The 250382-nt window shown below is 43.6% G+C and overlaps 1 protein-coding gene across 3 annotated transcripts; it reads right to left on the bottom strand.

The window, feature by feature from the left end:
• Positions 1–23180: 23180 nt before the first annotated feature.
• On the bottom strand, positions 23181–190623 carry LOC142596537 (SWI/SNF-related matrix-associated actin-dependent regulator of chromatin subfamily A member 2-like). Of its 3 annotated transcripts, XM_075725690.1 has the most exons (34): positions 190399–190623; positions 183757–183880; positions 169733–170062; positions 168254–168355; positions 167616–167630; positions 166874–167177; positions 159360–159486; positions 157942–158115; positions 156952–157125; positions 153916–154086; positions 152493–152546; positions 150340–150470; positions 150078–150138; positions 148641–148741; positions 148164–148311; positions 146083–146246; positions 144954–145020; positions 144292–144402; positions 140802–141044; positions 140380–140493; positions 134781–134888; positions 130783–130869; positions 129862–129908; positions 121453–121619; positions 120452–120615; positions 114835–115062; positions 104367–104444; positions 83884–84102; positions 52523–52740; positions 30910–31015; positions 30001–30102; positions 25538–25664; positions 23838–23980; positions 23181–23216 (listed from the first exon to the last, which is right to left on the bottom strand). In XM_075725690.1, exons 1-34 carry the CDS (start codon positions 190621–190623, stop codon positions 23181–23183), a joined length of 4770 nt encoding a protein of 1589 aa, XP_075581805.1. The 3 variants fall into 3 exon arrangements, with proteins under 3 accessions (XP_075581805.1, XP_075581807.1, XP_075581808.1); XM_075725692.1 differs by lacking the exon at positions 167616–167630 and having other exon boundaries at positions 166874–167123; XM_075725693.1 differs by lacking the exons at positions 83884–84102; positions 104367–104444; positions 114835–115062; ... (23 more) ...; positions 183757–183880; positions 190399–190623 and adding an exon at positions 57394–57486 and having other exon boundaries at positions 23838–23976; positions 25534–25664.
• Between the last annotated feature and the right edge of the window lie 59759 nt (positions 190624–250382).

The following is a 250382-nucleotide window of genomic DNA, read 5'->3' as shown; positions in this document are numbered from 1 at the left end:
CCTCCTTCTTCCCCACAGTTTTTTATTGCTGAGCATGACGTCATATGGTATGGAATATCCCTTTGGTCATTTGGGGTCAGCTGTCCCGTCTGTGTCCCCTCCCAACTACTTGTGCACCCCTAGCCTACTTGCTGGTGGGGTGGAGTGAGAAGCAGAAAAGGTGACTCTGTGTAAGCACTGCTCAGAAGTAACTAAAACACCCCTGTATTATCAACACTGTTTCCAGCACAAATCTAAAACATAGCCCCATACTAACTACTATGAAGAAAATTAACTCTATCCCAACCAAAACCAGCACACAATGTTAACTTCCAAATCTTTTTTTTTTCAATAGTAGTTTTAACAACTCTGCATGAAAGATATTTCTGTTTATCTGAAAGGCTGTTGTGGTTTAGCCCCTGTTGGCAGCCAAGTATCAAACAGCTGCTTGCTCACCCTCCCCCCCGGGTGGGATGGGGGAGAGAATCGGAAGGGCAAAAGTAAGAAAACTCGTGGGTTGAGATAAGAACAGTTTAATAACTGATATAAAATAATAATAATAATAACAACAACAACAACAACAATAATAATAGTAATTAAAAAATTGTAATGAGAAGGAGAACAACAAGAAGAGGAACAAAACCCAGGGAAAGAAAAAAACCCAAGTGATTCAACCTCTCACCACCCAACGACTGATGCCCAGCCAGTTCCCGAGCAGCAATCGCTGCTCCCTGGGCAACTCCCCCCAGTTTATATACTGAGTATGATATCATATGGTATGGAATAGCCCTTTGGTCAGTTTGGATCAACTATTCTCACTGTGCCCCCTCCCAGTTTCTTGTGCACCTGGCAGAGCATGGGAAGCTGCAAAGTCCTTGACTAGCATAAGCAGTACTCAGCAACAACTAAAACATCAGTGTGTTATCAACATTCTTCTCCTACTAAATCCAAAACACAGCACTATGCCTGCTACTAGGAAGAAAATTAACTCTATCCCAGCCGAAACCAGGACACAGGTCAATACCACAATTCACTGACTGGACTTGTCTGCCACTATAAATGTTCCTTACTATTTTTTAAAGGGTGACAGTAACCAAACACTGCCCTGTCCTATGTGTTGCCAGGCTCATTTCTCCTCTGAGACATCTAAATTACATCACATCTAGATTTTTGACCACCCAGCAAAAATTTATGTCCTCTGCTTCTCCTGAGCTTCTAGGATCCAGTAGAACCAATGCAGGCACACAGACAGAGCTCCTGTCAGAGCAAGTGACTGCACAGACTTGAGACTGCATCATGTGTGCAGGAATACTCTGAGAGATGGAGGATGATAGCAAGCACACCTGTGAGAAGTGTGCCCAGGTAGATGAACTGCTCTGCCTGGTGGCTGACCTTTAGGAGGAGGTGGGCAGACTAAGGAGCATCCAAGAATCTGAGAAGGAGATCGACCAGTGGAGCTGTGCTCTGCCATCTCTGGTACATACAAGTGAACTCAGTATGGCCACTACTGAGGTAGGTCCAGTAGTTGTTTTACGCCAGGATGAAGGCAGTGTTATGAGGGATAGGGAGGAGTGGAAGCAAGTTACTGCACGAAGCTGAAAGAGGAGCCCCTCCTTACCCTCTCAGCTACCTTTACAGAATAGGTACGAGGCCCTGGGTATGGAAAACAAAGTGCATAATGAGATAGAAGAGGAGGAATCCATGCAAGCACTCTCACCAAGGTCAGATCAACCAACCCCTTGCAACAAGACCTGCATTAAAACCAGTGCTGAGAAGAAACAACGGTGAGTTATGGTGTTGTGGTTTAAGCCAGCAGGCAGCTAAAGACCACACAGCCATTCACTCACTTCCCACCCCCCAGTGGGATCAGGGAGAGAACTGGGAAAAAAAAAGTAAGATTTGTGGGTTGAGATGAAGACAGTTTAATAGGACAGAAAAGGAAGGGAAAATAATAATAATAATAATAACAATGATAAAGGAATATACAAAATAAGTGATGCACAATGCAATTGCTCACCACCCACCAACCGATGCCCAGCCAGGTACTGAGCAGGTGCCCCCTGGCCAGCTTTCCCCCAGTTTATATACTGAGCATGATCTCATATGGCATGGAATAGCCCTTTGGTCAGTTTGGGTCAAGTGTCCTGGCTGTGCCCCCTCCCAGCTTCTTGTGCATCTCCAGCCTTCTCAGTCGGCAGAGCATGAGAAGCTGAAAAGTCCTTGATTTAGTGTAAGCAGTACTTAGCAACAACTAAAACATCAGTGTGTTATCACCATTATTCTCATCCAAAATCCAAAACACAGCATAATGCCCGCTACTAGGAAGAAAAGTAACTCTATCCCAGCCGAAACCAGGACAGTATCCACCCCTTATTCTATACCATCTATACCAAGTGGTTGCTTCCACCATGGTGAGCACATAACACTTGCCTTGGCAGGTCTGTGGGAGTGTGATATAATCAATCTGCCAGGCCTCCCCATATTGATATTTCAGCCATCACCCTCCATACCCGAGGGGCTTGAACTGCTTGGCTTGCTTGATTGCAGCGCATGTTTCACACTAATGGATAACCTGTGCAATACTGTCCATAGTTAAGTCCACCCCTCGATCATGAGCATATCTATATGTTGCATCTCTTCCTTGATGGCCTGAGGTGTCATGGGCCTACAGAGCTATAAATAATTCACCCTGATGTTGCCAGTCCAGATCCACCTGAGCCACTTCAATCTTAGCAGCCTGATACACCTGCTGGTTGTTTTGATGTTCTTCAGTGGCCTCACTCTTGGGTATGTGAGCATCTACATGACGTACTTTTACAACCAGGTTCTCTACCCGGGCAGCAATATCTTGCCACAATGTGGCAGCCCAGATGGGTTTGCCTCTGCGCTGCCAGTTGCTCTGCTTCCATTGCTGTAACCACCCCCACAGGGCATTTGCCACCATCCATGAGTCAGTACAGAGATAAAGGACTGGCCACTTTTCTCGTTCAGCAATATCTAAAGCCAGCTGGATGGCTTTCACCTCTGCAAACTGACTCGACTCCCCTTCTCCTTCAGCAGTTTCTGCGACTTGTCGTATAGGACTCCATACAGCAGCTTTCCACCTCCGATACTTTCCAACAAGATGACAGGACCCATCAGTGAAGAGGGCATATTGCTTCTCATTTTCTTGCAGTTTATTATATAGTGGGGCCTCTTCAGCACGTCACCTCCTCCTCTGGTGATATTCCAAAATCTTTTCCTTCTGGCCAGTCCATGATCATTTCCAAGATTCCTGGGTGACTCGGGTTTCCTGTTTGAGCCCGTTGTGGGATTAGTGCAACCCACTTACTCCACAGAGCATCAGTTGCATGATGTGTAGAGGGGACCCTCCCTTTGAACATCCAGCCCAGCACCGGCAGTCGGGGGGCCAGCAGGAGCTGTGCTTCAGTGCCATCCACTTCTGAAGCAGCTCGAACCCCTTCATATGCTGCCAGTATCTCTTTCTCAATTGGAGTATAGCAGGCTTTGGATCCTCTGTATCCCTGACTCCAAAACCCTAGGGGTCGACCTCGAGTCTCCCCTGGTGCTTTCTGCCAGAGGCTCCAGGTAGGGCCATTCTCCCTGGCTGCGGTGTAGAGCACATTTTTAATATCCTGCCCTGCCCGGACTGGCCCAAGGGCTACTGCATGAACTATCTCCCGTTTAATTTGTTCAAAGGCTTGTCATTGCTCAGGGCCCTATTCAATGTCATTCTTCTTCTGGGTCACTTGAAAAGTGACCCAAGAAATCTTGTGTTTCCTTTTTGCTAGTTGGTGGGGACATAGCTGTTATTTTGGTGACCACATCCATTGGGATCTGACGACGTCCATCTTGCCATTTTATTCCTAAAAACTGGATCTCCTGTGCAGGTCCCTTGACCTTACTCTGTTTTATGGCAAAACCAGCCTTCAGGAGGATTTGGACTATTTTCTTCCCTTTCTCAAAAACTTCTTCTGCTGTGTTGCCCCACATGATGATATCATCAATACACTGTAGATGTTCCGGAGATTCACCCTGTTCCAGTGCTGTCTGGATCAGTCCATGGCAAATGGTGGGGCTGTGCTTCCACCCCTGGGGCAGTCAGTTCCAGGTGTACTGAACGCCCTTCCATGTGAAAGCAAACTGTGGCCTGCACTCTGCTGCCAAAAGGATTGAGAAAAATGCATTAGCGATATCAATTGTGGCATACCACTTGGCTGCCTTTGACTCCAGTACATATTTAAGTTCTAGCATGTCCGGCATGGCAGCACTCAGTGGCGGCATGACTTTGTTCAGGCCACAGTAGTCTACTGTTAATCTCCACTTTCCGTTAGACTTTTGCACTGGCCACATGGGACTGTTAAAGGATGAGTGAGTCTTGCTTTTGCCAGTGATTTTGCCACTCATTCCTGGTTAGGCTCACTTTGGCCTTCAATACAGTTAGCTGTTGGGATTCCCCCTGTCACTCCGGAAATACAGATGGGTTCTGCCCCTCTATAGTTTGATGGCATTAGGGTACACTGTGCACCGGTGTCCACTAGAGCCTTCTACTCCTGTGGGTCTGATGTTCCAGGCCATCGAATCCACAGAGTCCAGTAAACCCGGTTGTCCCTTTCCTCCAGCTGGCTGGAGGCAGGGCCCCTCTAATCCTGGTCATAGTATTCATTACTCATTTCTTGTAAATATGAGTCAGATGTCATTAAATTTGGCCCTTTTATGCTGAGTGGGGAAATGCCGACTGGAAACTGGAGCAGCAGTTTTCCTGGAAGAACCCCCTTTTGTGATTGTTTTTCTTTGCAACTCACGTACCCGTGCCTCTGGGGTCGAGATAGATTTCCCATCCTACTTCCTCATGTCCTCTTGATGGTCATGCAGGAAAAACCACAGGGCGCCCCGTGGTGTGTACTCTCTGTACCCTCCCTCCTGAGCAGAGGAATGCTTACTCCTAATAGCTGAGATAGTTGTCTGTAGAAGTGGGGAGTAGGACATATCCTCTCTGAGTTGCTGGGCCTCCCGGGACAGTTTCTCCACAGCCGAGATGAGGAAGGAAGAAATATTTTCGTTGTATTCCCGGAGTTGTCCAGCCAATTAATACACCATTGGTTCCTCTCCATCTTTCCAGGTCAGTATTGCCAACAAGTTGGCATACGATGCTGGTATGCTTCATACAATCTTCCGCCACATGGGTCATGTGCACCTGACTTCATGTGGATCTTTGGATAACTGCTCATTGTCCAGGTCACTATAAATCACCTCCAGCACTGCTAATTCCCTCAGGTATTCTCTCTCCATGGTGGTCTGTTTGCCTGGGCTATATATAACATCTTCCTTGAAGGGATACCTTTCCTTCATGCCTGACAGAGTTCACCTCGAGAGGCTAAGGGTTCGTGCTCCTTTTCCACTTGCTTTGTCAGTGCCCCCTTCCCTAGAAAGGGATCCCAGCTGCTTGGCTTCCTTATCCTCTAAATCCAGGCTACTGGCCCTGTTATCCCAGCATTGGAGCAGCCAGGTGACAATGTGCTTGCCTGGACGACAGCCAAAATCTTTTTGCATATCTCGCAGCTCCCTCAGGGATAGGGGTCGGGTGGTTACTGTCTTGTTTATGAGTTCTTCCTCTTCCTCCTTGTCTCCTTGTGATGGCCCTGCTTTTTCATCATCCCTTACTAAATGAGTTGAATTTCTTCAATGTTTCTTCTTGTGTATAGGGGCGACTGATACCAGCACGAGTTGGTTCTCTGATTCAGCTGCAGTGCCTGTCACTGGGGTTTGAGTAGCTGCAGTGCCTGTGGCGGGGGTTGGAGTAGCCGCAGTGCCTGTCATTTTGCCATCAGATCCAGAGACCTTCTTTTCCCCTTGAGGGTACTGAATAGTGTTGAACAGGGCTCAGTAGGCGTGGGCCAAGTCCCAGCATGTTGTAATGATTTGTGTCTTCCTGGAGTTGCCAGGGTGACAGCATACTTTTTCCAAATATTCTGCTAATTTTTCAGGATTCTGCACTTGTTCACGGGTTAAGTTCCAAAACATTGGAGGTGCCCGCTTTCTTAGGTACTTGTCCATACTATCCCACATACGCTGCCACTCATCTAGCCTCAGGGTAGATCTCTGGGTGATATTCTTAAATAGATGTTTAACTTTAAACAAGTCCTGAAACACATTCAGGAGTAGGAGCAACAGGAACATGCCAGTTTGAACATCCCAAGGATATTCAAAATTCTCAAGAGCTATTGTAACTAGCCTGGAGGAGAAGGGGAAGGTGGGGGAAGGTGAAAGAAGGTGTCTCCCCATAAATTGGCTCTCCGAGGATAAAAGGTACACAGTGTAATTGTTTCCGACAGATGGCTCCCAAATTACAGAGATGACAGAAATGCTGAGTACAAATGCCAGATTAGTCTCACAACCAGCCATTTTATCATATCATAAGCCAGTGTTACAAAGTACATCAAAACAATAACCTTGACCCAGCTCCCAATGGTGATAAACAGCAGAACAGGGAGCATATTCATTCTTCTCCCAAGTAGTTAGTAGTTAGCGATAGGACAAGAGGAAATGGGCTCAAGCTGTGCCAGGGGAGGTTTAGGTTGGAAATTAGGAAAAATTTCTTTACGGAAAGGGTGGTCAAGATTTGGAACAGGCTGCCCAGAGAAGTGGTGGAGTCACCATCCCTGGAAGTGTTCAAAAAACGGGTAGATGTGGCACTTTGGTTTTTCTAACCATGGAAGAGTCTTTGAAACACAAGGTATGCCGGGCCCTAACAGGATCCACCTGACCCAATGGGGGAAACACATCTTTGCTCATAAGCTGGCAGGACTGATTGAGAGGGCTTTAAACTAGAATCAGTGGGGGAAGGGGATACCAAGAGGATTGCCGAAGGTAAACCAAGTGTTGGCATGGCATTGCCTGAGGCTGGCAATGCTAATGGGAGCATTTACTCTGCTCCAGAGAGCACTGAGGGCTTAGGAGCACATCTGAAATGCCTGTACACCAATGCACGCAGTATGAGAACCAAACGGGATGAACTGGAAGCGTTGGTCCCTTCCCAGAGCCATGATGTCAATGGTATTAGTGAGACTTGGTGGAATGAGTCCCACGACTGGAGTGCTGGGATGGAGGGCTACAGGCTGTTCAGGAGGGATAGGCAGGGCAGGTGAAGTGGAGGAGTTGCACTGTATGTAAGGGAGAGGTTTGACTGTACAGCCCTCACAGTTAGGGATGATGTGGTTGAGAGCCTCTGGGTGAGGATTAGGGGGATGGAAAACAAAGCAGATGCCTTTGTGGGTGTCTACTATCGATCACCCAGCCAGGATGTAAGCACTGATGAGTTATTCTATAGGCAATTAGGAGAAATCTCTAGATCGGTAGACCTTGTCCTTATGGGAGACTTCAACTTCCCAGGCATCAACTGGGAATATCATACTGCTGTGACAAGCAAGCCCAGGAAATTCCTGAAGTATGTGGAAGATAACTTCTTGTCACAAGTACTCAGTGAGCCAACTAGGAAAGGTGCCCTCCTAGACTTGCTAGTTGTGAATAGAGAAGGACTCGTGGGGGATGTGATGGTAGGTGGCTGTCTTGGCCACAGTGATCATGAAATGGCTGAGTGTAAAATTTTCGGTGCAATGAGAAAAAAGGTCAGCAGAGTTGCTACCCTGCATTTCAAGAGAGCAAACGTTAAGCTACTCAGGGAGCTACTTAGCAGTGTCCCCTGGGAATCTGCTTTTGAGGGCTTAGGAATCCATGAGTGCTGGTCAGTTTTTTAAGAACCACCTTTTAAAAGCACAGGAGCAGGCAATCCCATGGTGTTGCAAGTCAAGCAAGCAGGGCAGAAGACGAGCTTGGCTGAACAGGGAAGTCCTCTTGGAACTCAGGCAGAAAAAGAAATCGTATGATCTCTGGAAGCGAGGTCAGGCTTCGCAGGAAGATTACAGAGCCGTGCCTCGCATATGCAGGGAGAAGACATGAAAGGCTAAAGCTCAACTAGAGTTAAAACTGGCCAGTGTTGTGTCAGACAACAAGAAAGGCTTTTTTTATGTATGTTAATAGTAACAGGAGGTCTAAGGAAAACATTGGACCAATACTTGTTGAAGATGGTCACCTGAATAATAAGGATGAAGAAAAAACGGAGGCATTCAATGTTTTTTTTTGCCCCAGTCTTTCATATCAGTGATAGATCTTGGGCTGCCCAGTCCACTGAGTTGGAGGACCACAACTGGGGGAACAGTGCCTTTCCATTTGTGGGCACTGAAATTGTAAGGGACCAGTTGTATCAGCTGAACGTTCATAAGTCCATGGGGCCTGATGGGATTCACCCCAGAGTACTGAAGGAGCTAGCGGATGTTACAGCAGGACCCCCCTCGATCATCTACCAAAGGTCTTGGGAGTCTGGGGAGGCCCCCGCTGACTGGAAGCTAGCCAACGTAATTCCAATTTACAAGAAGAACTTGAGGGAAGACCCAGGAAACTACAGACCTGTTCATCTAACCTCAGTACCTGGAAAAATTATGGAGAAGATCATGCTGGGTGCTATTGAAAGGCATTTAAAGAACAATGCAATCATCAGGCACAGCCAACATGGGTTCACAAAGGGAAAGTCCTGTTTAATGGATTTGATATCCTTCTATGATAAGGTCACCCGCCTAGCGGATGAAGCGGTGGATGTACTTTTTCTGGGTTTTAGTAAGGCTTTTGATGCTGTCCTTCACAGCATCCTTCTGGACAAGTTGTCCAACTGTGAGATGAGCAGGTACACGGTGCGCTGGGTGAAGAACTGGCTGAATGGCAGGGCTCAAAGGGTTGTAGTGAATGGGGCTACATCTGGCAGGTGACCAGTCACCAGCGGTGTTCCTCAGGGCTCAATTCTAGGGCCAGTTCTCTTCAATATTTTTAGCAATGATCTGGATGCAGGAGTTGAATGCACCCTTAGCAAGTTTGCTGACGGTACTAAACTGGGAGGTGCTGCTGACTGTCTTGAGGGACGAGAGGCCTTGCAGAGGGATCTGGATAGATTGGAGCATTGGGCAATCATCAGCGGCATGAAATTTAACAAGTCCAAGTGCCGGGTTCTGCACCTGGGACAGAGTAATGCCGGACACAAGCATAGATTGGGAGAGGAGTGGCTGGAGAGCAGGCCTGCAGAAAGGGATCTGGGGGTGCTGGTTGACAGTAGGCTCAACAGTCTGTCTGTGTTTAAGAGGCATTTGGACAATGCCCTTAATAAGATGCTTTAAGTTTTGGTCAGCCCTGAAGTGGTCAGGCAGTTGGACTGGATGATCGTTGTAGGTCTCTTCCAACTGAACTATTCTATTCTATTCTATTCTATTCTATTCTATTCTATTCTATTCTATTCTATTCTATTCTATTCTATTCTATTCTATTCGATTCGATTCGATTCGATTCGATTCGATTCGATTCGATTCTGTTCTGTTCTGTTCTGTTCTGTTCAATTTGATTTGATTCAATTCTATTCTATTCTATTCTGTTCTGTTCTATTTTGTTCTGTTCTACCTTGGAAGCCAACACACATATACACGCCCCGCCCCCCCCCCCCCAACACACACACACACACACACACACACACACACACACTCTGCCCAGTTTTTATTGCTGAACATGACGTTATATGGCATGGAATATCCCTTTGGCCAATTCAGGTTAGCTGTCTCGTCTGTGTCCCCTCCCAACTCCTTGCCCACCCTCAGCCTACTCCCTGGGGGAGGGCGCAGAGTGAGAAACAGAAAAGGCCTTGACACTCTGCAAGCACTCTTCAGCAACAGCCAAAACATTGCTGCGTTATCAACACTCTTTTGGTAACAAATCCCTATCACAGCACCATCCCGGACAAGCCCCCAACAAGCAGGTATGAAGAAAGTTAACTCCATTCTAGCCAGACCCAATACATAAAAATACTAATGCATTTAAGATATTCAGAAACAGTGGTTTGCTTTGAATACACAGGTTTATATCTGGACTTTATAGTATATACCTAGGTATATCGTTGCCTCTGTTCTTATACCTGGACTAGAGAGTTGCTTTACTTCAGGGTTCCTTTCTGGCCTGAAAGGCCATGAACTCTGAGTGGCAGAGAAGAATTACATACTGCGGCCTATCTTGGTCACTTACTACACATGCTTTCAAGAAGTGTTAGACTTACTGTTAGGACAGGCTGAGAGAGTTGGGGTTGCTCAGCCTGGAGAAGAGAAGGCTGCGAGGAGACCTTATTGCAGCCTTTCAGTACTTAAAGGGGGCCTATAGGAAGGATGGGGGCAATCTTTTTAGCAAGGCCTGTTGTGACAAGACAAGGAGTAATGGATTTAAACTAAAGGAGGGTAGATTTAGACTGGATATAAGGAAGAAATTTTTTACAGTGAGGGTGGTGAAGCACTGGAACAGGTTGCCCAGAGAGGTAGTGGAGGCCCCATCCCTAGAAACATTCAAGGTCAGATTGGATGGGGCTCTGAGCAACCTGATCTAGTTAAAGCTGTCCCTGCTCACTGCCGGGGGGTTGGGCTAGATGACCTCTAAAGGTCCCTTCCAACCCAAACCATTCTATGATTCTATACTGCATTCACATCGTACAGAGCATGCACATATTTTTTTCCCTCCAGTTTGCCTGCCTGGGTCTGATGAACTCCCAAGAAGGAGGATAATCAGGAATGAGCTAGATGAACTGTGGTGGGCTGTAGATTGAACACTTCTTTTTGTTATGCTACTAAAACCCAACATTACAGTGTCCTTTAAGCAGGGAGTGATTTGTGTAGCACAGTTATGTTATGCATCGTTCCATATTCTTTGCCTAATAGGACTTGCAGGCCCAAGACCGAGCTCATCGAATTGGTCAGCAGAATGAGGTTCGAGTCCTGCGACTGTGCACTGTGAACAGTGTGGAGGAGAAGATACTCGCTGCTGCAAAGTATAAACTGAATGTAGATCAAAAAGTTATTCAGGCTGGAATGTTTGATCAGAAATCTTCAAGCCATGAGCGGAGGGCTTTTCTACAGGCTATATTAGAACATGAGGAAGAAAATGAGGTAAGGCAGTTAAAAACAATCAAAGAGAAGATGTTTCAGTTGGTGCTTGGGAAGCAGCTATATAACTGGTAGGCGAGAGTGCAGTTTGAGTGTAGCTTGGGACTGCCTGAGACCACAAGCTATTATAAGCTACTACCCATTACTCTCTTCCACGTGGGTGGTGATGAAGTTGCAGCACGTAGCCCAAGGGTGATTAAAAGAGATTTCAGAGCCTTGGAACGGTTAGTGAGGGAATCTGGGGCACAGGTTATTTTTTCCTCCCTCCTTCCAGTTGTGGGAGGTGACATTGGTAGGAACAGGTGGACTCAATCTCTTAATACATGGCTCCGTGGCTGGTGCCACCGTCAGAACTTTGGGTTTTTTGACAATGGGGCGGCCTACACGGCACCAGGCTTGCTGGCATCAAATGGGAGCCACCTTTCTCAAAGGGGAAAGAGGGTCTTTGCACAGGAGCTTGCAGGGCTCATTGACAGGGCTTTAAACTAGATGTGAAGGGGGAGGGGGAACATACCAGGCTTTCCTGTGACAAGCTGTGGGATGACACACAATGGTTAGAGGGATGGGGTGCTAGTATGAGCCCTCAACCTGTTGCCCAGAGGCGTGCTGGGAACACCGCAGCACAGTCGAAGTCTTGCGGAGATGAGCTGGGGGCTCCTGAGGTACTAGGAGCCAACAAGGAAACTTCCATGAAACACCTCAAGGGAAACAAGGGGTGTTCCACTAAGAAGGTGACATGGCCAGATGAAATGCCTCTACACGAACGCACGCAGCATGGGCAACAAACAGGAGGAGCTGGAAGCTACCGTGCTGCTAGAAAGCTATGTCCTGATTGCCATAACTGAAACTTGGTGGGACGAATCCCACGACTGGAATGTGGCTATCGATGGCTACAGGCTGTTCAGAAAGGACAGGCGAGGAAGGAGGGGCAGAGGCATTGCCCTCTACATAAAGAAATGGATACAGTGTGAACAGCTGTCCCTGAAGAATAGCCACGAGCAGGTCGAAAGCTTATGGGTAAGAATCAGAGACAGAGGCAACAAAGGGAACCTTGTGGTTGGTGTCTACTACAGGCCGCCTGATCAAGGGGAACCTGCTGACGAAGCCTTCTTCCTCCAGCTCCGGGACCCTTTGTGCTTGCAGACTCTCATCCTGCTGGGGGACTGCAACCACCCTGGCATCTGCTGGAAAAGCAACATGGCAAGCTGTAGGCAATCCAGGAGATTCCTAGAATGCATTGAGGATAACTTCTTAGGCCAGGTAATAGACAGCCCTACCAGAAGGGATGCAGTACTGGACCTGTTGGTCACCAATGCAAGTGAGCTCATCAGTGATGTCAAGATTGGAGGCAGCCTGGGCTGCAGTGATCACGCATTGGTGGAGTTCACACTCCTGAGGGATATGGGGAAAGCGAGGAGTATAGTCAGGACCCTAAATTTTAGGAAAGCAAACTTCCAGCTCTTCAAGGAGTTAGTCAGAAGGACCCCCTGGGAAATGGCCCTCAGGGACAGGGGAACAGAACAGAGCTGGCAGATCTTTAAGGATGCTTTCCACAGAGCACAGGAGCTGTCAGTCCCCAGGTGTAAGAAATCAGGCAAGGAAGGGAAGAGACCAGCAAGGCTGAGTCGAGACCTGCTGGTCAAACTAAAGAGCAAGAGGGAACTGCACAGGCAGTGGAAGCAGGGACAGGTGTCCTGGGGGGAATACAGGGAAATGGCCCGGTTGTGTAGGGATGGGGTCAGGAAGGCCAAGGTGCAGCTGGAGCTGAATTTGGCAAGGGATGTAAAGAATAAGAAGAAGGGCTTCTACAGGTATGTCAACCAGAAAAGGAAGGTTAAAGAAAGCGTACCCCCCCGATGAACAAGAATGGCGTCCTAGTATCAACGGACGAGGAGAAGGCTGAGGTACTCAACAACTTTTTTGCCTTGGTCTTCACTGGCAACCTCTCTCCTCACCCCTCCTGAGTCGATGGACCACAAGATAGGGACCAGGGGGGTAAAGCCCCTCCCACTGTAAGGGAAGATCAGGTTCGACACCACCTGAAGAACCTCAATGTACACAAGTCTATGGGACCTGATGAGATGCATCCCAGAGTCCTGAGGGAATCGGCTGATGTAGTTGCCAAGCCACTCTCCATGATATTTGAAAAGTCATGGCAGTCAGGTGAAGTCCCTGCTGACTGGAAAAAGGGAAACATTGTGCCCATTTTTAAAAAGGGAAGAAAGGAGGACCCTGGGAACTACCGACCTGTCAGCCTCACCTCTGTGCCTGGGAAGATCATGGAACAGATCCTCCTAGAAGCTATGTTCAAGCACATGGAGGACAGGGAGGTGATTCGAGACAGTTAGCACAGATACAGCAAGGGCAAGTCCTGCCTGACCAACCTAGTGGCTTTCTATGAAGGAGTGACTGCATCAGTGGACAAGGGAAGAGCTATGGATGTCATCTATCTGGACTTCTGTAAAGCCTTCGACACAGTCCCCCACAGCATCCTTCTCCCTAAATTGGGGAGATATGGATTTGGTGGGTGGACTGTTCGGTGGATAAGGAATTGGCTGGATGGTCGCATCCAGAGGGTAGTGGTCAACGGCTCGATGACCAGATGGAGACCAGTGACAAGTGGTGTCCCTCAGGGGTCCGTACTGGGAGCAGTGCTGTTTAAGATCTTCATCAATGACATAGACAGTGGGATCGAGTGCACCCTCAGCAAGTTTGCAGATGACACCAAGCTGAGTGGTGCGGTTGACACGCCAGAAGGATGAGATGTCATCCAGAGAGACCTGGATAAGCTGGAGAGGTGGGCCTGTGTGAACCTCATGATGTTCAAGGAGGCCAAGTGCAAGGTCCTGCACCTGGGACGGGGCAACCCCCCGATATCAATACAGGCTGGGGGATGAAGAGATTGAGAGCAGCCCTGCGGAGAAGGACTTGGGGGTACTGGTAGATGAAAAGCTGGACATGAGCCGGCAATGTGCGCTTGCAGCCCAGAAAGCCAACCGAATCCTGGGCTGCATCAAAAGAAGCATGGCCAGCCGGTCGAGGGAGGTGATTCTGCCCCTCTACTCTGCTCTGGTGAGACCTCACCTGGAGTACTGCATCCAGCTCTGGAGCCCTCAGCACAAGAAGGACATGGACCTGTTGGAGCAGGTCCAGAGGAGGGCCACCAAAATGATCCGAGGGCTGGAGCACCTCTCCTATGAGGCCAGGCTGAGAGAGTTGGGGTTGTTCAGCCTGGAGAAGAGAAGGCTGTGAGGAGACCTTATTGCGGCCTTCCAGTACTTAAAGGGGGCCTATAGGAAGGATGGGGGCAATCTTTTTTAGCAAGGCCTGTTGTGACAAGACAAGGAGTAATGGATTTAAACTAAAGGAGGGTAGATTTAGACTGGATATAAGGAAGAAATTTTTTACAGTGAGGGTGGTGAAGCACTGGAACAGGTTGCCCAGAGAGGTAGTTGAGGCCCCATCCCTAGAAGCATTCAAGGTCAGGTTGGATGGGGCTCTGAGCAAGCTGATCTAGTTAAAGCTGTCCTTGCTCACTGCAGGGGGGTTGGGCTAGATGATCTCTAAAGGTCCCTTCCAACCCAAAGCATTCTATGATTCTATGATTCTATATAATTTCCTTACAAGAAAACAACTCTATTCCTAAAGGATATTCTCATGAGAACTTGTTGCTGCACTGTTAGATAAAGGCGAGGCCATGCAGGTGGCGTAGTCGCCGGTACCAAGTGGGAGCTGCCTGCAGGCTCCTCTGTTACAATGAGCTGGCTGAGTTTATCCTGTGGCCAAGGAAGTTGTGCAGCACAACGCAGGCCTGAAAGCCAAGTTGTATGTGCAGCACAGGCCTGGGCCTACTCAGGTTAACTGTTATGTGCATCACTAACTCCTAAATGTGCAACGATTTCTTGGTCAGGATCTCTACATTCCACCCTTTGATCCACATACAGTTTACCTTTACCAAAGATATATTTATCAGTTAGAGATTTTACAGATTATAGTTACAGATTATATTAATAACGTACGGGCTTCTCAAGCCCCAAGTACGAGCCCCAATAGAGCAGACAGCCTGTTCAAGATCCCTAACTCCTCGAACACAATGTCTTCCGCAAGGCTCCCAATACAGCTGTGTAGCTTGTGGGAGGATGGGCAGGAGATGGTCTTCAGAGACCCTGCAGAGGCAAAAGCTTGCAAATGATGCAAAGGAGGTACATTTAGAGGCTGTGCTCAGAGGAGCATAAAGCCCTGAGCAACCTGGTCCAATCTCATAGCTGACCCTGCTTTGAGGAGGAGGTTGGACTAGATGACCTACTGAGGACCCTTCCGACCCAAATTATCATGTGATCCTGTGACCAGTAGACAGAGACTCCCATGTCAGGAAAGACCTGAAGCGTGTGACTTCTGGCAACAGAAGGAAGACTCCTTCTCTGCCTGCAGACCTGCAATTACAGAACAGGTAAAGTGCCCTGGGAACAATTGAGGGGGAACAATTGAGGAGGAACAAACTCCGTCAAGGGTCAACTGAGCCTATACCAAGTATCTACTCAGCACTGATGAGACCACATCTGGAGTACTGTGTCCAGTTCTGGGCTTCCAACCACAAGAAAGAAATGGACATACTAGAGCGAGTCCAATAAAGGGCCACTAAGATAATTAAGGGATTGGAGCATCTGACATAAGGAAGAGGCTGAGAGAGCTGGGATTGTTTAGCCTGGAGAAGAGAAGGCTGCGGGGGGGATATCTTATCAACATGTCTAAATACCTGATGGGAGGAAGTAAAGAAAATGGAGCCAGACTCTTCTCAGTGACAGCACAACAGGCAATGGGCACAAACAAGAATACAGGAAATTCTGTTTAAAAATAAGAAAGAAACCCTCTTTTTTACTGTGAGGGTGGTCAAACACTAGAACAGGTTGCCCAGAGAGGTTGTAGAGTCTCTGTCCTTGGAGATATTAAAAACCCAACTGGACATGGCCCTGAGGAACCTGCTCTAGTTGACCCTGTTTGAGGGATGTGGAGGGGTGTTGGACTAGACAGTCTCCAGCTATATACAAAGCTAATAAATTTTTTATATTCACTGTGATACAGGTTTGATTTATACTATTACTTCACATGTTCATACAATTCTTTCCAGTGTGACATATATTAAAAGCAATGTTGCTGCTCCCTATCATTCCGTTACAAACATGCCTTTTTGTAGGATTGGAACCTCTCTGAAAATGCATTCTAGGAATGCTCCCAAAGAGGGTACCAAAGATGTCATCAGTTAGAACTTAGCTTAACATGTGAGATGTTGCATCAGTATTATTTGTTGTATACTTCTCACAATTTTCACTTGCATTTTTTACTAGACTACATTAAAAATTGCACATGCTTTCTCTTCTAGCTCTGCATATTTCTGGTTTAGAGAAAAATATGATAAAATTGAAGGAAAAAATATTATTGAGTAATTCAAGATGATAGTAAATGCACATACATTGAGAGGAAGAGAGAGAGTTTCACTAGTTCAGAATCCAAATATTTTGGACTTCTCGTATTCTTTTGCAGGATTTTGGGGGCATTTTTTAATAGTTTACTTAATGAAGGCATAAGCATGTGATTTTTTCATTGTTGTTAGGGTTGGTGGTTTTTTTTTTTAACTCTCAAATTTCTTCTGTTCCCCTCCACTTCTTATTTTTTTCATTTCTTCCCATACACACACGCATTCAAGTATATGCACGCCCACAAAATATGTAATGAGTTTGTTTTTTAAAAAAAGAACAGCTAGCTTTTTCCAAATATTGAATGTATGAAATATTGGTGGGGAGGGGAATCAACAGTTGCAGAGCTTATGCCACCAGAACACTGTGTGAGAACACTATCACTTTTCCAACTGCTTTACTTATTTCATGTTTGAATTACAAATTGCATGAGTATTTAGTGAGAGCTGAAGTGGTAATCATACTTTTTTCCTGAAGTGTAGAAATCTTACCAATGGAGGGAAAATGGGATGTATAGATATAGATGCAGGCTTCTTTTGATTATTTTGAAAATAAAAGACTAGAAAGTTAATTTTGAGGTACTATATACTGCATTCTACTCCATCTCCATTTTAGTGAGTATGAAACATTTATTGTTGTGTAAAACCCTTAACTGTAGGTTTACAATATACTGTAACACAGATTCAGTAAATGTTTTAAGGTTTTTATGTGGGAACCAAACTAAAGTTTGTAGCTTTGATTTACCTGTCCTGTTATGAAATTTAAAATGCCATGTACTTTCAAAATAGTTGCTGTATTTGGAGAGAGGAACTGAGCATTATGGAGCCTGATCATGTTAAAAATGGGCACCATAGCTCTTCAACATTTATGTTTTCAGTTGAATCCTAGAGTTTTGGTTTATTTTGCCAATGAATGTTTTTGATTTTATGAAATAACTTTTTGTCAAAAAGACGGATCTTCACCAGACCCACTTCTTAGGGAAGTCTGCAGCCTCCCTGGGGACCGGGTTAAAGATGTTACGAGAAAACTTCCTACCCTGGTGCGGCTCTTGGATTATTATCCATTATTGCTTTTTCATGTAGGCAGCGACAAAGTTGCAGTAAGAAGTCCAAGGGTGATCAAAAGAGACTTCAGGGCCTTGGGATGACTGGTTAAGGGATCAGGAGCACAAGTAGTGTTTTCCTCTATCCTTCCAGTCGCAGGGAATGTTGTTGGAAGAAACAGAAAGACCTAGCTGATCAATACCTGGCTCCGTGACTGGTGCCACCGGCAGAATTTTGGGGTTTTTTTGATCATGGGTCAGTCTACACAATACCAGGCCTGCTGGCAACAGACAGGGTACACCTGTCTCAAAGGGGGAAAAGGATCTTTGCGCAGGAGTTAGCAGGGCATAGAAAGAGCTTTAAACTACATTTGAAGGGGAAAAGGGGATAAAACCAGGCTCGCTAGTGATAAGCCATGGGATGGCATGCCAATGTTTGCGGGACAGTGTGCTAGCGAGGTCCTTTGGCCTGCTCCACGATGTGCTGAGTACACTGGAGCACATTTGAAATGTCTCTATACTAATGCACGCAGCATGAGGAATAAACAAGAGAAGCTAGAACCTTTGGCCCAGTCCCAGAGCTACGACATCATTGGCATAAGCAAAACCTGGTGGGATGAGTCCTACGACTGGAGTGCCATGATGGCCGGTTATAGGGTCTTCAGGAGGGATAGGCAGGGCAGGCGAGGCGGGGGGGTGGTGCTGTATGTAAAGGAGGGGTTGGACTGTATGGCACTTGCAGTTGGCAATGACACAGATGAGAGCCTCTGGGTAAGGATTAAGGGGAAAACAAATAAAGCGGATGTTGTTGTGGGAGTCTACTGTTGACCACCCAGCCAGGACGATGACATCGATGAATTATTCTACAAGGAATTAAGGGATATCTCTAGATCAGCTGCCCTTGTCCTTATGGGTGATTTTAACTTCCCAGACGTCAACTGGGAATATCATACAGCAGACACAAACAGGTCCAGGAAATTCCTGAAGCGCATTGAAGATAACTTCTTGGTGCAGGTACTAAGGAAGCCGACTAGGAAAGGTGCCCTCCTAGATTTGTTGTTTGTAAACAGAGAGGGACTTGTGGGCAAAGTGGTGATTGGTGGCTGTCTTGGTCACAGTGACCACGAAGTAGTTGAGTTTCAAATTGCTGGCGATAGGAGAAAAACTGCCAGCAAAACTTCAACCCTGGATATGGGGAGAGCAGACTTCGGGCTGCTGAAGGAGCTAGTTAGTAAGGTCCCCTGGGAATCTGCTTTTGAAGGTATTGGGGTCCATGAATGCTGGTCACTTTTTAAGAGCCATCTCTTAAGAGTGCAGGAGCAGGCAATTCCAAAGTGTCAGAAGTCAAGCAAGCGGGGCAGAAGACCAGCTTGGCTGAGCAGGGATCTTCTAGAACTTAGGCAGAAAAGGAAAGTGTACGGACATTGGCAGCAAGGACAGGCTACAAAGGAGGACTACAGAGATGCCGTTCGCCACTGTAGGGAGAAAATTCATGTGGCCAAAGCTCGATTAGAGTTCAAGCTGGCCAGCACTGTGAAGGACAACAAAAAGGGCTTTTTAAAATACGTTAATAGCAAAAGGAGAATCGGAGATAACATTGGTCCATAGCTTGATGGGGTCAGTCATCTCACAAATAGGGATGTAGACAAAGCGGAGACATTTAATGGCTTCTTCGCCTCCGTCTTCAACACTGATGATGGGCCCTGGGACCCCCGGAGCCCTGTGTTGGAAGACCGTGACTGGGGTGATGATAAACTCCCAGCCAACTCTGAAGTTGTTTGAGACTTGCTGCTCCAGCTGGATGCACATAAGTCTCTGGGGCCTGATGGGATTCATCCCAGGGTGCTGAAAGAGCTGGCCGATGTTATCGTGGGACATCTTTCCATTATTTTTCAATGGTCTTGGGAGTCTGGAGAGGTCCCAGTCGACTGGAAGCCAGCAAATGTTGTCCCAATTTTAAAGAAGGGTAAGAAGGAAGACCCTGGTAATTACAGGCCTGTCAGTCTCACTTCAGTGCCTGGTAAAATTATGGAGAAGCTTTTTCTGGGAGTTACTGAAAAACGCTTGAGAGACAATGCAGTCATTGGTCATAGCCAACACGGGTTCACAAGGGGAAAGTCCTTCTTAACTAACTTAATTTCCTTTTATGACAAGGTCACCCATCTAGTTGACCAAGGGAAGCCAGTAGATGTGGGGTTTTTTGGGATTTTAGCAAAGCTTTTGATACTGTCTCTCACAGTATCCTTCTGGACAAAACGTCCAGCATACAGCTAGACAAGTCCATAATATGTTGAGTGAGCAATTGGCTGACAGGTCGGGCTCAAAGAGTTATAGTAAATGGGGTTACATCAGGCTGGCGGCCAGTCACCAGTGGCTTCCCCAGGGCTCAATTTTAGGGCCAGCGCTCTTTAATGTTTTTATAAATGATCTGGACGCGGGAGTCAAATGTACATTAAGTAAGTTTGCCAATGATACTAAACTAGGAGGAGCTGTGGACTCCCTCGAGGGTAGAGAGGCCTTACAGAGAGATCTGGATAGCCTAGAGAGCTGGGCAATCACCAACTGTATGAAATTTAACAAGAGCAAGCGCCAGATTCTCCACCTGGGATGGGGTAATCCTGGTTATACATACAAATTGGGGGATGAGAGGCTGGAGAGCAACCCCGCAGAAAGAGATCTGGGGGGGGGGGTTGGGTTGATGGCAAGTTGAATATGAGTCAACAGTGTGCCCTGGCAGCCAAAAGGCCCAACCGTGTCCTGGGGTGCATCAAGCACAGCATAGCTAGCCAGTCGAGGGAGGTGATTGTCCCACTCTACACTGCGCTGATGTGACCCCACCTCGAGTACTGTGTGCAGTTTTGGGTGCCTCAATATAAGAAGGACATCAAACTATTAGAGTGTGTCTGGAGCAGGGCGACCAAGATAGTGAAAGGTCTCAAGGGTGAGACTTACGAGGAGCGGCTGAGGTCACTTGGTTGTTCAGCTTGGAGAAGAGAAGGCTGAAGGGTGACCTCATTGCAGTCTACAAATTTCCTCAAGGGGGGCAGCAGAGGGGGAGGCGCTGATCTCGTCTCTCTGGTGACCAGTGACAGGACACGAGGAAATGGTACGAAGCTGTGTCAGGGAAGTTCAGATTGGACCTTAGGAAAAGGTTCTTCACTGAGAGGGTGGTTGATCACTGGAACAGGCTCCCCAGGGAAGTGGTCACAGCACCAAGCCTGTCTGAGTTCAAGGAGCGTCTGGACAACGCTCTTAGTCATATGGTTTAGTGTTAGGTAGTCCTGCGAGGAGCAGGGAGTTGGACTCGACGGTCCTTATGGGTCCCTTCCAACTCGAGATATTCTATGATTCTGTCTGTTATACTCTGTGTGGCCACCTGTGTTAGTAGCCCATGTCTGTGCATGTGTCTCTGTGGAATACATGCTCAGCTTCACTACTGGCCAAACCTGTAAATGTGGACAGCAGCAGCGGCATCTTAGAGTGGTTCTTAGAGTCCACCCAGCTGGACTTCAGTGGCCAGGACAGAAGAATTCACAAGTCTGGGAGTCCTCTAGGTTTGACAGCTCCCATAACATCCTTAACAGTGAGGATACATACTGAGAAACAAATGGTTCATTTAACTCAGAAATCTTCAGTTTAAGAAATGTTCTAGGTGTAAAAATTTTATATTGATCGTATATTTAGAATGTGAGGAGTTTGGGTTTCTACAGGAAGTAACAGCAATATTAAGTGTAGATATTACATACTTGTAGTCTCTTTACGTTACCACATCTTAGTGCATCTCAGTCCTGGAAAGTACTATCTGATTCTTTGTAATGACGAAAATAAACTAATTTATAGATGGTGTGACTGCCTACATACCTAATTGTATTCACTCCCACTAAAACATATGACAAAAACATTTCCTAAAAAAAATAAAAAGGAACAAAGATGTTTGTTTTATTGATTAATCACTTGAATTCTAGTTGGGGACTGGAATTATGCTTCCATTTCAAGGTATCTTTTAATAGCTGTCACTTGTCTTGTATCTCTCTTTGAGGATGTTCCTATGGAATTCAGACAAGCTCTTATGTTAACTGTTTAGAGCAGAGCACATTGGGTCTCTCCACAAGAGGCACTCTTGTCACTATAGTAAATATGATTTTTGTGGAATTCATAACACAAGGCTGTGTTTATTGAGATAAAATATCCCTTTATTAGGAAAGCACCAATACAACATTCTTCAAAATTACTGGAATTTTATTTGCCTCAGGCTTATGACTTGCAACCAAAGACATTGTGCAAAGAAAGCAAAGATTAAGTACACTTTAGGGAAAAAGTGAGAATTCACACTGGTAACATAGAAGATCAGTTTGATGAAAGAAGCCATTCATTACACTATATAGATTGCAATATTCTAAAACATTTTTCAACCCATTGTTTTTAATCAAGAGGAGAAAAGTTTAGCAAAGTTTACAGTACACATAAATTTGCTACAATTCAAAAAAGCATTTTTCTGAAGATCATCAAGCATAAAGTGAAAAAATGTATACAGGACAAGATGAGGTGAAGGCTAACTACTGTACATTTATAAGCTGTTAAACAAAGTTGCATATATTCACCACAGTGTAAAAAAACAATAGAGCAGAAAACTGCCTGATGAAAAATAAAACAACCAGTGGCTTTTTATGGCTTCTCCTGGTTATCAATGCTATAAAAGACTTTTTCTTTTGTCTTTCTGATGACACTGAAAACATCAAATGATAAAACCAGGCACGATGAAACCATTACCAAGGAAACCCAACCCAGAGAAATATACTATCAATGCACATTTTTTCATCAAAAGCTTTTTTGTTGTATTGGAGATTTTTAAAAAAATCTTTGAGGCCCATTTGGTCACAGTATGTTACTTTTTTCCTTTTTTAAACTGATACCTGTACTCGGCACTGGTGAGGCTGCACCTGGAATACTGTGTCCAGTTTTGGTTGGACTGGATGATCTTAAAGGTGTTTTCCAACCTAAACAATTCTATGATTCTATTCTATGATTCACTACAAGAAAGGAGGTTGTACTGAGGTGGGTGTTGGTCTCTTCTACCAAGTAGCTAGCGATAGGACAAAAGGAAATGGGCTCAAGCTGCGCCAGGGGAGGTTTAGATTGGATATTAGGAAAAATTTCTTCACAGAAAGGGTAGTCAAGCATTGGAACAGGCTGCCCAGAGAGGTGGTGGAGTCACCATCCCTGGAAGTGTTCAAAAAATGGGTAGATGTGGCACTTTGGGACATGGTTTAGTGGGCATGGTGGTGTTGGGTTGATGGTTGGACTGATGATCTTAGAGGTCCTTTCCAATCTTAATGATTCCTAGTGTTTACTTTTATTAAAAATAATCCATCCACCAAGCCAGGAAACATGAAATTCTTACTCTACCCTTAATTGGTTTAGTGGTGGACTTGGTAGTATTAGGTTAATGGTTGGACTGGATGATTTAAAGGTCTTTTCCAACCTAAATGATTCTATGAATCTTCTATGATTCTATCATATGTTTGTCAGGCACTGTCCTAGAGCTAGTTTATAGAGGATGAGAATACAACCCAATATCTGTTTGACAAAATGAATTCAGTGGTTGTAAAATGAGAGAAGGGAAGGGGATGGGGTCAGTTCTGCCAAGGAAATAAACTCTGTGAATTACTCATCATCACTTCCGCTTGCTTCTGACTGGTCCTAGAGGTAAGAGACACAAGAAAAGTCAGAAATTCTTTGCCAAGTATTCTATGGATTTTGTTAAAGAAAAAAAGAAAAATTACAGTTAAACTGACAAATCAAGATAGCCATAAGAAAAGTAATATGTTATTTACTATTTTCCTTTCATGACATTTCATTCCAGTTAAATTGCTGTGGGCCTCTTTAGAGAAGAAAAGGCACAGAGTCAGGAAACACTAGCTCCTTTCTGTCTACCCAAGTATTTTAAAAATGTCTGGAAAGATCTGTCTTCATTTGTTGCATTAATAGAAACACCTACGAGAAATTAAAACCAAGTGTTTCTAGGGTGGGAATGAAAGCAAACAAACCATGAGTTTTAAAGTTTTGATGAAAGAAAGAACATCTTCAAAAAATAAGTGCCAAAAGTGTCAGACTTTTTGTCTTCCAGCACCAAGACCAGATCCCACAAGCAAACCCTAACAGTTTGAACCTGCTCCCCCATCCTCCCAAGATGACGACACAGATTAAAAACAATGCTTAACGTTTCTAAGCATGAAAGGGTGAAAATTCTGAGTGCAAACAGGACAGGATATAGATGAAATCACTGCAACCATTTCCAAAATCTCAGTGAACAAAACTTACGTTTTCATCTTGATCCTCATCACTGTCATTGTCACTCACAACAGGCTTGGCTTTTACTCGGCTTTGCCTCTTCTTGCCTTTGCCTTTGTCTTGGCTTTTTTCATCCTTCTTGTTCAGCTTGATTTTGACTTTCACTGATCTTGCTGTAAAAAGTGGAATGTGAATGTAACATCTGCCTTTATTGTATACCATTTTCCTACTAAATAACTTTTAAGCAACTTTTAAACAGTCTGTCTTCATGTAAATTCTCCCCTTGTAGCCTGAAAAAATCCTCTTTCTGTTCTTTGTCTGGATTGTGGAATTAAGTAGAGATATTTGCTTTTACTTGTGTTCTTGACAGTTGCAGAGTTAGTTTGCATTAAACTATCAGGAAAATCTGAGAACTGATCAGGTGCATCCTTCTTTCACTTTGAGAATGCATGGCACTTACAGATAGCATTTAGTGTTGCAACTACACTCAGGGAACCTTGTACAAGAAGATGCATATTAAGAAATAAAGTAGGTTTTGTTGCCTGCACAAAGAAAAATGTCTGCCTTCAGTAGGAACAGACAATTTTGGGTTTTTTTAACTACACAGACTCCATGCAAAGGTGACTGGAAATTTTTGAGTTGACAGCTTACTGAAGAGAACACAAGTGCCCAGTTCCAGATGAACTGCTGAAGTTGCATGCTCTGCACAGCTGCTTGTAATATTTGCATTGTAGCTCAAGGCAAAAGTACTCTAGTTTCTCTATCCAGACATACTTTCGAAGTGCAGTTCTAGGTAGTTAGAAAGTATGGGGTAGAAGCACTTGGGTGGCAGAAAGCAGAATGGAGGGATCCCTCCTTTTCCACAATATCATGTTTCCAAATTTGCAGGGACTTCAAGTTTAGAGGTTATGTGAGAAGGTACCTATTGAGGAAACTTTAATTGGTCAGGCGAGCTGAAAGGTAATATGTAGATCTGGCTCTTTCTATAGTCATTTTTTTGACATCAGTGTGTTGTGAACCTATTGGCAATTCTGTGGAATAGCAGAGATGCAGCAAATTAAAATTGGAAATAAAAGACATACATTTTTACCAACGGAGATAATAAATTATATCAGAATAATTTAATAAGAGACGAGAGTATCACTTCTTAAAAGAGATGCTCCAACTTAACCTGCAGCATGCCCTAGATCCCAGATGAATTTTTGGCCCAGCCTGGGCCCATCTCACAGCAGATTAGCTGTGCCTCTTAAATTATGAATGTCATCTCCTGTTTGTAAACAATCTGAGTTCCATTTTCCCTTTGTCTCACTGAAGTAACATTTTCTGTTTCTTAATCATATATGTTGCATAATATCAGAAAGGTTGCTCACCTATGGATTAAGGAAGTCACTAGTTCTAGGCACTTATATTTAGAAGCGACATGATCAGGAAAAGAAGGGTCTATATGTACTCATGGTCAATCAGATAAGGATAAGTCAGATCTGTTTCCATCTGAGCAGTGCTTAAAAGCACTTGAAGTCTTCAGCACAATTCTAAGAAATATAGCCAGAACAGAGTAGCCAAGAGACTTAAGCTGAATGGAAGCAGCCAAACCAGCAAACTTTATAAGAAACTACTTCCAGCAGTAGAAAATGAAAGCCTATAACCAGTTTCAAATGGACAAATGGAAAAATTAATTCCCCCCTCTTCCCTAAACGTATTTCTTTCTCAGCATTCAGCAGGGAACTTACATTCTAACTCTGACTCCTCTTCATCATCATCATCATCATCGTTGCTTTCATCCTCACTCTCTTCTTTGGCAATCTTCTGTCGTGCACTTTTGAATACAGACTGAAGAACAATGGAATCCTCATAGATCTACAGTATGAAAGCAAACCTATGTCAGAACTGCAAGCCAAGCATCATCAAAAATTCACTTTTCTTCCTATACAAACTCACAGAATGTAGCCTTTTTATTACAAGTAACAATGCTTGTTTCATGAATTTTACAAAAAAATGTCAACATTGAGTTTTCATGCTCTAAATGAAGAATCCGGCCAACAGTGAGCCACAAAAATACAACTCTTAAAATGTATCACATTTAAAACAACCAATTAGAGAGAGAGTCCATCCTGGAATGCAATTGTTTTTCTTTCATTATTATTTTATTACCACTAGAAGTATGATATATTTTAATTAGATCTTAACAGCCTTGAAAAATTGTTCCAAAATCCAAAGTGGGTAAAAAAGAAAATAATTTATCCCAAGCAGCTTTGGGATTCCTTTAAGACTCCTTCCTTTAAGATCCAAAAAGACTGAAAATCAATGCTTATCCAAAACTCTATTAATATTTTGAAGCCTGCTAAGTATTTTTGGTACTATCAACTTTTATATTAACCTCATTGGAAGAGCATCTATGAACAAGAGGACTACATCTGGCTTGTAATGTATTTGCCAGATTAATGAAACAGAAATAAAAATAATAATGAGACACTATAATCATCTTAACAAAATGAGCTTGCACATACTGCTCTGTAAAACTTTGGAAGTAATGCATTGGTTAAATTGAACACACCATATAAGATCTGTCTCTCCCTGAAAGCACCTTTTAAGCCTCCAGCCCAGATAGAAATGCTTTGCTCAAAAAAAAAAAAAAAAAAAAAAAAAAAAAAAAAAAAAAAAAGGAGCATGCATCATACTAATAAAACAAATATGAAGTATCTCACTTAAATTTTACTTTATTGTATACTTAAGTATCTCCGTCCAAATTAAACTTATGGGTTTGTATCTTTTCATTTAAGTAGTACACACATAAATATTATATTTTAATAAGTATGTGTCAGGGCAAAAGTGGATCCAAACTATTACACAGAAGAAAAGAAAACCTAAAAAATTTGAGAACTACTGCAGGAATGTCCCAAGGTTTAATGAAAATCAAAATTAATGGTACAGGGAGTGTCTCAGACAGAAATTTAAAAAATCGTAGGTACAAGTTATTTGGACTTCAAGCTTTAAAAAGTAATACTAAATTTGGTAGATAACATTAGTATGTTGGAATGGAAAATATTTCTGCATCATTCTGTGATATGAATCTGATTATTTCCAAAGAACAGAAATATCTACTGAACTTTTCTACCATTTCAGTATCATTACTGGTAATCCTACCAAGAGAAGAACAACCAAAGTTTTCTGACAAGAATAATTATCTATATTGATTTCTCATGTGACCATTGATTTTTCCTTGCATATTTTTACCTCCCTGATCAACTTCCAAACAATTTCAAACTTCTCAGTCATGTTTTTTAATATCAGCTTCCCTTCTTATTTTTTTCCATTTACTTTCATTAGCAGTAAAATAGCTATAAACATCTATATCACTATATACATCTATATCACTATCACTTCTGAACAATTAGTAAAATTTTCTTCCACACTTCCAATCATTAATATTTTTTGCTTGAATAATTGAGCTGATTTTGATTTTTTCATTTAATTGAATGTTGTTAAGATAGCAAAAATGTCTGTACAACAGACAATATTTTATTCTGCTTGTACACAACAAAAATAATCAAGTAATGATCATTTGTACTAAACAACCCCTCATTTTTAATTGAATGTTCAATTTCTTTGTTATTTGTCAAGATAACATGATATAAAATTCCTCTGTATAGCAAAGGGTCATCTATAATATTTAGACACTTGCAGAATGCATTAATATTGGCAGCATATGACATCCAGTTTATAACATTTTTACTGAAGTCCCCCATGACATCTTTTTTTTTCCTTGAACATTACGGAAGCAGTCATCATGTTATCTACTGCAGTTTAATAGTGTGTTGCATCATGCTATTTGGGCCTCATCTGCTAGAATGCATATTTAAAATTGTGTCAGAGACTCTGATACAGGTAGTACTTTATTCTACATGTGTTGCCATATAAATATAAATTTCCACATATATTGCTGTTCCCTATCTTCTTTCCTACTGCCAACTCAATCTTTTCATAAAAATGTAAACATTCCAATCTTCCCATCAGCTTTCAGGATGAAGTAGGCTGAATTTGTTTTCATAATGAACAATTCTAATTCTGTTTGTTTGCCCAGGCTCCTAAGACTGGTGTATAAGAAAGCAAAGAGTTTATTCTCTTCATGTCCTGCAGTGCTTAGACATATTTTGTTCCAATGATCTTCATTTTGTTCAACACTTATTTTTCCCCTTTTCACATAACCCTTTGTTTGTTTAATGCCTTCTTAACTAGCCTAGTGTGTCTGTCCCATCCAAGATTTAGATCTTATCCTTTCGTAACTAAATCTCAGAGAATCCAGAGCATGTGTTTCAACTTTCTCATCTGTCTTCCAGGTTTTTGTACTCTTTTCTTTTGTATCGCTGTTTACCTCTTCTATTGTGAATTCATAGGACTGAGTGCATCCTTGTGTGTAAACCAGGCAAAATCCTGAACTCTATATCTCTCCAAGATGAGAGATTTGGGTACATTATTTATTAATGAGGGTACATTATTGCAGTCTCTCAAAATGGATATTGTTCTTTCAACAAGAAAAAAATGTCAACAATGTCCAGAGAATATGAACTATATACACAAAGATCTAGCGTCAGACAAACTATAAATTTTATCTTCCATTAGCAGAGCTGAAACTTTCACCACTAAACACTTAACAACTGTCCCTAAGCTGGACCATTCTCTCAATTGCTTGTATTATGCACTTTGGTGAGCAAACCAACATATGGCTCTTCAGGGCACAGCCATTTAGCATAGATCCAAATAGTCTGAAAACTGTCCTAAAGTATATCAGAACAAACGGATCTCAGGATTATGGAATCAAAACTAAATTTGCTGAATGTTTGAATTCCAGTTGTGACCAAAGAATTCTGGATGCTTCAAAGAATCTGAGCATTTTTATTCATTAAAAGCACTAATAAGATTAAAAATAGAGGGTTTATATACATGTCCTGGGTTCAGCTGGGATAGAGTTAATTTTCTTCCTAGTAGCAGGCACAGTGCTGTGTTTTGGATTTGGTAGGAGAAGAATGTTGATAACACACTGATGTTTTAGTTGTTGCTAAGGACTGCTTATGCTAGTCAAGGACTTTTCAGCTTCCCATGCTCTGCCAGGCGCACAAGAAACTGGGAGGGGGAACAGCCAGAATAGTTGATGCAAACTAACCAAAGGGCTATTCCATACCATATGACGTCATGCTCAGTATATAAACTGGGGGGGAGTTGGCCGGGGAGCAGCGATCGCTGCTCGGGGACTGTCTGGGTATCAGTCGGCGGGTGGTGAGCATCATAGAATCATAGAATCATAGAGTCATAGAATCGTTTAGGTTGGAAAAGACCTTTAAGATCATCCAGTCCAACCATTAACCTAACATTACCAAGTCTACTCTAAGCCAATCAAGGGTAGACTAGACTAAACCATGTCCCAAAGTGCCATGTCTACCCGTTTTTTGAACACCTCCAGGGATGGTGACTCCACCACTTCTCTGGGCAGCCTGTTCCAATTCTTGACCACCCTTTCCGTAAAGAAATTTTTCCTAATTTCCAACCTAAACCTCCCCTGGCGCAGCTTGAGCCCATTTCCTCTCGTCCTATCGCTAACTCCATGGGAGAAGAGACCAACCCCCACCTCACTACAACCTCCTTTCAGGTAGTTGTAGAGAGCGATAAGGTCTCCCCTCAGCCTCCTCTTCTCCACACTAAACAATCCCAGTTCCCTCAGCTGCTCCTCATAAGGTCTGTGCTCCAGACCCTTCACCAGCCTTGTTGCCCTTCTCTGAACACGCTCCAGCACCTCAATGTCTTTTTTGTATTGAGGGGCCCAAAACTGGACACAGTATTCCAGGCGTGGCCTCAGCAGCACCGAGTACAGGGGAACAATCACCTCCCTGCTCCTGCTGGCCACACTTGCTTTGTATATTATTATTACTATTATTATTATATTGTTATTATTATCATTACTATTTTACTTCATTTCAATTATTAAACTGTTCTTATCTCAACCCAGGAGTGTTTCTCACTCTTACTCCTCCGATTCTCTCCCCCATCCCATTGGGGTAGGGGGAGTGAGCTAGCGGCTGCGTGGTGCTTAGTTGCTGGCTGGGGCTACACCACGACAATACAGAATTGTCAGAATTAAACAAGCACTGAAAACACTGAGTGGGGAAGACACGTTTAACATAAAGTGGTTCAATCAGACCTGTGATCCCTCCAAATTGAATGTCTGAGCATTGTGACACAGCAACATGACATCTTTCTCCAGATCACTGAGGTTCCGATATTTATGGTTACGAATTCTTTCCTGTTGCATTTGTTAAGAAGATGGGGAGAAGGATGGATGACAGCAGTGGAGAGAGAAAAAGAAAAATAACAGACAGGACAATCAATTAATATTGATTTTCAATACATTAAAACCTTCTCTTTAAACATTTTACCTAAGTGGAATGACAAGTATTCGATTAAAACAAACAAAATTTAAAGCCTGTGTGAGAGGAATATGCTGACAAAATGCATCATAGCCAAAGGTAGACTAAAAATTTTACAATTGTTGTGTGAATTGGAAGGGCCAAAAGCAACAGAAATTGTATTGTTGTGGGTAAGAAAGGAGTTCAATTCCAAGTTTCTTCTCAGTACAGAAACAAAAAGAGGTACAGTGTGAGTGAAGGTAAAAGAGATAGCCATGAACTCCTCATGGCCTCTAAGGTGCAAGAAGTTGCCTAATCCTCACCTATCCAACTGTGGCTGTTCCAAGATGTGATGCTAGTTGAAAGATGATTATATCCCTCCTAACAACATAAAATTTTTGCAAGCACTACACTTATTTAAGTTTTGCTTACAGATTCAGGATTTGGTCCTTTACAAAAAAACCATTAATGTATCATCTCTGAAAGTATGATTTATGTCATCCTGTGTTTTGCTTTGACATAGGTATTAGTAGTGAAATACTGCAATATACATAACAAGGGGTATATTAAAATTTAAAATCTAAGCAAAAAACACAGGCAAATTTAATATCTACATGATCATAATTTTAATTATGACTTAATGCTCATATTTCTATATAGTGAAAAGGAATAAAGAAATGTCCACACCCAAAAATGGTTCTCACCTTTATTTTTTTGTAGTCCACTGGTTTCCTAATTAATTCATAATACTCTGGTAATTCTTTTCTAGATGGGAGTTGAATGAAGACTTCACTTAGCTGCCGTCCTGAACTGTTGAGAAAAACAAGCGCACAATACAAAGAATTACTACAACTTTCTCAGAAAATAAATTGTATACAACCAAATTATTAAATATATAGCATTTTTTTCTTGTAAAGGATTAGTAACAGACTTTGTTCTGAATTGATCTTATTGATTTGATATAAATAATTAATCTGCAGTTTAATGCACAACTTCCATGTTCTTGTCCTGATACATCACCACCATCATATGTGTAGATCATAAAGGAGAAGGATCAGGATTTGAGTCTGAATTCTCTAGTGCTTTGTCTAGGGCAGTTTTATTCTTAATTTTCTTTTATTATTCTTAACTATTCTCTTTCTTCTCACCTTATCTTCCTCTTGGTCTTTTTTACAGCTATTTTTATAACTCTGGTTCATAGCGAACTGTTTGTCCATACTGGGTGCTATTATACCAGATGCTGATTGAAATCAGATCAACTAGGTTTTACAATAAATGCCAGTATTAACTTTCATTAATGAATGTTAGGTTTCTGGGAAGATAATTGTGTGTTGAAAAGTTTCTACCTCTTCAATCATCCAGAAAGAATTGTCAGAAGTAATGGATTATTTAAATTCCTCAGATATCCTAAGAAACACTTTGCCTATGATTTGCAACTGTTTCTATTTTCTGAGATTTCCAGATTTTCCCTTGTCCATCCCTTCAGGGCCTTGGGACGCTTAGTGAGGGAATCGGGGGCACAGGTCATCTTTTCCTCCTTCCTTCCAGTTGTGGGAGGTGACATTGGTAGGAACAGGCAGATCCAATCTCTTAACACATGGCTCCGTGGCTGGTGCCACCGTCACAACTTTGGGTTCTTCGACAATGGGATGGCCTACATGGCGCCAGGCTTGCTGGCGTCAAATGGGAGCCACTTTTCTCAAAGGCGAAAGAGGGTCTTTGCACAGGAGCTTGCAGGGCTCATTGACAGGGCTTTAAACTAGATGTGAAGGGGGAGGGGGAACATATCAGGCTTTCCTGTGACAAGCTGTGGGATGACACACAATGGTTAGAGGGACGGGGTGCTAGTATGAGCCCTCAATCTGTTGCCCAGAGGCATGATGAGGACGCTGCAGCACAGTTGAAGTCTGGCAGAGATGAGCCGGGGACTCCTGAGATAGAGCTCACAAGGAAACCTCCGTGAAACACCCCAAGGGAAACAAGGGATGTTCCACTAAGAAGGTGACACGGCCAACAACCCAGATGAAAAGCCTCTACACGAATGCACACAGCATGGGGAACAAACAGGAGGAGTTGGAAGCTACCGTGCTGCTAGAAAGCTACGTCCTGATTGCCATAACCGAAACCTGGTGGGACAAATCCCATGACTGGAATGTGGCTATCGATGGCTACAGGCTGTTCAGAAGGGACAGGCGAGGAAGGAGGGGCGGAGGCGTTGCCCTCTACATAAAGAAATGGATACAGTGTGAACAGCTGTCCCTGAAGAATAGCCACGAGCAGGTTGAAAGCTTATGGGTAAGAATCAGAGACAGAGGCAACAAAGGGAACCTTGTGGTTGGTGTCTACTACAGGCCGCCTGATCAAGGGGAACCTGCTGACGAAGCCTTCTTCCTCCAGCTCCGGGAGGCTTCGCGCTTGCAGACTCGTGTCCTGCTGGTGGACTTCAACCACCCCGACATTTGCTGGAAAAGCAACACGGCGAGCTGTAGGCAATCCAGGAGATTCCTGGAATGCATAGACGACAACTTCCTAAGCCAGGTAATAGACAGCCCTACCAGAGGGGATGCAGTACTGGACCTGTTGGTCACCGATGCAAGGGAGCTCATCGGTGATGTCAAGATTGGAGGCAGCCTGGGCTGCAGTGATCACGCATTGGTGGAGTTCACACTCCTGAGGGATATGGGGAAAGCGAGGAGTATAGTCAGGACCCTAAATTTTAGGAAAGCAAACTTCCAGCTCTTCAAGGAGTTAGTCAGAAGGACCCCCTGGGAAACGGTCCTCAGGGACAGGGGAATGGAACAGAGCTGGCAGATCTTTAAGGATGCTTTCCACAGAGCACAGGAGCTGTCAGTCCCCAGGTATAAGAAATCAGGCAAGGAAGGGAAGAGACCAGCAAGGCTGAGTCAAGACCTGCTGGTCAAACTAAAGAGCAAGACGGAACTGCACAGGCAGTGGAAGCAGGGACAGGTGTCCTGGGGGGAATACAGGGAAACGGCCTGGTTGTGTAGGGAGGAGGTCAGGAAGGCCAAGGCACGGCTGGATCTGAATTTGGCAAGGGATGTAAAGAAGAAGAAGAAGGGCTTCTACAGGTATGTCAACCAGAAAAGGAAGGTTAAAGAAAGCGTACCCCCCCGATGAACAAGAATGGCGTCCCAGTATCAACGGACGAGGAGAAGGCTGAGGTACTCAACAACTTTTTTGCCTCGGTCTTCACTGGCAACCTCTCTCCTCACCCCTCCTGAGTCGATGGACCACAAGATAGGGACCAGGGGGGTAAAGCCCCTCCCACTGTGAGGGAAGATCAGGTTCGACACCACCTGAGGAACCTCAATGTACACAAGTCTATGGGACCTGATGAGATGCATCCCAGAGTCCTGAGGGAATCGGCTGATGTAGTTGCCAAGCCACTCTCCATGATATTTGAAAAGTCATGGCAGTCAGGTGAAGTCCCTGCTGACTGGAAGAAGGGAAACATTGTGCCCATTTTTAAAAAGGGAAGAAAGGAGGACCCTGGGAACTACCGACCTGTCAGCCTCACCTCTGTGCCTGGGAAGATCATGGAACAGATCCTCCTAGAAGCTATGCTCAAGCACACGGAGGACAGGGAGGTGATTCGAGACAGTTAGCACAGATACAGCAAGGGCAAGTCCTGCCTGACCAACCTAGTGGCTTTCTATGAAGGAGTGACTGCATCAGTGGACAAGGGAAGAGCTATGGATGTCATCTACTTGGATTCCTGTAAAGCGTTCGACACAGTCCCCCACAACATCCTTCTCTCTAAATTGGAGAGATATGGGTTTGATGGGTGGACTGTTCGATGGATAAGGAATTGGCTGGATGTTCGCATCCAGAGGGTCGTGGTCAGTGGCTCGATGTCCACATGGAGACCGGTGACAAGTGGAGTCCCTCAGGGGTCCGTACTGGGACCGGTGCTATTTAACATCTTCATCAATCACATAGACAGTGAGATCGAGTGCACCCTCAGCAAGTTTGCAGACGACACCAAGCTGAGTGGTGCGGTTGACATGCCAGGAGGACGAGATGTCATCCAGAGAGACCTGGACAAGCTGGAGAGGTGGGCCTGTGTGAACCTCATGAGGTTCAACAAGGCCGAGTGCAAGGTCCTCCACCTGGGACGGGGCAACCCCTGATATCAATACAGGCTGGGGGATGAAGAGATTGAGAGCAGCCCTGCGGAGAAGGACTTGGGGGTACTTGTCCTGGTTTCGGCTGGGATAGAGTTAATTTTCTTCCTAGCAGCAGGCATAGTGCTGTGTTTTGGATTTAGTAGGAGAAGAATGTTGATAACACACTGATGTTTTTAGTTGTTGCTGAGTACTGCTTATGCTAGTCAAGGACTTTTTCAGCTTCCCATGCTCTGCCAGGTGCACAAGAAACTGGGAGGGGGCACAGCCAGAATAGTTGATCCAAACTGGCAAAAGGGCTATTCCATACCATATGACGTCATGCTCAGTATATAAACTGGGGGGGGGGTGGCCAGGGAGCAGCGATCGCTGCTTGGGAACTGTCTGGGTATCGGTCGGCGGGTGGTGAGCAATTGCATTGTGCATCACTTGCTTCGTGTATCATTATTATTATTATCATTATTATACTGTTACTATTAGCATTACTATTTTACTTTATTTCAATTATTAAACTGTTCTTATCTCAACCCAGGAGTGTTTCTCACTCTTACTCCTCCGATTCTCTCCCCCATCCCATCGGGGTAGGGGGAGTGAGCGAGCGGCTGCGTGGTGCTTAGTTGCTCGCTGGGGCTAAACCACGACAGTACTGATGGGTGAAAAGCTGGACATGAGCCAGCAATGTGCGCTTGCAGCCCAGAAAGCCAACCGTATCCTGGGCTGCATCAAAAGAAGCGTGGCCAGCAGGTCGAGGGAGGTGATTCTGCCCCTCTACTCTGCTCTGGTGAGACCTCACCTGGAGTACTGCGTCCAGCTCTGGGGCCCTCAGCACAAGAAGGACATGGACCTGTTGGAGCGGGTCCAGAAGAGTGCCACCAAAATGATCCGAGGGCTGGAGCACCTCTCCTATGAGGCCAGGCTGAGAGAGTTGGGGTTGTTCAGCCTGGAGAAGAGAAGGCTGTGAGGAGACCTTATTGCAGCCTTTCAGTACTTAAAGGGGGCCTATAGGAAAGATGGGGAGAATCTTTTTAGCAAGGCCTGTTGTGACAGGAGGAATAATAATGGATTTAAACTAAAGGAGGGTAGATTTAGACTGGATATAAGGAAGAAATTTTTTATAATGAGGGTGGTGAAGCACTGGAACAGGTTGCCCAGAGAGGTGGTAGAGGCCCCATCCCTAGAACCATTCAAGGTCAGGTTGGATGGGGCTCTGAGCAAGCTGATCTAGTTAAAGCTGTGCCTGCTCACTGCAGGGGTGTTGGGCTAGATGACCTCTAAAGGTCCCTTCCAACCCAAAGCATTCTATGATTCTATGATTAATAGCTACTTTAATGCTTCTGAATAAAACTTCTTTTTATCCTCTCATTTGTGGCTTCCCAGGTAATAGCTGACTGAGCCTTATGGGCTCAAGTATATATATATTTATGTATGTATTGCCATTTATCTGTGTCGTGGTTTAGCTGACAGTCATGGCAGCATAAAAAATCAGCTTCTGAGAAGAACTGTAGCCTGTTTACATAGACAGCATTCACCAGTGTTTCTCAGCCCATATTTCACAGACAGAAATATCACTGCTTAATTCTATCACAACTTACTCCAAAGGGGCCCTGTTTTCTCATTTCCATTTACTACTTCTATACTTCATGAGTCAAAGGGAGAGAGGTTTGTACTGTGGATTTAAAGGCTCCAATCCTATCAATGAACTATGTGAGTGACAATGTGATTCCACATGACAGGATTTGTTTTTGTTTCAGTTTGCGTTTTCAAAGAGAAATGGGAAGTTGCAAACAAAAGCTACATTTACATTATTTTCTTTAATAACCAAAAGTGTAGAACATTCATAGCTACAAATGACATTAATGAAATTTGTTCCTGAACATATAAAACAATAAGTACTCTGAAAACAGACCTCTGGTGTCCAAATGGTATCTTAAAGTTTAAGTCTCTATTTGTCATCCATAAAATTAGAATAATGCTATGGTGTTGTAAAACTCAATTATATGTTTGCAAAGCATTTAGACTATATACTGATGAACACCATAAAGAAGCCCATAAGAAAATTCATAATTCTGTCTTCTAATAGGGTTTGAATACTGGACATAACAAGTAAGGCACAAAACCACGTATTCAGGAATGAAGATAAAGCAAAATAACAAATAGCTGTTCATTAAGTGATCATTGCCCATCTTGTGCATGATATGAGGCAAAGATCCTGTGGAAAAAACCAAATGAAACCAGTACTCTGACATGGCATTACAGGCTGTACTTACCTTCTGACTGCTTGACTTCACAAACTTAATAATGTTCTTAATAATTCTGTTTTACAACACATATCATGCAGATGTAAGCTAATTCTTCAAAAGGCACAATAAGTTACTTACAAAATTAGCACACAATTAGCAGATGACTCGTGGAGTCATCCAATATTGTGACAAAACTGTGTCTTCAGAAGCCAGAATGTATGTTATTTTGTAGACATCCACACTCTGTACTTCCTCAAAAATTAAACCAAAACATTTTCCCATTAAAACAAAAATTGGTAAAAATGAAATTTTTTTTAAAAAGTAGTAAAACTCTACTTTCAGCAGCTAATACTATACTTTAATGGGAACAAACACAAATTTACAAATGCACCGTTATAGTAGATATGAAATATAGTCTTCAAAGTGCTTACAAAAAACAAAAAAAAAAACCCCAAACCCCACAAAGAGCATGTCTCCTGATTTGTCATGTAAATGGTAAAAACAGATGTACTGCCCTTTAATTTTGTCTACCCAGATCAGTAACAACTTATTCTGTTGTACCATTTTCCCAGAATCTCCTATCACAGAAACATTACCTCCTGCTCCCTCTGTGTACGTGTTTCCATATTGCATGTTTGAAAAGACAATATTTATGTAATCAAAAATGACTGTTATGGGGATGGTAGAAAAGAATTATTAATTCTGAATGCCATTCTGTCGTGGTTTAACCCCAGCCAGCAACTAAGCACCACGCAGCTGCTCGCTCACTCCCCCTACCCCGATGGGATGGGGGAGAGAATCGGAGGAGTAAGAGTGAGAAACACTCCTGGGTTGAGATAAGAACAGTTTAATAATTGAAGTAAAACAGTAGTAGTAATAATAACAATATAATAATAATAGAAATAATAATATACAAAGCAAATGATGCACAATGCAATTGCTCACCACCCGCCGACCGATACCCAGACAGTTCCCAAGCAGTGATCGCTGCTCCCCGGCCAACTCCCCCCCAGTTTATATACTGAGCATGATGTCATATGGTATGGAATAGCCCTTTGGTCAGTTTGGATCAACTATTCTGGCTGTTCCCCCTCCCAGTTTCTTGTGCACCTGGCAGAGCATGGGAAGCTGCAAAGTCCTTGACTAGCATAAGCAGTCCTTAGCAACAACTAAAACATCAGTGTGTTATCAGCATTCTGCTCATCCTAAATCCAAAACACAGCACTATGCCTGCTACTAGGAAGAAAATTAGCTCTATTCCAGCCAAAACCAGGACACATTCTCTGATTTTTAATCCATATTTCCACTTTTATAATTAAAAAATAATAAACTCTATAGCCACCATATAAAAAAGCATGAGCAGTAATCATTTATGTTTGCCTAGCAACTAGCAGACTACAGGTTGAAGAGCAAGAGTGACCAGAATAAATTAACAGAATTGACTGTGACAGAAAGATGAGTGATGGTTCACTATTGTATTAGTTCATCCTTTTATTCCCATGTGTGTTCACATGGGAATAATTACATATTATATAGGTTAAAATTCCTTAAGGAATACTACTCCTTTTTATCAAGACTCTTTCCCCTTCAGGTATTTGAAACTAATGAAACCAGAAAGGAAAGATAACAATGAAGCTGAAACTGCAAGATGTTCACATTTCTTTGGCAAATTTCACATTTCTCTGGCAAATTTCACAACAAGCACTGAAATTCCATTTACATGGGATGAGTGAAGAGTCCTGCATGCTTGCTCTAGTCAGAGTTCTCACACCTGGTATTAGTGTGCTAATTACAACTCTCATTCAAGTGCAACTCACAGTGAAGTTGTTCTAAAAATTTTCCAAACAAATACAAAAAACCCACCTTCATGTTAAGGTTGTTATTTTGTATTTTTAACCTTCCAGCAGTAATCCAGACAGGTGGAGAGATTATTCACTTTTGTTAAATTTATTTTATTTTTTTTCCCTTTCCAAGATTATTTGACTTCACTAGTAGATGGCAGTCATTTCCCTATTATTTAAATGGGAATAGATAGAAATAGCAATTCCTATTTTTGATGTATGGCTACGTAGGCCATAATCTTGATCAGGGTATCAATCACAACTATTTATTTTGTATACTTGAAGACTTCAGAGTATTGATTGGTATAATTAATTACTATTTACATTACTGATGACCAGTTACATTACTCACTATTTTATAACACAGCTAAAAAGCTAGTCACTTGAGGAAACCTCTGAAACAGTGCAAATGAAAACAATTTTACATACAAAGAAAAATCCTTTCCCCTGAACTAATCTGTCAAAACTAGAATGGTACAAGTACTAATTTAAACGTTTTTAGCTTTAATGATGCAGTGATGAAAATGCTACACACCGAAAATATGGGAAGTCTTCTGTTCAAGCAAGAAACATGAGCAGGACATGATGATCCAACCCTCCAACTTTCTTATCAGCCTTATTAAACATGGTTAACAACCACCTACTAAGAGGAGGAAGCTTTATGAAGTTATCAGGTAAGGCTCTGCACTCACTACTTTGTCTAGGTCTAATAAGCTGAGTGGAGAGTAGGTGGATCACAGAAGCACACCACTTCATATCAGAGCGCTGTTATGGTCGTAGAGATCTGGTAGGAGTCAACTGTTGCTATCTAAGGAAAGTTAATGCAAAGTAGCAGGTGCAGTAAAATGTCACCAAGGCATTAAAGAACAAACTACTGCAAGGGAGGAGAGTACAGTGAAGTTGTAGGGAAGATGGAGGAATATTGGATCATTTAAAAGTCATGAAAGGGCTAATTCCCTGACTCAGACCTTACCATGAGGAGATAAATAGGATAGATATTTTAAAGAAGGTGACTCCTTGCCCGGCACGATTAAACAGACCTTGAGCAAGCTCGTTAGGCTTCCTGTGTAAAGCACTGATAACATAGACTCAGGACACCAGTGCCAAGATGAGCACTCAAGGAACTGGTTTTGTAGCATTCCAAGGCTGAAGGACTGATGAGCTTATTCAATGACCATATTTGGACAAAGGAGGCCCAAAGTTCAACTAGCGGACAAGTGAGGAAGACTATTGGAGACCACCGGAGGACCCCCGAAGACCACCAAAGAGGACGACTATGCATGCGGATTGGACATTTGCATATGTTAATGAGTTCTAGGAAATCTCATGTTTATGTAGATGAATTCTCAGAAATCCTGTGAATATGTATGACTTTATAGTATATAATCTTTGGAAGTTTGCCAAATCGTTAGAGCACTCATGGTGGAACGATCCCCAGTGCTGCCCAGCGCTGTAATAAAGGATGCCTGCTTAATAGTAACTTTGTTGCTATTGAGTTTTATTTCGGGAACTCTCTGAATACTCCGTTTCCTCCTACAGGGAGGTTCAGACTTTGAAGGATAGTATCCGTGAATTTTTGTTTCAGTCAGGAAAGGGAAAAACTAACTTCGGAGGATTCTAGACTAATAGTTTATCTTTCTTTGAAATCTAAAAGTAAGGGAAAGTACTCACACGAGGAAGAAGATGGTTTTGGAGTCTAAAGCAGCATGCATGTCCATGGTGCAAACAGAGCAGCTAGGGCTCAGCTTGATCTCATTTGGCATATAAATTCCTAGTGCAGTAAAAACATGTTTTTATTTCCAGTAAAATTGTTCCTAATTTCAAAAGGGTAAAATAATTACCCTGGTCATATAGAGAAACTTTGGTTTCTAAAAACATAAGAAAAGAATTACAAATTCATCTCTACACCAGCCTTCTATGTGGACATTCTCAATTTCAGAGGGAATGAAAGACAGAAAGGTTAAAAATGAGGATCAGAACTGGAGAAAAAAAAAAAGATGGAAGTGCTGGACGTATTCATTTCAACCATCTTTCCCCTTGAAGGGGAAATTCAAATTGTAACTGCTCATAATTTAGTGTTAGAAATTCATACTAGAGACAACAGTAAGAACAGTGTAGTGAAAAAAAGCACAGCTATCAGAGGGGCTAATAAGTACAATTTCCTAATGTTTTCCTTTTTTTGTAACACTGGGAAATTAATTACCTAGACAAGGGTTTTGTTTATTTTTAATGCCAGATATCTGCTTCAGGGTGATTTATTTTGGAAGGCTTCATTCAAACAATTAAACTTCTAAAAAGAAAAGCTAGCAGACAAACTCCTGTGAAGTTAAAAATTCTGTTCTTACAACTGTTCTAGTGCTTCTGTACTTTGAACAGCAATGCAACACTGAGTCACCAAGGCGAGCTGCTCCGGTGCCCGTCCGGTCTGTGGCGGAGTGGCAGATCTTGGCGTACAGGGAGGTTTCCTGAGGCAGAGAAACACTAGGAGCCGGCAGCTCTCGCGAGAGACGCTGACGAGGCCTGGGGGTTTCCAGAGCAACCGCGGCCACCCCTACATCTATAAAAAGCAGCCTAGGAGCTCTAGCGACTAGCTTGTGGCGCGGCAGCTTGTGTGGAAGGGTGTACGGGAAGGGCATCGTCACCCTTCCAGCTCCAAAGGTCAGTTCAGTTGGTGGTTATCACCCTCCCAGAAGGTGGTATCTACCCAGCAGAAAGCTATGTCCTCTGCACTTGCCAGAATGGATGTGGTGAACCAGACAGAGCTCCTATGAAGACATGCAACCATCCAGGTTTCAGGCTGCAGGGAGTGCCAGAGCCTGATGGCAGTAGTGAGAACAGCTGTGTGAGGTGTGACCAAGTAGATGATCTGCTTGGTGGCAGAGATTTGAGAGGAAGTGGACAGGTTAAGGAGCATCAGGGTGTCTGAGAAAGAGATAGACTGGTAGAACCATGCTCTGCCCTCCCTGAGACAGAAACAGCCACCAGAAAAAAATACAAGATCAAGGGGATCCTGTATCCTTCCCCCCACCAGGCAGAAGGCAGTAACTTAAAGGAAAGGAGCAAATGGAGGCAAGTCTATGCTCGGGGTGGCAGACGAGCCCCCTCCTTGCCTACCTCACCTTCCCAGGTGCCTCTATACAACAGATATGAGGCTCTGGATGTGGAAGGTCAGTCAATTAGCAATGTGGATGATAGTCCATCTACACTAGAGGTGTTGCCAAGGTCAGAAAGGCCTACCTCCTGTATCATGACCACCTCCATGAGGGAAAAAAAGATGGGTTATAGTTGTAGGTGACTCCCTTCTGGGGGGAACAGAGGGTCTAATATGCTGGACAGACCCTCCTCTTAGGGAAGTCTGCTGCCTCCCTGGGGCCTGGGTTAAGGACATCACTAAGAAACTTACTAGTGTGGTATGACCCTTGGACTATTACCTGTCATTGCTCTTCCATGTGGGTGGCAAGGAAGCTGCAACGCGTAGTCCAAGGGCAATCAAAAGAGACTTCAAGGCCTTGGGACAGTTGGTAAGGGAATCTGGAGCACAGGTAATTTTTTCCTCCATCCTTCCAGTTGCAGGCAGTGATATTGGAAGAAACAGACAGGCCCAGTCTAATAATACATGGTTCCGTGGCTGGTGTCACTGTCACAGTTTTGGGGTTTTTGATAATGGGATGGTCTACACAGCACCAGGCCTGCTGGCATCAGATGGGATTCACCTTTCTCAAAGGGGGAAGAGTGTCTTTGCTCACGAGCTAGCAGGGCTGATTGACAGAGCTTTAAACTAGACTTGAAGGGGGAGTGTGATAATATCAGGCTTGCCTGTGACAAGCTGTGGGATGACACGCCAAAATTTGAGGGATGGGGTGCTAGCAAGGGCCCTCAGCCTGTTGCTGTGAGACTTGCTGGGTATACTGGAGCACACCTGAAGTCTTACAGAGATGAGCCAGGGGCTCCTGAGGTAATAGGAGTCAACAGGGGAACACTGGTGAAATACCTCAAAGGAATTAGGGTGTGTTCCTCTAAGAAGGTGACATGGCCGACAGCCCAGCTGAAGTGCCTCTACACCAATGCACGCAGCACGGGCAACAAACAGGAGGAGTTGGAAGCCACCGTGCTGCTAGAAAGCTACCACCTAGTTGCCATTACTGAAACTTGGTGGGACGAACCCCATGACTGGAGTGTGGCTATTGATGGCTAAAAGCTGTTCAGAAGGGACAGGTGAGGAAGGAGGGGTCGCCCTCTACATCAAGAAATGGATAGAGTGTGAAGAGCTATCTCTGAAGAATAGCCACGAGCAGGTTGAAAGCTTATGGGTAAGAATTAGAGACGGAGGCAACAAAGGGAACCTTGTGGTCGGCGTCTACTACAGGCCGCCCGATCAAGGGGAGCCTACTGACGAAGCCTTCTTACTCCAGCTCCAGGAGGCTTTGCACTCGCAGGCTCTTGTCCTGCTGGGGGATTTAAACCACCCTGACATCTGCTGGCAAAGTAGCATGGTGAGCTGTAAGCAATCCAGGAGACTCCTGGAATGCATTGAGGATAACTTCCTAAGCCAGGTAATAGACAGCCCTACCAGAGGGGATGCAGTACTGGACCTGTTGGTCACCGATGCAAGTGAGCTCATTGGTGATGTCAAGATTGGAGGCAGCCTGGGCTACAGTGATCACGCATTGGTGGAGTTCACACTCCTGAGGAATACGGGGAAAGCGAGGAGTATAGTCAGGACCCTAAATTTTAGAAAAGCAGCTCTTCAAGGAGTTAGTCGATGGGACCCCCCGGGAAACGGTCCTCGGGGACAAGGGAGCAGAACAGAGCTGGCAGATCTTTAAGGATGCTTTCCACAGAGCACAAGAGCTCTTGATACCCATGTGTAAGAAATCAGGCAAGGAAGGGAAGAGACCAGCATGGCTGAGTCAAGACCTGCTGGTCAAACTAAAGGGCAAGAAGGAAATGCACAGGCAGTGGAAGGAGGGACAGGTATCCTGAGAAGAGTATAGGGATGTGGCCTGGTTGTGTAGGGATGGGGTCAGGAAGGCCAAGGCGTGGCTGGAGCTGAACTTGGCGAGGGCCGCAAAGCATAAGAAGGGCTTCTACAGGTATTTCAGCCAGAAAAGGAAGGCCAAAGAAAGTGTACCCCCCATGATGAACACAACTGACAAACTGGTAACAACAGACAAGGAGAAGGCTGAGGTACTCGATAACTTTTTTTGCCTCAGTCTTCACTGGCAACCTCTCTTCCCACACCTCTTGAGTGGATGGATCTCAAGGCAGGGACTGGGGGAGCAAAGTCCCTCCCACTGTAAGAGAAGATCAGGTTTGAGACTACCTGAGGAACCTGCACATGCATAAGTCTATGGGACCCGATGAGATTCCTGAGGGAATCGGCTGATGTAGTTGCCAAGCCACTCTCCATGATATTTGAAAAGTCATGGCAGTCAGGTGAAGTCCCTGCTGACTGGAAGAAGGGAAACATTGTGCCCATTTTTAAAAAGGGAAGAAAGGAGGACCCTGGGAACTACCGACCTGTCAGCCTCACCTCTGTGCCTGGGAAGATCATGGAACAGATCCTCCTAGAAGCTATACTCAAGCACATGGAGGACAGGGTGTATTGGGTTTGCATGGCAAGGTTTTGGTAGCAGGGGGGCTACAGGGGTGGATTCTGTGAGAAGAAGCTAGAAGCTTCCCCCATGTCTGATAGAGCCAATGCCAGCCAGCTCCAAGACAGACCCGCCGCTGGCCAAGGCTGAGCCAATCAGTGACATTGGTAGCACCTCTGTGGTACCATATTTAATAAGGAGGGAAAAAAAAACCCAAACCAAACCCAAAACACTGGGACACAAACTGCAGCTGGAGTGAGGAGTGAAAATACTTCCCCAGGTGTCCTGGTTTCGGCTGGGATAGAGTTAATTTTCTTCCTAGTAGCAGACACAGTGCTGTGTTTTGGATTTAGTAGGAGAAGAATGTTGATAACACACTGATGTTTTTAGTTGTTGCTGAGTACTGCTTATGCTAGTCAAGGACTTTTCAGCTTTCCATGCTCTGCCAGGTACACAAGAAACTGGGAGGGGGCACAGCCAGAATAGTTGATCCAAACTGACCAAAGGGCTATTCCATACCACATGACGTCATGCTCAGTATATAAACTGGGGGGGGGTTGCCCGGGGAGTAGCGATCGCTGCTCGGGAACTGTCTGGATATCGGTCGGCGGGTGGTGAGCAATTGCATTGTGCATCACTTGCTTTGTATATTATTATTACTATTATTATTATATTGTTATTATTATCATATTGTTATTATTATCATTACCATTTTACTTTATTTCAATTATTAAACTGTTCTTATCTCAACCCAGGAGTGTTTCTCACTCTTACTCCTCCGATTCTCTCCCCCATCCCATCGGGGTAGGGGGGGTGAGCGAGCAGCTGCATGGTGCTTAGCTGCTGGCTGGGGCTAAACCACGACAGATACATAGGAGAAAGGTAGAAGTCACTTGTGGAAAAAGTACAAGGCTAGGGACCCTAAATGGAAAGAGATAATTTCTTGCAGCTCTGATTGAAATGCCTGAACTTAGAACACTCCACTCTTCCCAGCTTTTCTGCTGGTTAAAATCCACAGCAAATTGAATGTTGCTGACCTTTTAGGCAGTTCCTGCTCATCATGCTCAGGTTTTGTAACCCATTTTGAAGCAATAAACTTTTCAACACACTCTAAAGAGAACCTATAGATCACAGGATGATCTGGAGTCCACTTCTGCAGTTATGTGCCTGAAAAAAAAGGTATCACTACACTAAATCCTTTATTGCATATTGCCCAAGTTAGAATCATAGAATCACATTATTGTTTAGGTTGGAAAAGACCTTTATGATCATCCAATCCAACCATTAACCTAACATTACCAAGTCCACCACTAAACCAGTTAAGGGTAGACTAGACTAAACCATGTCCCAAAGTTCCACGTCTACCCGTTTTTTGAATGCTTCCAGGGATGGTGACTCCACCACCTCTCTGGGCAGCCTGTTCCAATGCTTGACTACCCTTTCAGTGAAGAAATTTTTCCTAATATTCAATCTAAACCTCCCCAATTGCAACTTGAGCCCATTTCCTCTTGTCCTATCGCTAGCTACTTGGTAGAAGAGACCAACATCCACCTCACTACAACCTCCTTTCAGGTAGTTGTAGAGAGCGATAAGGTCTCCCCTCAGCCTCCTCTTCTCCAGTCCAAACAACCCCATTTTCCTTAGCCGCTCCTCATAAGGACTGTGCTCCAGACCCTTCACCAGCTTCGTTGCCCTTCTCTGGACACGCTCCAGCACCTCCCTGTCCTTCTTGTATTGAGGGGCCCAAAACTGGACACAGTATCCCAGGTGCGGCCTCACCAGTGCCGAGTGCAGGGGGACAATCACCTCCCTGCTCCTGCTGGCCACAGCATTCCTGATACAAGCCAGGATGCTGTTGGCCTTCTTGGCCACCTGGGCACACTGCTGGCTCATGTTCAGCCAGCTGTCGACCAACACCCCCAGGTCCTTTTCGGCCAGGCAGCTTTCCAGCCACTCTTCCCCAAGCCTGTAGCGTTGCATGGGGTTGTTGTGACCCAAGTGCAGGACCCAGCACTTGGCCTTGTTGAACCTCATACAGTTGGCCTCGGCCCATCAGTCCAGCCTGTCCAGGTCCCTCTGCAGGGCCATCCTACCCTCGAGCAGATCGACACTCCCACCCAGTTGGGTGTCATCTGCAAACTTTCTGAGGGTGCACTCAATCCCCTCATCCAGATCATTGATAAAGATATTAAACAAGTCTGGCCCCAAAACGGAGCCCTGGGGAACACCGCTCGTGACCGGCCGCCAACTGGACTTAACTCCATTCACCACTACTCTCTGGGCTCGGCCACCCAACCAGTTTTTTACCCAGCGAAGACTACGCCTGTCCAAGCCATGAGCTGCCAGATTCTCAAGGAGAATATTGTGGGAGATGGTGTCAAAAGCTTTGCTAAAGTCCAGGTAAATGACATCCACAGCCTTTCTATCATCTACCAGGCGCGTCACCAGGTCATAAAAGGAGATCAGCTTGGTCAAGCAGGACCTGCCTTTCATGAACCCATGCTGGCTGGGCCTGATGCCCTGGTTGATCTGCACTTGCCTGTTGAGTTCACTCAATATGAACCGCTCCATAACCTTTCCCGGCACTGAGGTCAGGCTGACAGGCCTGTAGTTCCCTGGGTCCTCCTTCCGGCCCTTCTTGTAGATGGGCGTCACATTGGCAAGCCTCCAGTCATCTGGGACCTCCCCTGTTAACCAGGACTGCTGACAGATGATGGAGAGTGGCTTGGCAAGCTCCTCCGCCAGCTCCCTCAGTACTCTTGGGTGGATCCCATCTGGCCCCATAGACTTGTGAGCGTCCAGGTGGCATAGCAGGTCATTAACTGCTTCCTCCTGGACTATGAGGGCTCCATTCTGGTCCCTGTCCCTGTCTTCCAGCTCAGGGGCCTGAGTCCCCTGGGGATGACTGGTTTGGCTGTTAAAGACTGAGGCAAAGAAGGCATTAAGTACCTCAGCCTTTTCCTTGTCCTCCGTAACAATGTTCCCCCCGACATCCAGCAAAGGATGGAGATTCTCCTTGGCCCTTCTTTTATTGTTGATGTACTTATAAAAACATTTTTTATTTTCTTTTACAACAGTGGCCAGATTGAGTTCTAGCTGGGCTTTTGCCTTTCTAATTTCCTCTCTGCATGACCTAACAAGGTCCCTGTACTCTTCTTGAGGTGCCCGCCCCGTCTTCCAAAGGTGGTAAACTCTCCTTTTTTCCCTGAGTCCCCGCAAAAGCTCCCTGTTCAGCCAGGCTGGTCGTCTTCCCAGCTGGTTGGTCTTACGGCGCATGGGGACAGCCCGCTCCTGCACCCTTAAGACTTCCTTCTTGAAGAAGGCCCAGCCTTCCTGGACCCCTTTGCCCTTCAGGACTGCCTCCCAAGGGACTTTCCCAACCAGCATCCTCAACAGGCCAAAGTCTGCCCTCCGGAAGTCCATGGTAACACTTTTGCTGCCCCTCCTCTTTACATCGCCAAGAATCGAGAATTCTATCATATCATGGTCGCTAAGCCCAAGATGGACTCCGACCACGACATCTCCCACAAGTCCTTCTCTGTAAACAGCAGGTCAAGCGAGGCACCTCCCCTGGTAGGCTCGCTTACCAGATGCGTCAGAAAGTTATCCTCCACACACTCTAGGAACTTTTGAGACTGTTGCCTCTCTGCTGTGTTGTATTTCCAGCAGATGTCCGGCAAGTTGAAGTTCCCCAGAGGAACAAGGGCTAGCGATTGCGAGACTTCTGCCAGCCGCTTATAGAACTCTTCATCTATCTCTACATCCTGGTTGGGTGGTCTATAGCAGACTCCCAACAGGACGTCTGCCTTGTTGGCCTTCCCCCTCATCCTTACCCATAAGCACTCGACCTTATCATCACCACTGTCGAGCTCTATACAGTCAAAACACTCCCTAACATACAGAGCCACCCCACCGCCTCTCCTTCCATGCCTATCCCTATGAAGAGCTTATAGCCCTCCAGTGCAGCACTCCAGTCATTAGAGTCATCCCACCATGTTTCTGTGATGGCGACTAAGTCATAGCTATCCTGCTGCACAAGGGCTTCCAGCTCCTCCTGTTTGTTGCCCATGCTGCGTGCATTGGTGTAGATATCCCTGTACAAGCACAGATCAAACTGTAGCTGCAAAAACGAAAACATGCATCCTGCCATTTGAAGCCACACACTCTGAAAAGCTTGTTTATATAAAAATTGTAGTAAATTAGGTACTCAGTTCAGAAACCAAATAGATTACACCGGTGCAGCTCCTCTGGTGTGAAAACGCCTTCTTATTGAATGAATTTTATACTGATTTAGTTTACACCTGCTCCTTATTCAACTTTGTGGTGGTGCATCCCCCCCGCCCAATTCCTCTTTCTCTTCAACGGCTTTACAATCTCAGGAATTCCAGGCCGCTGCTTTTGTGTAGCGAGTTAGTCAGTTAAGCGCCCCTTAATTGTACTAGAAACTCCTACATGGCTGAAGCAGAGAGTGGCCCTGTCCTTATCAAAATCTTCATATTATGGCTAACAAGGGGAGCAAGAACAAACAGCTACCCCTGACAGCCTTGAAACAGAGTGGTATCATCGCTGCTGGAATTCCAACAATAGCCGACCTGAATTGTGGCTCGGATGGAAATTTACTGGTGATTAAAGTCAATCATCTCACATCCTATAAACAGCAGTCCTAAGTGAGGCCCTTTGAGCTCTCCTGGACTGCTGAGGGCTGCACCAGCATCTCCCTCTGATCGAAATGCCTCTCAGAGTCAGCGAAAACTAGTAGACTCCGAAAGTCTGCTGCAACTACAACTCCATTGCCGAAGATTGGCAATGGAGCCTGGGCTGAAATTCTTCACTCCTCGATGCTCTACTCTTGCGCGTTGAGAAACGCCAAGGCATTAGACATGAGTATTTCACTAAACTCGAGGGGAATTTTTAACAGGTATACCATTTTCATATATGCATTCATATTTGTGAGTATGCATGCATGAATCAATTTAAGTAGTTTGTAGATGTATGATTTAATTTTAAAAGGAGTTTTATACTGCTGCATTATTCTTATAGCATTACTCTCCTAAACCATTGACCAAGTCTGAGACTAAGAGTGGGCCCAGCCGCACCTAGGCTCCTCTCTGAGAAGGAGTTTAGAAAGCAAGGGGGTCTATTCTAAACCTCGTGACTCAACGGGAGGGTCCTCCTTATCTCCTATATATGCAATCCCTTTATGAATCATTCCAACTCAGTGTGATTTAATTTTCTTTTATGCGCTTCCATGTAGTAATAGAGTGAACCTTGCCATCTTCGAATCTGTAACTGAGTTGCTGTTTTGATCAATTTTGTCTAATCACTTTATTAATCATTGATGATTGAGTGCTATTAAAAATATTATAATCAAATTCTGCAATTTGCTACAAGTAAATTCTAACTGTTACTAAATCAAACTGTGTAAAGTCACTCATTCATAGTAAATTGACATAATCAGCAGGATTCACAGACCTGCATTCGTGACAATTTGGCGTAGTCAGCAGGATGGCAAGCAGTGTCACTGATTACTTAAAAGTGCATGGAATAAGTCCAAGTCCTAAATTCTCAGACGAATGGGCTCTTGATAACTGGGATAATTGGGAAGAAGTGGAAAAACAGCTAAAGGTGGCCAGAGGGAATATTAAAAATAGTAAAGGAAAAGGAATCATCTGTAAAATGCTAGGCACTTGCCTAGAAGCTGCCTGCAAAGACAAAAAAAGATCTAAGAGAAGGGAGCAGGATCTAAAGGAAGAAATAGAAGGCAGGAAGGCAGCTGAATTAATACTGTCCCTACAAATTGAACAACTACAGAAACAGTTGCAGAAAGAAAAGGAGGAAAAACAAAAATTGGCAGAAAAGGTTGAGATGATGCTCATGCAAGCTCCCAATTCTCTTGACATTGCACAAATTAGGAAACTAATTGTATCTCCTGAAGAATGGGATGGAAACATCTGGGGTGACCCCGATGATAACGAAATGGGGAAAGATGATTCCTTACCTCCTCCAAATACCCCTACATATGTAGCTAGGCCCATTATAAAAACAGAAGAAACTACTGGGCCTCGGGGTGGAGTAGGAAATCGTACCCGAAAAATAACCCCATTTGATCCACTCCAAATGGCTGACCTACAAGAACGCTATGGCCGTAAACCAGGCGAAACTGAAACTGAATATTTATGGAGAGCATGTTTAACTGGAGGGGACAGAATTTTACTAAACAGCGATGAAACCAATGGATTTTGGGGCCCTGGTGTCTTTTTAGATGCTGGCCCCATGCCTCTGAATGATCCCTACTCGATAACCAGTAGAGTGGCATACTGGGCTGGTGGAATTGATGTATGGGAGAGAGGAGAACCTCTAGTAATACCTATTAAATCCCTAAATGAACTTTCCACAGCTATTACAAAAGCTGCCTGTATCCAGGCCATGTATGATTGCAGCATTTTTGACAGTCCCATATCAGCAATCGTGCATCATGAGATGCTAAAGCCATTAATTAAGAGAGTCCCTGTTATGCCCAAATCCTACCTTATTGCAAAACGAGATGAAATAAGGGGGAACGCAGAGTTCAGTGCCCTATTAGACATGAGGGAGGTTGTCAATGGACAAGAAGGGGCCCTAGTGTGCAGAGATCTCCCCACCTGGGCAACGTTGATGTATGACATTATAAAACATGGGCGAGAAGTGGGATGGAGTAATCAATCTGTTGAAACTGAAAATTCTAATCATAACATCAGACAAATTAAACAAACACCCCAAAATAGTTCCCAGAAACTGAAACCCATAAATTGTCAACCTAGGGTTCAGAGGTGGAGAGCAAACAGGAAAAGCGGTTATGGTTAATTTACCACAAATCGGAAATGTGCCTATGACTGACTAAACCTCGTGACACACTTGCTTGGAAAGCTATTGATAACAGTGGTACAAAACACAGAATTACTACTAGGTAGATTTATCCTGTATCATAAAAGGGGTAACCTGTTTGGACTCTCCCTGCCAAAACAGGTTTGTTTTTTCTCTCTCTTTTGCAGCACCCTGCAGGATGGTGTACAGAAATGCTGTGTTCATGTTACTATTCCAAATGCTAGCAACATTGCTCCTCTTAGCCTGTGATCAAAGATCTATCACCTACCCCCCCACTGGAATTGTTGAAGGCTAACTCTGAAAGCTAACATCGTAGCAGGAGCTGGCAAAAGACACTTAATCATCCTTAATCAGAAGAACACACATTCAGCATCCTTTAACCAAAGACATCCCGGAGCAACTAGACCTTGAAGAATTACTGAGAAACTGAAAAAAAGGGAACATCGTACCCCAGAAGGTGCTGGAAAACTGGACAATTGCTGAAGAACAGTAACTGGGGGAAAGGTAATTCCAGCCGGAGGGATCACGACCATCGACTCAATTTAGGACCAAAAAGATTTCCCCCCCCCCCCCCAAGGATCATGCGTGCTTATTTACGTAGCAAGCAAGGCTAATTAGAATATAGTTAACCAATAGCAGATAGCATGGTAATTACTAATTCTGTAAGTTTTGTGTATAAATAAGGCGCAGAGAAAAAAATTTGATATATATATATTTGAAATATTTGATATATATATTTGCTACAAGTAAATTCTAACTGTTACTAAATCAAACTGTGTAAGCTCACTCATTCATAGTAAATTGACATAATCAACAGGATTCACAAACCTGCATTCGTGACAAACAAGTAAATAAATGAATGGCAAAATAAGAATGTCTACACAGGAAGGTTGCACCAATTTAAGTAAATCAGGAACCTGAGATCAAACAGTACAAGTTCCCCATATAGCTGAAGCCTGATACAGAGTTGCTATTAAGCAATAGCCGAAGATGAGCCGTTTCTCAATAAAAAAGATGATTTTCAGTTGGAAAGTAAGAAAAATAAAAATCTCAAAACTTCAGTTTGGATTAGAAGTGAGTTATATTTCTTCCTGAGGTTCAGTTGTCTAACATGTGAAATTAATATATATGTTGAAAATTGGGTTTTAAGGACAAAAACGCTTCAGTCTCATTTATGAACAACCTACTAGTGCTCAGTATTTCTACAGTTTTTCTTTTGAAAAGTCAAGTGTTTATCAGGCAAACCCTAAATATTTTGGGAGTATTCTTAAGTGTCATGGTGAGAACTTGTATTGACAAAACTATATCCATGCATTTAAAATTATTTATATAATTATTAAGACAGAATACTCCATTAAGCTAAAGAAAACCCCTTCCCAAACCTGCAGTACTGAAATATATCTACTAAACAGGACAGTAGCATTTCTAAGCAGACATGATATACCCATCTTTTAAATTACATTTTGACAAGTTTCGATCAACCAGATCTTTTAAAAAGCCCTCTATGTAGAGGAAGACTTACAAGATCAGGCCCTAAATGGAATTATTTTATTTATAACTAACTACAACTGAAAATTACACAGGATTAAGTTTCCAGAAATTATTTGTCAAAATCAAAAAAGGCTGAGCTCACCTGTCTTTGTAGTTTATCACAGTATCGATAATGGCATTCATCTGTTTTGTTAATTTAGGTGGGTTGGGTGACAACTTCTCTGCAGGAGGTCTGCCTCTTCTTTTCTTTGCTTTCTCCCCATCCTCTTTCCCAGAATCCTTATCCAAATTTCTTCGTCTCTTCCGTTTTTTAAGCCGGATTTCCTCTTCCATTTCTTCCAAATTACCGTCTTCAATTGCCTGATGACCATGGATTCCAAAAAACCCAAAAGAGAAATATGCAAAAAGACAATTAACAAGTATTTAAAAAAAAAAAAAGAAAAATACAATGCAACAAGGTATAGACAATTCAACATTAAATGCTCGATCTATTTATAAAAAAGATTTCAAAAGGAAATTCAGTTACTGACAAACAATAAGACACTAAAATTAAATTAGTTATATAAAGAACCCTACGACCTAAATACATATTCATCTGATCCTGAATTTCATATATATGAGGGCTTGCATCAATTTGTTCATTTAGTAGCAGTCCTAGAGAATGTAGTTCAAGAGAAAGACTCTGATGTGCATGTTTACAGACACGATAGTCCACACGATGCTCAGGTTCCAATGAAAGAGATTACCCGCAAATGCATGCTTTTAACCAGAGAAAGCAGCACCAGGTAGAGAGATAAAATCTCTGTGAAAACAAACAAGGCATAAAGGGAACCTGTTCATACACTAACAGATCCAGGTGAAAAAACAAGAAGCTGAACTTTTTTCTTTGGGGGAAAAAATCCCATAACCAGATTGTCCTGGTTTTGGCTGGGATAGAGTTAATTTTCTTCCTAGTATTCTTCCAGAACAGTTGATCCAAACTGACCAAAGGGCTATTCTGTACCATATGACGTCATGCTCAGTATATAAACTGGGGGGGGTTGGCCGGGGAGCAGCGATCGCTGCTCGGGAACTGTCTGGGTATCGGTCGGCGGGTGGTGAGCAATTGCATTGTGCATCACCTGCTTTGTATATTATTATAATTATCATTATCATATTGTTATTATTATCATTACTATTTTACTTTATTTCAATTATTAAACTGTTTTTATCTCAACCCAGGAGTGTTTCTCACTCTTACTCCTCCGATTCTCTCCCCCATCCCATCAGGGTAGGGGGAGTGAGCGAGCGGCTGTGTGGTGCTTAGTTGCTGGCTGGGGCTAAACCACAACAGTCCTTTTTGGTGCCCAACGTGGGGCTCGAAGGGTTTGAGATAATAACAGATTAACCAGAGTGTATTAAGGAGTCTGTTAGCAGTTGCCGGTCACGATATTAGTTCATCTGATCTGCGCCATGTTCTTTTTTTTGCAGTACATGTTAAAGATTGTTGTTGGTTTGTGCAGTGTGCTATGCTCTGCAGTGATTCATGATCTTTTGCTTGGGAGGCTCCTTATCAAAACCTTGACCTTGAGCATTCTTTGGTATTTGGGTTTCATACAGAAGTCATTACTGTACTTCGGGTACTACCTCATGGAGAGAGTTAGCGATTATACTTCTTACTCTGAGAGGCTTGTTGTGGAGGAAATGCAGAATGGCACCTTTGCTACCTTCTTCTATGATGTTTCCTCCTTCATTACAACAACTTTCCAGTATCTTGAACACCCCTGGGCAGTTAAGACAAAGGTTAACTTTTGACAAAGGTTAGTAAGCAATTTAAGAATATCATCCAGAGATCTGCCCCAAGGCTGGAGAGTTATGAGTGGCAGGGTGTGTGGGATACTATGGGCAAGTACCTAGGACAGTGGGCACCTGCAGTGTTTTGGAACTTCACCCCTGAACACGCACAGATTCCTGAAGAATTAGTAAAGTATTTGGAAAAAGTATGTTGTCACCCTGGTAGCTCCAGAGAGACACAAATCATTGCAACATGCGGGGGGCTGGGCCATGCCTATCGAGCCATGGTCAACACTCAAAAGAAAGAGAAGGTCTCTGGATCTGATGACAGAACAACAAGCACTGCAGCCACTCCAATCCCAGTGGCAGGCACTGCGGCTAAACCAGAGAACCAACCCGCGCCAGTATCAGTTGCCCCTATACACGAGAAAAAATACAGAAGAAAATCAGCTCGTTTAGTAAGGGATGAAGATGAACCAGGGCCATCACGAGAACCAGAGGAGGAAGAACCCATAAATGAGATGGTAACCACCCGATCCCTATCCCTGAGTGAGCTGCGAGATATGCGAAAAGATTTCAGTCGTCATCCAGGCAAGCACATCATCACCTGGCTGCTCCAATGCTGGGATAACGGGGCCAGTAGCCTGGATTTAGAGGGTAAGGAAGCCAAGCAGCTGGGATCCCTTTCTAGGGAAGGGGGCGTTGACAAAGCAATTGGAAAAGGGGCAAAAACTCTCAGCCTCTGGAGGCAACTTCTGTCAAGCGTGAAGGAAAGGTATCCCTTCAAGGAGGATGTTATATACCGCCCAGGCAAATGGACCACCGTAGAGAAAGGTATCCAGTACCTGAGGGAACTAGGCGTGCTGGAGATGATTTACAGTGACCTGAATGATGAGCAGTTACCCAAAGATCCAGATGAAGTCAGGTGCACACGACCCATGTGGCAGAAGGTGGTACAGAGCGCACCAGCATTGTATGCCAACTCGTTGGCAGTACTGACCTAGAAAGATGACGAGGCACCAACGGTGGATGAAGTGGCTAGACGACTCCGGGAATATGAAGAAAGTATCTCTTCCTCCCTGTGGGCCTGTGTCCCGGCTGTGGAAAAACTGTCTGAAAAACTGTCCCAAGAGTTCCAATAACTCAGAGATGATCTGTCCTACTCCCCACCTGTACGGACCAGTATCTCAGCCATTAGGAGTCAACGTCCTTCTGCTCAAGAGAGAGGATATAGAGGATACACACCACGGGGCACCCTGTGGTTTTACCTGCGTGATCACGGAGAGGACATGAGGAAGTGGGATGGGAAATCCACCTTGACCCTAGAGGCACGGGTGCATGAGTTGCAAGGAAAAACTATTAGAAAAGGCGGTTCTCCCAGGAAAATTGCAGCTCCAGTTTCCAGTGAGCAGTTCCCCAGACCGAGTAAGAGGGCTAATTTTACTTCCGATCTTAATCAAGGGACTCTTGATTCACATTTACAAGAAGTGAACAACGAATACTGTGACGAGCGTTAGAGGGGCCCTGCCTCCAGCCAGGTGGAGGAAAGGGACAACCGGGTTTACTGGACTGTGTGGATTCGATGGCCTGGAACGTCAGACCCACAGGAGTAGAAGGCTCTAGTGGACACCGGTGCACAGTGTACCCTAATGCCATCAAACTATAGAGGGGCAGAACCCATCTGTATTTCCGGAGTGACAGGGGGATCCCAACAGCTAACCATATTGGAGGCTGAAGTGAGCCTAACTGGGAAAGAGTGGCAGAAGCACCCCATTGTGACTGGCCCAGACACTCCATGCATCCTTGGCATAGACTGCCTCAGGAGAGGGTATTTCAAGGACCCAAAAGGGTACCGGTGGGCTTTTGGTATAGCTACCTTGGAGACGGAGGAAATGAAACAGCTGTCCACCTTGCCCGGTCTCTCAGAGGACCCTTCTATTGTGGGGTTGCTGAGGGTCGAAGAACAACAGGTGCCCATCTCTACCACAACAGTGCACCAGCAGCAATATCGCACCAACCGACTGACCAAAGGGCTATTCCATACCATATGACGTCATGCTCTGTATATAAACTGGGGGGGGTTGGCTGGGGAGCAGCGATCGCTGCTCAGGAACTGTCTGGGTATCGGTCGGCGGGTGGTGAGCAATTGCATTGTGCATCACTTGCTTTGTATATTATTATCATTATTATATTGTTATTATTATCATTTATATTTTACTTTATTTCAATTATTAAACTGTTCTTATCTCAACCCAGGAGTGTTTCTCACTCTTACTCCTCCGATTCTCTCCCCCATCCCATCGGGGTAGGGGGGGTGAGCGAGCAGCTGCATGGTGCTTAGTTGCTGGCTGGGGCTAAACTACGACACAGATAAAAAATATATTGAGCCATAGGAGAACTGAAACTAAAAGGAAAAAAACCCTAAAAATCTTAAAAGTAGGCTTTCTGATTAATGCTTTCTGGAACATAACTGATGTTGATATTTGTCCCTCTTGCCTCTCAGTATTGCCTTGGATACATGCAAATAGTAATCTATCATTTCTCATAGCTGAAAGAGCTATAAGCATAAGGCAATTACCTTCATTTCTCTACAGAGCCAAACATGACTAATATTTATTATCATATGAGTATAACAATCCATACAAAGGGTGATTACAGTCCAGCCATAATTTATTTCATTTGCGTACAGTGTCTCTTGAAAAACATTTTATGAACAAAACCTGGTTCACTATACAAAACAACCTGGCATGTTAAAGCCACTAGTGGGATTTCAAAATCTGTTTCCTATTCATTCTCCAATGTGCAAATCCATAGATCAAACATGAGCACAGAATCCTGAGGGACAGCCTGAAGCAAGGCCTTAATAATCAAAAGACAATTTCCATCATGCTTTCAAGCATTCAGATAGCCACTATGAAGAAGGCTTGAGATCTGATGAGTTAGGAAGAATAAGTAAGGAAAAAACTGCATTAATATTCATTTGGTTAAATCAGGTCACCCACCATATACCAGTGCAGCTAGCAAAGATTAAGAAAAGGAAATTTCTCCACAAATTTTAGAAGCTAAAAATAATAATAAATGCAGCATGCAAGACTGTCAACAGTTAATGTCATTGCTCTCCTTAAGCATTCAGTTGCACATCGAAATACAGAGAACACCAGCTTTTGATGTCTTATACACCTACACATTCCTGTGATGTAGTTCTACTGAACCTTCAAGACTGCAAAAAAGGTTATTTACCTTACCACTGTCAGCAGGCCGGCTATCTGAAATCACAGTTAGTGGGGATAAAATTAACAAACCAGCAAAGCAGCGAGCTGCTAGTCTCTTCATCAGCTGATCAGGGGAAAAAAAAGAGACCTGGGGAAAGGCTATGTTTTCAGATACAAGTAATTTTATTTTAGGTAAAATTTAATACCGAAAGGATTGTGGATACTCAAATCTGCTGTTTCATTCTACCTACTACAAGGCCCAAGGCCTTCCTTCAGCTTGCTTTAATATTGACAACTACTTATCATATTTTTCTCTTATTATTCTAGGCACTCAGAATCTAGATTTTTAGCTGGGCAGTTACCAGTTCTTGTTAGCATTTTAATTGTAAGAGCAAAATTGGTCTATTTCATGTGTGATTTTAAAACTAAAATAGATTATATGCAATAAATAGTTTTAAAATGCAAACAATACTTTTTATTGTTCTGTACTGAACAGGTTAGATTTTGGTTATTACAACTAATACAACAAAATACTCGGAATGACAAGAAACAAAACCCAAGGTTACCATTTTGATGCAATGTGCTTTAGAAAATGGATATTCACTCATTAACCAAAACAAAAAAAATATTTTCTTGCCAAATGTTTCCCCCACGCCCTCCAAATCAATTGTGTTGTCACCACCCCTGAGTACTAACATCTCATTTAGAACTGTGCATACAGTTGTTACTTAGAATATATACTATTTTGAAAAATTGTTGCAGGGGATAAGATCAAAGTCAGAAGAATGTTTGGGGTTGTTTTTTTTCAAAATGATGTTGGATGATGTAGTAAAAAAAAAAAAACAACAGGCAAATCGTGACATTTGCTCTTCCACTCTGTAAATTAATGAGTAGTATGCAACGAATTAATTGCCAGCACACTATAAATCTGCAAATGAATATTAAAAACTGTCTATTTGGATAATAATATAGAAATCTATTATTATAATTAGATCTTAAAATTTTGTGCAGATATGTAAATTCAGACAATTTTCCTTAAAAAAGGTTTTAGTGAAAGCACTAAAAATCACACACACGCGCGCGCACGTGTACACACACACATTCATATATGTGTGTGTTCATGTACCAACAACACGTTATTTATGAAACTAATTCAAATGACAGTGCTTCATTAGAAGACACTTACTACAATAACGCTAAAGTGCCACATCCAAGAGAACATCCTTCCAAACCTTTACCAGCAGGATAATGCAACACATCCCAGAAACAAATCTCCAGTTTCTGAAGGATGATGTGTTGCAGAAGAGTATAGGACACAGCAGACATCTCCCATGCTCAGATGCCTTTGGATTAGTGAGGTGAATAGAAAGGAAGTCAAGAAAACTACTGTACAAATAAATATTTAATGCTTTCCTTAAGGCAACAGGACCAAATACTACAATAAAGTTTGGAGCCTGTTTTCTTGAAAGAAAACAGTAAAAACTATTAAAAAGTCAAATTCTGCAAAGGATTAAACATCTCATGAGAGGTACTGGGTATCGATTTCCAGCCACATTCCAATGTGGAAGCCAATGGAAAACCAGTGGACTCAATGCTGCATCCTGTACCAAGAAAATCTTCCTGCTGTTCAGTACCTTATTGCTGTGTCTTGGTTCATGTTATATAAAACAATTCCCTTGCTGAAGAGCTGAGACCATGCAAGTCTCTCAGGGCACCAGAATTTTAATCAGCATATTGACCACAGATTGAAGAGAAACAAACAAACAAAAGAATTTTCAGAAGGCAACTAGAAGTTGGTTCTGGGCTTTTCTATTGTTAACTGCAGTTACATTTCTCTCATCAATCATGAAGGACCGTTTCTTCATTTCTTACATAAGGAAGTCTTCTTAGTAAAAGTGGATACTGTTACATGAGCATCAAAAAATGAAGTAAAGAAAGAAAGATCAAAATAGAAGCTGCTTTGTTTGCATTCTTAACATTGTCTTAGTTGAGAGTCTGGAAAACATGGCAAAACATCACGCACGTACAACTCTTCTGTCAAGAATTATGGAACAAAATGTACAGTAAGATCTATAGCTCTGACTTTGGTGACGTCCTTTCGCAAGCCAACCTGAGGAAATCAACAACAGCAGCAGCAACAAAGAATCTACGTTGGTGAGATCACCCATGGATATTTTATTAAATAAAAAACTGACATTGCATGTTATAATAAGGTAACTAATGACATAAGATGAAATATATTAAACCTCACATGTATCAAAGGTTCTCAAAGACCTTAAAAAAATTCTCAGACTAATCCTATATTAGTTATTAGATTAATTTTATGTGAAGCAGGAATCAAGTGATTTGAGTACGGTCACATGGTGGTAGCAGGGTTGGGCATAAATGGTGTTCAGCACTCCAATGCTTTTCTCTAATATTTCAATGATTACGTTATGAGAGGTATTTGTCACGGACCAAGATATATAGTAGTTTCCTTTGCTCTGAACTCATTATTAAGTACTACTACTATAAAGTTAAGAGTCAAAGAAAGCTATTACTATTGCCTACAGTCATGGAAACTGTATACAGACACTTAAAACTAGTGATAGTGAACAATGTAATGTTGAAACCCTCTTTGGATTAAATGAGATACTGTGCAAAATAGGAAATCTCTTCCTATATGCTGCATCCCCCTCTTATTCCCTCTTAACCCAAAGAAGCATGTCCAAAGAGTGTTACTATAGCTTACTCCCTTCTCTCCCAGACATTAATGCTCAACATCTCTCAAAGCTGCATAAGAGGACAGAGAGTTCCTGCAACTAATTTTGCCATACAGACACATTTGCTAACATGCTTGTATTGGGTCTGGCTGGAATGGAGTTAACTTTCCCCACAGCAGCCCTGATAGTGCTGTGCTTTAGCATTTGTAGCTAGAAAGGTGTTGATAACACACCAATGTTTCAGCTACTGCTGAGGAGTGCTCACACAACATCAAGGCTGTCTCTCCAACACACCTACCCCACCCAAAGGCCAGTAGTCTGGTGGTGGGCAAGAGGCTGGGAGGGGACATGGCCAGGACAGATGACCTAAACTTACCAAAGGGCTATTCCATACCATATGATGTCATGCTCAGCAATAAAAGCTAAGAGGGAAGAGGAGCAGGGAGCATTCATTATTAAGGTCTTTGTCTTCCTAAGCAACTGCTATGTGTACTGAGGCCCTACTTCCCAGGAAGAGGCTGGACATCACCTGCTGATGGGAAGCAGAGGATAAATCTTTTTGTTTTCCTTTGCTTCCGCGTGTGGCCTTTGCTTTTCTTTATTAAACTGCCTTTATTTCAACCCATGAGTTTATAATCTTATTTTCTCCCTCTGTCTCCCTGAGGAGGGGGAGTGAGAGAACAGCTTGGTCGGCAGCTGGCAGCCAGCCAAGGTTAACCCACCACAATTCTAATTATCTAACTCAATATTTTCACTGAAGGCATACAAAATATAATTGAAGAGAAAAATCAGCTTCCCAATTTCTTAAAAAGAAATAAATCTAACAACACACAATATCCTGAAGTCTGAACTTTTCCCAGGGCAAAGGCATACCATTTATAGAACTGCTTCCTGCTATGCTGAATGTCAGATTCCCCAACAACTTCTTCTAGCAAGCTAGGGTAGCAGTAAGAGGTAAACCATTGCTGGCTGGGACACAAGACCTACACTGTTAGCCTGTAATCATAAGTTTCATGGGACTCAAAGTTGTGCCACATCTACACATCTTTTAAATACCTCCAGGGATGGTGATTCAACCACTTCCCTGGGCAGCCTGTTCCAATGCTTGACCACTCCTTCCGTGAAGAAATTTTTCCTAATATCCAATCTAAACCTCCCCTGGAGCAGCTTGAGCCCAATTCCTCTCATTCTATTGCTTGTTACTTGGGAAAAGAGACTGACACCCACCTCGCTACAACCTCCTTTCAGGTAGTTGTAAAGAGCGATAAGGTCTCCCCTCAGCCTCCTCTTCTCCAGACTAAACAATCCCAGTTCCCTCAGCCGCTCCTCATAAGGCCTGTGCTCCAGACCCTTCACCAGCTTCATTGCTCTTCGTTGGACACACTCCAGCAACTCAATGTCTCTGTCAGCTTGGGATTTTCATAGAATCATAGAATCATTTAGGTTGGAAAAGACCTTTAAGATCATCCAGTCCAACCATTTACCTAACACTACCAAGTCCACACTAAACCAATTAAGGGTAGAGTAATAATTTCATGTTTCCTGGCTTGGTGGCTGGATTATTTTTTAAGGAAAGTAAAAACTAGGAATCATTAAGGTTGGAAAGGATATCTAAGATCATCAGTCCAACCATCAACCCAATACTCCCATGCCCACTAAACCATGTCCCAAAGTGACACGTCTACCCGTTTTTTGAACGCTTCCAGGGATGGTGACTCCACCACCTCTCTGGGCAGCCTGTTCCAATGCTTGACCACTCTTTCTGTGAAGAAATTTTTCCTAATATCCAATCTAAACCTCCCCTGGCGCAGCTTGAGCCCATTTCCTCTCATCCTATTGCTAACTACTTGGGAGAAGAGACCAACATCCACCTCACTACAACCTCCTTTCAGGTAGTTGTAGAGAGCGATAAGGTCTCCCCTCAGCCTCCTCTTCTCCAGACTAAACAATCCCAGTTCCCTCAGCCGCTCCTCATAAGACTTGCTCTCTAGACCCTTCACCAGCTTCGTTGCCCTTCTCTGGACACGCTCCAGCACCTCCCTGTCTTTCTTGTATTGAGGGGCCCAAAACTGGACACAGTATTCCAGGTGCAGCCTCACCAGCGCCGAGTACAGGGGACAATCACCTCCCTGCTCCTGCTGGCCACACTATTCCTGATACAAGCCAGGATGCTGTCGGCCTTCTTAGACGCCTGGGCACACTGCTGGCTCATGTTCAGCCGGCTGTTGACCAACACGCCCAGGTCCTTTTCCTCTGTGCCTGAGAAGATCATGGAACAGATCCTCCTAGAAGCTATGCTCAAGCACATGGAGGACAGGAAGGTGATTCGAGACAGCCAACACGGATTCACCTAGGGCAAGTCCTGCCTGACCAACCTAGTGGCTTTCTATGAAGGAGTGACTGCATCAGTGGACAAGGGAAGAGCTATGGATGTCATCTACTTGGATTCCTGTAAAGCGTTCGACACAGTCCCCCACAACATCCTTCTCTGTAAATTGGAGAGATATGGGTTTGATGGGTGGACTGTTCAGTGGATAAGGAATTGGCTGGATGGTCGCATCCAGAGGGTCGTGGTCAATGGCTTGATGTCCACATGGAGACCGGTGACAAGTGGAGTCCCTCAGGGGTCCGTACTAGGACCAGTGCTGTTTAACATCTTCATCAATCACATAGACAGTGAGATCGAGTGCACCCTCAGCAAGTTTGCAGACGACACCAAGCTGAGTGGTGCGGTTGACATGCCAGGAGGACGAGATGTCATCCAGAGAGACCTGGACAAGCTGGAGAGGTGGGCCTGTGTGAACCTCATGAGGTTCAACAAGGCCGAGTGCAAGGTCCTCCACCTGGGACGGGGCAACCCCTGATATCAATACAGGCTGGGGGATGAAGAGATTGAGAGCAGCCCTGCGGAGAAGGACTTGGGGGTACTTGTCCTGGTTTCGGCTGGGACAGAGTTAATTTTCTTCCTAGCAGCAGGCATAGTGCTGTGTTTTGGATTTAGTAGGAGAAGAATGTTGATAACATGCTGATGTTTTTAGTTGTTGCTGAGTACTGCTTATGCTAGTCAAGGACTTTTTCAGCTTCCCATGCTCTGCCAGGTGCACAAGAAACTGGGAGGGGGCACAGCCAGAATAGTTGATCCAAACTGGCAAAAGGGCTATTCCATACCATATGACGTCATGCTCAGTATATAAACTGGGGGGGGGGTGGCCAGGGAGCAGCGATCGCTGCTTGGGAACTGTCTGGGTATCGGTCGGCGGGTGGTGAGCAATTGCATTGTGCATCACTTGCTTCGTGTATCATTATTATTATTATCATTATTATACTGTTACTATTAGCATTACTATTTTACTTTATTTCAATTATTAAACTGTTCTTATCTCAACCCAGGAGTGTTTCTCACTCTTACTCCTCCGATTCTCTCCCCCATCCCATCGGGGTAGGGGGAGTGAGCGAGCGGCTGCGTGGTGCTTAGTTGCTCGCTGGGGCTAAACCACGACAGTACTGATGGGTGAAAAGCTGGACATGAGCCAGCAATGTGCGCTTGCAGCCCAGAAAGCCAACCGAATCCTGGGCTGCATCAAAAGAAGCGTGGCCAGCAGGTCGAGGGAGGTGATTCTGCCCCTCTACTCTGCTCTGGTAAGACCCCACCTGGAGTACTGCGTCCAGCTATGGGGCCCTTAGCACTAGAAGGGCATGGACCTGTTGGAGCGGGTCCAGAGGAGGGCCACCAAAATGATCCGAGGGCTGGAGCACCTCTCCTATGAGGCCAGGCTGAGAGAGTTGGGGTTGTTCAGCCTAGAGAAGAGAAGGCTGTGGGGAGACCTTATTGTGACCTTCCAGTACTTAAAGGGGGCCTATAGGAAAGATGGGGAGAATCTTTTTAACAAGGCGCGTTGTGACAGGACAAGGAATAATGGATTTAAAGAATAGATTTAGACTGGATATAAGAAAGAAATTTTTCACAATGAGGGTGGTGAAGCACTGGAACAGGTTGCCCAGAGAGGTGGTAGAGGCCCCATCCCTGGCAACATTCAAGGTCAGGTTGGATGGGGCCCTGAGCAAGCTGATCTAGTTAAAGCTGTGCCTGCTCACTGCAGGGGTGTTGGGCTAGATGACCTCTAAAGGTCCCTTCCAACCCAAAGCATTCTATGATTCTATGATTCTATGAACCTCATACAGTTGGCCTCAGCCCATCGATCCAGCCTGTCCAGATCCCTCTGAAGAGCCTTTCTACCCTCAATCAGATCAACACTCCCACCCAACTTGGTGTCATCTGCAAACTTATTGAGGGTGCACTCGATCCCCTCGTCCAGATCATTGGTAAAGATATTAAACAAAACTGTCCCTAATACTGATCCCTGTGGAACACCGCTTGTGACCAGTCGCCAACTGGATTTTACTCCATTCACAACTCTTTGGGCCAGGCCATCTAGCCAGTTTTTTACCCAGCGAAGAGTACGCCCGTCCAAGCCATGAGCAGCCAGTTTCTCCAGGAGAATGTTGTGTGAAATGGTGTCAAAGGCTTTACTAAAGTCCAGGTAAACAACATCCACAGCCTTTCCCTCATCCACTAAATGGGTCATCTTGTCATAGAAGGAGCTCAGGTTAGTCAAGTGGGACCTGCCTTTCATAAACCCATGCTGACTGGGCCTGATCACCTGGTTGTCCTGTACATGCCGTGTGATGGCACTCAAGATGATCTGCTCCATAACCTTCTGTTGCACCGAGGTCAGGCTGACAGGCCTGTAGTTCCCCGGATCCTCCTTCCGGCCCTTCTCATAGATGGGCATCACATTTGTTAACCTCCATTCAACTGAGACCTCCCTGGTTAGCCAGGACTGCTGATAAATTATTGTCAAGCATGGATTTCTAATGAAGAGCATTCTGCTTTGAAACTCCTAGATCATCCTATTTTCTATTTTAATTTTATTTAATGCACAATAAAAACAGAGTGCACAAGCAGAAAAGTCAGTCATTTAAGTATTACACATTCCAGTATATTTAGAAAATAAATGTGATAATAGTCAGAACACTAGTTCATGGAGTATACTCAAATTAGATGCTCAAAATACACATCAGTAATACTATGACAAGATAATACAGATTTGTCCTGGTTTCGGCTGGAATAGAGTTAATTTTCTTCCATGACAAGATCACAATATATATAAACTACTAGGAGACCAGGGTGGTAAAATTACTCCTATATTAAAGTTTGCTTTCTCAGCCTGCCCCCTCCAATTTATCTCTCCAGCTTCATCCTTCAGGTCCTGCAGAGATGTCCTAATACCAATACCACTTTTCTTCCTTCTGTGCCCTATCTGAAATCCCATCCGTCTTTGCTTTACATTTTTGCTCACACTGTCTCTAACACGTCATCTAGCTTTTTAAGTCCTCAAAAAAGCCCTCTCTTTAAAATCCAGTCATCTTGTTTAGTTTCTCAGCACTGGTCTTCCTGATGTCTGTGGCTGTTTACAGCTTCCATATATCTGATTTTTTTTGTTATCTCCCTAGAGAGGCAACAACTGAATAGTTCTTGCTATGCTACAGCATATAGGACAATATATTACTAATAAAGACTATGAAGAAGAATAATGACACAATATTGCAGGCATGGCCAATCAGATGACACAAAGATATTCTATTGATAATACAACTGAAGATAATCAGTCATTTAAGTCAGATACTGAACATCTGAGGATAATACAAGGATTGTTAGGGTTATTTTAGCTGATTTTTTTTTTTCACTTGGATAGCATCTCACAACAGATAAGCAAGACTGATTTTGCTGGGATTAAACTGAAACACAAGCATTTTGATTTGAACATTTATTCTAATTAACTTTTATTACAATGCGAGTACATATTTACATATTTACCTTTGAAGAAAGGCATGTCATAAAAAATAAAAATATGTACCTATTTAAAATTCTTATGGGATCAAGGTTTTAATTCTCAATATTTTATTTCTTGTCTAAAAATGTTTCAAATAAAATATATTCTTAATGTAAAGCATCACACACAGCCAACACCGATAAATTTCACCTCAGTTATAATGAACTACAGTAGTAATGCATTTTCTGGTTTTTGGTTGGTTTTGTTGTTTTTTTTCAGTGCAACCTGATTAAAAATAAATAATTGAAATAGTCAACAATGTAAGCAATGTTTAAAAATTTAATCTATCAAACTTGATTTTGCAACTGTGAACCTTTCATAAATTTATGGGGACAAAAAGACAGAAAATGATAGAAATGATAGAAATCATAGAAATGATGTTGGGACCCACAGACATCACAAGGAAAGGAAGACCATTAGGAAGAAGTAAATGATCATCTAGTGATGACAGCCAGTTGTCTTGAAAAGATATTAAAACAATATCTCTCCTTTTGAGGTATAAACAGAGTAGCAAAAATTTCTCTTATTTTACAGCTGAATAAACTTTTTGAAACATGAAAACACCATTTTTTCTGTACATTATGAGATACCCATATAGGACAGTGGTATAAAGAGTTAACTGGAATTTGTTTTTGTTGCAAAATAATCTCAGTACATGGCAATAAAGTCATCATATGTCACATCATGTTCTTATGTTCTCTTACATTCTTTCTTATGTGTGCTGGTTTTGACTGGGATAGAGTTAATTTTCTTCATACGGGGCTACGTTTTGGATTTGTGCTGAAAACAGTGTTGATAATACAGGGGTGTTTTCATTATTGCTGAGCAGTGCTTACACAGAGTAAAGGCCTTTTCTGCTTCTCACACCACCCCACCAGCGAGTAGGCTGGGGATGCACAAGAAGTTGGGAGGGGACACAGCTGGGACAGCTGACCCCAACTGACGAAAGGGATATTCCATACCATATGATGTCATGCTCAGCAATAAAAAACTGGGGGAAGAAGGAAGAAGTGGGGACGTTCACAGTTATGGCATTTTGTCTTCCCAAGTAACTGTTACATGTGATGGAGCCCTGCTTTCCTGGAGATGGCTGAACACCTGCCTGCGAATGGGAAGTAGTGAATTAATTCCTTGTTTTGCTTTGCTTATGCGCACAGCTTTTGCTTTCCCTATTAAATTGTCTTTGTCTCAACCCATGAGTTTTCTCACTTTAACCCTTCTGATTCCCTTCCCCATCCCAGTCTGGGGGGAGTGAGTGAGCGGCTGTGTGGTGCTTAGTTGCCGGCTGGGGTTAAACCATGACATTATGTTTTCTTTTTTTCGTTGTATTTGGGTGGAGTAACACTTCTCCTTTTGAAATAAGCAGACTTTATTCCAAGTTTAAGATGTAAAAGATAAGCAAACAGGAACAAAATGAAGAAAAGTAAGGAAAAAACCAAGAGACAAAATAGTCTAGATAAAAACAAAAATAATTGAAAAAATCTTCAAAAGCCTTTTCTGTTTTTATTATTTTTTCATTTTTAGTGACCTCTTACATCCATTTACTTAGAGAAAGTGGCTTTAGAGAATTTTCCAGTAGCATGGGAAATTGGTTATAGAATCTATTGCTATTAATGCAGTTAAATCTGAGACTTCTGTCTGCTTAGTAGTGAGTAATCTTATCTCACCTTACATTTTCTCATTTCTTACTCTGTTATGTTGTCGCTCTTAACCAACTCGCTACTAGAGCAGACAGAAGAAAAATTCTAACACAAAGAAAGAAGGACTGTTCAAACAAGAAGTGCTAGCAGCAGGAAGTACCCTTGTTAAAGATTCCCAATTTATATAATTTAGAGAAAGATAACATAAACCAAGTCACACTTTTTCAGTAAATTAAATAAAATTAGAAGATGAAACAGTGATACAAAAAGATATATTCAGACTAGCTGTGCACAACATTTTGCAAAGCTTCCTTCTAGCAATGATGCAGTGAGTTCAAAGTTTTCAGGACATTTCTAGTTACAAAGTTGGCTACATTGATTAGAATACTGCAGGATTTACAGTGGAACTTTGTTCTTTAATGTACATGTGTCTAGAAGGACTTCTTGGTTTTCTGAAACAAATTACAGTGCAAATCACAGACTGATGAGTAAAAGCTATTATTTATGCAGGGGCTTACTGAAGAATACAAAGAAATTTCTAAGAAAGGCACAGGCTCTTAAGAATGGTCTAGGAGGAAGTGAAGTTCCTCCACAAAAGAATGGAGAATGCAGTGTAAGTGCATATATGAAATTAATTAAATTCAAGCAAGGCCCCAAGCAGCAATGAAGTCCTAATATTCTGAGTCTTTGAGATCCATCTGATAATGTCTCATTATATGTACTCAGAGGTAACTGAAACAGATGTCCAGTACACTAATCCTTAACTTCTCTGAAATATTGTAATCCAAAATTATCAAGTTTAGACTCTACACTTGGACAGGTCTTCTATATTATTGGGAAGATTTTTTCTTCTTTTAAAAATAAAATCCCACTCCTAGGGTACAGAAAACAAAGCATTCCATTCACTGAGCAGGTTAAGATGACTCAAGAATCTGATTACCTGAAAGGTCAAGAATCTGAAGGCTAGGGATGGGTTTAATAATTTTTGAGAAGCCCAGTTTCAAACTTAACTGGTTTTCCATGATTGCTAGGTTAATATTTCTTTTCTTGTTGTATATTAGGACACTAACAGTACCAGAAATTGCTCCTATAGACAAGGCAAAATATTAAATTCTTCTATATTTGCAGAGTGAATAAGTACTTTGGCCAAAATATATTAGAAGTTGCTTGGAAAAATATAGGTAACTTTTCATCCATGTTGCAAATGCAAATCCAACACAGGAAGTTTATTAATGACTAATCACTATTCAGAAGTCTGATATGGGACAAAATGTCATCGCCTACTGTATCATAAGCTCCATCATTTTAACTGTCAAGCCTCTTCTCAATCTCAGAGAAAGGAAGGATCCAGTGGGCACGCAATATTAAAATGATTGTTTCTTCTCCTTCAGATCCCAAATTGCTCCTAGGATCCTGAATCTAAAACATTTAATGCAGACTTTCTTTTTTTTCTGTATTTCTGTGAAATTTGTAATAATTATTTAGGCTTCAGTTTTAGTAGGTCATTTGAATTTTGACTTTTAGCATGAGATAGCTCAGAAATCTTATTTGCAGGGTCTTTAACTGTTTCATGCAAAATTTGACACCTCAAAAGAGTAACAATATTGCAATTCAAGCATGAAAGTCAGTTTTAGTTAATGATTGCTGGGATATAGCAACTCAGTATGAGATAAATCTAGCTATTTCAAACAAAATACAATTTATTTTAGTCTAACGCTCTCAACAAGGCTACTCATAGTTGTCAAAAATAGAAAAGGATTTTTATGTCAAACATTTATATTAATGTTTCCTAAAGGAGAATATACTTACAGTTCCAATAGAAAACATGCTAACACTTCTTATGGTATTTTACAAGTAAAAACCTTAGGGCAAAGTGAAAGATAAAAGAATCCTATGAAAATACATCAAAATGTTTTGCTGAATAGATATTTCTCTGAAATAGCTGTTCAAATTCCCTGACGTCAGGTTTTCACTATGCAAAAAAAGTTTCTGAGACATTTAGAATCGTTTTACTGAGAATATTTTTCAAATATAAAAGAACCATTTCAGAAGTATTTTGTTAGGTGCCAATAATCATAGTCTCAGTCCTGCCCCTAGATTTTCAATGAGAAAGGTGCCCAGAATATAGAATCATAGAATCATAGAATCGTTTAGGTTGGAAAAGACCTTTAAGATCATCCAGTCCAACCATTAACCTAACATTACCAAGTCCACACTAAACCAGTCAAGGGTAGACTAGACTAAACCATGTCCCAAAGTGCCACATCTACCCGTTTTTTGAACACTTCCAGGGATGGTGACTCCACCACCTCTCTGGGCAGCCTGTTCCAATGCTTGACTACCCTTTCCGTGAAGAAATTTTTCCTAATATCCAATCTAAACCTCCCCTGGTGCAGCTTGAGCCCATTTCCTCTTGTCCTATCACTAACTACTTGGGAGAAGAGACCAACCCCCACCTCACTACAACTTCCTTTCAGGTAGTTGTAGAGAGCGATAAGGTCTCCCCTCAGCCTCCTCTTCTCCAGACTAAACAATCCCAGTTCCCTCAGCCGCTCCTCATAAGACTTGCTCTCTAGACCCTTCACCAGCTTCGTTGCCCTTCTCTGGACACGCTCCAGCACCTCCCTGTCCTTCTTGTATTGAGGGGCCCAAAACTGGACACAGTATTCCAGCTGCGGCCTCACCAGCGCTGAGTACAGGGGGACAATCACCTCCCTGCTCCTGCTGGCCACAGCATTCCTGATACAAGCCAGGATGCTGTTGGCCTTCTTGGCCACCTGGGCACACTGCTGGCTCATGTTCAGCCGGCTGTCGACCAACACCCCCAGGTCCTTTTCGGCCAGGCAGCTTTCCAGCCACTCTTCCCCAAGCCTGTAGCGTTGCATGGGGTTGTTGTGACCCAAGTGCAGGACCCGGCACTTGGCCTTGTTGAACCTCATACAGTTGGCCTCGGCCCATCGGTCCAGCCTGTCCAGGTCCTTCTGCAGGGCCATCCTACCCTCGAGCAGATCGACACTCCCACCCAGTTGGGTGTCATCTGCAAACTTTCTGAGGGTGCACTCAATCCCCTCATCCAGATCATTGATAAAGATATTAAACAAGTCTGGCCCCAAAACGGAGCCCTGGGGAACACCGCTCGTGACCGGCCGCCAACTGGACTTAACTCCATTCACCACTACTCTCTGGGCTCGGCCACCCAACCAGTTTTTTACCCAGCGAAGACTACGCCTGTCCAAGCCATGAGCTGCCAGATTCTCAAGGAGAATATTGTGGGAGATGGTGTCAAAAGCTTTGCTAAAGTCCAGGTAAATGACATCCACAGCCTTTCTATCATCTACCAGGCGCGTCACCAGGTCATAAAAGGAGATCAGCTTGGTCAAGCAGGACCTGCCTTTCATGAACCCATGCTGGCTGGGCCTGATGCCCTGGTTGATCTGCACTTGCCTGTTGAGTTCACTCAATATGAACCGCTCCATAACCTTTCCCGGCACTGAGGTCAGGCTGACAGGCCTGTAGTTCCCTGGGTCCTCCTTCCGGCCCTTCTTGTAGATGGGCGTCACATTGGCAAGCCTCCAGTCATCTGGGACCTCCCCTGTTAACCAGGACTGCTGACAGATGATGGAGAGTGGCTTGGCAAGCTCCTCCGCCAGCTCCCTCAGTACTCTTGGGTGGATCCCATCTGGCCCCATAGACTTGTGAGCGTCCAGGTGGCATAGCAGGTCATTAACTGCTTCCTCCTGGACTATGAGGGCTCCATTCTGGTCCCTGTCCCTGTCTTCCAGCTCAGGGGCCTGAGTCCCCTGGGGATGACTGGTTTGGCTGTTAAAGACTGAGGCAAAGAAGGCATTAAGTACCTCAGCCTTTTCCTTGTCCTCCGTAACAATGTTCCCCCCGACATCCAGCAAAGGATGGAGATTCTCCTTGGCCCTTCTTTTATTGTTGATGTACTTATAAAAACATTTTTTATTTTCTTTTACAACAGTGGCCAGATTGAGTTCTAGCTGGGCTTTTGCCTTTCTAATTTCCTCTCTGCATGACCTAACAAGGTCCCTGTACTCTTCTTGAGGTGCCCGCCCCGTCTTCCAAAGGTGGTAAACTCTCCTTTTTTCCCTGAGTCCCCGCAAAAGCTCCCTGTTCAGCCAGGCTGGTCGTCTTCCCAGCTGGTTGGTCTTACGGCGCATGGGGACAGCCCGCTCCTGCACCCTTAAGACTTCCTTCTTGAAGAAGGCCCAGCCTTCCTGGACCCCTTTGCCCTTCAGGACTGCCTCCCAAGGGACTTTCCCAACCAGCATCCTCAACAGGCCAAAGTCTGCCCTCCGGAAGTCCATGGTAACACTTTTGCTGCCCCTCCTCTTTACATCGCCAAGAATCGAGAATTCTATCATATCATGGTCGCTAAGCCCAAGATGGACTCCGACCACGACATCTCCCACAAGTCCTTCTCTGTAAACAGCAGGTCAAGCGAGGCACCTCCCCTGGTAGGCTCGCTTACCAGATGCGTCAGAAAGTTATCCTCCACACACTCTAGGAACTTTTGAGACTGTTGCCTCTCTGCTGTGTTGTATTTCCAGCAGATGTCCGGCAAGTTGAAGTTCCCCAGAGGAACAAGGGCTAGCGATTGCGAGACTTCTGCCAGCCGCTTATAGAACTCTTCATCTATCTCTACATCCTGGTTGGGTGGTCTATAGCAGACTCCCAACAGGACGTCTGCCTTGTTGGCCTTCCCCCTCATCCTTACCCATAAGCACTCGACCTTATCATCACCACTGTCGAGCTCTATACAGTCAAAACACTCCCTAACATACAGAGCCACCCCACCGCCTCTCCTTCCATGCCTATCCCTATGAAGAGCTTATAGCCCTCCAGTGCAGCACTCCAGTCATGAGAGTGATCCCACCATGTTTCTGTGATGGCGACTAAGTCATAGCTATCCTGCTGCACAAGGGCTTCCAGCCTCTCCTGTTTGTTGCCCATGCTGCGTGCATTGGTGTAGATGCACTTGAGCCAGGCTATCGATTTCACCCCCAATGTTGCCATGCCACCCCTGGGCTCCTCACTAGCAAGCCTCGTTTTATCCCCTTCCCCCCTTCAAACCTAGTTTAAAGCCCTCTTGATGAGTCCCACCAACTCATGGGCGAGAATCCTTTTCCCCTTTGGAGACAGCTGATCTCCATCAGCCGCCAGCAGGCCTGGTGCCTTGTAAACCTCCCCATGATCAAAAAAACCAAAATTCCACTGATGGCACCAGCCTCTGAGCCACCTGTTAATCAGCTGAGCTTTCCTGTTCCTTCCAGCATTCTTCCCTGCCACTGACGGGATAGAGGAAAACACTACCTGCGCTCCCAATCCTGCGACTAATCACCCCAGTGCCCTGAAGTCCCTCTTCATTGCTTTAGGACTTCTCTCTGTAATCTCATCACTGCCAACCTGTACAACCAGCAACGGTAATAATCAGAGGGCCTTATGAGATCAGGGAGTTTCTTAGTAACGTCCCTAACCCGGGCCCCAGGGAGGCAGCAGACTTCCCTGTGGGATGGGTCCGGGCGGCAGATCGGGCCCTCAGTTCCCTGCAGGAGGGAATCACCCACCACAGTTACCCTCCTTTTTTTCTTAACAGGGGCAGTCGTAATCTGTGGGGTTGACTGACTGGCCCTTGGCAACCCCCTGGCTGGACTTTCACCTCCCTCCCCACTTGCCTGGCCCTCAACTTCCAGAGCCCCATATCTGTTGTGTAGGGGAAGCTGGGAAGGTGAGGGAGGCCGGGAGGGGATTTGCCTGCCTCCCCGGGCAGGGACCTGTTTCCATTCCCCCCCCGTCTCTTGGATCCCCTCATTCTGCTTGCTGGCAAGAGGGTAGGGGATCCTCTGCTCCTTGTGGGGCCTCCGCCTGCTGCCTTGGCAGCAAAGAACAAGTTTGGGTTTTTCTTTGCTTTAAAACTAACCCCTTCCTCACAGAAAACAGAACAAAATGAAGTATTGGGTAGATGCACTTTAGTTCCCAGTCATACATCAAAAAGCCAAGAAAAGCCCATTTCATCTTAATTGCTTTATCAGTTTTAAGAAGTAGTCTTAAAGGCCTCTCTTTTCTAGACTAGTCTCTGAACTGAATTTCTTTCAGTTACAGTCACCCATATGAACATGGAAGATAAACACTCCTTGACTCCATGAAGACTTAAAAGCCGCCACAGGTCAGCAGCACTTCCTTCCTCAACCTCATATCAACAGAGCCACAGTGGGAGAAAACTCACAATGTTTTCTACTTCAGAATTTCCTGGTAGTAGGAAGGAACATACTGCCTAACTTCCTGCTACTCTGAGAAACCAGCTTCCACATGCATAAAATTGTAAAGTCAAGCTGATCAAAGTAGTTTTAGTGCTTGATATGTGCTGATAATTGCTGGTCATAGAATAGCTCATACCCAGAGATGGAGGACTTTCTGGGTCCAGAGTGACCATTTGTGGAGTGATTGCTGGAGGTGACTTAGACATCAGACTTAGATTTACGATTACAAGAAAGGCACAGCATTGAAGAAGCTCTCTGGATGGAATGCAGCTGGATGCAAGGAATCTATCCCACAGGAAGTTCCCTAAGCCTGTAACCTTGGATGTCGCAACCCAGGGGAGCCTGGTGTGCTGATTCTGAGAGGAGCTGCCCAGGGGGTGGAGTGGTGTGGAGACATCACGGCCAAGCCCTGTGATAAGGGAACTCGGAGGGACATCATGGCCCTGATAAGCTGCATAAGTGATACCCTGAGTCAGCAAACTATCATGATGTTGACGAAAATGCTGTCCTTTAGTAAACTTTACTCATTATAATATCATTATAATACTAGAACACACTCCCATCCCAAAACTTACCCGCCTCCAAGGTAAGACCCCCCCTCACTGAGCCTGTGCTCTGAATATTTCTGAGCCTGTACCTTTAAAACGAAGCGAGAAAGTTTTACACCAATCGTAACAAAAGTATGTATGACTAGAGTCCCTCAAGCTCCACCTGATGTGTAAAAGTACTATAAATTGGCCTAAGAGAGAGGAGATGTTAGGGAAGATACCATCGTGTACTACTCTGACCTCTGGGATCAGTCGATGGGCTGAGCCTCTCTTCCCCCCCCATCGGGACGCCTTTGGGTAAGAATCTAACACTTGGTTATACCAAGTGCCTCCCTGGGAAACTTAGAAACCTCTATAGAGTCACTTTTATGTCTTTTGATGCATCTGTGTTATTCTAAACTTTGGCATTTGTATGTGCCTTGCAGTCAGTGAATTTATCACCGGTAATCCAAAGAACCTGTGTGTCTGTTGCTTTAATAAATTGCTTTGATTTATTGGTCTAGCATGATAGTGGTCATTGAACACGACCAGACACTTTAAGTGTGGCCGTGATAGTTCATGCAGCACAACTAGACGAAAGGTGCCTACGTTATTTGTGAATCCGTAATCGTGATAGTTCAGTGCACTGAACGCGACCAGACTTATAACGATAAATTGAATACCTTCCAAAGCCTCTCTTGATGCAACACCATTACAAAAAATTTTTACCCCACTGATCCCCAAAACTTAATAAGTTCAATAGAATCTGCAATTCAATACTAAAAAGCACATAATTTATATCAGAATGCAATTTTCTTCAAATAAAAAAAATAAAAGAAAGGAAAATAAATAAATAAAGCCATGAACAATATGTGCATGGAGTATGTAGACGTTGTCTCAATTTCACAAATATTTATTTGTTTTCTCCTCTTTCACAAAATCCCAACCTTCAACAAAGCCTGTTAAAAAAATCTCCATTAGGATTAAATAAATATAAGGGTCACTAGATGAAAGGCTAAACTGAAACAAATATTGAACATAAACCAGATAATCCTATAGAGCTACTGTAGTATCTAATTACAACCACCTGAAGATCAAACTGAGTTCATGTTCACTAACTACAAAATGGTGTCTTAAACATATATGCTTAGCGTTGATTGTAAAAGACATATATATATATATATATATAAAAAGGCAAAGCTCCTTTACAATACACAAGTCCTAAAAAAAAAAAAGCCTCTGGTAATTTATGTCAGGTTGTAATAACAAGCTAGCTCAACTTTACTACAGTGTTTGATGCTAGAGTTGCCTTTTAACAGTTGATAAAAGAGAACACATAACTTTTCAATTTTATATTCTGATAAGAATAACTGATAAGAAAATAGTTTAAAACTTTCCTAATATTTTCCTAGGAAATTTTGAGGGGATCAAGGAAAGACTGAATGATAAGTTTTACTGTACAATATATTCACCTTTGCCAGTATACATAAAGCAAGAAAAAAATTAAATAAATTTTATGTCATGATATTTTCCAACACTCTTATATCCCAACACTTGGAATTCAAAATATTTTATTATATTCCAACACTATTATATTCCAATAGTTGGAATTCAAAATAGTCATGAGGATATTAAAAATATCCATCACATACTTTGTATGCATGTATGTCAATATTTGCTTTCTTCTAATTTAAATAAGAAAAATAAATATGGACTTAATGCCTTAATTTCACTTGAATTTCTTAGATCAGCAAAAGCAAGTAGTCTACAATAGCTTGGTTTTGAATGCCTGTGTGAGAGAAATCTGACACTGCTCATCTTAGGCTTCAGACTTGTTCCATGTGGCAACATGCAAATCTACTTTGAATCAAATCTGCACATCTACAGAACAGAACTTTGTTCATGTCACCAAGCAAGCAACTAGGTTGAATGAGAAACTGAATCCAGATGCAAAACATATCAACTGTCTTAAGAGATTTAGCTTCACAGTAAGGGTTTGGAGGATGAGTTAAAGAGCGTCAGAACTAGCTTAGCCAGGTAAGAGCTGTCTTGATGCCTCTGCCTGAGTCAAAACTATTAGAATCAAGATCAGGTCAGGATAAGTATCTCGGATATCATGGAACACATCTAACAGCAATCCTGGTCAATTTAGCCTCTGAGCAGCAGCTCAGATACACTAATTTGCGACTCTTGCAAACAAATCCATTGATTCTTGAAAAGCCCTAAACAACAGAGTCCTTAACAGAACACTCATGGCCCTTTAAGAAATAATCTGATATCATTTTGCCACCCTGTGAAGAGCACTGTTGTGGGAGAAATATGCCAGAGGATACAATAATTCCACAATTTAAATGATTTCTAGGATCAGAAGGCAGGTTCCTACTTCCCTGTTTATAGAAAATGCAGTTGCCATACCAATAGTTAGGGCAGAGCACCCTGCAGCATCAGCCTGTTCTTCTGTTATAAGTTCCCAGGGAGTCTGAAGAGTGATATTCAATTACAGTTTGCCTAGGGCAGCTGCAGGCCTCCAAAGCAGTTTCACTACATATTGCATGTGTTCATCCTCTTGGCTTTAATAATTTTTATTTTTGGTCCACTAATTCCAAACTCAGAACTCAGGTCTTCTGATAAGGAGAAAGATGACATATTTTTGTCTGTATATGCACATGCACAAATTCCTTGAGGTGTTTTTTTTTTTTCCTTTGGGGATCTGCAATGATGCATACACTTATGAATGTGAGCATAGGCACCAAATGCTACCCAGCACCCAGAACTGCAGGAAGGGAAAACTGGCATTAGATGTTTTTGTTTCCTTGGGTTTTTTTCCCCTTCAGAGGCAACAAGAAGGAATTAAGCCTATAACAACCTTACTGGACTATTCAGCATTGAGCTATCTGTGTTATGGCCAGGTATATTGGGAGCCTTGTGGAAGACATTGTATTTGAGGAGTTAGTGATCTTGAGCAGGCCATGTCTGCTCTATTGGGTCTTGTACTTAAGGCTTGAAAAGCCAATAGGTTAGCATGAGTAGCCACTGTAAGGGAATCTGCTGGAGTGCCCTGTGCCAGCCTGTGCTGTGGATGTTATGACAGACATAACATTCCAAACTGTCAGGATAAGATCTTTGGTTTTGTTTTTTACACAAGATAAAAGGCACTATGGTACAGGAGGGAGGAGAGACTTCTCCATGGACACGGGAACTGCACAGCATGCTGTGGGAAAATCTATCTGGGGTCCATCTGATGCTGCATGAAAATGGGTTTTCCAGCATCTGAAGGGTCATAAGATTTACTCTTCTTATTCTATCTTATTAACAGCTATATTATTATGCTATTTGTTGTCAGGCCTTTCTTAATGAGATCCAGAAAGAAACCTGTGCAGTCTCTTTCTTCCCACCCTTGTCCCTGCCACCCCCGCCCCACCTGGTGCAGAACACCAGGGTCCAGCTCAGAAGGAGCAGGTAGCTGATCTGCAGTCAGAATTCTGGCTGCTGACCCAGGCAAAACTCCTCAGAAATTAAAGTAAAATTCAGCTGAATCTCTCAAAGACAAATGCAGCTAAGGAGACAGCTGCAAGTTGGATAATCATATTATCAAGCCAATATATTAATCAAAAACATAAAGTTTCCTTCTGAAAAGCCTCATGCAAGTATAGCTTAAAGGTATCAGCAGCTGGAGAAATAAAAAAACCGAGAGGTATAGCCCTGCTGTTAGTGACCAACAGGTCTGTTTCTTCTACAGTGCTCCAAAAGATGAGTGGACAGTGGCATAGAATATGTGGGGTAGTAAAGGGAAAACTTTTATGAAATAAAGTGCCATCTTTAATTTAAAATGTATTGCATCTTGTGGGTACTTTTTAAAAAACCTTACCTGTTTAAGCAGTTTATTGGTGTCCATTTTAACAAAAAATGATTTGATTTAAAATTTCCATACAATGTGTATGATATTGCTACATTGCAGGTTGGAGAGGCAAAACCTCAGGGTAAAGCTGCTTATTAACTCCCTCTGATAATTTTATACATTTAAAGATTCCCTTGAAAATGTTGTACATGATTGTCATCTCTTTTTCTATGATCCCCGAGCTATGTCATTTAAAAAGAAACAACAGGAAAATGTAAATTACTCAATAAAAGACTTAGTTGCCGTCACAGAAACATGGTGGGATGACTCTCATGACTGGAGTGCTGCACTGGATGGCTATAAGCTCTTCATAGGGATAGGCATGGAAGGAGAGGTGGCTCTGTATGTTAGGGAGTGTTCCGATTGTATAGAGCTCAACGATCGTGATGATAAGGTCGAGTGCTTATGGGTAAGTATGAGGGGGAAGGCCAGCAAGGCAGATGTCCTCTTGGGAGTCTGTTATAGACCGCCCAACCAGGATGTAGAGATAGATGAAGAGTTCTATAAGCGGCTGGCAGAAGTCTCACAATCGCTAGCCCTTGTTCTCGTGGGGGACTTCAACGTGCCGGATATCTGCTGGAAATACAACACAGCAGAGAGGCAACAGTCTCGGAGGTTCCTGGAGTGTGTGGAAGATGATAACTTCCTGACGCATCTGGTAAGTGAGCCTATCAGGGGTGGTGCCTCGCTTGACCTGCTGTTTACAAACAGAGAAGGGCTTGTGGGAGATGTCGTGGTCAGAAGCCATCTTGGGCTTAGCGACCATGATATGATAGAATTCTCGATTCTTGGCGAAGTAAGGAGGAGGGGCAGCAAAAACACTACCACGGACTTCCGGAGGGCAGACGTTGGCTTGTTCAGGACACTGGTTGGAAAAGTCCCTTGGGAGGCAGTCCTGAAGGGCAAAGGGGTCCAGGAAGGCTGGGCATTCTTCAAGAAGGAAGTCTTAAGGACGCAGGAGCGGGCTGTCCCCGTGTGCCGTAAGACCAACCGGCGGGGAAGACGACCGGCCTGGCTGAACAGGGAGCTTCTGCAGGGACTCAGGGAAAAAAGGAGAGTTTACCACTTTTGGAAGAAGGGGCAGGCAACTCAGGAAGAGTACAGGGATCTCGTTAGGTCATGCAGAGAGGAAATTAGAAAGGCAAAAGCCCAGCTAGAACTCAATCTGGCCACTTTTGTAAGAGATAATAAAAAATGTTTCTACAAATACATCAACAACAAAAAGAGAGCCAAGGTGAATCTCCATCCTTTGCTGGATGCATGGGGGAACATTGCCACCAAGGATGAGGAAAAGGCTGAGGTACTTAATGCCTTCTTTTGCCTCAGTCTTTAACAGCCAGACCAGACATCCCCAGGGGACTCAGCCCTCTGAGCTGGAAGACAGGGACAGGGAGCAGAATGGAGCCCCCATAATCCAGGAGGAAGCAGTTAACGACCAGCTACGTCACCTGGACGCTCACAAGTCTATGGGGCCAGATGGGATCCACCTCAGAGTATTGAGGGAGCTGGCGGAGGAGCTTGCCAAGCCACTCTCCATCATCTGTCAGCAGTCCTGGTTAACAGGGGAGGTCCCTGATGACTGGAGGCTTGCCAATGTTACAGCCATCTACAAGAAGGGCCGGAAGGAGGATCCGGGGAACTACAGGCCTGTCACCCTGACCTCGGTGCCAGGGAAGATTACGGAGTGGTTCATCTTGAGTGAACTCAACAGGCATGTGGAGGTCAGCCAGGGGATCAGGCCCAGCCAGCATGGGTTCATGAAAGGCAGGTCCTGCTTGACCAACCTGATCTCATTCTATGACCAGGTGACCCGCCTAGTGGATGAGGGAAAGGCTGTGGATATCATCTACCCGGACTTCAGCAAAGCCTTTGACACCATCTCCCACAGCATTCTCCTAAGGAAGCTGGCAGCTCATGGCCTAGGCAGGTGTACTCTTTGCTGGGTAAAAAAACTGGCTGGGTGGCTGAGCCCAGAGAGTTGTGCCGAATGGAGTTAAATCCAGTTGGCGGTGTTCCCCAGGGATACGTTTTGGGGGCAATATTGTTTAATATCTTTATCAATGATCTGGATGAGGGGATTGAGTGCGCCCTCAGTAAGTTTGCAGATGACACCAAACTGGGTGGGAGTGTCGATCTGCTGGATGGTAGGATGGCCCTGCAGAGGGATCTGGACAGGCTGGATCGATGGGCTGAGGCCAACTGTATGAGGTTCAACAAGGCCAAGTGCCGGGTCCTGCACTTGGGTCACAACAACCCCATGCAATGCTAGTCTTGGGGAAGAGTGGCTGGAAAGCTGCCTGGCCGAAAAGGACCTGGGGGTGTTGGTCGACAGCCGGCTGAACATGAGCCAGCAGTGTGCCCAGGCGGCCAAGGTGGCCAACAGCATCCTGGCTTGTGTCAGGAATAGTGTGGCCAGCAGGAGCAGGGAGGTGATTGTCCCCCTGTACTCGGCACTGGTGAGGCTGCACCTGGAATACTGTGTCCAGTTTTGGGCCCCTCAATACAAGAAAGACAGGGAGGTGCTGGAGCGTGTCCAGAGAAGGGCAACGAAGCTGGTGAAGGGTCTGGAGAGCAAGTCTTATGAGGAGCGGCTGAGGGAACTGGGATTGTTTAGTCTGGAGAAGAGGAGGCTGAGGGGAGACCTTATCGCTCTCTACAACTACCTGAAAGGAGGTTGTAGTGAGGTGGGGGTTGGTCTCTTCTCCCAAGTAGTTAGCAATAGGATGAGAGGAAATGGGCTCAAGCTGCGCCAGGGGAGGTTTAGATTGGATATTAGGAAAAATTTCTTCACAGAAAGAGTGGTCAAGCATTGGAACAGGCTGCCCAGAGAGGTGGTGGAGTCACCATCCCTGGAAGCGTTCAAAAAACGGGTAGACGTGTCACTTTGGGACATGGTTTAGTGGGCATGGGAGTATTGGGTTGATGGTTGGACTGATGATCTTAGATATCCTTTCCAACCTTAATGATTCCTAGTTTTTACTTTCCTTAAAAAATAATCCAGCCACCAAGCCAGGAAACATGAAATTATTACTCTACCCTTAACTGGTTTAGTGGTGGACTTGGTAGTGTTAGGTTAATGGTTGGACTGGATGATCTTAAAGGTCTTTTCCAACCTGAACGATTCTATGATTCTACTGTATCTTGACTTTAGCAAGGCCTTTGACCTTGTTTCATACAACATTATCACAAGCAATCCAGGAAAACATGGACTACATAAAATTACTATCAGGTGTGTAGCAAATATCAGAAAATTCTATTCAGAGCACTTTTTAAAACTCAGAGTAGTTCTGTCAAAATGGAAGGCTGTGGAAATAGGGGTCCAGTGCTATTCAATATCTTTTTTTAATTACCTGGATTATGGAACAAAAAGTATGCCTATTAAGTCTGCAAGGAACACCAAGCTGACAGGTACCACAAGTATACCTGATAATGAGATTAAAATTCAAAATGATTTTGATAAATTGGTGCAACAACTGGAGAAAACGTGGATAATTTACAACAAGGATATATGCAAAGTATTTCTATTAGGCAAGGAACAATCAATTGTTTTATTGGGTTTACGTGGCAAGGTTTTGGTAGCAGGGGGGTCTGCAGGGGTGGCCTCTGTGAGAAGAGACCAGTGGCTGCCCTCATGTTGGACGGACCTGCTGCTGGCCAAAGCTTAACCAATCAGCAACGCTGGTGGCACCTCTCTGATAACATTTACAAAAGGGAAAAAAACACTGTACAGCAACTGTGAGAGAGAGGAGTAAGAAAAATGTGAGAGAAACAACCCTGCAGACACCAAGTTGAGAGAAGAAGGAGGGGGAGGAAGTGCTCCAGGTGTTGGAGCAGAGATTCCCTTGAAGCCTGTGGAAAAAGGATATGGAAAAATTGGATAGGGAGTAGCTTCACAGAAAGTAATTGGGGGTTTATACTGGATCACAAGTTGAACACAAGTCAGTGTCTGTACTGCTGAGAAAATAGAAAAACTCTATACCATGATGTATAAACACCCAAGCAGTTATGTGAAACAACTCTTCCCCTCTATTCAGGCTTTGAATAAAACTTAAAGTTGTTAATCACTTGGAGAGAGTTTAAGGAAGTTGAATGAAAATGATCAGAGGTCTAGAAAACAGGGCCTATGGGAAAAGATCAGCTGAGCAGGGGTTGTTAACGCAAAGAAAAAAAGACTAAGCAGGGGTATGATAACAGTCTTTTAAGACATAAAAAGTTGTTGGGAAACAAAAAGTGAATAACCTGTTCTTCATGATCACAGTGAACAGAACAAGAAGTAATATGCTTAAAAACCAGCAAAGAAATTCAGATAAGGTATTAGGGAAAACTAAATCACAGCAATAGCTTCCCTTAGGGAGTTCTAAATTTTCCATCAGTGGAGGCCTTTAGGCAAACATCTGTAAGGAATGACATAGGAATAGCTGATCTTGCCTTGAGGTAGAAAGATGACTTCTTGAGGGCTATTATTTTTTGACAGAAAACAGCTTGACAATGAGTACAAAACCAACCTGAGAAGTAAAGTATGAAAGTCCAAGCTGAGCTTTTGCCATAGCCAGAGTATTTCAGTACTGAAGCTAACTAGTTTAAAATGAGCTTGAGCAGATCTACCTGATACACTTTATTTTGGTGTTTTTTTTTCTCTAGCTTTTATGGTCCTAGCTGCACTGTGTATTAGTGTCAACCACATAAGCATGTGATTGTTCTACCATGGTAGAATACTGCCTATCAAAATCACAGAGACTAGTTCTGTACATGAAAAATCTTACTAATATGCTTTAGAAATCATAATTGAGTTAAAAATTATGAAATTTCCTGGTTTTGACAAGACTTTCTAGAGATCAAACCTCATTTCTTTACCACCCCTGATATTAACATTCTGAAAAGCCATATACATTAGTGTTCATTATCTAATGCTTTTTGTAAGCATTTTTAAGCATTTTCATTATCTCCGCCTTTTTTTAAGCAGAGGAATGACAAGAAATACTCAAAAAGCAACAAAATCATAGATTCAGTGAGAGTAAGTTTAGATTCTTTACTTTCAGGCATGGAAATCCTGCAACATGGTCTTCATCGATTTTTTTGATCTCATTGGGATCAAGAAACACAGAGACACTTGGAAATGAAAAAGCTTAAGAGAGAGAAGACTTGCTTGAAAGTTTCCAAACCTTTAAAATGGATCAGTTAGGGTTTTTTCTTATATACCTGCAGCACAGAAAGCTGTAATACACACTGATCATAGGTTTCCCATACTTTATATTGAAAAGTCTCTTAATGATGACAATCTGCTTAGTGTGTCGAAAAACATAAGTGAAATATGTCAATATCTATGGCCACAGAATAGTTGCAATAGAAAACAACTGTAGTCATGATTCTGCATCTAGCAATGAGTTAAGCTTCAGCAACATATCTTGAAACCTAAGTTATGTCTTGAGCACAGTTGTAAAAACTGAATAATAATACATGGACCTTAGATATTACACGGTGTTTTCACTTGTGCAACTTTGTAATCTTCAATGAGAACATCCCCCCCCCCCCCCCCCCCAAATAGCAACTGTCAAAAAGAAAAAAGCAGTACCTACCCGTAGCCACTGTTTCTCTGTAAGAGCATCGCTATAGTCCACATCCCTGCGTTGACGGGACCCTCTTCCAAATATTTTCTCTTCCTCTTCCTCACATGTGAGCCTTTCAACTTCAGCATCATCCTTAATAATCCAAGATGGCAATTCATCCTCCTCCATCAAGCGGGGCTTGCGCTTGGGGTTTCTGGCATCTTCCCTACGACGATCCATGTCCATGCGCTGCAATGGCAGTTGGGAAAGGATACAACATTTTGAAGGGTCTTGATTAAATAAAGCATGGGAATACCTGGTTATTTACTTATGCTTGAAACTTTCAACCAACTCCTCTGGTGGCATTTCCCTCCTCCACCCCAATACTTATAAAATGCCACTATAAAAAGGAATATCCCCACATGAAAGTTGATCTTCAATCAAATTCATTATTACAAAGTGAATTTCACTGAAGTGAAGAATATTATAGTTTGGATGGGTGGACAACCAGATGTGTAAAAAAACCTGTCTGGATAATCAGGCATACAGAGTAGTTATTCATGGGTCATACTCTACCTGGAGACCAGTCACGAGTGTAGTACCACAGGGGTATATCCTAGGACCTGTCCTATTTAGCATCTTTATAAATGATATGGAAGAGGTGACAGAGTGCTTGCTCATAAAGTTTGCAGATGACACCAAATTGGGGGGGGGTGTTAAGTTGATATGCTTGAGGGCTTGTTAGACCACATCTAGAATACTGTATCCAGATTTGGGTCACCAAAAAAAGAAAAACTTTGATGAACTGGGGACAGTTCAGCAGAGGGCCACCGAGATGGTCACAGGGCTGGAGCACATGCCCTGTGAAAAGAGGCTGAGGGAACTGGGCTTTTTCAGCCTGGAGAAGAGGAGACTTCGGGACACCTAATAGTAGCTTTCCAATACATACAAGGAAGCAGTACATGTAGGGAATATGAGAGACAACAGGCATAATTTGAAAGAAGAGAGGTTCAGACTGAATATGAGGAAAACCACTTTCACCAGTGGAACAGATTGCCCAGAGAGGTTGTGCAGTCTTCATCCTGGATAAAGCCCTGAGCAACCTGGTCTGATTTCATAGCTGACCTTGCTTTAAGTAGAAGGTAGGACTAGACACTTCCTGAGGTCCCTTCCAACCTGAATTATCCTATGATCTGATTTCTAAATCCAGATGAAAACCAGAATGAAATACATGCAACCTGACTATGCAGGTCCAACTAGATTCCAGAATCAATGATATTCCATATCTCATTACTTCATAATGGGGAAATGACTGTATAGACTTCTATTTGCATAGCAGACTTTCATATTCCCCTTTTAAATGATGTATTCATTCAAACTGGGTATGCACATGGTTTAGTTTATGGAAAAAACTGCCAACTGGCAAGAAATGAAGATCTGCAGTCAAACAAGGCCCAAATCAAAACACTTTTCTATTATTTAGTAACAAACTTTAATGAAATACATAATGCCCCAAAATTGTATTTATTTTTTCACTGATTAATATGCTTGCATTTGAAAAGTACAGACTGAAGAACTAAGGATATATTAGCTGCTGGTTTTTTGAAAGGAAAAAGCATAACAGGGGAAATTGAAGACACTCCCAATTAAGCTGAGAAACAAGAGACAAATAACCATTTGCTTTTTCCCAAAAGATTCAATTCAAATCCCTTTTATTTCTGAGAAACCTCTAGTCTCATCTTCCCATGTTTTAGAAAACCATATATTTAGAAAAGAGATCCACCTTATTTTATTTAAACTAACAAAGTAATTATATTCACAGTGTCCTCAGTGAGGGCAAAAGCCTAGAAACAAAGAAATTCATATGCTACAAATGCTTATATGTGAGCAAAGAATGCATGCTTTGGTAAAATTAGGGCCTAAAACTTTCAATTTCAAAAAGCACACAATATTGCTGACCTTTAAAAAGTTATCTTATTTTTTTCTAAATTGCAACTATAACTATATAAAAAAAACGCTCATCTTAAACCCACTGACTTTTAGCTCAAATGCCATGTACTGGGTCTGGCTGGGATGGAGTTAATTTTCTTCATAGCTGCCAACATGGTGCTGTGTTTTGGATTTGTGACCAAAACAGCATTAATAACACACCAGTGTTTTCACTATTGCTGAACAGTGTTTGTACGGCATCAAGGCTTTCTCCGTTTCTCACTCAGCTCCCTGCAGCAGGTAGGCTGCAAGAAGTTGGGAAAGGACACAGCCGGGACAGCTGACCTGACCTGACCAAAGAGGTATTCCATACCAAATAACGTCATGTTCAGCAATAAAAACAGAGGGGAGGGTGTTTTGGGGTAGGTAGCCATTGCTCGGGAACTGGCTGGGCATTGGTCTACTTGTGGGAGGCGGTGAGTAATTGCCTTTGTATCACTTGCTTGGGGTCTTTTTCCTTTGTCTTTCCTTTGTTTATTAAACTGTCTTTATCACGACCCACGAGTTTTTTTCTCACTTTTGCCATTCCGATTCTCTCCCCCGTCCCACTGCAGGGCGGGGAGAGTGAGCGAGTGACTGGGTGGGGACTTACCTGCCAGCCGGGGTCAAGCCACCACAGTCCTTTTTGGAGCCCAACATGGGGCTTGAGGGGTTTGAGATAATAACAGATTTGATTGGAGTGTGCTAGACTGAACTTCTAGCCATTATACCTGTTTAGCTGAGTTGTTACTTGGTAGGCTATTACTTGCTGTTGCTGGTTGTGATGCTGATGTATTTACTCTGGATGCTGACTTATGTGTTCCCTCCCCTGCTCTGGTGCTTCATCTCTTTCCTGCTGTACAACAAACTCCAAGAACTGTTAATGACTGTTTTCAATTGTTGCTGTTTGCTGTGTTATTTATCACTTCGTTTTGCTTTGCCTGGGAGAGCTATGATAAAAGCACTGGCCTTGAGCCTAATATGGTATTTGGGCCCTACATTGCTGCTGTCCCAGTACTTCAAGAAGCATCTCATGGAGAAAATTAGCAATTACATTTTTCGCCTTTTCTCCTCTGAGAGATGCTTTGTGGAGAGAGGGAAGAATGACACCTACCCCTTCCTCTCCTCCAAGATAGGTCTTTCCAGCCTTGTAATGACCTATCGGTTTCTTGAATATCCTTATGCAATCAGACTGTTTGCACTAGTGTGTGTCGTGAGCCTGATATTCATTTTGATTAACGTTCATAAGGTTAAACAACTAAATGGGAATGCCACACAGGAACATGTCCCGAAGCTGTCAGGATACCCTGGGTGTCAGGGTGTATGGGAGGATTTGGCAGGTGCCTAGGGCCATTATCACCTCTGTTAGCTTGGGATTTTCATAGAATCATAGAATCATTTAGGTTGGAAAAGACCTTTAAGATCATCCAGTCCAACCATTAACCTAACACTACCAAGTCCACACTAAACCAATTAAGGGTAGAGTAATAATTTCATGTTTCCTGGCTTGGTGGCTGGATTATTTTTTAAGGAAAGTAAAAACTAGGAATCATTAAGGTTGGAAAGGATATCTAAGATCATCAGTCCAACCATCAACCCAATACTCCCATGCCCACTAAACCATGTCCCAAAGTGACACGTCTACCCATTTTTTGAACGCTTCCAGGGATGGTGACTCCACCACCTCTCTGGGCAGCCTGTTCCAATGCTTGACTACACTTTCTGTGAAGAAATTTTTCCTAATATCCAATCTAAACCTCCCCTGGCGCAGCTTGAGCCCATTTCCTCTCATCCTATTGCTAACTACTTGGGAGAAGAGACCAACATCCACCTCACTACAACCTCCTTTCAGGTAGTTGTAGAGAGCGATAAGGTCTCCCCTCAGCCTCCTCTTCTCCAGACTAAACAATCCCAGTTCCCTCAGCCGCTCCTCATAAGACTTGCTCTCTAGACCCTTCACCAGCTTCGTTGCCCTTCTCTGGACACGCTCCAGCACCTCCCTGTCTTTCTTGTATTGAGGGGCCCAAAACTGGACACAGTATTCCAGGTGCAGCCTCACCAGCGCCGAGTACAGGGGGACAATCACCTCCCTGCTCCTGCTGGCCACACTATTCCTGATACAAGCCAGGATGCTGTCGGCCTTCTTAGCCGCCTGGGCACACTGCTGGCTCATGTTCAGCCGGCTGTCGACCAACACCCCCAGGTCCTTTTCGGCCAGGCAGCTTTCCAGCCACTCTTCCCCAAGCCTGTAGCATTGCATGGGGTTGTTGTGACCCAAGTGCAGGACCCGGCACTTGGCCTTGTTGAACCTCATACAGTTGGCCTCGGCCCATCGATCCAGCCTGTCCAGGTCCCTCTGCAGGGCCATCCTACCCTCCAGCAGATCGACACTCCCACCCAGTTTGGTGTCATCTGCAAACTTACTGAGGGTGCACTCAATCCCCTCATCCAGATCATTGATAAAGATATTAAACAATATTACCCCCAGAACTGATCCCTGGGGAACACCACTTGTGACCGGTCGCCAACTGGATTTAACTCCATTCGGCACAACTCTCTGGGCTCAGCCACCCAGCCAGTTTTTTTACCCAGCAAAGAGTACACCTGCCTAGGCCATGAGCTGCCAGCTTCCTTAGGAGAATGCTGTGGGAGATGGTGTCAAAGGCTTTGCTGAAATCCGGGTAGATGATATCCACAGCCTTTCCCTCATCCACTAGGCGGGTCACCTGGTCATAGAAGGAGATCAGGTTGGTCAAGCAGGACCTGCCTTTCATGAACCCATGCTGGCTGGGCCTGATCCCCTGGCTGACCTCCACATGCCTGTTGAGTTCACTCAAGATGAACCACTCCATAATCTTCCCTGGCACCAAGGTCAGGCTGACAGGCCTGTAGTTCCCTGGGTCCTCCTTCTGGCCCTTCTTGTAGATGGCTGTAACATTGGCAAGCCTCCAGTCATCAGGGTCCTCCCCTGTTAACCAGGACTGCTGATAGATGATGGAGATTGAATTGCTACCTGGTTGCTCCGATGCTGGGATAGTGGGGCCAACGGTCTGGAACTAGACGGTAAGGAAGAGCAGCAGCTGGGATCCCTTGCTAGGGACCATGGAATCATCAAAGGGATCGGAAGAGGGATAGCCATCTGCAGGCTCTGGAGGCAGCTCCTATCAAGCATGAAGACAAGGTATCCCCCTCAAGGAAGATCTTGTAAACTACCTAGGCAAGTGGACTACTGCAGAGAAAGGTATCCAGTATTTGAGGGAATGAGTGGTGGTGGTCTACAGCAACCTGGACAACAACCAGGCCTCCAAAGATCCAGATGATGTCTACTGCACACAGTCTATGTGGCAGAAGTTTTTATGGAATACACTGATGTCCTATGACAATGCTCTGGTGATAATGGACTGGGCAGATATTGAGGCACTAATTGTGGATAGACTGGCCTGCCAGCTATGGCAATTCAAAGAGAATCTCTCTTTCCCCTCCCCCTCTACGTGACAGGCCTGCATCTCAGCTGTGGAAAGGCTGTCCCACCAGTTCCAGTGACCCAAAGAGAATATAGAGAATATCTCTTCTTCCTTGCCCCTACAGGCCAGTGTCTCAGCTATTGAGTGCCATATGGAGTCAGTCTTTCTCTGCTCAAAGGGAAGGGACCTGTGGGCGCACGCCACGTGCCACCCTGTGGTTCTATCTGTGAGACTATGGGGAGGACTTGAAGAAGTGGGAAGGTGCACCTACCTTGGACCTGGAATTGCGGGGAAAAACAGCAGCTAAAAAGAGTCCATCCAGGAAGATTACTGCTCCAGTTGCTGTCAAGCAATTCCCCAGATGCACTAGAAGGGCTGAGGATGCCTCCCTTCTGATACTGAGTCAATGACCATATGTCTGTGTGGCTTCAAACGCCACTCCTGATACCATGATGTAGGGACTTCTGGTTTGCAGTTACAGAAGTCAGGTAATGAATGCTCTGAAAAGGAATAGGGGGGCCCTGCCTCCAGCCAGGCAGAGGAAAGGGACTACCAGGTTTACTGGTCTGTATGGATTCAATGGCCTGGCTCATCCGACCCACAGGAGTATGAGGCTTTGGTGGACACCAATGCACAGTGTACCCTAATGCCATGAGGGTACAAGGGGGCAGAACACATCTGGATTTCTGGAGTGACAGGGGGATCCCAACTGTTGTCTGTTGGAGACCAAGGTGAGCCCAACAAGGGACAAGTGGCAGAAGCATCCTATTGTGACTTGCCCAGAGGCCCTGTGTATTCTAGGCATAGACTACCTCAGGAGAGGGTATTTCAAGGACCCAAAAGGGTACCGGTGGGCTTTTGGTATAGCTGCCTTGGAGACGGAGGAAATTAAACAGCTGTCCACCTTGCCCGGTCTCTCAGAGGACCCTTCCATTGTGGGGTTGCTGAGGGTCGAAGAACAACAGGTGCCCATCGCTACCACAGCAGTGCACTGGTGGCAATATCGCACCAACCGAGACTCCCTGATTCCCATCCATAACCTGATTCGTCGAATAGAGAGCCAGAGAGTGATCAGCAAGTCTCGCTCACCCTTTAACAGTCCCATATGGCCAGTGGGGAGTGGAGACTAACAGTGGACTATCGTGGCCTGAACCAAGTCACACCGCCACTGAGGGCTGCTGTGCCGGACATGCTAGAACTTCAATATGAACTGGAGTCAAAGGCTACCAAGTGGTATGCCACAACTGAAATTGCCAGTGTGTTCTTCTCGATCCCTTTGGCAGCAGAGTGCAGGCCCCAGTTTGCTTTCACTTGGAGGGGTATCGAATACACCTGGAATCGACTGCCCCGGGGGTGGAAGCACAGCCATGGACTGATCCAGACTGCACTGGAACAGGGCAAAGCCCCTGAACACCTGCAATACATTGATGACATCATCATGTGAGGGAAAAGAATAATTCATATTCTTCTGAAAGCTGGTTTTGCCATAAACAAAGCATGGTCAAAGAACCTACGCAAGAGATCCATCTTTTGGGAATAAAATGGCAAGATGGACATCGTCGCATCCCAATAGATGTGATCAATAAGATAACAGCCATGTCCCCACCAGCTAACAAAAAAGCAACATATGCTTTTCTAGGTGCTGTGGGATTCTGGAGAATGCATATTCTGTGTTACAGTCATCTTGTGCATCCTCTCTATTCAGCAACCCAACAGAAGAATTGAGTGGGGCCCTGAGCAGCAGCACACCTTCCAACAGGAGATAGCTCATGCAGTAGACCTAGTGGGCCAGTCCAGACAGGGCCAGATGTGAGAAACGTGCGCTACACTGCAGCCAGGGAGCATGGCCTCACCTGGAGCCTCTGGCAGAAAGCACCTGGAGAAGAGACTCGAGGTCAACTTACAGGGTTTTGGAGCTGGGGATATAGAGGATCCAAGGCCTGCTATACCCCGATACAGCATATGAAGGGGTTAGTTGGTACAGAAGCACAGCTCCTCTTGGCACCACAATTGCCCGTGCTGTACTGGTTATTCAAAGGAAGGGCCCCCTCTACCCATCATGCACCCAATGCTATGTGGATTGCACTGATCATGCAGTGGGCCTGAATGGGGAACCGTAGCTGTCCAGGAATCCTGGAAGAGCTCATGGACTGGCCAGAAGACAGAGATTTTGGAGCATTGCCCAAGGAGGTGACTCATTCCCAAGAGGCCACACTGTATAATAAATTACCAGAAAATGAGAAGCTATATGCTCTGTTTACTGATGGGTCCTGTCGTACGGGGGGGGAACCATCAGAACTGGAAAGCTGCTGTGTGGAGTCCCACATGAAAAGTTGCAGAAACTGTCACAGGAGAAAGCGAGTTGAGTCAGTTTGCTGAAGTGAAAGCCATCCAGCTGGCCCTAGAGATTGCTGAATGAGAAAAGTGGCCAGTACTTTGTACTGATTCATGGATTGTGGCAAATGCCCCGTAGGGGTGGCTACAGCTACAGGAATAGACCAACTGCAGAGGTAAACCCATCAGGGCTGCTGTGCTGTGGCAAGACATCTCTGTTCGGGTAGAAAACACTGCTGTAAAGGTACGTCACATAGACGCTCACATGTCGAAGAGCTGCACAGCCAAAGAACATTCAAACAAAGAGCAGGTATACCAGGCTGCCAGAACTAAAGTGGCTCAGGTGGACCTGCACTGGGAGCATAAGGGCGAGCTATTCGTAGGTTGATGGGCCCATGAAACATCGGGACATCTAGGGAGAGATGCAACCAACAGATGGGCTCGTGATCGAGGGATGGACTTGACCACTGAAGCCATTGCACAGGTTATTCATGAATGTGAAACATGCATCATAATCAAGCGAGCCAAGTGAGTAAAGCCTCTCTGCTACAGCGGATGGTGGCTGGGATATCAATATGGGGAGGCCTGGCAGATCGATTATATCACACTGCCATAGACCTGCTGAGGCAAGCATCACGAGCTTATAATGGCAGAGGTGACCACCAGATGCTTGGAATCTTACCCTGTAATGCATACCACTGCCCAAAACACCATCCGGAGCCTTGAAAAGCAAGTTCTGTGGTGGCATGGCACCCCAGAAAGAACTGCCTCAGACAATGGGACTCATTTCCAAAATAACTACATAAGCACCAATGTATTGGGACTGTGTGGCAAGGTTTTGGTAGCAGGGGGGCTACAGGGGTAGCTTCCCCTATGTCTGATAGAGCCAATGCCAGCCGGCTCCAAGACAGAGCCACGGCTGGCCGAGGCCAAGCCAATCAGCGACAGTGGTAGCGCCTCTGTGATAACATATTTAAGAAGGGGGAAAAACAAAGAACCTGCACAACTGCAGCCGGAGAGAGGAGTGAGAATATGTGAGAGGAACGACTATGCAGACACCAAGGTCACTGAAGAAGGAGGGGGAGGAGGTGCTCCAGGTGCCAGAGCAGAGATTCCCCTGCAGCCTGTAGTGAAGACCATGGTGAGGCAGGCTATCCCCCTGCAGCCCATGGAAGTTAACAGTGGAGCAGATATCCACCTGCAGCCCTTGGAGGACCCCATGCTGGAGCAGGTGGATGCCCAGAGGAGGCTGTGACCCTGTGGGAAGCCCATGCTGGAGCAGGCTCCTGGCAGGACTTGTGGCCCTGTGGAAAGAGGAACCCATGCTGGAGCAGGTTTGCTGGCAGGACTTGTGACCCCGTGGGGGACCCACACTGGAGCATTCTGCTCCTGAAGGACTGTACCCCGTGGAAGGGACCCACGCTGGAGCAGTTTGTGAAGAACTGCAGCCTGTTGGAAGGACTCATGTTGGAGAAGTTTGTGGAGGACTGTCTCCTGTGGGAGGGACCCCACACTGGAGCAGGGGAAGATTATGAGGAGTCCTCCCCCTGAGGAGGAAGGAGCAGCAGAGGCAACGTGTGATGAACTGACTGCAAACCCCATTCCCCACCCTCCCTGCACTGCTCAGGCTGAGGAGGTAGAGAAAATCAGGAGTGAAGTTGAGCCTGGGAAGAAGGGAGGGGTGGGGGGAAGGTGTTTTAAGATTTAGTTTTTATTTCTCATTATCCTACTCTGATTTGACTGGTAATAAATTAAACTGATTTCCCCAAGTCTGTTTTGCCTGTGATGGTAATTGGTGAGTGACCTCTCCCCGTCCTTATCTCAACCCACAAGATTTTCGTTATATTTTTTCTCTCCCCTGTCCAGTTGAGAAGGGGAGTGATAGAGTGGCTTTGGTGGGCACCTGGTGTCTAGCCAGGGTCAACCCACCACAGCCAAGAAACACAGCACTAGTTCCTATCACGCACCAGCCTGCAGAAAGAATGAACAATACAGTGGACTGTTAAAGACTATACTGATAGTGATGGACACTGGAACATACAAGCACTGGGGATGCAAATTTAGCAGAAGTCACTTAGCTGGTTAACACTAGAGGATCAGATGACTGACCCGGCCCTGCCCAAACAAAACCCTATGTGCTGTAGAAGGAGATAAGGTCCCCATAGTGTGTTTAAGGAACTGGCTGGGAAAGACAGCATGGGTTACTCCTCCATCAGGAAAAGGCAAACCTGTTTGTGGGATTGCTTTTGTTCAAGCACCTGGGTGTACTTGGTGGGTAGTACGGGAGGATGGGGAAATCTGGCATGTACCTCAAGGAGATTTAGCCTTGAGGGAAAATAACCCATGGTTTGAGTTGATTATAGGAAGTACTGCAGCAGGAATCACCTGAACCAACCTGAGCCTCGCAAGAAGCTGTGCAAGTGCAGCAGTGAACCAACCTGAGTTGGCTTTGGCTCCAAATAACTCAACACAACACACTGCCTCTCCGGTCCTGAGCAACCACCATAACAGATGGAGCTCAACTCATGGACTAAATAAAAATTTTATGAAAATTTTATGGACATTTTATGGGCGTGGCCCATAGACTAAGGGAATGCTATCTGTGTATATATCAAAGGATGGGAAGGGGAGAGGTTGTTACTGAGGATGTATTGGACAGTGTAAGACCTGAGCATGAGGTAAGTGGTATGGAATAAGGGGTGGAGATTGAACTTAGTCTGGCTGGGATGGAGTTAATTTTCTTCACAGTAGCCCATATGGTGCCATATTTTGGATTTGTGACCAAAACAGTGTTGATAACACATCAATAGCTTAGCTATTGCTGAACAGTTCTTACACAGCGTCAAGGATTTCTCTGTTTCTCACTCTGCCCCTCCCAGTGGGTAGGCTGGGGGTGGACAAGAAGTTGGGAGAGGACACAACTGGGACAGCTGGCCCAAACTGACCTAAAGGATATTCCATGACATATAATGTCATACTCGGCAATAAAAACAGAGGGGAGGGGGGGGTTGGGGAGGTAGCCATTGCTCGGGATACCAAGCTGGGTACTGGTCTACTTGTGGGAGGTGGTGAGTGATTGCCTTTGTATCACTTGTTTTGGTTTTTTCTTTTATTGCTTCTTCCTCTTTCCTTCACTGTCTTTTTCTCAACCCACGAGGAGCCGGAGTCAACCCACCACATGCTGTATTGCCGTTTTGGCTTCAAGAAATAAAAATAAATTAGCACAACTAGAGCATCAGCTGCCATTTTGGTGGGAGGCCTGGAATTTTACTTTAATGGTAGTTTTTAGACTGAGACTCTTTATTTAGGATAAAAATAGCATTAAAAATTACTTTCAAGTTTTCCTTTTTATTTATCAGTTTTAACAGGAAATGTAACACTCGTTGAAGCACACTACTAAGCAATGTTGAAATAGCTTTGCATAGGACATTGAAACAGTCACTTCTCAGTCTGTTTTTTGTCTACTCCAGTGGTGTCCGAAGTGGGGTGTGGTCCTGTCCTGGTTTCGGCTGGGATAGAGTTAATTTTCTTCCTAGCAGCAGGCATAGTGCTGTGTTTTGGATTTAGTAGGAGAAGAATGTTGATAACATGCTGATGTTTTTAGTTGTTGCTGAGTACTGCTTATGCTAGTCAAGGACTTTTTCAGCTTCCCATGCTCTGCCAGGCGCACAAGAAACTGGGAGGGGGCACAGCCAGAATAGTTGATCCAAACTGACCAAAGGGCTATTCCATACCATATGACGTCATGCTCAGTATAGAAACTGGGGGGGGTGTGGCAAGGGAGCAGCGATTGCTGCTCAGGAACTGTCTGGGTATTGGTCGGCAGGTGGTGAGCAATTGCATTGTGCATCACTTGCTTTGTATATCGTTATTATTATTATCATTATTATATTGTTATTGTTATCATTACTATTTTACTTTATTTCAATTATTAAACTGTTCTTATCTCAACCCAGGAGTGTTTCTCACTCTTACTCCTCCGATTCTCTCCCCCATGCCATCGGGGTAGGGGGAGCGAGCGAGCGGCTGCGTGGTGCTTAGTTGCTGGCTGGGCCCATTTATACGTTGCATCCCTTCCTTGATGGCCTGAGGCGTCATGGGCCCACCGAGCTATAAATAATTCACCCTTATGTTGCCAGTCCAAATCCACCTGAGCCACTTCAATCTTAGCAGCCTGATCTACTTGCTGGTTGTTTTGATGTTCTTCAGGGGCCCGACTCTTAGGTACATGAGCATCTACATGACGAACTTTCACAACCAGGTTCTCTACCCGGGCAGCAATATCTTGCCACAATGCGGCAGCCCAGATTGGTTTGCCTCTGCACTGCCAGTTGCTCTGCTTCCATTGCTGCAGCCACCCCCACAGGGCATTTGCCACCATCCATGAGCCAGTATAGAGATAAAGGACTGGCCACTTTTCTCTTTCAGCAATATCTAAAGCCAGCTGGATGGCTTTCACCTCTGCAAACTGACTCGACTCCCCTTCTCCTTCAGCAGTTTCTGCGACTTGTCGTATAGGACTCCAGACAGCAGCTTTCTGCCCCCGATGCTTTCCCACAAGATGACAGGACCCATCAGTGAACAGGGCATATTGCTTTTCATTTTCTGGCAATTTATTATACAGTGGGGCCTCCTCAGCACACATCACCTCCTCCTCTGGTGATATTCTAAGGTTTTTTCCTTCTGGCCAGTCCATGATCACTTCCAAGATTCCTGGGCGACTGGGGTTTCCTATTCGAGCCCGTTGTGTGATCAATGCAATCCACTTACTCCATGTAGCATCAGTTGCATGATGTGTAGAGGGGACCCTCCCTTTGAACATCCAGCCCAACACCGGCAGTCGGGGTGCCAGCAGGAGCTGTGCTTCAGTACCAACCACTTCTGAAGCAGCTCGAACCCCTTCATATGCTGCCAGTATCTCCTTCTCAGTTGGAGTATAGCGGGCTTCGGATCCTCTGTATCCCCGACTCCAAAACCCTAGGGGTCGACCTCAAGTCTCCCCTGGTGCTTTCTGCCAGAGGCTCCAGGTAGGGCCATTCTCCCCGGCTGCAGTGTAGAGCACATTTTTAATATCCTGCCCTGCCCGGACTGGCCCAAGGGCTACTGCATGAACTATCTCACGTTTAATTTGTTCAAAGGCTTGTTGTTGCTCAGGGCCCCATTTGAATTCGTTCTTCTTCTGGGTCACTTGATAGAGAGGGCTTACGATCTGGCTGTAATTTGGAATATGCATTCTCCAAAAACCCACAACGCCTAAAAAAGCTTGTGTTTCCTTTTTGCTAGTTGGTGGGGACATAGCTGTTATTTTGTTGATCACATCCATTGGGATCTGACGACGTCCATCTTGCCATTTTATTCCTAAAAACTGGATCTCCTGTGCAGGTCCCTTGACCTTACTCTGTTTTATGGCAAAGCCAGCCTTCAGAAGGATTTGGACTATTTTCTTTCCCTTCTCAAAAACTTCTTCTGCTGTACTGCCCCACACAATGATGTCATCAATGTACTGCAGATGTTCTGGAGCTTCACCCTGTTCCAGTGCTGCCTGGATCAGTCCATAGCAAATGGTGGGGCTGTGCTTCCACCCCTGGGGCAGTCGATTCCAGGTGTACTGAACACCCCTCCAGGTAAAAGCAAACTGGGGTCTGCACTCTGCTGCCAAAGGGATGGAGAAAAATGCATTAGCAATATCAATTGTGGCATACCACTTAGCTGCCTTTGACTCCAGTTCATATTGAAGTTCTAGCATGTCTGGCACGGCAGCACTCAGCGGCGGTGTAACTTCGTTCAGGCCACGATAGTCCACTGTTAGTCTCCACTCCCCATTAGACTTTCGCACTGGCCATATGGGACTGTTAAAGGGTGAGCGAGTCTTGCTGATCACTCCCTGGCTCTCCAGTCGACGAATCAGGTTATGGATGGGAATCAGGGAGTCTCGGTTGGTGCGATATTGCCGCCTGTGCACAGTTGTGGTAGCAATCGGCACCTGTTGTTCCTCAACCTTCAGCAACCCTACAATCGAAGGGTCCTCTGAGAGACCGGGCAAGGTGGACAACTGTTTAATTTCCTCTGTCTCCAAAGCAGCTATACCAAAAGCCCACCGGTACCCTTTTGGGTCCTTGAAATACCCTCTCCTGAGGTAGTCTATGCCAAGGATGCACGGAGCGTCTGGGCCAGTCACAATGGGGTGCTTTTGCCACTCATTCCCAGTTAGGCTCACTTCAGCTTCCAGTACAGTGAGCTGTTGGGATCCCCCTGTCACTCCAGAAATACAAATGGGTTCTGCCCCTCTATAGTTTGATGGCATTAGCGTGCACTGTGCACCAGTGTCCACTAGAGCCTTATACTCCTGTGGGTCTGACGTTCCAGGCCATCGAATCCACACAGTCCAGTAAACCCGGTTGTCCCTTTCCTCCAGCTGGCTGGAGGCAGGGCCCCTCTAACGCTGGTCACAGTATTCGCTGTTCACTTCCTGTAAATGTGAATCAAGAGTCCCTTGATTAAGGTCGGAAGTAAAATTAGCCCTCTTACTCTGTCTCGGGAACTGCTCACTGGAAACTGGAGCTGCAATTTTCCTGGGAGAACCGCCTTTTCTAATAGTTTTTCCTTGCAACTCACGCACCCGTGCCTCTAAGGTTGAGGTGGGTTTTGCATCCCACTTTCTCATGTCCTCTCCATAATCACGCAGGTAAAACCACAGGGTGCCCCGTGGTGTGTATCCTCTATATCCTCTCTCTTGAGCATAGGGACGTTGACTCCTAATGGCTGAGACACTGGTCCGTGCAGGTGGGGAGTAGGACAGATCCTCTCTGAGTTGTTGGAACTCTTGGCACAGTTTTTCCACAGCCGAGACACAGGCCCGTAGGGAGGAAGAGAGTTTTTCTTCGTATTCCCGGAGTTGTCTAGCCACTTCATCCACCGTTGGTGCCTCGTCGTCTTTCCAGGCTAGTATTGCCAACAAGTTGGAATACGATGCTGGTGTGCTCCGTACCACCTTCCGCCACATGGATTGTGTGCACCTGACTTCATCTGGGTCTTTGGTTAACTGTTCATCATTCAGGTCACTGTAAATCACCTCCAGCACGCCTAGTTCCCTCAGGTACTGGATACCTTTCTCTACGGTGGTCCATTTGCCTGGGCGGTATAAAACATCCTCCTTGAAGGGATACCTTTCCTTCACGCTTGACAGAAGTCGCCTCCAGAGGCTGAGCGGTTTTGCCCCTTTTCCAATTGCTTTGTCAATGCCCCCTTCCCTAGAAAGGGATCCCAGCTGCTTGGCTTCCTTACCTTCTAAATCCAGGCTACTGGCCCCATTATCCCAGCATCAGAGCAGCCAGGTGATGATGTGCTCGCCTGGATGACGACTGAAATCTTTTCGCATATCTCGCAGCTCACTCAGGGATAGGGATCGGGTGGTTACCATCTCATTTATGGGTTCTTCCTCCTCTGGTTCTCGTGATGGCCCTGGTTCATCTTCATCCCTTACTAAACGAACTGATTTCCTCGTGTATTTTTTTCTTGTGTATAGGGGCAACTGATACCGGTGCAGGTTGGTTCTCTGGTTTAGCCGTCGTGTCTGTCACTGGGGTTTGAGTAGCCGCAGTGCCCATGGCTGTGGTTTGAGTAGCCGCAGTGCTCATGGCTATGGCTGGAGTAGCCACAGTGCCTGGGGCAGGGGTTTGAGTAGCTGCAAGGCCTGTAGTGGGGGTTGGAGTAGCCGCAGGGCCTGTAGTGGGGGTTTGAGTAGCCACAGTGCTTGTTGTTTTGTCATCAGATCCAGAGACCTTCTCTTTCTTTTGAGGGTACTGATTAGTGTTGACCACGGCTCGATAGGCATGGGCCAGTCCCCAGCATGTTGCAATGATTTGTGTCTCTCTGGAGCTACCAGGGTGACAACATACTTCTTCCAAATACTTTACTAATTCTTCAGGATTCTGCACTTGTTCAGGGGTGAAGTTCCAAAACACTGGAGGTCCCCACTGCCCTAGGTACTTGCGCATACGATCCCACACACCCTGCCACTCATAACTATCCAGCCTTGGGGTAGATCTCTGGATGGTATTTTTAAACTGCTTACTGACCTTTATCAAAACGGAAACAACATTCCCAAGAAGTATCAATAGAAGTATCTTAACTGCCCAGGGGTGTTCAAGATACTGGAACGTTGTTGTAATGAAGGAGGAAACATCATAGAAGAAAGCAGCAAAGGTGCCATTCTGTATTTCCTCCACAACAAGCCTCTCAGAGTAAGAAGTATAATTGCTAACTCTCTCTATGAGGTAGTACCCGAAGTACAGTAGTGACTTCTGTATGAAACCCAAATACCAAAGAATGCTCAAGGTCAGGGTTTTGATAAGGAGCCTCCCAAGCAAAAGATCATGAATCGCTGCAGAGCATAGCACACTACACAAACTGACAGCAAGCTTTAACGCGTGCTGCAAAAAAAAGAACATGGTGCAGATCAGATGAACTAATATCGTGACCGGCAACTGTTAACAGACTCCTTAATACACTCTGGTTAATCTGTTGTTATCTCAAACCCTTCGTGCCCCACATTGGGCGCCAAAAAGGACTGTCGTGGTTTAGCCCCAGCCAGCAACTAAGCACCACGCAGCCGCTCGCTCACTCCCCCTACCCCGATGGGATGGGGGAGAGAATCGGAGGAGTAAGAGTGAGAAACACTCCTGGGTTGAGATAAGAACAGTTTAATAGTTGAAATAAAGTAAAATAGTAATGCTAATAGTAACAGTATAATAATGATAATAATAATAATGATACACGAAGCAAGTGATGCACAATGCAATTGCTCACCACCCGCCGACCGATACCCAGACAGTTCCCGAGCAGCAATCGCTGCTCCCTGGCCACACCCCCCCCAGTTTCTATACTGAGCATGACGTCATATGGTATGGAATAGCCCTTTGGTCAGTTTGGATCAACTATTCTGGCTGTGCCCCCTCCCAGTTTCTTGCGCGCCTGGCAGAGCATGGGAAGCTGAAAAAGTCCTTGACTAGCATAAGCAGTACTCAGCAACAACTAAAAACATCAGCATGTTATCAACATTCTTCTCCTACTAAATCCAAAACACAGCACTATGCCTGCTGCTAGGAAGAAAATTAACTCTATCCCAGCCGAAACCAGGACAGGTGCTTAGTTGCTGGCTGGGGCTAAACCACGACAGGTCCATTTGGGTGCGGGAAGAAAATATTAGAACTTCTGCTTACATTTATTTATCTAAAACTTTAAGAAAGAAATTAACCTTTACTAATATCTAATATACAGATTGACACTGGCACCCTCACTCGGTCTGTATGTCAGACGGTTATGTGTCAGGTGCTGTACGCAAGGTGTCCTGGGGGAAGAGTGGGTGGGTGTTCCCCAGCACGGAGGGGTTCACAGTGGTACCCTCATTTATTTGTTCGCTTTCAGCATATTACGATATATTGCAGTTTACGTGTGCCCAGTTAAGTGGATTTACAGATTATATTATCTAGTTTTAAATAAACTAACCCTCACAGAATGGACATGTGGCTTAAAAAGATTCCTGCAAAGAAACCACAGATTGAAGATAATACTAATAATGTGAGCACAAGCAAACTACAAGAAAATGGCAGAGCTAACACTTCTACTCCTAGTAGGAGTACTCTGTCAGCCATATTACGAGGTAAAAACAATGACAATCTAAACAGATCTGACAAGAAGTTGGCAAGAAAAATTCAAAATTATCAAGAAGGCTATTTGAAATATGGATTTACATCCACTATCGTCAATGTTGAACCTTGCCCTAAGTATATATTGGGCCTTGAGATATTAGCTAATGATAATATGAAGCCATCACGATTAGGAAGACATTTAAAAACTAAACATCCAGAACATGAAGACAAACCTCTACAATTTTTTCAGCGATGTTTCAAGTCATGTGATACTCCCACATACCATTGGGAAAACACTTGTTCTTCCTGTCACGGTAAAAATGGCTGAAATAGTACACAAAACAATATGGTGACAAGCTAAAATGCATGCCTTTGTCAGCAAATGCCATTGGAAGATGCATAGAAAACATTGCTGAAGATTTGAAGAAACAAGTATTAGAACCAATTATGCAGTGTGGGAGGTTTGCTATGCAGCTGGATGAAAGTACAGATGTTTCTAACATGTCTCAGGTTACGGTATTTGCTAGATTCTGTTTCAAGAATGAAATACATGAACAACTACTTTTTTGCACGCCACTAAAGGAAAAATGCACCAGAGAAGATATATTCCTGACAGTAAATGACGACTTCAATAAAAAACAATGTTTTGTGGAAAAACTGTGCAATTGTAACCACCGATGGAGTGGCTGCTGAATAAAAAAAGGATTCCGGGGTAAGGTTACAGAGATAGCACCACACGTGGAACATTCACTGCATCATTCATAGGCAAGATATTGCAGCAAAGACATTGGAGCCAGAAGTGCACAAAGTGCTACACAGTGCCATCAATGTGGTTAATTTTATAAAAACAAGACCTGTAAATAGTAGAATCTTTACAATACTTTGTAATGAGATGGGGAGTGACAATAGAAATCTTTTGTACCACACAGAGGTTCGCTGGTTATCTTGTGGCAAAGTGACTACAAGAGTTGTCAAACTTAAAGATGAGTTACGCATTTTTCTTTCACAAAAGGACAATTGTTCCAAATTTGCTGACCTTTTCTGTGATGACAAGTGTCTGCCAGTAGTATGCTACCTAGCACTTATTTTTGAAAAAATAAACACACTTAATGTGTCCCTTCAAGGTGAAGGTAAAGTTTTAACAAGGTGTGAAAAAGTAACTGCTTTTCGAAAGAAACTCATGCTACGGAGAGAGCATTTTGAAAATGGCTTTTTGGAAATGTTTCCATCATTATGTGACTGTTGTTGAAAATGATGCAAGTGTGTTACCTATAAAAACTCTCCTATCCATACACTTAAAAAACTTGGAAGCAGAATTTCCTAACCTGTTTAGAAATCTTCCAAATGAAGAGTTTCAGTGGGTTTTGAACCCATTTGTTAAAAACATAAAAATGCAACACCTTCCAATTAGCTTGAAAGAACAACTGATTGACATCATGGAAGACGGAAATTTACTAGCCATATTTCAAGAAGAGCCTTTGCATAATTAGTGGATGGGAGTGATAAATGAGTATCATGATTCAATAAGCACAGCCAATGATGTGCTTCTTCCATTTGGACCTATATATCTTTGTATCTTTCTCTCTAAATAGTCTTCAATTAAACAATGAGTTTCAATCCATGCTTTGGTTCTTTCTTTCTTGATCTTTAGCACTAAAATGCTGTTTCAGGCAGCAAATCTATTTCTACAGCACAGTGAACTCCAGATACTTCATTTTCAGCCCTGATGTGTGACACAACAGCATTCACATCAGTCACCGTGTATCTATTTTTCCACATTCAGTTAGTGAGGTTGGATACAGCAACAGCCGGAAATTCCACACAGTGTGCAGAAGCAAGCATCTTTGATGGAGGCCAGGAAGGAGACATTTGGCTGCAATTATTCCTTTGAGTTATGGATCAAATTATCATCTCTTGATTTCTGGCCTGCCAATCTCCTTACATCTGAATTATATTGAGGGAAATTTTAAAATTATAGAGATCCCTGCAAGCATTCACTTCCAGTGCATCAAGTCTTTAATGCTGTCTGAGAAAAACTTAACTCCTTAAATAAAACTTAGCACATAAAGGACTAGACTGGCACTTCAACATAATGCACTGCCACATAAGGGAACATGGCCTTTGCCAACTGTCCACCTGAAGTTTTGTAACTTGCATAGCTGTACAAAAAAACAAAAAATGTTTTGCAGAATGAGATTGTGTGAGAATGTAATATCTCGGGTTCCTATTAACAACTGACTCCATGGATACTTCCTGATATACTTGCATGTTTATGCATATGTGAGAGTACCTGTGTTGCTTCACTTTAGAAAACAGATCAACCTGCTCTCACCAGTTGCAGAAAGATAGGGGACAGCGGTTTCCCTTCAACATTTATTTAAGTGTGCTCCTGTGGCTGTATCAGTATAAGGGACTGATTTTGATAGGTCCTTCAGCAATCTCCACATTGGATACTTGCCAAAAGGCCAATTACTTACACTGATGTTTTAGTAATTATTCCATCAATGCTAACAACAAGGGAAGTACTAATACAGATAGATTGCTGGCATTTGAACAACTGTCATCTAGGTGTGCTTTGAGAACTGTTCAAAAGTTTTAGTAGCAGAGACACAGATAACTGAGCCCTTGACATAAGCCTCAGCAAACCCAACTAATTCCTAAAGGAAAACAGCACCATTAATCTCCTATCTTACTATTTTGTTAAATATCTGTTCTTGCCCTAGCTAATACTACAACACGTGAGTACAAGAAGCAAGGAGTCATCAAAAAAAAAAATGCTGTAGAATTAGCATGACAAGCAGTGATCATCAGTTTTGCACTGTCTAAACCCATCAAACCACCTATGAATCCTCCTCTGGATGGACAGTGTTCCACTGTACCACTCAGCAGGGATTTCTGCATTTTGTTTGTCATGTGAGGATGCTGTTCTCTGTTTAGATTCTTTCCTTTTCCCAGATGAACAATTTCAGTAAATGAAGCCTTTCCCTCCCACAATAATAATCCAACATTTGAATCACAGAAGGATAACAACTTTAGCAAAACAGAAGTGTTAAACAGGGTAGATAAGATATACTACTTATCATCGTAACGTCCTTACCATGAAGAGGTCAAACTCCTCTTCACGTCGAGCAATCATCTGATTCAGAGTCTCATCATCAGGAACTTCATCTTCTTCCTATTTAAATAAAAAAAAGGCATTAGAAAAATACAAAGCAATGTCCAAAGTGAGGCAACCATTTGAATTGAGCCACTGTTGCACTGATATCTCTCTCCCTCAAAAGGAGTGTGAAACACTCAAATGAAAACTAAAAATTTGAAAGTGCCGAGCTGTTCATTGATTCAGGAGTACAACAAAATGGATTAATCAAAGAGACAATTAGGACTTCTTATCACTTTCATATATTGAGAATGAGGAAGTGAACAAACATGCAACCAGGAAATTTTGGTTCGTGTTTTTTTCAGGGTCACAAGCACAGTTAGTTGTCATCTTGTTTTTCAGTTAAAACATACACATTTCCCTTCTGCTGCTCTACAGCACTCCCCCAGTAATAGCATTCTACACTATGAGGTCTTTACTGTCAAAACAGAAGGAAGTAAAACAATCCTGAAAAAAAAAAATTCCTAGAAACAAAACCTGCCCAATCCATATTTCTGTAGACTACTGTCCACTGACAAAGTGAGATGTGAATCACAGAATCACAGAATCATAGAATATCTCGAGTTGGAAGGGACCCATAAGGACCGTCGAGTCCAACTCCCTGCTCCTCGCAGGACTACCTAACACTAAACCATATGACTAAGAGCGTTGTCCAGACGCTCCTTGAACTCAGACAGGCTTGGTGCTGTGACCACTTCCCTGGGGAGCCTGTTCCAGTGATCAACCACCCTCTCAGTGAAGAACCTTTTCCTAAGGTCCAATCTGAACTTCCCTGACACAGCTTCGTACCATTTCCTCGTGTCCTGTCACTGGTCACCAGAGAGACGAGATCAGCGCCTCCCCCTCTGCTGCCCCCCTTGAGGAAATTTGTAGACTGCAATGAGGTCACCCTTCAGCCTTCTCTTCTCCAAGCTGAACAACCAAGTGACCTCAGCCGCTCCTCGTAAGTCTCACCCTTGAGACCTTTCACTATCTTGGTCGCCCTGCTCCAGACACACTCTAATAGTTTGATGTCCTTCTTATATTGAGGCACCCAAAACTGCACACAGTACTCGAGGTGGGGTCACATCAGCGCAGTGTAGAGTGGGACAATCACCTCCCTCGACTGGCTAGCTATGCTGTGCTTGATGCACCCCAGGACACGGTTGGGCCTTTTGGCTGCCAGGGCACACTGTTGACTCATATTCAACTTGCCATCAACCCAACCCCCCCCCCCAGATCTCTTTCTGCGGGGTTGCTCTCCAGCCTCTCATCCCCCAATTTGTATGTATAACCAGGATTACCCCATCCCAGGTGGAGAATCTGGCGCTTGCTCTTGTTAAATTTCATACAGTTGGTGATTGCCCAGCTCTCTAGGCTATCCAGATCTCTCTGTAAGGCCTCTCTACCCTCGAGGGAGTCCACAGCTCCTCCTAGTTTAGTATCATTGGCAAACTTACTTAATGTACATTTGACTCCCGCGTCCAGATCATTTATAAAAACATTAAAGAGCGCTGGCCCTAAAATTGAGCCCTGGGGAAGCCACTGGTGACTGGCCGCCAGCCTGATGTAACCCCATTTACTATAACTCTTTGAGCCCGACCTGTCAGCCAATTGCTCACTCAACATATTATGGACTTGTCTAGCTGTATGCTGGACGTTTTGTCCAGAAGGATACTGTGAGAGACAGTATCAAAAGCTTTGCTAAAATCCCAAAAAACCCCACATCTACTGGCTTCCCTTGGTCAACTAGATGGGTGACCTTGTCATAAAAGGAAATTAAGTTAGTTAAGAAGGACTTTCCCCTTGTGAACCCGTGTTGGCTATGACCAATGACTGCATTGTCTCTCAAGCGTTTTTCAGTAACTCCCAGAAAAAGCTTCTCCATAATTTTACCAGGCACTGAAGTGAGACTGACAGGCCTGTAATTACCAGGGTCTTCCTTCTTACCCTTCTTTAAAATTGGGACAACATTTGCTGGCTTCCAGTCGACTGGGACCTCTCCAGACTCCCAAGACCATTGAAAAATAATGGAAAGATGTCCCACGATAACATCGGCCAGCTCTTTCAGCACCCTGGGATGAATCCCATCAGGCCCCAGAGACTTATGTGCATCCAGCTGGAGCAGCAAGTCTCAAACAACTTCAGAGTTGGCTGGGAGTTTATCATCACCCCAGTCACGGTCTTCCAACACAGGGCTCCGGGGGTCCCAGGGCCCATCATCAGTGTTGAAGACGGAGGCGAAGAAGCCATTAAATGTCTCCGCTTTGTCTACATCCCTATTTGTGAGATGACTGACCCCATCAAGCTATGGACCAATGTTATCTCCGATTCTCCTTTTGCTATTAACGTATTTTAAAAAGCCCTTTTTGTTGTCCTTCACAGTGCTGGCCAGCTTGAACTCTAATCGAGCTTTGGCCACATGAATTTTCTCCCTACAGTGGCGAACGGCATCTCTGTAGTCCTCCTTTGTAGCCTGTCCTTGCTGCCAATGTCCGTACACTTTCCTTTTCTGCCTAAGTTCTAGAAGATCCCTGCTCAGCCAAGCTGGTCTTCTGCCCCGCTTGCTTGACTTCTGACACTTTGGAATTGCCTGCTCCTGCACTCTTAAGAGATGGCTCTTAAAAAGTGACCAGCATTCATGGACCCCAATACCTTCAAAAGCAGATTCCCAGGGGACCTTACTAACTAGCTCCTTCAGCAGCCCGAAGTCTGCTCTCCCCATATCCAGGGTTGAAGTTTTGCTGGCAGTTTTTCTCCTATCGCCAGCAATTTGAAACTCAACTACTTCGTGGTCACTGTGACCAAGACAGCCACCAATCACCACTTTGCCCACAAGTCCCTCTCTGTTTACAAACAACAAATCTAGGAGGGCACCTTTCCTAGTCGGCTTCCTTAGTACCTGCACCAAGAAGTTATCTTCAATGCGCTTCAGGAATTTCCTGGACCTGTTTGTGTCTGCTGTATGATATTCCCAGTTGACGTCTGGGAAGTTAAAATCACCCATAAGGACAAGGGCAGCTGATCTAGAGATATCCCTTAATTCCTTGTAGAATAATTCATCGATGTCATCGTCCTGGCTGGGTGGTCAACAGTAGACTCCCACAACAACATCCGCTTTATTTGTTTTCCCCTTAATCCTTACCCAGAGGCTCTCATCTGTGTCATTGCCAACTGCAAGTGCCATACAGTCCAACCCCTCCTTTACATACAGCACCACCCCCCCGCCTCGCCTGCCCTGCCTATCCCTCCTGAAGACCCTATAACCGGCCATCATGGCACTCCAGTCGTAGGACTCATCCCACCAGGTTTTGCTTATGCCAATGATGTCGTAGCTCTGGGACTGGGCCAAAGGTTCTAGCTTCTCTTGTTTATTCCTCATGCTGCGTGCATTAGTATAGAGACATTTCAAATGTGCTCCAGTGTACTCAGCACATCGTGGAGCAGGCCAAAGGACCTCGCTAGCACACTGTCCCGCAAACATTGGCATGCCATCCCATGGCTTATCACTAGCGAGCCTGGTTTTATCCCCTTTTCCCCTTCAAATGTAGTTTAAAGCTCTTTCTATGCCCTGCTAACTCCTGCGCAAAGATCCTTTTCCCCCTTTGAGACAGGTGTACCCTGTCTGTTGCCAGCAGGCCTGGTATTGTGTAGACTGACCCATGATCAAAAAAACCCCAAAATTCTGCCGGTGGCACCAGTCACGGAGCCAGGTATTGATCAGCTAGGTCTTTCTGTTTCTTCCAACAACATTCCCTGCGACTGGAAGGATAGAGGAAAACACTACTTGTGCTCCTGATCCCTTAACCAGTCATCCCAAGGCCCTGAAGTCTCTTTTGATCACCCTTGGACTTCTTACTGCAACTTTGTCGCTGCCTACATGAAAAAGCAATAATGGATAATAATCCAAGAGCCGCACCAGGGTAGGAAGTTTTCTCGTAACATCTTTAACCCGGTCCCCAGGGAGGCTGCAGACTTCCCTAAGAAGTGGGTCTGGTGAAGATCCGTCTTTTTGACAAAAAGTTATTTCATAAAATCAAAAACATTCATTGGCAAAATAAACCAAAACTCTAGGATTCAACTGAAAACATAAATGTTGAAGAGCTATGGTGCCCATTTTTAACATGATCAGGCTCCATAATGCTCAGTTCCTCTCTCCAAATACAGCAACTATTTTGAAAGTACATGGCATTTTAAATTTCATAACAGGACAGGTAAATCAAAGCTACAAACTTTAGTTTGGTTCCCACATAAAAACCTTAAAACATTTACTGAATCTGTGTTACAGTATATTGTAAACCTACAGTTAAGGGTTTTACACAACAATAAATGTTTCATACTCACTAAAATGGAGATGGAGTAGAATGCAGTATATAGTACCTCAAAATTAACTTTCTAGTCTTTTATTTTCAAAATAATCAAAAGAAGCCTGCATCTATATCTATACATCCCATTTTCCCTCCATTGGTAAGATTTCTACACTTCAGGAAAAAAGTATGATTACCACTTCAGCTCTCACTAAATACTCATGCAATTTGTAATTCAAACATGAAATAAGTAAAGCAGTTGGAAAAGTGATAGTGTTCTCACACAGTGTTCTGGTGGCATAAGCTCTGCAACTGTTGATTCCCCTCCCCACCAATATTTCATACATTCAATATTTGGAAAAAGCTAGCTGTTCTTTTTTTAAAAAACAAACTCATTACATATTTTGTGGGCGTGCATATACTTGAATGCGTGTGTGTATGGGAAGAAATGAAAAAAATAAGAAGTGGAGGGGAACAGAAGAAATTTGAGAGTTAAAAAAAAAAACCACCAACCCTAACAACAATGAAAAAATCACATGCTTATGCCTTCATTAAGTAAACTATTAAAAAATGCCCCCAAAATCCTGCAAAAGAATACGAGAAGTCCAAAATATTTGGATTCTGAACTAGTGAAACTCTCTCTCTTCCTCTCAATGTATGTGCATTTACTATCATCTTGAATTACTCAATAATATTTTTTCCTTCAATTTTATCATATTTTTCTCTAAACCAGAAATATGCAGAGCTAGAAGAGAAAGCATGTGCAATTTTTAATGTAGTCTAGTAAAAAATGCAAGTGAAAATTGTGAGAAGTATACAACAAATAATACTGATGCAACATCTCACATGTTAAGCTAAGTTCTAACTGATGACATCTTTGGTACCCTCTTTGGGAGCATTCCTAGAATGCATTTTCAGAGAGGTTCCAATCCTACAAAAAGGCATGTTTGTAACGGAATGATAGGGAGCAGCAACATTGCTTTTAATATATGTCACACTGGAAAGAATTGTATGAACATGTGAAGTAATAGTATAAATCAAACCTGTATCACAGTGAATATAAAAAATTTATTAGCTTTGTATATAGCTGGAGACTGTCTAGTCCAACACCCCTCCACATCCCTCAAACAGGGTCAACTAGAGCAGGTTCCTCAGGGCCATGTCCAGTTGGGTTTTTAATATCTCCAAGGACAGAGACTCTACAACCTCTCTGGGCAACCTGTTCTAGTGTTTGACCACCCTCACAGTAAAAAAGAGGGTTTCTTTCTTATTTTTAAACAGAATTTCCTGTATTCTTGTTTGTGCCCATTGCCTGTTGTGCTGTCACTGAGAAGAGTCTGGCTCCATTTTCTTTACTTCCTCCCATCAGGTATTTAGACATGTTGATAAGATATCCCCCCCGCAGCCTTCTCTTCTCCAGGCTAAACAATCCCAGCTCTCTCAGCCTCTTCCTTATGTCAGATGCTCCAATCCCTTAATTATCTTAGTGGCCCTTTATTGGACTCGCTCTAGTATGTCCATTTCTTTCTTGTGGTTGGAAGCCCAGAACTGGACACAGTACTCCAGATGTGGTCTCATCAGTGCTGAGTAGATACTTGGTATAGGCTCAGTTGACCCTTGACGGAGTTTGTTCCTCCTCAATTGTTCCCCCTCAATTGTTCCCAGGGCACTTTACCTGTTCTGTAATTGCAGGTCTGCAGGCAGAGAAGGAGTCTTCCTTCTGTTGCCAGAAGTCACACGCTTCAGGTCTTTCCTGACATGGGAGTCTCTGTCTACTGGTCACAGGATCACATGATAATTTGGGTCGGAAGGGTCCTCAGTAGGTCATCTAGTCCAACCTCCTCCTCAAAGCAGGGTCAGCTATGAGATTGGACCAGGTTGCTCAGGGCTTTATGCTCCTCTGAGCACAGCCTCTAAATGTACCTCCTTTGCATCATTTGCAAGCTTTTGCCTCTGCAGGGTCTCTGAAGACCATCTCCTGCCCATCCTCCCACAAGCTACACAGCTGTATTGGGAGCCTTGCGGAAGACATTGTGTTCGAGGAGTTAGGGATCTTGAACAGGCTGTCTGCTCTATTGGGGCTCGTACTTGGGGCTTGAGAAGCCCGTACGTTATTAATATAATCTGTAACTATAATCTGTAAAATCTCTAACTGATAAATATATCTTTGGTAAAGGTAAACTGTATGTGGATCAAAGGGTGGAATGTAGAGATCCTGACCAAGAAATCGTTGCACATTTAGGAGTTAGTGATGCACATAACAGTTAACCTGAGTAGGCCCAGGCCTGTGCTGCACATACAACTTGGCTTTCAGGCCTGCGTTGTGCTGCACAACTTCCTTGGCCACAGGATAAACTCAGCCAGCTCATTGTAACAGAGGAGCCTGCAGGCAGCTCCCACTTGGTACCGGCGACTACGCCACCTGCATGGCCTCGCCTTTATCTAACAGTGCAGCAACAAGTTCTCATGAGAATATCCTTTAGGAATAGAGTTGTTTTCTTGTAAGGAAATTATATAGAATCATAGAATCATAGAATGCTTTGGGTTGGAAGGGACCTTTAGAGATCATCTAGCCCAACCCCCCTGCAGTGAGCAAGGACAGCTTTAACTAGATCAGCTTGCTCAGAGCCCCATCCAACCTGACCTTGAATGCTTCTAGGGATGGGGCCTCAACTACCTCTCTGGGCAACCTGTTCCAGTGCTTCACCACCCTCACTGTAAAAAATTTCTTCCTTATATCCAGTCTAAATCTACCCTCCTTTAGTTTAAATCCATTACTCCTTGTCTTGTCACAACAGGCCTTGCTAAAAAAGATTGCCCCCATCCTTCCTATAGGCCCCCTTTAAGTACTGGAAGGCCGCAATAAGGTCTCCTCACAGCCTTCTCTTCTCCAGGCTGAACAACCCCAACTCTCTCAGCCTGGCCTCATAGGAGAGGTGCTCCAGCCCTCGGATCATTTTGGTGGCCCTCCTCTGGACCTGCTCCAACAGGTCCATGTCCTTCTTGTGCTGAGGGCTCCAGAGCTGGATGCAGTACTCCAGGTGAGGTCTCACCAGAGCAGAGTAGAGGGGCAGAATCACCTCCCTCGACCGGCTGGCCATGCTTCTTTTGATGCAGCCCAGGATTCGGTTGGCTTTCTGGGCTGCAAGCGCACATTGCCGGCTCATGTCCAGCTTTTCATCTACCAGTACCCCCAAGTCCTTCTCCGCAGGGCTGCTCTCAATCTCTTCATCCCCCAGCCTGTATTGATATCGGGGGGTTGCCCCGTCCCAGGTGCAGGACCTTGCACTTGGCCTCCTTGAACATCATGAGGTTCACACAGGCCCACCTCTCCAGCTTATCCAGGTCTCTCTGGATGACATCTCATCCTTCTGGCGTGTCAACCGCACCACTCAGCTTGGTGTCATCTGCAAACTTGCTGAGGGTGCACTCGATCCCACTGTCTATGTCATTGATGAAGATCTTAAACAGCACTGCTCCCAGTACGGACCCCTGAGGGACACCACTTGTCACTGGTCTCCATCTGGTCATCGAGCCGTTGACCACTACCCTCTGGATGCGACCATCCAGCCAATTCCTTATCCACCGAACAGTCCACCCACCAAATCCATATCTCCCCAATTTAGGGAGAAGGATGCTGTGGGGGACTGTGTCGAAGGCTTTACAGAAGTCCAGATAGATGACATCCATAGCTCTTCCCTTGTCCACTGATGCAGTCACTCCTTCATAGAAAGCCACTAGGTTGGTCAGGCAGGACTTGCCCTTGCTGTATCTGTGCTAACTGTCTCGAATCACCTCCCTGTCCTCCATGTGCTTGAACATAGCTTCTAGGAGGATCTGTTCCATGATCTTCCCAGGCACAGAGGTGAGGCTGACAGGTCGGTAGTTCCCAGGGTCCTCCTTTCTTCCCTTTTTAAAAATGGGCACAATGTTTCCCTTTTTCCAGTCAGCAGGGACTTCACCTGACTGCCATGACTTTTCAAATATCATGGAGAGTGGCTTGGCAACTACATCAGCCGATTCCCTCAGGACTCTGGGATGCATCTCATCAGGTCCCATAGACTTGTGTACATTGAGGTTCTTCAGGTGGTGTCGAACCTGATCTTCCCTTACAGTGGGAGGGGCTTTACCCCCCTGGTCCCTATCTTGTGGTCCATCGACTCAGGAGGGGTGAGGAGAGAGGTTGCCAGTGAAGACCAAGGCAAAAAAGTTGTTGAGTACCTCAGCCTTCTCCTCGTCCGTTGATACTAGGACGCCATTCTTGTTCATCGGGGGGGTACGCTTTCTTTAACCTTCCTTTTCTGGTTGACATACCTGTAGAAGCCCTTCTTCTTATTCTTTACATCCCTTGCCAAATTCAGCTCCAGCTGCACCTTGGCCTTCCTGACCCCATCCCTACACAACCGGGCCATTTCCCTGTATTCCCCCCAGGACACCTGTCCCTGCTTCCACTGCCTGTGCAGTTCCCTCTTGCTCTTTAGTTTGACCAGCAGGTCTCGACTCAGCCTTGCTGGTCTCTTCCCTTCCTTGCCTGATTTCTTACACCTGGGGACTGACAGCTCCTGTGCTCTGTGGAAAGCATCCTTAAAGATCTGCCAGCTCTGTTCTGTTCCCCTGTCCCTGAGGGCCATTTCCCAGGGGGTCCTTCTGACTAACTCCTTGAAGAGCTGGAAGTTTGCTTTCCTAAAATTTAGGGTCCTGACTATACTCCTCGCTTTCCCCATATCCCTCAGGAGTGTGAACTCCACCAATGCGTGATCACTGCAGCCCAGGCTGCCTCCAATCTTGACATCACTGATGAGCTCACTTGCATTGGTGACCAACAGGTCCAGTACTGCATCCCTTCTGGTAGGGCTGTCTATTACCTGGCCTAAGAAGTTATCCTCAATGCATTCTAGGAATCTCCTGGATTGCCTACAGCTTGCCATGTTGCTTTTCCAGCAGATGCCAGGGTGGTTGCAGTCCCCCAGCAGGATGAGAGTCTGCAAGCACAAAGGGTCCCGGAGCTGGAGGAAGAAGGCTTCGTCAGCAGGTTCCCCTTGATCAGGCGGCCTGTAGTAGACACCAACCACAAGGTTCCCTTTGTTGCCTCTGTCTCTGATTCTTACCCATAAGCTTTCGACCTGCTCGTGGCTATTCTTCAGGGACAGCTGTTCACACTGTATCCATTTCTTTATGTAGAGGGCAATGCCTCTGCCCCTCCTTCCTCGCCTGTCCCTTCTGAACAGCCTGTAGCCATCGATAGCCACATTCCAGTCGTGGGATTCGTCCCACCAAGTTTCAGTTATGGCAATCAGGACATAGCTTTCTAGCAGCACGGTAGCTTCCAGCTCCTCCTGTTTGTTGCCCATGCTGCGTGCGTTCGTGTAGAGGCATTTCATCTGGCCATGTCACCTTCTTAGTGGAACACCCCTTGTTTCCCTTGAGGTGTTTCATGGAAGTTTCCTTGTTGGCTCCTAGTACCTCAGGAGCCCCCAGCTCATCTCCGCAAGACTTCGACTGTGCTGCGGTGTTCCCAGCACGCCTCTGGGCAACAGGTTGAGGGCTCATACTAGCACCCCATCCCTCTAACCATTGTGTGTCATCCCACAGCTTGTCACAGGAAAGCCTGGTATGTTCCCCCTCCCCCTTCACATCTAGTTTAAAGCCCTGTCAATGAGCCCTGCAAGCTCCTGTGCAAAGACCCTCTTTCCCCTTTGAGAAAGGTGGCTCCCATTTGATGCCAGCAAGCCTGGTGCCGTGTAGGCCGCCCCATTGTCAAAAAACCCAAAGTTCTGACGGTGGCACCAGCCACGGAGCCATGTATTAAGAGATTGAGTCCACCTGTTCCTACCAATGTCACCTCCCACAACTGGAAGGAGGGAGGAAAAAATAACCTGTGCCCCAGATTCCCTCACTAACCGTTCCAAGGCTCTGAAATCTCTTTTAATCACCCTTGGGCTACGTGCTGCAACTTCATCACCACCCACGTGGAAGAGAGTAATGGGTAGTAGCTTATAATAGCTTGTGGTCTCAGGCAGTCCCAAGCTACACTCAAACTGCACTCTCGCCTACCAGTTATATAGCTGCTTCCCAAGCACCAACTGAAACATCTTCTCTTTGATTGTTTTTAACTGCCTTACCTCATTTTCTTCCTCATGTTCTAATATAGCCTGTAGAAAAGCCCTCCGCTCATGGCTTGAAGATTTCTGATCAAACATTCCAGCCTGAATAACTTTTTGATCTACATTCAGTTTATACTTTGCAGCAGCGAGTATCTTCTCCTCCACACTGTTCACAGTGCACAGTCGCAGGACTCGAACCTCATTCTGCTGACCAATTCGATGAGCTCGGTCTTGGGCCTGCAAGTCCTATTAGGCAAAGAATATGGAACGATGCATAACATAACTGTGCTACACAAATCACTCCCTGCTTAAAGGACACTGTAATGTTGGGTTTTAGTAGCATAACAAAAAGAAGTGTTCAATCTACAGCCCACCACAGTTCATCTAGCTCATTCCTGATTATCCTCCTTCTTGGGAGTTCATCAGACCCAGGCAGGCAAACTGGAGGGAAAAAAATATGTGCATGCTCTGTACGATGTGAATGCAGTATAGAATCATAGAATGGTTTGGGTTGGAAGGGACCTTTAGAGGTCATCTAGCCCAACCCCCCGGCAGTGAGCAGGGACAGCTTTAACTAGATCAGGTTGCTCAGAGCCCCATCCAATCTGACCTTGAATGTTTCTAGGGATGGGGCCTCCACTACCTCTCTGGGCAACCTGTTCCAGTGCTTCACCACCCTCACTGTAAAAAATTTCTTCCTTATATCCAGTCTAAATCTACCCTCCTTTAGTTTAAATCCATTACTCCTTGTCTTGTCACAACAGGCCTTGCTAAAAAGATTGCCCCCATCCTTCCTATAGGCCCCCTTTAAGTACTGAAAGGCTGCAATAAGGTCTCCTCGCAGCCTTCTCTTCTCCAGGCTGAGCAACCCCAACTCTCTCAGCCTGTCCTAACAGTAAGTCTAACACTTCTTGAAAGCATGTGTAGTAAGTGACCAAGATAGGCCGCAGTATGTAATTCTTCTCTGCCACTCAGAGTTCATGGCCTTTCAGGCCAGAAAGGAACCCTGAAGTAAAGCAACTCTCTAGTCCAGGTATAAGAACAGAGGCAACGATATACCTAGGTATATACTATAAAGTCCAGATATAAACCTGTGTATTCAAAGCAAACCACTGTTTCTGAATATCTTAAATGCATTAGTATTTTTATGTATTGGGTCTGGCTAGAATGGAGTTAACTTTCTTCATACCTGCTTGTTGGGGGCTTGTCCGGGATGGTGCTGTGATAGGGATTTGTTACCAAAAGAGTGTTGATAACGCAGCAATGTTTTGGCTGTTGCTGAAGAGTGCTTGCAGAGTGTCAAGGCCTTTTCTGTTTCTCACTCTGCGCCCTCCCCCAGGGAGTAGGCTGAGGGTGGGCAAGGAGTTGGGAGGGGACACAGACGAGACAGCTAACCTGAATTGGCCAAAGGGATATTCCATGCCATATAACGTCATGTTCAGCAATAAAAACTGGGCAGAGTGTGTGTGTGTGTGTGTGTGTGTGTGTGTGTGTTGGGGGGGGGGGGGTGGGGCGTGTATATGTGTGTTGGCTTCCAAGGTAGAACAGAACAAAATAGAACAGAACAGAATAGAATAGAATAGAATTGAATCAAATCAAATTGAACAGAACAGAACAGAACAGAACAGAACAGAATCGAATCGAATCGAATCGAATAGAATAGAATAGAATAGAATAGAATAGAATAGAATAGAATAGAATAGTTCAGTTGGAAGAGACCTACAACGATCATCCAGTCCAACTGCCTGACCACTTCAGGGCTGACCAAAACTTAAAGCATCTTATTAAGGGCATTGTCCAAATGCCTCTTAAACACAGACAGACTGTTGAGCCTACTGTCAACCAGCACCCCCAGATCCCTTTCTGCAGGCCTGCTCTCCAGCCACTCCTCTCCCAATCTATGCTTGTGTCCAGCATTACTCTGTCCCAGGTGCAGAACCCGGCACTTGGACTTGTTAAATTTCATGCCGCTGATGATTGCCCAATGCTCCAATCTATCCAGATCCCTCTGCAAGGCCTCTCGTCCCTCAAGACAGTCAGCAGCACCTCCCAGTTTAGTACCGTCAGCAAACTTGCTAAGGGTGCATTCAACTCCTGCATCCAGATCATTGCTAAAAATATTGAAGAGAACTGGCCCTAGAATTGAGCCCTGAGGAACACCGCTGGTGACTGGTCACCTGCCAGATGTAGCCCCATTCACTACAACCCTTTGAGCCCTGCCATTCAGCCAGTTCTTCACCCAGCGCACCGTGTACCTGCTCATCTCACAGTTGGACAACTTGTCCAGAAGGATGCTGTGAAGGACAGCATCAAAAGCCTTACTAAAACCCAGAAAAAGTACATCCACCGCTTCATCCGCTAGGCGGGTGACCTTATCATAGAAGGATATCAAATCCATTAAACAGGACTTTCCCTTTGTGAACCCATGTTGGCTGTGCCTGATGATTGCATTGTTCTTTAAATGCCTTTCAATAGCACCCAGCATGATCTTCTCCATAATTTTTCCAGGTACTGAGGTTAGATGAACAGGTCTGTAGTTTCCTGGGTCTTCCCTCAAGTTCTTCTTGTAAATTGGAATTACGTTGGCTAGCTTCCAGTCAGCGGGGGCCTCCCCAGACTCCCAAGACCTTTGGTAGATGATCGAGGGGGGTCCTGCTGTAACATCCGCTAGCTCCTTCAGTACTCTGGGGTGAATCCCATCAGGCCCCATGGACTTATGAACGTTCAGCTGATACAACTGGTCCCTTACAATTTCAGTGCCCACAAATGGAAAGGCACTGTTCCCCCAGTTGTGGTCCTCCAACTCAGTGGACTGGGCAGCCCAAGATCTATCACTGATATGAAAGACTGGGGCAAAAAAAAACATTGAATGCCTCCGTTTTTTCTTCATCCTTATTATTCAGGTGACCATCTTCAACAAGTATTGGTCCAATGTTTTCCTTAGACCTCCTGTTACTATTAACATACATAAAAAAAGCCTTTCTTGTTGTCTGACACAACACTGGCCAGTTTTAACTCTAGTTGAGCTTTAGCCTTTCATGTCTTCTCCCTGCATATGCGAGGCACGGCTCTGTAATCTTCCTGCGAAGCCTGACCTCGCTTCCAGAGATCATACGATTTCTTTTTCTGCCTGAGTTCCAAGAGGACTTCCCTGTTCAGCCAAGCTCGTCTTCTGCCCTGCTTGCTTGACTTGCAACACCATGGGATTGCCTGCTCCTGTGCTTTTAAAAGGTGGTTCTTAAAAAACTGACCAGCACTCATGGATTCCTAAGCCCTCAAAAGCAGATTCCCAGGGGACACTGCTAAGTAGCTCCCTGAGTAGCTTAACGTTTGCTCTCTTGAAATGCAGGGTAGCAACTCTGCTGACCTTTTTTCTCATTGCACCGAAAATTTTACACTCAGCCATTTCATGATCACTGTGGCCAAGACAGCCACCTACCATCACATCCCCCACGAGTCCTTCTCTATTCACAACTAGCAAGTCTAGGAGGGCACCTTTCCTAGTTGGCTCACTGAGTACTTGTGACAAGAAGTTATCTTCCACATACTTCAGGAATTTCCTGGGCTTGCTTGTCACAGCAGTATGATATTCCCAGTTGATGCCTGGGAAGTTGAAGTCTCCCATAAGGACAAGGTCTACCGATCTAGAGATTTCTCCTAATTGCCTATAGAATAACTCATCAGTGCTTACATCCTGGCTGGGTGATCGATAGTAGACACCCACAAAGGCATCTGCTTTGTTTTCCATCCCCCTAATCCTCACCCAGAGGCTCTCAACCACATCATCCCTAACTGTGAGGGCTGTACAGTCAAACCTCTCCCTTACATACAGTGCAACTCCTCCACTTCACCTGCCCTGCCTATCCCTCCTGAACAGCCTGTAGCCCTCCATCCCAGCACTCCAGTCGTGGGACTCATTCCACCAAGTCTCACTAATACCATTGACATCATGGCTCTGGGAAGGGACCAACGCTTCCAGTTCATCCCGTTTGGTTCTCATACTGCGTGCATTGGTGTACAGGCATTTCAGATGTGCTCCTAAGCCCTCAGTGCTCTCTGGAGCAGAGTAAATGCTCCCATTAGCATTGCCAGCCTCAGGCAATGCCATGCCAACCCTTGGTTTACCTTCGGCAATCCTCTTGGTATCCCCTTCCCCCACTGATTCTAGTTTAAAGCCCTCTCAATCAGTCCTGCCAGCTTATGAGCAAAGATGCGTTTCCCCCATTGGGTCAGGTGGATCCTGTCAGGGCCCGGCATACCTTGTGTTTCAAAGACTCTTCCATGGTTAGAAAAACCAAAGTTCTGGCAGAGGCACCAGTCCTGGAGCCAGGTATCGATGTCTTGGGCACGCCTGTTTCTTCCAATGTCTCTTTTATATCTTTCCTTCACTTATTAAACTGTCTTTATCTCAACCCAGGACTTTTCACCCTTTTGGCCTTCTGATTCTCTCCCCTGTTCCACTAAGGGGCTAGTAAGCAAGCGACTGTGTGGGTGCTTAGCTGCTGGCCAGGGTCAACCCACTACAATGTGGGTCACCAAAAAGGACTGTGGTGGGTTGATCCCAGAGAACGGCCAAGCACCCACACAGCCACTCGCTCACTCCCCTCTCCTGCGGGATGGGGAGAAAACAGAAGGAAAGTGAGAAGAATGGTTGATCAAAATAAAGACAGTTTAAAAGATGAAGCAAAATCTGTGCATGCAAGTAAAGCAAAAGAAGGAATTTATTTACTTTTTCCTTTTGTCAAGCAGATGTCCAGCCATTTCCTGGAAAGCAGGACCTCAGCACGCATAACAGTTGCTTGGGAAGACAAACGCCATGACTACAAATGTCCCTGCTTCCTCCTCCTTTCCTTGAGCTTTTATTGCTGAGCGCGACATTATATGGTATGGAATATCCCTTTGGTCCGTCTGGGCCAGCTCTCCCGGCTGTGTCCCCTCCCAGCTTCTTGCCCACCCCCAGTCTACTCGTTGGTGGGGCAGAGTAGGAAAAATCAAAAGCCTTGCGGCTGTGCAAGCACTGTTCAACAACAGCCAAAACACTGGTGCATGCGTTATCAACACTGGTTTGGTCACGAATCCAAAATACAGCACCATATGGGCTGCTGTGAAGAAAATTAACTCCATCCCAGCCAGACCCAGTATAGACTCTAGTCCAGGTACAAGAACAGAGGCAACAATATAGCTGGATATATATATAATAATATAATCTAGCTATAGACCTGTGTATCTAAAGCAAATCACTATTCCTGAGAAACTTAAATGCATTAGTAATCTTAGAAATTATTTCATCTGCTGCATGAGCTTTTAACTTTTAATGGAGAGACATTTATTAGTGCCTTATGATTAAAGGGTGAACAAAGTCATACCAATGAAACAGAAAATGCAGACTGTAAGACTCTAACTTTGAGGATTCCCTTTCACTCAGAAAAACTATATACACAGACTCAGTATCACTTTACCGATTTAAAACAAAACACTACTTGATTGTAGCAGTTTGCCTTACCAATTCTTCTCAAAGCAGCATTTTATTATATACTTTCATTTCACTGTCAATCTTCCCAAATTAAAACACAAAGCTTAAAAAAGCAGAAACAATTATTTCCATATTACATGAAGATAATTAAATAAAAATAACCTGATGAGGATTCCAATCACTATCAAAGATTATAACAGTGTCAGCAGCCTGGAGGTTCAAGCCCAGCCCTCCTGCCCTTGTACTCAGCAAGAAGATGAAGTACTGTGAGCCAGGTTCATTAAACTTCTTCAGCAGGGCAGCTCGATCCTCCGATTTTGTTGTACCTGAGAAGAAATTTAAAAAGAAATAAAAAGAAACCCTATGTCAAAGATCTTCTACTGAAATAATTTAAAAGCAATCTTAGTTGTTTAATGCACATGTGGAAGGGAAATTTTAGCTCACTTGTTCTTTGCCATCTCAGCTATATTTTCTATAATATAGGCGCAAACACTAACCATGGATGTTTCAGCCAATTGTCTATAGCACTTGGGAGGAGGGTTCCCAAACTTTTATTTTAAGTAGGCTTGACATTTCAAAAGGGGACTTTGAAAAGTTGCAACTATCTCTTTGACAACATTTTATGACTGACAAGTTTCAATAGATGATATACACACACAAAATGGAGATACAGTTTTGATTAAGGCCTTATGAGCATTCATAGAATCTAAATATTTTAAAAACTATATGTGTATACAAACATAGATTTATTATTAACATTTCACTATTGGCCTTAAAAATCAAGATTAATATCAAGGGAACAAAAATTCTTAATTTAGATCACATTCAAAACGCAGTGGTGTCTGTAGGGGAGGGAAGAGAAAGCAGAGGATTCAACCACGGTAAAAGGCCTACACAAAGCTCTAAGTAACAACTAAGCACTGTACACATTGGCAACAAGGTGAATTTCCTGTACTTTGACAATCAGTTTTTACTCATGAGCTTGGTCTGACCCTCTGCTTGTTTTATCTTTTTACATCTCTGCCTGTAGCTGAAGACAGACAGGTTTGATATTTTTATTCAGATGTCCATATGCATATAGTACAGAGGAGGAAGTTTTTCTATTATATAGTCAAATTGCTGAACCAGAAAAAAACTCTCAAATTTATTTTCATTCAGCTTACCATCAAGACGTAAGTAAAGGAAATTTCGAAATGCAAAATAGTCCTCCATAATGGTCATGAGTGATGTCATTTGACAGAAAAGAAGCACACGATGGTTAGTGGCTCGTAACTTAGGTAAAATACGATCAAGTAGTTCAAATTTCCCTGAGGCCCGATAAAGCTCAGCTCTGTTTAAGAGGAAAAAACACAATAAATGCCATGACAAGCCTGCTTTTAGAAGAGTTTTTAATAATGCATTCTAATTACAATTGTGTCATATCATGATAATGGATAGATTCCTTTACTCAAAGGAAAACAAAACTGATAGCACTTTTCTCTCTTTAAAACTGTTTATGATGTTGATTAAAATAAGAAAAAACCCACATTAATTGCATCTATGTATTTATTTGTTAGGAAAGGGCTCCTCCCCCCAAATATAAGAATTCTGTGGACTCTCAAGCACATCAAATATCTTCCTTTATGAGCCCAGTATTTTTTTCATTATTTCTCAAAACAAGCATTATTTTGGAAGTACATAAGCATTTTATTGGTTTAGATGCTCTTCCACAGGATCTGCTTTCAATCAGCATCTACTGGAGCCACAAGTTATATTCATCAAGTGTATGTTAGAAATGATTGCTTTTCCACTCACTACTGTGTATGTGAAAGCAAAGGAGTCTAGACCAGACTAGTTTATATACAGAAACAATGGGAAAAGTTTGATAGTGGACATATTCTTTTATTGTATACACTTATAACTGTCTTGAACTATCTTTATTTGCTCTGATTACTAATCTTCTGTCTTCTGTGCTATTGAGTTGCAAAACAGACTGAGCACTAGGTTTGTACGCAAAGATGTTTAAGCCAAAAATCAGAAAGGGAATAACAAAGGTGGCTAAATGAGTAGGACAACCATATAGTTTAGAAAATCAAATTACACATAACTCTCCTCTAACTCTAAATCTGTAGCTTTAAAATATAATTCATCATTAGGAACCGTATACTCAGTCCACAAGATACAAGGCCTTCTGAGATGTATACATATATAATTGTTATGCAAAAGGCCAAACTATTTGTGAGACAGATGGTCTCGTATACTAATAAAGAAAAAAAGACATTGCTGACACTTAAAGGGGAAGGGAGCCATATGGAGGATACACACAACCTCCTCTATCCCTTGCTCAGAGTAAGATGGAAACCATTTCTAGCCAGTTGGATAGAAGTGTTGAGAACAAATTTAAATCTAATTTTTTTATCTAAGCAATGGAAAAAGTGCTAACATCACTTTAATTTGGAATAAATTAAAAAGGAAGAGTAGAAGAGGAAGAGAGTGAGAGAAATGAAACCCCCTACTGAAATCCCTAAAGAGTCTCCACAATAAATTTAACCTAGTGTCTTTGTTGTTTAAAAAAAAAGGGAGGGAGGGAGGCAGGCAGGCAAGCAGGCAGGAAGGATAGGCAGGAGGGAAGGCAAGCAGGCAGGCATTGGTTTGTCCGCATGAAGACAGGATTTATTATTCAGTATATTGACATGCAGTGTGATAAACATCTTTCCCTATTTTCCCGAGACAGACAGAGGGGCAGAAAAGCTTCACATAACTTTTAATACCAGCATCTTTTGGTTCAGGTATGGATCCTGTGCCTTTCTGTCCTCCTATAAAAGGGCATAGAGGACAAAGGAATCAGGATTCTCCTTCAGGTCCCTCCCAAACTGAAGTCCATGCTAATGAAAAACTGATGAGAAAATGAGATATATCACAAGGCTGCTGTGGTTGCCTGCTGGGATTTGCCCCTGGATCAGCAAATCATCTGGACATGAATAGTCTTCCATGCTCTTAAATACCCTTCCATTACATCACATCACTCTGAGAACTTTTTGATAGTGGGGAAAGTCTCTGGGTAGAGCATCCTGTTACCACCTAGGTTTCATTGAGAATCTGAAATATCTTCTTTGACGAGGGAAGAGGAGATTCCTAATGTGAAAGTATGAATCCAACAGATGGAAATCTGTAAACAGTCTTGAGCTTGGAGACATGGAATGATGGAGTCAAGTCTTATAAATAATTTAGGATGATATATGCACTTGGATTTTAGGATAGGAAAAACACACTTCCTTCTTGTACAGAATGAGAAAAAATATCAAAACATTCTGTTAACCCTGAAATATCTTCTGTAACTTCTAAATGAGATCATTGCCATGTGCAGACTCTAATGACTGATCCTTGAAATGGACATAGTAGATGTGGAATGAAACAGTATCTCTTGTCCTTCCACCAGGTGTCACTAAGAACAGTCTGGCTCCATCTTCTTTACTCCTCCTATGAGGTATTTAGACATTTTGATAAGATCCCCCCCATAGCCATCTCTTCTCCAAGCTAAATAGTCCCAGCTCTAAGCTTCTCCTCATATGACAGATGCTCTTGTGGAAGCAAAATAGTTAATACCTCATAGGCCTTTGCAGGCCTCACTAGTTAAGAAACATTTGCAGCTAATGGTCTCACCAGTCAACAAGATTTCATTAACAAAGGAATGAATTATTCATAAAAGAATATACTGTCTAGACCCTCCTTATCTGAAGAATTCCAGTCGCTGTTGATATTTACCATATCCTGCTTATCTGACAGTTTTGGTGAAGAACCTGGTTGTATAACCTAAAAGGTATATAAACTCTGTAACTGCTCCATTTGCACAGTGTTCATATCAGCAGTCTGTCACTGCTGCTCTGTGTTGTCTCCTATAGCTATAGTAATAAACTGCTTCTGTTCTGACCTGATCTAAATTGTAATTTCAGTTATTCCATGACACTCCAAACCCTTAGTCATCTTTGTGGCCCTTTGCTGGGCTCACTCCAGTATCTCCATGTCTGTCTTGTACTGGGGAGCCCAGAACTGGACACAATACTTGAGATGCGGCCTCAGCAGTGCTTAGAGAGGAAGGATCTCCCTCCTCGACCTGCTGGCAATTCTCTTCCTAATGCAGCCCAGGATTCTGTTGGCCTTCTTTGCCATGAGAGTGCATTGGTGGCTCATGGTCAGATTCTTGTCCACCAGGACCCTCAGGACCTTTTCTGCAGAGCTGCTTTCCAGCTGGTAAACCCCCAGCCTGTACTGGTGCATGGGTTTATTCCATACCAGGTGCAGGAGATGGTATTTCCCTTTGTTGAACTGCCAATTTCTCCATCCTGTTGAGGTCCCTCTGAATGGCAGCAAAACCACCTGGTGTATCAGCCACTCCTCCCAATTCTCTATCATCTGCAGACTTGCTGAGAGTGCACTCTGTCCCAAGATCCAGGTGAGAAAAGAAGAGGTTAAACAGTATGGGCCCTAGTATTGACCCCTGGGGGACATCACTAGTGACTGGCCTCCAGCTGGACTTCATGCCTTTTCCTCTTGATATACCTGCAGAAGCTTTTCTTGTTGCCCATCCCATCCCTCTCCAGATTCAAATCTAGATGGGCTTTGGCTTTCCTAACCACATCCCTGTATGCTCAGACGGTGTCTCTATATTCCTCCTGGGTCACCTGTCCCTGCTTCCACCTCCTGTATGCTTCCTTTTTATGTCTGAATTTACTCAGGAGCTCCTTGTGCATCCATACTTCCTGCCACCTGTGCTTGACTTGCTGCATGTTGGGATGTACCATTCTTGAGCTGGGAGAAGGTGATCCCTGAATATCAACTGGCTCTCCTGGACCCCTCTGCTTTCTAGGACTGTCTCCCATCATGGGATTCTTCCAAGCAGATCCCTGAAAAAGCCAGTCTGCTTTCCTGAAGTCTAGGGTTATGATCCTGCTATTTGCCTTGTTCCCTCCTATCAGGATCCTGAACTCCACCATCTCATGGTCACTACAGTCAAGACTGCCCCAACCAGTCCTTCCTTGTTTGGAGGTATTCAGGTCCAGCAGAGTGCCTCCCCTCATTAGCTCCTTGATCACTTGTGTCAGGAAGTGATCACCAAAACACTCCATAAACCTCCTGGATTGCTTATGCCCTACTATCTTGTCCTTCCAGCAGATATTGGGGTGGTTAAAGTTCCCCATGACAACCAGGGCCTGTGAATGTGAGGCTTCTTCAAGTTGTTTGAAGAAGGCCTTATCTACTTCTTCCTGATCAGGTGGTCTATAGCAGATGCCCACCACAATGTCACCCACATTGGTCTGCCCTCTAATCCTAACCCATAAGCTCCTGACTGGCACATCATCCATCCATAGGCAGAGCTCCATGCATTCCAGAGCTGTTCTCTCATATAAATCATAGAATCCTTTGGGTTTGAAGGGACCTTTAGAGGTCATCTAGCCCAACCCCCCTGCAGTGAGCAGGGACAGCTTTAACTAGATCAGCTTGCTCAGAGCCCCATCCAACCTGACCTTGAATGTTGCCAGGGATGGGGCCTCCACTACCTCTCTGGGCAACCTGTTCCAGTGCTTCACCACCCTCACTGTAAAAAATTTCTTCCTTATATCCAGTCTAAATCTACCCTCCTTTAGTTTAAATCCATTACTCCTTGTCTTGTCACAACAGGCCTTGCTAAAAAGATTGCCCCCATCCTTCCTATAGGCCCCCTTTAAGTACTGGAAGGCCGCAATAAGGTCTCCTCGGAGCCTTCTCTTCTCCAGGCTGAACAACCCCAACTCTCTCAGCCTGGCCTCATAGGAGAGGTGCTCCAGCCCTCGGATCATTTTGGTAGCCCTCCTCTGGACCTGCTCCAACAGGTCCATGTCCTTCTTGTGCTGAGGGCTCCAGAGCTGGATGCAGTACTCCAGGTGAGGTCTCACCAGAGCAGAGTAGAGAGGCAGAATCACCTCCCTCAACCTGCTGGCCACGCTTCTTTTGATGCAGCCCAGGATTCGGTTGGCTTTCTGGGCTGCAAGCACACATTGCTGGCTCATGTCCAGCTTTTCATCTACCAGTACCCCCAAGTCCTTCTCTGCAGGGCTGCTCTCAATCCCTTCATCCCCCAGCCTGTATTGATATCAGGGGTTGCCCCGTCCCAGGTGCAGGACCCTGCACTCGGCCTCATTGAACCTCATGAGGTTCACACAGGCCCACCTCTCCAGCTTGTCCAGGTCCCTTTGGATGACATCTCATCCTCCTGGCATGTCAACCGCACCACTCAGCTTGGTGTTGTCTGCAACCAAAAAGGACAGTTCCCCCTCCTTGCCTTCCCAGCCTGTCCTTCCTAAAGAGCTCATATCCATCCATGGCAGTACTCCAGTTGTGTGAGCTATCCCAGCACATCTCCTTGATCCCAATGAGATCATAGCCCTGCAATTGCACACAGACCTCTAATTCTTCCTGTTTGTTCCCCATGCTGCATGCATTAGTGTACAGGCACTTCAGAGAGGCACGCAGTCATGCTGATTTCCCAGGAAAAAGGTGAGAGCTTCCCCCACAATACTGTCCTCCTGGCACTTCCTTATTTGTGCGCATACGCTTGGGGTGGGCTCCCTTTTGTCCTGTTTTGTTCATTTTGAGGTCTCTCCTGTCCATATCACCTTGCACCCTCTGCTTACCAAGCCAGTTCACCACTTTCTCACTTGACTGTGGGTTGTCCTGTCTCTCCCCTGTCATTCCTAGTTTAAAGCTCTCCTCATCAGGTTGGCCAGCCTGTTGGCAAAGATGTTTTTGCCCCACTTGGTCAGGTGGATCCTGTCTTTCCCTATCAGTCCTTTATCCTCAGAGGGTCCTGTGGTCAATAAAGCCAAATCTCTATCAGCAACACCAGCTGTGCTGCCAGTTGTTGATCCCCAGGATCCATCCACTCCTCCTCAAGCCCTTCCCATTCATCAATAGGATCAAGTAGAAAACCACCTGGGCCCCCGTACCTTTGACCCTCCTCCCCAGATTCATGTAGTCACTCTTGATATACTCAAGGTTTCCCCTGGCAGTATCATCGGTGCACACATGGAAGAGCAGCAGAGGGTAATACTCTGAGGGCCATTCAAACATCAACAGTCTCTCAGTTCCAGATCCGAGCCCCCAGCAAGCAGCAAACCTCCCTAGAGAGTAGATGGGGGCTTCTGTCCCCCGCAGGAGGGAGTCATCCACTACTATCACCCGCTGCTTCCTCCTGATGCTGCTGCATGGTTCAGTCTCAGCTGGCTCCAATATTTCCTCATACAGAGCTTCCAGTCCCTCATCTGCTACCAGGGCACTGCACCTATTCTGCCTATTCTGTAGTTGCAGATCTGCAGGTGGAGCAGGAGCCTTCCTCCTGTTGCCAGAAGTCACAAGCTTCTAGCCTTCGCCATCATGGGAGTCTCCATTTGCCACCCCAATGAGTACAGACTCTGGTTGCTCTTTCTGTGCAGGTGGGGGTTCAGGCTCTTGTTTCTGCAGGGTGTTGGAGAAGATCCTTTCCGCCTCTTTTTTCATCATCCTTATTGCTGCGCGTTGATATTGACATACTGAAGCAAGTCCAGAGGTGGGCCACCAAGATGCTCAGGGGACTGGAGCACATGACGTAGAAGAAAAGGTTGACAGAGCTGGATTTGTTCAGTCTAGATAAGAGAAGGCTCAGAGAAACTTTATTGCTTGTCTACAACTGTCTAATGGGAGGATACAGTGAAGACTCTTCTCAGAGCTGCACCGTAATAGGACAAGAGGCAATGGATACAAGTTGGAACATGGGAAATTCTGATAAGATATTAGGAAAAATATTTTTTACTGTGAGGGTGGTCAAATACTAGAACTGGTTGCCCAGTGAGGCTGTATAATCTGCATCCTTGGAGGTGTTCAAGACCTGACTGGACAAGTCCTTGATCAACCTGACCTGCTTTGCATAGGGGTTAGACCAGGTGACCTCTGGAGTTCTCTTCCAACCTAAATTATTCTATGATTCTAACCTTTTTTAACAGGGTCTTTATCAAAAATGTATATGTCAGGAGAACCTGTAAGCAAATGAGCCAGGACTTGCTGCCAAGAGATCTTTAAAGTCTAATAGTTCTTTATGGAAATTACTGACATAGCCTTTGAACAATTAAGAACTGGATACAAGTATCACTGAAGTATCAGTGTAAATATTTTATGTAAATATAATGTGTTGCTGGATTATATGAATTGTGTTAAAGGTTACACAGAAAGTTTTTGAAAAACAAAATATTAGTAGTTTAGTAGTAAACTTAAAATTTTGTTATGACAAGGTTCATTTAAATTGCTGACAAAAAAATTGAGTGGACAGATGCCAATAATCTAATTGCAAGTGTAATAAGAAAACATACCACCCATAAAATCAGAGATAGATTAAGGCTAACTGGAAATCATTCTTAGCCCAATACTTGAATAAGCCACAATAACAGAGGAATTTAAATGCTTTCCATTAGAGAAAGTTTGCTAATATTTCCCTAATTTGAAAGGGAATAAAACCAAAGAGGAGATAAATTAAAACTGAGAAATGGTACTGTAACAAATAATAATAAATTATAGAGATGAAAACACCAGGGACCTCTGTAAGGAAGTTTTGATAATCATAGAACAGCCCAGGTTGGAAGGGACCTTGAAAGATCATCTGGTCCAACCTTTCATGGGAAAGGGAGCCTAGATGAGATTATCTAGCACCCTGTCCAATTGTGTCTTGAAAACCTCCAGTGATGGAGACTCTACCACGTCCCTGGAGAGGTTGTTCCAGTGAATGATTGTTCTTACTGTAAAAAGTTTCTTTCTTATGTCGAGATGAAACCTCTCCTGGTGCAACTTGTACCCATTGCCCCTTGTCTTCTCCATGTGACATAACATCTCATGCCATTGCAGTTGGGCAAAGGTGTCAGTCTTGTCCCTAATTTAGCAAGAACTAGCATACAGTTATCAATAAATAAACAAGAATCCTGCATGTGACCACCATAATTCTTCCTTGATGGGAAAGAAAAAAGAAAAAAGACTCTTGTTACAACAGGAATAAAAGCTTTCTGAAGAACCAGCAATCATTTCTACCATGTTCAGTCATTTCCCAAGGACTGGAAGTTTTGTGAAAGAAAGGATCTTGTATCTTGGTATGATGTTAATGAAAATAATGGAAATCCATCTTCAAAATTCTCCTAACCATTCTCTGCTTTAGCTGAATGCTTCTTTTCAAAGCACAAGACTACTTTAAATCAGATAAAAACTTTCTTGCTTTGACAGTAGTCACTCAGCAGGGCTTCAGCATCAGTCAAGGACAAGACTGGAGTCCAGAAGATTCTAATTACCATCCAGCTATAAAAGCAACTTTAAACTGCCATTTTGGAGAGGAAACATCCCTTGAAGTAAGAAACAGTCCCTTAGGCTGGGGACTATGGGAAGAGTTTTAAGCTGGTTAGGTTCCTTCTAAAGCATGTTATTTCCATAGCTGATTAGATTTATCTTAAAAACTGCTTAGTTTTTGAGAACATAGAGCTTTTGGAAACAAGATATGATACAATAGTTTCATTGCAGCATATATGAAGAAGATAAAGATTTACCCATTGATGACACCATTTGAGTAGCCTAAATGTTCAGCGAAGGATTCCTGCAGAATTATAAACAATAAACAGAATATTAGACACAGTCTATACAATGGCCAAAATTATGCATCCCTATATCAAGAAATTATATGAATGGGGTTTGAGTCCCATTACACTCATACCCTTGGAATTTGCCTTGTGGCACAAGTACTCTAATGTTTTCCTGCTACTGCTTTATTTAAAATGCATGGCTTGTAGGAATAATTTCCCTCTGTATGCTTTTTACCAGATTACCAAAAACAGTAGAACCTAATTAATTTGCACTGATTACTGGGAGACCCATTTGCAAAATACTGAATTTCATGAGTTAACAAGCAAGTGAGCAAACAATAAAAACCACAATAATACACCACAGGAGATACTTGTTCATTTCTCTGTATATTGTAGCTACATTTTAGTTAGCTTTAGCTCAGTAATGAGAAATGCTACACAGTAAACAAATCTTTGCTGAAAAAAAGGAGGGGTATGGAGGGGGGGCAATTTTTGACAGATATTCTAAAGGATTAGCAGTCTGCTAGATAACAAGGTTCTACTATATGTTCTGCTATATGGCATTTTAAACTGATATCTCTATTTTAAAATTTAGTTTTATTTTAAGCACAGGTAACGGCAAGTTGATATGGAATATCTTAAACTCAGAAAACTATATTTTTTAAAGATAGTACAAATGCTGTAAAAGTGAATTTAAGATTGTGGATAAAAATCTGGTGACTGCTCCATTTCTTCACTTATACAGAGGAATGGAATGAGTGTTTCCCAAATGTGTTCTTTCCAGCACAAGTGTTGTTGCCAAAGATGTTTCCTCCCGCACTAGCAGTTTTTGACTATGTTAGTCACTTGAATAAAAAAGGCCCCCAAAATCAAACATGACAGACTTACCTCAATATGTTGAAACATATACGGGTGATTGCATATCTTTCTCAATTGCATGATTGTGTTCATAAGAGTTTTTGCCCCACCTTTTCCCTAGGGAAGCAAACACGACAAATCATATTATGAAACCCATTTCCTAGCTTGTTAATGAAACTTTTGAAACTCAGTTTCAAAAGAAGACATAAAAATACTTCTACCCCAAAGCAGAACACCATATCACCATGAAATAAAAATATTTGAAGCTGTGAAATAAGGTGCAGTTATCTGGCGGCTCAAATTAAAATATCATGAGGATGATCCAAAAAGACAAGGAGATCAAAGACTTCCAAGTAACCTGGAAAGTGTACTACATCTCATATCTGTCTATAGCAGTCACAATAAGCACTTACTGCTTATTTCTACTTCTTATTTATGAAACCATGTAAATTGTAAACAGTAAAATATTATCAGGTGTTCCACTAAGCTGGGATGGTTACAATCTAATTATCACTGATGAATACATTTGGTAACACCATATTAAGACTGACTAACACTTCTTACTTTAAGGTCCCATTTTGATTTGCTATAACTTTGTGAAACTGTTACCAGAGTTGGTACAATTTCCAAACTCACTATGTGTCCTGGTTTCGGCTGGGATAGAGTTAATTTCTTCCTAGTAGCGGGCATAGTGCTGTGTTTTGGATTTAGGATGAAAAGAATGTTGATAACACACTGATGTTTTAGTTGTTGCTGAGTACTGCTTATGCTAGTCAAGGACTTTTCAGCTTCCCATGCTCTGCCAGGTGCACAAGAAACTGGGAGGGGGAACAGCCAGAATAGTTGATCCAAACTGACCAAAGGGATATTCCATACCATATGACGTCATGCTCAGTATATAAACTGGGGGGAGTTGGCCGGGGAGCAGCGATCGCTGCTTGGGAACTGTCTGGGTATCGGTCGGCAGGTGGTGAGCAATTGCACTGTGCATCACTTGCTTTGTATATTATTATTACTGTTATTATTATATTGTTATTATTACTACTACTATTTTACTTTACTTAATTTCAACTATTAAACTGTTCTTATCTCAACCCAGGAATGTTTCTCATCTTACTCCTCCGATTCTCTCCCCCATCCCATCAGGGCAGGGGCAGTGAGCAAGCGGCTGCGTGGTGCTTAGCTGCTGGCTGGGGTTAAAGCACGACACTATGACATTCACGTGAAATTATTTTAAAATATCTCAGCCAAAACAATTCAGACATTTCCAAGAGTGAGATTAGGAAAAATTACATTATGTGATCATTTTACATTCTGGTAAATTCATCTCTGGAAGGGAACTGACATTTGTTTGGGGGTAGTCCACATGTCAAAGTCTACTGTTGATCCCTTGAAAGTCTGTCTGAATTTGCTTCAAGCTGCAGTTTGCATTTGTTTATGAAATGTTTACTAGAGCTTTGCATCCTAATGAATTCTCTCTAGTTTGAGCAGATTGCAGGCCAGAGCTGCAGAATGACAGTTTTCCCTAAAACCATAATTATTGGATCTTCAAAGCCAAGAGTTCTCAATGACTACCACCTCCTTCTGCTGGCACCAGGAAGCATGAATAAGAGAACCTGATGAATTACTTACAGAAAAGAAAAAAGTTGGAGGATGGGGAAAAATTGGACCTATGAGTACAAGGAAGTTGAGATTGCAGTGTTCTGGCCAAAGAGAATAGAAAGCTAGAGGACAGCAGAAGCAATGAGAACTGCTTAAGGCAAAGAGCTGGGCAGGGAAGCAAGGAAGAAAAAGCAGAGAGAAGATTCTGAACTAGTGAACAAGAGAAACCAGACAGAGAGGTAAGCAGAAGGCTAGGATACAAAATGAAATTGGGGGGGTGGGGGGATGTTAGAACAAGGAACAGGATGTAAGATAGGCAACGTTGAGGTGGACATAAACCTGCTGAGGTGGACTGAGAACAGGGAATGAGGGCATAGGGATGGCTGGCCTCTATTTAGTTGCGTTAGGTAACTGCACACAAATCTTGAGTCAGAGGAAGGGCAACAGGAATGCCAGGAAAATGGGCCTAGTTAGGCACAGAGAACTGAACTAGCAGAAGATGTTGGGATGAGGAAGAAAATGGACTGGACATGAACCAGTCAAAGTGGTTATGGTAAAAGGCATCACAGGTCAGGAATAGGGGGAGATGAGCAGGAGGGACAACATCCATTCAAGTACCCTCTCTCCAGATCTTAGAGCAAATTGAAGACTCCCCAGTCTCACTGCTCTTCAGTCATCAAATATGTATTAATCCCTCAACCACATCAAATGTTGCACTGTAAAAGGCAACTACTATCAGTTATTCAAGTAACTCAAACCTCTAGCATAGGTCTCTCTAGTGCTTCTAAACTTCAAATCATTCTGATGACCTCCTTTGGATGTAAATGTGTGAAATGACATTTTCTAAGGCTTAAAAAATGGTAGCTGAAAAATTACGTTAAAAATACAACAAAAGAAAGTAAACTGATGTTTGCAAAGTACTCAGAACCTACATAGAGATGACTGTCATAGAAGATCCTATGAGAAAAGGACTAACTTTATTTTTAGAGCAGGGTTTGAATACTCAACAGTAAATAATGCATCAGACCACACCAAATAGAGGTTAAAACAAAATAAGATATTGAACAAAAATATCATCCATTGTGACAATGAAATTGGCAGGAGGCAGGTGGAAAAATAGTATGCGATCATATTGTATCATGAAAACACATATAATGGGGCCAATATATGGGACTGGTGCACACACCAGCTGCTCAGAACCACAGAATGGTTGAGGTTGGAAGGGACCTCTGGAGGTCATCTTGTCCCACCCCCCTGCTCAAGCAGGGCCACCTAGAGCAGGTTGTCAAGGACTATGTACAAACAGCTTTTGAATATCTCCAAGGAGGGAGACTCCACAACCTCTCTGGGCAACTTGTTCCAGTCACCCTCACAATAAAAAAGTGGTTCCTGATGTTCACATGGAACCTCCTGTGTTTCACTTTGTGCCCATTGCCTCTTGCCCTGTCACTGGGCACCACTGAAAAGAGCCTGGCTCCATCTTCTTTGCACCCTCCATTCTGATATTTGTATACATTGATGAGATCCCCCCGAGCCTTCTCTTCTCCAGGCTGAACAGTCCCAGCTCTCTCAACCATTCCTCATAGGAGAGATGCTCCAGTCCCTTCATAATTTTCATGGCCCTTTGTTGGACTCTCTCCAGTATGTCCATGTCTCTCTTATACTAGGGGAGCCCAGAACTGGACACAGGACTCCAGGTGTGGCCTCACCAGTGCTGAGGAGAGGGGAAGGATCACCTCCCTCAACCTGCTGGCAACACTCCTATTAATGCAGCCCAGGATACCATTGGCCCTCTGCCGCAAGGGCACATTGCTGGCTCATGTTTGTTGCTCTATGTTAAGTGCCTACAGGATCGTACTCTGAGGAATCTCATCGCAAATCCAACGTACCTCACATTTATTGCAATGTAAAATATGTATTTACAGACAATCTGATGCATGGCTATTTGTCTTCTCTACAATAACTTGACCATGTGCCAAAATCGTAAGATAGAAAAGTCAACATTTATTTTGGCCTATTCTAATGTATGACTACATGACTTTGAATCTTATTTTTCTTTTAACACCTTTTTGCATTAACAGATGTTATTTGTATGTATGAACAGAGGCACTCATACCCTAGCTGGCCAAAACAAGATTTGTGCTTAATAATGGATCTGAGAGAAAAGACGAACACCCGGTAGTAGTCAGTGCTGCCACAATCCCAATTAGTCAGGTTTTTTATTGGATTAAACTCAGCATATTTTTACCTTATGAATGGAGAGCACAAACTACTGTCTTTTAATAAACAAACATGTCTAATTGAGATTGCTTTCTTCAAAGATATGTGTGGTAAGAACCTACTTAATTTTTTTTAAAAAGAAGTCATGTAGTTAACACATGATCATGATCTATTGTTTCATAAGTGTTCTAGTTTCCCCTTTGTACCTTCTTGTCTTTCTCAGAACCATCTGTGAGAAGGATTCCCTTGGCTTGCATGTGGCGGTACAGAATCTTCTGAAGAGCTGACATGTCACATTTGATTACATATTCAACCTAGTGTAAAAACACAATTAACAAATACAGTGTCAAGTTTTACCAAGATATAATAATTTCAGTATGATTTTAATTCCAAGTCCTTGCCCTCCTAAACAAATAACACAAAACCTGTATTTCTTTGATCCTCATCATAACAGCACCTTTAAACAAGTTGCAATCCACTTGCAAGCATAATAATGACTATTTGAAAAGATTAACTGTGGGATTTATGATTACTACAAGACACATAGATTCTAAGGGCATGACTGTAGATTCAGTGCTGTTTTACCAAATATATAAAAAAGGAATTATTATTTCCTGTTTCTCTCTTCTTATAATTTTAACCAACCATCAAAAGACTGAATGGCTAATAACCTGTGAAATTTATTATACCTGCAAAGCATCAATCACAACTGGCACAAAATAAATAACATCACTTATAGTCCTAAGTAGCATTCTACTTACCAATGTGGGGATGGAAACATGCTATTTTGTTTCTCAATATCTACTAAAAAAACCAGGGGAACTAATGAAGTAGAGTATGAACACCAAATTCAGTTTGACTTCTTGTTAAATATGATTAAAATTAGTTAGTTTCAGAATGTTTTGACTGCACACCACCCTTAAGTCCAGTAACACAAGAAAAGTTTTCATGTATCAATTTAACAGACATGTTTTTGACTGCCAGGCTTGTATACTTCACTGTCTTTAATAACTAGGCTAAAATGAAAATAGTCACATAATGAAGTCAATGGTGACAAATAATGCAAGAAGTGATTAAAAGAAAAAAGAGCAAGATGCTTAATGTTTCATAAACAAACTTGTGGAAGTTAACAGTTATATTTAACACTTCATAGGCCTTTGGAGGCCTCACTAGTTAAGAAATACATGTCAGCATGACCTAACAGCCTCACCGAATCAGCACAATTTAATTAACAAAGGAGTGAATTATTTATAAAAAAGGGGTACTGTCTAGAGCTCCCTTATCTGACTGTTTGGACCCTCCCTATATGAAGTAATCCACATGTTACTGCTCTCTGTTGCAATTTACTATAGTCCTGTTTCTCTGACACGGTTTGGTGAAGAACGAGTTGTATAACCCAAAGGTATATAAACTCTGTAACTGCCCCATTTGGGCAGAGTTCATATCAGCAGAGTCTGTCACTGCTGCTTTGCGTTCTCTCCTATAGCTATAGTAATAAACTGCTTCTGTTCTGACCTGATCTAAATTGTAATTCCAGTTATTCCACGACAAACTAAATAAAGAACATCTTCGCTAACAATTTCATTAACCTAGTGATGAAATCTTTCAACTAGGTACATCAGGGAAGGATTGCCATTACCTGAAGAAAAGCAAAGGCATGGGGGGGCAGCGAAGAAGTGTCTGGGAGACAGCACAACTTGGGAGGTTCTTGTGCTTCCCCTATGAAAGCAGCATGATTGGGGGCCCATCTCAAGTGCCTGTACACAAACACACGCAGTGTGGGCAACAAACAGGAGGAATTATAGGTCCATGCACATTTGCAAAACTCTGATCTCATTCGGATTACAGAGATGTGGGAGATAGCTCACATGATTGGAGTGCTGCCATGGATGGGTACAGGCTCTTCAGGAAAGACAGACAGGGAAGGTGAGGACAGGGGATTGTGCCCTATGCAGAGGAGGGGCTCAAACGCACCGAGCTTTGCCTCGGAGCAGGTGACGTGCCAGTTGAGAGCTTATGAGTAAGGATCAGAGGACAAACCAGTGCAGGTGCTATTGTGGTAGGCATCTGCTACAGGCTTTCTGATCAACAAAAAGGAAGCGTATGAAGCCTTCTTTACACAGCTCATGGGGGACATGCTCTGCTGGATTTGATAGTCATACACAAAGAAGAACTGCTCAAAGATGTGAAGGCTGAGGGCTGCACTGGCTGCAGCAGCTATGAGATTGTGGAGTTTAGGATCCTGAGAGAAGTGAGCAAGACAAATAGAATCACAGCCCTGCACTTCAGGAGAGCAGTTTTCAGCTTGTTCAGGTATCTCCTTGGCAGGATCTCATGGGAGACTGCTCTGGAGGGCAATGGGGCCAAGGAGAGGTGGATAATCTTCAAGGACAGCCTCCTCAGAGCAGAAGTTGTTTCTTATGACATGGAAGAAGTCAAGCAAGCATGGCAGAAGGCCAGTGTGGATGAACAGGGAACACATGACTTGAGCTCAAATGCAAAAAGGAAGCACACAGAAGGTGGAGACAGACATGGGCTACCTGAAAGGAATATAGAGACATTGCCCAGGAGTGCAGGGATGAAGTTAGGAAAGCCTAAGCTCAGCTGAAGTTGGAACTAGAGAAGGATATGAAGGGCAACAAGAAGGGCTTCTATAGGTACACTGGCAGTAAAAGAAAGGCTAAGGAAAACAGAGGCCCACTGCTCAATGGGGCAAGGGACCTAGTGCCAAAGGACACAGGAATGACTGATGTACTCAGTGCCTTTTTTTGCTTCAGTTTTCACTGGTAAGGTTTGTCCTCAGGCCTCACAGGTCCCTGAGCCTAGTGGCAGAGTCTGGAGGAGTGAAGCATTACTCATAGTAGAGGAAGATACAGTTAGAGACCACTTAAACCAGTTTGACATATACAAGTCCATAGGACCAGATGGGATTCATCTAAGGTAGCAAAAGGAGTTGGCTGATGTCATTGTGAGGTCACTCTCTATCATCTTTGAAAGGTCATGTTGATCAGGGGAGGTTGTGAATGCCTGGTAAAAGCAAATGTCACACCCATTTTGAAGAAGGGCAAGAAGGGGAATCCAGGGAACTACAAGCCAGTCAACCTCACTGCCGTCTCTGGGAAGCTTACGGAACAAATCCTTCTCAAAGACATTTCCAAGTACATGAAGGACAAGAAGGTGACTGGCAACAGCCAGCATAGATTTATCAAGGGGAAATCATCCCCTCTATAATGACTGCCCTCTATAATGAGATGACTGGCTGTGTAGACAAGGGGAGAGCAGTGGATCTTGTTTACCTTGATTTTAGTAAGGCCTTTGACATAGTCTTCCATAGTATTCTTATAACCAAACTAGTAAGATATGGACTGGATAAGTGGACAATAAAGTGGGTGGAAATTTGGCTGGATTACCAGGGTACAAATCCAGTACTGCTACTCAGTAGTAGTCCAACTTGCAACCAGTTACCAGTGGTGTCCCTTAAGGGTCAATACTTTGCCAATACTGTTTAATGTCTTTATGAATGACCCAGATGATGGGACAGAGTGCACTCTCAGCAAGTTTGTGGATGACACCAAATTGGGAGGGGGGGTGTGTGCTCAATATGCTGTAGGTCAGAGGGACCTGGACAGGCTGGAGAAATGGGCTGACAGGATCCTCATGAAGTTTAACAAGGATAAATGCCAAGTCTTGCATCTGGGATGGAATAACCCTTGAATTGGGGGGAATGGTCAATATGATGGAGGCAGGGCTGCTATTCAAAGGAACCTCAACAGGCTGGAAAAATGGGCTGACAGGAACCTCATGAAGTTCAACAAAGGGAAATGCTGAGTCCTACACTGGGGATGGAATAATGCCAGTATACTCTGGGGGCCAACTGGCTAGGAAGCAGCTTTGCAGAAAAGGACCTTGGAGTCCTGGTGGACAAAAAGTTGAACATGAGCCAGCAATGTGCCCTTGCAGCAAAGACGACCAACAGCATCCTGGGCTTTATTAGCAAAAGTGCAGCCACCAGGTCAAGGAAAACAATCTTTCTCTTCTATTGAGCACTGGTGAGGCCACATCTGGAGTGTTGTGCCCAGCTTTTGTCTCCCCACTACACAACAGACACAGACATACTGGAGCAAGCCCAGCAGAGGGCGACCAAAATGGACAGAGGGCTGGAGCACATGACATATGAGGAGAGTTTGAGGGAACTGGACTTGTTCAGCCTGGAGAAGAGAAGGCTCAGGAGACCTTATTTGGTTTTTTTAACTACCTAATGGGCCAGACTCTTCTTGGAAACATTCAGCACAAGGACAAGTGGCAATGGTCACAAGTTGGAAAGTGAGAAATTCTGATTAGAAAGATAAAGAAAAAATTTTCCCATGAGTGTGGTCAAACACTAGAACAGGAACCCAGAGAGGTTGTGGGATCTCCATCCTTGGAGATATTCAAAACTCAACTAGACAAGGTCCTGAGTGACCTGCCCTGAGCAGGAGGTTGTATTAGTGACCTCCAGGGGTCCTTTCCAACTTATATGATTTTATGACTAAAAAATCAATAGGTTATTTTCATCTCAGAAGGACAGGAGGATGAGCTCACAGGTAAGAAACACGAACATCCACTTAGCATCTTTATCAGGGGCCTGTCAGAGCAGCTAGAACTGTCACCAACAGACTTCTGTCAAAAAGTCTGATGCTTCAAGTCAGACATGCTTTGTTTTGAAAACAGGGGGACAGAAATGAAAGAAGTGCTCCACTAAGTAACAGTGCATATGCAACTTATAAATCCTTTTAATCCCATGACTCTTAATTGTTCTATCAAATACAGTGGCTCTAATTGGCAGAAATTTGAAATGCAATAAAAATTTCAGTAATGAGATTTTCCTGGTAGAATGTCAGACAAAATTTTCAGATCTATGTTTCAAGCTCAAATAAATGCTACATAGAAGGCTACTGTGAATATGACATTTGGGAGAACAGAAGGTCAAAATAGAAACAATCTTCATAACATTCTAAATTTTTAGGTCTTTAATTAGAAGTCTTTTTTTAAATGCAGATAAAGAACTCTTCATTCATTTAATGTAAATATAACCTTACAACTCACATGTAACAATAACTTGATTTTTGTTATGGTTTTAACCCAGCAGGTTTAAGTATCAAATGTCCCCCCAGCCTGCCTTCAATTTTCATTTTTGGTTATGTTTTTGTGGGTTTGGGGGGAAGGGTGAAAGGGGAAGGAGGCTCAAAATCACAAAGGAGGGCAGGGGTGTGGGTAGAGTGAGATGCCTGGAAATTAAAATAGTGGTCTTTTAAATCAGTGTTGAATTTTACATTCTGAGATGCACAAACTGGTTAAGACACATATACAAGCCAAACAAAATACTTCACACAACTCAAGAGTCCTGAAAAGTTAACTAAAATTGTGCTAAATTTATGAATGTCACACAGTCCTTTAGGAGTTTCAGTGAAACAATTCAGTGAGCAAAGTTCCTTCTCAGTGCATGAGAGAGTGGCACAATCTGACCCTCAGGGTATGACTGGCTTTTATTAATGCCTTGAAACCAAATACTATGGAAACAAGCTGTATGTCTTATATAAACCTTGGGTGGCTACATACAGAATTAAAGCTGTAGGACTGAGGATTAAAACTGAGAATGCAGAAATCAGGATTCTTCAGTGGCCAGTATTTCTTCTTTGCAGAGTTAAAAACACAAACCACAACAACAATAGACACTTAATAAGTCCTCTTATCTAGGATGCATCTCAAAAAACCATATTATATAGTGCTCAAAAAAAAAGTATAAAACCCCTTTCTATTGCAAACCTTTTCTGGCAGTTGAGACTCAACCTCTTTTTTCAGTCTCCTTAGCAAAAAGGGCCGGAGCACTTTGTGGAGACGACGGATGATCAGGATAGTCTCTTCCTCATTTAAGTCCACCTACAAAAGTTTATAAAGGTCACAACAAGGCAACTCAGTGTGTTATATAATGTCTTTGTGATTAGGTAAAAGATTATTTCTCATTATGTTTGCAGTAATTACTTGTTATGTTACAACTAAATTGACTCAGAGTCCAGAAAGAGACACTTTAATGAAGACTTTTAAAGCTGTAATAAAGGTGGCTTTTAAGTATGCTAATTCTCTGAGCACAAAGGAGAGTTCAAAGACTATTCCTGTAACATGACCTCCATTTTTTTTCCATCCTAATGGTTTGTTTCTAACGAACTTTAAGCAAACTGTTGCAGTACCCTTTCTCCAGTCATGGCAAATGGAGCATTGAACCACTGTTCAAAGGTGCTGCAGCTCTTGAAAATGGTAGGGAGGAGGAAGTTGAGAAGAGCCCAGAGTTCAGGCAATTTGTTCTGAAGTGGAGTCCCAGTCAACAGTATCCTCCTAGGGGCCACATAATGAGTGTTCAAGACCTGAGTCAGCTTGCAGTGATGGTTCTTCATTCGATGGCCTTCATCTACTATCATGTATTTCCATCGAATCTGCAAGAAGAAGAAAAGCTGGTAAAGAAAAAGCAGGTCAGATATCATCAGAATTAGAACCTACCTTCCAGTAGGTTTAAAACAGGAACGTTTCAAAACTGAAACATCAGTCATTCTTGCTGAATAACTGAAAACCCAAATCTGACATTATCCAAGCATTAGTGGCCTCCCAAGCAACAAGTGGAGAAACAAATACTAGGTAAGCTAAATCTGTAAATAAGCTTGCATCAGCAAACAGCTGAATCCCCTCATTTCTTGGGAGGAGTTCAGGAGACTGGCACCATAAGGTCAGAATTTGTCTTACTGGGGAAGAAAAAGAACACGAGAAATCCAAATGAAACTGTCAGAAAGAAGAAACTAGACAGGATGCAAAGGCATTTTCAGACAAAATAACTGTATTCTCTCAAAAGATAGTAACCCTGAACTTTGCTTTGATTCAGTTAATCCCTTTCTTCTAACCCCAAAATGTAGCAACATAATTAAGGACATCTCAGTCACTGCATCTTCTGAAATAAAAATTTAATGCAGTCAGAGCAGATGTTGAAAGAAAACTGACACAGTTTTTATTACTTTCTGTGCGAAGACATGGATAGCTAACCTATACCCCATAGGATGAGTTTGATGGGACACTGCTTGAACCTCAGCACATCAGGGATTCAGGCAGTTCTACAGTTCGGTCCTTTCAGACACTTCATGTCAGCTGTTTAAGGGTTTTTTTGTTGTTGTTTTTGCTTTTTAAAAAGCAAATACTGCCTCACAACCTACTTCATTACAGATGTGAAGCTTTCGGTGCCTCTTGCTGCTTTATATGCTTGCTGAGGCCCTCAGTGACCAGAAAGAAGTGGGCCAGATAACCAGTAGACAAGCATGTGTCACGTAACCAAAAATATAACCACCCCCCGCAACAGATGTTGGGCATATACCCAAATCCTAGACCATGTGACCAGAGGCTTCATGTAAGTCAGGTCACATGCCAAGAATAGAATAGAATAGAATAGAATAGAATAGAATAGAATAGAATAGAATAGTTCAGTTGGAAGGGACCTACAACGATCACCTAGTCCAACTGCCTAACCACTTCAGGGCTGACCAAAACTTAAAGCATATTATTAAGGGCATTGTCCAAATGCCTCTTAAACACTGACAGGCATGGGGCATCAACCACCTGTCTAGGAAGCCTGTTCCAGTGTTTGACCACCCTCTCGGTAAGGAAATGTTTCCTAATATCAAGTCTGAACTTCCCCTGACACAGCTTGGAACCATTCCCACACGTCCTATCACAGGATACCAGGGAGAAGAGATCAGCACCTTCCTCTCCTCTTCCCCTCCTCAGGAAGCTGTAGAGAGCAATGAGGTCTCCCCTCAGCCTCCTTCTCTCCAAACTAGACAAACCCAGAGTCCTTAGCTGCTCCTCATAGGACATGCCTTCCAGCCCTTTCGCTAGATGTGTTGCCCTCCTCTGGATGCATTTGAGTACCTTAACATCCTTCTTAAATTGTGGGGCCCAGAACTGCACACAGTACTCAAGGTGAGGCCACACCAATGCTGAATACAGTGGGATAATCACCTCTTTTGACTGGCTGGTTATACTGTGTTTAATGCACCCTAGAATGTGGTTTGCCCTCTTGGCTGCCAGGGCACACTGCTGACTCCTGTTTAGCCTGCTGTCAACCAGCACCCTCAGATCCCTAAATCCAAGGGCATGCCAGTCATAAACCAGAGGATACCTCTGTTTGTAGTTATGTGCAACATTTGAGTCATGTGATGAGGTACACAGCAACATAACAAGACTATGATGTACTGATCACATGACCAGTAAAGTCTCAGTTTGTAGTCCTCAAGTGCTTTCATCAGATGCTACATAGCCCCATTGCACAGACGATATTGGTGCCACACTGCTGTTCCCTGCTCTTATCTTTTACTAATGGTGGGCAAAAACTAGAGGGATAGAAAAACTGTGCAGAGTAAAACTGTTTTCAACCATTCAGAATTATGCTAAGATCATGTACTGTCTATGTTCCAGAGAGGACAAATGAGACATTGTCCTGGTTTCAGCTGGGATAGAGTTAATTTTCTTCCTAGTAGCAGGCATAGTGCTGTGTTTTGGATTTAGTAGGAGAAGAATGTTGATAACACACTGATGTTTTTAGTTGTTGCTAAGTACTGCTTATGCTAGTCAGGGACTTTTCAGCTTCCCATGCTCTGCCAGGTGCACAAGAAACTGGGAGGGGACACAGCCAGGACAGCTGACCCAAACTGGCCAAAGGGCTATTCCATACCATATGACGTCATGCTCAGTATATAAACTGGGGGGAGTTGGCCGGGGGGCAGCAATCGCTCCTTGGGGACTGGCTGGGCATCGGTCAGCGGGTGGTGAGCAATTGCATTGTGCATCACTCGTTTTGTATATTCTTTTATCATTGTTATTATTATTATTTTCTCTTCCTCTGCTGTCCTATTACACTGCCTTTATCTCAACCCACGGGTTTTACTTTTTTTTTTTTTCCAATTCTCTCCCCCATCCCACCGGCGGTGGGTGGAGGGTGAGTGAGCAACTATGTGGTGCTTAGTTGCCAACTGGGGTTAAACCACGACAGACATCTAAATATATAATAGGATAAAAGGAAGAAAATAGGATCACAAGGTTTCACAGTATGGTAAAACATACCTACCTGGTCGGGTTTGTGTGTATTTTACAAAATACTCTTACACTACCATACAGTTTTCAAAACAGTTAATTACGTCTGAGGCACCAATATCCACAGATCAGTTTGTGAGCTTTTAAAAACTGAGTCTTATGTAATAAAGCATCTGGATATGAAATTCATTATATAGGTGGTTACGTGGGAAAAACACACCATGCAGCTGGAGAGGTTGTAATAACAGCGAGCTTCAGCTCAGAAACAGAACTAGAAAAATAGAGTCAGGATGACAGATTAGGATAAATGCTATCAGGCAGTGGAAAGGAAAATCACACTTTTCTAAAGACAGGTAAGTCTACAGTACTGACAAAATTCCAGAGCAATAATATTATTCTCTGAATTATATCCAGGAAAATCCTGCTGTTTTCAGGAGGGAGAGATCCAATTGTCAACAGGGGAATGAAAAGGTAGATGAAATGGTTAATTTTTAGCAAGACAAAACAGCAATCCAGGACTATAAATCAAAACCAGGTGTTTTGTGCTATGCACCAAATAAGATGATGTCTTTAAGTGTTAGCTGTTAAGAGATGACAGACATACCTTACCTTAGCAAGAATGTGTTTGTCCTTTATTATGTACTCATAAGTAGTTAAAAGAACATTAAATTTTCCACTTCGAAGCTGAGGAACAAGTGAGCGACGCATGGCAGGTGTTCCCTAAAAGAGAGACAAAGGATGAAGAAAACAGATATACCTATATTTCTATGCAGTACAGTCATGAATTAGCAGAGAAAGAGCCAATATATGACCTTGTAATCCTGCAAAATCATACCAAATATATTGATATATTCCATACTCCTTCAAGAGTGGTTTCCCTAACCATCTGCTGGACTGTAAAGCTCTGTTTATTTGGGAATGGAAGCATGCAGCCGGCAGTCTAGTCTCCTTACTAATTGCTTGACTTTATAGGAACTGCAGTAGCCAAACAACAAAATATTCATCTGTATAAAAAATGTGCAGTATTTATCATTTGTATTGCTCTCAGCAAATCATTGCAATATGGTATTTAACAATTTTATTCTGCATTTGGCTAACCGAAAGCAATTACAGTTAATCACAGTAATCTTGGGATGATTAACTTTCACTGCTTAGTACATAATGTACATGACAAAACTTTTCAAACACAGTTTACAAATCAATGTAGGGACTGAGGAAAAAACACGTTTTATTCTTTCAGCTTGATGTTCATATAAAAAAATAAATCAAACCTTGTAAGATATTTTCACCACAGAAGGAGCCCATTTGTCAAATTCGTATGTCCAGTTGGATAAAGTTCTAAATACAAGATTAATAGGTAAAAAATAACATATTTCATTATTTGTTAAAAAAAAAAAGTTAAACTTCATAATTATGCCATCTGTTTCCCACTGAATGCTGGATTCTAAACATACTTCTTACACCCCCTATAATAAACAGTATATTTAAAAAGAAGCACATAATATATTGTATCAGGATATATGTATCTTTATTTGAGGGGAGGAAATAGAAATAAAGTGGGGAAAATGTCTCTTCCCTTATATTCAGGGGTCCCTTTCAGACCAATTCAGCAAAGTATTTGAAGTATACCTTTGTGTTTTGACACGTATTAAGGGGAAGATATACCTACACAGAAAGACTTATGTGTCACTGTAAGCTGATCACCTCTCATAAATTGAGCCTGCAACTTTTCAGATATAGCCATATGAAGTCTACAGTAAAATACATCTGTATTCAGCTGCAATAATAAACTATTGCCACTAGGCAGATTTGGTTTTGCACTGTGTGGTTTCAGCTTTATGTTCACAATAAATAGTCTTTAAAATGGGTAAAAGTGTGTTTGCCAGTATGATATGGGAACAGAAGATAACCTGTTTGTGAAGTCATTGGACATGCCAAGTCAGCACCAACCTGGTCTAGTGTGCATCTTATGGTGGGAGAAGAGAAGGAAGAAAGAGTTTTAAAATAACTAAAGTCACTCAAGTTTCAGCTTCTCTCTTCTAGAAACTTTAAAAGTTTCCTAGAATGGGGAAAACTAAAGGCATGTAATATATAAAAAAAAAGTACCATTCCTCTCTCGTGGCTAATGTGAGGAGTAAGTAACAGTGAAGTAGGACATACCATATAGCATGCCAGCAGAGTGAACAGCAAAATTAGTGAAACAAAGTGCTTTTATCAGCCATCTGGTCACCTTTCCAATGCTAGACAATCAGTTAGGAAGAAATAATCACAGGCTAAATTCAGAGTACATGCTCAGTGCAATTCCAAGATGTGCCTCATCTTGTCATTGTGTGAAAAAAAAGTACATGTTGCTAAGAAACCAAACTACAATACACAGAACAGCAGAATGAGTTTACTTACGAAAGGGGAACAATAATGAGATAGGGGCCATTGAGTCTTTTGTGTTCCATCAGATAAGTGATGAGTGCAATAGTCTGTATGGTTTTTCCTAGTCCCATTTCATCAGCTAAAATTCCATTCAAATTGTTATTATAGAGTGAAACCATCCATTCCAGGCCCTGGAGCTGAAATGAATAATCATTTCAATTATTTGAAATCCACAGAGGTAGGCAGTACTAATATTACAGAAGCGAGGTTCTTCTCTTACTACTTAGATGCTGTTTTTCCTTCCACAGTACTATGTGCATGCAGTTCCCAATATGTCTTGGAAAAGGTGATATGACTTACACCTATATGAAAGTCATCACTGCTATTTAGGGCCAGTATGGCCCATGCTACAAAGTCATATTTTATACATACTGAAGTTTTTTTGTACTATAGGCAGACTAACACTGCCACCCATACTTCAGGTTTCTTAACACTGACCACTAAAAGATTCTATTCGTTACTTTAGACACCGTCAAATTTAAAACTTTTGGAGTAAAATTTCATGTCAGATCTCTGCCTCAACCAAAACTTTCTCAAAACCAAACCTATCAAGTCTCATGCACTAGCCATAAGATTCCCATTTGGTTCCACTTCACCCCCCCTGACTGTATCACTAGCATCTTGAAACTCTTGTAGTACACACCCATTTAGTGTTTGCTGTCCACAACTCCATGTGTCAGAAGAGGTCCGCTAACCAACTATGCCTGACATGTAGAATCCCAGAGCTGGGAAGAAGCAAACAACAGTGTAGTAAGCAGTATCTACCTAGCTGGGCTAGCTAGAAGGCACGCTCACTCTATCACATCCTAGCACGGTGACTACTTTCTTGTCACACAGCCTTCTATGCATGTACATATCACATTATCCCATACAAGTGTAATCTAGACACATTCACACTTCCGTGATCCAGATGTTCGATGAGTCTCATGCATGGGGAGAGAAGTAAATTAACAGGTCTGAGAAAGTTCAGCTAAGAAGTATGGGGAAAACATTGTATGTCAAAAGTAATACATTGTATCCATGAAAATTTATACAAAATAATACAGCCAATCTATCAGCTTCACACATATGCCGATTGATTTATATTTAGGTACTAAATTCTCTGAAGACTGTCTTTACTGAACTCAGGGAAACAACAGTCAAACAGAACTTTTTCTGCAATTGTCTCCCACTTACAAGTGGCTGCAGAACTGGTAATAGAGAAACTCTTTCCTGTGTCATCAATCACCCCTTCACTGACATGTACTGATGTGCAGAAGGAAGAGGCAGCCTAACTAAAATCAAGAATGAAGAACATGTGAAAAAGAAAAAAAAAAAAGAGAAGGAAAGTGGGGCAGGAAAAAATGGATAAGATCTAGAGGAAATTGAAGGGCATAAGAGTCAAAGGGAGAGTGATAGGACAAGAACCAAAACCAGGCCTCAACACGCCTGCTGTAAAGCTCTCTGGAAAAGTGTGCACCTTATCTGTAACACTAACAATCTGTATATAAAACAAATATTGTATAGAACAATTTTATCAATTTAATCACTAGAGATCCATGCTGAGGTGCTAAAAGCTCAAATTGTTAATTTTTTAAATATTAAAAGACGAAAAAGATTATTTAAAAAAATAATAAATTAAAATTAAAATAATGAGCAAAAATCCAAATACTGGGCTGATGGGAAGGAGAGCAAAACCAAAACACTATTGGTCTGCAATGAAAAGAGATGTTTACCAGTATATATAGAAAGTTGATGTTATTATTCAAGCAGTATGTATGAAATTTGATCTGGGGTAGAAGACTACATTCCCTTTCTCCATATGATCATCAGTTTCTAACCTAGTAGATAACTTGTGTTTCTGCATGCATTTTCAAACAGTTTGTCATTTTAAGTACTGTAATGAAATATCTAGGATAAGGCAAGTCTTAAACATTTTAACATGCTTTACTCAATGAAAAGTCTATTATATAGGAGCCTGGCCATTATTATGTAACTGTCAGCTGTAGAGCAGGGTATTATTTTGAATAAAAGGGTTTGGAACTACTTATGCTAACTCCAACTATATTTCTTACCTGATAATGTTTTAGTGTACCATTAATAAGAAGAGAAGACTGCTTCTCCACCCTCTCTATGATTGCATGAGCAACACTGTAGTAGGACTGAGACCCTCTAGCACTATATTGCATACTGTATTCATCATCCACATCTTGTTTGGCCGTCCTGGAAAGCAGACAAAGAATAAAGGTAAATTCCCACAAATACATATATTTTTCAGTACAGTTCACTTATTTATACAAGTGGTAAAGAGGCAGTAGAAATCCTCAATTGTGGGAAGTTCACCCTTAGAAGAATGCATGTTACTTACACAAGTACTACCAAGCAGTCATATCCCTTCTCCTGCATGTCACAGGCACTACAACAACCAGCCATTCATAGTAATCTAGAGCAAGCTAATTTTGAGAGCCCTGATAAGAAATCACCATTCAGGGGCAGAGGGTGGGAGGAGAGAAAAAGAAAAAAAGAAAAAAAAAGCAGAATCCAAAGCTCACTCAATGATTTGTTTAGCATCTTTCTCAGAAACTTCCTCGCTGTTAGGATCCAGAAGTATCTTCTCATCTGCTTCTAACCTACTTGATTCTTCTTCATCATCCTAGAGAAGATGGAAAAAGGACAGGAAAACGTTGTACTCTCCAATGCTACTCATTCGTAACTTTGGCTAACACTCACAATTTATTAGCAGTTTTCATTGAACAATGCTTTATACTGACAGGAACCTGAACCAAAAAGTTCAACTGACAGCTATCTTTATACACTGCAACAAAACAAAACAAAAAATGTACATAGATTAACTAACAGAAAGTCACAATACTTTAAGAAAAAATATTTTCCTCTTCAATGTTCTCATTTATAAAAATCTTACTCTACCTGTCCTGCTCATAGAGCAGACTGATATTATGCATATGTTTGTATCATATTCAAGATGCACGATACTGTAAGACAGCTTAAAAAACTGGCAAGAGCTCCTGCATTCATGCTGTTTTAAGCTTTTGGTTTATTACTTTTTTTAAAACAGATTATATTTTTAATCTTTATTTATAGTTTCCCTTCTAACTACAGTTGCAATGGATGAAAACTGGGTAAATTTTTCTGATTTTACTGGGGGCTTTCTAACAATGCTTGAACCATTTGAAGAAAAGGGTGTTGTGGAACAATTTAAATTCTTAACAGTTAAAGAGAGCAAAATACTGCTCTATAATATTGCATCTATCAAAGATGATATTAGCAGACAAATGAATGTACCTAACTATGCCTTATTACATTGGTCTTATTTCATCCCTACTGAAGAATTACCAAGGAAAAAAAACCCAAAATGACCCTGAAAGCTTCCAAATGCTGATGTGCAACTGTAAAAATGAAGGTGTGTTCTAGCAAATGATCCTAATAAACCTTTGCCATTTACTGACTCAAAACACCAGAGTCAGACTCACACCACAATCAATAAAATTTTTTTCTCATCCTCTCAATAGGCAATACTTCAATGTTAAGACTAAGAAAGCATTGCTTTCTGTAGAAAAGTATTACATAACGGATACAAGAGGCATCTAGAAGATAAAAGATGTTAACTTCATTCAGCACAAAGCCACTGCACGTCCTTTACAGAAGTGTATTTTAAAATAGGAACCTGCTTGCCTGTTCTGACATAATTATCTCATTACTTTTACTCTGATGATATAAGAGTAAAACAAGTTCTCTTTTCCCCTCATTCAGATTATCAGGTAGGCATTTACAGCACATATAAATGACATGCTATGCAATGAGCATCACTGCAAAAAGGATGTATTTTGCTGTTTGTATTATGTTTAAAACAATTAGACACTTGCTACTGCTTTTCTTCAAGCCTATGAAAAAAGGAACATACAGGAAAATAATGTGGGTTTTGCTCTACTGCACTACTAAAAATGAAATTTGAAGAAAAGCATACCTACCTCCTCCTCATATTCAGAGCCACTTTCTTCTTCACTGTCTGACCTGGGAGCAACTTCATACCTGTACAGAGAAGACAAAAGAATACAAATTAGAAATACAAAGGGAGGAATGGAATAGATTCAATACATTTCCTACTCGACTTAAAAGTAATAAATTAAAAGGCAAATGGAATAGATAAAAAAGACAGTTTCATCAAAAATAAAAACACAGTTGACACCCCCCCAATAATAAAAACACCCCATTGGTTTGCTAGCTACTTACCCAGGGTTCATTTCCAACCAAGCATCTAGCTGACTTGCTTTTGGTGCTTCTGGTCCAAGAAGAACTTTGCCTGTTTCAGTGTGAGTCACTTTGACTGGAAGGTCACTCATCTGACTGCTCTCATCTATGGGCTAAAAATTCAGATGAAATTTTATAAGATAACTGGTCTTCCTGTGTTTGCCACAGTTAATGAAGAGAGCTAACAGCAACTGCAAAGTTATGACTTTGAATAAGTGAATATGTTACTGAAGCCTCAGCTTCCCATACTACTAGCAAGTCAACACTAAGTCACATTATTTCTGTGTGTAACATATCTCTACATTTAATATCCACACATTCATCACAGTATTCCAAGTAAATGAATGAGAGCAGTTCCCTCAGCCGCTCCTCATAAGGCCTGTGCTCCAGACTCTTCACGAGCTTTGTTGCCCTTCTCTGAACACACTCCAGCACCTCAGTGTCTTTCTTGTATTGAGGGGCCCAAAACTGGACACAGTATTCCAGGTGCAGCCTCACCAGTGCCGAGTACAGGGGGACAATCATCTCCCTGCTCCTGCTGGCCACACCATTCCTGATACAAGCCAGGATGCTGTTGGCCTTCTTGGCCACTTGGGCACACTGCTGGCTCATGTTCAGCCGGCTGTCAACCAGCACCCTGTCGTGGTTTAGCCCCAGCCAGCAATTAAGCACCACGCAGCCGCTCGCTCACTCCCCTTACCCTGATGGGATGGGGGAGAGAATCGGAGGAGTAAGAGTGAGAAACACTCCTGGGTTGAGATAAGAACAGTTTAATAGTTGAAATAAAGTAAAATAGTAATGCTAATAGTAACAGTATAATAATGATAATAATAATAATAATAATAATAATAATATACAAAGCAAGTGATGCACAATGCAATTGCTCACCACCTGCAAACCGATACCCAGGCAGTTCCCGAGCAGCGATCGCTGCTCCCCGGACAACCACCCCAGTTTATATACTGAGCATGACATCATATGGTATGGAATAGCCCTTTGGTCAGTTTGGATCAAGTATTCTCACTGTGCCCCCTCCCAGCTTCTTGTGCACCTGGCAGAGCATGGGAAGCTGAAAAGTCCTTGACTAGCATAAGCAGTACTTAGCAACAACTAAAACATCAGTGTGTTATCAGCATTCTTCTCATCCTAAATCCAAAATACAGCACTATGCCTGCTACTAGGAAGAAAATTAACTCTGTCCCAGCCAAAACCAGGACACACCCCCAGGTCCTTTTTGGCCAGGCAGCTTTCCAGCCACTCTTCCCCAAGCCTGTAGCGTTGCATGGGGTTGTTGTGACCCAAGTGCAGGACCCGGCACTTGGCCTTGTTGAACCTCATACAGTTGGCCACGGCCCATCGGTCCAGCCTGTCCAGGTCCCTCTGCAGGGCCATCCTACCCTCCAGCAGATCGACACTCCCACCCAGTTTGGTGTCGTCTGCAAACTTACTGAGGGCGCACTCAATCCCCTCATCCAGATCATTGATAAAGATATTAAACAAGGCTGGCCCCAAAACAGAGCCCTGGGGAACACCACTCATGATCGGCCGCCCACTGGACTTAACACCGTTCACCACTACTCTCTGGGCTCGACCACCCAACCAGTTTTTTACCCAGCGAAGAGTACGCCCGTCCAAGCCATGAGCTGCCAGCTTCCCAAGGAGAATGCTGTGGGAGATGGTGTCAAAGGCTTTGCTGAAGTCCAGGTAGATGATGTCCACAGCCTTTTCTTCATCCACCAGGCGGGTCACCAGTTCATAGAAGGAGATCAGGGTGGTCAAGAAGGACCTGCCTTTCATAAACCCATGCTGACTGAATTGATGAATATTGTGGTCTCCGTGTGTGTTTCATGGGGACCTTAGCATGCACACTTGCTAACCTTGACCTTAGAGATTCCAAATGTGTAGGCACCTTTTGAACTAATTTCCCCACATCAGTTTCATTTTTGCACTCTCTCTGAGTGTATATGTGGATCTTAGTTACATGCAAAAGCCCTACAGAGTACTAACTGAACAAAGAGGTCAAATGTCTGGCATACACTTTAATCTTTTACCATCACTATAATTTATAACAAGCTCTGGGAAAATTAAACAAACCAACCAACCCCACAAACTAAAAAGGCTTGTAAAATTCATACCTCTCCATCAGGACCAAGACCAGATCCCATTCCTTCTGCATTTTCTTCTGCCTTCTACAACAAACAGAGGCAAAACTATTGTAATCAAGCTATTGAGCATAAAAAACATTTTATACGATGAAAGCAGTCTAGAGCATGAACAGTTTTTCACTTTGCGTTTTCATAGCCTGGGATGAATGCAAATAAAGATATTGATGGATGTAGGGGGGGTATGCATACAGGTACTACTGCACTCACAGCACTTAGCAGCATTAATGGGAAATCTACAACCCTCTTAGTTGCCTTGGTAAATCTGTGCCTGGTACATGGCTAGCCTACTGGATTTCTGGTCCAGGAGAAGCTACATCTTTACTTTGGAGGCACAGGCCATTTTCTCTGTTAAAAATATATTCTTAACAAAATGTACAGCTGTTTTGGAGATGGATAGAGGGGAATAAGGAATATTTTTCTATGCCAGTCATTTCAAAATTGTCCATTTATTATATATTGGCATTTATTACCACATGTAGAGCATTGCTTTTAAGCAATGCATATATTAACATTTCAAATGGTATATATTTTTGGTGTCCAAACTACACAAAGTTAAATTGTCAGTAATATTAGCTACAGCAGTCTGTTTATATACAAGCACATGAAACTTCTGAGACTCTGTTTCTTATAGCTGATAGTAAGATCATTCACATCATGAAAACTAGAGATGGAAATGGGCTATTAAGGCCATTTTACCCATCCTCTGGGACAGGAAAGGAATTTAGGGGTCACAAAAATGACAAATTATTACTTAATTATCACTTTTTCTTTTTTCCATAAATTTGCTCAGTTACCAACTAGTCTCTCTAACAGGGATAGAAATATTTAATAACATACAAAGTGGATTTTCAAAAGGCTTAAATTAAATGGTTACAATGTTGACAATGAACAATACTACTTGAAGAATACCCATTTACACAAAATACACCTATTAAAGTTCTCTTTCTCTGGCTATTTCTAATGGCCCTACAAACCAAATATGGAACTGAGTTTAGAATCTAGAGGTCTAAATAAGCAGTTCTATATGTTAGAATTGAATATACTAGCCTTTTCTGATATACTCTAGTTTGGACTCTCATAACTTATTCCTAATTTACATGGTTGGCCCATTTTTGCCTATAGGAAGTTTATCAGTAATTCAAATGTGTACAACCCACAGTTTCTAATCCCATCTTCTTCTTTCCATCTTTGGAATAATGTTAGTGTGGCAAAAATACAGCATTTCCTACAACAGACTTCAGAGAAATATGAATTCATTCAATGCTAAGAATTTGGCAATGCAGATTTCAGACACTCCGATCTCTGTAAGACAACTGGAGATCACTGCATTTACCAGTGTTAAAATGGGGTTTGAAGGGGAAGTGGGATAAAAGTGTTAGTTTTAGCTACTTGCCTTCTTTCTTCTCCTCCTCTTTTTCTTCTCTTTGGCTGCTTGTGCCTGTTTGTGCTCCCATACCAGATTGGTCAGATTAGCCACATACTCGTCTGTCTGCTGCAATAAATAGGCTAGGCGTCTATCTTTCTTTTGGTCAATCAACTTACGGTAGCCTTCTTCATCCTCAGCCTAGCAATACAGGACAAACATCATCCATGACAGAAATGTTCCTAAGAAGAACCCACAATTGCAGTCTCAAAGATGATGTGTTACTTCAAATATTTCCTACTCTTGCTGGGGCGGGGGGGGCATTCTACAACAGGACTGAGAACAGAAAAAAATTATACAACAGCACATCAGACCAGTTACAGTGCTGGGAAACTGAGGGAATTGATAAGACTCCTACAGAGAAGATTTTTCAAAAGCACGAAGTACAGTTATCCCCTACTCTCACAGAAAGATAATGGGACCCAGATGCCTAACTCTTATTTGGTCCTTTACCCAGTATAAGTAATAATCTTTATCTGTCAGGTGTTACCAAGAAATTTTCCTTAGGGCAGATTATGCTTCATCTATCTACTCTGGTGGTGTTTCATCTTCCTGTGGAGAGTCTGATGGTGGCCACTGTTAGAAACAGGATATCAGACCAGATCAGCCACATCTCTGAGTCAGTTCAGCAACTCTCATATCCCTACAGCACCACATAAATATGTTGTTAGGGTATAGCAGGAAATATTACTTGTGTATGCCAGAAAGATATAATGACATCTTTATGCATATCAGGAAATCTAAGACAAGCATCACAGAGCCCACTGAAGATCTTGGCCAAGATAACTCGGTGAATAAATTAATAATTGAAGAAATATACAGGGCCTTATAAAACCAAACAAAAATAAGAAATATTTTGAAGACCATTACTTTCAATAAAAATAGTACAGTTGTGAGATATGAACAAACTCCTGCCTTTCTGGAGACATACCAGAACTGCAGTAACCTGGTAAGAACTTGCAAGGTAAAATCCATTTTCAGCATTCAAGACAACAGAACTACAATGCTCAAAAAGTAAGCTTCTATGACTATTATAATTAAATATAGTATCATTTAACCTAGCCAAGGTATTTCCTCTATACATATTATCTTTTTCTTGAAGCATATCATGAATGTTCTTGCATGCAATTATATAAATGTTAAGGAACTTCACCATTGCTAATCCGAGTTATCTAAGGACAATCTGTGTAAGGAATTTAACACTATTATCTAAGATGCTTTGGTTAAAAAGTATGCTATCATACTTTTAAACATAGTCTATTTTCCTAGGCTAGCCCAAGTGTCTGAGAGGAGATTAAGTCTTTAGAAATTTCTAGTATATAGAAGATTAACTTCTGGCTACACTGAATTAAAAATCTGTAAAAATTGTAAGAACATATCACAAGTTGGACTAAATTTAAACAGGGGAAATAACTCCACTAACATAACATGCATAATTAGTGTCATTTTGTTTTGCTTTTCCATGAAAATTTAATTAAGCTTTTAGAAGGGAACAGGGTAAGTGCTTCTGACTGCAAAACCCAGTTGAAGATGCCTACTGAGTACTGTGTCTCTGATAGTAGATCTGAGTCACAAGCTTTGGGTAGGAGGTTTTAGGAGGAAGCACTGGATATTAGTGTTTTGTGACATTTCTGGACATACAAATCCATCTTGTATTTATTAGCTGTGGACTTCTTTACCATATATCATATATATTTCAGCGTGACATAAGCTCATTCACCTCAGAATCTAAAAAATATTTTTAAAATTAGACTTTTGTAAAGTCATCATATTTTTATCTGATAATTAACATTGTAACAGCTTGAACAGATAAACTGTTGGCAATTGTCTCTAATTATTGACAGTATAAAGAAGCTCTATAATGTAGATTGGTATGTAACCTTGAGAAAAGCCATAGGGCCCAAACATTTGTTCTCTTCTGCAAGCCCTTCAGTTACATTTCATATGTACTTTTAATCCTCATTGGTGATTTAAAACCAAACTGTTCAGTCCTTATGCTTGGTGGGCACTGATTTTGGACAAGGATTAAAGTTTTATTTCACATCACCTTAAATATTTGGGTTTTTATTAGCACTGTGTTTCAATGAAAACATGCTGATTCCCATTAACTTCTATGTTGTTGTTACAGTGTGTCATTCAATTGCTGACTGAGAATCTATGTTTTCTCAGTCACCTACTGTCTTGTAGGCTTCAACAGTCCAAAAAAAAGTATTAGAGTTACCCAGTGTCTGGTAGAAGTTTTTCAGAAGAAAATTAATCTAACTCTGGTTGCTAACACGCTTGTACATAAAAACTACTCTGTCTACATTTTAAGTTCTAAGACAGAGATATTTTAACTCTTGAAATGTAAGTAGTCCACTGATCAATTCCACAGCATTCTGAAGAGACATGCTTATATACAAAACCATTATATCCTGTTTTTAAAAAAGGTGCAACTGGTATTGTTCAGGTGCAAAGAAGAGAGAGAATAAGAAATAACAGCAGCAAGAACTATAGCTGACCGCCATTAGTTCCCAGGAAAAAAATGCATATATTTACTACTATTGGATATGTATGTGTGCAAATACAAAGTTTCTGAGTAATACCATAAAAAGTTAATCATAAGTAGTCTTCAAAACTATAATAGCTAGAAAGAATACACAGTATTTGTATAGTAAATAACTTGAATATCTCTGCAATGTTGTAAAAATGTTGACAGAGATTAAGTGATGTTATACAAAAATGGCTGTGATATGCATGAATGACAAGTTTTTAAGCTTGTAGAAAAGACATATTATCAGAAATCTTAAGAAAAAAGTAGCTATAGCTCAAAGTGAACACTATCAAGTTCACTACCATCATTAGAAATACAAGGGACTCTTCTGCAGTAGTTTTAGGTTTATACTTTTAAAATTTCGTGAATTAAAGAGATTTTATTCTGAAAAGAGCATACATAAGCACCTGAGGATGTACATCAGATTATGTAATTTTAGCCAAACTTGTCATACCCCTTCCCCCATTCCGTACCATTAGTCTTCTCATTCTTTCTTTCTCAATTCTCTCAGTTTCCTTTTTCTGCTCACGTTCAGTGTTGGCATGCCAAGTTGCCACAGCTTTAGAAATTTTCTGTATTTTCCCAGACACTGACCGGTGGTATTCTTTAAAATCTTTAGCATGCTGCAATATGCTGTTCAGATATTCCTAGAGAAAGAAAATAATTTAATTCAGAGATTTGATAACACAAGATTTGAGATCAGGAACACAAGAGTTGTAATTTTAGAGTTTTATGCTTGCTTATTGCATAAACTTGTTTTCTTGTGCCTCAGTGTCCTGGTTTCGGCTGGGATAGAGTTAATTTTCTTCCTAGTAGCAGGCATAGTACTGTGTTTTGGATTTAGGATGAGAAGAATGTTGATAACACACTGATGTTTTAGTTGTTGCTAAGTACAGCTTATGCTAGTCAAGGACTTTTCAGCTTCCCATGCTCTGCCAGGTGCACAAGAAACTGGGAGGGGGCACAGCCAGAATAGTTGATCCAAACTGACCAAAGGGCTATTCCATACCATATGACGTCATGCTCAGTATACAAACTGGGGGGGGGTTGGCCAGGGAGCAGCGATTGCTGCTCGGGAACTGTCTGGGTATTGGTCAGCGGGTGGTGAGCAATTGCATTGTGCATCACTTGCTTTGCATATTGTTATTATTATTATCATTATTATATTGTTATTATTATCATTACTATTTTACTTTATTTCAATTATTAAACTGTTCTTATCTCAACCCAGGAGTGTTTCTCACTCTTACTCCTCCGATTCTTTCCCCCATCCCATCGGGGTAGGGGGAGTGAGCGAGCAGCTACGTGGTGCTTAGTTGCTGGCTGGGGCTAAACCACGACACTCAGTCTCCAGAGGTGAATAAAATATAAAATGACAATGATTGACAGATCATAACAAGATGCAGCAATCAACTGAATGTCATTTGCATGTCTGGGAGAACAGTTAATAGGAGTTAAAATACCTGATGTTTCTGTCTACGTTTCCTTTCTTGTTCTATCTTCTGCTGTTTCTCAAGCTTTTCTGTCATACGGGCCTCTCTCAGAGTCTGGCGCTTGCTTCTCTTGTAGGCTTTGGAATTTAGTGCTGTCTCTAGTGTTGTGTCACGACGCATGCAGGCTACTACCTCTTGTCTTAGCTATCGGTGAGAAAAAAGAAACAGTTAAAAAGAAAACCATTTTTCTCACACACAAGAACAACTTTAATTAGTAATACAGTAAAGTAAAATTTTAGTGGTGCAGGAGATCTCCCAGCTTCCTTTCTCCTTTCCATTACAGTTCGGCAACTCCTTAGTTGTAGCAGAGAGGTCTGTCTCCCTAAATAAATCTTCAGTCTCTGTAGGATGACAGAAAGAGTCAAAACAATGTAGGCACATCACTTTTTTCCTTCCTACCTACTGAAAATGACTGTCCTGCTTGTATGAAAGGCACCAGTCAAGATGTTACACCACCCAAGTAAAGCACAAAAGAACAGATATTACATGCTTTTCTAGAATTAGTGCTGAACATAGGTGACAACTGTTCTCTTTGTCAGTTGCGTGGGAAACAGAATAGGGAGTAGGACATTGGGAAGGCTTGGAATAATACAGACACAGTCCCAACAATGCAAGCAGGGAAAGCCTGCCACTTTTCAACTAACCTCTGACAAAGCCTCACTATAAAGGAATTGCAAGGGCAGTGGGAAGGAAGATGTAGATAACATGGTACAAATACTGCCAAAGACTTCTTCCAGGAACTATTTTTGCTTGGCCTGACAAATCACATCTCTGCTGCTTCCAGGCCAGCCAGGCAAGCCAATGACAAGGGGCCCAGAATGGTCTGACATCGTGACTCCCTTTCTGAAATTCAGATGCCGTTACATATATTCAAGATCTAACTTTTATCTTAGACGTGCTTTTGTTAGGCTTAATTTTCACAGTCTGTGTGTCACAGTGGGAATGCTGAAAACAGATTAGAGAAATGCTGCACACAACAATAAGAGCATTCAACTCTCACCAATAAAACACACATGACAAGTATAAAGAGTGTCATGAAAATTACATCTATTATGATTTGTGTTGAAAATGGGCTTGCATCCTGTCCTTCTCTTGTGTCTCTGTGCCATTGCCATTATTTTCATGAAAACTACGACAATTCTAGGATTACAACTTATACTGGAGGACGGAGCAGATGGGAAAGAGAACACGTACATATTCAGTAATAAAACAAAATAAACAGTAAGTTAAACATTTCTGTGAAATTCTTCTTATCAGTCAAGTGTGCTCTTGTACAAAATCTCCTGTTTAATCCTGTAAAATCTCTTAACACATGCCACAACATCACATTTGATCCCATGCCACAACATCACGTTTGACAAGAACTTCCCTGCAGCAAAAGGCATTACCTGGCGCTGGAAATTCAGTAACCTAAGTGCCTTCAACTCCACTGTAGCTTTGGTTCGCAGATCAGGAGGCAAAGAGCCAGGCAAGTTCTCCAGTTCTTGGATTCTGTGAGCAATTCGAGCCTGAAGCCTAAATAAATATAGGATTGGAAAATATACTGGGAAAAATCTGTCCGTAGTTATCAACAGTATATAGTAAAATTTGGCAATTTACCTCAGATACTTAGTTGGCTTTTACTACCTGTTTCTGAACTAACAAGCATTTGTATAGATGGAGAAGAATAAGGTTTAATTTTCCATTTACAGAATAAATTGCCAAATAATGAAAACCCTCTTCTGCCCCTTTTCCCCTCTTTTAATTCGGACAGAAAGTATATGTGCGCATAGCAACTTGGAAATTTTATTTTACTCATGCTTCCTAGCATTCTGTCTGCAGGTCTGTTTGGTGGGTACTATTTTATGCCTTTAACACATGGTGTTGTCAGAATAGTTACCATACGCAAATGGAATTTTCTTACATGACATATTCATAATATTAATATTCATAATTCTACTTGCTTGTTTTATTGTGACAACTTTAAGTTGTCACATTTTCAATAAAATGATAGCACTTACATAGCTATTGGACTACAAACTGGATTCTGTTTCACTCTTTCTTCATGGAATTCTTAATTCATTTACAAATCCAAAAGAGACTGACGATAATACACAGGCCAGAAAAATCTTACTTGGTTCTATTTTTCACATTCAAAATCAAGATCACAGAGCTAACATTTATATAATCTTTATGAGCTTTTTTATTTACAAGTAAATATTTATTCGCAAACTCTAAATTTGGCCAAGGCAGCAAAATGACAGCCCACAACATTTTAAGTGGTCCAAAAGTTGCATTTAAGTTCAAATGAATCAGAAATAAGAGCTCTTCCTCATGTTGAAGGCTAACTCTGAAACTTAGCTAACATCATATCAGGCCAAGATGTTTTTGTAAGCTGGCAAGTAAAGGACACTTAATCACCCCTAATCAGAATAAACATCTGGTATCCTTTAACCAAAGACATCCCGGAGCAACTAGACCTTGAAGAAGTACTGAGAAACTGATAAAAGGGAACATCCTACCCCAGAAGGTGCCAGAAAAACTGGATGATTGTCAAAAAACTGTAACTGGGGGAAAGGTAATTCCAGCAGGGGGAGATCGCAACCACCGACTCAATTTAGGACCAAAAGGATTTGCCCCCCACACACCCCTAAGGAGCATGCGTGCTAATTTACATAGCAAGCAAGGCTAATTAGAAAACAATTGACCAATAGCAGATAGGATGGTAATTACTAACCAATCATCGTAAAAAGAATGATTACTAACTTTGTAAGTTTTGTGTATAAATGAGGCGCAGAAAGTTTCGTTCCGTGTGCTAGCTTTGTGGAATTACCACCTAGCACCCATCTCTGCACAGAAATGAAATAAAATCAATATCTTGACTCAGTGTGTGGACTGCATTGTTGCACACCGGGTAACGAATTCCCTTTGTGAGACAACACTCACACTCCCTCTATTTCCTACATGCTTTTTAAAAAACCCACACACATCCCCAATTAAAATCCCCCAAAGCACAGGAATGGAAATGTATCTAATCTCTACATCACATCTCCATTTTTCACTCTCCTAATGTATAAAACATCAGATCACATGAGGGAGAGGTGTCTGGTGCATATTTACATGTTATCCTTCAGGCAGAAAGAAAACATTTTCTAGTGCTGCTTCTCTGCACATTAAGATAATTCTTTCCTTGTATTTCCCCTGCCCATTCCCCACACCACACTACAGCAGCAGCACAGTGCCACAGGCACTCTCATACACTCAGTGTTCCAGATGCACAGCTGGAAGGCAGATCACAGAGCAAGTTTGTGTCTGAACACAAGTTCATGTCTACACATGCATACACACACTCTTCTGTGGGTAGTCTGTTTATAAGGACTAAATGACTGATCCTACTCATTTCTACAGAGAAGTTCACAGTTAAAGTTACTTATCTCCTATCCACTATAATAGACTAAACATAAGAAATCCATTATTAGCATAACCATATAATTTATAAATCCTGATAAATAACTTGCTAACAGATCAAAATATTAATATTTCACAATAACTACATGCATACTGAGGAATGTGCACTCTGAAAAGGAAAATATAATTCTTTTTTAAAGCTGCAGACACATACCCGTTCTATAACAGTACTCCTACCCAAACCTCAAGAATAATATATTTTCAGTCTTCCTAGGTACTAACAAAGAAAACTTACTTAATATATTATTCCATTTTTTCTATCTGAGTTTTTCTCCAGCATTCCAGGTTTCCTCATATAACCTGCTATCTCTTATTCAATTTAATAGTTTATTTTTTTAATAGGCGTTTCTGCATTTTATCCTGTTTTCATTTTAAGAACTTGTTGATTTTACAGACCTTAAGTACATTAAAATAAAATGCTACCAGTTTTTCTAATCTTAAAAATAAATTCTATTTCACAGAATCACATAATCATTCAGGTTGGAAGGGACCTCTTGAAATCAGCTAGTCCAACCACCCTGCTCAAGCAAGGTTACCTAGAGCAAGTTGCCTAGGACTGTGTCCAGTCACATTTTAAATATCTCCAAGGATGGAGACTCCACAACCTCTATGGGCAACCTGGTCCAGTGTTTGACCACCCTCACAGTAAAAAAGTATTTTTGGGGGGGGGGCGGATGGAATTTCATCTGTTTTAATTTGTGCCCATTACCTCTTGTCCTGTCACTGAACACTACTGAGAAGAGTCTGGCTCCCTCTTCTTCATTACTCCCTCCCATCAAGTATTTAAACACATTGATAAGATCCCCCCTGAGCCTTCTTCAGGCTGAAGAGTCAAAGCTCTCTCAGCCTCTCCTCATATGAAAGGTGCTCCAGTCCCTCAATCATCTTGCCTGAACAACCTAGTGGCCTTCTATGATGGAGTGACTACATCAGTGGACAAGGGAAGAGCTATGGATGTCATCTACCCAGACTTCTGCAAGGCCTTTGACACAGTCCCCCACAACATCCTTCTCCCTAAATTGGGGAGATATGGATTTGATGGGTGGACTGTTTGGTGGATAAGGAATTGGCTGGATGGTCGCATCCAGAGGGTAGTGGTCAACGGCTCGATGTCCACATGGAGATCAGTGACAAGTGGTGTCCCTCAGGGGTCTGTATTGGGACCAATACTGTTTAATATCTTCATCAATGACATAGACAGTGAGATCGAGTGCACTCTCAGCAAATTTGCAGATGACACCAAGCTGAGTGGTGTGGTTGACATGCCTGAGGGATGGGATGCCATTCAGAGGGACCTGGACAAGCTCAAGAAGTGGGCCCATGTGAACCTCATGAGGTTCAACAAGGCCAAGTGCAAGGTCCTGCACCTGGATTGGGGCATCCCCCGATATCAATACAGGCTGGGGGATGAAGGGATTGAGAGCAGCCCTGCAGAGAAGGGTAGTGGTGGGTGAAAAGCTGGACATGAACCAGCAATGTGTGCTCGCAGCCTAGAAAGCCAACCATATCCTGGGCTGCATCAAAAGAAGCATATGACATTGTAAACCAAAGTTGGTAATCTGCCCTCAGTGAGAGCAAGGCAGATGTCCTAGTTAAAAGACCTTAAAATAACCTTTCCATGGGATAGCAGGGATATAGGACTGCAAAGAGTAAAAATGAATCTCCTAAGGAATGCTTCCCTCCCCCCTCACTACCTGTTTCTCCAAGGATATGGAGAATTATACATACATTAACTGATAACAAAAGTAGAAATACCCCTATTGACACCACTTTGTGCAAAGTGCATCTGCACATACATGACAGCAAGAATGCAATAGAAAGAACAAAGGTCCATATTGCATATATATGTATTTGGGTCAATGCATCAGAAAGCATTAGGGTACATTAGAATTTCATCAAAAATATTATGTTCAGAACTGATTTAAAATTGATTTTTAATTTTTTTTTTATTTGAACTTAGTAATTTTAAGTGCTGCTCAGTTTTGTCTTAACATCAGTAAGGCACAGTAGACAGTCTGATACAAGATTCTAAAATTCCTGAAAAAAACAAAATGGATGTAATACTGTATTAACTGCAGGAGACTCATTTAGTGTCCTCAAGAGAACAGAAAATGAAAGCAGAATTAGGTCAGTAAGATTTTCCATACTGATTGAACACCAAATCAAAAAGGGTTACTCTTCTGGCAAGAAAGTGTTCCATTAAAAGCAACAGATATTTGTTCAGGTCCACAGAAGTTTGTGATTCCTTGAAATAAGAATGCTTTGTCAACAGGCTCCCCTTGATCAGGTGGCCTGTAGTAAACACCAACCATGAGGTTTCCTTTGTTGGCTTGGCCCCTAATTTTTACCCATAAGCTCTCAACCTGTTTATCACTGTTTTTCAAAGACAGCTCTGTGCAGTCAATCCACTCTTTTACATGGAGGACAACCCCCCTGCCCCTCCTTCCTTGCCTGTCCCTTCTGAACAGTTTATAGCCATCAATTGCAGCGCTCCAGGCGTGTGATTCATCCCACCACGTTTCAATGACAGCAATTAGATCATAGCTTTCTAGCTGCACAGTGACTTCCAGCTCCTGTTTGTTACCCATGCTGCATGCATTGGTATAGAGGTACTTCAGTTGGGCTGTCAACTGTGTCACCTTTTTAGAGTAACACACCCTAATTCCTTTGAGGCTTTTCACAGGTGTTTCCCTGTCTGTTCCTAATACATCAGCAGCCCCTGGCTCTTCTCTATTACTCAAAACTCTATCCCTTTCCCCTGATAAACCTAGTTTAAAGCTCTCCTTATAAGTGTGCCTGAAAGCTCTCCTTATAAGCCTGACCAGCTTGTTGGCAAAGACCTTCCTGCCCCACTTGGTCAGGTGAATCCCATCAGCTCCCAACAGACCCGGCTTCTCAAAGGTGATGATCATAGAAGCCAAAACCTTGAGTGTGGCACCAGCTATGCAGCCAGGCATTCACCTGTTGAATTTGTCTCCTCCTTTCTGAACCCCTTCCCCTGACTGAGAGGATAGAGGAGATGAGACAAGAGAGACAAGATAGATGTTAGACAGATATGAGAAAGGAGGGAGAGATGAGAGGAGATGAGATGGGGGGGGGGGGGGGGAGAGAGATGAGATGAGATGAGATGAGATGAGATGAGATGAGATGAGATGCCCTGCATGCAACTAGGACATGATCTAACATATATGCTACATAAGCAATCCATAAAAATTGAAAGGTGTATAGAAATATGCATCTCCCCCAAAAGCAAACTATTAATCACTTATGGGGGTGCATATGCACAAAGAGGAATGGCCAAATACCTCAGCAAGTGACTTCTTATATAGCAGATAAATTAGCAGTAAGTGAATGTGACACAGCAGGCTTCACATCTTTAGTCAAGAAACACCATGCTCAAGGCCACAGACTGTGGCATCAGATTTAAAACAGAGACTTCTCCACAGTGGAGAGTTTGGCAATATGCCAAAATTTTAACTTTTGGTCTGGATGTTTGGATTATGGGATTTGTTGAAGCATCTTGAATCTTTTTTTTAAGATTAATTTACCTTTTTTATTTAAAAAAAAATTATTTCATAGTAAAATGCTTTCTCATTAAAAAAGAGCTCTCTTGTTTACTGTCCAGTAATTGTTTTTCAAAGATATTGCTAACTTCACTGGGTTTTCAGGATGCAAATGTTTATATTAACTTTCTTCTATTCTCATTTTACTAAGAAGGCATGAATACTTCATACTATTATGTTAACTCTACCTGTACTAAAGCTAAGTCTATTACCATCCAAAGCATAAAAGCTGTTTTCACAGCTTTAGTTTGGTGTTACTTATTTAGGTTTAAATAATGAAAAGACGTATACAAGTTCTAAGCACCTTGGTATACAAAACAAAACAAATTCCCAACAACACTCAATATTTAAAAAGCTTGAATTACTAGCCAGCCATTATAAAAACAATTCTACTATTCCTCTCAAAATTCCATCTTATTTAGCCTGCCCAGATCAGGCTATTTAGAACCTAATAGATATGCTGTGACTGCAACCAATTTCTACATAGTTGAGTAGATCTACCTCAGTTATTTTCTGCTGTCCCTCACTCCCTCCCTCATTTATGCATATCCTCAAGTCATAAAATTTGGCACAAACAGTGCAGCAGTGGAGCAGGGCTGGAAGGGCAGAAGCAGTTACAAATGAGTTTATGCCATACCAGCCAAATGATTGCTGGCTCAGGTTAATGCTATGATCCCTCATTCAGAGCAACAGTGAAACTGTATTATGGTGCATCCTACATGTTTTCTGAAAAAGCAGTTAGATCATGACTGTACACACCAAAATAGCTACAGCCATTCCATGCTAAGGTGAAAATAATGAGACTGACAGAATGACCACAACTATAAGTCAGAAAAGCACTTAAGCATGCTCTTATGTAAAAACTACAAGTGTTTTGCTGGATCATAGCCTGGTTTCTGGATATCACACCATATCCTTCCTGAGACGCTTTATATCCTATAAAAGTTCATGCCACTTACCCTCCCTCCTATATCTGAAAAGGTAGAACACATCTGCAAAGCAAGTATTCATTTAATCTGTTTTCAGTGAGATTACCATCTTTTGTCTACTTTCCCCTTATACCCTCATTGTTTTAGTAACAAGAAGAGGCATTATCATTTCAAATCAAGCAAATACACTATGTGGAGTCTGCTTCCTGTCACTGACAGTGACCAGGAACATACTTTAGATACAAGTCAACCTTTCTCCTCCCCCAGTCCTCAAGGGGAACTGTATAATAGTCTCAGTAAGGGGAAGGAACAGTTTCTTTCTAACCACAGAAAATCAGATTAGATCCTCTGTGCATTACTAGGAATATTACTGGGTACTCATCACCTTTTAATTAGGGTACTTAGGAGTCTAACTCAACATTCATGGACCATACTTCCTGGTATCATATTTTTCATCTTCACTTTCACCTCCTTAATACTCTCACCATTCTTTGGTAGTCCAGCGAACCCATTTATCATTACACAAAATTAGATTTTGCTTTGGCCACTTATTCTTCAGTCTTTTCATTGCCCTTTTTTTTCTTCTAATTTCCTTTTGTTTATGGTTCTGAATACTTTTTGTACTAAAATAGTTTCCATGTGGATTCCAAGGATTTTAATTTCATAGCTATTATTATTTGCAGCTTTCCAAATATCACACTAATCCAGCCAAGTACTTGAGTCCATTTTAAAGTTAAGTGGGTTCGCAATGATACTACCAATATGCTTTGCTAATTCAGAACTTGGGCTGAAATTAAATCATGCTTTACAGTTTGATGTCTCTGCACTTGTTTTTGACATAGTCCCTCTATGGAAACTCAATTTAAACTACGATCACTACAATACAGGGGATGATTGCAAGAGTGCCCACTGAGAAAGTAAAAAACAAGCATATGCATTTAAATCTTGTTATTCAGCTTTTACCTATATTCACGTTCCTGGAGTATTTCAATTGGATCCAATCCTTGTGGTTTCTGGATAGGGCTGATACGATTCTGTTTTTGCTGCAGCTGCACAGTAGGTGAAGGCTGTCCAGGTGTGGGCTGTGGTACAGAGGGCCCAGGCATGGCTGCAGAAGGCTGGGAAGCAGCAGGGGCAGGAGAAGGCCTCCCACTAGGAGGTGGTATGGAGAGCTTTTGTGGTGTATTGGGAACACTCATATCTGGGGCTTGGCCTAGAACATAAGAAACATGATAACACGAAATATGGAACGCAGTAAAAAATCCAAGATGATTTTTTAGGTCAAAACATGAAGATAAGACAAACATTCAAACTTATCAGGAAAAATACTAGGTTTCCCTCCCTATAGAGAAACAAACTCAAATGGACATTGCAGAAAGTGATCCAAAAATAATAAAAGTGCATGTCAATTTATGAACAATGCCTCTTTTTTTTTTAATTCACACTGTTTTTTAAGTAAATCTAGCATTACTAAGAGTCCTCTAGAACTAGTTTCATATAGGTGCGGGACCAAATTCTGCCTCTTCATATGTTCATTGTCCTTATACTGCTTGCAAGGATGAATCCACAGTCACAATTTGACTAGAAGCATGAGGCCTGCTTTTATAACTCTTTGTAAGAACCAGTAAGCCGTATTAAAATTTCAGCAATAGTACTTAAATATACCTGGCAAATATAAATAGCTGCCATTTTGCCCCCAATTCCCAATTAATTAATGTATCTGAAATACTTGGTATCTGATTACTCTTTTATGTTATAGGATTCTAACTATTTTGAAAGTTAACTAACTCATCAGTTAACATGAATATAGCACCTGCCAATGACAGCACAGGTTTCAGTACTCTAACAAGTCAGGAAGTCACTCATGCACAAAGATGTGAGAGAGTCACTGAGAACAGACATCTGCAACAATAAAGATATCACTTGATTGTTTGAGGAAACATAATAATTTATTGCTAAAAAATACAACTATACAATATGCCTGTAGTCTTGTAATCAATTTCACTTCAGATACAGCATCCTGACCATCTGGCATTCAACCATCTGCATCAATCTCTGGAAAAGGAACAAGCTTATATATTTAATTCTGATTGTAGAGGGTGCTTCACGTTCAGGCTGCCTAACAGCTGCAATAATTTCATCTGGTCAACTCATTCACCTTTGAATAAGTGGTAAAATACTCCTTGATATTTAAGTGCTAGGCAAAGTAAAGGTCACACCATTTCTTCTTTATGCCTTTTTATTTCCCCATTCTTTTTCCTGCCTCTTTTCCCCAATCCCGACCCACATGGTTTAACCTTAACTGTATGCATGATATAAAATTACTGCTATACTCTCTTCTACCTTCTGTCCAAGGTTTAGGGGTCATGGCAGCTATATGTCCAGGTACTCCTGGAGCTGGTCCTGGGCCAGCTGTAGGACCACTCATTGCATGTGACCCAATACCTATGATTTAACAGAGGAAAGAAAATTATTAAAATATAAAACATTACTATACATTAAAAAATCCCTCTGTGTTCCAATATGCTAGTCTATTTATGCAAATAAGCTTTGTGCATTAAATACAGATTTAAGTACTCCACTGTACAAAAAATTACCGTACTGAGATATTAAAATCCCATCTTTTAAAATACTTGATGACAGACACATGCATTGAAATTAAGTGACCAGAGTTATTAAAATTATTTTTTATAAGAAAATTGGATCATCTTTACCCTCAGCTTCTAAAGCTAAATAACAGTTTACAGAAATCCTTAACTCTTTAAAATAATCAGCATATTTTTTAATCTGTTCTTGAAGCTAATTTTGTGCCCAAAATCATTTATAAGGTGTATATTATGATATCAAGAACACAGGATTATTATTTCAAGTGAGTAATAAACAGCAGGAAAAGATTAATTTTTAAAAATAAAGATCACATTTTCATAGTCCTTGTTTAAAAAATGTACAAAATGGAAAAGACAAAAGAAATACATTAAGGATATTTAAAACTGCCTTTAAGTAAACTGGATTTTTTTTTTTTCCCCATGGGAAAAGGTTCTAAATAAAAGGTCTGAAGTTGAAAGTAATGAAGAGTCAAAAAATATGCACATAATACTGTTATTAAGATATCACAGTGGGATCCATATAATATCCACATGGCTAGATAAACCATTTCTTTATTTTCTTGAAGTTGTGGAGGAGGGAAAAAGTAAAAGACAATCATACAAATTAATGAACTTACAAACAAAACCAACAACAGAAAACTCCCCTCCTTTCCCTCCCTCCCCATTAAATTGATCTTAGGATCAGATTTGTTCATAAAACATAACAGGTGCAAGCTGTTTAAAGTAACACAGCTGTTTAAGACTGAAATAAGTTTGCATACTGCATTATAACATCAATTATTATTATGAGAAACTCTTTTCCCTATGTTATGCACCTGAAAGCATACTGCATATAGTTTCAATTTTCATGATCTGCATAATCAATCAACTTCTAGATTTTATATCTATTTTTCTGCATGGCAACAGGAGAGTGAAAACATGTTCTAAGAGCAGTAAAATGTAATTAGCAAATTGTGACAAATATTTGCAAAAGTGGCAGGCATAATCAGGACAGACAGTATATAAATTACTTTTATGTCTATTTTAAAAAAAAATGACAGTATCCTATTAATAATGTGCTTTATGCACTTACTCCAACTTAAAACCATAGGTCATTGTTCATATAGATGTCTGCAAATGGTTACAAACTATATGCCTGCACCAACAATTTGTTATTTTCCACAGGTAGAACTTAAAGAAGTATCTTGCCAATGACATGGTGCCTACATTCACTTACTTGATTGCCTGCTATAGGCAGCAGGAACCTGTTGCTGCTGAATGCCAGGCAGGGTCCTCTTTCCTTGAACAGCAAGTTGGAGGTTTTCTGGTAAAGACTGACCTCTAGCTAACATTTTGTATGCTAGAATCTGAGCTCGGAGCTGATGTAGCTGTACAGGACTGAAAGGGGAAGGACCTCTGTTGGGTTGACTCATAACTTGTGGGTCTCCTGGTATCATGGGTCCTGGCTGACTTGGAGTCATCTGGGGTGGAGTTGGACCTCGTCCAGACATTGGACTGGGCACATGTTCTGGTGCTCCCAGTGGAGATGGGTGTGGAGACATATAGCCTGGAGCAGATAAGAGGTTCAAAAACTTATTTTCCAGGTTAATCAAGTCTAAACTCCACTGAAGTTTCTTTACCTTAAACAGTAGATGAAGTATAAAAAATCCTCTCTCACATTAGTAGAGCCATAATATTTTCTACAAGAACAGAAGTATGATCTGAAATTCCCCGAGATAGCAAGAAGGCTGCAAGAGCTATTATTCAAACAGAATAATTAACTCCCCTCACATTTGGGGTAAAACAAACTAAAACTAAATTGCATGTGAAATACAGCAATCAAATGGCATGATAGGGCACTGGTTCACCTGTATGTTGAATGAATATTTCATTACAGAATGTTTTCAAAGATGTTTGCCTATTTTAAAGCTTATAAAAACAGCATTATATTTATATATTTATATATTTATTTTGATGTGCATACATCAAAGCATCTATTTAATGATACATAACCTTTTTGCTAATACTCTCCAACATACAAATATAAAAACAGACAGTATCTAATTCATATTTTTATATAGTTCCTCAAGCTTATGTGGATTAAATCTTTGAGTCTGAGAAACAACATTCACTACCTTTTACCATCCAGGTGCTGGAAAACCCAGAGTATCAACTTTGAACACAAAAGCTATCCTCTGAAGAAGCTGTTGTACATTAAATCCTATAAAAGATCTAACAGGGTATATTGGGTTTACATGGCACGGTTTTGGTAGTGGGGAGGGGGGGGCTGCAGGGGTGGCCTCTGTGAGAAGAGACATAGGGCTGCCCCCATGTTGGACAGAGCCAGTTCTAGCCGGCTCCAAAACACACCCGCTGCTGGCCAAAGCTGAGCCTGTCAGCGATGCTGGTGGTGCCTCTCTGATAACATATTTAAGAAAGGGTAAAAAGTGCTGTGCAACAGCAGCTGGGAGAGAGGAGTGAGAATATGTGAGAGAAACAACCCTGCAGACACCAAGGTCAGGGAAGAAGGAGGAGGAAGTGCTCCAGGCACTGGAGCACAGATTCCCCTGCAGCCTGTGGTGAAGACCATGGTGATAATGCAGGTTGTCCTCCTGCAGCCTGTGGAGGACCACAATGGAGCAGATATCCACCCTGCAGCCCATGGAGGACCCCACGCCAGAGCAGGTGGATGTGCCCTGAAGAAAGCTGTGACCCGTGGAGATCCCATGCAGGAGCAGGCTCCTGGCAGGAACTGCAGCCCTGTGGAGAGGAGCCCATGCAGGAGCAGGTTTTCTGGCAGGAACTGTGGCATGTGGGGGACTCATGCTGGAGCAGGCCATTCCTGAAGGACTGCACCCCGTGGAAAGGATCTATGCTGGAGCAGTTCATGAAGAACTGCAGCTTGTGGGAAGGACCCACGTTGGAGAAGTTTGTGAAGGACTTTATCCTGTGGGAGGGACCCCACGCTGGAGCAGGGGAAGAGTGTGAGGAGGAAGGAGCGGCAGAGAAAAAGCTTTATGAACTGACTGCAACCCCCATTCCCCATCCCCCCTGTGACACTCAGTGGTGGAGGAGGAGGTAGAAGAGCCAGGAGTGAAGTTGAGCCTGGGAAGAAGAAGGGAGAGGTGGGGGGAAGGTGTTTTTAGCTTTGTTTTTGTTTCTCACTATCCTACTCTATTTTTAATTGGAAATAAATTAAATTAGTCTTCCCCAAGTTGAGTCTGGTTTGCCTGTGATGGTAATTGGTGACTGATCTCCCTGTCCTCATCTCGACCCATGAGGTTTTTTTCATCTTATTTTCTCCCCGTCTTGCTGAGGAGGGGGCGTGAGAGAGCATGGGGATGGGCACATGGAGGCCAGCTAAGGTTGACCCACCACACAGGGTGAGCACAACTCTGAAGGGAACAGAACTCATCTTATTACAGTCCTTGCTTTTTGGTGGGTTTAGGTTTGAATTTTAATTACACTTCACAAATATTTCCCTGAGATTCATAACACATCCATGAAAAGAGATGGCATGGGTATGCTTTTTAAGTGAGATATCGAAGACTCCAAAGCATATCCAAGACAAAAAAACTTAAGACTTATCTTTTAGGTGATGCACTACAGTTAGATTTTAAAGATGTCCACCAGCTGTGAGAGAGACATTTACAGAGGAAAAATAACATTTGTATCTGTACTAGGTCTGTCTGGGATGGAGTTAATTTTCTTCATAGCAGCCTATATGGTGCTGTGTTTTGGATTTGTGACTAAACCACTGTTGATAACACATTAATGTTCTGGCTATTGCTGAACAGTGCTTGCACAGCATCAAGTCCTTCTCTGTTTCTCACTCTGGCCCCCTCAGCAAGTAGGCTGGGGGTGCACAAGTAGTTGGGAGGGGACACAGCCGGGACAGCTGACCTGAACTGGCCAAAGCAATATTCCATGCCATATAACATCAAACATCATGGTCAGCAATAAAAAACAAAGGGGAAGTCTTTCCAAAGTAACTGTTGCTCGGACACTGGCTGGGCATCAGTCTGCTTGTGGGAGGTGGCAAGCGATTGCCTTTGCATCACTTGGTGGGTATTTTCTCTTTCCTTCACTTATTAAACTGTCTTTATGTCAACCCACAAGTAATTTCTTCCTTTTAGCCTTCTGATTCTCTCCCCCATACTGCTGGGGGGGGGGAGTGAGGAAGCAGCTGGTGGGTGCTTAGTTGCTGGCTGGGGTTAACCCACCACAGTATCAACCTGATAAGCCTTACAAAACAACAAATCTCCTAGCTCCCTTTCACAGTCTTGACCAAGTTATAGGTCACAGAACTCAAAAGTTCATGCAGACTTCCCTGAGTTCTGTGGAATCGAATCTACTCCTGTGATTCCTTGGTTGATCTGACATTCTCAACTGAAACTATGCCAACTTTATCTATACCTAGTCCTGGTCACAGTAACAAGCAATTTTACTCCTTCCATTATTTCACTGTTCTTCCAGTAAGGGCAGCATAGGGGATCTCTACAAATTTTGACTGGTGAGATGCCAGTAAATGTAAATTCAGAATTCATACAAGCTGAGACATGAGAGTGCTAAAGAACTGAAAGTTAATGAAAGGTGGGGTCTGAGGATACTACAGTGAAGTACACGTTAAAAATAACTGAGAGAAAGGATAAAGAAAAAAGAACAGAAGATTTGGGGGTGGTTGTGTTTTGTTTTGTTTTTCAAAAATAGGGAAAGGAAATGGAAGGACGGGACAAAAAAAAAGTTTTAGTTGGGAAAAGATCAGATAAGACAGAAAAAGACTGAGAATTCAGTTTTATAACTAAAGAGCAAAAAGACAAGAAAAGACGACCCTGTTGAAAATAAGAAAAAATAAGGAAACTAAGGGAAAGACAGAAAGAAAAAGTTGAGGAAAGAAATGAAAAGGGAGAAAAAGAGACATTAAGGGTAAAAAGCTAAAATTACCGAGGTTATTCAATAGAAATATTAATATAAAAATTGCTTATACATATATTCATAAATATATTTCTGGTGATCATCCTGGTTCCGGCTGGGATAGAGTTAGTTTTCTTCCTAGTAGCATGCATAGTGCTGTGTTTTGGATTTAGTATGAGAATAATGTGATAACACACTTATGTTTTAGTTGTTGCTAAGTAGTGCTTATGCTAGTCAAGGACTTTTTCAGCTTCCCATGCTCTGCCAGGTGCACAAGAAACTGGGAGGGAGCACAGCCAAGACAGTTGATCCAAACTTACCAAAGGGCTATTCCATACCATATGACATCATGCTCAGTATATAAACTGGGGGGAGTTGGCCAGGGGGCAGGGATCGCTGCTCAGGGACTGGCTGGGCGTCGGTCGGCGGGTGGTGAGCAGTTGCATCACATGTTTTTCCTGGGTTTTGTTTATCTCTCTCTTTTTGTTGTTTTCCTTTTCATTACAATTTATTATTATTATTATTTTATTTCAATCATTAAACTGTTCTTATCTCAACCTATGAGTTTTCTTACTTTTACTCTTACAATTCTCTCTCCCATCCCACTGTGGGGGAGGGTGAGCAAGCGGCTGTATGGTGCTTAGATGCCGGCTGGGGTTAAATCACAACAGTAATAAAAGCCATGATAAATAATCATGCAGATCATATGGTTTATTCCATTTATTAATATCCATCCACCAAAGGTGTCAGGACTGAGACTACTAACTACTCTCAAAAATAATTCTTTCTTTATTAAGAAAAGGGGGGGCTAAAATCCCACTTACTGAAGACACTGCTTTAAATGAACACATTATGGTATTAAAAAAGCATATAATTGCTCTATTGTCTTATGCTTTTAAATTCTGGTTTCTTATTTATTGTATTTTTCCATTACTGCTACATTTCCAAATCTCACAATTTCCTTTAAATAGCAGCTACTTTTAATTAAGCTGTTTTCAAAACTGTCTGCCAAAGAAAGATTTGTCTCCCCGCCACAATATTATACTTTTCAAAGTTATTTAGTCTTAAATCAGTGATGGGTTTTGAGATGCTGGATCTTAAATCTATCTGAGCTACATAAAAGTGAAGTCAGAAAGGTGAAATTAGACATACAGCACTTGTTTTTAACCTTGACAATTCAAGCCTTAAGTGCATGACATTGCTATGGAGAGAGGAATTTCTAAAATGAAATTTTTTTTAGGTTTCTACAGATTTAATAATTACATTTCCTCTCTCCCTCAAAGTCATATGCATTGGGAATCTTGACAATAAGGAAAACAAGTTTTACAAAAGTAAAGATTAAAATAAAACACCAACTAATTATTTCAGTAAGGACAAAAACCTTCCAAACTTCTCTTTATTAGCTATAATATGTGACATTCATGGACTCTAAAGTTTTGTGATGCCATGTTTTCTACTTTAAGTGCAAAACCTTTAAAAAGAGTCAAGACACACTGGCCAACCTCGAGCACAACCCTGGGCTTCAGGAGAGCAGACTTTGGCATCTTCAGGGAGCTGCTCGAAAGAATCTCAGAGTATACAGCACTAGAAAGAAGAGGGATCCAAGAGAACTGGTTGATATTCAAGAATCACGTCATTCAAGCTCAAGAATGACATGCAGGAAGTCGAGCAAAGGCAACAGGAGGCCTGCATTGATGGACAAGGAGCTCCTGACTAAAATCAAAGAAAAGAGTGTAAAGGAGGTGGAAGCAGGGGCAGGAGACTCAGGAGGAGTATAAAGACACTGTAGAACCACACAGGGATGGGGTTAGGAAAGCCAAAGCTCATCTGGAGTTGAAACTGGAAAGGGATGTGAAGGGCAAAAATGACTTTTACAAGTATACTTGCAGGAAAAGGAAGAAAAAAAAAAAAATGTGGGCTCACTGCTGAATGAGGCTGGGAACCTGGTGACAAAGGACATAGAAAAGGTCAAGGTATTCAGTGCCTTCTTTGCCTTGGTCTTTATTGGTAAGACCAGCCTTCAGGAATCTTAGGCCTCTGAGACTAGAGGGAAAGTCTAGAGAAAGGAAGACTTACACTCACTAGAGGAGGATCACCTTAGGGAAACATCTGAATGTACGCAAGACCATGGGACCTGATGGGATGCACCCATGAGTGCTGAGGGAACTGGCCAATATCATTGCGAGGACATTCTTGATTATCTTTGAAAGGTCATGATGATTGGGAGAGGTTCCTGAGGACTGGAAGAAAGCAAATGTCACTCCTATTTTCAAGAAGGGCAAGAAGGAAGATCCAGGAACTACACACCAGTCACCCTCACCTCTGTCCCTGGGAAGGTGATGGAGCAAATAATCCTGGAAGCCATTTCCAAACATATGAAAGATGAGAAGGCAATTTGGAGCAGTCAGCATGGATTTATGAAGGGGAAATCAAGCTTAACCAACTTGATAGCCTTCTGTGATGAGATGACTCACTTGGTGGACTAGGGGAGAGCAGTGCATGTTGTTTACCTTGACTTTAGCAAGGCCTTTAGCACAGTCTCCTATAGCATCCTTATAACCAAATTGGTGAGATATGAGATATACTGCAGCCAGTACTGTTTAACATCTTCATTAATGACCTGAATGATGGGACAGAGTGCACTCTCAGCAAGGCTGCAGATAATAAAGAATTGGAAAGGAGTGGCTGATACACCAGATGGTTGTGCTGCCATTCAGAGGGACCTCAATAGGCTGGAGAAATGGGCAGAGAGGAACCTCATGAAATTCAACAAAAGGAAATGCCCAGTCCTGCCCCCGAGGAGGAATAACCCCATTCATGAATACAGACTGGAGGCCAAACAGCTTGAAAACAGCTTTGTAGAAAAGGACCTGGGAATCCTTCTTGACACCAAGTGTTAACATGAGCCAGCAATGTGCCCTTGCAGCAAAGGCAGCCAAAAACATCTTGGGCTGCTTTAGGAAGAGTGTTGCCAGTGGATAAAGGGAGGAAATTCTTCCCCTCTGCTCAGCATTGGTGAGACCACACCTGGAGTACTGTGTGCAGTTCTGGGCTTCCCAGTACAAGACAGACATGGACATACTAGAGCAAGCCCAGCAAAGGGCCACAAATATCATGAAGTATGTTCAGAGTGTTTGACATATGAGGAGAGATTGAGTGAGATGGCTGAGGCCAACTGTATGAGGTTTAACAAGGCCAAGTGTCGGGTCCTGCACTTGGGTCACAACAACCCCATGCAATGCTATAGGCTTGGGGAAGAGTGGCTGGAAAGCTGCCTGGCTGAAAAGGACCTGGGGGTGTTGGTCGACAGCCGGCTGAACATGAACCAGCAGTGTGCCCAGGTGGCCAAGAAGGCCAACAGCATCCTGGCTTATATCAGGAATGCTGTGGCCAGCAGGAGCAGGGAGGTGATTGTCCCCCTGCACTCGGCACTGGTGAGGCTGCACCTGGGATACTGTGTCCAGTTTTGGGCCCCTCAATACAAGAAAGACACTGAGGTGCTGGAGCGTGTCCAGAGAAGGGCAACAAAGCTGGTGAAGGGTCTAGAGAGCAAGTCTTATGAGGAGCGGCTGAGGGAACTGGGATTGTTTAGTCTGGAGAAGAGGACGCTGAGGGGAGACCTTATCGCTCTCTACAACTACCTGAAAGGAAGTTGTAGTGAGGTGGGTGTTGGTCTCTTCTCCCAAGTAGTTAACGATAGGACGAGAGGAAATGGGCTCAAGCTGCGCCAGGGGAGGTTTAGATTGGATATTAGGAAAAGTTTCTTCACGGAAAGGGTAGTCAAGCATTGGAACAGGCTGCCCAGAGAGGTGGTGGGGTCACCATCCCTGGAGGTGTTAAAAAAACGGGTAGACGTGGCACTTTGGGACATGGTTTAGTGGACATGGGCGTGTTGGGTTGATGGTTGGACTGATGATCTTAGAGGTCCTTTCCAACCTTAATGATTCCTAGTTTTTACTTTCATTAAAAATAATCCATCCACCAAGCCAGGAAACACGAAATTGCTACTCTACCCTTAACTGGTTTAGTGGTGGACTTGGTAATGTTAGGTTAATGGTTGGACTGGATGATCTTAAAGGTCTTTTCCAACCTAAAAGATTCTATGATTCTATTCTATGATTCTATGGGATGGGAAGATGGAGCCAGACTCTTCTCAGTGGTGCCCACTGAAAGGACAATAGGGGATGGGCACAAACTGAAACACAAGAAATTCCACTTAGATGTAAGAAAAGGATTTTTTTTTTTACTGTGAGGGTGGTAAAACACTGGACCAGGTTGCCCAGAGGGATTCTGGAGTCTCTGTCCTTGGAGATATGCAAAACCCAACTGGTCAAGATCCTGAGCAATTTGCTCTAGTTGATCCATTTTTGAGGAGAGGGGTTGAACTAGATGATCTCCACAGTTCCCTTCTGACCTCAACTATTCTGTGATTCAATGGTTTACCAGTGACAGTACTTGCAAGCTTGTACTCATAAAGCCTCTATACCACTTGATTTTTCCTATCTACACATGATCTACTACAGGTGAGCATGCACATGAGTGCTGAATAAGGTAGAAACTTATGATGGAGACTGATGAAGGTAAAGGTTATCTGGTATATATCAAAAAAGAAAAAGATATAGGGCTGAAGAATATTAAAGATACAGACAAGAAGAGTCTGGACTTCTTTCCAGACTTTGCAAACAAGTTTTCCTCAACTAGCAGGCATTTCAAATGCATTTTTGCAGTACACATAAATTTCTACCATAAGTATGCATCAATTTCTCAAAACCCAGCTCATTAATTGCTCAGAAGAATGCTACCTACTGAATGCCAATACCACCACTTCTAGATTTTCCTCAGATGTTTTTGATTTTAGTCCTGACATAAACCCATCCTGCTTAGTTTAATCTGGGAAAGGTAAGATTACCCCAGCACAAAGTGATTGCAACAAGAGAGTTCTGTGTGCTGACAGAGGACAATCAGATAACCATTATTTATGGAAAATATACAGGGGAGAAGACACCAAATATGAGGAAAAAAATAGCCTTGACATCGCAAGTAAATTCCCCAGATTTCATGTGAATTTTCTGCCACTTGCATCTGAGCCTGCATTACAAATGTATTAATTCATAGCTATTTAAAATGCAGAGCTACAAAGACAACTTAAATCAGAGATGCATATAGTACCCTAATAACAAAGACTTTAATGCTATAATTCTAATGGTTGCCAATATTCTGAATGGAAACAATCAGCTTGCTTTTTCTTATATGTATATACTTTCTCTTACCAAATTATTTAAAATTAAACAATGTTAGTATCTTGTTAAAAAATAAAAAATAGAATCATAGAATCATCTGGGCTGGACCTCTAGAGGTCATGTTATTCTAACCTTCTGCTCAAAACAGGGCTAACTTCAAAGTTAGATCGGGCTGCTCAGAGCCTTATCCAGGCAAATTTTGAAAGCCTCCAAGGCCTCTCTGTGCCTTTGTTCCAGTGCTGCACAACTCTCACTGTGAATTTTTTTTCCCTATGCACAATTAGTATATCTCTTGCTAGGCAGCAGGCACTTCTGAATAGTCTGGCTCCATCTTCCCTATGACCCCTAGTAGAAGAGGCTGTTCTTGTGAGTCCTTCTCAAATTTTAGGAAGTTAAAAAGCTTTCTTAACTATATATATATAATTAGCAACCAATTTTTTTCAAACTTTGATACAACTTGATCTACATAAGTATGTCATAGCATCATGTGTTATATAAAGTAAGCATATTATTTTCAGTCTTCACAGTGGAACAAATCCTAGTTCTAACACTTCTCTAGATGCAAGTGGGGGGAGGGGGCAAGGAGTCTATATATTTTTTTTGCTTTAATTGCTTCTGCTTTCATTTTATTTAGCAGATGCAAATAGAACTTTTTCTTCATTTGGACTAATTATTTCAAAGTTGAGAAAATGGGAGCTGAAAGATGAGGAAAACTTGTACTCCTTTTCCACTCTATGAATAAACAGTGGATGACATTATAATTCTAAACCACAATACCATAATAGGTAGCACTAGATGCACAGTCAAGATTCTACCATTCCAAGCAGTGGAATATTCAACAGTGCTTAAGTCAACTAAGCTCTTAACTACCACTAAATATTAAGATGACTTAAATGATGAAAATGTACATGGACCATATACATTAACATTTCAACTGCTGTCAGCTCTGATACAACTGATGGCAGGGGGGTGGGGATGGGATTTTTATTGAAACGATGAATGCAAACAAGTTTTGGGAGAAGGAGATATAGACCGGAATTGAAGAAATTTAGTTCAATGGCTCATTTAGGTTGACTATCACTTTTTTCATTAATTAAATGTAGTCTCAGAAGGAGGAACAGAATAGGTATTCACAATACACAGTGAGAGCACATAACATCTTAGAAAAAATATACAATGAGAAATATATTCAGACAGGACTGAAGCTACAAGAAGATTTATTTAAGGTAAGCAAAGTATAACATTTTCCTCATTGGTAATATGGCGAGTGCTAATATCTCTTGTGAAACTGTCAACTAAGAGAAAGATATGAAGGCCCCAAGCATGCAATTCATTCAAAATTAGGACTGGAGAAATATACTGCTGAGAGGTAGTCTTCCACTGGCAGACATATGGATAAGATGACCAAATAGATTTTTCTCATCTTTAAAAGGCTGAAAGGATCAGAAAGGAAAGTGCAGCTAAGTTTAAGAACAGTAGGGACAGTAAATATCAATATTATCTGTGAAGAAGCAGTAACTTGGTGAACTCTATATTAACCTAAATTTGGGTAGCTTTATTGTAAAAAGCTCAGCAAATACTGCTTTGTGATTAAAAATGTATAGAGATTAAGTCCCAGAGCCTTAAAAACCCTGCAGTGCTTATCTTTGCATTTCAAGTTCTTCTATCAACTGTGAACAGAGCACTTCAAACATTGTAATTGGAGTGGGTTTCACTGCTGTATCACAATAATTGCACTTATTTAGTTCCAAATTCCATGAAAATACAAGAGGGCTTTTTGGTTTGTTTCAGTTCATTGGTATCTTTCTATGATCTTGATCAGCATATATAATCAATTTGTTCATTTTGTTATTTACTGCTACACCACTGTTATCTGCAAATTCTACCAGCAATGAGTTTATAGAATCATAGAATCATTTAGGTTGGAAAAGACCTTTAAGATCATCCAGTCCAACCATTAACCTAATATTACCAAGTCCACACTAAACCAATTAAGGGTAGACTAGACTAAACCATGTCCCGAAGTGCCACATCTACCCGTTTTTTGAACACTTCCAGGGATGGTGACTCCACCACCTCTCTGGGCAGCCTGTTCCAATGCTTGACTACACTTTCCATGAAGAAATTTTTCCTAATATCCAATCTAAACCTCCCCTGGTGCAGCTTGAGTCCATTTCCTCTCGTCCTATCACTAACTACTTGGGAGAAGAGACCAACACCCACCTCACTACAACCTCCTTTCAGGTAGTTGTAGAGAGCGATAAGGTCTCCCCTCAGCCTCCTCTTCTCCAGACTAAACAATCCCAGTTCCCTCAGCCGCTCCTCATAAGACTTGCTCTCTAGACCCTTCACCAGCTTTGTTGCCCTTCTCTGGACACGCTCCAGCACCTCAATGTCTTTCTTGTAGTGAGGGGCCCAAAACTGGACACAGTATCCCAGGTGCGGCCTCACCACTGCCGAGTGCAGGGGGACAATCACCTCCCTGCTCCTGCTGGCCACAGCATTCCTGATATAAGCCAGGATGCTGTTGGCCTTCTTGGCCACCTGGGCACACTGCTGGCTCATGTTCAGCCAGCTGTCGACCAACACCCCCAGGTCCTTTTCAGCCAGGCAGCTTTCCAGCCACTCTTCCCCAAGCCTATAGCATTGCATGGGGTTGTTGTGACCCAAGTGCAGGACCCGGCACTTGGCCTTGTTGAACCTCATACAGTTGGCCTCAGCCCATCGATCCAGCCTGTCCAGGTCCCTCTGCAGGGCCATCCTACCCTCGAGCAGATCGACACTCCCACCCAGTTGGGTGTCGTCTGCAAACTTACTGAGGGTGCACTCAATCCCCTCATCCAGATCATTGATAAAGATATTAAACAAGGCTGGCCCTAAAACGGAGCCCTGGGGAACACCGCTCATGACCGGCTGCCAACTGGACTTAACTCCATTCACCACTACTCTCTGGGCTCGGCCACCCAACCAGTTTTTTACCCAGGGAAGACTACGCCTGTCCAAGCCATGAGCCGCCAGCTTCCCAAGGAGAATGTTATGGGAGACTGTGTCAAAGGCTTTGATAAAGTCCAAGTAGATGACGTCCACAGCCTTTCCATCATCCACCAGGCGGGTCACCAGTTCATAGAAGGAGATCAGGGTGGTCAAGCAGGACCTGCCTTTCATGAACCCATGCTGGCTGGGCCTGATCCCCTGGTTGATCTGCACTTGCCTGTTGAGTTCACTCAATATGAACCTCTCCATAATCTTTCCCGGCACCGAGGTCAGGCTGACAGGCCTGTAGTTCCCCGGGTCCTCCTTCTGGCCCTTCTTGTAGATGGGCATCACATTGGCAAGCCTCCAGTCATCAGGGACCTCCCCTGTTAACCAGGACTGCTGATAGATGATGGAGAGTGGCTTGGAAAGCTCCTCTGCCAGCTCCCTCAATACTCTCGGGTGGATCCCATCCGGCCCCATAGACTTGTGAGCATCCAGGTGGCGTAGCAGGTCGTTAACTGCTTCCTCCTGGATTATGAGGGCTCCATTCTGGTCCCCGTCCCTGTCTTCCAGCTCAGAGGGCTGAGTACCCTGGGGATGACTGGTCTGGCTATTAAACACAGAGGCAAAGAAGGCGTTAAGTACCTCAGCCTTATGACAAATATATTCAGATTCCCGCAAGACCAACTAGAAATGTCCCCAACTGGTTGATGATTCACTATTTAGTTATTTTTATAAGCTATCACTTAACAAGTTTTAGTCCGTTTAATATGGGTTATATCCATTTTGCTTAGTGCTACTTTTCTTCTGAAATAGAATGCTATGCAGAAGCAAGCCAAGCACTGTACATGTCTATTATATAGACAGTTGTACCTGTTATTACTGCTTATTAGTTGTATTGTAGCACAGAGAAGTCCCACGCATGAGCCGTGACCCACGGTGCTAAGTATTGTACTGTATTATTAGCACGTTATGTTTAAATTGAACCAGTTTTCATTTTCAGAGTAAACATTCTGTTCATTTTAGGAAACATTTGTTACAAGCAAAACTGTCTCTGAATACATACTCAGGAAAAATTTTGCTCTTAGATGAGCATACTTGAATTCCACTGAAATCAGCGGAAAAACACTTTAATCTAGTGGAGAATTTGTACCTTCAAAAGTCAGTTCTATTTTACTTAGCCGGTAGTGAAAGGTGTAACTGAAAAACAGTACTTTCCAATGCTCAAGGTACAGGAATAAGTATCGACCAGGATCCCAGTCACAGCCCACTCAGAGTCACACAGCGGTTCAAGCAAAGACATTCTGCTAATCTATACCTGTTTTCCCTTCCCACCATTTGTCTTATCCAATCTAACAAACACAAAAACACATCCAAAAAAATGACCATCTCTTAACAGATTTGTACAGGGACTGGTAAAACAGGGCTCCTAGTTCTAGTCAGGGTCTTTAGGCATTGCTGCAGTATAACTAGTTATGCAATATACAGAACCTTATCTGCTAAACTAATTAATGAAAGTAGGTGTTGTCAGTTAAATCTTCAACATACTGAGCTGCTTATAGAATATGTTTCCTTTTACCTTGTGAACTAAAGGACACGAAGAAGACATATGATGAAATTAGCTTCTATTTTGTTTCTGTTGTTGGGCACAATTTTTTGGTAAAACCTACGAACAGTACTTGACCAAACATGGCAGATATTAAATAAGGCTACTCCAGGATGGTTTGACTTCTCTCTTGTGATTCCTTCATTATAGGATTCAAACCAATCAAACTCTTTAATGCACTTATGTTTACAATACTGACATAGAAAAGAAGAAAACTGTTTTAAAAATGGGAACTGAAATCTATAATGGACTTTAGTGATTTGCTGAAGAGCGTAGAAAGTTACCCAGGCCACAGATTATAACCTTACCCAAGCCCTTACATTACCCCTTTTTTTCAGTACATGGTTGATGAACACTCCAAAGAGCAAGATAATTAAATTATTCCTCTACTCCCCTCAATATCACAATTTATCTTTTCCAAACAGAGCACAGAGGAAATATAAGAAACTTGTTCCAAGGAACTTGTGACTTCCTGTAGCACAAAAGGGCTCCAAAAATCATATTGCATGCATAATATGTATAAACCTTGATTATGTTGGTCCATTGGACTCTGAGGTGGGCCCATTCCAGGGTGAGGAGGTCGCATACTCTTCATAGAGCTACAATGAACATCTTCAACCATTCCTTTTTCATGCAAGCCATCAGTAGGCTGTAAAAAAAAAAAATATATCCACTAAAAAAAAAAATCAAAGGGACATAAAATAAAAATTTGCACAAGTATATTAAGAAGCATATAAACTTCTCATACTACCTATTATAAGTAAATACAATGGGACTCTATCCCTGGAATCAGATTTTTGGAAAGCAGAGCACAACATGAGAATGATTATCCCCCTTCCTGCTGCTTCCTTTTCTTTTCCTGATTCCTTATGAGCTGTTTGGACAATATCAAGTACTACAAACTGGAGGAAAATTGTCCAAACAGAAACAAATGAACTGTATTGACCTTATATAACAAAGCAGTGTAATGCAGACCAACTTAGAAAAGCACAGCCTGTGGCTTAGGCCAAATTATTAACCCGACCTTTTGCCTTTCAGTTGCCACTATACTGGAATGTCCCAAATGCTGTTTCCCTGCAAACATGTCCTGGTTTCGGCTGGGATAGAGTTAATTTTCTTCCTAGCAGCAGGCATAGTGCTGTGTTTTGGATTTAGTAGGAGAAGAATGTTGATAACATGCTGATGTTTTTAGTTGTTGCTAAGTACTGCTTATGCCAGTCAAGGACTTTTCAGCTTCCCATGCTCTGCCAGGTGCACAAGAAACTGGGAGGGGGCACAGCCAGAATAGTTGATCCAAACTGACCAAAGGGCTATTCCATACCATATGACGTCGTGCTCAGTATATAAACTGGGGGGGGGGGGGGGGGGGGTTGGCCAGGGAGCAGCGATTGCTGCTCGGGAACTGTCTGGGTATCGGTCTGCAGGTGGTGAGCAATTGCATTGTGCATCACTTGCTTTGTATATTATTATTATTATCATTATTATATTGTTATTATTATCATTACTATCTTACTTTCTTTCAATTATTAAACTGTTCTTATCTCAGCCCAGGAGTGTTTCTCACTCTTACTCCTCCGATTCTCTCCCCCATCCCATCGGGGTAGGGGGAGTGAGCGAGCGGCTGCGTGGTGCTTAGTTGCTGGCTGGGGCTAAACCACGACAAAACACAAAGATTCCATTAAAGGAATCAATTTCTTATTGGTATATTTTTACTTCAAGTAAAAATCCTACTTGTGACATCATACTAATTTTTCTACAGCTAGCAATCACTTATGGTATACATGGCAAGGCTTTGATAGTGGGAGGGGGCAGGACTGCAGGGGTGACCTCTGTGAGAAAAGGGATAAGAGGTAAGGGGCTGCCCTGTGTCTGACACAGCCAGTTCCAGCCAGCTCAGCAATAGTTCCACTGCAGGCCAGAGCTGAGCCAAATGCTGGAAAGGCCGGTGGGGGGGAGAGAAGAGTGAGAAACAGCAGTGCAAACACCAAGGTCAGAGAAGGAGAGGGAGGAGGTGCCCCAGGCGCCAGAGCAGGTATTCCCCTGCAGCCCATGGAGGACACCATGCTTTTTTTTTTGTCTTTGTTTCTCACTATCCAAATCTATTTTAATAAATAAATATACTAAATTCATTTTCCCCAAGTCAAGTCTGTTTTGTCCGTGACAGTAATTGGTAAACTATCTCCCTGTCTTTATCTCACCTCACAAGCTTTTTCATCCTATTTTCTCCCCCTGTCCTGTTGAGGAGAGGGAGTGAGTGAGCAGCTGGGTGAGCACTTGGCTGCTAGCCAAGGCTAACCCACCACACATAAATAAAAAAAAAACCAAAACAAAACAAGGGATTATACTTCTGGTTATGAGCAAACAGGAAGAGAGATCATAGAGTGCACAGTTCTCTTTCTGTCCCTCAAGTAAGATCTATGGAAAATACCGTTGTTCTGGTTAATAAATATATATAGTTAAAAAATATATGGCCAGTTGGTGCATAAGAACAGCTATACCACTTCAGACCAAGACCATCTTTTCCTTTCTTCTGTCTCCAGAAGGGACCAGAGGTGAATACCCAGGAATAATAAGATCAGGGCAAACATATAGCAATGCTCCCCTCTTCTATCCTCCCAGCTTCCAAATATTCAGGAAGAATATTCAGGATTCAGGAGATTTCCTGATGCTGTTGACATCCTGATGCTGCTGACAATGTGATTGATGGACTAAAGTTTATTCCAAAAATTAGTGAGAAAAAGTTAGTTTATTCTTTCTGGCCTAACTATATTCTATAAATCAACAGTAAATTTTCCTGTGTACATATTTTCTGGTTATTTGAATATATAGTATTTAATTTTCACATAATTGTTATTAAGTATGGGAACTATATGATTTATTAATGCCAACTTAATGTTAGATTATGCTATTAAAAGCAAATCTCTGTAAACACAAAGTAGCACAGGCACAATGTCAGGTGGAAGGAACCCCAATAACCTAATCAGAGACAGAGCCCCTGCCCCAGCTCCTCCCAGGGCTGTCCCAAGGAGAGCCTCAGCTCCAGTGTGAAACCCACCCAATGAGTCAACGGGAGCAGCTCTCCCAAGCACCTACAGACCGAAGGGGGTTACTGCCTGCTAGGGTATGGGACTCATTATGGGATGCCAGGAAGAACATTTTGGAATCGTGCAAGACTTATTATGGAATGTTTAGAGGAGGAACCAAAGGCAGGGAAAGGGAGGGATCTAGGCGATTTGGGGATGAACAAGAGTGGGGAAAATAGAGGTATAAGGGGATAAAAGGGGCCGGTCACATGTAAACAGGTCTGGTGAGTGCATTTGTCTGACCATGCCTTGCACTTGGTCAGCACAGTCTGTCCTGTCTTGTCATTAAACTCACACCCTGGGTGAGGGGGCTCTTAACTCTGTGTGCATGTGTGTGTGTATGGAGGTCTAAGTGCCAGCAATTGGAGTGGGGAACCACAAGTCATAAGAGTCTGTGTGTCTGTGGTACCAGCAACTGGAGAGACTGGAGTGCATGCTTATTGTGTGGGTATGTATGTCAGTGTGTGATTGCTAACATATATCAAGCCAAACTAGCCAGTAAGTAGGATAAGAGGTTTGGGAGCCAGGGTATAAGCCTGGGCCAGATAAGTCTGGAGAGACTACAGGGTCTGAGAGTTGGCTACTAGAAGAACCAGGAGGTCCAAGCCAGCTACTGGAAAGATGATGGGGTATGGGGGTCAGCTACCCGTAAGGCCATAGGTCTGGACCAGTTATCTGAGAGATCTATTTGCATGTGTGTGTGTCTGTGAGGCAACTGGGAAACCAGGGGATCCAAAAACCAGCTACTGAATAGACTGAGTGTCTATGGCCAGTTATTGCAAGGATCTATAGTGTGTGTGTCTGTGTGTGTGGGGGTGGGGGGGGCAAGACAAGTACCTGTAACTGGAATGAGGTTGCAAGTCTTGAGGGCTTGCATGCCAAGGTGCCAGCAACTGGAAGACCAGGGGATCCAGGGGCCAGCTAATGGGTCGTGAGCCCAGCTCCTGGAAGGATCTGTATCGTATATATTTTCCACTAACAGTCTTTCATCCTGATCAGCTAGAGAGCAGAACAGGATGAAGCTGTTGGTGCTGGTTGTACTTGCAAGTGCAGTGTTTTCTGTTGGTGTTGATCTGTGCAGCTGTATGCATATGTGTATTGTGTGCATATGTGCCTACTAGGAACACACGCTCACTGTCATGACCGGCTACACCTGGAGACAGAGCAATGGCAAACCCCTACCCTATTACAGGATTTAGCAACCCTTTATATCAAGCAGTTTTTTCATATACTTCTGCATACTTTGGATTCTTTCAAATTCTGTATGCATTATATTATTCTCTGTAAGTTAGTCAAGTATTCAATACAGAATGAAGGTACTGTACTGGTTAGTTTGTAAATTTTAAAAGTGTTGTGGTTTAGCCCCAGCCAGCAACTAAGCACCACACAGCCGCTCGCTCACTCCCCCTACCCCGATGGCATGGGGGAGAGAATTGGAGGAGTAAGAGTGAGAAACACTCCTGGGTTGAGATAAGAACAATTTAATAATTGAAAGAAAGTAAAATAGTAATAATAATAGTAACAATATAATAATAATAATATACAAAGCAAGTGATGCACAATGCAATTGCTCACCACCCGCCGACCAATACCCAGACAGTTCCCGAGCAGCGATCGCTGCCCCCCGGCCAACCCCCCCCAGTTTATATACTGAGCACGACGTCATATGGTATGGAATAGCCCTTTGGTCAGTTTGGATCAACTATTCTGGCTGTGCCCCCTCCCAGTTTCTTCTGCACCTGGCAGAGCATGGGAAGCTGAAAAGTCCTTGACTAGCATAAGCAGTACTTAGCAACAACTAAAAACATCAGTGTGTTATCAACATTCTTCTCCTACTAAATCCAAAACACAGCACTATGCCTGCTACTAGGAAGAAAATTAACTCTATCCCAGCCAAAACCAGGACAAAAAGTGAGAATCATATCCCATTGCATATATATGCACAAATATGTCCATCCTACAAATATCTGCATGAATCAGAGCATATTTTGTCTACTTTAGTCATGCACACATACAGGTATACTACAACAAATTAACTGGCAGCCTGGAGGAGAACAAGGCTGTTTAAGCCAACAGTGCTGCTAAAACAAATACTTGTGTAGTTACAGTCTTAGCCTCATTTGCAAAATCAGTAGAGAGAAGGGGAAGTAATTTTATTCTAGCTATACTGATTGGTCACCTTTAGATCAACTATCTGGACTCTATGGTCATGGTAAATTTTAAAAGAAGCCTTGAAGTATCTCAAAGGCATAACTTTTACTCTGGTACACAGAACTTCTCCAAGATGCTCCTAAAATTTCTATAAAATCTCTGTGGTATGTATTTGTTTCCATTGCTGACATAGCATACAGCTCCTGATGAATGCACAAGGTGAAGCCAGATGTAGAAGTTACACTTACTGTATTGAGTATTCAGCTGTTCTACTGCAGAATTCCAGGTGCTTCCTCTCTTATGCAGTTCAGGAATCTCTCAAGAGAGAGACAATTGAAGAATGTAAACCCAAATTGCCTACCGAGTTTTTGGTATTCACCAGAATGCTGGCATCTTGGGCTGTCACTGACCCCACAAACAAGGAAATGGCAATTGCAAATGTCTATTATCATAGAATCATAAAATCATAGAATCATTTAGGTTGGAAAAGTCCCTTAAGATCATCGAGTCCAACTGTTAACCTAACACTGCCAAGTCCACCACTAAACCATGTCCCTAAGCGCCACAGTCTGCATGTCTTTTAAATACTTTCAGGGATGGTGACTCAACCACTTCCCTGGGCAACCTGTTCCAATGCTTGATAACCCTTTCAAGTGAAGAAATTTTTCCTAATATCCAATCTAAACCTCCCCTGGCGCAACTTGAGGCTAACAACTAAACTAACTTGATGCTTCAAGATTCATGTGCATAAAATTCAAGTATTGAATGTACCAACCTCTCAAAGATGATGATTTCAGCAGTTCAATACAACTTGGGACCATGGCTCCCCTCTACCTTAGACGTATTTGCATTATCAAAAGTTTTAATGATGTGTTTTTTCATACTGTAGATGACAACCAGTGTCATGTCCTTATGGACTGGACATGACAGTCAGTTTTAATAACTAAGATTGAGCCATATGTGAAAAAGACAAGCTGAAGAAGTTCCCATTTCAGAAAGAGTTCAAAAATGTTTTAAAAGTAAATAAATAAATGGTTAATTTTTATTTTAATTTGAAAATTTCTCTATATGCTTATAGCAATAAGAACAACAATTCCAAGTGACACCAATGATAATCACCAAAAGGTTTTGAAATGATATCTTGCTTCTGTAAGCAGTTATTGCATATTTATGAAGGTAAAACACCTGTAAAAGTGAAGTTACCATAAATTTACTTCATAATTAAATAAAAGATGAGAATTAGTAAGAGAATGTCTTAAAAAAGAAAATTTCAGACATATTTCCTCATAGCAGAGGAAATTGATTGTGTAAGCACACATGTAAATTTAACCATGACAAGCACTCAAGTCAGATTATTCACATGCTTTAAATTAAATAGTTTTAAATTCCTTAATGAGATGGAGCCTATGTAAATTAATTTGACAATAATTTTTAAATCAACATGGAAGATGAAACAAATATTTAAGCCTTTTAAGAGATAATAATAAAAATAAATGTTCATGAAAAAAAAAAGTCACCCCAAAAAATATAATATGGAAAAAGAATAGTTCCAAACAGATTTTGAAAAAGAAGCTTAAAAGATCTAACATGTAGGTTTAACTACAAAAAATTACTACTAGAATGGTCTTGTAGCACTTCAATTTTATTCTGTAGCAAGGCCTATTTTATTGAAATGTGCAGTTTACAAGTTAAGATTTGCATAATTGCTAGCACTGTAGTTCAAACTGGTCTATTAAAAACAAAGAAGCTCTGTTTGATCCGATATGTACACCATCTTTAGTAATAAAGATGCAATCAAAGTGTAGCTGCAGTTTTGCAGGTGATGTATGAAGTACAATAGCTTGTTTTGCAGGTCTAAATGTAGTAAAGTATGCTTTTTAATCAATGGAGAGAAGTCTAGGAAAAAAATCTCATTTATTAAAAACAAAATTACCTTATGCCGTTGGTGCATGCCCTCCTGCAGGTAATCAGTAGACCCCATTGTCGGCATAGGATGTGGGACACTGGGCGGTCCAGGACTCAGCCCCATCATGCTGTGTACTGAGCCAGGAGATGGCCCTGGTCCTGGGCTAGGTCCTAGAATTGGTCCAGGTGAAGGACCTGGCCCTGGGGAAGGACCAGGATGAGGCATTGTGCCAGGGTCCACTGGTGTAGACATCTATTTTCTGTCTCCTTTTCAATTAACAGAATAGCTCTATTGAAAAGAAAAAAATAAATAAAACAGAATTTCCATGTGTCATTAGGGACAGTGGAATATAGCCAGGAAAAAAAACTATACTGGAGAGCATTTGGATTGTGAGAAACGAAGACAAAAAAATTAAAACAGCACCTTTCCCCATCCCTCCTTTTCCCAGGCTCAACTTCACTCTCAACTTCTCTACCCCTCCCTGCCAGCAGTGCAGGGGGGATGGGGAATGGGGGTTTACAGTCAGTAGTAACAGTTTCTCTCTGCCTGTCCTTCCTCCTCACACTTTTCCCCTGCTCCAGCATGGGTCCTCTTCATGGGACACAATTCCTTCAGGAAAATCTGTTCCAGCGTGAGCTCTCCACAGGATGCAATTCCTTCAGGGATTAGCCAACTGCTCCAGCGTGGGGTCCTCCATGGGCTGCAGTGTGGATATCTGCTCCACCATGGTGACACAGGACAGGCTGAGGTACTGAACACCTTCTACGCCTCAGTCTTTACTAGCAAGACCAGCCTTCAGGAATCCCAGGTCCCAGAGACCACAGGGAAAGGCTGGAGCAAGGAAGAGGATCAGGTCAGGGAATTCTTAAGCAAACTGGATGTACACAAGCCCATGGGCCCTGATGGGATGCACCCACAAGTGCTGAGGGAGCTAGCTGATGTCATCATGAGGCCACTCCCAATAATCTTTGAACAATCAAGACGATTGGGAGAGGTGCTTGAGGACTGGAGGAAAGTAAATGTCATCACTTGTATCTTCAAGAAGGAAGACCCAGAGAACTACAGGCTAGCCAGCCTCACCTCCAATCCCTAGGAAAGTGATGCAGCAACTAATTCTGGGAACCATTTCCAGGTACATTAAAGACAAGAAGTTGATCCGGAGTAGACAGTGTGGATTCATCAAGGGGAGGTGAAATGACTATGATGAAATGACTGGCTTAGTAGATGAGGGGAAAGCAGTGGATATACTCTATGTACACTTTAGTAAGGTTTTTGACACTGCCTCCCATGAGATCCTCATGGAGAAACTGATGAAGTATGGGCTGGATGAGCAGACAGCGAGGTAGACTGAAAATTGGCTGAAGGGACGGGCCCAGAGGGTGGTGATCAGTGGCACCAAGACTAGTTCGAGGCCAGTGACTAGTGGTGTACCCCAGGGGTCAATACTAGGTCTGATCCTATTTAACATCTTCATTAATGATCAGGATGATAGTCTATAAAATCAGCTAGCAAACTCCAATCAAATCTGTCATTATCTCAAACCCTTTGAGCCCCATATTGGGCACCAAAAAAGACTGTCGCGGCTTAACCACAGTAGGCAGCGAAGCACCACACAGCTGCTTGCTCACTCCCCCCACAGTGGGATGGGGGAGAGAATTGGAAGGGCAAAAGTGATAAAACTTGTAGGTTGAGATAAAGACAATTTAATAGGTAAATCAAAAGCTGCATGCGCAAACAAAGCGAATAAGGAATTTATTCACTATGTCCCATCAGCAGGCGGATATTTAGCCATTTCCAGGAAAGCAGGGCTCCATCATGTGTAACAGTTACTTGGGAAGACAAACACCATCACTCCGAACATCCCCCCCTTCCTCCTTCTTCCCCCAGCTTTTATTGCTAAGCATGACATCATATGGTATGGAATATCCCTTTGGTCAGTTGGGGTCAGCTGTCCCAGCTGTGTCCCTCCCAACTTCTTGTGCACCCCCAGCCTACTTGCTGGCAGGGCAGTGTGAGAAGCAGAAAGGCCTTGACTCTGTGTAAGCACTGCTCAGCAATAATGAAAACATCAGTGTCTTACCAACACTGTTTTCAGCACAAATCCAAAATATAGCCCCATACTAGCTACTATGAAGAAAATTAAGTCTATCCCAGCCAAAACCAGTACAGTCAGAGTATAAGCTCAGCAAGTTTGCAGATGAAACAAAACTGTGAGAAGTGGCTGATATGCCAGAGGTTTGCAGCCAACAAGGCTAATGGCATCCTGGGCTGCATTAATAGGAGTGTTGCCAGCAGGTCGAGGGAGGTGATCCTTCCCCTCTCCTCAGCACTGGTGAAGCCACACATGGAGTTCTGTGTCCAGTTCTGGGCTCCCCTAGTACAAGGGAAACATGGACATACTGGAGAGAGTCCAGCAAAGGGCCACAAAGATGGTGAAGGGACTGGAGCATCTCTCCTATGAGGAACGGCTGAGAGAGCTGGGACTGTTCAGCCTAGAGAAGAGAAGGCTCGGGGGGGGGGGGGGGGTCTTATTAATGTGTATAAATACCTGAAGGAAGGGTGCAAAGAAGATGGAGCTCTTTTCAGTGGTGCCCAGCGACAGGGCAAGAGGCAATGGGCAGAAGCTGAAACACAGGAGGTTCCATGTGAACATCAGGAACCACTTTTTTACTGTGAGGGTGACTGAGCACTGGAACAGGTTGCCCAGAGAGGTTGTGGAGTCTCCACCCTTGGAGATATTCAAAGGCTGTATGTACATGATCCTGGGCAACTGGCTCTAGGTGGCCCTGCTTGAGCAGGGGGGTTGGACCTCCAGAGGTCCCTTCCAACCTCAACCATTCTGTGATACTGTGTATTCACTAGCAAACTTCAAGCTGGACTAGTTGGTAAATAGTGCCAGGGGATGGGGGACTTAGGTCCAGGCTGGGGTATCAGACAAGTAAGGGTCCATGCTATGCCCAGGAGGACTTACGAATGTGGAGCGCCTGTGGGATGAGTGTGTGAGTGCATGCATATTTGCTAGCAAGCATCAAGCTGGACTAGCTGGTGAGTAGGGGACCCGTGAAGCAGATAAGAGGGCGTGGAATCCAGGCATGGGTATCGGGTAGGCAGAGGGGCCACACTGGTACTCGAGGGATCCCCGAATGTGTGTGTGCTTGTCAATCTAGAGAGTGTTGCGTGTGGGTCTTCACTAGTGACCTCCTATCTCTACCAGTTGAAGAGGAGGAAGGGGATTTGGCTGTCTATGTTTGGTTTATGTGGGTCCTGTATGTAGGTGCTGTTGAAGGCGGTGCCTTGTCTGTGGCAGCCTGTGTGACTGGCCATGTCGGTGTCCTGTGCCTGTGTGTGTTTTTCTAGGATACATGCTCAGCTTTGCTACTGGTTGAACCTGCAAATGGGAAAGTGGTAGCCTCATCCCTCAGCCTGGGCAGAGACCCAGGGTCCCTGGGCTGTGCTCCAGCAGCTGGGCAGGAGGGAGACCTGAGCTGGAGCAGCTGGCCTGCTCCTAACATCACTTAACACAATGTACCCTCCCAGAATTCCCACCAAAGCAGAGAAGAGGCCCACTGACAAGACGTAATGGAGTAGGAAAGTAGGATGGACATTACTGCTGGTTGCCCCATTTGCTTGCAAACAAGGAATGTCAGGTTTACAGAACTACCAACCTTGTTCCTGTCACAAGTAAAACAGCATTTACCCAACAGACCCAATACTTCAAGCAAGCAAAATGCAATTGCATCAAGACCTTATTTGGGTATTCCCCCACTTACCTACATGTTCTATCAGGACCAAAAATGTTTACTAGGTTCTGTTTATAAACTCCCTTTTGTTATGTTTTATTAGTTACATCTCTATTCTGACTCAAGTAAACAAATTAGAAAAAGGGTTGAACTCAATTAAAATTAACTACCTTGGGATCCCATTTCCTTGCAGGGTAAGACATGCTGATACCTCTGATGCTTTTGTGTTTAAAAAAAAAAAAAAAAATCACAGCAGAACACCACAGGGGCTGATTAGCACCCCACAATCCCACTGCATCACCAACAAAAGGAATCACGTTTTAAAATTAGAAATTTATATATCATGTCAAAGCTTCTTAGAAGGGGCCTAGCAGTTCAGCTGTATGACAGATGAGACAGAGCAAAAGGAAGTTTTATAAGACAAAAATCACTATGTTGAAAAATATAGCAGCTGGTAGATATTCAAGTATCACCTCTTCCGAACTCAAGAATGGTCCATCCTGATGAGCAGGAAAACATGCAAAGCCAGCAGAATGTACTGCCTGCATGGATGTACAAGGAGCTCCTGACTAAACTCAAACATAAAAAGGAAGCATACAGGAGGTGGAAGCAGGGTCAGGTGACTCAGGAGGAATACAGAGACACTGTGTGAGCATGCAGGCATGGGGTTAGGAAAGCCAAAGCTTGTCTGGAGTTGAATCTGTCAAGGGACATGAAGGGCAGCAAGGAGAACTTCTATAGCTATAACAGCAGCAAAAGGAAAGCTAAGGAAAATGTGGGCAAGGGGGCTGGTGTGGGCAAGGGGACATGAAAAAGGCTGAGGTGCTCATCGCCGCCTTCACCTCAGCCTTTGCTGTTAAGACCAGTCTTTAGGAATCCTAGGCCCCTGAGACCAGGGGGAAACTCTAGAGTAAGGAAGACTTACCCTCAGTAGAGGAGGATGAAGTTAGGGAAACATATAAAAAATTAGACATACACAAGTCCATGGGCCCTGACAGGAATGCACCCACAAGTACTGAGGGAGCCGGCTGATGTCATTGCAACTCTACACTCAATTATTTTTGAAAGGTCAGGGAAATTTTTGATAGAAATCAAAATATGATAGTCAAATGTTGTTTTAAAAGCTTTGGTTTTTATTGCATTATTATTATGGGATAAGTGACCCTGGGCAGGTACCCTTATTATAAAACTGCTCTCAAAGTCAAGTAAAAGAAGCAGACTAAGCCTGTCTAATGGCCAGTTGCTACTAAAGGGGGTGTTACTACCTCCTCCCTTGTCCTGGCACACATCTGACCCTACAGCAAGTCAGTTCAGGAACCCAAATCAGCAGAAAATTACTTTTTGTGGCATTAGTTTTCTGCTGGTTTAGCTCCTCAGATAATGAAATTACTGTGTTATCAGACATGTGGAATTGGTGTCACTGGGATGGAGGGAGAGAGGGAGGGAGAAGTACCAAGAAACAGGACTAAGCCTGTTGGCAGCAACTGACCAGCAGTTTTATAAAAGGATGGCATTTGTGTTACAATACACTGATTTTAGTAGACTAGAAATTCCAACTGTTAGACACTAATAAGAGTTTTCAAAAAGCTAGAAAAGCAGACCAATTCTAATTTGTAGCCTGTCTCAATTTTTGTTAAGTACAAGTAACTAAAAAAATAGTAGTTGGTTCTCCAGCAAGTTAAAGGCCTATAATTCATTTTCTGGGCTCTTAGCATTGTATAAGCCACTTAAGCTGTGTTCTCATGGTTTGCAACACTTGGCAAACCCCTCAAGTGAATTACAGCTGTGTTCACTCTAAAGCAGTCTTATCATTTGTGTGTTTCACTTGATGTTATGATTGCATAGACCTAATCAGGAATATCCTTAAGTAAATATTTAAATACAAAAAAAAGTCACATAACAGTCAATCATTTTTATATTTATTTTCTTGTATTATCCTGAATTTTGTAAATAAGAATCACAGAATAGTTGAGGTTAGAAGGGACCTTGGGAGATCATCTGGTCTAGATGACAGGACTGGATCCAGTATTGATCCCTGGGGTACACATGCACCCCAGTTTTGGGGAAGATGCAGACACTCACGCCCCGCCCCCCAAGCACTCACATACACAGACATAGGTCTCACTAGTAGCTGGCACTTAGTCCTTGCACACACATACACACAGGATAGAGAGTGAAATTACGCAGGAAGATAGTTAAGAAAGGATTTAGTAAGTAGATATAAGAAGGTAGGACTGACTACAGTGATCAGGCACAGTGATCAGGCACAGGGCTCAGCCAGACAAGAATATTGACCAGCCCCATTTTACACTCGATTAGCCCCTTTTATACCCCATTCTGCCTACCCCCCCTTTTTGTTCCTCCCTGCTCCCCCTTCCCCCTGCACATTCTTTCATGGGTTTGTATAGCTCTATCAATTCCTGCACCTCTTCCAGTCTGGTGTCCAGGATCCTCCTCCTCCCCCGCCCTTTAGAATCTTATCAGTTGCAAAGTCCAGGTTGATCTGGGAAGATCTGCCAGGCCTCCCCATATTGATATTTCAGCCATTGTTCACTATACCAGAGGGGCTTGAACCGCTTAGCTTGCTTGATTGCAGCGCATGTTTCACATTCATGAATAACCTGTGCAATACTGTCCATAGTTAAGTCCACCCCTCGATCACGGGCCCATTTATATGTTGCATCCCTTCCTTGATGGCCTGAGGCATCATGGGTTCACAGAGCTATAAATAATTCACCCTTATGTTGCCAGTCCAAATCCACCTGAGCCACTTCAATCTTAGCAGCCTGATCCACCTGCTGGTTGTTTTGATGTTCTTCAGGGGCCTGACTCTTGGGTACGTGAGCATCTACATGACGAACTTTCACAACCAGATTCTCTACCCGGGCAGAGATACCTTGCCACAATGCGGCAGCCCAGATGGGTCTGCCTCTGCGCTGCCAGTTGCTCTGCTTCCATTGCTGTAACCACCCCCACAGGGCATTTGCCACCATCCATGAGCCAGTATAAAGGACTGGCCACTTTTCTCTTTCAGCAATATCTAAAGCCAGCTGGATGGCTTTCACCTCTGCAAACGACTCGACTCCTCTTCTCCTTCAGCAGTTTCTGCGACTTGTCGTATAGGACTCCATACAGCAGCTTTCCACCTCCGATGCTTTCCCACAAGATGACAGGATCCATCAGTGAATAAGGCATATTGCTTCTCATTTTCTGGCAATTTATTATACAGTGGGGCCTCTTCAGCACACATCACCTCCTCCTCTGGTGATATTGTGAAGTTTTTGCCTTCTGGCCAGTCCATGATCACTTCCAAGATTCCTGGGCGACTGGGGTTTCCTATTCGAGCCCGTTGTGTGATTAGTGCAACCCACTTACTCCACGTAGCATCAGTTGCATGATGTGTAGAGGGGACCCTCCCTTTGAACATCCAGCCCAGCACCAGCAGTCGGGGGGCCAGCAGGAGCTGTGCTTCAGTACCGACAACTTCCGAAGCAGCTCAAACCCCTTCATATGCTGCCAGTATCTCCTTCTCAGTTGGAGTATAGCGGGCTTTGTATCCTCTGTATCCCCGACTCCAAAACACTAGGGGTCGACCTCGAGTCTCCCCTCGTGCTTTCTGCCAGAGGCTCCAGGTAGGGCCATTCTCCCCGGCTGCGGTGTAGAGCACATTTTTAATATCCTGCCCTGCCCGCACCGGCCCAAGGGCTACTGCATGAACTATCTCACATTTAATTTGTTCAAAGGCTTGTTGTTGCTCGGGGCCCCATTTGAAATCATTCTTCTTCCGGGTCACTTGATAGAGAGGGCTTACAATCAGACTGTAATTTGGAATATGCATTCTCCAAAAACCCACAATGCCTAAGAAAGCTTGTGTTTCTTTTTTGCTAGTTGGTGGGGACATAGCTGTTATTTTGTTGATCACATCCATTGGGATCTGACGATGTCCACCTTGCCATTTTATTCCTAAGAACTGGATCTCCTGTGCAGGTCCCTTGACCTTACTTTGTTTTATGGCAAAACCTGGCCTTCAGAAGGATTTGGACTATTTTCTTTCCCTTCTCAAAAACTTCTTCTGCTGTGTTGCCCCACACGATGATGTCATCAATACACTGCAGATGTTCAGGAGCTTCACCCTGTTCCAGTGCTGTCTGGATCAGTCCATGGCAAATGGTGGGGCTGTGCTTCCACCCCTGGGGCAGTCGATTCCAGGTGTACTGAACACCCCTCCAGGTAAAAGCAAACTGTGGCCTGCACTCTGCTGCCAAAGGCATTGAGAAACACGCATTAGCGATGTCAATTGTGGCACACCACTTGGCTGCCTTTGACTGCAGTTCATATTGAAGTTCTAGCATGTCTGGCACGGCAGCACTCAGCAGCGGTGTAACTTCGTTCAGGCTACGATAGTCCACTGTTAGTCTCCACTCCCCATTAGACTTTTGCACTGGCCATATGGGACTGTTAAAGGGTGAGCGAGTCTTGCTGATCACTCCCTGGCTCTCCAGGCGACGAATCAGGTTATGGATGGGAATCAGAGAGTCTTGGTTGGTACGATATTGCCACCGGTGCACTGTTGTGGTAGTGATCGGCACCTGTTGTTCTTCGACCCTCAGCAACCCCACAATGGAAGGGTCCTCTGAGAGACCGGGCAAGGTGGACAGCTGTTTAATTTCCTCTGTCTCCAAAGCAGCTATACCAAAAGCCCACCGGTACCCTTTTGGGTCCTTGAAATACCCCCTCCTGAGGTAATCTATGCCAAGGATGCACGGAGCATTTGGGCCAGTCACAATGTGGTGCTTCTGCCACTCATTCCCAGTTAGGCTCACTTCAGCTTCCAGTACAGTTAGCTGTTGGGATCCCCCTGTCACTCCAGAAATACAAATGGGTTCTGCCCCTGTATAGCTCGATGGCACTGGGGTACACTGTGCACAGGTGTCCACTAGAGCCTTCTACTCCTGTGGGTCTGATGTGCCAGGCCATCAAATCCACACAGGCCAGTAAACCCTGTTGTCCCTTTCCTCCACCTGGCTGGAGGCAGGGCCCCTCTAGTCCTGGTCATATTATCCGTTACTCACTTCTTGTACACTGAGTCAGGAGTCTCTTCATTAACATCAGAACTAAAATCAGCCCTCTTACTCTGTCTGGGGAACTGCTCCCTGGAAACTGGAGCTGCAGTTTTCCTGGGAGAACCGCCTTTTGTAATAGTTTTTCCTTGCAACTCACACACCCGTGCCTCTAGCGTCAAGGAGGAAGTGAGATGGAAAATCCACATGTCCTCTCCGTGAACACGCAGGTAAAACCACAGGGTTCCCCGTGGTGTGTATCCTCTATATCCTCTCTCTTGAGCATAGGGACGTTGACTCCTAATGGCTGAGACACTGGTCTATACAGGCAGGGAGTAGGGCAGATCCTCTCTGAGTTGTTGGAACTCTTGGGACAGTTCTTACACAGCCGAAGAGAGATACTTCCTTCGTATTTCCGGAGTCAGCTTGCCACTTCATCCACCGTTGGTGCCTCTTCACCTTTCCAGGCCAGTATTGCCAACGAGTTGGCATACAATGTTGGTGTGCTCTATACCACCTTCCACCACATGGGTTGTGTGCACCTGACTTCATGTGGATCTTTGGGTAACTGCTCATCATTCAGGTCACTATAAATCACCTCCAGCACGCCTAATTCCCTCACTTACTGGATACCCTTCTCTATGGTGGTCCATTTGCTTGGACGGTATATAACATCCTCCTTGAAGGGGTACCTTTCCTTCACGCTTGACAGAAGTCGCCTCCAGAAGCTGAGCGTTTTTCCCCCTTTTCCAATTGCTTTGTCAATGCCCCCTTCCCTAGAAAGGGATCCCCGCTGCTTGGCTTCCTTACCCTCTAAATCCAGGCTACTGGCCCCGTTATCCCAGCATCGGAGCAGCCAGGTGACGATGTGCTCGCCTGGATGACGACCGAAATCTTTTTGCATATGTCGCAGCTCCCTCAGGGATAGGGATCGAGTAGTTACCATGTCATTTATGGGTTCTTCCTCCTTTGGTTCTCGTGATGGCCCTGGTTCATCTTCATCCCTTACTAAACGAGCTGATTTTCTTGTGTATTTTTTCTTCTGTATAGGGGCAACTGATACCGGCGTGGGTTGGTTCTCTATTTTAGCCACGGTGCCTGTCACTGGGGTTGAAGTAGTCACAGTGCCTGTGGCAGGGGTTGGAGTAGCCGCAGTGCTTGTTGTCTTGTCATCAGATCCAGAGACCCTCTCTTTCCCTTGAGGGTACTGATTAGTGTTGAACAGGGCTCAATATGCATGGGCCAGCCCCCAGCATGTTGCAATGATTTGTGTCTCTCTGGAGTTGCCAGGGTGACAACATACTTTTTCCAAATACTTTACTAGTTCTTCAGGATTCTGCACTTGTTCAGGGGTGAAGTTCCAAAACACGGGAGGTGCCCACTGCCCTAGGTACTTGCCCATACTATCCCACACACCTTGCCACTCATATCTATCCAGCCTTTGGGCAGATATCTGGATGATATTCTTAAATTGTTCACTAACCTTCATCAAAACCGAAACAGTATTCCCAAGAAATAGCAATAGATGTATCTTAAGTTCCCAAGGATGTTCAAGATACTGAAAAGTTATTGTAATGAAGGAGGAAACATCATAGAAGAAGGTAGTGAAGGTACTGTTCTGTATTTCCTCCACAAAAAACCTCTCAGAGGAAGAGGTATAATTGCTAATCCTCTCCATAAGGTGATACCCAATGTACAGTAATGGCTTCAGTACAAACCCAAGATACCAAATAATGCTCAAGGTCAGTGTTTTAATAACAAATCTCCCAGGCAAAACATCACTAATCACTGCAGACCACAACAAACTGCAAAAACCAACACCAATCTTTAACATGTACAGCAAAAAAAGGAGCATGGTGCAGATCAGATGATGTGACCGGCAACTGTTAACAGATTCCTTAACACACTCTAGTTAATCTGTTGTTATCTCAAACCCTCCGGGCCCCACGGTGGGTGCCAAAAAGGACTGTCGTGGTTTAGCCCCAGCCAGCAACTAAGCACCACGCAGCCGCTCACTCACTCCCCATGCCCTGGGAGAGAATCGGAGGAGTAAGAGTGAAAAACACTCCTGGGTTGAGATAAGAACAGTTTAATAATTGAAATAAAGTAAAATAGTAGTAGTAATAATAAGAATATAATAATAGTAATACACAAAGCAAGTGATGCACAATGCAATTGCTCACCACCCGACGACCGATACCCAGACAGTTCCCGAGCAGCGATCGCTGCTCCCCGGCCAACCCCCCCCCAGTTTATATACTGAGCATGATGTCATATGGTATGGAATAGCCCTTTGGTCAGTTTGGATCAACTATTCTGGCTGTGCCCCCTCCCAGCTTCTTGTGCACCTGGCAGAGCATGGGAAGCTAAAAAGTCCTTGACCAGCATAAGCACTACCTAGCAACAACTAAAACATCAGCGTGTTATCAACATTATTCTCATCCTAAATCCAAAACACAGCACTATGCCTGCTACTAGGAAGAAAATTAACTCTATCCCAGCTGAAACCAGGACAATATAATATTGAAAAACAAGTAAACTGCACCATTTAGATCTGATGAAAAGCCAATATAGACCCAAGCTTCAGCTGCATGCTGATAGCATGTTACTGTGCAGATCACATTCCCTTATCTTTCAATCTACATGAAAATAATTACAGTCCACCTCCTCCCTCCAACTGAAGTTACAATCCACAGGTGCTTTTAAAAAAATATATATAGATTATTAAATCACAACACACTGTTAACTGTGAACAGGAAAGCTTGGGGCCACCTTTCTTACTTCATGAAAAATACTGAATGACACTATGAATGTTTCATGATATAGGCTTGATTTACTAACTATAACCAAAACTAAGATTCTGGAAGTTTAAGAACTGATAATAGGAAGACAGCTCACTATAATTAGAACAAGTAACTAATAAGTCAGTGTTTTGCATTTTAGATCCCCATCAAACCACCATTTGTTAGATAACATTTATCAGGACCTAATTATTGCCATTCCTGGGTCAAACAACAATCCAATCAATGAATACAAAGTGTATATGAAACAATATAAAACCAGTAAAAATGAGAGATCTTCAACTGACAAACTAGTATTAATCAATTTACATAACAGGAGTTGAACTCATAGAAGTTCACTCTTGGGGGGCAACTTGCAGTTTTGCATACAAACCATAGAATCAGAAATACATCACCTCAGTTCTTTATCCAGATGCTTAGGACAGAGACAAACAAGCTCTGTACACTGCCCCAGCTTTTTCTCCAGCCCTCTGTCAGATATCACCATCCTCACCCACAGCAGAGCGAGTAGAATGGGTTGCGTACCTGCATCACAGACATTTCAGCATGGAGGTCAAGTAACATAAGGCTCTTTTTGTAAAACAGATGGTTTACTTTTGGATAGTTCTAGTAGTCCCCACCTCCAACTCTTTCCCAATCCTCTTGTAGAAGCTCATCCCTACTGTCTAGTTGTTTTGGTTTCTCATGAAGCAGTTTCTGAAGCACTGTAAATTACAGCCTAAGTTATTAAATATAACAAAAATCAGCACCAAGAAAAGAGCAGCTAACAGCTAGGGGCTGGATCTACTACAGCCATCCCAAGGGAAGTCATCAAGAGTCAGTGCCCATAGAAGATGAGCATAAGCAATGTTATCAAATTTTTCACTGAAGAAGTTGAGGCATGTGTATATGATCCCTTTTAACAGCTTTGCTACAGAAGGCAATAACCTTCAGGAAAAGACTGAAGTAGATAGTTGGAGTTAAGAGTATAAGGAACTACTTCTTCACCACATATCAATATTCAACAACATTCTACCGGTGCCTAAAAATCAAGTCTACACTTGGAGTAGCACTATTCATTGCTACATGTGCAGATTTTACTCTACTTTTAGGGGACAGAAGACTCACTCATGACTTTGTTGACTGGTTAGGGATCAAGGGGAAGCAGTGAGAAAGAGATGCTTATACAAAAAGTGATAGTTGGGGGGGGGGGGGTGTCTGACAAATTCTTTTTGAATCTCAATCTTATTATCCTATATATTTGCAAACTATCAAAGCTGTGCAAATAAGGCATAAGCTTCTACTTGCTTCCATTTTCATGGCAAATGATCTTCATGTTGTAATTTTCCATTTATTACTCTCACTAGAGGATCAAATCTGAATTGAAAAACTGAAATGAAGGAGCACAGAAGAGGCAGATGTCAAGGACACTCTATATATGGAGATCAATTGCAGTAGGAAACAAAAAATAATGAGCATTGCAATTATTTGTAAAAATGGTCTCATTTGCTGCTAAATTAAAATTCCCTTTTTAGAAAGAAGGGCCATATACAAATGAATTGTATAACAATACACTGACTCACACAGAAAAGGCTGTCAGCTTTGACATATAACTCTCATAATACTAATGGAAGAAAATTTTGTTGTAACATTTATTGCCTCAATCTCAGGGGTTATGGTTAGATGTGAGTAACATCAAAGAAAGATCTAAATATACAGGAAAGGTGGCAAATGGAACAATGCTGTAAATGACATGGGTTCCATATCATTGAAACAGAAAACAAAAGATTTAGTTTGCTACAGTTAAAAACCAAAAAAAAACAAAACAAAAAAACCCCACACCATATATCTTCGACTCTTCAGCCAATTACTTACCTGTCTAAAATATTCAAAGACCTTCTTAGGAAGAATGGAGTTCATCTAATGTTTGGAAATGTTGGACATCAAAAAGATTTGAACATCAAAATCCAAAATAAACAGCAAATATAAAGGAAAAAAAAATCAACTCCAATGTAAGCTATTTAGTCATACTGAGGTTACAGCACAGTATTTACTGAATAGTATTTACACTCACTTTAAAAATATTTTTTAAAAGTCTGATTCTTTAGAATATCTTTTTAAAAAATCTGATTCCAATTACAGGTTAAAAAAAATACTTTTTTCCATTGTGTATATTTTGTTTCTCCTTAATCTTAAATTTTGTTTGGGCATGAAAAGACAAATTTATAAACTCCATTCTTCCCCTAGCAAATATAAAGGGCTTCCTTAAATGTGGTCAGGGGAAGTACCACTTGTTTTATCTACATACAAACTTCATATGAAAAACATTAAAATAATAATTAAAAAAAGGATCCAAACTCAATCACTCCCTTCCCCCCTATGCACAAAGAGACTGGCTCATTAGAGATCGCAAGTTTCCCATTCTGATTGTCTTCATTAAACAGTAAGCTTTTTCTTTTAAAACCCCAACATGAATTTCCTGGAATTGCCAGGGAATGTACAGGCCTCGACTTTGTAACACACCCCAGCACCTCCATCCACAAACACACAAGTGACATGCAAGTACATTTAGCAGAACTATATTTCCTTCCTAGGAAGTTTTAGCCCCAATCAAGAGGATCTCAAAATCGATTTTGAAAGAGCCAGTCCTGCTTTCTTCTCTCACTCTACAAAGCAATGGCCACGCTGCTTTTCCTGGTGGGTTACCTTGATGAAGTGACACCCAAAAGCGAGATCTAAGCACACACAACTTGGATTAAGAGCCAGATGCATGGACAGGAAGCATGTTTCATGGCAAAGCTAGGCCTCTCTCTCCTCCTCTTCTTCCGTCATGTCACACCAATCAAACGCATCCATAAATGTGTAAGTCTGTATTTGGCTGCTGTGACTTCCCGATTCTCTGCTGCTGAGCGCATACGCAGGGGGAAGAAAGAAAGAAAAAAAAAAAACCAAACACACCACCACAAAAAACACACACACACAAACAAAACAAACAAACAAAAAAAACCAAACACACACTCTCAGCTACCACAAAACACTGCCTTTCTCTCTCCAGAAATAGAGACAGGCTGTAACTGCTCTCCTTCTCCAGGTTTACTCAGCACACAGTAACAAACTGGAACACTCCCGAAAGCCCCATTTTCTCCTTACCTCCTCTTAACCACCGAGAGGGGGAGGGGAAAAAAAACCAAAACAAAACAATAACACACACCAAAAACACACAACCCGCCTTTTTTTTTTTGTGTGTGTGTGCAAAGAACAAGACCCCTCTCCCAACAGGATGATGAGAATCACATCTTTACAAAGAACTTGCATCTATATTAATATAAGCGTATATGTACTCCCCCCAAAAAATGCAGATTTTCCATACATACCGGAAACAACACGCAAATTGCATGGAAGACAATTATAAATTTGTAAGCGCATGTTTTATGCCACTCTTTGTTCCTCGGACTACTGCAAGGTGCGGGGGGAGGGGGGGACGACACTTGCTTTTTTTCCCCAGAAAAAAGGGAATGAGAGAAGCTATTTTAGGAAATTAATCACATTTTTACAGCAGGAGTGACTTGACTGTACAATTAAAACCAGAGATTGAAAGATACTAAAATGAAAGGCAACAGGAGCTGCAGCCTTGGTTAGTGAATCCCCCGTCCCCCAAACGTTCTCCCGCGCGTTCACATGTTTGGGGCAGTCAAACAGGGATATTATCCAGCTCACGGCCTCCTTGGCATTACTAGTTAATGCTACTGCTCTAACAAGTAACACCGCTCCTCACACACAGCTCTTTCCACTCCACTTCTCTTTCCTCAGCCACATCTACTTAATTCTTTGCAATAGAAGACAACAATGCCATTACAAAACACTCAAAGTGCAGCATTTTTTCTCCCCTTCCCCAAGACAGAAGGCAATGGATTTCAAAGTGCAACATTCAGCTGCATGCAATAAATCTAACCCTTCTGCTCAAAAGGCTGGAAGATTATAATCTCCCTCCCAACACACTCTGTTTAGAGCTACTAAACTACAGATCAATCAATCAATGCAGGGGGGGAAAAAAAAATTTTAAAAAAAGACAAGACCAACTCCCAGCTCCATTATAGCTGCTGAGCTGCTCCTGAAGAGGCTGTTGCTTCTGGGATTTATTTCTGTTTAGACTGCTTTGCCTGGAGCCTTTTAAACGCTAAACGCTCACTTCAGACGCAATACCAAGGGATTACAAAAGCAGACGATTATTCTTATCTTAATTTTTCAATTTTTTTTTTTTTTAAATTACACATACACACAAATAGATTGATAGATACACATACAAACCATTCCCTGCTTCCTCCTCCTTCTCTCTGTTGGTGCAGCTGACTTGCAAATCAGGAAGAAGGTTGGTGGGTTTTTTATTCTTATTAGAGATTTACATTATGATTATTCCAGAAATGCTAGATCAAAACTTTTTTCTCTTCACCCACTGGAAAATATAAATATTTTTGGAGAAATTGAAGTTGTACACGGCAGAAAGGAATGGAAGGCACATAATAATCCTTGAAGCCAGCAGGCATATTTTTTAAGGAGTGAAAGTAGGCATGATACATCCTTACATAATCAATAATAATAAATTATTTTAAAAAAAAACTATAATGGAAAAGGTTGAGAGTATACACGGGAAGGGGGGGATGAAATCGTAAATTACAGTTACCTTGCTTTGGAAGAATGTTGTGTTGAACGGCTTCCCTCTCTGCGAGTCGCTCAGAGTACTAAACCAGAGAGGGATGAGATTATGACTTCATTGATGACAACTATTCCCTCCTCCTGCCTCGTCCCACCGCTTCTCCAACCCGACACCATCGCTCAAAAAAAGGGTTCTCCCATTGGTTCACCTCAAGGAGAGCACCCGCCTCCTGTTCAGAAAGGGCGATACGACTGAGACTCATTAACTGTTGTTTAGCCTGGAACGGAGGGGGTGGGGCTGCATTAGGAAGAGCATTGCCAGCAGGTCGAGGGAGGTGATCATTCCCCTCTACTCAGCACTGGCAAGGCCAGTACCCCCAAGTCCTTCTCTGCAGGTCTGCTATCCCTTCATCCCCCCAGCCTGTACTGATACCAGGGGTTACCCCAACCCAGGTGCAGGACCTTGCATTCGGCCTTGTTGACCCTCATGAGGTTCACATGGGCCCACCTCTCCAGCTTGTCCAGGTCCCTCTGAAAGGCATCCCTTCCCTCAGGCATGTCAAACTCAGCTTGGTGACTTTTCAAATATCATGGAGAGTGGCTTGGCAACTACATCAGCCGATTCCCTCAGGAATCTCATCGGGTCCCATAGACTTATGCATGTGCAGGTTCCTCAGGTAGTCTCAAACCTGATCTTCTCTTACAGTGGGAGGGACTTTGCTCCCCCAGTCCCTGCCTTGAGATCCATCCACTCAAGAGGTGTGGGAAGAGAGGTTGCCAGTGAAGACTGAGGCAAAAAAAGTTATCGAGTACCTCAGCCTTCTCCTTGTCTGTTGTTACCAGTTTGTCAGTTGTGTTCATCATGGGGGGTACACTTTCTTTGGCCTTCCTTTTCTGGCTGAAATACCTGTAGAAGCCCTTCTTATGCTTTGCGGCCCTCACCAAGTTCAGCTCCAGCCACGCCTTGGCCTTCCTGACCCCATCCCTACACAACCAGGCCACATCCCTATACTCTTCTCAGGATACCTGTCCCTCCTTCCACTGCCTGTGCATTTCCTTCTTGCCCTTTAGTTTGACCAGCAGGTCTTGACTCAGCCATGCTGGTCTCTTCCCTTCCTTGCCTGATTTCTTACACATGGGTATCAAGAGCTCTTGTGCTCTGTGGAAAGCATCCTTAAAGATCTGCCAGCTCTGTTCTGCTCCCTTGTCCCCGAGGACCGTTTCCCGGGGGGTCCCATCGACTAACTCCTTGAAGAGCTGCTTTTCTAAAATTTAGGGTCCTGACTATACTCCTCGCTTTCCCCGTATTCCTCAGGAGTGTGAACTCCACCAATGCGTGATCACTGTAGCCCAGGCTGCCTCCAATCTTGACATCACCAATGAGCTCACTTGCATCGGTGACCAACAGGTCCAGTACTGCATCCCCTCTGGTAGGGCTGTCTATTACCTGGCTTAGGAAGTTATCCTCAATGCATTCCAGGAGTCTCCTGGATTGCTTACAGCTCACCATGCTACTTTGCCAGCAGATGTCAGGGTGGTTTAAATCCCCCAGCAGGACAAGAGCCTGCGAGTGCAAAGCCTCCTGGAGCTGGAGTAAGAAGGCTTCGTCAGTAGGCTCCCCTTGATCGGGCGGCCTGTAGTAGACGCCGACCACAAGGTTCCCTTTGTTGCCTCCGTCTCTAATTCTTACCCATAAGCTTTCAACCTGCTCGTGGCTATTCTTCAGAGATAGCTCTTCACACTCTATCCATTTCTTGATGTAGAGGGTGACCCCTCCTTCCTCACCTGTCCCTTCTGAACAGCTTTTAGCCATCAATAGCCACACTCCAGTCATGGGGTTCGTCCCACCAAGTTTCAGTAATGGCAACTAGGTGGTAGCTTTCTAGCAGCACGGTGGCTTCCAACTCCTCCTGTTTGTTGCCCGTGCTGCGTGCATTGGTGTAGAGGCACTTCAGCTGGGCTGTCGGCCATGTCACCTTCTTAGAGGAACACACCCTAATTCCTTTGAGGTATTTCACCAGTGTTCCCCTGTTGACTCCTATTACCTCAGGAGCCCCTGGCTCATCTCTGTAAGACTTCAGGTGTGCTCCAGTATACCCAGCAAGTCTCACAGCAACAGGCTGAGGGCCCTTGCTAGCACCCCATCCCTCAAATTTTGGCGTGTCATCCCACAGCTTGTCACAGGCAAGCCTGATATTATCACACTCCCCCTTCAAGTCTAGTTTAAAGCTCTGTCAATCAGCCCTGCTAGCTCGTGAGCAAAGACACTCTTCCCCCTTTGAGAAAGGTGAATCCCATCTGATGCCAGCAGGCCTGGTGCTGTGTAGACCATCCCATTATCAAAAACCCCAAAACTGTGACAGTGACACCAGCCACGGAACCATGTATTATTAGACTGGGCCTGTCTGTTTCTTCCAATATCACTGCCTGCAACTGGAAGGATGGAGGAAAAAATTACCTGTGCTCCAGATTCCCTTACCAACTGTCCCAAGGCCTTGAAGTCTCTTTTGATTGCCCTTGGACTACGCGTTGCAGCTTCCTTGCCACCCACATGGAAGAGCAATGACAGGTAATAGTCCAAGGGTCATACCACACTAGTAAGTTTCTTAGTGATGTCCTTAACCCAGGCCCCAGGGAGGCAGCAGACTTCCCTAAGAGGAGGGTCTGTCCAGCATATTAGACCCTCTGTTCCCCCCAGAAGGGAGTCACCTACAACTATAACCCATCTTTTTTTCCCTCATGGAGGTGGTCATGATACAGGAGGTAGGCCTTTCTGACCTTGGCAACACCTCTAGTGTAGATGGACTATCATCCACATTGCTAATTGACTGACCTTCCACATCCAGAGCCTCATATCTGTTGTATAGAGGCACCTGGGAAGGTGAGGTAGGCAAGGAGGGGGCTCGTCTGCCACCCCGAGCATAGACTTGCCTCCATTTGCTCCTTTCCTTTAAGTTACTGCCTTCTGCCTGGTGGGGGGAAGGATACAGGATCCCCTTGATCTTGTATTTTTTTCTGGTGGCTGTTTCTGTCTCAGGGAGGGCAGAGCATGGTTCTACCAGTCTATCTCTTTCTCAGACACCCTGATGCTCCTTAACCTGTCCACTTCCTCTCAAATCTCTGCCACCAAGCAGATCATCTACTTGGTCACACCTCACACAGCTGTTCTCACTACTGCCATCAGGCTCTGGCACTCCCTGCAGCCTGAAACCTGGATGGTTGCATGTCTTCATAGGAGCTCTGTCTGGTTCACCACATCCATTCTGGCAAGTGCAGAGGACATAGCTTTCTGCTGGGTAGATACCACCTTCTGGGAGGGTGATAACCACCAACTGAACTGACCTTTGGAGCTGGAAGGGTGACGATGCCCTTCCCGTACACCCTTCCACACAAGCTGCCGCGCCACAAGCTAGTCGCTAGAGCTCCTAGGCTGCTTTTTATAGATGTAGGGGTGGCCGCGGTTGCTCTGGAAACCCCCAGGCCTCGTCAGCGTCTCTCGCGAGAGCTGCCGGCTCCTAGTGTTTCTCTGCCTCAGGAAACCTCCCTGTACGCCAAGATCTGCCACTCCGCCACAGACCGGACGGGCACCGGAGCAGCTCGCCTCGGCGACTGACCGGTAGTTTCAGTTACACCACGTTTAAATCTCACGCGGTTGCTCTGGCAACGCCCAGGCCTCGCCAGCGTCTCTCGCGAGAGCTGCCGGCTCCTGGCGGGTCTCTCTGCTGCCCTAGCGTTTCCCTACCTCAGGAAACCCCGCGTACGCCAAGATCTGCCGCTCTGCTGCGGACCGTGACAGCACCGGAGCAGCTCGCCTCGGCGACTTATCTAGTCCGTGCTTCATCAGTGTGTCTATGAGGATATTATGAGAAACAGTGTGAACAGCCTTGCTAAAGTCAAGAAAAACAACATTCACTATTTTCCCCTCATACACCAAGCTAGTCATCACAGAAGGCTAGCAAGTTGGTCAGGCATGATTTTCCCTTCATAAGTCCGTGCTGACTAATCCCGAGCACCTTTTTGTCATATGTCTGGAAATGGCTTCCAGGATTGTTTGCACCATCACTTTCCCAGGGATAGAGGTGAGGCTGACCAGCCTCTAGTTCCCTGGATCCTCCTTCTTACCCTCCTTGAAGATAGGAGTGATATTTGCTTTCTTCCACTCCTCAAGAACCTCTCCTGATCTCTATGACCTTTCAAAGATAATTGGGAGTGACCTCTCAATAACATCAGCCAGTTCCCTCTGTACTCATGGGTGCATCTTGTCATGTCCAATGGTCTTGTATAGGTCCGGTTTGTTTCAATGTTCCCTAATATCCTGGTTTCGGCTGGGATAGAGTTAATTTTCTTCCTAGCAGCAGGCATAGTGCTGTGTTTTGGATTTAGGATGAGAAGAATGCTGATAACACACTGATATTTTAGTTGTTGCTAAGTACTGCTTATGCTAGTCAAGGACTTTTCAGCTTCCCATGCTCTGCCAGGTGCACAAGAAACTGGGAGGGGGCACAGTGAGAATACTTGATCCAAACTGACCAAAGGGCTATTCCATACCATATGACGTCATGCTCAGTATATAAACTGGGGGGGGTTGGCTGGGGGGCAGTGATTGCTGCTCGGGAACTGTCTGGGTATTGGTCGGCAGGTGGTGAGCAATTGCATTGTGCATCACTTGCTTTGTACATTATTATTGTTATCATTATTATATTGTTATTATCATCATTACTATTTTACTTTATTTCAATTATTAAACTGTTCTTATCTCAACCCAGGAGTGTTTCTCACTTTTACTCCTCCGATTCTCTCCCTCATCCCATCGGGGTAGGGGGAGTGAGTGAGCGGCTGCGTGGTATTTAGTTGCTGGCTGGGGCTAAACCATGACACCTAACTTGATCCTCTTCTACTGAGGGTAAGTCTTCCTTGCTCCAGATTTACCCAGTAGTCTCAGGGGCCTGGGATTCCTGGAAGGAAATCTTAGCAGTAAAATGTAAGGCTAAGAAGTAATCAGTACATCAACCTTTTCTGTGTCCTTTGTCACCAGGTCCCTTGCCCCTTGGATTATTCCAAGCAGCTCCTTGACGAGGCCATAGTCAGCTCTTCTGAAGTCCAGGACTGTGATCCTGCTATTTGCCTTGTTCCCTCCTCATGGGATCCTTAACTCTACCATCTCATGGTCACTGTGACTAAGGCTGCTCTTCCACTGCCCCCTCCCCACCAAACTTCACATCCTCAACCTTGGAAATATGAGGTTCAGTAGAATGCCTCCCCTCATTGGTTTCTTGATCACCTGTGTCAGGAAGTTGTCATCAATGCACTCCAGAATCTTCATAGATTGTTTGTGCCCTGCTATGTGGTCCCTCCAGTAGATATCAGGGTGGTTCAAGTGGACCAGGGCCTGCAAAAGTGAGGTTTCTTCCAGTTGTCTGAAGAAGGCCTCATCTACTACTTCCTGATCAGGCAGGCTGTAGCAGACACCCACCACAACATCACCCATGTTGGTCTGCCCACTAATCCTAACCCATAAGCTCTCAGCTTGCTCTCATCTGTGTCTAGGCAGAGATCCATGCATTCCAGCTGCTCTCACATGAAGGGCAGCTCCCCCTCCTCACCTTCCTGGCCTGTCCTTCCTAAAGAGCTCATATCCATCCATCGCAGCACTCCAATCATGTGAACTATCCTCTGTGATCCCTATGAGATCTTAGCTCCGTAACTGCACACAAACTTCTCATTCTTCCCGATTGTTCTGCCTGTTGTGTGCATTAGTGTATATGCACTTCAGAGAGTCATGCAGTCATGCTGATTTCCCAGAAAATGTGTTAGAACTTTCCTCCTAATTCTGTCCTCTTGGCACTTCCTTACCTGTGTGTATGTGCTTGAAGTGGTTCCCTCTCAGCATTGTTTTGTTGATTTCGAGGTCTCTCCTGTCCACTTCACCCTGCACCCTGTTTGCTTGTCAACCCAGTCCACCACTTTTTCACTTGACTGTGGGTTGTCCTCTCCCTTTCCCCATTGTTCCTAGATTAAAGCTCTCCTCACAAGGCTGGCCAGTCTGTTGGCAAAGATGCTTTTGCCTCACTTGGTCAGGTGGATCCTGTCTCTCCCTATCAGTTCTCAAACCCCACAGGGTCCCTTGGTCATAAATGCCAAATCCCTGTTGTTGTTACCATCTGTGAAACCCATGGTTGACCTGAAGGTTCTGTCCCCTTCTCCTCAAGTCCTCCCCCCTCATTGACAAAATTGAGGAGTGTACCACGTAGGCCCTAATGCCCTTGCCCCCAGAGCCATGTGGTCACTCTTGATATGCAGTATTATTGGTACCCACATGGATGAGCAGCAGGGCTTAATACTCCAAGGGCTGGACAAGTCTCAGCAGTCTCTCCATAGCATCCTGGATCCGAGCCCCTGGCAAGCAACAAACCTCCCTGGACAGCAGGTCAAGGTCAGCAGATGGGAGCCTCTACCCCCTGCAGGAGGGAGTCTCCCACTACTATTGGTTACTGCTTCCTTTTGGTGCTACTGCTTGGCTCAGGCTCAGCTGGCTCCGATGCTTTGTTGGACAGCGCTTCCAGTCCTTCATTTACAATTAGGATACTGAACCTATTCTGCAGTTGCAGATCTATGGGTAGAGAAGGAGCCTTCCTCCTGGTGCCAGAAGTCACAAGTTTCCAGCCTTTGCCATCATGGGAGTCTCCATTTCCCACCCCAATAAGCACAGATTCTGGCTGCCCTTCCTTCAGTGCAGTTAGGGATTCAGGCCTTTGTATGTGCAGGGTCTTGGAAAAGATACAGTTGGATTGTTCCTTGTCATCCTTGATGCTATGTAGTCTGCTGACCTCTTCTCCCAGCTCCTTTACTTGGCAACACAGATCTTCTACCAGCACACAGCTGCAGGCAAAAAGACCATCTCTCCTTGCCCCAGTCTCAACAGAAGACCTCAGGCATTCCCTAGGGCCTGAGACCTGGAGAGCTACAGCCTCCCTGTGAAGCCTCTGATGTTCCAGGGATAGTTGCTCCATTGGGTGCTGGGAACCTTGCCGTGTGGCACATCACAACCATTGCTGAGCATGTGTACACTGCCCTCAGCAGAGTTGCTGGCCCCCTTCTATGCAAACTATGTAAATTGTTGTATCTGTTGCCTGTGCTCTGGGCCTAGCAGTTACATAGGCCTCTCCCTAGTACATGCTGAAAGGGTGCTTGACCCTCCCTAATCAGGAGTTGGCTGGGAAAAAAAAGCTCAAACCACCCTTGGATCAGGAATAGCTGACAGAACTTGTTAGAAGCTGCTAGAGCTTGCTAGAAGTCACAGCCCCCTGTAGCTGTCTTTTCCCTTCAGTAGCAGGCACCTTGGAGTTCCTTGAAGAGGTTCCAGAAGTCTTTTGACAATCCCATAAGATCTAAAAGCAGATCCTGTTAACTGCTGTCTGTTGGCTGCCTCTGTTAGCTGTTCATTATAGTATTCCCATTATTGTAGGTGTACTGATTGTAGTGCAGTAGAGGAAGACAATGGAAGTCACTATTCTGGAATTTGTCCTATAAATGGAGAAGGCTGTGAATACTGTAGCTTGAGAAAAATAAATTGTATTACTGTGAAAATTAGGGTGATTAATTTTTATCAAGGTAAAGACCAAGAGTAGAGGACCCTTGTCCTTTTCCTCTGGGTAATGCTTGACTCAAGCCAGGCTAACACTTGGAAGAAGATTGGTCTAATGATATTTGTATTACAGGTTCTGTTTCAGTTCACAATATGGAATTGGGTAAAAAAAAGAAAAAAAAAAGGGATCTAACCAGGAAAATAATAGTGTGAGCTTTGGAAAGAGTGATTTTGCAATTTAATTTTGCATAGGTTACATATGTACCCCCTGATTTCCTAATGAGAGGAAATTCTATGACTGTTTGTCTATATCAAGTCTGATGGTGACGAAAGCACAATTCCAAAAGTGGCTCACTATGTGCTCAGGATAGTAGAGTTTGTCATAGCTTGTGCTTCTCTCATCCAAGCTAATTTTGGGGAGCTGTGTTCTTCTGAGTGCTTCCTCATAGGTTTAACTTTTCACTTTGCTGATTCATTCTCTGTATAGTTTCTTATTTGCTTTTTTCATCTACATTGTGCTTTCTTCTGATTTTTGGTGTATGAACACAATTATGCACTCAAATCTGTTTCTTCATCAACACTGTCCATGTCACTGTTATCATGATTAAATGCTTGCATAGTGCTAGTGGTCAAAATTAAATTATATTATCTAGTGACATTCACTTAAATAATCAAATGCTCATTATTTAGGCAAAAGTTGGGGACCGTTTATGAATATTGTTTCCATTTCTGAAATGTGGGCTAGGTGTAGTCCAGATATTGGCATATTTCTGACAAAAATTAAAATAAATTTGTTTATCTTATACTAAAGAATCTTTAGTTGGGTTATATACTGGGGTGTATGGGTTTCATGGAAAGATCATTAGGCATCTTCTCAAGCAATAACTGGTTGTTAACATGACATGCATCCTTGCTAAATATGCATTTTCTCTCATACTTACTTATAGAGCACCAAAGATGGGGACATTCTTGTCTTAGCAACTGTTTTGTCCTACTGTGCTGACATCACTCAAATAATTAGACTGATGTTGGAGGCCCACAGTTTGACCTGTGATATTTTGCTAGGTAGCTGTTAGAGATCCAATTATTGTGTAGTAATTAATGCATGTGTGTTTAGTCTGTCCTGACCTAAATCACAACATTAATAAAAATGCTGTCAGCAGTGGGATATGAAGGAGGTTTTGGAGAGTGAAAAGAGAATTGTACAGCTGTAGCATCATTCAACAAATGCCCACAAGGCCAAGACCACCTACAGTTGCCAAATTAGTTTGCCCGGGTATAATCTTGTAGGATGTGAGGGTGGGCACTTAGGGTTAGGAGTCTGATGGGAAGCACACTTTGTACTCCTACTTGAGGGCAGTGCGTTAATAGTGTATATAGGATAACACTAACTTGTATATAAGGTAACATTCACTCTTACTTGGCAAAACGTGTCAATAGTGTATGTAGGATAATATTTTGAAACATGTTCAAGTATAAGACTGTAACAAATAAAATGCAACTCCTCCCCTCCCTGGTATGTTTTCTGTAATCATCCAACAGCTCCCAGTACATTGTCCAGCAAATCCTCCCTATGCTGTTTGGAACACCCTTAGTATAAGACTGTGCTTTTTTTTGGTGGGGAGGCAGGGCCTGAGAGATTGTGTGCTCCTTGAAGAGCAGTGGGAGGAAACAGGAGTCAAGGTTGTGCAACTGTGCTCTGAGCAGCATATCTTAACTCTTCCACTCCTAGTATCCATGCAAAGAGGTTGTTTGTTGAGCAGTTTCTGCCAGGCCAGGAGAGGGGCTGAGAATAGCCACACAAAACACTAGTTACACAACAAACTGAAACCACTTAAACCACTTGACCCTTAAATAGTGCTGAATTGTGAAACATAAATACTAATTCTTCAATGAGTAGAGGAAAACCTCCTAACCTTGCTATTATGATGCTGGAATGTGGGTAACAGTAGCTTAGAGCTAGATAACTGGGAGGAACAGTGGCTGGCAACTCTGTCCAATGATGGAGCTGTGGATAGTGCAATCACCAAGGAGCTGGTCACTTGGGTACATGAACTCAAGTAGCAATGAAGGTCATCTGCTAAGCCACAGCAGGCTGAGAAAGGCCTCACACCATCAGCCCCACCAGCAGAAAATTCCTCCTACTCTCCTCTTCTGGAAGAACTGACATTGGTAAATGTCCCATAGAATCATAGAATGCTTTGGGTTTGAAGGGACCTTTAGAGGTCATCTAGCCCAACCCCCCTGCAGTGAGCAGGGACAGCTTTAACTAGATCAGCTTGCTCAGAGCCCCATCCAACCTGACCTTGAATGTTTCTAGGGATGGGGCCTCCACTACCTCTCTGGGCAACCTGTTCCAGTGCTTCACCACCCTCATTGTAAAAAATTTCTTCCTTATATCCAGTCTAAATCTACCCTCCTTTAGTTTAAATCCATTATTATTCCTCCTGTCACAACAGGCCTTGCTAAAAAGATTGCCCCCATCCTTCCTATAGGCCCCCTTTAAGTACTGAAAGGCCGCAATAAGGTCTCCTCGCAGCCTTCTCTTCTCCAGGCTGAACAACCCCAACTCTCTCAGCCTGTCCTCATAGGAGAGGTGCTCCAGCCCTCGGATCATTTTGGTAGCCCTCCTCTGGACCTGCTCCAACAGGTCCATATCCTTCTTGTGCTGAGGGCCCCAGAGCTGGACGCAGTACTCCAGGTGAGGTCTCACCAGAGCAGAGTAGAGGGGCAGAATCACCTCCCTCGACCTGCTGGCCACGCTTCTTTTGATGCAGCCCAGGATACGGTTGGCTTTCTGGGCTGCAAGTGCACATTGTTGGCTCATGTCCAGCTTTTCATCTACCAGTACCCCCAAGTCCTTCTCCGCAGGGCTGCTCTCAATCCCTTCATCCCCCAGCCTGTATTGATATCAGGGGTCACCCCATCCCAGGTGCAGGACCCTGCACTCGGCCTTGTTGAACCTCATGAGGTTCACACAGGCCCACCTCTCCAGCTTGTCCAGGTCCCTTTGGATGACATCTCATCCTTATAGGGAAGCCCTGTCCCCAGCCAAGTGAGGGAAAGGGATGATGATGTTACAGAGGATAACAGGATTTACTGGACTATGCAGGTCTGGTGGCCTGACACACTGATCCATAGAACACCAAGCCTTGATGGACACAGGAGCCCAATGTACTCTCCTCCCTTCCACCCTTAGTAGAAAGATGTCAGTTGTCTTCAAAGGAGTCACCAGAGGCCAGTGCAAACTGCATGTAGTAGAAGTCAAACTCACTCTCACTAAAGGAAACTGGAAACCTCATCAAGTGGTAGTGGGTCGGGGTGCTCTTTGCATCTTGGGCATTGACTTTTTAAGGAATGAACATTTTAAGGACCCACAAGAAAATCAGTGGGCATTTGGCATCACCACTGGGGGAATGAATGAGGACACCCCTTTGATATCTCAACTACCTAGTATCTTAAAAGCAGAGTCAGTAGTAGGACTAGTACAGATGTCACCTCAGTCGGTGCCAGTTGCACCTCAAACAGTACACCAATGACAGCATTGAACCAACAGAGATTCCCTTGGTCCCATACACAGTCATATCAAAGAGCTGGAAAATCAAGGGGTGGTTACTTGAACCCATTCACCCTTCAACAGCTCCATCTGGCCAGTGCAAAAACCCAATGGGGACTGGAGATTAACCACAAACTATCGAGGTGTGAATGAGGTAACACAACCTTTGAGCACAGCAGTACCATATAGGCTAGCGCTACAGTATGAAATTCAAGCAAAGAATGCTGCCTGGTATGCAACCACTAACATAGTTAGTTCTGTTTTTCTCAATTCCCCTGACACCGGAGTGTAAACCGCAGTTTGCCTTTACCTGGAGAGGAGTACAGTACTCCTGGAACCATCTGCCACAAGGATGGAAGCATAGCCCCACCATCTGTCACAGACTTATACAAAAGGTTTTGGAGGAGGCCAGTGCCCCAGATCAATTACAGTACATTGATGACATCGTAGTATGGGGAAACATCACCCAAGTGGTGCATAACAAAGGCAAATTGGAAACAGTTTGCAAGTGTGCAAGTATGACAAAGGCAAACTTCGGGATTTGCAATCAAGAGGGATAAAGTGAAGGAATCTGCATAAGAAATACAGTTTCTGGGTGTCAAATGGTAAGATGGGTGCCATCACATTCCTACTCACATGACTGACAAGATCATGGCAATGGTGCCACTAACCAATAAAAAGGAAACCTAAGGTTTTTTTGGAATGGTGGGATTTTGGCAAATGCACATGCCCAGGTACAATCAGCTCATGAACCCACTGTACCAAGTCACCAGGAGAAAGAACTCATTTAAGTGGGGACCTGAGCACCAACAAGCCTTTGACTAGGTAAAAGAAGAAAGTAGCACATGCAGTTGCCCTAGACCCCATCAGAACTAGTCCAAATGTCTGAAACATACTATTACACATCAGCAAGGGACCAATCAGTCCAATGGCGTTTATGGTAGAAAGCACCAGGAGAGACCAGCAGAAAACCCCTTAGATTCTGGAGCTGAGGCTACTGAGGATAATAGAAAAATTATATCCCAACAGAAAAAGAAATATTAGCTGCATATGAGGGAATCTAGGAAGCATCTGAAGTGACGAGGATGGAATCACAACTGCTTCTAGCACCTCTCTGGATGCTGAAAGGAAAAATACCCTCAACTAATCACATGACAAGTGCTACCTGGAGTAAATGGACAGTCCTGATTACCCAGCAGGCTCAGATGGGGAAACAGGGATATCCAGGTCTGGTAGAAGAGCTGATGGAATGGCTTGAAAATTGTGATTTTGGGGCATTATTCAAGGTATTACCACAAAGCTCCAAAATATGACAAAGTATACGAAGAAGAGCAACAATGTGCTTTGTTCGCTGACAGTTCTTCTCAAATTATTGGCAAATAGAGAAGATGGAAAGCTGTCATTTGGAATCCCATCTATCAGGTGATAAAAATGGATGAAAGTGAAGGACGATTAAGTCAGTTTGCACAAGTCCAAGCCATAAGACTAGCCATTGATGTAGCATTGTAGAGGAAATGGCCCAGGTTATACCTGCATACTGATTCTTGGATGGTGACCAGTGCCCTCTGGGGCTGGCTCACGCAGTGGAAACAGGAATTGGCAGAGATGCCAAAAGCCTGCTTGAATGGTAACATGTGGAAAAACATCATACAGGATTTGGAAAAACTCAGTGTGCAAGTACAATACATCAATGCCCATATCCCAAAGGGAAGGGCCATCAAAGAACAAACCAACAACCATCAAGTGGACCAAGCTGCTCAGATTGCCACAATCAACAAAAACCTGTACTGGGAACACAGAGAGGAACTATTTGTAGCTTGATGGTTTCATGAAATGTCAGGATGAGATGTCACCTATCACTGGGTAAGAGACTGAGGGGGGGACTTGTTTCAAGACCCCATTGTACAAATAACAAAGGACTGTGAAATTTATGCATTAGTGAAAAAAGCTGAACAAGGAAAATATTGAAGCAAGAAAGACAACATTTAAACTACCAGTCTTGAGATGCATGATAAATACAATCAGTTTTTGATGGTAATCTCTCTTCCCACATCTCTCAAGCCCCTGAACTTCAGGGCAGGGACTAGGGGAATGAAGTCACTCCCATCGTAGAAGATCAGGTTCGAGACCACCTGAGGAACCTGAACCTATGCAAGTCCATGGGACCTGACAAGATACGTCCCAGGGTCCTGAGGGAATTGGCTGATGTAGTTGCCAAGCCACTCTCCATAATATTTGAAAAGTCATGGCAGTCAGGTGAAGTCCCTGCTGACTGGAGAAAAGGAAATATCGCATCCATTTTTAAAAAGGGTAAAAAGGAGGACCCTGGGAACTACCGACCATTCAGCCTCACCTCTGTGCCCGGTAAGATCATGGAGCAGATCCTCCTGGAAGATATGTCAAAATATGTGGAAGACAGTGAGGTGATTAGAGACAGACAACATGGCTTCACCAAGGGCAATAGTGCCTGACTAATCTGTTGGCCTTCTATGATGGAGTGACTGCATCAGTGGACAAGGGAAGAGCAACTGGAAGAGCAACTTTTTAACCAGTGAGTTAACAAGGTTCGATGGTAAATATGACAGTGGTTTAACAAGATTCGATGGCAAGGTACACTTGATTATTTACTGCATAGAGGACAGGGTCAGACAAAACTGTCAGAGAGATCCTCCCGTTGAGTCATGAGGTTCAGAAAGGACCCCCTTGCTTTCTAAACTCCTTCCTCAGAGAGGAGTCTAGGTGAGGCTGGATCCAATCCTACTCACAGACTTGGTCAACAGTTTATATCTAAAGGATTATATATGTGCAATCTATCCTTTATATCACTTAGCTAAGATTTCAAAGTTTAGCATGCTATTAGTCACTTACCGAGGATCTGTTGCGGCAAGAAATCTCTCAACCTCGAGGAGTAACCTTGAGAGGTGTCCCTACTCAAGGGGAGATCCTGGCGTGTAGCCCGCTGCCGTGCAGGAGAGCTCAAAGGGCTTTTGGGCTGCTCACTATTTATGGGGGTAGGATGATTGACTCATAGTCATATTTGCATACCGACCACAGATTTTAGTTTCTTCACTGTGATTAGGTGGGTGCATTGCACAATAGCCCTTGGCTATTGTGTTGTTATCTGTCTCCCCCCGAATCCACTTCGGGGCTGGATGCAGCCATCACGACCCCCACTGGTGGTTATCACTTACGCAGGGTAGGGGGGAGCACACACCACCACAAGCACATATAATCTTAATTATCATTGTTATAGTCCTGTATGTAAAGATCTAAAGACTGTAACAGAGGGTGTCATTTATGATGCAAGTAACTTCTAACTATATATCATTACATGAGTGATAGTTACGGAGATGTAGAACAAGGGGTGGAATGTGTTTTAACCTAATGAGCTGACATCACGCGAATAATTAGACTGATGTCAGAGGTCCACAGTTTCAAAGAATCACAGAATGGTTGAGGTTGGAAGGGACCTCTGGAGGTCATCTTGTCCCACTCCCCTACTCAAGCAGGGCCACCGAGAACCAGTTGCCCAAGACCATGTACAAACAGCCTTTGAATATCTCCAAGGAGGGAGACTCCACAACCTCCCTGGGCAACCTGTTCCAGTGCTCAGTCACCCTCACAGTAAAAAAGTGGTTCCTGATGTTCACATGGAACCTCCTGTGTTTCAGCTTCTGCCCATTGCATCTGGTCCTGTCGCTGGGCACCACTGAAAAGAGCCTGGCTCCGTCTGCTTTGCACCCTTCCTTCAGGTATTTATAGACATTGATGTGATCCCCCCTGAGCCTTCTCTTCTCCAGGCTGAACAGTCCCAGCTCTCTCAGCCATTCCTCATAGGAGAGATGCTCCAGTCCCTTCATCATCTTTGTGGCCCTTTGTTGGACTCTCTCCAGTATGTCCATGTCTCTCTTATACTAGGGGAGCCCAGAACTGGACACAGGACTCCAGGTGTGGCCCCACCAGTGCTGAGGAGAGGGGAAGGATCACGTCCCTCGACCTGCTGGCAATGCTTTGCCTAATGCAGCCCAGGATACCGTTGGCCCTCTTTGCTGCAAGGGCACATTGCTGGCTCATGTTAAACTTGGTGTCCACCAGGACCCCCAGGTCCTTTTCTGCCAGGCTGCTTTCCAGCTGGGCAGCCCCCAGCATATATTGGTGCATGGGGTGGTTCCTCTCCAGGTGCAGGACTTGGACTTCTCCTTGTTGAACTGCATGAGGTTCCTGTCAGCCCATTTCTCCTGCCTGTCCAGGTCCCTCTGGGTGGCAGCACGACCCTCTGGTGTATCAGCCACTCCTCCCAGTTTTGTGTCATCAGCAAACTTGCTGAGGTTACACTCTGCCCCAGCATCCAGATCATTAATAAAGATGTTAAACAGGACTGGACGCAGAATTGACCCCTGGGGTACCCCACTACTTACTGGCCTCAAACTAGACTTCGTGCCACTGATCACTACACTCTGGGCCTTGCCATTCAGCCAGTTTTCAATCCACCTGTCATAGTTTAGCTCCAGCAAGTAACTAAGCACGACACAGCCGCTCGCTCACTCCCCCTACCCCGACGGGATGGGGGAGAGAATCGGAGGAGTAAGAGTGAGAAACAATCCTGGGTTGAGATAAGAACAGCTTAATAATTGAAATACACTAAAATGGTAATGATAATAATAACAATATAATAATAACAATAATATACCACTTCTGCCACTCATTCCCAGTTAGGCTCACTTCAGCCTCCAATACAGTTACCTGTTGGGATCCCCCTGTCACTCCAGAAATACAGATGGGTTCTGCCCCTGTATAGCTTGATGGCATTTGTCACGAATGAAGGTTTGTGAATCCTGCTGATTATGTCGATTCACTATGAATGAGTGACTTTATACAGTTTGATTTAGTAAAAGTTAGAGTTTACTTATAGCGAATTGCAGAATTCGGTTATAGTATTTTTAATAGCACTCAATCATCAATGATTAATAAAGTGATAGACAAAATTAATCAAAACAGTGACTTAGTTACAGATTCGAAGATGGCAAGGTTCACTCTATTACTACACAAAAGCACACATAAAAGAGAATAAATCACAAAAAGTTAAGCTGATTCATAAAAGCATTGCGTATATATGGAATAAAAGTAAAAGGGGGAGAGAGAGCAAAAAGGGGGGGGGGTGCGAAAGGGAACCCTCCCGTTGAGTCACGAGGTTCAGAATGGACCCCCTTGCTTTCTAGACTCCTTCTCAGAGAGGAGCCTAGGTGCGGCTAGGCCCACTCCTAGTCTCAGACTTGGTCAACGGTTTATAAGAGTAATGCTATAAGGATAGTACAGCGATATCAAACTCCTTTAAAATTGAATCATACATCTACAAACTACTTAAATTGATTTATGCATGCAACTTACAACTATAAATGCCAATGTGAAAATAGTATACCTGTTAAAAATTCCCCTCGAGTTTAGTGAAATACTCACGTCTAATGCCTTGGCATTTCTCAACGGGCGAGAGCAGAGTCTCGAGGAGTGAAGAATATCAGCAGCCCAGGCTCCGTTGTCGATCTCCGGCAATGGAGTTCTGGTGGCAGCAGACTTTGGGAATCTGCTAGTTTTCGCTGACTCTGAGAGACATTTCGATCAGAGGGAGATGCTGGTGCGGCCCGTGGCGGTCCAGGAGAGCTCAAAGGGCCTCACTTAGGACTGCCGTTTTATAGGATTGTGAGATGATTGACTTTAATCACCAGTAAATTTCCATCCGAGCCACAATTCGGGTCGGCTTGTTGCTGGAATTCCAGCAGCGATGATACCACCCTGTTTCAAGGCTGTCCGGGGTAGCTGTTTGTTCTCGTTCCCCTCGTTAGCCATAATATGAATCTTGATAAGAACAGAGCCGCTCTCTGCTCCAGCCATGTAGGAGTTTCTGCTACAATTAAGGAGCGCTTAACTGACCAACTCTCTACGCAAAAGCTGCAGCCTGTGAATTCCTGAGATTGTAAAGCAGACGAAGTAGAGGGGAAAAAACAGGACAGAAAAAAAAAACAGGGGCAGGGGGAAGATGTACCACCACAATCCACCCCGTGACTAAAGTCAATCCATCTCACCCACAGAGTGGCGGTGTGGTCGCCTCTTGCCTCTGTGCCTATAAACAGATCAATGCCATGTTCCAATTATGAATTTTGAGGGAAATTTTTGGTTGGTCTATTAAATTATTAAATTTGATTAAACAGTTTCATATATGCGAGGAGGTGTTGGTAACAATGTTAGTTGTCTATCTATTTCCCACACTTTAGCATATAAGACTACATTCAATAGCAAACATAATACGGTAAAAATAAGTAAAATTATAGTAGGGTGTAATTGTTGATTCAGACTCCCTGTTGCTGTTGGTGACCATCCGTATCCCACCAGTGATGTTCCCCGTCTTTTCTGACCTGTTCTAGGATGCGATGTATCCTCTCTGTGTCATGATGGATAGTAATCAGAGTCTTTTGTCCATTGATCTGAATTCTTTTCAGCAGTTGATCCAGGTCGTTGTGCTGCAACAGTTTTCTCACCAATGTGAGATTCATTCTGCTGTTTCACAAAGGAGTTCGTTACCCCATGTGCAACAATCCAATCCGCACACTCAGTCGAGATATCAAAAATTTTTTTTCTCTCTGCGCCTTATTTATACACAAAACTTACAGGATTAGTAATTACCATGCTATCTGCTATTGGTCAACTATATTCTAATTAGCCTTGCTTGCTACGTAAATTAGCACGCATGATTCTTATGGGGGGGGACACAAATCTTTTTGGTCCTAAATTGAGTTGGTGGTCGTGATCCCCCTGGCCGGAATTACCTTTCCCCATTACTGTTTGTCAGCAATCGTCCAGTTTTTCCAGCACCTGCTGGGGTAGGATGTTCCCTTTTATCAGTTTCTCAGCAATTCTTGAAGGTCTAGTTTCTCTGGGATGTTTTGGTTAAAGGGTGCTGAATGTTTGTTCTTCTGATTAAGGATGATTAAGTGTCTTTTACTTGCCAGCTCCTGCTACGATGTTAGCTAAGTTTCAGAGTTAGCCTTCAACAATTGCAGTGGGGGTAGGTGATAGATCTTTGATCACAGGCTAAGAGGAGCAATGTTGTTAGGATTTGGAATAGTAAGATGAACACGGCATTTCCATACGCCATCCTGCAGGGTGCTGCAAAAGAGAGAGAAAAGAGAAAAAAAACTGTTTCGGCGGGGAGAGTCCGAACGGGTTACCCCTTTTATGATACAGGATAAATCTACCTAGTAGTAATTCTGTGTTTTGTACCACGGTTATCAATAGCTTTCCAAGCAAGTGTGCCACAAGGTTTAGTCAGAGTCATAGGCACATTTCCGATTTGTGGTAAATTAACCATAACCAGTTTTCCTGGTTGCTCTCCACCTCTGAACCCTAGATCGACAATTTATGGGTTTCAGTTTCTGGGAACTATTTTGGGGTGTTTGTTTAATTTGTCTGATGTTATGATTAGGATTTTCAGTTTCAACAGATTGATTACTCCATCCCACTTCTCGCCCATGCTTTACAATGTCATGCATTAATATTGCCCAGGTGGGGAGATCTCTGCACATTAAGGCTCCTTCTTGTCTGTCAGCAACCTCCCTCATGCCCGATAAGGCATTGAACTCTGCATTCCCCCTTATTTCATCTCGTTTTGCAATAAGGTAGGATTTGAGCATAGCAGGGACTCTCTTAATTAATGGCTTTAGCATCTCATGATGCACGATTGCTGATATGGGACTGTCAAAAATACCGCAATCATACATGGCCTGGATACAGGCAGCTTTTGTAATAGCTGCGGAAAGTTCATTTAGGGATTTAATAGGTATTACTAGAGGTTCTCCTCTCTCCCATACATCAATTCCACCAGCCCAGTATGCCAGTCTACTGGTTATCGAATGGGGATCATTTGGAGGCACAGAGCCAGCATTTAAGAAGACACCAGGGCCCCAATATACACTGGCCTCATCACCATTTAGTAAAATTCTGTCTTGTCCAGTTAAACATACTCTCCATAAACATTCAGTTTCAGTTTCGCCTGGCTTAAAGCCATAGTGTTCTTGTAGGTCAGCCATTTGGAGTGGATCAAATGGGGTTATTTTTCGGGTATGATTTCCTACTCCACCCCGAGGCCCAGTAGTTTCTTCTGTTTTAATAATGGGCCTAGCTACATATGTAGGGGTATTTGGAGGAGGTAAGGAATCATCTTTCCCCGTATCATTAATGTCAAGGTCACCCCAGATGTTTCCATCCCATTCTTCAGGAGATACAATTAGTTTTTTAATTTGTGCAATATCGAGGGGGTCGGGGGCTTGCACAAGCATCATCTCGACCCTTTCTGCCAATTTTTGTTTTTCCTCCTTTTCTTTCTGCAGCTGTTTCTGTAGTTCTTCAATTCGTTGGGACAGTATTAATTCAGCTGCTTTCCTGCCTTCCATTTCTTCCTTTAAATCCTGCTCCCTTCTCTTAGATCTCTTTTTGTCTTTGCAGACAGCTTCTAGGCAAGTGCCTAGCATTTTACAGATGATTCCTTTTCCTTTACCATTTTTAATATTCCCTCTGGCCACCTTTAGCTGTTTTTCCACTTCTTCCCAATTATCCCAGTTATCAAGAGCCCATTTGTCTGAGAATTTAGGGCTTGGACTTATTCCATGCACTTTTAAGTAATCAGTGACACTGCTTGCCATCCTGCCGACTACGCCAAATTGTCACGAATGAAGGTTTGTGAATCCTGCTGATTATGTCGATTCACTATGAATGAGTGACTTTATACAGTTTGATTTAGTAAAAGTTAGAGTTTACTTATAGCGAATTGCAGAATTTGGTTATAGTATTTTTAATAGCACTCAATCATCAATGATTAATAAAGTGATAGACAAAATTAATCAAAACAGTGACTTAGTTACAGATTCGAAGATGGCAAGGTTCACTCTATTACTACACAAAAGCACACATAAAAGAGAATAAATCACAAAAAGTTAAGCTGATTCATAAAAGCATTGCGTATATATGGAATAAAAGTAAAAGGGGGAGAGAGAGCAAAAAGGGGGGGGGGTGCGAAAGGGAACCCTCCCGTTGAGTCACGAGGTTCAGAATGGACCCCCTTGCTTTCTAGACTCCTTCTCAGAGAGGAGCCTAGGTGCGGCTAGGCCCACTCCTAGTCTCAGACTTGGTCAACGGTTTATAAGAGTAATGCTATAAGGATAGTACAGCAATATAAAACTCCTTTTAAAATTGAATCATACATCTACAAACTACTTAAATTGATTTATGCATGCAACTTACAACTATAAATGCCAATGTGAAAATAGTATACCTGTTAAAAATTCCCCTCGAGTTTAGTGAAATACTCACGTCTAATGCCTTGGCATTTCTCAACGGGCGAGAGCAGAGTCTCGAGGAGTGAAGAATATCAGCAGCCCAGGCTCCGTTGTCGATCTCCGGCAATGGAGTTCTGGTGGCAGCAGACTTTGGGAATCTGCTAGTTTTCGCTGACCCTGAGAGACATTTCGATCAGAGGGAGATGCTGGTGCGGCCCGTGGCGGTCCAGGAGAGCTCAAAGGGCCTCACTTAGGACTGCCGTTTTATAGGATTGTGAGATGATTGACTTTAATCACCAGTAAATTTCCATCCGAGCCACAATTCGGGTCGGCTTGTTGCTGGAATTCCAGCAGCGATGATACCACCCTGTTTCAAGGCTGTCCGGGGTAGCTGTTTGTTCTCGTTCCCCTCGTTAGCCATAATATGAATCTTGATAAGAACAGAGCCGCTCTCTGCTCCAGCCATGTAGGAGTTTCTGCTACAATTAAGGAGCGCTTAACTGACCAACTCTCTACGCAAAAGCTGCAGCCTGTGAATTCCTGAGATTGTAAAGCAGACGAAGTAGAGGGGAAAAAAACAGGACAGAAAAAAAAACAGGGGCAGGGGGAAGATGTACCACCACAGCATTAGGGTACACTGTGCACCAGTGTCCACTAGAGCCTTCTACTCCTGTGGGTCTGATGTTCCAGGCCATCGAATCCACACAGTCCAGTAAACCCGATTGTCCCTTTCCTCCACCTGGCTGGAGGCAGGGCCCCTCTAACACTGGTCATAGTATTCGTTGTTCACTCCTTGTAAATGTGAATCAAGAGTCCCTTGATTAAGAACGGGAGTAGAATTATCCCTCCTCCTCTGTCTCGGGAACTGCTCACTGGAAACTGGAGCTGCAATTTTCCTGGGAGAACTGCCTTTTGTAATAGTTTTTCCTTGCAACTCATGCACCCGTGCCTCTAGGGTCGAGGTAGATTTCCCATCCCACTTCCTCATGTCCTCTCCGTGATCACGCAGGTAAAACTACAGGGTGCCCCATGTTGTGTATCCTCTATATCATCTCTCTTGAGCAGAAGGACGTTGACTCCTAATGGCTGAGATACTGGTCCGTACAGGTGGGGAGTAGGACAGATCCTGTCTGAGTTGTTGGAACTCTTGGTACAGTTTTTCAGACAGTTTTTCCACAGCCGAGACACAGGCCCACAGGGAGAAAGAGATACTTCCTTCGTATTTCCGGAGTCGGCTTGCCACTTCATCCACCGTTGGTGCCCCTTCATCTTTCCAGGCCAGTATTGCCAACGAGTTGGCATACGATGTTGGTGCGCTCTATACCACCTTCCACCACATGGGTTGTGTGCACCTGACTTCATGTGGATCTTTGGGTAACTGCTCATCATTCAGGTCACTATAAATCACCTCCAGCACGCCTAATTCCCTCAGGTACTGGATACCCTTCTCTATGGTGGTCCATTTGCTTGGACGGTATATAACATCCTCCTTGAAGGGATACCTTTCCTTCACGCTTGACAGAAGTCGCCTCCAGAGGCTGAGCGTTTGCGCCCCTTTTCCAATTGCTTTGTCAATGCCCCCTTCCCTAGAAAGGGATCCCCGCTGCTTGGCTTCCTTACCCTCTAAATCCAGGCTACTGGCCCCGTTATCCCAGCATCAGAGCAGCCAGGTGTTGATGTGCTCGCCTGGATGATGACTGAAATCTTTTCGCATATGTCGCAGCTCCCTCAGGGATAGGGATCGGGTGGTTACCATCTCATTTATGGGTTCTTCCTCCTTTGGTTCTTGTGATGGCCCTGGTTCATCTTCATCTCTTACTAAACGAGCTGATTTTCTTGTGTATTTTTTTCTTCTGTATAGGGGCAACTGATACTGGCACGGGTTGGTTCTCTGTTTTAGCCACGGTGCCTGTCATTGGGTTTGGAGTAGTCGCAGTGCCTGTGGCAGGGGTTGGAGTGGCTGCAGTGCCTGTAGCGGGGGTTTGAGTAGTGACAGTGCTTGTTGTCTTGTCATCAGATCCAGAGACCTTCTCTTTCCCTTGAGGGTACTGAATAGTGTTGACCACGGCTCGTATAGGCATGGGCCAGTCCCCAGCATGTTGCAATGATTTCTGTGTCTCTGGAGTTGCCAGGGTGACAGCATACTTTTTCCAAATACTTTACTAGTTCTTCAGGATTCTGCACTTGTTCAGGGGTGAAGTTCCAAAACACTAGAGGTGACCACTGTCCTAGGTACTTGCCCATACTATCCCACACACCCTGCCACTCATAACTCTCCAGCCTTGGGGCAGATCTCTGGATGATATTCTTAAATTGCTTACTAATCTTTGTCAAAACCGAAACAATATTCCCAAGAAGTATCAATAGAAGTATCTTAACTGCCCAGGGATGTTCAAGATAGTGAAAGTTGTTGTAATGAAAGAGGAAACATCATAGAAGAAGGCAGCGAAGGTGCCTGTCGTGGTTTAGCCCCAGCCAGCAACTAAGCACCACACAGCCGCTCACTCACTCCCCCTACCCCGATGGGATGGGGGAGAGAATCGGAGGAGTAAAAGTGAGAAAAAATCCTGGGTTGAGATAAGAACAGGTTAATAATTGAAATAAAGTAAAATGTTAATGATAATAATAACAATATAATAATGATAATAATAATAATAATATACAAAGCAAGTGATGCACAATGCAATTGCTCACCACCCGCCGACCAATACCCAGACAGTTCCCGAGCAGCGATCACTGCTCCCCGGCCAACCCCCCCCAGTTTATATACTGAGCATGACGTCATGACAGAGAAGGGCTTGTGGGAGATGTCGTGGTCAGAGGCCGTCTTGGGCTTAGCGACCACGATATGATAGAGTTCTCGATTCTTGGCAATGTAAGGAGGAGTTGCAGCAAAACTGTTACCATGGACTTCCGGAGGGCAGACTTTGGCCTGTTCAGGACACTGGTTGGGAAAATCCCTTGGGAGGCAGTCCTGAAGGGCAAAGGGGTCCATGAAGGCTGGGCCTTCTTCAAGAAGGAAGTCTTAAGGGCGCAGGAGCGGGCTGTCCCCGTGTGCCGTAAGACCAACTGGCAGGGTAGACGACCGGCCTGGCTGGACAGGGAGCTTTTGCGGGGACTCAGGGAAAAAAAGAGAGTCTACCGCCTTTGGAAGAAAGGGCGGGCAACTCAGGAAGAGTACAGGGATCTTGTTAGGTCATGCAGGGAAGAAATTAGAAAAGCAAAAGCCCAGCTAGAACTCAATCTGGCCACTGTTGTAAAAGATAATAAAAAATGTTTCTACAAATACATCAACAACAAAAAGAGAGCCAAGGAGAATCTCCATCCTTTGCTGGATGTCGGGGGGAACATTGTCACCGAGGACAAGGAAAAGGCTGAGGTACTTAATGCCTTGTTTGCCTCTGTGTTTAAGAGCCAGACCGGTCATCCCCAGGGTACTCAGCCCCCTGAGCTGCAAGACAGGGACGGGGAGCAGAATGGAGCCCTCATAGTCCAGGAGGAAGCAGTTAATGACCTGCTATGCCACCTGGATGCTCACAAGTCTATGGGGCCAGAAGGGATCCACCCGAGAGTATTGAGGGAGCTGGCAGAGGAGCTCGCCAAGCCACTCTCCATCATCTATCAGCAGTCCTGGTTAACAGGGGAGGTCCCTGATGACTGGAGGCTTGCCAATGTGACGCCCATCTACAAGAAGGGCCGGAAGGAGGACCCGGGGAAATACAGGCCCGTCAGCCTGACCTCAGTGCCGGGAAAGATTATGGAGTGGTTCACATTGAGTGAACTCAACAGGCAAGTGCAGATCAACCAGGGGATCAGGCCCAGCCAGCATGGGTTCATGAAAGGCAGGTCCTGCTTGACCAACCTGATCTCCTTCTATGAACTGGTGACCCGCCTGGTGGATGAAGGAAAGGCTGTGGATGTCATTTACCTGGACTTTATAAAAGCCTTTGACACAGTCTCCCATAACATTCTCCTAAGGAAGCTGGCAACTCATGGCTTGGACAGGCGTTCTCTTCCCTGGGTAAAAAACTGGTTGGGTGGCCGAGCCCAGAGAGTAGTGGTGAATGGAGTTAAGTCCAGTTGGTGGCCGATCACGAGTGGTGTTCCCCAGGGCTCCATTTTGGGGCCAGCCTTGTTCAATATATTTATCAACAATCTGGATGAGGGGATTGAGTGCGCCCTCAGCAAGTTTGCAGATGACACCAAGCTGGGTGGGAGTGTCGATCTGCTCGAGGGTAGGATGGCCCTGCAGAGGGACCTGGACAGGCTGGACCGATGGACCGAGGCCAACTGTATGAGGTTCAACAAGGCCAAGTGCCGGGTCCTGCACTTGGGTCACAACAACCCCATGCAACGCTACAGGCTTGGGGAAGAGTGGCTGGAAAGCTGCCCAGCAGACAAGGACCTGGGGGTGTTGGTCGACAGCTGGCTGAACATGAGCCAGCAGTGTGCCCAGGCGGCCAAGGTGGCCAACAGCATCCTGGCTTGTATCAGGAATAGTGTGGCCAGCAGGAGCAGGGAGGTGATTGTCCCCCTGTACTCAGTGCTGGTGAGGCCGCACCTGGGATACTGTGTCCAGTTTTGGGCCCCTCAATACAAGAAAGACATTGAGGTGCTGGAGCATGTTCAGGGAAAGGCAACGAAGCTGGTGAAGGGTCTGGAGCACAGGCCTTATGAGGAGCGGCTGAGGGAACTGGGGTTGTTTAGTCTGGAGAAGAGGAGGCTGAGGGGAGACCTTATCGCTCTCTACAACTACCTGAAAGGAGGCTGTAGTGAGGTGGGTGTTGGTCTCTTCTCCCAAGTAGTTAGCAATAGGATGAGAGGAAATGGACTCAAGCTGCGCCAGGGGAGGTTTAGGTTGGATATTAGGAAAAATTTCTTCATGGAAAGGGTAGTCAAGCATTGGAACAGGCTGCCCAGAGAGGTGGTGGAGTCACCATCCCTGGAAGCATTCAAAAAACGGGTAGACGTAGCACTTTGGGACATGGTTTAGTCTAGTCTACCCTTAATATGTTTAGTGGTGGACTTGGTAATGTTAGGTTAATGGTTGGACTGGATGATCTTAAAGGTCTTTTCCAACCTAAATGATTCTATGATTCTATTCTATGATTCTATATGGTATGGAATAGCCCTTTGGTCAGTTTGGATCAACTATTCTGGCTGTGCCCCCTCCCAGTTTCTTGTGCACCTGGCAGAGCATGGGAAGCTGCAAAGTTCTTGACTAGCATAAGCAGTACTTACAACAACTAAAACATCAGTGTGTTATCAGCATTCTTCTCATCCTAAATCCAAAACACAGCACTATGCCAGCTACTAGGAAGAAAATTAACTCTATCCCAGCCGAAACCAGGACACCACCTCACTGTCAGCTCATCCAGCCCATATTTCAACAGCTTGTCTATGAGGATCTTATGGGAGATTGTGCTGAAGGCCTTGCTGAAGGCCTTACTGAAGTCCATGTAGGCAATATCCACTGCTCTCCCGTCATCTACCAGGCCAGTCACTTCATCAGAGAAGGTGATCAAGCTGGTCAAGCATGACTTTGTCTTGGTGAATCCATGCTGACTATTCCTGATGTTTTCCTTGTCCTTAATGTGTATGGAAATGGTTCCCAGGATTAGTTGCTGCATCACCTTCCCAGGGATTGAGGTGAGGCTGACCAGCCCTGGGTCCTCCTTCTTGCCCTTTTTGAAGATAGGAGTTGCATTTGCTTTCCTTAAGCAAATTCCTTGACCTTCAGTATGTTGGTCGGTAGTTGTTTGGGATGTAACTTTTGTTAGATAAAGCACATTAAGGTAGGTGTTATGAAAGAAAGATACCACCTAATTGGTAGAAATAGCAGAACTAAACTTATATAAGAATATTTGACCAGCGACTCAGTACACCAGTCACAAGCAAGAGCTTGAAGCAGTCCACCAACCAGTAAAGATCAAACAATCCAGAAGATGATCTCCACCTCATAAAATTTATACACCTCAGCCCAAAGGAGATGGCACAAATTTGGGTCTGGAACCAGCATGCTTAGCACCCTGCTCCTTTTGACCACTGACAACTGCGGATCCTGTCAGCAAGGAAAAGGGAAAGTAGAGATAACTTTTCTGTAGCTTTGTAGTGTTCCCTGTGTGATTAATCACTCTTTCACAGAGGCAATAAATATCCAAACTCCTTCACACATATCCAATTATTGCATAATACTTAATGCATGTGTTTAGTCTGTCCTGATCTACACCATGACAGCAACCTGGAGGAAAAACAACGTTGCAGGAAAAAACTCGACTCCAAATCCAACTGCTGGGAGAGAAAGAGTATAAAGATTTTTTTTCTATGTTCATGTTATCATTTTGGGATACTGCCATAAGTTTCATGTGTACTTCATAGCTTAGAGTAAGTGGTGAACTACAAGCAAACCTATGATTAGGTCAGTGCAATTCCAGTCTTTTTTTAAAATATCTTGAGCCAGCAGTAGGATATATTTCCTGTTTCCCAACATTCCCAGCATCTTTTTTTTTCTAATTTGCCTAATAACATAAATCAGAATATGTCAAACAAAATATGACTGATCAATATGTTCTGCCCAAGTCAGCCCAGCAAACAAAATATTTTGTATCAAGTAGCAGAGTTTTTTTAAAATTCTGTTCTACCTTAAGGTGGAACGTCTGAGGTAAGTCCAGAATTAATCAGACTTTCACTAGTTTTCATATCTCAAAATCCATTTTGCCAAACAGCAAACTAGTAGAGAACCTTGAGCTCCTCCCTATGAAGAAGTAATGGTAAAAACTGAACAATAAAAAAGAAAAGATAATTGAGTGATTTGTTACACGATTACAACTGTCCTGGCATGCAGGAAATATATTTGGCATATGTACTACAAACACGGCTTCCTCAGGTAAGTGACAGTTCCCTGGCTTAGTCACTGAAATTGATCAGAAAAGCCAAAGGCAGATAGCAGACCTAGGATGTGTAAACTTCTCCAGACACCGTCAAACACCTGGATAAATTAGAGCCATACTCTAATATTATTGAACATGTAGAATGAGGACAAAATATAGTTTTAATGAGCTTATAGTGTTAGGTTATGTGATAAAAGCTGTCTGCACACCCACAAAGGAGCACAGAAAGACAATGGCAGGAGGGGGAGACCAAATAATACCCTGCCAGGCTACTCCCAGGCCCATCAGAGGAGCTAGCAGCCCATCAAATGCCCACCTCCACAAGTCCAGAGGAGCACAGGGGCACAACGGCAAGTGGGAACCGAAATGAACGACTCCAGAGGAATGAACACCCTGTCCAGGCACCTCACAGGGCTGTCCCAGGCCAGCGATCACCCCCCTTGTCCAGGTGTGAAACCCATCAAGATTAGTCATCAGGAGCAGCGCTCTGGATCACCTTTAGGACTAAGGGGGATTAATGCCTAGGGGTGCAGGACTCATAATGGGATGCAGGGGAAGATCATTTGGGGATCACACAGGACTTATTATGGGGTGTTGTATTGGGTCTGGCTGGGGTGGAATTAACTTTCCCCATAGCAGCCCTCATAATGCTGTGCTTTGTAGCTAGAACATAACACACCGGTGTTTTGGCTACTGCTGAGCAGTGCTCCCACAGCATCAAGGCTGTGCCTCCAACAACACCCCCCACCCCCAAAGGCCAGTAGGCTGGAGGTGGGCAAAAGGTTGGGAGGGGACATAGCCAGGACAGCTGACCCAAACTGACCAAAGGGATATTACATAGCATATGACATAGTACTCAGCAATAAAAGCTAAGAGAAAGGAGGGGAGCCGGGGGGCATTTGTTATTAAGTCACTTGTTTTCCGAAGCAACTGCTACTGAGGCTGTACATCGCCTGCTGATGGGAAGTAGAGGATAAATCTTTTTGTTTTCCTTTGCTTCTGTATGTGATCCTTGCTTTTCTTTAGTAAACTGCCCTTGTCTCTACCCAGGAGATTTTAATCTCCCCCCACTGAGGAGGGGGAGTGATAGAGTGGCTTGGCAGCCAGCCAAGGTTAACTTACCACAGATGTTTAGGGGAGATACCAAAGGCAGGACAAAGGAGGGGTTTAGGCGATTTGCAGGCAGCTCCCACTCAGTACTGGCGATTATGCCACTTGTGTGGCCTTGCCTTTATCTAACAGTGCAGCAAGAAGTTCTCATGTGAACATCCTTTTTGTTTGACAGTAGAAATGTTGAATAGAGTTGTTTTCTTTTAAGAAAATCCTGAAATAGTTCAAATGACCAAAATGGGAGAATCTCTTCTATGGACAGGATCTGCCCAGCATGGATCAGAGGCTCCAATGCTACAAAACTCAGGCTGTCAGATTTGGCAAGATATATTTTCCTCTAACACACAGAAGGGCATAAACAGAAAAACCTTGTTAACAATTATAAGTAGGACTCTAGAGATTTTTTTTTTTAATTTTTATACTTCTCACTCACTGCATCAGGTATTAGCAAGAAAATTATGTATTCCTGTTTAATAACAAAGGTATGTGTTTTAGTGCATGGAGGTTATCATTTCAGCCAGAATACATTGGCCCCATCAATATGCAGACTCTCACTAATTTAGTTAACACCAGTTAGGGTTTAAGAATGGTTTATTCAGATCATTAAAGCTAAACAGAAAGTTAAGCTGAAAAGAAGGCAGTCGTGGATGGGGCACCCCTAGATCCACCTGACTCCCCTAATTGCAAACCAGAAGTCCCCTCATCAGGATCAGAAGGGAAATCAGCCCTTCTACTGTATCTGGGGAATTGCTCAGCAGCAATTGGAGCAGTCATCTTCCTGGATGGACCCTTTTTGGATGCTGTTTTTCCTCGTAATTCATGTACACAAGCTTCTAGGTTTGAGGTAGGTGCATCGTCCCACTTCCCCATGCCCTCCCCATGGTCACGCAGATAGAACCACAGGGTGGCACGTGGCATGTGCCCATGGTTCCCTTTCCTTTGAGCAGAGAAAGGTCAACTCTGTATAGCACTCTTGATAGCTGAGACACCAGCCTGTAAGGGCAAGGAGGAAGATTCTCTGAGTTGCTGGAACTGTTGGGACAGTTATTTCACAGCCAAGACACAGGATCGTAAGGTTGGAGAAGAAGAGACATTCTCTTTGAATTGCCAGAGCTGGTAGGCCAGTCTATCCACAGTTGGTGCCTTGATGTCTGTCCAGCCCACTATCACCAGGGTGCTGGTGTACAACATCAGTGTGTTCCATACAAACTTTGGCCATGTGGACTGCATGCACTGGATGTCATCCAGATCTTTGGAGACCTGGTTATTGTCCCGGTTGCTGTAGATTGCCTCCACCACTGCTAATTCCCTCAGATACCGGATACCTCCCTCAACAGTGGTCCACTTGCCTCAGAAGTTTTGCAGGATCTTCTTTGAGGGGATACCTTGCCTTCACACTCGACTGGAGCTGCCTCCAGAGCCTATAGATTGCTGCCCCTCTTCCAATCCCTTTGTTGATTCCATGCTTCCTAGCAAGGGATCCTAGCTGCTGGGCTTCCTTACCCTCTAGTTCTGTGGGTGGGACTGTTGGCCCCACTATCCCAGCACTGGAGCAACCAGGTGATAATTTACTTTATGATTCTATTGGGTGTTGGTCTCTTCTCCCAAGTAGTTAGTAATAGGACGAGAGGAAATGGGCTCAAGCTGCGCCAGGGGAGGTTTAGGTTGGATATTAGGAAAAATTTCTTCACCAAAAGGGTGGTCAAGAATTGGAACAGGCTGCCCAGAGAGGTGGTGGAGTCACCATCCCTGGAAGCATTCAAAAAACGGGTAGACGTAGCACTTTGGGACATGGTTTAGTCTAGTCTACCCTTAATTGGTTTAGTGGTGGACTTGGTAATGTTAGGTTAATGGTTGGACTGGATGATCTTAAAGGTCTTTTCCAACCTAAATGATTCTATGATTCTACTCACCTGGATGATGGCTGTAATCTTTCCACATATCTCACAGCTCACTCAGGGATAGGGATCAGGTGTTTTTTGCCTTGTTTATGGTTTCTGTCTCTTCTCCCTCCTGTTCTTGTGGCTGTCCTGTTGCAGAATAGACTGCCTCTTCTGGTTCTTCTTCCTGCTCCCTCTCAGGAGGAGCTTCTTCCTCCCTTACTAAGCAAGTTGACTTCTGCTTCCATTGTTTCTTCTTGACTACAGGAGTAACCATTATAGTCGAGGGTTGGGTCTCTGGCTTAGCCACAATGTCTGTTTGTATGTCCTCAGATCCATACACCTTCTTGCTCCTTTGAGGGTGCTGGACAGGCTCGGTAGGCATCAGTCAGGCCCCAGCACAGTGCTAGAAGTTGTTGCATCTCTTTGATATAGGCAAGGCATCCTTCCCTCAAGTGTTCTGTCACTTCAACAGGATTCCATGCCTGTTTGGGTGTGAAATCCCAAACAACTGGAGGTAAAAATCATTCTCTAGGTACCTGCCCAAATTCTCCCGTGCACCTTGCCACCCATGAATTGACTGCCTCAGGGCAAATCCCCACATGGCATTGCCAAGCAGTTGGTTAAGCTTAGGAAAAGCTGAAATCAGATTTATGATGCATGCCAATGTGAGCATTCTTGGATGTTCAAGAAACTGCCATTGTAACAAGGCAGAAAACCTCTACCCTGGAGGAGAAGGGGAAGGTGCTATTCTTCATTTCCCCCACAAAGTGGCTTAGAGAGGAGAAGAGGAGGAAGGTATAGTTGTTAATTGTCTCCACGAGATGGTTCATGGAGTACTGGGACAGCAGCAATACAGAGGCCCAAATACCAGATTAGGCTCAAGGCCAGTGCTTTTATCATAGCTCTCCCAGGCAAAGCAAAACAAAGTGATAGACAGGAAAAGCCGAAAGCAGCCATTAACAAGCCCTGGAGTTTGATGTACAGCAAGAGAGGGAGCACACCACGGAGCAGGTGAGGGAACAAATAAACCAGTATTGAGAGCAAACAAGTCAACATTGTGACCAGTAACAGCAAATAACAGCCTGCCAAGGAACAGCTAAACAGGTATAACAACTATAAATTCAGTCTAGCACACTCCAATCAAATCTGTTGTTATCTTGAACTCCTTGTGCCCCATGTTGGGTGCCAAAAAAGGACTGTGGTGGGTTGACCCCACCCAGTTGCTCGATCACTCGCACCCAGCAGGATGGGTGAGAGAAGCAGAAGGACAAAAGAGAGAAAAAATTGTGGATCAAGATAAAGACAGTTTAATAAGTGAAGAGGAAAAAAAAAAAAGAAAGAAAAAACAAGTGATGCAAAAGCAATCACTCATCATCTCCCACCAGCAGACCGATGCCCAGGCAGTCTCTGAGCAACAGCTACCTTGGAAAAACTCCCCCATGACATCATATGGTATGGAATATCCCTTTGGTCAGTTTGGATCATCTATCCTGGCTGTGTCCCCTCCCAAACACTTACTCACCCCCAGCCTACTCGCCTATTAATGTCAGAGTCCAATACTCTCTGACCAGGTTCTTTTAGATATTCCAGAAGAGGGGGGTTTAATGTTTAATAGCAAATTTACTTATTTGTAGGTATTTGACATTACATGGCATTTTGATTTAGCAGAGTGATACTGCAATATACTGAAATAACAATACATGCACAATATAGCAATTGCAATGTACAGTTGGATCACAATACAAATGTGATTCCCATTACCAGTCTCTATATGCTCACCACCACACATCCCCAGTTGCTGGGAGAGAATAAATGGGTTGAAGCCAGCTCAAGCCCATTGCTGTCTTCAAAGTTAATTTTGGTTTGATTTTTATACTCTATGTTGGGCTGAGATACATATACCCTTCCCCCATGTTGGTCTGGCTGGCTTAGGAAGATACATTATTCTCTGAGCTTCTTGAGCATATCACCCTTGCCTATCTTCTCTGAGCCTTCTTCCATTGTAGGGGTTTGTTGATGGTCACACCTAGGTGTTTTTATTTTTCTTCAGTAAATTTCATCCTGTGTGTACGTGTAATTTGCTAGCAAACTTCAAGCTGGATTAGCCAGCAAGTAGAAGACCCACATCTGGAAAGACTCATGGTCTGAGACAGTGGGTAGGTAAGGGGGGGGGTGGTGGTGCAGGGGCCAGGCATGGACTGAAAACCTGTGCTAATATTCAAGGGCTCTGTGATTGTGGGGGTGTTTGTGAGACAAGTGTGTGAGTGCATGCATCTGTTTGCTGGTGAGTATCAAGCTGGGCTAGCTGGTGAGTAAGAAGAGACCCTGCACACCAGATAAGGGGACCAGGCATGGATATTAGATGGACTTGGCTTATGCTAATATTCAAGGTATCCATGAATGTGTGTGTGCTTGTGAATCTAAAGAGTAAGGATGTGTGTTTTCACTAGTGAATTTCAGTCCTGATCAGCCAGAGAGGAGGAATGGGATTTGGCGCTCTGTACTTAATATTTTATGTGAGTTCTGGTAGTGTTATATGTGAGTGCTGCTAAAGGCACTGCTCTGTCTGTTATACTGTGTGGCCACCTGTGTTAGTATCACATGTTTGTGTATGTGCCTCTCCAGAATACATGCTCAGCCTCACTACTGGCCAGACCTGCAAACAGAAACAGCAGCTGTATCCATCAGACTGGGACAGAGAGACCTCCCAAGTCTTAGAGTACACCAGGCTGGCCTTCAGTGGCCAGGAAGGAGGAATGTATTGGTCTGTCTACTGGATTTGGTGCTTTTTAAACATTCTTAACAGCACTCTCAAACCAAATTTAGCGAGGACTGAAAAAGTAGGAAAACTATCTGTGGCACACTTGTTCTCTCTTGCAACCACTCAGTGATGCTTAACAGGATTCCAGCTTTGTGTCCTAGAAAAGAAAAATACCAGGATTGTTCAGGACGCTATGAAACTATGTTGCGTTTCTCATCTGAAGTTGTTTTTTGGCAATTAAGACAGTCTGCAATAATTCCTAAGATTGCCCTTTGAATGCTTTAAAAGCTATGAAGTACCTCCCTTTTTTTTTGGAGGGATTGCAGGAACAGAAATGGGAGAGTCAGAATTAGCCTCCAATCCATGAGCAAGGCTCATGCCTTTCATGACCACTGTCTATAATCCCTGAATTAGAGCACAGGCTCTACTCGTACTCTGACTTCACCTGATTTTTTCCCTAACTTGCCTTCATAGTTGCCCCACTGCCAGCACACAGGAATCTAATCTAATTTATTTTTGATTGCCTTATACTTTTCCTGCATCACCAATACTTTCTGAGGATTTATTTGTGTAATTATAAATGAAGTAAAACTCAGAGTGTTCTTGTGAAATATTCTACAGAGGAACATTAGAGGCATGTGCTTACAATGTGTGTTGGCTGGCTTGTTACCCCAAATCCCACTAATTGACTATCCAACATAATATTTTTCTTGCTCAGAGAGCACGAGATCCCAGCATTTAGCATTTTTGAGTGTGATTTGCTAGTCTAACTACTGCATTGCACATGGTCAGATAGACAGATAGCAACTTTAAGGGAAAAAAAAAATCAAAACAAAAATCCCCCAATCATTTAAGGGTCAAACTGGCTTTATAAAGATGCTGGGATGTTAGAAACATGTTACCAAAATATAATTTACTTTTTTTCCCTTAAAAATAATAAAATATATGAAAAAGTAGAAGGCATAACAGAAGCATGAGCATGTATGGTTAGTGAGACAGAAAAAAAAAAACAGACAAAAAAAGAAATACCAGGGAAAGAACTCTGTGTACATAGTTACACATCTAGAGGTATATACATTGACTATGATGTGTACTGTGCACACTTTCATCTGATTTATTTTCTTAAAGGACTAATCAAATAAACCAGATGTGACCAGAATGTAAGAGCTTCAAGACAGTTTATCTTCAAAATTATAAGCTTAACTTCTTCCCCATTTTTAAAAGCATCACCTGATATGAATAAGAATTCATTTACTACTGGGCTGATTTATAGTACAGCACTGTCAAGAAGCAGTATTTCAAAATGCAGCATAAAATAAACCATTTATAACCTGAAAAGTATGATCTCACCTTGAAAAATTACCAACCTAATAGCAGTAATAAACATGATTTTAGCCATATAATATTGAAATTACTAAACACTTCAGAAATTATCTTGTAATTTTATTTATTCACATATATTTGGATCACAGAATCAGAATAGTTGAGGTTGGAAGGGACATCTGGAGATACTCTAGTTTAACCCCCCCTGCTAAAACCAGGCTCAACTAGAGAAGGTTGCTCAGGGTCTTTTCCAGTCAGGTTCTGAATATCTCCAAGGAGAGAGACTCTGCGACCTCTTTGAACAACCTGGTCCAGAATTTGACCATCTTCACAATGAAAAAACTTTCTTATGTTCAAGTCAAGTTTCTCTCACTACCGCTCGCATGCTCTCACTCCCATCCTCACTCTCATTCTGTCACTTGCTCTCACTCATGTTATCTTGCTCTGTCAGTCTCACTTGCTCTTGAACTCGTGCTCTCTCGCTCACTCTCTGGCCCACTTGTGCACGCACTCATGATCCCTCCCTCTCCACTTGTGCTGTCTTGTGCACACACACTCTTGTGCTTGCTCTCAGTCACTCTCTCTTGTGAGCTCCCTTGCTCGCACTCTCCCTCGTGCTCTTGCTCGTGCTCTCCCTCGTGCTCTTGCTCATTCACTCAATCTTGCTCTCATTCTCCTACTCTTGCTCGGTCTTACTCTCTTGCTCTCACTTGTGCTCTCTCCCTCTTACACTCCCTTGTTCATGCTTTTGCTTGCACTCACTCAGTCTCGCTCACTTGCCCTCAGGCTTGCTTGCAATCGCATTTGCTGTCTCACCCACATTATCTCGCTCGCTCATGCTTTTTGGCGCTTTCTTGCTCATGCATAGTCACACTTGTTCTTACTCGCTCTCACATTCTTGCTTGCTCTCTTGCTCCCATGCTTTTCCAGCCATACTCTGGTCACTTATAGTCTTTTGCTTGCTCACACTCAGTCATGCCCCCCCCCCCCACCTCCCCATCTCTCTCTCTCTCTCCCCCTTGTACTCTTGCTTGTGTTAATTTGATCTTGCTCACTCTCACTCTTCCTCATGCTCTCTCAGTCATGGTCTTGCTTGTGCTGCCTTGCTCATGCTCTCTTGCTCTTGCTTTCTCACTCTCTCTTTCTCACTTGCAGTCTCTTGCTCGTGCTCACTCTCACTCGCTCTTGCATTCTTCCTCATTCTCTCGATCACGCTCTGGCTCACTGTCATGAGTTAGGCACAGCTAGCACCCACACAGTCACTCGCCCCCCACCAGCAGGAGAGAAAACAGGAAAAACAGAAGCAAGAAAACTTATGGGTTGAAATAAAGACAGGGAAATCACTCACCAATTAGTCATGGGCAGACTCAACTTGGAGAATTTAAGTTAATTTACTGCCAATTAACATAAACATTTAATTACTGATTCAGATATTAGGAAACAAAGAAGACAAACATTTAAACATTCGGGGGAAAACACCTTTCTTCCCTCTTTCCCAGGCTCAACTTCGCTCCAGACACTGCTCCTCCCTGCTTCCTAGTCTCCCTTCCCCTTGTTATTGCCACACATTACACTCAGTCCCTTCAGTGTCCCCTTGTTTCTTACGATTTTCTTCCACTGTTCCTTCCCTCTTACTCATTTCCTCTGCTCTGGTGTGGGCCCTCCACGGGCCACAGTCCCTTCAGGTCTGTACCTGCTCTGGCATGGAGCACCTCCTACTGCTCTGACCATGTGTTCTGTACCAGCGGGGAAGGGATGAGGTGAGAGAGATGCTGCAGGGTTCTTTCTGGATCTCAATAAAAAAAGGGCCAAAAACTAATGGCTTACTAAGATAACTGTAATAAGACAGAATAAGAAGAGGAATATGGATAGCAAGTAAAGGACCTGGGGGTGTTGGTCGACAGCCGGCTGAACATGAGCCAGCAGTGTGCCCAGGTGGCCAAGAAGGCCAACAGCATCCTGGCTTATATCAGGAATAATGTGGCCAGCAGGAGCAGGGAAGTGATCGTCCCCCTGTACTCGGCACTGGTAAGGCCACACCTGGAATACTGTGTCCAATTTTGGGCCCCTCAATACAAGAAAGACATTGAGGTGCTGGAGCGTGTTCAGAGAAGAGCAACGAAGCTGGTGAAGGGTCTAGAGAACAAGTCTTATGAGGAGCGGCTGAGGGAACTGGGGTTGTTTAGCCTGGAGAAGAGGAGGCTGAGGGGAGACCTTATTGCTCTCTACAACTACCTGAAAGGAGGTTGTAGTGAGGTGGGTGTTGGTCTCTTCTTCCAAGTAGTTAGTGATAGGACAAGAGGAAATGGCCTCAGGTTGAGTCAAGGGAGGTTTAGGTTGGATATTAGGAAAAATTTCTTTATGGAAAGGGTAGTCAAGCATTGGAACAGGCTGCCCAGAGAGGTGGTGGAGTCACCATCCCTGGAAGTGTTCAAAAAATGGGTAGGCGTGGCACTTTGGGACATGGTTTAGTGGACATGGGGGTGTTGGGTTGATGGTTGGACTGATGATCTTAGAGGTCCTTTCCAACCTTAATGATTAGTAGTTTTCACTTTCATTAAAAAATAATCCATCCACCAAGCCAGGAAACATGAAATTAATTATTACTCTACCCTTAATTGGTTTAGTGTGGACTTGGTAATGTTAGGTTAATGGTTGGACTGGATGATCTCAAAGGTCTTTTCCAACCTAAACGATTCTATGATTCTGTCCTGGTTTCGGCTGGGATAGAGTTAATTTTCTTCCTAGTAGCAGGCACAGTGCTGTGTTTTCGATTTAGTATGAGAAGAATGCTGATAACACGCTGATGTTTTAGTTGTTGCTAAGTACTGCTTATGCTAGTCAAGGACTTTTCAGCTTCCCATGCTCTGCCAGGTGCACAAGAAACTGGGAGGGGGCACAGCCAGAATAGTTGATCCAAACTGCCCAAAGGGCTATTCCATACCATATGACATCATGCTCAGTATATAAACTGTGGGGGACTGGCTGGGGAGCAGCGATCGCTGCTCGGGAACTGTCTGGGTATCAGTCGGCGGGTGGTGAGCAATTGCATTGTGCATCACTTGCTTTGTATATTATTATTATCATAATTATATTGTTATTATAATCATTACTATTTTACTTTATTTCAACTATTAAACTGTTTTTATCTCAACCCAGGAGTGTTTCTCACTCTTATTCTTCTGATTCTCTCCCCCATCCCATCGGGGTAGGGGGAGTGAGTGAGCGGCTGTGTGGTATTTAGTTGCTGGCTGGGGCTAAACCATGACAGATTCTATGATTCTAAATTTTATGTCACTTCAGATGCTGGGTTCCTCATGTTCATGCAGCATCGGACAGAGCCTGGATGGATTTTTCCATGGCATGCTGCACAGAGCAGATCCTGTCAGTGGAGAGAGGTTTCTCCTTTTTGGTCATTCGAGTTATTATATAATTTTCTTAGAAGAAAACAACTCTATTCCTAAAGGATGTTCACGTGAGAACTTCTTGCTGCGCTATTAGATAAAGGCAAGACCATGTAGGTGGTTCAATCACCAGTACTAGGTGGGAGCTGACTGCAGCATCCTCTACTACAATGAGCTGGTTAAGTTGGTCCTGCAGCCAAGGAATTTGTGCAGCAAAATACAGGCCTGAGGGCCACGCTGTACATGCAGCACAGAGCAGCACAGCACAGGCCTGGGCCTACTCAGGTTAACTGTTATGTGTATCACTAACTCCTCAGTGTACAATGGTCCCCTTTTTAGGATCACTACAATTGGTCCCTGCCGAGATCCTAGCCCAAGGGCCAGGAGCTATATTCTTAATCAGTACGCTTGTTTGAGCCACGCAACCTGATCACAGCACTCTATCCTATCTTCTTATTAAATGTTTTCTTAACTAGCTCTCTGTGTAATCTCACTCTGTATCCTGTGTGTATGTTTGCTGCAAGGACTAAGTGCCAGCTACTGGTAAGGCCTGGGTGAGTGGAATTGTGGCCAGCTACTGGAGTCAGACAGGGGTGTGGGCGCCCTGTGGGCTGTGGTGTCAGATACTGGAGTGAGAAGGGGTCTTAGCCACCAGCCACTGGGGTGGGAACAGTGTGTGTCCTGAAAACCAGCTATTGGGGAGGACTGACATGAGTGAGGCAAGTGAGGGGCTCAGTGCCAGAGGCTGGAACAGGACTGTGACCCACAGTCCTATGTGCCTGGTATGGCTGTTGGCAGGGGACTGAGTGACTGTATCTTCTCCAAGCCTGGTGTGCATGGGGGTGTGCACATGTAATTCTCTAGCAAACTTCAAGCTGGACTAGCCAGCGAGTATGAGGCCCTGGGTCTGGTCAGGGGTATTAGGTGGGCAGAGGGTCCATGCTGGTATTTGAGGGGACTTGTGAGTGTGGAGTGACTGTGGGACAAGTGTGTGCATGTTTGCTAGCGAGCATCAAGCTGGGCTAGGCAGTGATTAGGGGACCTGCGAAGCAGGTAAGAGGGCCTGGGATCTGGGCAGGGGTACCAGGCAGACAGAGGGGCTGTGCCAGTACTCAGGGGATCCCCGAACGTGTGTGTGCTTGTGAATTTAGAGAGTGTTGTGTACGTGCCTTCACTAGTGAACTTCTATCTCTACCAGCCAAAGAGGATGAAGGGGACATGGCTGTCTATACTTATATTTTATGTGAGTCCTGTATGTAGGTGCTGTTGAAGGCAGTGCCTTGTCTGTGGCAGTCTGTGTGACTGGCCATGTCAATATCCTTTGTGGGTCTGTGTGCATGGCTGTGCGTGTGTGTCTCCGTGATATGTGCTCAGCTTCGCTACTGATTGAACCTGCAAATGGGAAAGTGGCAGCCACGTCCCTCAGCCTGGGCAGAGACCCCGGGTCCCAGGACACACTGGGCTGGGCTCTAGCAGCCAGACAGGAGGGAGTCCTGGGCCAGAGCTGCTGGAGGAGGCAGCCACTCTTAACATTGACAACCTGCAAATTACACCAATGTTCAAGACCTCACCCGCATGGTATATCATTTAGGATGATGGACTCTCTGCTGGGAGCTAAGATGTCAATGTTTAAATGAACATGGAATGGTGAGCAATGCCTGATGGCTGGTAGGGGCTCAAGGTCAAAATTTAAGCCTGCATCGTGAAAGTGATAGAGAGCCAAGGATGTGGAACTTACAGCAAATAACAGGTGGTGTCATATTGCACTAGACAAATGGTACCACAACTATATCGGTATCCCCTAAGGCACAGTCAATTATGATCGCCTTAAACTACTCCTGCATTAGCTGTGATCCCTTGAGATATAAAGTCACTACTGCATGTTACGAACATGATGTTGCTAAGCAGCTTGTTAATATAACTGATAAAAATGGCCTTTAATTAGATGGTGAGCATGGCTGTGCTCATGATCAAGGGGTGGAGTGTGTAGGGAGTCTTGCAGAAGACATTATATTTGAGGAGTTAGTAGTCTTGAACAGGCTCTGTCAGCCATATTGGGTCTTGTGTTTAAGGCTTGAGATACCCTTATGTTAGCATGAGTAACTGCTGTATAACCTTGGGTATATCATGCTGGAAGGCTCTGGGTATGTACTGTTCTTGGATACAGTTCCTAGATACATGTAGCTAGATATGCTCTGGTGGGCATTAAGAAAGAGATAGCATTCTTACCTGTCAAAACAAGAGGGATAGTTTTGTTTGTTACACTAGATATAAGGAGCCATGGTATAGGGGAGAGGGTGAATCTCTCCATGGATGGGATCTGCGCAGCGTGCCATGGCTGTCCACTAGGAGTCCGTCCGATGCTGCATGAAAGCAGGGTTCCCAGCATCTGAAGGGATGTAAGATTTACTCGCTATCTATATTTCTCCTCCCCTTTCTATCCTATTATTAAAGCAATTTTATTATTACACTATTTGCTGCTGTGCCTTTCTTATTGAGGTTCAGAAAGAATTCTATACCTCCCCCATGCAGAACATCAGGTAACCTTCTAATGCCAGAACATGCATCATTTATGATGCTGCTAAAAGCAATCAGAACCCAGGTTCCCTTATTCTTAAAGGATTCACACTAGCAATCCAGGAACATCATTTAGATCTCACTGCTTACAGTAGTCACTTGCAATTTGATCATCTGTCTTAGTAAATTTACCTCATTTGGACTTCTCTTTCTAGCCAGCTTCGCTTCTAGGAATACTAGAACTACCACGGGAGTATCCTTGTGCTCAAACAAGCCCAAATTTGCCTTGAAATTGGAATTTAAGTTTTCCTTTTACTATTTAGAATGACATTTTCTCTTTGGTTCCTTGCATAAGCCCTGTTGATCCCCAGAGCTGACTGCAGGATCCTCTACTACAATGAACTGGTTAAGTTTACCTTGCGGCCAGGGAATTTGTGCAGTGCAGCACAGGCCTGAAGGCCATGCTGTATGTGCAACACAGCGCAGCACAGCACATACCTGCGCCTGCTCAGGTTAACTGTTATGTGGATCACTAACTCCTAAACGTGCAACGGTCTCTTGGTCAGGATCACTACATTCCACCTCTTGATCCACATACAGTTTACCTTTCCCAATGATATAAGTTACAGATTATACTAATAACATACAGGCTTCTCAAGCCCTAAGCATGAAGCCCAATAGAGCAGACATGGCCTGTTCAGTATCACTAAATCCTCGAATACAATATCTTCCACAAGGCCCCCAATACAGACCCCCAGAGAGAGTGGGACTCAGACAGAAACACAGATGGACTGGCAGAGGAAGACCAGGACCTCCAGAGAGACTAACAGAGAGACTGAGACCCAGAGAGACATACCAAGAGATCAGGACCCCAGATAGACATGGAGCAAGATAGACCAGGACCTGCAGAGGGGCCAGCAGAGAGACTGAGACCCAGACAGAGAGCCAGAGAGATCAACAGAGACACCAGTGATACCATAAAAGCTGGTTAAGAAAACCCTCTAAGACTTATTTGGAAGTTTTAGAAGGCAGGCATTCCTTTATTGCAGCACTGGACACACGGAGACTCCTGTCTCAGATCATGCACGCCTTTCCTCAGGGATACGCGCCTTATATTACGTCACTATTTACATATTCAACACTAATTATCATATGCACATATTCATTACACATGCGCCCTAAGTTTTTCAAGAATCTTCCACAGAGCGCGCATGCGCTCTGAGTTCTTTCGAGAGGCTTCCATGGGCTGCGCATGCGGTTTGAAGCTTTCGAGATTCTTCTGTGGGGTCTTCAGTGGTCTTCAGTGAGTGTCCTTTTGTTGAACCCTTTTAGGAGCATGCGCAGTGTTAACTCTTCTTACATAACTCTTACATAACCTGCCTTTTCCCTTACAGCTTTTAATCCTTAACCACAAAGTCCAGCCCAAAACTCCAAAACAAGCACAAGTCAAACTGTCAAAAGGCAACAATATATAACTTCCCTTTTAACTTTTAGGGTTTAATCCATTACCAGGACCCCCCAGAGAGTCTGACAGAGAGACCTACAGAAAGACTGTCCAAGACTGACAGAGAGACTGGGACCCAGAAAGAGAGACAGAGAGACCAAGACCCAGGCTGAGATACTGAGAGACCAGGACCCAGACCATAAGATTGAGACTCAGACCAACCATCAGAGAGACCAGGACCCCCAAAGAGACGACCGAGACAAAGTCACTAGGACCAAGAAAGAAAGACCGGGACCAAGACAGAGACACAGAGAGACCAATAGAGAGATTGAGACAGCCCCGGAGAGTCGGACAGAGAGACCAAGACAGGGAGACACAGAGACACGGGGAGACTGAGATGGAGGGAGAGAGAGAGCGCGCGAGAGACGGAGCACGAGCGTGAGAGCGCAGCACAGGCAGTGAGACCGGGGAACTAGAAAGAGTGAGAGCGTGACAGAGAGACCAGGACTGACAGAGAGAATGGGACCCCCGGAGAGTCTGACAGAGAGACTGAGGCCCAGAGACCCAGATAGAGACCCAGAGAGACCAGGACCCCCAGAGAGATTGGTGTCAAGACAGAGAGAGAGAGACTCAGAAAGAGACACATATAGACCATCAAAGAGACCGGGACTGTCAGAAAGACCACGTTGTACAAAAAGTTAGTTGAAACTTAGCACTAGCAGCTTAAACATTAATAGCTAGAATAGACAAAGCCTATAGATTGTGGTATATGGACTGTATCAACCGTATTACAACATGCTGAATAGCTAACTACAGAACCAGCTGAAACTAACCTAAGAGGATGTGAAACAGGATATAGAACCACTGTATATTGTATAAGATGACCACTTAGCAACCGCTTAGTAACAAAACAGTAAACAAATCAAACCAATAAAAAGCAAGAAGACCCCAGACCTTAATATTACTATTGGTCCGAACTGTCGTGTGAGGGGTGGGGAACTTAGATTGTAAGGGTATAATTGCCTAGGGATTTCTTTGTTCGGGGTCCCTCTTCGGAGGCATCCAGCTTGAGCTGTAGCACTATTAATAAAAGGAACTTTATAGAAGAATCTCTTTTTCGGCTTATTGATTCAGCGGAAATCTAGAGTTGAACACTGTTATGGTGGCTGGCATGTGTAATTTCCATAACAACCAGGACCCCCAAAAAGACTGGGATCCCCAAAGACACAGAAAGAGATACCAACAGAGAGACTGAGACCCCCAGAGAGACCGAAAGAGAAATTGAGACCTAGCCAGAGACCCAGAGAGACCAAGACACCCAGAGAGACTGACAGAGAGACTGGTACTTGAACAGAGAGACCAAAACCTAGAGAGAGAGAAAGAGGCCAAGACCCACACAGAGAGACCAACAGAGAGATCAGGACCAACAGAGAGACTGGGACCCAGATGCAACAGGACCCAGAGAATAGGACCTGTAATGTGACTGACAGAAGACGTAATGTGACCCAGACAGAGACCCATAGAAACTGACAGAGAGACTGACATACCCAGAGACTGACAGAAAGACCAGGATCCAGACTGAGATACCGAGACCCTGACAGAGAGACAGAGACAGAGATCCAGAGAGAGACCCAGAGAGATAAACAGGCAGACGGGGATCCAGAGAAACCAAGAACCAGACAAAGAGACTGAGATGCAGAGAGATGGGGACCCAGATGTAGAGACCAGGACCCAGACAGAGAGACAGACAGAGAGACTGGCACCCTGATAGAGAGACCCAGAGCGACTGAGACCCCCAGAGCAACCAACATAGAGACAGGGACCCAGACATAGGAACTGGGACCCAGACAGAGACCAACAGAGAGACTGGGACACAGAGACACAGAGAGAGTGAGACCCAGACAGAGACACTGACACCTAGAGAGACCGACATGCAGACATAAAGATGGAGACCCAGAAAGAGACCAAGACCAAAAGAG

Source organism: Pelecanus crispus, chromosome W (assembly GCF_030463565.1).
Source record: "Pelecanus crispus isolate bPelCri1 chromosome W, bPelCri1.pri, whole genome shotgun sequence".
Taxonomy (NCBI): domain Eukaryota; kingdom Metazoa; phylum Chordata; class Aves; order Pelecaniformes; family Pelecanidae; genus Pelecanus; species Pelecanus crispus.
The sequence above is the reverse complement of the archived record's forward strand: the minus strand, read 5'-3'. Positions and strand labels throughout refer to the sequence as shown.

Coding starts and splice junctions, on each gene's coding strand:
- LOC142596537 (XM_075725690.1), bottom strand. CDS start 190,623: ATGTCTACACCAGTGGACCCTGGCACAATGCCTCATCCTGGTCCTTCC. Junction 152,547..153,915: donor AGAGGAGGAGAAGAAAGAAG/GCAAGTAGCTAA, acceptor TGTTTGTTGTAG/AAGGCAGAAGAAAATGCAGA. Junction 121,620..129,861: donor TCAAATGGTGTCATCAATGG/GTAAATCTTTAT, acceptor CCTCTTAAACAG/AGCTGAGCTTTATCGGGCCT.